The 219871-nt window shown below is 39.4% G+C and overlaps 25 protein-coding genes across 46 annotated transcripts; 14 read left to right on the top strand and 11 right to left on the bottom strand.

Moving 5' to 3' along the window:
* Window positions 1–13640: 13640 nt before the first annotated feature.
* Mei-9 (DNA repair endonuclease XPF mei-9) lies at window positions 13641–19151 on the top strand. Its single transcript, XM_076892512.1, has 21 exons — window positions 13641–13674; window positions 14027–14126; window positions 14198–14325; window positions 14409–14525; window positions 14675–14831; window positions 15007–15074; window positions 15168–15347; window positions 15461–15641; window positions 15719–15871; window positions 15958–16071; window positions 16149–16297; window positions 16365–16519; window positions 16597–16828; window positions 16930–17113; window positions 17189–17356; window positions 17532–17669; window positions 17743–17961; window positions 18051–18224; window positions 18305–18445; window positions 18560–18751; window positions 18843–19151. The coding sequence occupies exons 2-21, from the start codon at window positions 14097–14099 to the stop codon at window positions 18999–19001; spliced, it is 3039 nt and encodes a 1012-aa protein (XP_076748627.1). The 5' UTR covers window positions 13641–13674; window positions 14027–14096; the 3' UTR covers window positions 19002–19151.
* On the bottom strand, window positions 19093–22387 carry LOC143422081 (putative inactive peptidyl-prolyl cis-trans isomerase-like 6). Of its 3 annotated transcripts, none has more exons than XM_076892462.1 (10): window positions 22144–22387; window positions 21886–22074; window positions 21747–21809; window positions 21520–21667; window positions 21223–21412; window positions 20978–21128; window positions 20690–20876; window positions 19688–19878; window positions 19469–19614; window positions 19093–19400 (listed from the first exon to the last, which is right to left on the bottom strand). In XM_076892462.1, the coding sequence occupies exons 1-10, from the start codon at window positions 22369–22371 to the stop codon at window positions 19280–19282; spliced, it is 1614 nt and encodes a 537-aa protein (XP_076748577.1). In that variant the 5' UTR covers window positions 22372–22387; the 3' UTR covers window positions 19093–19279. The 3 variants fall into 3 exon arrangements, with proteins under 3 accessions (XP_076748577.1, XP_076748578.1, XP_076748579.1); XM_076892463.1 differs by having other exon boundaries at window positions 19094–19400; window positions 22291–22387; XM_076892464.1 differs by having other exon boundaries at window positions 19094–19400; window positions 21982–22074; window positions 22291–22387.
* A 168-nt stretch (window positions 22388–22555) lies between these two features.
* On the bottom strand, window positions 22556–26291 carry LOC143422565 (zinc finger protein 277). Its single transcript, XM_076893313.1, has 9 exons — window positions 26183–26291; window positions 24557–24826; window positions 24202–24424; window positions 23935–24112; window positions 23570–23772; window positions 23337–23499; window positions 23029–23241; window positions 22804–22946; window positions 22556–22713 (listed from the first exon to the last, which is right to left on the bottom strand). The coding sequence occupies exons 2-9, from the start codon at window positions 24567–24569 to the stop codon at window positions 22611–22613; spliced, it is 1239 nt and encodes a 412-aa protein (XP_076749428.1). The 5' UTR covers window positions 24570–24826; window positions 26183–26291; the 3' UTR covers window positions 22556–22610.
* On the bottom strand, window positions 25141–26688 carry Alg3 (Alg3, alpha-1,3- mannosyltransferase). The gene has a single exon (XM_076893312.1). The coding sequence runs from the start codon at window positions 26463–26465 to the stop codon at window positions 25152–25154; it is 1314 nt and encodes a 437-aa protein (XP_076749427.1). The 5' UTR covers window positions 26466–26688; the 3' UTR covers window positions 25141–25151.
* Window positions 26689–26697: 9 nt separating this feature from the next.
* Manf (mesencephalic astrocyte-derived neurotrophic factor) lies at window positions 26698–28626 on the top strand. The gene is made up of 5 exons (XM_076893314.1): window positions 26698–26855; window positions 27272–27370; window positions 27452–27576; window positions 27647–27788; window positions 27898–28626. The coding sequence occupies exons 2-5, from the start codon at window positions 27286–27288 to the stop codon at window positions 28071–28073; spliced, it is 528 nt and encodes a 175-aa protein (XP_076749429.1). The 5' UTR covers window positions 26698–26855; window positions 27272–27285; the 3' UTR covers window positions 28074–28626.
* Window positions 28627–29087: 461 nt separating this feature from the next.
* LOC143422402 (sushi, von Willebrand factor type A, EGF and pentraxin domain-containing protein 1) lies at window positions 29088–39637 on the bottom strand. The gene is made up of 32 exons (XM_076892998.1): window positions 39240–39637; window positions 38845–39132; window positions 38457–38712; window positions 38075–38272; window positions 37774–37938; window positions 36724–36906; window positions 36418–36630; window positions 36154–36354; window positions 35827–36075; window positions 35494–35742; window positions 35146–35355; window positions 34953–35047; window positions 34618–34870; window positions 34318–34530; window positions 34085–34246; window positions 33714–34010; window positions 33468–33610; window positions 33283–33382; window positions 32974–33187; window positions 32707–32863; window positions 32511–32600; window positions 32322–32431; window positions 32078–32250; window positions 31765–31979; window positions 31483–31690; window positions 31175–31348; window positions 30985–31076; window positions 30765–30901; window positions 29827–30688; window positions 29593–29746; window positions 29336–29524; window positions 29088–29270 (listed from the first exon to the last, which is right to left on the bottom strand). The coding sequence occupies exons 1-32, from the start codon at window positions 39531–39533 to the stop codon at window positions 29104–29106; spliced, it is 6711 nt and encodes a 2236-aa protein (XP_076749113.1). The 5' UTR covers window positions 39534–39637; the 3' UTR covers window positions 29088–29103.
* Window positions 37141–37749, top strand: LOC143422404 (uncharacterized). Its single transcript, XM_076893002.1, has 3 exons — window positions 37141–37271; window positions 37360–37480; window positions 37606–37749. The coding sequence occupies exons 1-3, from the start codon at window positions 37141–37143 to the stop codon at window positions 37747–37749; spliced, it is 396 nt and encodes a 131-aa protein (XP_076749117.1).
* A 561-nt stretch (window positions 39638–40198) lies between the features above and the next one.
* Window positions 40199–43885, top strand: LOC143422403 (uncharacterized). Of its 2 annotated transcripts, none has more exons than XM_076893000.1 (8): window positions 40199–40694; window positions 41238–41584; window positions 41738–42028; window positions 42187–42313; window positions 42399–42975; window positions 43163–43356; window positions 43444–43629; window positions 43703–43885. In XM_076893000.1, the coding sequence occupies exons 2-8, from the start codon at window positions 41274–41276 to the stop codon at window positions 43883–43885; spliced, it is 1869 nt and encodes a 622-aa protein (XP_076749115.1). In that variant the 5' UTR covers window positions 40199–40694; window positions 41238–41273. The 2 variants fall into 2 exon arrangements, with proteins under 2 accessions (XP_076749115.1, XP_076749116.1); XM_076893001.1 differs by having other exon boundaries at window positions 40202–40694; window positions 42187–42298.
* On the bottom strand, window positions 43214–47008 carry LOC143422405 (protein SHQ1 homolog). The gene is made up of 8 exons (XM_076893003.1): window positions 46622–47008; window positions 46175–46559; window positions 45701–46105; window positions 45504–45627; window positions 45256–45419; window positions 45037–45191; window positions 44887–44934; window positions 43214–44560 (listed from the first exon to the last, which is right to left on the bottom strand). The coding sequence occupies exons 1-8, from the start codon at window positions 46762–46764 to the stop codon at window positions 44368–44370; spliced, it is 1617 nt and encodes a 538-aa protein (XP_076749118.1). The 5' UTR covers window positions 46765–47008; the 3' UTR covers window positions 43214–44367.
* A 305-nt stretch (window positions 47009–47313) lies between these two features.
* On the top strand, window positions 47314–53101 carry Rpi1 (RNA polymerase I subunit RpI1). Its single transcript, XM_076893035.1, has 6 exons — window positions 47314–47411; window positions 47481–47692; window positions 47771–52113; window positions 52301–52456; window positions 52530–52833; window positions 52918–53101. Exons 2-6 carry the CDS (start codon window positions 47509–47511, stop codon window positions 53049–53051), a joined length of 5121 nt encoding a protein of 1706 aa, XP_076749150.1. The 5' UTR covers window positions 47314–47411; window positions 47481–47508; the 3' UTR covers window positions 53052–53101.
* Window positions 53102–53147: 46 nt separating this feature from the next.
* On the bottom strand, window positions 53148–55344 carry LOC143422425 (thioredoxin-2). The gene is made up of 4 exons (XM_076893036.1): window positions 55029–55344; window positions 53896–54012; window positions 53522–53635; window positions 53148–53433 (listed from the first exon to the last, which is right to left on the bottom strand). The coding sequence occupies exons 1-4, from the start codon at window positions 55050–55052 to the stop codon at window positions 53371–53373; spliced, it is 318 nt and encodes a 105-aa protein (XP_076749151.1). The 5' UTR covers window positions 55053–55344; the 3' UTR covers window positions 53148–53370.
* A 2675-nt stretch (window positions 55345–58019) lies between these two features.
* On the top strand, window positions 58020–68287 carry LOC143422500 (alpha-amylase 3). Of its 7 annotated transcripts, none has more exons than XM_076893179.1 (8): window positions 58029–58461; window positions 60004–60107; window positions 61222–61432; window positions 62960–63096; window positions 66075–66268; window positions 66401–67415; window positions 67487–67755; window positions 67832–68287. In XM_076893179.1, the coding sequence occupies exons 2-8, from the start codon at window positions 60006–60008 to the stop codon at window positions 68055–68057; spliced, it is 2154 nt and encodes a 717-aa protein (XP_076749294.1). In that variant the 5' UTR covers window positions 58029–58461; window positions 60004–60005; the 3' UTR covers window positions 68058–68287. The 7 variants fall into 7 exon arrangements, with proteins under 7 accessions (XP_076749301.1, XP_076749294.1, XP_076749298.1 ...); XM_076893182.1 differs by having other exon boundaries at window positions 58031–58461; window positions 66087–66268; XM_076893186.1 differs by lacking the exon at window positions 67832–68287 and having other exon boundaries at window positions 58020–58461; window positions 67491–67749.
* A 2004-nt stretch (window positions 68288–70291) lies between these two features.
* On the bottom strand, window positions 70292–75366 carry LOC143422445 (putative multidrug resistance-associated protein lethal(2)03659). The gene is made up of 11 exons (XM_076893078.1): window positions 75244–75366; window positions 74872–75123; window positions 74475–74730; window positions 74205–74379; window positions 73929–74085; window positions 73638–73840; window positions 72127–73444; window positions 71802–72016; window positions 70608–71686; window positions 70435–70542; window positions 70292–70356 (listed from the first exon to the last, which is right to left on the bottom strand). The coding sequence occupies exons 1-11, from the start codon at window positions 75315–75317 to the stop codon at window positions 70324–70326; spliced, it is 3870 nt and encodes a 1289-aa protein (XP_076749193.1). The 5' UTR covers window positions 75318–75366; the 3' UTR covers window positions 70292–70323.
* A 3006-nt stretch (window positions 75367–78372) lies between these two features.
* Window positions 78373–89147, bottom strand: LOC143422444 (putative multidrug resistance-associated protein lethal(2)03659). Of its 3 annotated transcripts, XM_076893076.1 has the most exons (13): window positions 89054–89072; window positions 88663–88782; window positions 85131–85277; window positions 84672–84923; window positions 84105–84360; window positions 83837–84011; window positions 83567–83723; window positions 83142–83344; window positions 80418–81738; window positions 80093–80307; window positions 78895–79973; window positions 78722–78829; window positions 78373–78648 (listed from the first exon to the last, which is right to left on the bottom strand). In XM_076893076.1, exons 3-13 carry the CDS (start codon window positions 85202–85204, stop codon window positions 78616–78618), a joined length of 3873 nt encoding a protein of 1290 aa, XP_076749191.1. In that variant the 5' UTR covers window positions 85205–85277; window positions 88663–88782; window positions 89054–89072; the 3' UTR covers window positions 78373–78615. The 3 variants fall into 3 exon arrangements, with proteins under 3 accessions (XP_076749191.1, XP_076749192.1, XP_076749190.1); XM_076893077.1 differs by lacking the exon at window positions 88663–88782 and having other exon boundaries at window positions 89054–89147; XM_076893075.1 differs by lacking the exon at window positions 89054–89072 and having other exon boundaries at window positions 88663–88948.
* Window positions 89148–89718: 571 nt separating this feature from the next.
* LOC143433478 (uncharacterized) lies at window positions 89719–96206 on the top strand. The gene is made up of 13 exons (XM_076910814.1): window positions 89719–89731; window positions 90506–90525; window positions 90575–91022; window positions 91107–91398; window positions 91568–91667; window positions 91826–91933; window positions 91990–92145; window positions 93423–93870; window positions 93988–94279; window positions 94358–94457; window positions 95285–95392; window positions 95446–95601; window positions 96128–96206. The coding sequence occupies exons 1-13, from the start codon at window positions 89719–89721 to the stop codon at window positions 96179–96181; spliced, it is 2295 nt and encodes a 764-aa protein (XP_076766929.1). The 3' UTR covers window positions 96182–96206.
* Window positions 96207–97816: 1610 nt separating this feature from the next.
* Window positions 97817–173666, bottom strand: LOC143433538 (protein expanded). Of its 2 annotated transcripts, none has more exons than XM_076910888.1 (14): window positions 173220–173666; window positions 151567–151618; window positions 134499–134654; window positions 125918–126017; window positions 113494–113573; window positions 107806–107885; window positions 104442–104682; window positions 103745–104020; window positions 103198–103363; window positions 102670–102966; window positions 102225–102503; window positions 100293–102148; window positions 99076–100204; window positions 97817–99043 (listed from the first exon to the last, which is right to left on the bottom strand). In XM_076910888.1, the coding sequence occupies exons 3-13, from the start codon at window positions 134610–134612 to the stop codon at window positions 99728–99730; spliced, it is 3966 nt and encodes a 1321-aa protein (XP_076767003.1). In that variant the 5' UTR covers window positions 134613–134654; window positions 151567–151618; window positions 173220–173666; the 3' UTR covers window positions 97817–99043; window positions 99076–99727. The 2 variants fall into 2 exon arrangements, with proteins under 2 accessions (XP_076767003.1, XP_076767004.1); XM_076910889.1 differs by having other exon boundaries at window positions 102225–102500.
* On the top strand, window positions 141918–146648 carry LOC143422327 (putative sodium-dependent multivitamin transporter). 2 transcript variants are annotated; one of them, XM_076892896.1, is made up of 7 exons: window positions 141918–142314; window positions 142573–142794; window positions 142904–143244; window positions 143721–143840; window positions 144414–144728; window positions 145135–145503; window positions 146260–146648. In XM_076892896.1, exons 1-7 carry the CDS (start codon window positions 142204–142206, stop codon window positions 146516–146518), a joined length of 1737 nt encoding a protein of 578 aa, XP_076749011.1. In that variant the 5' UTR covers window positions 141918–142203; the 3' UTR covers window positions 146519–146648. The 2 variants fall into 2 exon arrangements, with proteins under 2 accessions (XP_076749011.1, XP_076749012.1); XM_076892897.1 differs by lacking the exon at window positions 144414–144728.
* Window positions 173667–174456: 790 nt separating the features above from the next.
* On the top strand, window positions 174457–181798 carry LOC143433445 (WD repeat-containing protein 26). Its single transcript, XM_076910780.1, has 11 exons — window positions 174457–174908; window positions 175294–175530; window positions 176151–176310; window positions 176389–176559; window positions 176938–177111; window positions 177422–177607; window positions 177685–177951; window positions 178043–178188; window positions 178269–178477; window positions 178566–178760; window positions 178877–181798. Exons 1-11 carry the CDS (start codon window positions 174895–174897, stop codon window positions 178930–178932), a joined length of 1815 nt encoding a protein of 604 aa, XP_076766895.1. The 5' UTR covers window positions 174457–174894; the 3' UTR covers window positions 178933–181798.
* A 1615-nt stretch (window positions 181799–183413) lies between these two features.
* On the top strand, window positions 183414–185212 carry Tbcc (Tubulin-binding cofactor C). Of its 2 annotated transcripts, none has more exons than XM_076892642.1 (2): window positions 183414–183551; window positions 183847–185212. In XM_076892642.1, the coding sequence occupies exon 2, from the start codon at window positions 183996–183998 to the stop codon at window positions 185022–185024; it is 1029 nt and encodes a 342-aa protein (XP_076748757.1). In that variant the 5' UTR covers window positions 183414–183551; window positions 183847–183995; the 3' UTR covers window positions 185025–185212. The 2 variants fall into 2 exon arrangements, with proteins under 2 accessions (XP_076748757.1, XP_076748756.1); XM_076892641.1 differs by having other exon boundaries at window positions 183441–183601.
* Window positions 185213–186442: 1230 nt separating this feature from the next.
* Window positions 186443–187868, top strand: LOC143422412 (ATP synthase F(0) complex subunit g, mitochondrial). Its single transcript, XM_076893008.1, has 2 exons — window positions 186443–186583; window positions 186933–187868. Exons 1-2 carry the CDS (start codon window positions 186550–186552, stop codon window positions 187190–187192), a joined length of 294 nt encoding a protein of 97 aa, XP_076749123.1. The 5' UTR covers window positions 186443–186549; the 3' UTR covers window positions 187193–187868.
* LOC143422408 (uncharacterized) lies at window positions 187420–192731 on the bottom strand. Its single transcript, XM_076893005.1, has 10 exons — window positions 190035–192731; window positions 189725–189954; window positions 189428–189644; window positions 189185–189337; window positions 188932–189099; window positions 188517–188705; window positions 188267–188438; window positions 187839–188167; window positions 187628–187764; window positions 187420–187570 (listed from the first exon to the last, which is right to left on the bottom strand). Exons 1-10 carry the CDS (start codon window positions 192729–192731, stop codon window positions 187420–187422), a joined length of 4443 nt encoding a protein of 1480 aa, XP_076749120.1.
* A 351-nt stretch (window positions 192732–193082) lies between these two features.
* On the top strand, window positions 193083–196306 carry Thg (tRNA-histidine guanylyltransferase). Its single transcript, XM_076893006.1, has 3 exons — window positions 193083–193452; window positions 193654–193898; window positions 194217–196306. The coding sequence occupies exons 1-3, from the start codon at window positions 193083–193085 to the stop codon at window positions 194673–194675; spliced, it is 1074 nt and encodes a 357-aa protein (XP_076749121.1). The 3' UTR covers window positions 194676–196306.
* Vhaac39-1 (V-type proton ATPase subunit VhaAC39-1) lies at window positions 195656–197908 on the bottom strand. The gene is made up of 6 exons (XM_076893007.1): window positions 197669–197908; window positions 197185–197535; window positions 196858–197015; window positions 196445–196621; window positions 196301–196378; window positions 195656–196220 (listed from the first exon to the last, which is right to left on the bottom strand). Exons 1-6 carry the CDS (start codon window positions 197787–197789, stop codon window positions 196059–196061), a joined length of 1047 nt encoding a protein of 348 aa, XP_076749122.1. The 5' UTR covers window positions 197790–197908; the 3' UTR covers window positions 195656–196058.
* A 450-nt stretch (window positions 197909–198358) lies between these two features.
* Window positions 198359–203121, top strand: L(2)gd1 (lethal (2) giant discs 1). Of its 5 annotated transcripts, XR_013103138.1 has the most exons (13): window positions 198359–198558; window positions 198641–198773; window positions 198867–198979; window positions 199065–199440; window positions 199535–199912; window positions 200080–200463; window positions 200558–200928; window positions 201073–201248; window positions 201329–201592; window positions 201879–201917; window positions 202323–202413; window positions 202545–202732; window positions 203060–203121. XR_013103138.1 is itself a non-coding variant. In XM_076911115.1 (12 exons), the coding sequence occupies exons 1-12, from the start codon at window positions 198499–198501 to the stop codon at window positions 202662–202664; spliced, it is 2505 nt and encodes an 834-aa protein (XP_076767230.1). In that variant the 5' UTR covers window positions 198360–198498; the 3' UTR covers window positions 202665–202782. The 5 variants fall into 5 exon arrangements, 4 of the variants coding, with proteins under 4 accessions (XP_076767230.1, XP_076767231.1, XP_076767232.1 ...); XM_076911115.1 differs by lacking the exon at window positions 203060–203121 and having other exon boundaries at window positions 198360–198558; window positions 202545–202782; XM_076911116.1 differs by lacking the exon at window positions 203060–203121 and having other exon boundaries at window positions 198361–198558; window positions 200083–200463; window positions 202545–202782.
* A 2376-nt stretch (window positions 203122–205497) lies between these two features.
* Window positions 205498–219653, top strand: Tj (Maf family bZIP transcription factor traffic jam). 4 transcript variants are annotated; one of them, XM_076910961.1, is made up of 5 exons: window positions 205498–205881; window positions 215889–216420; window positions 216800–217134; window positions 218145–218628; window positions 219517–219653. In XM_076910961.1, the coding sequence occupies exons 1-4, from the start codon at window positions 205861–205863 to the stop codon at window positions 218553–218555; spliced, it is 1299 nt and encodes a 432-aa protein (XP_076767076.1). In that variant the 5' UTR covers window positions 205498–205860; the 3' UTR covers window positions 218556–218628; window positions 219517–219653. The 4 variants fall into 4 exon arrangements, with proteins under 4 accessions (XP_076767076.1, XP_076767075.1, XP_076767074.1 ...); XM_076910960.1 differs by lacking the exon at window positions 205498–205881 and adding an exon at window positions 214083–214526 and having other exon boundaries at window positions 216800–217125; XM_076910959.1 differs by lacking the exon at window positions 205498–205881 and adding an exon at window positions 214083–214526.
* The last annotated feature ends 218 nt before the right edge of the window (window positions 219654–219871 follow it).

Raw genomic sequence — 219871 nt, 5'->3', positions numbered from 1 at the left:
AGCGATGGGAAATCCGCTGATTTCACGCCTGTCGTGAATTCCGTTCACGAGTTTCCGCGTAAACGACGTTGCCCGTTTATGGGGGTGGTTAACGAGGGTATCCCGCGAGATAATGAAATGCTTTTCACGCGCTTTTAAGCAAACTCCGTATGCTGCTCCGATCGGTCTCTCCTCGTGAGCGGTGCACGGGGTTCAATGAAAGTGTGTGTGTCGGAGAGGTGTGTCGCAACGGTGCGTCGAGAAGGAGGAATATTGATTTCACTTGGCTGCACTTTCATTCATGCGGGGATAGAATCAGTGGATATTAAATAATTAGCTGTTTGTTTTCTAGAAGAGTCTTTCCAGGCCGCCATCTCCGTATAAATTACATCTACACCGGGTACTGTGAAAATCTCAGATGTTCACAATTCGTGCTCATCGCGGCCGCACTCTTAACGGTCGACGATCTTCCTCTTATCACGAACGAACGGTGCTGTAACTATGTAACGCGACGCAAGACTTCACGCGAAATTACAAATCCATCGTGTTCCTTCAATTCCCTGATTCCCTAATTGGAAGAATTAATAATCAAAGTTCGTATCCCTAATCTTGAACTTCGAACGGGCAACCTCCGTTCAAGCTGAACACGATCGTCCAACTTTCGAGTGAGTTAATAACTGCTCGCGTTGCTCTTACTTCGCGCTCGATGCTGGGGAGTATTATCTGGAATGGTAATCAACGGGGACAACCGTTATCAAGGTCCGTGTTCGTGCCAATTTACGGCGCTGATATACACCACGATGCCCGTTTTAATCAACGGTGTGAGCGTCGCCTTAAGTAACTTTGCGTTACGCAAACAACTTGCACTTTCGTATTGCTTTTTTTCTTCCCACATCTCGCGTACGAGTACACCCACCGGTGTCTACCCGCTACGCCTCACGTTTCTTCGCTCTGCCAACGGACCGTTGGCTAAATGTTTATTCCAATTAATCGCCGACTTTTACCATACTGGTATACAAATTGATTAAAACCGCACTTGACTTAACAAAGTAATACATATATATAGACGATGCCTCCCTCTATTTTTCCACGATCACCATTCGCATTATTTATATCTGCGAGAAAAGTTATTCTCGGAACGACTTTCCCAGTATTGATACGAATTATCTTCGCGAATGCCTGTGCAGAAGGCTTCAGTGTTATTAGCATCAGCTTAACCAAAGATAGACAGTCGAAGAGCTTCATGTCTTCTAAAACAATCTGTCTGACAGTGTAAAACACTGGATCGTTTAAAAAAAAAAAGGAAAAATCGTCGCCTCTGAATCACAGATGTGTACCTAACCAAACGAGACCTACTTTATCGATACGCGACTTAAAGACCACACCGGGCAGGGAACGTTGAAGAATCGTATTTTCGACTGGCGATCGGTTCGCTCGAATTAAGACGAAGACGAGGCGAGATTGCGAACGGGACGAGTATCACGAGCGAAGCTGACCAGCTCCACTCCGTGTACATCAGAGCCAATTTACCCGCCATTATACGTTTGCCTCGCTAATGGCCTTCCCGTGTGGCTTAGTTTATTGCCGGAGCGCGAAAATATCGTACGCGATACACGCCAGCCTAAATATCCGAACGGGCAACGATTAAACAAATTAACCGGCGATTAATCTGATTCACACGCGGCTGCTGGTTGTTACCTCGTACGACGCGCGTGTTCGATATTTAATAAACGTCGCGTTAATCGTCGCCGGCTTTCCCAGCGTTTCGCAGCCGCGAGTCCCCGCAAAGGAAGGCGTCTGCATAGCGGATCGTGATTAACGCGACTACCTGCCGATGAAAAGTGAAATTCCCGCGTAATTTATGATATCGTTCGCCGTTCCTGCGAGTGAAAGCCTGTTTTCTACGGAAAACTTGCACGTTGTCTCTGCACAGAGCGATCCTATTGTATCGCCTAGAGAAAAGTTATCTCGCAGTGTGAAAAATCAATTGAAAAAGAGCAAAACTGTATAAGAACCAAAATATTCTTCCCTCGTCGACGGATAACGATGGAGCGTCGATCAGCCGGAATAGAAACCGATCCGGCGTTCGTCGACGTCCACGGAGAAGTCGCTCGTTGGAGAGCTATGCGCGAGAGGAAACGGGGCTCTGTTTCGAGCCAGGGGACCCAGAGCCACGGTGGCGGCTGCCTGTTCGAAAGGAATGAGGATAGAACGAACGGTTAGGCCAGGCCAGATATATTTAACCTCTTCGCTGCGCGCGGTCCGTCCGCGAGGAGCAACACTTGCTCTCCCGCGATTTAAATAAATGCACGCTCCGAATACCGACCATTGTCCCGTCCCGTGAAACCCCGAACACTTGGACGAGCAACTTTTCTAGGAGGAAACAGCCCCTCGAGTTACGATCGAACGATGGCGCGCTCAGTGCACAGGTACGATCGGACACGGACGCGGTCCCTTTCTCTGGAATGCATATCGACCTGGCTATTTTCGGAGTCCGGAGTCCACGGGATCGGCTGCGTTGCCGTGGAAGAAGGATCAACGCGGCTTACCCCATTGTCGCGGACGTTCTCGTGCACGCTGTCCATGCTCGAAGAATATTCTATTATTAATTAAGCGTCGACTTCGTTGCTGTGGGAAAAGAAACGCTGCTCGCGAACGCTTGTACGAAACGAGTTTCGTTTCGAGATTCAGAAGGGTTAATTTATGAATCAGTTTGTATACACATGCACGCGAGTAGAAGTTATTTCGACGAAAAATCGAAAACTCTTATAAACAAGCGCTTCTTATAAAAGCTCTTCTTGTAAATGTTCCGAACGATAACTTGCATCGACGCCCGTCCATCAATCGGTGCCATTTTCAGGGTGTTCCGTGAAACTGGGTCGAGATGTATATTTTTTAGAACGATAAAAATTGATCGTGTACGATATAATAAGACAAATCGAAATTTTGCATTGAAACATTTCGATTTCTACTCTTGTAGTCATACAGGGAGGATTACGTGTTCCGATAGAATAATTATACGTACTTCCTCGTTAATGCTGACACGTTATCTACTATATACGAGGAAGATGTCTTGGCGCTATCTTGGGTAACCTCAAATAAAAGATCTTGAAACTACACGAGTGTGCATAGAGCTTTACTTCATATTAAAAGTAGGAGCATCAGATAAGGTTTAGGCGGTAAAAATAAAGGCGACGTAGATAAGAACAGAAAACAGATATTCTGCAAACCACTTATATTGCCCCTGGTCTCTATACGTGTGTATACTTCGATTACTCGAAATCGCTATCTCCCTATTTAAGGAGGCGCCAACAAGTGTCTTCTGAAAACCTCGATAATCGCTTTCGTTTGTCTTGAGTAAATATCTCAATGGAAACGGAGCTTAAAACTCCCACCGATTGTACTTTGCGATGGACAATAGATTAATAATCATTTTCCACGTTACTTCCCTCTTTCTCTGTCTCTCTCGATGGAACAAACAATATTTCTACCCCGTCGCGGCACCTGTTCAAACACAGAATCCTGAAAACGATCGAACACATCGTGTCCAGTTTCACGGGGGACCCACGCCCATATGTAGATCCGATTTGCCACGGAAGAGACCACGTAGAGTCGCGTCACTGTCGAATCTGGACGTAGCCGTAGTGAGTCACCGGCCCCAACAGCTGTCCGATTTCTGATTCAGCAATTAAATACCCCGTTGCGAAACACGACGTTCTATAAAGTATTCGCTATACACGATATTTTAATCGATTTGCATTTCTTCGGATTGCAAAAAAAGACTCGACTTAACATCATTCGCCGCTGATGTAAATTCCCGTCGAGAGATCATGCGTTCGTCCCTCGTTTTCGAGAGAATTCCTTTCCATCCGTTCAACGTCGAGATCTATCGTGTTGGTCTGACGCGAAAGTAAAAGGTATTTGCAATCTCAATCGTCGAAAACAATTTCCACAACGATAATACCTATTCCCAAAATCGGCCAACGCTATTAGCTCGCGAATTATCGTGCGAGAAGACCCTGGAAGACAGGAAATTTAATTGTTCGCCCGGCTATCGAACAAATAACGAGCTCAGCAAGCTGTACGCCCTCACCCGGGGGTTTCGCCCCCAACCAGGAGAAAGCGAAATGGTATCGAACTAACGAGGTATACCCACCCACACGGGGAGAGCCGGTTGACGATAAAAATAGACAGCGAAACAGCCGTGAGGACCCTTTCGTCGGGTCTAAGTGCGTAAGTGGCGTGTGGAGTGGTTGGCCAGTTGGTCGGAAGTGCACACTACTCGGTCGATGGGACGTCATCACGAATCGTGACGAAAGGATGCAACGTCGATGGATGGGACGAGGCAAGGGACCGAGGGCGATGGAACAGCGTGAGGAACGAAGTCAACGGGCCCTCGATAACTCATGGAGGCTAACCAGGGGGAGAATTTCAGAGAGGAGTTTTCCTATTTAAACAAACGTGACCCACACGCCACGATGAAATCTCGTATTCGATCTTTGCTTCTATCCATGACCATGGATTTTATACTAACGTAATACAGAAATATCGAAATACGCAAGATCGTACACTGTCGACAGAAATGATAATCGATGCACGAGCTTGCGTACAAACTTGCGTACGTTCTCACCCCTCGCCAGTGATAAAACGAATTTCCGTCTCCGTGCCCAGGTTATGTTTTTTAATAGAAGAATACGCATTTGCATAAACATCCACAGGCTACAACCAAGCGAGCTGGTCTGAAATTGTAGTCCGCGTCGCGTTAAAATGCAAATTTCCGTCCGAGATTTCTCGATCGCTCCTTCTTCCACTCCGATACTCCTTTCCATAAATCTTCCGGTACCCATACGCAAACCGCGCTTTCCTTCCTCCCCATAATGTACCACGCGACGTCGTCAGCGAACTGATCGTGTCGCCAACCCTGGAACGTTCAGCCAGCTACCCCAGTCGCCGCTACTCACGGGACACCCTTCGCTCGTCGACTGCCCGCTGACGGGGTGAAGTAAAAACGATGGGATCGCGTAATCGTTGCGTCGAGAGAAGCCGGAGCCCCGGGGAGCGTGTGCAGACGAGATCGTTTCGACTCCGCTCAGGCTCGTGATTCCTTGCTCCTCTTCTCGTTCTCGTCCTCCCTCGACCTGCCTCGCGTTCGCCAGACGAGGAGCCGCCGACGAAAGAGGAAGACGAAAGAGGAGGCCGTTCTGCTCCTTTACGAGTCGTGCCTCAACTTTCACTCTGATCTGTTACGCCTCGACGATATCCCGCTTCGCTCCGCCATCATCCTCCCCTGCACCCCTCCTACCCTGCCGCCGGCTGTACGGTCGTGTCGATCCTGTTCCGATTCCTGTCGCGAGGGTACAAGGTAACGAGACGTATAAACGCCCTGCACCACCGGTCACGGATAGGCCAACAGGGGCTAACTGTCACTGCCGATGTGACGTCACTGGCCTCTGTCGTGCCAATCGATAGCGAGACGAAGGGGTTGCAGGTGCAGCCGTGTAAACACATGAAACGACTGTTGGTGGTTCCCGCGCGATGATTAACGAGGAACGAGGGTTGGCTCCGTTTTTTTTTTTTTCGTTCGATGGATCCAGACGAAGAGGGAAACCCTCTTACTGTTATCGATACACAGATACGCGGGAATCGATTCGATCGAGACGGGAACAATGCCGCTCTTGTCTCCTGACGGTCGAGTGGTCGTCGTTTAGGGGGATGTTTTGGCACGCTCTGCCTTTTCTATGGCAAGACAGGGTTTTCTACCATTTCACTTTCTTCGTCCCTTTTCGTTTTTCTTCGTTCCTCTTGTCCCCTTTGCGGAGCTGGTCTCGCGATCTCGGTGAACGAGTTCCCTCCGAGCGTGGATCGATCCAAAAATGGGGTCGTTCGGTGGTAGTCGAAACAATTGGCGCTCGACGCATTTAAAATGATTTACGACGGACTCTCGCGGGATTTCAAGAGCAGATATGCAAACGAGCGATGTTTCTTTTGGAAATTACGAATTGGCAATGGTATCGCTGTTACTGTACAGGGGAAGATAGGCATGCAATGACACTCGCGAAGATTTATAAAGCGTCGAGATATTTTGAGGAACGGGTATGCAAAACGAGCAATATTTCTTTCGGAGGTAACTGGATTTCCTGTAGAAATTCTAAATAGGTAACGATGCCATTTAATACCTGAAGAGGCACGATGATAAAAAATATTTGTACGAGAGACGGGTCTGGGGAAAATATTAAAACATTATAGTTCCATCGTACTACGGTCGAGCGCATTCTCGGTAGAATTAATCGCAAAGTAAATATTCAATTTATGCATCAAATATTATTACTTCATGTTAAATTTTATTCGTCGGTTATCGGAATTTCCCTGCGAGACCAATAACGCTCCTAATGGATCCGTCGTTGGTTCACGTTTAAAAGGTTATGCATTCGCAATTTATGGAAAATTAGCAAAAACGGATACGACGCGTTTTACATATTTGTTCTCCGTTTAAATGTTCTACAGGATGATTACATATACGAGGATATTAAATTTGCAATGGAATGGAAGGCAGAAGCCTATTAATTACAGAAGCTATTATTTTAATGAATATTATACGATCTTAAATTACGCGACCCAATCGTCCCGCGGCGTATAAAATAATCGATAACTAACATATACATTGTTTTTTCTCTTCTTTCTGTTATTTATAGTCGAATTAATCGCTCGTGTGAGTTGTTATAAAAAAGAGAAAAAAAAAAAGAATAAAAAATGGTACACACGCTCGTCCGTTGCGTTCGTGGATATTTTCCTATCGATCTTTCTGTACAAATTTCCAGCTGTTTGCCGGTTTATTACGCGTGCGAGGCGAGGCAGTAAATTTCACGATGAAGAAACAGAAACGGATAGTAAGTGCAGGGGACGAAAGAAAAAAATTATCGCTCGGAGCCAGTCCCGGCTCGGAGAGTTAAAAATATGGCCAATTAAAGACCCACACAAAGCTGAATGCAAGGGCCAACGTATTCCGGCTTGACAAGTCCGAGATGAAACGAGCTCGTCGACTTTCCCCGTTTGTTTTCTCTCGAGTGCGAAATATCTTTATATTTGACGCTCGTCCCGCCTTTTTTCCCTTCTTACCCTCCAGCCAGTGATTTATCAGATCGCGCGGGGCATTTTTAAATATTCCTCATCTAATTAAAACTCTGTTACAGTTATCGAAACGCGTACACGTGCAGATATACAATACGATTCCGTCGACTTGCAAAAGATGTATGAGATTCGGGCCGGTCAGAAAATATCGTGTAACATTTTTTATCAAAAATTGTGTAATCGCCGCGATCGAGGTCCGTTCGCGCGGTGTTATTTCACCAAACACCTTTGCCTCGATGCTGAATAAAAATACACGCGCGTGTATCCGCCGCGTGCACAGCTGAAGAGGGTATGTTACATACTGTCGAACGCAGGCGGATTAACTTCAAACTCAATTTATTCAAAACCCTCCATACTTGCACCGCCATCGCCGTAGCGCACCCTCCAACAGCCCTTCGGTTACCGTGGGTAACAGAATCGCCGTAAAAATCGGTGGAACGCTCTGTCGGAAAGTAATTTCGTAGCGCGAACAAAAAACAGAAAATCAGACTCCCCTCATTTCCTACGAAAAAACACGTTCATTTAAATACCGTCGTCGTTTGCCATTCTCGTTTTTTTCTCTCTTCGTCCCGGCTAAATTATTCCAGGAGACGAATTTTTCTACCTGCTCGTCCAATGGCCGACTGGCTCATTCGAGCGCCATTTTTCGTACACAGCCGCGCGATCGTGTGGGACGAGATCGAGATTTAAGGCCGGTTCCGAGGATTTAAGATCTAGTCGCGTCGCGTTACGAACATAATTTATTTTTGCTAAATGTTGCAGAACGTGACGCGAACCGCGACGGGAGAGAGAGAGAGGAATAAGGAGCGGAACGGGACGGTTAAAAGTTGAGAAACAGCTCGCCGGAAGAAGATATAGCTCCCGAGGGAGAAAAAAAGCAACGGAGCTGGCTTCGTTTCCTCTCTGAATTCGCGGCAAGATTGAATTTAACGCCGACGAGTGTGAATGAAAAGTAACTCTGAACGAGAGAAGTGTCGTCTGGATCGTGGAAAACGAAAATACAGACGAGATGTTGGGAAACGAGTCCGCGAAGGAAGAAAGATAATGATATCGCTCTGGTTCTTATCCGAATTGGTGGGGAAATTTAATTGAAATCGGAAAAGAAAGTTTACGTGGAAAAGCTCGAAAAGAAATGTCTAAAACGAAACCGGAAACCGACAGAATTGCTCCGATTTGTCGGGTGCGACGGGACGACGGAAGAAAAATGAAAAGTGGCCGGAGCAGGAGCGGAGGAATTTTAACGAGCATTCGGAAATGGTGGCGGTATCGTCAAGATTTATCGTCCGATACGATACAATTTTTAAGTTTCGAGAGATTCGACGGAGCCGCGGCGAAGTGTGTCGAGACTTATCGGAAAAGAGGTCTATGGAGATGCCCGATTGCGAGTCCTGGGAGTTTAAGGGTCAATCGATAACGAATCTAAATATTGGCTTTGGCTTTTATCAGCGAGCACAATCCTTAAGTACCCGGCCTATCGTAATTCTCCGTGTATCTTGTGCGCGCACAGGAAAACTCGTAAAACCGTGATCCCGGAGAATGAGGTCATCGGTGCAAACGGATACCCTTTTCTCGGTCCTGTGACGCAACGAATACTTGCAAATTTTCCCGTCAATTAACGACGATGAGTAAGCAGCTGATAACAAGCGCATCGGATGGATCTTTAAATCGACTGCTTTTACGAAATCGATCGCTATTATCGTCGGATACGTCGATCGAGAAGTTGCTCGCCGTGTTTCGTTGCGACGTGAATTATTTATACCATCTCTGTAGACACTTAAATGACACCATACCGAATCCGATGAGTTATACTACTTTTATGTAGATACCGCAGAGAGAACTACCAGACGGTCGCGCACGCCTATAAGAAGATTTAAAAGAGAAATGAACTTAAATATCGCGAATAAAAGAAAAAGTTAATTCGTGCAGATGTATGTTAATGAATGTATGCACCTTTAGAAATTTATTTATATACATTAATACGTTCCACGCTGCAAGTAATCGCCTATGGCTCGCCGTTACCGTCGCGGCTGCGTGAAACTTTCATTACTCGAGCGAAGTCAATCCTCCGATGCACTTGTGCAAAACGCCTAACATTGTATTTGTGAAGTCGAAACGAAAACTAAACGGGAGCGGAATCTAACGTATAGAGAAACGTTTACGCGTAACTGGCGCGAGATACCGGCAGTAACACCGTCGATTATTCATCCCCGTTCGCAAGATGAACGATGAAGAAATCCAACGATCCCCCCGCGTATGCGGCCGGAAAGATTAACGAGAGTTGGAAATTCGTTTGGTATACACGTCCCAGGGCGAGATCGATTGTCGTACTGCGACACTAGTGTTGGAGAGTTGGCACAACTCGAGGGTTGCCGTTCGTCACAAGACCCAGGGATCAAACTCCGGACCATCGAGACCTTCCGGTAGCCATCCGACAGTCAACGCTAAATTTTCGTCAAATATAAATGCAATCACGCGTACTATCGCGATTAGGCTGGTTGCTACCACCAGGATGAACCTTTCCACGGGGAAACGATCTGCAAATCGTTTCAATTTACCGCACCATTCGTACGAGCAGGTATTTCGATAAACAGCGAAACTAGAAATCATGGCATCCGAGTCAAGATAATCACGATAACGTACCGTTCAAATAAAATTGTGTGTAGATTCAAAATAGGTTCTCTTCGATGTTTACGATCACGTGCGTCGCGAACAGTTCCACCGGGTCGCGCATGAAACTGTTTTCGCTAATAGCTCAATTTCAATAATCGTTCAAAAACAACTCTCTCCAGAGCGCCTGTTGTATGGAACGGAACTGTGTCGCGATGGATCGTATCTACGTATCCGGAAGTCGTCGATAAAACGCGGCAAGGTAGAAAAGGTGGCGGTTAAAAATTTGGAAATGTTTCAACTGCGAAACAGATAAACAATGCCAAGTAACGTAAAAACAGTTGTTCCTTTTTTTGCTTTTTTAAAAATCCCGGCTACGCGTCAACTTTCGAATCTCTGCCGCGACCTGTTAAAAAAAAAGAGGAAACAACCGAACCGCGATAAAACTCGTTTCGCGCGTCCAACGTACACAATTGCGTCTGTCGCGGTGCACGACTCGTTTCTATACGAGTAGATTTATTGGAACGTTTTCTGTCTACTTGATTACGGTATGAAATTAGCAAGATACTGGTACGGAGCAACGTACGAGACGAGACGAATACGGTCGACTACAGTGATTTTAGATTTCCAACCGCTGAGAATTGCTACCTCCAAGCATATAGCGACGATTGTCTTCCCTTTCAATGGAACTCAACGTGAATAAAATTGATAATTAACCAAAAATACGAAACATTCCAAGATCCTTAGCCAGTTTGCAAAAATACTCCACGTTCAGAATGAAAATTACTTCAATTTGTAGTTGCACGCTAGTCTCAAATTATGTCTCCACCTTACTCCTCGGTACAAAGGACAACTTCTACCCCTGCTTTTTTCTTTCTACAGTCCTTCCCGTCCACAAAAAGTAACATGAGTAAGCGTGCGAAGAAACAGTAGTAGACACTCGTTGCATTCAGAATGCACCTCGCATACCGCACCGAGTACCTTACGATTACATGGTATTATAATTACGCACAATTTCGAACTCTTATGTTGCTCAAAGTACTACCAGTATTATGCACAGGCGCACCAATAGTATGCGCGTCCCTCAAATGTAAGCACAGGAACGTTCGCCGTGGTGACGCGTATAATAATTTAAGGACACGCATACATAGAGAACAACAAAAACCAAACCCTTATTATTAAGCGGACTCCTTAGTTTGAAACGAGTGTGTCTCCTTTTATAACGTCGTTTAGCTCGCTCTTTATCTCGCGACCGGTGTGGTTACGGTATATCATTCTTACCCTTTTACTTTTCCGTTAGCAAATTGCGTGCGATTATAGTTTATTTAATATCCTTTGAAAAATTCATACCATCGATCGTATCCTTCGACCGCTCTCGGAGTGCAAAACCGACCTATTTTTCCTCTTGCGTATTTGTACCAATCAACAGACGATAACAGAAATAGGAAACCAAACAAAGAATGTAGTACATCTACGAGTGTTGATACTTTTCAACAATCATAACAGTACCGTCACTTCCGTTGATTCTTGCCCTCAAGCGTTCTTACGATAAATTCCGGAGAACCGGAAGCACGTGAACGCGTTATCGCGACGACGATAAATATGTTTTCATCGAGAGGAAATGAAAAGCCTAACCTACCGCACCGTTCGATCTTTCACCTTCGTCGTTGCGCAATTTCACCATGTCCCGAACTGCTGTACTTGCACACACGTGTGAAAACCTTACCCAATCTTCGCTCCGTTTCTTACTCTCTTACGAGCTGGTTGAACAGCGTCTGGGGGGTGAATCGAATTTTTTAAACGAGACGAAGCGAAACGTCCTCCCGCGGAACGGAGCGGAACGGATGAGAGACCGCGTAGCAGGGATAGAGCAGCGTTGAACACGCTCCTTCGCGGAAAGGACTCGCGTTCGAGAGACACCGTAGAACCGGATAGCCGCAGGAAGAATTCGTACGAGAGATAAAAGAGGCGCTCGGGCACTACTTACCATGCAGAAGAACTTCACGTCGGCGTTACGCCCGCGCACGAAAACAATCTAGAGAAGTACACCAAAAAATCCGTAAGCGTGTGTCGTTGTCCTGTTCGTCAGGAGGTCCTCCCTCTGGCACGCGCAGCCTCGTCCTTTCCCTCGCAGATACGAACGGACAGCCGGCGAATAGAAAAACCTCACACGCGTGCTCCTGCGGTGGTGAGTAAAAAAAAGAACGTTACGCGACGAATCGAAGTGAAGAGCGATACACTGACAAGCAACCGCACGGCGCGCGGGTTCAGCGGCCGACTGAAAGGATGCAGTCGCCTTTGGTCCGCCATGGTCCGCTCACGGACCCCTGTGGCCCCTCGTGGTCCGGCCAACCCCCCACCATGCCACGACCAACAGAGACAAAGCGGCTGCGCGCGCACCTACACATTTTTTCACCCTCCGCCATTCTCCCTTCCCTTCTGCCCCCACTCCGCCACCCTTAGGCTCGATTCATCGCGCACCGTCCCTTATGTTCCTGTGCTCGTACACACGTGCGTAGCGCCTAGCGATAGGGTCGATTCCGCGATCAAACTTCCATTCGTTTCGGATGTCTAACAAGAATTATTTGAGTCGTGCGTCGACGACGAAGGAATGATAAGCTTGTTGGAGGCTGAACGTGTATTGTACATTTGAATAAGCTGGACTCCTAAATGTGATATTGTAGAGAGTGACTGAGACATGACATCAATATCTTCAAATGACTCACCCAAATTTGAATGCTTCCTAATGCGTTACAGCTGGTATTCATGATTGATCCTGGATCGTTTGTCAAGTATCGCAAACGGATCAGGAGGGTATTGCTCCCATCGCTAATAAGGCGACGTATACATCGCTACCCAGGAGTCCTTAGTCGACACTCGCCCGCGCTACCGCTCACCCCCTCTTCAACCTCCTGGCAGACTCGTCATAGGCCCTGTTTACACCCTGCGAGAAAGAGAGACTGTTACCGGTCTGGTAGCTTATATCGATGTAGGAAAAAGTATATACCAACCGATCCTATTGCACTGATGGAATCGAGGTAACCGCGTTGCAATTCGACGGACCGGTACCAATGGTAGCGAAGAACACGCACACGATCACGACCTTCTAATGCGTTCTGATAACGCATTACGTACTTGCGTAACAGAAAATGTATAACGTGTGTTTTTTTACACGACGAAGATATGATGCAAGTTGCTTCACTTGCTGACACGCTAGAGATAAATGAATGGATTAGAACTGTACAAAGCTATATACATAAAGTACATTCATTTGCCCTATCTATCGCTTATAGAACTCTATTCGATACTGCGTATTCTAAATGATGAATTGTACGGTACCTCTAATTTAATTAGAAGTATAATTCCGAGTGTGGACAATAATTATGGCTAATACAAAGCAATATAATTATTATACCTCATTCCCTGGTAACGATGCGCCGGATATCGCGCTTGGTTACGAAGAATTAGATGCAAGCATCAATGGATCTGCAACCGAAAATAATTAAGCAATTAGATACATTCAAATTAATTGAATTGAATGTGGATTCTCTAAAATATTGATTTTGTTTGCGGTAAAACAATATTTGTGTTACCAATCAGCCTGGTCTGCTCCAACGGAATTTTCAAACGCTGACGCCATGGATCTAGATTAAATACAGGATCGGCTATATTCAATTATATTATATTATCGATTAGCACCACTTAACAGAATCCGTTTCATTTCAGATATCAATCTGTTATTAAATCATATTGATTAAATTTGTTTACAGACCAAGAATCTAACACGTATGCACGTCGAACGCGAATTTAATTTCACATTTTAAAAGAATCCTGGTGTCAAACACATCGAACTGCAGTTCATTTGTTTACTGATCTCCCGCGACATCTGTCAAACGTTATACATGATAATTTTATGTATGCATCAAAATTTGCACAGTTTGCATCAAAATTGTTATTATGGTAAATATAAAGACCTATATATTGTACTATTATAAATTAAATTTTTAATCGTATGTAATTTATATTATAAATTTGCACATCGTTTTTCGTCTTGAAAAACGCTAAAGATGAAGTAGCACTTTCAGACATTAACCTTATCTAACCTTCCCAATACAAACATGTAAAACAAAAGGATCGGTGCAATACATTTTTTAAATAAAAATGTAATAATTTGATTAATTTTTAATGTACATTGCAAAGTTGTACAATTTAAATGCAACTATTACCTTTGTTAACCGATTTTCTATTCATTTTGAATATAAATTACGTGTATCGAAGGTTTATTATGTACAATATTTATTTTTTTTTTTAGTGAAATTCATGATTGGAGACAAGAAAATTAGTGGTTGTTGCATGTTGATCATGTTAAAATACATTATACTATGAGGAATATACTTATTTATATCGTCCTAGTAAGAATTTTTAGTCTAAAGGTTTTAGAGGTTATTTTCTAACCTTTTTAAATAACAACATTTTATTTTAGCATATATCCTATGTGTTAGCGTATGAAGATAAACTGTTACATTACATATCTGATGAAGTTGCAGAAGGTTCATACAAATATTATAGTTTAGCATACAATGGTTTTATTAAAATAGTATTAATATCTGAGTAAGTAAAATAATAGAATATTATAATAGTTCTTAATTGATATTTATACATCTAAATTTATACATGTACAATATATTTTATAGGTTTGGAGACGCAGATTTGTATGCTTCTCAAACAACTACAAAACCAACTTATGAACCAGACCATTATTGCCTTCAATCCGCTACATGTGGAGAAGATATTATCCTTATTCCTGACAAGTACATTAATCAGAATTTTATACAACCAAATAACTACATAAATTTTCATATAGTTCATAAAGTTCATATGCTCGTGCATCTATATTAGACTCTTGTTCTGAAAATAAAGTTTATCAACATGTGTTTTAACAAAAATTTTTTTTCCTTAGCTTTAAAAGACCAGTGAGTATAGGAGTTTACGGGCATCCATCACATGAAAACAGTAAATATATTCTATTAGTCTATCAGACAACAGATACGGAACACGTATCTTATGAGAAAACCACAAAAACTTATGGTAATGAAGTATGTATAGTGAAACAGAAAATTCCAAACTGGATGCAATACAGTTTGTATATAATTATTGTATGTAATTAATATTTAATTGCAGGAACAGGATTCATCAATGTCAACATTCCTTAAATGGTATCTGCTAGATATACTGTTTCATATATTATTTTAATGTGTATTGTAACATAGAATATAATTTTTGTAATTAATCATGTTGGAATACGAGAATCAAATGTTTTTGGAAATACTCCATGAAGATGGATTGGTTATTGTTGCAAAGTAATTATTGTATTATTTATGTATTATATGAAATATATACTTATTTTATTTCCTAAAATTTTTATATATTTATATTAGTATATGTTATTTTAGGGGACTTGGTATAGAGATCGTATTTGCAAATATATTGCGAGCTTATATAGATCCAGGAAACTTGATTATAGTTCTAGGAACTAATAGCCACGATGAAAATTATTTCATCGATTTTTTCAAAAGCAATGGACTTAAACAATTACCCCGTGTCGTAACTTCGGAATGTACTTCTGATGAAAGGTTTCAATTACAATTCTTTGGTTTTAAAGTAGTATTCGTTCGAAAGTATACGAAAATCTTACGAACGAATATCTTAGTATCATTTATTTTTTTAATTCTAAAATAAATTATAGGCAGCTAATGTATTTAGAAGGTGGAGTGTTATTTATGTCGGGTCCAATTCTCGTGGTAGATTTGTTAAAGAAAAGAGTTCCATTGAATTTAGTTACTGGTGTTCTTGTATATAGAGCGCATAATATTTTAAATGCATATCAAGAAGCATTTGCTCTTCGTTTGTACAGGCAGAACAATAAGGTGAGTATTAAATGGAAAACGATAAATTATTTTATAACATAAGATATTGTTTATATTAATCTTATACATTCCTGTAGACCGGCTTTATCAAAGCTTTTACTAATTCGGCACTGGCGTTTACTGTTGGATTTATGCAAGTAGAACGAGTAATGAAAACTTTATTCGTAAAAAAATTATATTTATGGCCGCGATTCCATACACTTGTAAATAATAGTTTAGACAAACATAAGGTAATTATACCGTGTAATTATTAATTTTATAACACATTCTTGATTTTACTGTTAACAATTATTAAGAATTAAATCATTGTATTTAGCCTGATGTTATTGAACTACATGTGAAAATCACACCAAAAATGTTAAACATTCAAACCTGTTTACTTGATATAATGAATTATGTCATAAAAGAACTAAAAAGACTTAATAAATACGTAAGTGCCAATAGAGTTTTACTAAATTGTTAAGTTGTGCAAAAGAACTAAAATCTCCTGACATTTTACTCTTACAGTTAGATCTGGATGATTTAACTGTTGAAAATGCAATAGCGAAAAAATTTCATAAGCAATTACAATCGCAATTGGATCCTATTTGGCATCAACTTAGTTCCACTTCGAAACAATTATTATCCGACTTAAAAACACTACGCGCTCTACTTTCGTAAGTATATTAAAAGCACGAGGAAAAAACAATAAGTGCCTAAAAAAATTTTGCAATTATGTTTTAGGTGTTTGACCTATGAAGATTGCGTTTCATTTTATGCGATGCTAAATCGCTTACGTACTATGGAATATGCTGTAAAAAATAGCGGTTGGTTGATGTTGGATTCTGTAGATACACTATTTAAAAATGCAAAGCAAAGAGTTTACAATGAGAAAAACGGTAAACTTGTCATTCTCGTATCTATCTATATTAAAAATAATTTTATGAAAATTGATATTCGTCTTGTTTATGTACAGAATTGAAACCTGAAGCTACTCCGAAATGGACCGCATTAACAGAAGTATTAGTTGAAATCCAAAATGATGCCAAAAAGAAGAAAGATAAAACAAATGGTGAAAAAATTCTTATTTTAGTACATGATCGTAATATTTGTTATCAGATAAAAAATTATTTAACTATGGGTGCCAGTGAATATTTATTATATGAAGCAATGAAAAAACTCTCTCATAAAGAAATACAAAAAGCAAAGTGTGTAAACGATTTAAAAAATTTATTTTATTTAGATTCCAATTTTTTTATAACAATTAAATATTTAACTTCATATTGTTTTAATTTATTTATTGCAACAGTGAAAAAAATGTAGAAAAAGAATCTACATCTACAGAGGAAACTAAAGAGAAAGATGACATACACGAGGAGCAAGACTCTTATGTATTAACATTATCGCAAAAAATTAAAGAAGGAAGTCAATCTGATTCAATAGCAGAAGAAGATAATGCAAAGCATCAGACTTTATTTGAGGACTGCTCACAAGTAAACTTATCATTCATTAAATATTGTAACATAATATGCATAGAATTAAAATAACGATATAAACTACCCTTTCAGATTGCAGATCTAGATTTAAGTACTATGAATACAGATACTCCTATTATTTTGGTGCAGTCTTTGAAAAAAGGTGGAGATCCAATGGCATTGCAGCGTGCTTTAACTGAACATATGCCAACTAACATTATTATGTACATAGCGGATATTTCTGCTGTACGACAAATCGAGGTATGTGTCAAGTTGAAGTAAAGCTCGATCTATTAAGTATTGTTTTGAAATGGTTTTTCTATATAACAAGATATATATATATGATTAAGGTGTCATTGAACAAAAAACTGACGGCGTTTAAATTTACTTTTGATGTAATACGACTGTGTTAAACATGCATTTATTTTTTAACTAGGTTTACCAAAATAATAATCCATCAATAGATTTAAAAGTATATTTCTTAATCTATGGAGGCTCTGTAGAAGAACAAGAATATCTCACATCTTTGAGGCGAGAAAAAGAAGCATTTCATACACTGATCACTGCTAAAACTGTATGTTGCTATACCTCGAATTAATTTTCACGTTTGTACATACAAGTTGTAGCACAGTATCTTTTTTTTCTAGACAATGGTTATCCCGGAGGATCAAGATGGAAAGAGTGAAGATTGTTTAAGTCTTGCGATACAGTCCGATGCGGACAATGAAACAAGTACACGTAAAGGTGGAATATCAATGCAACGTGCAATCCCTAATACTGTCATAGTTGATATGAGAGAATTTCGAAGTGAATTGCCTGCTATACTTTATACACGAGGCATGAAAATTGAACCTGTGACGTTACAGGTGCGAACAATTGTAGCTAGAAATTCAACCTTAACTAAAACGAATTTAAAGCATGCAATACTAATTATTTTATTTTGCTTTATTTATAGGTAGCAGATTACATTTTATCGCCAGAAATTTGCGTTGAGAGGAAAAGTATTTCTGATTTAATTGGTTCCTTGAATAGTGGAAGATTGTATAATCAAGCCATCTCAATGACCAGACATTACAGTAAACCAATGCTTTTAATAGAATTTGATCCAAATAAACCGTTCTGTTTTCAAGTATATATATATTATTTGCATACCGTAAATTGAAAGCTTTTGTTTAAATTCACTAAAAACTAACTTTCATAATATTACAGGGGTATTATTATGCTAGCAAAGATGTACAAAATATGTTCATTACTTCGAAACTTCAACTACTAACTCTACACTTTCCTCGTTTAAAACTTGTATGGTCACCTGGGCCTCATGCAACAGCACAATTATTTGAAGAATTAAAGGTAATGGCAAAAATAATTATAACTTCCTTCATAATGCAACAAAGAAGCAACACGCTAAATTCATTTTAATCATATTATTAAGAATATTACATAATTATTTGTACAATTTTATAGCAAGGAAAAGAACAGCCTGATACAGCTATAGCTGCACAAATTGGAGTAGAGGAAAACAAAGAGGTAGCAATAGAGAAATTCAATCCTCGTATTCAAGATTTAGTTGCAAAATTACCTGGTGTAACAACCAAAAATATATACTCGATATTAAGTAAAGGACAATCGTTAGATCATCTCATTAAATTAACAAAAGTATGTACTGCATTTAAAATTTTTGAAATCTGTAACTTTCAAATAAATCTAATAATAACACATTAAATAGTATGCATTGTTTTCCTTCTAGGAAGAACTTACAGAACTTATTGGAAATAAAAATGAAGCACAAATGCTATACAGTGCTGTGCACGATAAAAATTCTCCAGCTGAGGAGAAATCAAAAACAAGTGGTAAGAAATATATGACCAAAGGTCGTGGAAAAAAGTTGTTTTCTAAAATTAAGTAGTGGTATTTCTAACATTTAATATGTAATATATTGTTTTCAAAAGTATTTAAATGTGTGTGATTTGCGTGTATTTTATTATAAGATAATCATATAAAAAGAATTATGCTTGTACAACTTTTCATTAAAAAATAAAGTATTTTTATGTATTAAAATTTAATATAATCCCATAAGAAAACATTGAAAAAAATATACTTAATGATTTTTTCTTATTATGCTTTGAAATTTAAATTTAGATTTATTATGCACACCATGAATTTGAATAACAATATCTTCTCCCCTTATTCTTGTGCTTCTAAAGTATCCATTAGACACAATATAGCTTTATTTAATATCTCTTCTAATAATAACATACAACCTTCTGGGACTAGTATTTTATTGGCATGTTTTGCTTCAAATATTCTGTAATTAAAAGATTTATTAATATAATTGAATAAAAACTGATATTACTAAAATATTCAATTACATACTTTGTAATATTTATTTTACCACATTCACGAGAAATTAGAGATTTCCCTCCAGCTTTTTCAATAGCCTTCAATGCTATTTCGTGCGCAATTTTTAATGTCTTATGTATTATTTCGTGAGTATTCAACGAAATATGTTGCAGGCAAAACTGACCAGATCATTTATTATAACGAATATTAGATTTTAAATAATAAATAAAATATTTTGGATATCCAACTTACTTCATTATGTTCATGATAAAAAATGTATGCTAAAATAATTTTAGAGACTTCTGAAATGAATGCTATTTTTTCTGTTTCAATCATTGAATCTGGTTCAAAGTTCAGTAATAGGTCACGAAGCTTAGTAGCTGTAGAATCATGCCTTGCCATATCGACTAGATGAACTTTTTCATAAACATGCATATCCATTCCTAATTTTGAAAAATATATTGAACTTGTTTGTAAAATATCTAAATCCCGACAACACAACTTTGTCACAGACAAGTGACATCACAGTGCTCTTACTGTGACAAAATTGTGTTGTCGGTTTGTATATTTCAATAGTTTTATTGTAATTTATTACATGTTTTAGTAGTTTAGTTGTAATATGTTTTATATTTCCCACCTTAGTAGTAAGAGAGAGAAAGATATATAAGAAAGCTATAAGTAAGAGTGAGACAGATGCAGCGACCCTCCTTTAAAACCCCTGGCGCCATCTCTGTGAAAAGTGCTCAAACTGGTCGCTCAACATTATCGACAGTGAAGTGAACTACTGCAGCACTAGCGCCATCTCTGAGGAGGATAGTGAAACTAATTACCGACCTAGCTTCAGCGTTCTTCCAAGAGATGGCGCTAGTAGTCTTCAGTAGTTTACTTCGCTGTCGGTATCGCTGAGCGACCAGTTTGAGCACTTTTCACAGAGATGGCGCCAGGGGTTCTACAGTAGTGTCAGCTGCATCTGTCTCACTCTTACTTATAGCTTTTTAATATATCTTTCTCTCTCTTGCCTCTAAAGCGGGAAATATGCAATAAATTCCAGTAAAACTCCTGAAATATACAAGAAAATACAATAAAATTAACTAAAATACACAATATAAATATAATAAAACTATATACAATTATAATAAAACTACTAGAATATATAAGAAATTACAATAAAGCTACTGAAATATACAAGAAAGTACAATGAAATTATTGAAATATAAATAAGAACTACTACTATAAAGTGTTGCCTTTAATTACCCGGTTCATAATCAGTTGCAAGACAATAAAAACCATGTAAATATCGTTCAACCATCAACAGCGACGCTGTATCACGGAGGTCCACCTTATCTACGACATTATCAAGCCATGGTGTAATAGAATAAAAATCAAATGTTGTATTACTAATGCCTGTATCTTCTCCTCCCATACATGGTTTCTCATATTTCTGAAATAATAATTAAATACATTGTAACCAAAGCTGACTATAATCAAATACAATAGAATAAACATTTTCAACTATTAATTTAAAAAATTAATTGTACTGACAAGGAAAATATTGGACTCTGTCTCCATTTTAATTTCATCTCCAAAAATGTATTCTCCACATTGTGAAATCCTTATTTGTTTAGTAGGGGTTTCATAGTATGTTGAAATATTTTCTAATGTTTTTAAAGTTCTAGCACCATCTACAAGTTGTCTTCATACAAATTGTAAATTAACTTACATTTTGCTATAAATATTAGCTCATTCTAATCATAAAAAGATATTTGAAGTTAATTTATTGTACTTACCCAAAAGCAACATAATAATAATTCATCCAAGGATTTGGTTTTAAACATACAATAAACTGGGATTTATTACAATGTTTCCCATCATTTGTCATTGAAAGAACTCCTCGACGATCATGAAGAACACAGTAAGACTCATCAGGTATTGTAATATTGCCAGTAGCATTTTTATCAACTTCAGGCAACTCATATCCTGTAAAAAATAAAGTTATGTTAGAATTGAAGATTTCAAGTATATAAGTTCTGTCCAGTTAGAAATATTTTAACAACACAAAGAATAATTTAAATATGTTATTACACCTCCACATTGAATCCATCCATTTTTTACAATACGATGAACATATGTGTTAACATAATAAGCAAGTTGATAACATTCATTCATTTCGTTGTATCCAGTACAAAGATTCAAGAAATGTTGGCAAGTTAATGGTAACAGATCTGAATATAGCTAGATCAATATCATATTAAAGTAAATGTTTGCTAATATTACCATATTCTGTAAAATTAAATTATAAATAACTTCTTACCACGAACACGAGTGACCCAACAATGAGTTCATCTATAGAAAATGTAAAATAAACATACTTCCTCTGAAATTTAACATATTATATTAATATATAATATTAAATAAATAAATAAAATTGTATCCTATAAGGGAAAATTTACTTTAGATTTTTCCATAAATTGTTTACAATGTTTTATAGCAAGATTTTCATAATATTCTGCCCCAATAGGTAAGCTGAAGATATAATCCTGACTTACATAATGTAATAAGTCTGTGTCACTACCAACAAATTCATCATTCATAAAAACAACTACAGTTTCAGTTAATGACCATATTTTACCACCAATTTGCTAAAAACAAATGTATGTGTTAATATCATTACATATTTTAATAAATGTAATAACGATGACAAAGTATACCCTTTTCATTTTATATATATAGTCGTACCAGTCCATTTGAAACATTTCTATAATTTGTGGCAAGGAAAATTTAAATGGTAAATGTTGATGCAATTTTTCTGCACATACTCGAGCTTTTTGAAAAGCAATTGTATTTACAATACCTACTATTTTAATTCTAATGCAATCACTCTTAAAGGAGTTTGAACATTTCTTGGATAATCTAGTTTTAACATTATTCAACATCATTCTAAAAATTAATTTGAATTTTTTTTAGAACAGTAAACGCGATAATGAATGCGAAATTGCACAAGATTAAGTTTTGCAACTCGTTGTGTTATTCACTGGTAATATATCGCTACAGCGATAGTTCTCAACCGATTGAAGTCATGCAAAAATAATAAAAAAGAAGATAAAGAGCACATTTCAAGTATATCTTTTAATACTTTTAAAGTTTTTATTATATTTTCAAGTGTGTTTCATATACATTAGAGTTCTGTAACATTTTCGATATCACTTTCTTCATCGCTAGTGCTACTTGTGTCCAAATTATATAAAAAGGACTCATTTTCACACATAGGAAAATAAAACCTAAAATTTTCAAATTATTATTTTATAGAAACTTGAATCAGATAATTCATAAAATAAATTATAAGATTTCATAGCATATAAGATACTAACTCTGGTTGATCCCAAACTTTTTGTGTAGGTATTTTAAAATGATTTTCTTCTTTCATGTGTTCCAAAATGTTATCCACTTCTGTTTGACAAAAAACGCACCTCTTTAAATAAATCTGTCTTCTGACATAATTTACCACTTTTACCTATTTCAATATTATATTTTAATAATTTACAATTGATTAAAGACAATGAACATAATGGAAATAGAAAACATGCTAATCTTACTTTTTGATAAAATGTTAAGTCTTTTGAAGCAATTTTAAAATCAAAGTCATGTTCTGCCTTCATATGTGTAAGAATAAGATGAAAGTGCTTATCACTGTAAGTGCAAAATAAACATGAAATGCCAATGCCCTCATCATTCCAATCAGACCATGTATCTTCATCTTCATTTTCGCTGCTTTGCTCCTCTACCACATCATTTTCTTTGCAATTACTCTAAATAAAATAAGGAGTACAATATTATGTACATTTGTATTTGACATGGAAATTTTCTATTAAAGTGGTTGTTAATGTATTTGAATAACAAACACCTGTTTGTGTCTCCACGATTTTCCAGGCTCCAAGTAGTTATTTATGTAAAATTTATCATACTCCTTATTATTAGGATTTATTCTTTTGTGTAATTTCTTTCGCATATGTTCTTTTAATGCTGTACGATCTTTAAATAATTTTTCGCAATATATGCAAATTAAACTAAAAGAAAATATTTTATGCATTCCAAAATAAGTAATATCTTTAATTAAAATATATTTCAATATCTTACTTCTCGATGGTAGTCTGAATTTTATCTAAAAATTCATCTATAAATACCAAATTATCTGGTTTACCAAGATATAAATTATGTTTCTGAGCCAAATGTTTTACATATGTAATACGCAACCCAGAAAATTCCAGTCGACAAAAGATACAACCTCGTTTAAAGCTTGTATCTGTCCGTTCTCTTGCTTGCTCTGATAAAACCCATTCCTTAAAAACAAAAAATAGAAACATTTCAAAATACAAAAATATTGAAATTGAAATGTAACCATTCTTTTGAAAAATATATTAAAACTAATCTTTGTTTAACATGCAGAATTAAAATTTTATGAAGCTTTCCATGACTCCATGGAATCATTTTAGGATTAATACCAGTTTAGCTCGATGTATTTCATCTCTTAAAGTTTTATCCTCCGAGATGCAATCGGAAAGTAAGAAATACATTTCATTTTTGCTTGGTTTTCCATCTGGCGTACAATCCATTAACATTGTTGTGCAATATTTACTCAAAGGCTCTTCTTTAAACTTAACACTCCAGTAATGTACATAGCTAAAAGTAATTTAGATTTTCAGTTTTCCAAATAGTCAGTTTTTAATGAATATGAAAGAAACATATTGTTTTTTGTGAATTAATCAAACCTTTTTAAACTAGCAATATTCCAAACATCTCCTATTACAAATCGATGTTCTTTAAATAAATGAGTTAAGAGATCCTTCTCATTTTCAGGAAGAATAAATTTCATATCGCATAAAAGACATTTTGTATCGTAGGACTTATCATCAAGCCCGACAAATTGAGTTTTATATGCTGCGCAATCTTCATTAAGAACACTGTTTGTAGGCAACAAATCGTCATATTTTTCTACGTAACAATTTCAAATTATTTTTAAATAAATTTGATTTTATATTTACATAACTATTGCAGTTATATCTAATAAATATATATAAAATTTATATTCCTAAGCGTTATTTATATATAATCTTGTAAATATACCTTTCGAGCTCATAATTTTATTCCAATTTTTAAATATTTAGACAGATGTACAATTTAGATGGAGAAAGTGTTTTTGTGATAGGTTAATAGTATACAATCATATTCGTTTAAGGAAAGACTTATTTCTCTTTTCGTAGAAATTTTTAAATAAATCTGTTACTTTCTATCCAATTAATTAATTGTGTAAAAATAATGAAAACCATCATTATTTATCGTTGAATAATACACCGTTCTTGTAAAGAATTCACGCCATCATATGTTCACGTCGTTCTGTCAAAAAGAAAATTTCCTATTGGGTAATCTTGAACTGTTATCTGTCAGTAGGACATTTAAATTAAAATTAAGCATTTCACGCGAAGTATGACATACGTAATTTTTTTTATCTTACTTTATCATTGTGTATACATATACAGAAACAATGTTTTTAATTACAACGAATTTTAATTTGATAATTTTATTATAAAGAATGTATGTAATATGAATGTTATAGCGACTATTTACTTATTATTTTTAATTAATGCATACATTTATAGTTTTATATTTATAATTAAGGGGAAATGCAGGCATTTCTTAGTTATATGTATGTATAAAATATTTATTTATCCTTTACACTTTTTTTAGACTTATCCTTTATAGAACCAAATAGTAACATTACATGGCATATATGCAACACAACACTACTAAAAACAGTGCTTGGATAAGTATTCCAACTTAATTCTATTATTCCCAAAATAGTTAACTTTATTACAGTCTTATAGCCTGTACACCACGCAATATAAGGTAGTGTATGGTAATACCATATGTAAAATTGGTAGTGCAATGATCTGCTAAATGTGATACCAATAAAGTTTGCCATAAACATCGGGAAAATGAATAATTGACTAACTGTAGACATATCCACTTTTTCTTTCTTTCTCAACTGTGGTTGCAAGCTTTTCTCCATGCACTTTAATTTAGCATACGATTTCATATACTTTATCCATGTTGGTGCACAATATAGTAAGGTTAGTGCATGTAATATTAATAACGATATATGAAAATATGGATGGACAAATATATGTTCTGGTAGAAACCTCCAATTTACAGTCCATTTAAATTCAAAGACTCTTCCAAAGTTGAAAGCACCGTTTATATACGCAAATGCGTTATTAAGAAGGAATGGTAGACCTAATATTAATTGAATTAAAGCACAAATGGACAAGTGCGTTATTGTTTTGATTATTCCTAAATTACATATATAAGCTATGAGCAGTGCTGGTGCAAACAACAAAATGTTCATTTTCACAGACACAGCCATGCTGTAAAGAATACTTCCTAAATACCATCGGTCATCTAGAAACGCGTTGAGGCTGGCGAATAACAGCACTACAGCAACTGGATCGTTAAAAAGTCTCAATGTAAATATAGAATGAACTCTGTAAGACGTACAACACATAATGATCAATACGTAAGGGGGAACTTTCTTCGTTTTCACATAAATTCGAAAAACTAAAACGAGCAGAATTATGTATAGAAACGCGAAGAAGTATTGTGCTATTTTTATTCTTGCTCCGTGTTCCGTAATGAAGTACAACATAGAAAATATGTAAACAAAGCCAGCAGGGTAGACTAATGGTCCTGTGTCACCTTTCAGCTTCGAATAATCCATCGTCCCATTCAAAAAACCCTCGACTTCTTGCATATACGCCTTCCAATCGATTTCTGTGTATGGCACCCTTTCGATAACCAATACATTCAAAGCGATTTCCAAAATAACGAACAGCCTTCCCATAAAAATTAATTTTCTTGGGTCCGTGAATAAGGAAGTTATTTTCCCCCATTCTAGGTAATTCTCGTACCAGTTCTTGGTATTTTTCTTCGACATTTTCACTGGATTTAGGTTAGATCGCAATTCTCTGCGCGGCGCCATATCGGCTATAGGTACACGTGTTCCTTCAAGTTTGTTTCTCTGTACGAATGGTAGCCTGCGTTCGTTTACATGTGTAACCTACTTCGGTCAATCCAGCTTCTAATTTTTTTCTTTTTCACCCGTTCGTATCAACCAATCGTGGAACGGTATGTTTGGTGTGAGTCACAGCAGGTTAGGACCAATCAGGATGCGCCAGCTGGAATTCCGGGCTTTTGACAGAATCCAACGTGTATGTATAAAGCGAAGCGTGGATAAAAAGGACGTACTTAAATGGAGTGTATTGTTGCAATAACTGGTGTGTGAATTAAAAATTTTAGTGCGTTCCTGTTACAATTAAGTAAAAATACTTTGCACTTGATACACGAATTACTTTATCGGTGTGAGGAATCTGTAAGTTATGCCCCGTCGTTGTTCATATTAACCTAGTAAACATAATAAATGCACTGAAATCTTAATTAATATCAAATTCGTTCATGTATTCTCTTTCTTTCGATTTTTACACTACAATTCACAAAACTGAAATATTTAGTTTTTGTTCGAAGAAAAATTAGTTTTCAGAGTATATTATGTTTTATGAAAAATCGTATCTTTAATGTTTAACAGAAGTAACTTGATATCTTTTGTATATTTTTATACGTTATATTTAAAAGATTTTTTGTATTATGTTTAACCAATTATTTATGTTGTACAATTGTATATGAATATAAAATTAAAAATCTGTTATACTGATCAATTATATAATATGAAATCATTTTATGTATACAAATGAAAGATATAATAATAAAGAGATTATTTTACCTCTACAGCAAATATATTTAAAATGAATAACTCAGTGTTACTGACACTTTCTATTATCATTGGGTTAATATACACTGTCACAGCTTTGAAAAATGATGAATGTGAAGGTAAGTCAACAGAGTTTTCTTTCTTATTTTTCATGTCTCTTATTAAATTTCTTAAGCATGCGTTACTTGGTAATGTTTCAGTCTGTATAAATACAGTGGAAAAGTTTGTCAATTCCTTAAGTGAAGATGTGAAAAAAGATCCAAAGAAAATAGAAGCGGAATTTAAAGAATTTTGTAAAGGCACTAAATCTAAGGAAAACAGATTTGTAAGTATATACATGACAAGTATAATATATTATACGTTTGAAATAATCAAAATTTTTTTCTTGTTTATAGTGTTATTATTTAGGTGGCTTGGAAGAGTCTGCCACAGGTATTTTAAGTGAACTAAGTAAACCTATATCTTGGTCTATGCCTGCTAATAAGGTGTGTGAAAAATTGAAGAAGAAGGATGCTCAAATATGTGATTTGCGATACGGTATGTTTACTTTTAATAAGCAATGAAAAACTTGAAATCTTTAAAACATATAAAATTTTAAGTTCCAATACAAATATTAAGTTCCTCTAGTATCATCATTTAATTCCAGAAAAACAAATTGATATTAATACTGTTGATCTGAAGAAGCTCAAGGTACGTGATTTAAGGAAAATCCTAAGTGATTGGGATGAAACATGTGATGGTTGCATAGAAAAGACAGATTTTATCAAACGAATTGAAGAACTGAAACCTAAATATTCTAATAGTGCAAAATCAGAACTCTGAAAGATGTTCAACAGTGTAGATAAATTATTTTGTTAGTATGGCTAAGCTTTTGGATATCCTTTTTTACAAAATGATTTACAGTATTTATACATTTGTTCGTTTCAAGTGTAGGTATAAGATCATTTTGTAAAATTAGTTTAATTCAACTTTTGAAAGCCAGTTTATGCATTTAAGTTTCACTAAATAATGTTTAAATCATACTTCACTAAATTATATTAATTAAGCAATACCTTGGACATGGTTCTAAGAAACATATATTGAGCAATGAAATCTGTTAAAAGATGATGACTCTTTTTAGTGTAGCCATGCTAATACAAATTGAATATCATAAAAGGTGCTCCGTTTTTATCACATCAATGTTAGACAAATATAAGTAACTGAAACTTTTCATATAACAAATTATTTTCATGTTTTTATCTTTCATTGCTCTTCCTCAACTATTCTGATACAGTGCGTTTATACATGTATGAATCCTATTTATACCAAGATGCCGTGTATTATATGAACAAATATGTATTTGTGATGAATTATTAATAATGTGTTGTTATATGTACTCATTCTTTTTTTCTCTGCTGCATTCTGAAAACACTCAACTTATTATTATTTTCTACAAAATATTCGTTTATAACATTTTTTAAACAATTCTATATAATAATGCAATACCGTTTTTTGGTCAAGAGAAAGCTGTTTTATCAATTAATTTAGATAATCAAATTATGAATTTATCAAATATTCAGTATTAAACATTCATTAATGATAATTTATTAGATGCATATGTTTTGTTCTGAAAATATATATTTAAATACACGGAGTATTTTATGTGTAACATTGAAATATAAGGGATGCAACATTTAAAAAAAATTTGTATGAAAATTTTTATGTGGATATAAAACATATTACCCAATAAAAAATTAAGTTAACTAATAAACTAAAATTTTCTTATTCTTGATTTTCATCATATTTTGAATTATACAGTCAAACTTTTTACCAGTTGTTGTCATATACCCTATTACATTTGTAAATTTTGTCATTACTTGTTACATATCGGTGGATCACTCCAATGACCATCTGCCTTACATGTAATCAATCCCTGCTTTTTACCATCAGGACATATATATGTAAGTTGGTCTTGATATAAATAAGAACGACCACGAATCGTTGCTCCAGGTTGAAGTTTTGGTTTATAACAAGAAAGTTCTATAAATATCAAACAAACGAAATATCACAATGTAACATTACATTTGGTAAAACACTATACTCACTTGAACATCTACTAAATACTCTTGACCATTTTCCATTTGCAAGACATTTTGTACGTGATTGTCCAAACATTAAGTACCCAGGTATGCATTCATAAGTAACTGTATTACCAAATGTAAAGTTTACAGTTTCAATGTAATTTCCTTTTAACATAGCATTTGCTATTTTAGGTGGTTTTCCACATGATATAGCTAAAATACACATTTTTTAATTTTTCAATAATATTTCTTCCAAAGAAGTGTTTTCTTCCGAAACTTACGTTTACAGGATGGAACAGCAGACCAAGTGTTATTTGGAAGGCAAACAGAATTTTCTATACCTTTAAGGATATAGCCCTCATTACATTTGAATGTAATAGTACTGTTAACGATTCTTGAATAATTTTTTTCAACAATATAACTGTATTCTGGAATCTAATAATGTAATTTATATAATTTCAATTTAATTTATTGAAACCTATATTTTTATTTTTAGGATCGGTTATATTACTTACTGTAACTAGAGCACACATATCTTCTTGACACAAACTAGCTATTCTATCATTAACTAGAGATTGAATGCTTTCATCATTTAATTGTGTATCAATTATCTTCCATTTACCATGTTCATTGCAGAACCAGGTTAAATTAGAAACAGAATCATAATTATTTTTACTGTTTAATTTGATTTCCATATTGTTTTTACAACTAAGAACTATCTTTTTCATGTATGAAGAACCTTCTACAAAGTACTTCAAATTTTCATGGTAACCACTATTAGATTCTACAGTTCTATTTAACTTTTCTTCATTAAGGATTTTGAAAAGTGGATGATTTGAGATTGGACATTCTTGAGGTTCACATGATGATGATATGGATGACCATTTTTCATTATTTGTGCAAATTCTAACACTATCACCGATCAAGTTATATCCTACATCACATTTTATTAGAATCTGAGAACCGATGATGAATTGGTCTTCTAAATTGTCTTCCAAATTTATTCTTAAGTCATTATCCCGACTCTCTTCCGATAAAATGTTTATATTTGCATCTTTAGGTGCTGTGTATTTTGTAGGAAGTTCAATGGTATCGTTTTCTTGTGTTTTAAATAATAATTTGCCGTTATTCACGATACTTGGCCATGGACACTTTAAAGGAACGCAATCAGGAAGAAATCTATCCCAAGTACCATTCTCTGAACATCGAAGCTTAAATTCGCTTAACAAATTATTATTACCCTCGAATTTATATCCCGTAGAACAAGAATATTCTACCACGTCATTAATATCATAATTCTTCTCAAACGCAGCATTCGTCGTTTCCAGGTCCGTTTGCAATTTCGGTTTCACGGAAATTATGTAGCCATTCTTAATCCTACATAAATAAGAAAGAAGATTACTTGTTACAAAATTATAATAATTATTTTTCTATAACTGGTCACATTGCTTACTCCTTTGGCGGTGGACATCCATAAGTAACACATGTAGGTCTATCATGATCCCATATCCCAGATTCTATACATGTTAAAAACTTTTCTCCTACTAAACGAAATCCGGGATCGCACTTAAATTCAATCTGTTGTCCTACCTGTAGAAATGTGTAATAAAAATTACAGAAAGTGTAATTGATAAGATTGGTTCCTGAATAATTTATCTACGAACAAGGCACACCTGTAAAATTGAAAGATCATCCCTTTCATATTCTTCTAACACATACTCGATATCTCCGTGTTCTGGAGCTAATAAATTCTTACACGTTTTTCCTATTGTAAATGGAATAGTGAAAAATTGAATAGCGTTAAAAATATTGCTAAACATTTTTATATCAATGTACACTGCTATAAAAATTTACAATATCTACCTATGCAAACTGGAGACTGTCCGCTCCATTTTCCATCAGCTTTGCAGATCCTATGTGGATTCCCTCGAAGTTCGTATCCAGGTAAGCAAGAGTAATGTATTTCATCGTCAAATAAAAATGATCTACCGAGAATACGACCTCGTGGAAAATGTCCCGGATAACCACATTTTCTTCCTCAAATGGGAATTAAATTAATTATATTATCAATGAATACGAGTCTATTCTATACCTCTTACAAAATAGAATGATATTTCGAAGAGATTTATTGATTGTAACTATCGTATTAAAACATGCGTGTCTCATCTTACTGGCGCAAACCGGTGTGTAATATCCTTCCCACTGTCCTTGCTTAAGACATTTTACTTTCAAAGATCGGTATTCTTTACCATAAAATCGTACCACGTAACCATTATCGCAATAGTATGTGATCTTTGACGCGTCTTCGCTGACATTTATATTACCTTTAAATGGTACAACGGGTAAGGGACAGCCACGGCAAAACGGGCTGCTTAATATCTAAAAGCGTAAAATTTATGGTAAAGTACGAGGCAAAAGTATAGAAGTATTTTTTTTCAGAAATGCATAATCACCACGACGTCACCGTGTACGTGTTCTTGCATCTGTGACCACGCTATTATGTCACCATGGTACTTTTCGCAGATGGTGAACAACTGTTTGATATCAAATTCTGTTAAAACCGTGCTCCAAACGTCTAGTAACGTTAATTTGCCCAAAAAGGACTCTGATTCTGAAAATCCACCACCGACGCGGTCCTGCTCTTGTCCGATCACGAGAGTTCCATTACCTAATCGCGAATAATATATTTTCATGCAACGCGTAGCTTCGGTTAAAATTTTTAGCTCTCAAAAAGTTGATAAGAAGTATATCTAAATAAAAGAATACCTCCAATAGGCGTTCCTTTCGCCAGATGAATACCAATATCTCTTAATACACCGTCGATAAATATTTTCCAAGAACCATTCTCCGCTTCCCAGGTGAAGCAAACGAAATGCCAATGGCCATCGTTCACTTTAATGTCAGTTATTACTTCTTGGCCATTAAGATATATTACAAGTCTGCAAGATTAAGGCAGTAATATTTAGTACAACAGGAGGATCTGATTTATTCATAAAAATGCACTTATTACCCATTATAGTCGGTCAAAGTAAACGCGTTGTCGTAATAACGTGTCGCGTATGATAAAACAGTGCCATAATTAAATGTATCCCTCGACTGCAGCCATAGGCATGTAGTTAACTGAAATTAATACTTCAATAATATAAAAATGAATTATTCCTTCTTTTTCCTTACCTTATCGTTTTATACTATTTATTACCTTCCAAAGATTTATCGTAGGACCCTTTATACTAACATAGTCCGTAGTCCCCGATTTGGTAAAGTGTATTACATAATCTGATGACAATTCTGTAAGAAACAAGATCAGTTTTAACAGAGAATATTGTACGATCGCAAAAATTTTATGCTTATTTTCACGAATGAAAGGGAGAACATTCATCAAGATTATACTTTCCAGTCTCGCAATGTCGTCCCGTGAATGGAATAGGACAAGTGCACGTGTAATTAGGAGCATCGTTAACACATTTTCCGTTATTCAGACATGGATGGCTGTCGCAGTAATTTATTTTCATAGAACAATTTTCTCCAGTGTAGCCGTCTACACATTCACACCTAAGATTGAAGAAACCATTATTGAAGAGAAATTATTGCTCCGTTGAGAATATAATTCTCTTCAAATGTTATTTTCATTCATTATATTATTGCACCATATTAATATCTACTTGTAACTCTTTTTTGTCGCATTTTCTTCTTCAATATTGATGCAATATGAGTTTACACTACACGGTAACCAATCGCAAGGCAATAGATGACAATAACGACCAAGAAAACCGGGTTTGCAGAAACATTGCCAGGTATCGTCAACGTTGCGACAAGTGGATCCTTCCATGCAAGGTGAAGGATCGCAATGATCTACAGCGATTTCGCAGTAATCTCCTGCAAAATAAATCGATACAAAATTCAATATCAAAATTCAAATTTTCCAACATTATTTGCTCGATTGTTTTTTTTAAATAATTTGTTTGTTGCACCTTCAAATCCATCTTTGCATTCGCAGATGTAGTCGTTTTCCGTGCTAACGCAAGTTCCATTATTTTGACAAGGGTTGATGACACATTCGTCAATGTACAGCTAAACATTATTTCATCGTCTATTTTAATTGATTCTTTATATATTCATATAACTTATTTTTAATTTAAATAAATGATTATTTTACCTCACAGTTGCTGCCTGAATAGCCACTTTTGCACGTACAAGTATAAAATATTGTACTGTTTGCAAAATTTTGCATGTTGCACGTCCCTTCGTTCAGACACGGCGAAGAATCGCACGGACTTTGAAATGCTTCACATTTAGAACCTAATTTTGCACACATTTTACATAATTATGACATTTATTTAAATGTATTATTTGGTAAAATGTGTCTATATTTTTCAGAATAGATACTCAATTAAATAATTACCGACATAGTAGTCGAGACATTCGCAACTGAAACTATCCTCTTCTTGTATGCACTGTGCGCCATTTAAACACGATTCCATGTCACAAATATTCATTTCAATCTCTTGAAAAGATAAGCAATCATGTATGTTTTTAGCACCATAATCTTCAGTGGTAGTATTGAAAGGACATGGAATACAGTGAGTTTGTCCGTATTCTGGTTGATAGAATCCAATGTCGCACATCAGACAAGGCTCGACAGCTAAACGCGTGTTTTGGTAACGCTTTTTTCGTGAATAGTATCCTGGTTTACATAAAGCTAAATCGAGACAAAATAAAGTATGCATTACTACTCTGCTGAACACTTTTTGAAGCACCTTATGAAACACATACATATACACTCTCGTATAGATCTTGAATGTAACTTTTTTGTCGAAGTGCGTTCAGGGCATCGTTTGCATTTCAGAGATCCAGTTGCGTTCTGGTACTCTCCAAGTGGACAAGCCTGACACCGGTTAGTCGAGGAACTGAAGAAAGTGCCCAATGGACATTTCACTGAAATTTTTAAACTGATAACAATCTCTCAACATTTCCTGGGATAAAGAAGACTATTTGATTATATTCACCACAGGTATGTTTCTTCAGTACACTTCCTGGATCGCAAATTTCCTCAAAATTGTTAAAAATGACATGCAAATTCAACGCAAGTTTCGCGATCTCTTGATTCGTCCTATTGTTTAACAAATTTAGTTTCCCAGATTGAGACATCGACTCGATCTTTTGCCTTAACTTCTTAATTCCCTCACGTGGGTTATCAACGTGATCTTCGATTATTCTTCCTGAATTAAATAAATTGAAACATGTTCAATATATATACCTAAAGATCTTTTACCTAAGAACGTACCTAAAATTAGTTTTTATCTTACCTAAAAACTTGAATTTTATTTCAATTTTCTCTTTTCTCTTTTTATTTCTTGTTCTATTTCCATCAACCGGATCATTCGTTTTAACGTCTCGTTTTGATTTTCTTCGTTTTCTCATTAATTTGGAATAAGCTGTATTCGATGGTTGGCCAATGTCCTCGCACTCAGGGTCAAAAGTAATTAGATTGCATTCGACATCGTTCCCACAAATGTCGAGTAACGTCGATCTTAAATCGGCAGTAATGTATGCACTCAGCTAATTCAAATAATAATTTAAAGCAGCACTTTATACGATCAACTATATACTTAATTAGATATAAAAGGCTGTAAGTACTTACTTCGCGGAGAGTAGTATAATTATCGCATACATTTGTTTCATTTCCTTCTAAAATAATACTTCCCTCTTGGGATACATTTTTAGGTGTTGTTGACTCTATGTAACAAAGGAAGTAATATTGATTTATCTTTTTGAATTAGGCCATTTCTTCAATTACTTTGAATAAAGAAATTAATTGTACGCAAATAGTACACCTGAACAATCCGGGAGATACTTGTCTTCGAACAAGCTTGATGTATTGCTGTCACATTTTAGTAGCAACACATCTTCCACTACTCGAAGATTCGGTTCATCAGTTGCGAATCCATATCCTTCTTCGCATTCCAGAGTACATTCGTTAGTTTCATTTGTCGAGGAGCACTTTGAGTACCCATTCAATACCTTTGGAATCTCTTTGCACACATCTAGATAACATAATCACAAGAAAACTTTTATCATTTCTGGAATACATTCACAATTAATTACTAATCATTGTATCCTAAACTATATAGCGAATTCTATTCTGCCAAATATCTAAATTGTAAAGCTAATTAATACCGCACCTTTTATAGTAATGTTTAACACGCAAGAGGCTTTGTTATCATACTTATCGATACCATAGTACACAACTTTCGTCAATCCGATACGGAACGTATTATCACCCGGAAAATAATTTTGCTCCACTTGTACGGGTGTTTTTGAATTGTCGTGAAAACCAGGCTCGTCCCAACTTACATTATTTACTCCCATTCCGTTCTCCGTATACAGTATCGGAGGATCTACACAGTTCTCGATTATTGGTGGTTCTTTATCTGAAAAAGTAGAGAAAATAGAATTTTTAAATATGTAGAAAGTGGTTATCTATAATTATAATTTAACGATTATATAGCTTTTACCAAGAACTTTAACTTTAAACTTGCATCTTGCTTTATTCCCGGACGAATCTTGCGCAACGTATACTACCGAACGTGTGCCAATTTTCACCCTCCAAGGGAAAGTAATGTATGGCTTACTCCATACCATAGGTGATTCATCCACATTGTCGGATACCTCTGGTACTGTCCAGTTTACATACGCATAATTCTTGCCTGGAACATTCTCTGTGACAATATCGGACGGACACGTTATCAAAGGTCGTGTTTTATCTGCAAGAAGTAAAAATGAAGAAAATTGCTATTTTCAAAAGAGAAGTAATAAATAAAATTTAGCATGTCATACTGTACCTATGCAACGATTAACAGTTCGACGTTGCGACCAGACCCCAGAGCGTCCACCACAATGTCTGGAACGCGGACCTTGAAGAACGAAACCCTTCCTACACGTTATAGTACAATTCGTCGCGAAAGGTACTTTTCCGGGACCAGAGCAATTCTCAGGTGAAATCTCTCCGTTCGCAATTCGTTTCAAGGGTTCACATTTGATAGCTACAAATCAAATAGAGACGGTTAAGCAAAGGAGATGGAAGAGATGGAAGTAATATAACTTACCTTTACACGTAGCTTTGAGACCATCCCATTGCGACAAAGGTAAACAATTCCGAATTTTACTTCCACGAAGTTGATAGCCGATTTCGCATCTGAAATAGCACCGTGTGTCTATTGGATACGCGGTCGAATCTTCTTTAATAGAATGATCCTCTTCTTCGCTTTGGCAACGCATTCGTCCATGCGTTGGAACTCGAAGCGCTGAACAAGTCTTTACTATTTGAACATGACGCGTATTTAAATAATTACCAATTAATCCTCGAGTTATTCGTGAAGTACTTTTCTGACATAATGTAAAATAATACTTACACAAACATTTCGGTTCGTTTCCTGACCAGTTACCATCTTTTCCGCAAAGTCGAATACTGTCGCCTGTAAGATAGAAACCGATTCTACATCTAATGCCGCAAGCTGCATGGACGACGTTGTTGCAGGCGCTTGCTTTTACTAAATATCCGTTTTCTGGTACCTTCAACTTTGGGCACGATATAACTGCAATGTGAAGAATTAAAAGAAATGAACGAGCGATTATACACCTTGTATATAACAGTATCCTAATATTTCCAGGCGGAGATGTAAACTCCGATACTTTTCCTTTGTTTTTCACGTGCAGGCAATTTCTAGTCAATCGAGCTTTTATACTTTTATACTGTTACAGATCATTACGAGTAAACTATTTTTTAGGGAATATAGAAATTAATTTAGATCAAAAAGAAAGTAATAATAATGGATCCACGTTGCAACAAACCTCGCGACTTTGTTGCTATTTACAGAAATTTAACCGAAGAAATGCACAAAATGAAACGGTTACAAATGAAATGGTTTCAAAAATATGAATCGTTACTGGACGAATATACGTGCGTATATAAACCAAACTTATTAACAAAAGTTTATTTATAATTTCCAACATACGTATATAGTTAAAAAATGATAAATTTTTCGAAGAAAATTGGAGAAAGCGATGGAGAAACTTTGCGAAGAAAAACAAACGGTTATTGCCACGGAAACCTTCGTTCGGGAAGAAGGAAAAACATGTTTGCCAGCTCCGATTACTACTAGCGGAGAAGTACTAAAAATTTGTATTACTTTCGTGAATATTTTTGGCATAGTGTAAATGAATTTCCATTCTGCTAAAATGTTTCACGTTAATCGAACGTTATACAATATTTTCATCGCTATGCATTTTCTCAGTATGGTTGGCTTGTAACGAAACCGAAATTTCTATTGGAAAAATATGGAACTTACACGCCACAATATACCGATCCTCTAAAAGAAATAACACAATTAACCGGAAACATGCCTGTGCTTGCTGCTGGCATAGGATTTATTTGGTAGAAAGCACGATCAGTATACAATTACCTTCGCACTTATTTCCGTCCGTGGTGAATCCGGAAGCGCAAACGCAATGCTCTACGGAAGTTGCAGGCATTTTAATGGTCACCTGATTTACGTCAGGGCACGATATGCACATAGATGTGAAATCACCGGAGATTTCTCCAGATGCGTACGTTCCATTTGGACAAGCTGAAAATTCAATTAAATGGAAATATGTGTACAATTTATTATAGTAAAATTCGTAATTTAAAGAATGTTTGGCAGACTTTTCTGCTGCACGAAGAGTTGTATAAATACTTTGCGCGGAGTTTTTAGAGAGACTAACGTTTGCAAAAGCCCCTGAAACCGGAACCAAAATAGCCCGTGGGGCAAATGCACGCGTAATGACCGGTCACGGTGCCGCAGGCGCACGTAGCTAAATTATCGCAACAATTTTGCTTGTTTCCGGCTTCGCTGATATTCCCGCATAAGAGATTACAGTTATCTGTAAACGTCACTGGCACATATTTGCCCGCTTTCAAATCTGTAACAGCGGAAACGAGTCGAATTAACATTACATAAAGCACATTGTGCGTTTCGTTTACGTAAATAAGAAGCCCAGTCATGTGGAGTTTGTTGTTTTTTTATCGGCTTATATTCAATTATCAATTGCAGTTAAGAATAAGACAAAATTTGTGTAACTCTGCAGTTAAATTCAATAAACTAACCACGATGTAAAGCTCGGCGAACGAGAGCTTCGAATTCTGTAAAACTGTCGAGAAAATAGCTATGCGTGTCCTCAGGAAAGCTGGCTATGTCGTGCAGCTCGTCCACGTTTCCCGTTCTTATTCCAAAAGTGAATATTGTTGCACCAGCAGTTTTCAGAAGGTTTGCCACAGGTCGTGGATCACCACCGTTGCTAAATCCATCGGTTATCAGAAACACTGCCTTCTTAGCATTCGACCGTCCCTTATCGAGAATCCTCTAACAATGATTTGTCAATCGTGAATAGTTTTACGAAAGTTAACGGAAGTCGAAGTAGATTTTAACAAAAAGTTAACTATAATAATAATACGTTATAATGAATGGAAGATTGATTAATTATTACGTCATTACCAGAGCTTCCAAAAGTGCGCCACGCGTATAGGTTCCACCGCCAGTGTAACTAATATTATTCAACTGCTTATTCAACAAATAACATTTGTCATCGTTTTCGCCAGTCTGGGATATTTGATCGACGTTCCGTCTAATATTTCTCTTTCCACCAAACGTCACGATTGCAACTCTGGTCATGGAAGGCTCCACGGAGAAATCAGACAGGAAATTCTTTACGAAATTCAACTCGCTCTGGAAATTTTTTAAACCAACCGATCCTGAAGCGTCGACCAGGAACACTAATTCCACCTAATAAAGATTGACTCGTGACTCTTATTGCATAAAAATTTAGGGTAAAAATAGTTTTAAAATATTTTCAATTGAATTTTATTTTTCATTGACCAGTTTTCCATTACCTGATCGGTTTCGTTCCGCAATTGATCGATACGAGTTTTTAAAAGCAACGACATATTGGCGGCCTTCTTTCTGAATGTCTTCTCGAAGTTCTCCAAGCTGCTATTGAATTCATGGTGATCTGTACTTCTCTTATTTTTGAAGTTCAAAAACAATAAATCTCCAGGCATTCCGTAGTGCAATTCGCTGTCAAGTCGATTAATTTCACCGAATAATTGGTGAGTTAGTACGATCGCGGTTAACAAACGCGCCATCACCCAAATTAATATACATACTCTTACAATTGAACCGATCATGTTTGCAATTAGAAAATTGATTCTTTCACACAGAGAATATTAACACATTGTCTTGAATTTGCTGGTAATTTTTTGGCAGAATCTTTTTCTTCGATGCTTGCACATATCACGGTAATTCTTTTTCGACTTCTTAAAATACTAATCGTAACGCTGGTAGAACAGTTTTGAAAAATAGTTTTTTTCCAATTTCCTGCTTTTATTTCGATTGTTTTCACTTTAGAAAAGCGCACTGTTCGAAGATCAAGAGATGAACCGTCGATACTTTGAGACGAACCGCTACTGCTTAGAGGAGGATCGCGTAAACCAGCGTACAAGTGTCGGAGCTTTGAAAAGTTCAGAACAAGGGACTCTCTGTTTCACTTGTACCGTGCACACGTGTTCGTATTCATCGACTGATGCCCGATTTGTTAACAAATTCAATTCAATTGTCTCATACACCCTTCTACGATATGTGAATCAAAGTAAATGGCAAAGAGAGTAATAGAAAGATCGCAATCGAACTAGAAGTGTGCCGCGAATTCTCTTGCTTGGTATACGATACACTTGCAAACTAGGAAACTGTTAACTACTTAATGTTCAACGAACATGTATCTAACGAGACTAAAATTATGCAACAAACGATCCTACGTTAACGTATCCACTTGTCGTACAAACGATATTTTGTTTTAACATTTCAAGATTTTGAAAAGTCAAAGTAGATGCAACAAATTCTCACGCCTGTCAAGTTACGTGTATGGAACATTGTTATATTTTTATATGCAACGCGCGTTGCACGGATCGCTCTTAACGTGTCTATGATAGCGTTCAGAGGAAGGGTGTCATGTTTATGTCACGTGTAGGAGAAATGCTGAACGGTGGTCCGCGGCAGCAGCATGTGAGGTCAGAAAAACGTTTACAGTTTCCGTGTGACCCGCATACATATCGCATCAATGCGACGTAAATTGATTTTTCTGGCTGAAACATCGTTTCGCGAGAAGTTACTACGCGCACACATCGACCCTGTCTACGATCGTACGCAATGATTTAGAAGTGTTTCAGGTCTTAGCGATCCCACAGCCGTATTTTACGCAATTTATCAACTTCGACGCTTAGATAACGCACATCCACTAACGAACGGCCCAACTCCAGAAATTTCTTAGCCGGTTAACACTTTTTTATTGGGTGAGTGCAAAAGTTCAGCCGATCTCGACCTATTTAGAACATATTAAGTACTTGTGCTTCCATTTAATTTTTATGCATCTAGCATGTGACCGCTTAATTAACTGAAAAAGAAGACCGTCATGGAATGAATTATAAAATTAAATAGATTTTTCTTAGTTAACTAATATTTCTTGCAAAAAATTAGTGTCCCGTTTGATCTCCTCTTACCGGTTAAAAGAGTTATGAAATAAGTTATATGATCTGACCCATCATTGCATGTATTTTAATACTTTTCTGTAAACACGTGCACGTATTTTTGGATGATAATGTATATAGATATGAATGAAACTGTACTGAAGAGCTGTTCAAAAGAATAGTATTTAAACATAATTACAGGCTTCTACTTATGGCAATAAATCTGGAAAAACGTAGTTACACTAAAAACAAATAGATAGAATTTTTGCATTTACATGTTGTTTACACGAATTTCCATGTGTCCATGAGTCCAGGAATTAATTATCAAAATTTCACGTTTGCGCATATAAAGATTCATTCTATTTTTAGCGGTTGATAAAGCAAGCAACCTTGCTGAAACATTTCATGGTTCATCAACAGTACAGCGGTTTTGCTAGAGAAAGTGGACGAGTCATGTCGATTTCGATTCTGATAATGATTATTACCACGATGATGATGATGGTAATTGTCGAGAGTTACGATGCCTATGAGAAAGATAGAGTTCCGCATTTGTTGGGTGCCTCACGATACTTCCGGGCAATGAAGGAACGCCGGGTGAATCGAGGATACGTCGAACAATGTCGTGCCACGAATTTGCGCAAGGAACAACTAGGACACGTGAATGTTTTCGCATTTTTAGATCCTTTGTGGTACTACAGCTACAGGCAAGTAATCATGTAAGTTATCGAGGTAATGCTCGGTATATTCTAACGATACTGTTGTGAATTACCAATCTGTCGTGCAAATATACACGAATTTGTATATTACATAATAATATTATTCATCCTGTTATGAGAAGTAAGATTTCTCTGAAAATTATTTGGTGCAAGGTTGGAATTATTGAAGAAGCGGTTAGAGAAATCAGGCTTTTTGGACATATTGTTCTTCGTGGTAATGCCGCCATTAAACTTTCCGGAAGAGAGCTTGGAGAACGACGCAGAGATAATAGCGTGGAAAGAAATATCCAACAATATACCGGAATATTTCTTAGGCGTAGATGACACCTTGTTTACTGAGTTTGCCAAACAGAAGAACGGCGTTACCTTTCTTCAGGACACTAACGAATTGGGTATTTGGGAAAGTTTTCGCGCTGCGAAGGATGAAATAGTAATTATCGATCGGTGAGCATACAATCGATTGAAAGGCATATTAGATTTCATTATATTTAAATAGAAAAACATTCACGTTTTTAATAAATACCACTCTCAAAAATAATGACAAAAAATGATTGATTCATCAGAGAACATTTTAACAAAATATGACTTATCGTTCATTACAGCTGCGGAAAATTAACATATCAACTCATAGTGCCTTGGAGTATACTATACTTCCCTTACGCAAAAGCGGCAATTCTTTCGACTTATAAAGAAGATCCATGTGGTTCATGTGATGTAAGTACGATTCAAGTATTAATATGTTTTTATAAACTTTTTATAATTTTAACTAAAGTCCTCAAACGAACGAAAAATAGGCTTATATATTGATGTATAGGACACGCCACCAACAGTACATAATCCATTCGATCAAGAGGAGTACCTTTTAAGAAATGTAAATTCGGTTGAAATGAAGATAGATAAAAATCTCGATACGCATACAGAAAATACATCGACTGCTTCAGAAGCTGCGTCTACATCTTTCGAAGAATCGAAGAAAATTGCTAAAGACGATAAAAATAGAGGCACCATCATTCCTCCAGATTTAAATGAAAAGAAGGTTTACAGCGTAACGACTGAGGCATCAACTGTGCAAGCAATAACAACGGAAAGTATAAAGAAAGATGACAATGTAAAAGAAAACACTACTTTTATCGATAAGAATATTAAAATAACTCCTGAAGTCCCACTGGAAGAAGAACAAGTTCAGATACCGAATACAACTTCAGACTTTGTAACAAGTAAAATTTCTACCGAAGCTCAAGATTATGTTTCTCCAAATAAACAAATGAACGGAAACAACTACGATTCACTTCTTCTTGTTAACAATTCAAGTACTAATTTAACAACCAATGAAGAGTATCATCACGGTAAATCGGATGTTAATTCTGAAGAGACAAAAAAGGGAGAAGAAGGTAGTTTAATATTTAGTAGGAGTAACAAAAAATATTTTCTTAGACAATAAACATTACTAATTAGTGAACTCGAAGTTTAGTAGTAATAAACCTTTGTACTTCATTGTATGTTACAATGCACAAGATTTATAGGAACAGTGAATTATTTCTCTTTAAACAAATCTTTATCTTTTACACGACGGAACAGTGAATAGGGACATCGAGCATAAGGAGTTGCAAATTGAGAAAAACGAGACTATACCTTTACGTATTATATTGTACGCACCGCATTTACACGAAGAAAATGGATCCTTAAATAAATACACGCACCTAGTTCTAAGAACAGGAAATCCCGATTATCATGATCATTTTCATAGCCAAAGTACAACTTCTGATCAAAAGGTAATATATGCATGTAATAAATATACATAATAAATTTCTTTGACCGATATATCGAATTAATCCTTTTCAATTGTTGAAAACCATAAGTCAGTAATATTAAAGGAGTCAGATCCAATGATATTAAATGATAAAAAGTTAACCGAATACGTAGACAGTATAAATGAGAGTCCAGGATTATATGGAGAAACTGCAGATTATTGGCAAAGTGCTGACACATATGAATTGAATACTGATAACGAAAATACTGAATTTCCAGATTACGATTATGCCACGGTAATATTTTCTAAAACAATGTTTCAGTGTCTATGTTTTACAGATACAATTAACAAATTATGAACTATTCTAGGCAGAGATAACGGGAACTAATGTTAATGATGCTTTAGACAGCGAGAGCAATGGACCAAGTGATATCGATACAATTGATTCGGATACAAGTAATAAAAATACTGATAAAATAGATGACGTCATGCAACGGAGATTAAACGAACATTATAATAGATTATTAACATGGATTTACTATAGCCTTTAATAAATCGTATTTCTTCTAAACACGAATACTATTCCGAAATAAACGTGTACACTGTACATGTTTACGCAGGTAACTACTCGATCGTATAATTGTAAAATAGACACAAGAAAGTTTTATTTATACGTCGTTTCCGATCGCATAAACAACTTTATGTGTTGTACAAATAGTTGTGTGAACACATAAGATAAAATTATAAAGTTTCACTTATATATTATGAATACGTAAAAAGTTTTCAAAATTGTTATCTTTGCAATGATTTTTATAGTAGAATGTTATCAACGTAAAAATACATAGGATAACTGATAACGGTGAAATATATCTGAAAAAAGACTATAAAAAAATATTCTTACAAAAATTGTTATATGGTAGATAACATTTCGAGATGAACTTTGTAAGAATATTTTTCTGATACCTTCCTTATGAGACACTTCATCGTTTTCAATTAAAAAGAGCATCCTGCTGAGTTATTAAAACTAAATGCGTTACTTTGTAATTTCTTCTGGTCCGCTTTCATCATCAGAGTCTAAACTATTACTATTACTTGTAGTGGTCGTACTCGAAGTGCTAGTTTCAGAATCAGAATCACTACTGTCGCTGGAAGTACTAGTTTCAGAATCAGAGTCACTGCTGTCACTTGAAGTGCTAGTTTCTGAATCAGTTTCACAATCAGACAACCTGCATAAAAAATAATTTATGTGCATCAGTAAAAAAAATTAATTAATTTCGAATCTTTCTTACTGTGCATTTCATTCATGCATAATGTGCAAACGTAACAGCAATTTGTTATCGCTACATATCGTTGATGATAAATTTATAAATCAATGTTTATATAACTTGCCAACAGAAAATGCATTTTAGTTAGTGTATTACATTAGCATGTTTCAGATTAAAGTATAAAATGTGTACAAATATTTATTTCATCCAGTAAGGAATAAAACGGGTAAGCTTTTGTTAAATAAAGTTATCAATATTCAAAACAATTCTATGATGAATATGCTTACAAATACTTTAAAGAATGTTTGTCTTTAATGTAGCATATAGTCTTTGGCCTTTAAAACAAAATCATACAATGTAAAAACATATGTCATATTTTTCAGTGAAATCTCAAAATATAGCAAAATCATAAGAAATATTTTGTGTGTTGCACTTACTTATCATTGCTATTACCATTAACCGTTAATTCATCCATTTGGCCCACCATTTTATGAATAGAGTTCTCTATAATGAGATCCTCTTCTTGTACAGAGTAAGCTGCTTGTTCTAACACTATCAAGTCAAGCTGAATGTCTTCTTTTGATGGATGAATCTTTAAAAAATAGATATATTATAATAATTTGTAGCAGCATACTTTTTAAGATTTATGTACTTACATTGGCAATAAGAGATTCCAATGATTCTATTAAAGAATCATTGATTTGTTGCAACCAAATTAAATAATCTTTTATATACAGTTGATTTAATATATATCGTGGTTCACAAGAATTGTTAAATAAACTATGTATTTCACAGAAGCGTTTTATGATGTATTTTTTGCCTAATAATTAAATAGTACAACATTAAGGTGAAAAAAACAAAAACTAACTTTAAATTACGAATGTAAACTTTATTCTTTTCTTACCTAGTTTAATGACTTTCTTCACATCTTCAAAAACTTTTTCAGACAAATTCCAGTTTCTAAAGAGTGGATAACATACTGATCTTCTGAAACATGCTTTTACAACTTCCTCTGCATCAGAAAAATCCTGCAAATATTATCAACAACATACAAAATGTATATAGTATATAATAGTATTATATATTGAATAATTAACATACATCGAACCAACACAAAGTTGAACTTAATTTATTGATAGTCCAGCTACTTTCGACAGTATTTTCCCCTAAGGTAGTTCTGTGATTATAACAACTAGCAAATAAAATATCAATTAAACTTAAAAGTAACTTATGAGTTTCTTCATTATTTAATAAGTATTCTTTGTTTGGAAGTTCTTTCAAAAGATCGATTTCAGTTTCATTAAAGGAAACATTTTCTTTTTCCAAAGTACACCACTCTGCAATAAATGAAATATATGGTTCTATACACCCTGGCTGCATAAGATCAGCCAAATAATGTTCCTCATTAAAACTGAAAATTTCACGTTTTTCTCGTAATCTTTTTCTTTCAGATTGAGGTGTCACATCTGGCATTGGAAGATCTATTATTTCCTTAATCCATGCGGACTGAAATAAAAATAATAGAATAAATTATGATCAAATATATAAATATTATAAATAGTTTAAAGCATTTACCTCAAAAGCAGCTAAAGCTCCAGATATTTTATTTGCAAAACCATATTTAGGTGCAGTAGGTAAAAGAGATATAGGTTCTGTAGGGTTGTTTTGATGCATGTACCATTCATCTCCATTAATATTTTCACCAATTACTGGAAACTCATTCTCCTTTGATATATCATTGATATCTTCAGAATTCGCAGATGGATTACCAATTACTTCAATGTTCGGAATAATTGTACTTTTCTTTTTTGGCGGAGCTAACAATGTACTTATCATATCTAAATTTTCAAAATATTCTCCTTTTACCACTTTTGAGAATTTTAGAGAAAAGTCCCCTTTTTCGCAATCGTATGAGCCAAATGATGAATCATTCTCCTCTATTTCACCAGGTAGCTTTAACCTAAAATAAAAATATATTTGGTTAGAAAATATGTATCAGTATAATGTATTTTAACAATTTACCTCAAATAATATGGTGTGGAATAAAATCTGAAATCTATTCCATCAACATAAACCTCTGTATCTTTAATATTGGCATATGGTGCATGAATGGTTATTGCAACTTCTGTATCAGTTTGAGTTATTTCAAATCGTGGAGTTAACATTTTGATGATACAGTTAAAAAATTACGTTACTTAAAAGTCACTTCTTTTTTGTACTTGGGAGAACAACGAAAATTACATTATATTAAGAGAGCATCAGATAATACTGATGTAGAGGTTGAAGTAAACACAGTATATTAATAAATGCTTTATTATATGTATATCATACAGTTATTTATATTCTTATAAAATGGAAAAAAACGTTAAAATCAAATTCTCTAAAAGGTACCTATAATATTATTATAACAACTGAATTAATTTTCTTAATTAACTTCGTACGTATATAAATTTACAAATCACATATAACAGATTAAAATTTATTCTGTTGATTCGATTCATATAAAGTATGCAGTATGCGAATCATTGACAGTAGAGACAAACTCATGCTTGCTTAATGATAGCTGTAAACATCGATATAACTATCGATTTTTCGATTAGTCGAGAACTGATAAACGCACGTGTTGGAAAAAGCGGGTGTATATCATGCGATAAAAATTATAGCTAACCTAAATAATTTAAAATTACTAAATAAAATTTCACCCGAAATGTTTTATGTTAATACAATTCATGTCGGGGCAGAGTATATAGTTTATTAAACTAATTTATATTACAACCGTTTAAAAAGAAGTAACTGTACAAAAGTGCCAAAGGTAAATGGTTATGTTTCATTTTTAACAACTTATGTCTGAAATTGTTAAAAATTAATCTACTTCATTCAGAATTCCACAAGCATAAATATCTATCAAAATGGTACGACACAGACAGATCTTTTCACGTTTGACTCCAAAGCATTTAGATCCAAAATGCTTAAAGTTTTCTATGTTTACTGCGAATGACATAAGAAATTTAAGTGTTACTAAAATCAGAACACCATTGTCATTTAATATTTTGGGGCATCCATTGAAAGGAGGTTTATATGATCCAGCACTAGGTAACCAATTCGACTAATCAAAATAATATTTTGTAATTGTTATAAGGAATATTTGTGACATTTATTTTGTTAATTTAGGTCCTCTATTAGAATCCTCTGATCCATGTGCAACATGTGGATGTAATGTAACTAAGTGCCCAGGTCACTTTGGGCATATAGAACTGCCTATGCCAGTTGTAAATCCACTATTTCATAGAGCATTGCGTATATTAACTAAATTAACATGCTTAAACTGTTTCACTCTACAAATTCCAGCTTACGTAAAATTGTTACTGTCTGCAAAATTGAAATTACTTCAGCAAGGATACCTCAGTGAGCTTGAATTTTTAGAACAAGAAGTAATGATTGTTGTGTCAAACGCAGGGAATCCAAACGATGTTGATATACAATCAGTTCTTAACATAATTGATAATTATATGGAAAATCTTTCCAATAGACCAAAAATTAATGACTTTTTCCTACAGTATGATGAAGCACAACTAAATACAAAAAATATTAATATACAGTGGCATGCGCATATTGAAAATGTTCTTAAGCAATATACAACATCAAAAATCTGTATGAATTGTCATCAGTTAATACCAAAAATCACAACGATAAAAAATAAAATCATGACTGTCAAGGTATTAGAGGCATCTAGTGAAGAAATGCAATCACATGGAATAGCACATAAATTAGATACAGTTATGATAATGCCAGATAAATCTAAAGAATATCTTAGAAATCTTTGGCAAAATGAAAAAGATTTTCTTAAAGTAATCGTACCTTGTTTTGGTATGGTAGACATTGAGTATCCGACCGATATATTTTTCTTCGAAGTAATACCAGTTCTACCACCCGTAGTTAGACCAGTTAATTTTGTAAATGGTCAAATGATAGAACATCCGCAGACTCAAGTATACAAGACTATAATTCAAGACTGTCTTGTACTTCGAAATATCATTCAAACAATTCAAGATGGAGATACTGATCAATTGCCAGAAGAGGGTAAGCTTGTTTTCGAACAAATAAAGGGTAATACTGCAATTGAAAAACTGCACAATGCATGGCTAAGTTTACAAATAAACGTGGATCATTTAATGGACCGTGATATGAATAAAACAGCAGATTCTGCAAATTGTCAAGGATTAAAGCAAGTTATAGAAAAGAAGGAGGGAGTCATTAGGATGCATATGATGGGTAAAAGAGTCAATTTTGCTGCTCGTTCGGTTATTACTCCAGATCCTAATTTAAACATGGACGAAATTGGTATTCCTGAAGCTTTTGCTTTGAAATTAACATATCCAACGCCTGTTACGCCTTGGAATGTCGTACAATTGCGACAGTTAGTTTTGAACGGTCCTAATGTCCATCCCGGTGCGGTAATGCTCGAACACGAAGATGGTGGTATGCAACGCATTTCTTCAACGGATACTCTCCAGAGAGAGGCTTTTGCAAAACGTCTTTTAACCACAAGTGACAAAGCAAATCAATTTTTCAAAGGCATTAAAATTGTGCATAGACATTTACAAAATGGAGATATCCTATTACTAAATCGTCAACCTACTTTACACAAGCCCAGTATCATGGCTCATAAAGCACGTATTTTAAAAGGAGAAAAAACATTACGTCTACATTATGCTAATTGCAAGGCTTATAATTCAGACTTCGATGGCGACGAAATGAATGCACATTATCCACAAAACGAACTGGCTAGAAGCGAAGGATACTTCATAGCCAATGTGTCTAATCAGTATCTTGTACCCAAAGATGGTACACCATTGAGTGGTCTAATTCAAGATCACATGATCTCTGGTGTACGTTTAACAGTAAGAGGAGCATTTTTCTCACGCGAAGACTATATGCAATTAGTCTATGCCGCTTTATCTACGATACAAGACAATATAATTGTTCTTCCGCCTAGTATCATAAAGCCAATACCTTTATGGTCTGGTAAACAGATCATTTCGACTGTTATCATTAATATTATTCCACCGAATCAAGCGCGCATTAATTTAACAGCAAATGCCAAAATCAATGTGAAAGCGTGGCAAACTGAGAAACCGCGACGTTGGAAATGTGGTATTGAATTTTCGAATCCTAAAACGATGTCAGAAGCTGAAGTAATAATAAAAAATGGAGAATTATTATGTGGTGTACTTGATAAAACTCATTATGGTGCCACCCCATTTGGTCTTGTACATTGTGTCTTTGAATTATATGGTGGAACATGCTCTTCAAAATTATTAAGTGCCTTTGGTAAATTATTTCAAGCTGCGTTGCAAAGAAATGGATTCACGCTCGGCATTGAGGATATCTTATTGCTGAAAAAAGCAGACAAAAAGCGCAAAGAAATTATATCTAACTGCAGAAAAATTGGTGAAGACATTCAGAAGTCGGTGCTAGAATTACCCGATGATACACCTATGGATGTGGTTACGTCTAAAATGGAAGAATCTTATTGGAACAATTCTAAATTCCGTACCCAAGTCGATCGAAAATATAAAAGTGCCTTAGATGTTTACACAAATGATATAAATAAGACATGTCTACCAGCTGGTCTTTTGAAGAAATTTCCTGATAACAATTTACAGTTAATGGTTCAATCTGGTGCAAAAGGTTCTACTGTAAATACTATGCAGATATCTTGTTTACTTGGACAAATCGAGTTAGAAGGTAAAAGACCACCTTTAATGATCAGTGGAAAAAGTCTCCCGAGCTTTCCGGCATATGAACCATCGCCCAGAGCCGGTGGTTTTATCGATGGCAGATTTATGACTGGAATTAAGCCTCAAGAGTTTTTCTTTCATTGTATGGCTGGCCGTGAGGGTCTTATTGATACTGCTGTTAAAACTAGCAGATCCGGATATTTACAACGATGTCTAATTAAACACCTTGAAGGTTTAGTTATTAATTACGACTCAACAGTAAGAGATTCAGATGGTAGTTTAGTGCAGATACATTACGGAGAAGATGGTCTGGATATACCTGGTTCACGATTTTTGAGGAAAGAACAACTAAATTTTTTGGTCGAAAATAAAAATGCTATTATCAACAAAGAAATGATTATGAATCTGAAAGAGGATTCAGATACAGAGAAAATTTCAAAACTCGTGAAGAGAATTAAGAAATGGAGAAATAAACATGGAAGTGCAATACAGAAAAAAGGAATTAATCCATTTACAAGATTTTCAATAGAAAATATGGATATTAAACCTTCCAAGTATAAGCAAATTGATGAAAATTCTGGAAGAAGTAAAGCTGCACTTTCCCTCATGAGAAAATGGATAAAAACCACTGAAGAAAACAGAAAATGGTTTTATACTGAATGCGCAAAATGCCCTGATCCAGTAATGTCAAAATATAGACAAGATATAGACTTTGGTGTACTTTCTGAACGATTAGAAAATTTAATAGATGAATACATGAGCAATAAATGTGGAAATTCACCAATAAAAAGGAAAGATTTAAAAGATCTTTTATCCATGAAAGTAATGAAAACTGTGTGTCCACCTGGTGAACCAGTAGGTTTATTAGCAGCCCAATCAGTAGGAGAGCCTTCAACTCAAATGACTTTAAATACTTTCCATTTTGCTGGTCGTGGAGAAATGAATGTTACATTGGGTATTCCTAGACTACGTGAAATACTTATGATGGCATCGAAAAATATTAAAACGCCCAGCATGGAAATACCATTCCGGAAAGATTTAAAAAATGTTACAAAACGCTCAAATAAGTTAAAATTGAAATTAACAAAATGTATTTTATCAGATATTTTAGACAATATTGTTATAGATAGGAAAATGGAACAATGGCCACATAGACAATTAGTGTATACTATGACTGTGAATTTTCTTCCGCATAAATTGTACAAGGGCGAGTTTTGCATTCAGCCACATGAAATATTAATAAAAACGGAAGAAATATTTTACAAGGAAGTTTTTAAAATGATTAAAAAAGTCGCTAAAGTAACAGGTGCTTTATTGCATGTAGATGAAGAAAAAAAATCTATGTATGAAGATGATACATTATTGGACCAAGCTGATTCCGATGATGGACTTGCATCAAAATCGCAAACAAACTTGGGAGAAATGCACGAGTCTTCAGATGAAGAAGCAGCGGCAGAAGATGCGGACGCAACTTTAACACGATCAATTTCTCGTCATAGGGAAAATCAGGAATATGAAGATCCAGAGGAAGAGGAAATAGAGGATATAAATGAAAAAGAAGATGATGTTATTGTAGAGGATGAAAACGAAAACTTAAAAACAGAGCAGCAGCAAGAAGAAGAAGAAGATGACATAGAGAACAACAAATCAGGATATGCTATCAATGAAATGTTCAGTACTCAAAGAAAGACAGATGTTACAAATATGTATCTTCATGCATTAGAATACGACTATGATGAGAAGAAATTTGCATGGTCTAAATTAACATTTTGGGTAAGTATTAAGGATATATTAAGGATATATTAAGAATATGTTAAGACATATTCTTGAACGAAATTATTGTTATGATTTTCGTAAAAAATTCTGATGTAGAGTAACCGTTCCATATACGTGATGAGTTGACTGTGATTTTCTTTCTGAAAAAGATATATATATTAATATTACAATTTTTGTTTTCTAGTTACCTCTTAAAATGATAAAATTGGACTTACCAACGATAATAAGGAACGTTGCAGAAAAAGTTGTTTTATGGGAGGTACCTTGTATAAAACGTGCTTTTACATTTCAAAATAATGATGGAGACACTATTCTTAAAACCGATGGTATCAATATAATAGTAAGTAAAAGTTTTAATCGGGTAGAATTTTTGTTAATTACTAGCATTACTAATATATTTCTTTATAACACAGGAAATATTCAAATATGATAAATCTCTGGACCTAAAGAAACTGTATTCCAATGATATTTATAGTATTTCCCAAACATATGGCATTGAAGCTGCCAATAGAGTTGTCATAAAAGAAGTAAGAGATGTGTTCAAGATGTATGGTATCACGGTTGATCCTCGACATCTGTCTTTAATCGCAGATTATATGACTTTCGATGGTAGATTTCAACCTCTTAGTCGGAAAGGAATGGAAGACTCAGCATCTCCTCTGCAGCAAATGAGTTTCGAAAGTTCTCTTAATTTCTTGAAAAATGCAACTTTACAAGGTAAAATATAAAGAAAGGGTAACAAAATCATTTACTTGTCAATTAAATAATTACACATCAATAATGTATGCTTTTGATGTACAGGAAAACGAGATAACTTGGTATCTCCTTCTAGTCGATTAATGTTAGGTCAACCATGCAAATCTGGTACTGGTATATGTTCATTGCTAGTAAAAATACAAAAACCATCAGAGAATACACTATCCGTCAGTGCATAATTATAAATGTGAATAAGATGTGTAAATAAATTTAACTTTTTATAACAGAATTGAATAATCTATTCATTTACATTATCAGATACCAAAAGAAAAATGTTAACATTGTGACATATATTTCTGTAAGCTGATTACATTTTATTTTGCCATAAAATTTATATAATAAAACTGACAACACATTGTAAAAAATTTCTGTGTCTACTTACACTTGCATTACAATACATAATTTGATTTTTAATGATTAAAAGGCTTTTATTAATTCTGTTGCTAATCAATAGATAAATTCTGCTTAAAAATATGTTTTATTAGAAAAATTATTTATTCACTTATACTTCTGAATTGTGTTTTTGAGTCTGTCATAGTTAGCACCGGAAAATGTTTCCAGCTGAAATACAAAACAGTGTTAATTATCATTTCTTAATTGTTATTCCTTGTTCATTAAATTACATAAATATTACAAAAACAGTACATACCACTTTACCATTCTTGATAAAAACAAAGGTAGGCATACTGGTGATTTCATATGCATTAGTAATATCTTCACATTCATCTACATCAACTTTCAGGAAAACAACATCTGTCATTTCCTATTATGTACAAAAATTTTGTTATAAAATGCATTTAACAATAATCTTATAGATTGTATACTTGTTATATGTAAGACTTTGGTTGTACGTATGCTTGTAAATGTAGACTATTATACATTATGATAGAATCGCTATAGTTATTTTTAATATATATATAATACACCAGCTTTATTGACATAATAATCATTGAGAATGAAACAATCAAAGTTAGTAGGCGAAACATAATAGAATATAAAAATGTATTATTCTGAAGATCTGACCTGCGCTAATTCCTCCATTTTAGGTGCAATCATCTTGCACGGACCACACCATGTGGCGAAGAAGTCGATTACGACTAATTGATTGCCAGCATTTTCAAGCTTGTTTTTTAAATCATCCTGTAAAAATAATTTGCAAATGTGATACCATTTATTGAAAATTACAAACTTGTTAACATTTCAACCATTAATATTTATTTTAATGTACATATTTCAGAAGATTTTAAAAAGGAAATATAGAAATGTGTAGTATATTATCGTATCTGATAAGTAGAAGTGGATAAATATGATAAGAGTTATATTGCTAATCCCACAATGATTTTCTATCAATTTGATGTCTGAAATATAGTTGCACATCTGATTCGAACACAATAAAAATAAAATATATACATATATAGATTATTTTATAAAAATTACATGATTAATATTACTAATTACTAAGTATTAACAATTTCTGAAAAATACATATTTAATATTCAATTTTTTATTTACTGTTGATTCAGCCATTAAAAAGCTTTTATATACATACATATATATAAAGAAATTAACAAAAAAATAACTGGCGATTATACAATTTGAAATCAGTGACCTGATGGTTAGCGTGTTCAATTATCCCGCCCATAAAAATTTATCTATCATAGAAGCACGCTTGAATTGCATGCTTAGAAACAGCAACTCATTCCATTGCCACGAACTATTGCATTTGTGTAGTAATTGGAATTGTTTATGGTTGACGTAATGGTACGTGCAACACTACGTTCGACAATGTTCATAGCACATACTCTGTGGCGCTGCAATTAGATAAACGAACACCGGTACGATTCCATAAGTCGTCATACGATTGTGGTTTCTCTATATTACACATGCTTGAACAGAAACCTTTTTACCACAATATGAGGAAATTTTTCTATCAGGCTCTAAGTAAACTGGAATCAATAGTTTCAAGGCTAACCGATTTCATAAGGAGTATGATAAAATCCGACAAACCGCATCGTATTCCACTCTAATTTCAGTTCCTTCTACTTACTTAATTAGCATAATTACTTAAGATGTTCAAATTACGTGCACATGTTCTATATTCGTGCAAACCTGGCGAATATATGAATATTTCGTAACATACGTATTTAATTACTTACGGCATTCTGAATTTGGACAACCATTTTTACTCCTGGGAATTAGGTTCTGCGTTCAAGCACAAGTAGCTTCGAACTAATTGTTTCAATACTTCGTCAGCGACTGAGCGCTGTAGTCAGAATCCTCAATAGTTTCGTTCGTTTTCCTCTATCCTTGTCTCACTTACTCTTTCGCAATCACGCTCTTTTTACTCCTCGTTCGCTTTCTCTCACACCAATGCTTGGGTTCCTTTAAGGTGGTGTCACAGTCGACTACAAACTGTAGCGGAGTCGAAGATCCGCTTTCAAAATGTATTCCGAAGATCAGCGAACATTTCCGAATGCTCGTATCGTACAATGTACACTTCCTCGTAACCGGTTTATATCGGTAACAAGAAAGTGAACGCGCTTAAAAAAAGGAAATCGATATATTCTATAAATTTGTGCACATTGAATGACGTTTTGTTGCGACATCGCAACATATGTAATACTGTAATTTACTTCCCACCATTTACGATTGAGTTTGAAACACTTCTCTTGTCAGGTTTCGTTGCGACATAATTTTTACCGCTGTACAATTTTTTTTCTCTTTATCAATGATAAGATATTGGGCAGCCTTTGTGTTTCGACATTATACTGTAAAATAACATTTACGTAATGTATAATTAATTTTATATGAGAAAGATTAGGAAATGTTACAAATTTTTAGGCATTAAAATGTTTGTTTAAACATATAATAATGATGAACAAATATACATACGTCTTAACATTCTTTAGGATAAAGTATTCATCGGAGTATATTTATCGGATAAATCATTCGGAAAAGTTATTTCTCAGAAATACTTTCGTGCACAAATAACCTTGGCTACGAAATAACGCAGAACATCTAGGTCACTGTCTAGGAAGAATCGATTAATACGGATGTGTCAGTTTCTATTATTATTGGTAAAAAACTAACAAGATATCTGATAAATTAAACATTTTTGGAGATTTTATCTTTTTTTCCATATTTGAAAAATTCTCAGAAAACGGAAGTAAGCATGACGAGACATTTAATTTAAACTCTGATGAGGCGAAATGATTTCATTCATAAAATGTGATGTTACTATTATGACATCATATGATTTTTTTGTTAGATGACATCTCCAAATGAGGTATACAAGAACTTTCTACATCACTTATCGATGCTATCATATTTACTTACGATAATATTAAGCTGTGCATTATTAATCAAATGCGTTCGTGTAATTTTCTGTACACATAAATATTAGTGATAGTGCAGTAATATTAATGATAGTGCAGTAAAATTAGTATCCAATAAATTACTTCTATTTTACATTAGGATATATACCTAGTGTTTAAAAAAGTTTTTAAGTATTATCCATATAATAAAATACAGTTCGTATGCAGTTCATATATTGCACAATATATACGGAAATGAAGAATTTGTACGTTACATATTTTGCACACACAATGCACTATTGAATTATTACTTCCTCAAAGTAAGGAAATTGTAACTTCCGACGATATTGTACACTGATTGTAGTTTTCTAGTATTGATTAAACATTTCTATGATACAGTATAGTACATTCAGTACAATTGATACTGAATAGTGAATTACAACGTATAATCTTTATAATATTGCAACAAATTAGTAACGTTGATTGAAGAAGTTATTATGTTATACTTTTTATCATTGTTAATAATAATGTAACATTATTTTACTATAACAACGATTATGCTGTTTAATAGATATTACATTTTTTTTTTATTTATCTTGCTTGTCTGTGTATACCTTATGATATGATATCAACTGGAGTATTTCATAAAAAATTATAATCGCAAAAATTTCCGCACTTACAAATCTGTATTTATAAGCTTATAATATTATAATGTAGAAGAACATATTTAGCAAGTATAACTTTTACACGGATAAAAAATAAATGAAAATGTTACTAAATAGCTTAAAATACACTTAATTTTAATAAATATAGCATAGCATTTATGTATACATATAAATATATATTTAATATCATTTTGATTTAAGGAAAAGGTCTACTAGCAATATATAAGGATAAGATCACAGCTATTCAATAACTTGAATATATTTCCTCGTACGCCCACAATGTATAAGTATATACTTACGTTACATAATTTTTAACTCTGCTACATAACATGAATTGGTAGTTATGTATAGTATACAGTATAGTATCGTCACTATCATTTTTATGTCGCTCGCATAGTTATCGACTCAGCTTAAAATTATATTACAGCGCTATTACCGGTGAGAAGGAAAATTAGATGTAACCACAATTTTATGAATGGACGTATATGTGTATAATCATAAACGAGATACTACATCATATATCTAATTATAAAACCAATGTTGTACAGACTATCTTACGAGATTCTGTTTTATACAAACTGAAATGCCGATTACCTAGAAAGCAGAGTTCTTATTATGTCTTCTACGATTTAGAGCATGGCAAGCTTATATTCAAAATTAACTATCGGAGTTAGTAAAATCAACAGATTAAATTCTCTGTAATAAACAATTATATAAAAAAGTTTTTAGGTTGCAATGATATAAAACAGTTCACTTTCCATGTATCGATCGATGATATCAGATTTGACATTATGGGATTACTAGTGGTAAATAACCAAACAAGCGATGCGTGTGGAAATATGGTAACATAATCAAAGGGGCAGTAAAATTAAGGTATGCTTTTTTATAGAGAATATCATTTTTATGCAATTATAATATTATCTCCGTTAAAAATACATAAACAAATTTCATACGGTTATATTATAAAGAGCGTAATATGATGTATATCGCTTTTGAGATAATATGAGCCAGAAGAGCACTTAGTATAACAGCTTCGTTACTGACTTCATACTTATTCCACATCGATAAAGTGGTTCTTTAAAAGCGCTTTAAATAGTATCCTAACAATAGAACGCAAGTGATTCAATATAATGTTTCCGAAACGATCTTATCACATTGATTATTGTTACTAGCGACGATACAAGTACACTTCTGGAAACATGGAGGTTATTGAGCTTTTAATCGTCGAAGTTGATACGATGGGTTTCATCGATGAGCGCAGACTCGTGGAGGGAGCGAGTGTCTTGGTCAGAAAGGCGAGACATGACGGAACAAAACGGAACGAAACGGTGTTGCTAAATATAATACACGGAGCACGCGATTCTCTTACGGCCGGGGACCACAAGATGGTCATCAACATCCGAAAGCAGAAATATCGTCCTCGGTAGTAATCTTGTTGTCGTTGCCTCGTTGGGACGTTTCTCACGGCGCGCATTGAAACGTACGTAGAACAGTGAACGAACGCGACGCATCGAACGGATTTGGAGCTGGTCTCCAAGAAAATCTCTGGTGTTAGTTTTAGGTATTCTGCCGATGTCGTCTTTGTCACGTGGTAACCGGCCAAATTATAGGTAAGTCGCGGGTTTTGGAGAAGTTATGAGTTTTGTCGACGTTGAACAATGCGAAATTAATATGTCATTTTGTTCTAAGTGATCTTAGTGCAGAAACCAAGTATGGAACGGGGAATGAAAGGTGTGTCCTCTGATACCCGTGACTGAAATTGCGCAAACGATCTTTTCCCTTTTTCATGGGAAACAATACTTTTATGTAATCGTTATTGTTCATTGAAATTGACAATATATACTCATTTTCAAGTATTCAATGTAGTTTACGATTATTTCATTGTTTCTATGTTACAACAGTAACAGTTCTGAGGAGTTTTCTAATCTGAAGATTTATTTGCAGCAGCTGTTACGTGTTCATAAGGCGGCAAACATGAAAGTCTAGCACGTGTGCATATATTTGTTTTGCAATTTGTACGTTCGTCACAAGCCAAGTAATCGTAAGATTGGCGGCCGTGTGACTTCTTCCTTTTATTCTTAGAACCGTCTTAACAAATTGGGAAAGCATAACCGTTCAAATTCACGTGCTGCATCGATATATAATGTCACACGATCAATTGCATCATTCCATTTCACTAGATGTCTGATTCGATGAACATTACACGGTTTGTTTACTAATGATATTTGCATACACACAAGAGTCCAATCTGTCACTATTCTTTCTCCACTATTATACAATTTAATTGGTTGCATTTAGCGAACAGCAGTACAAAAGTTTCTATCGTTATCTCATAAAATTACAGGAGTGCAGTCATTTTGTGCACGCACAATGTTTACGTACGTTTATGTATGTTCTAAATGCCACAGAATTGTTGTACGACAGACTAACCTGATCTAACGCATTGCCGCGGAATGACGTAAGAACGGGCTATTCTTTCAAAGAGCGCAACTGGGAAACAATGACGAATTGCGAGGACTATTTGGGCAGCCCTTTTCAACGATCTCGTTTAATGGATTGGGGGAGAAAATCGTAGCTCGGCTAACGCTTGGTTCATACTATTTCTCGATCAATAGTCGTCGTACTTAGCCAGACGGCGTGCAGTTCGTAAATATGACGATCGTGCTCGGATTTCGTTCATATAAACGTTGCACTGTGTGACATACCTGTGTGAGACTTACACTCCATAGACGCGACGAGTTGTGCCCGCAAGTTCGTATTTCACTGCGGAGTATGCAATTTCGCTCGTTAATTTGCTGCCGGATAAAAACTCGAGCGAAAATGATAATGCCTTGTAACGATTTTATTGTTGCTAACGAACTTATATAACTCGGTTTTAACGGTGCTTTAGCACGTATTCGGTGAGGAAAAATTGTGCGAAATAAGACTGTGATCTGTAAAATAACAATTTGTGGTGAAACATCAAAAGTAATGAACAAATGGTGAAGCACTGTAACAGAGGAAAGAGAGTTTCTTAATAAGCAAAAATTGGAATCATTCTTTATGGTACTGATAAAATTTAGTGGACGCCTTGATGCGTACGCGTGTATTATTTAGCGTTCAATACAGATGAAAGTATAAATCAATTAAACATTTTTACGTTTGTTCGACAGAAATGAATATCCAGAAGCCTGAGGGTCTTTTATCAGTGGTTTTACCAACTGAACTAGCGTCTTCGCCGAGTTCGCGACAGCTCATTATAAATCAAGACCAACAGGTGTGTTCGATGTAAATAACGTAGCTTTTTGTCATCCTTTCATCTCTTGTGTTTTCGCATGCTGTATCTTATATGTATGTAGTTTTAAATTGCATGAGTGGTAGCATTTCGAGAAAGTGATCAGATATTTTTTGCTTATCACACGTTAAAGATTATATTTTCCTAACTAGCGTTAACACTTACTGCATAAACTTCTATTAATATTTTAATCGTGAGTAATTGCTTAGTAGTAAATTAAGTTGTAGGAATTTTGGTCCGCAAATGCAACTACGCGAACTCATTACGTGTATATTGATGTTTTCCTTGAATTTTCTATTCCTAAAAGATTGCTATATATAGGCTTACATTGAGAGATATTGTTATCAGATTAGTGATAAAAGTTAGAGTACGAACTATAACAGCACGTCGTAACGATTCGTGTAAAATTCTCAATAATCGACGAATTTGTAATTCCGAACTTTTATTTACCAAAGATGAAATACTTAATGAAGATATTTCTTGTAATTTCTTGTTTCTCTTAATTTAAAAAAAAAGATTACTTAAAGGAGCTAAATAATTTTTAATGGCAGATAAATGAATTTGGTAATGGACAAATTATACTTGTTAAATGTAATTGATAATAATAAATAATTAGTTAACGTTTGGTCATTTAAAGCAGAGCTGATTAAATCGTGACTCAGCGCATTCTTTCATACGATTTGTGCCGTGATTATATATGTACGTATACCTTATATGTACATATCTGACATTCTTAAGATAGCAGCAAAAAATTTAGAATAAAACATGATGAAGGTAATTAATCCAGTAATTTGCATGAGTGATCTATACATAGAATACGATGGTTATAATCGAATTCATGAAAAATATATTTGTTTTTTTAGTTAACCAAATAAATTATTAATTAAGTTGATCTTGAATGAGATGTTTTAGAGATATTTATTACAAATACTTAAAATGCCAATTTAAGTAGTTCAGTTCTCGTACTATTATCGTTTATCTGGTTTCTCAAGTGTACTTCAATTCTTACTCTACAAATCTGTTTCTATTGTCTTGCAAAAATTTAATATCAAATGAAAAGTGATATAATGCAAAATGGACACGTGTCGCTTAATAGGATGAAGAGGCATCGGATTGTCCGCTTTTGACCCCTAGCCCACCGACGATGCAATCGGACAATGCCTTGGAATCTGGTGCGATCTTCGTCTCTTTGGAAGGAAATCCCGTGGAATCGATTCCGCCGCCAACGCTCGAGAACATTAATAAGGAGGACGGGCTTAACGAGTTTATGAGCATAGTGAACAGCTCTAGCAAAGCATTACACGATGGTAGGTCTCACCAGGTGATTAATATGTATTCAGCCATGTTAATCGCTTGCATTTTATTACATTACGTTCTTTGCCGAATTATAATCTCTTGTTTCTTTTTATATTTTGCAATTTAAACGAATTGGCTGCGTTTGCTTTATATTCAGATTCTGTTAGAAATTCATCAAATTACGTTATTTAAGAGCAGGTATAGTTAAAATTGAACTGTAAGTGGGCCGTGTTCTACAAAGGAAAACCAATTCACCTAAAAATGAAAAGGCAGATACGAAAAGTGTTCTGCGTCTCCTAAACCTAATATTAAAAAAATGGTATAGAGGTAGCATGCGGTTGGTGGTTATTTCGGTGATGTTTAATTTGGAACAAGCTTTCTGCAAACGTAACATATAATACAAATTCTAGCGTACTCTTAATTTATTTAGAGCAGCGTACTCTTAATTTATTTTCCTGTTATTATTACGAAACATTGTAATCATATAGTATATGTACAGCTTAACAAAGCTGAATAAAATCGTTCACGGCCCTTATAGGACAGTACGAATCGCGTATAATGCCCATCACTCGAGGACCTTACATAATGGTGTTGTGTCGATATGCAAGACGCTTAGTCTGACAATAAAAGGTCTTAAGAGAATTCAATTCCAATTTAAGCGACGAATTAATCTTAATGGAGTCTAGCCTTACGACTGTGGGGAATATCTCGACGCGTGCCCCTTAAGTTGTTTAAAGGCGCGTACACAGCTGTACATATTATCTTCAGACAGTTTGCTTACAATTTATACACATATTTCACAAGCACTATACCCGCTGTTTCCTATTTCAATGGAATCGCACGTTCATTTATATCAGCAGACGTCGTATGCAAAGATTTGTACCGTTTGACTGAATAGAAATGAAGTATTCAACGCATGTGTCTAAGTAGAAAATAAAAAGAAAACGGTACCCATCAGTTCCCATTAAACTTTTGATTAACACGCTTACCACTACTTTCTCACATTAACGTAATTGGTTGTGTTCATAAAACTGTCACATGACAATGGAATGACTGATGCTTAATGATATATTGTAAGTTAGTCTCTCTATGTTCTAACTTCAACTCCCTTTATCACTTTTACTCGCTCAAGTAACACACACTTCAGACACTGTCTGCAAACATGTGTCAGCGTATGCGCTCTCTGTGCTTCTGCGGACATCCAAAGATTGCTAACGAAGTTCTCTAGACTGTTCTCAAACAGGCATTCTTTCTTTTATTCAAACGCATAATAAGACACAGCGTTTGCGGACAAAGTCTATCATTTGCGATATAAATATCCACAATTCCTGCAGACATTGTCTTTTAGACAAGATATATCTGGAAGTGTGTACGCATCTTAAGCGTGTTTACGCTTTAATAATGGTTGTTGATGGTCGAGTCGCCACGAACAATTACGAAACTCATAGAGAACAGCTTTGAATCTCGATACGCGATCCAAGCTGAGCATTCGCGATCAGTAGACACGCGATTATTTCACGGAACGTTATTTATTTCAGAGCCAAGTTCACGGGATCCAATGGTAGAATCGACAACCAGCGGAAGTAGCAGTGACACGAACGGACCCGTTTGCGCACAGCTATTGACGCAATTAAACACAGCCTACCAACACCTGGCTCCTGATGCTCAAGCATTGGTAAGCATTCCTCGAGGAATTGATATTCTCGAATAAGTCTCATAACACTGCTGATAAACGCGCGAGACTAACTTGATGGGATAGATGCAATGAAGTCCAAAAGAAATGGATACGATGACTGTAAATGCCAATTATTGCGAATAGATGTTTATTTCTGTTATTTTAATTTTGTGTTCTTTGAAAAAGATTGCCAAAAACGATACGATTTATACATTGATAGTGTCTTGAATTAAAATTTATAGTGTCTTGATTGCAGGAGTTTTCTTCGAATACTAATGCATTCAACTTGGCAAGATCACGGACGAAAGAGATTTATGCATGAGTGAATGATGAAAGAGCATTACGTAATTAAGTGAAGAACCTATATTGTCCAGGTACAAAGACGCACTAGTTATAATTATGTCAGAAAGTGGTTGCTATTTAATTAACGCATCCAGTATCGTATATCTCATTACATTTGTCCCATCAATTATACAATCAATTATAATGGAGGAAAAAAAAATAGTTATCTATAAAATTACATTATATTTCTATCTCTCTGGCTCGATGAACATTTTCTTTGTACTTAAGTTATCACATATAGTTCCTTTTATGCAATTTAAGTTGTATATATCTGCCACAATCCTGTAGTTTCAATTACCTAATACAGGATGGTAATGCAAGATAATATTACCTCATACAGGATTATGAGAAGTATATGTAACTTAGTTGCATAAAAGGTATTATTGTGCAGATTCGTTTTGCATTCAATGCGATAAAAGACGAACGTGATGAAGTTCGACGTCGAGCCAGCAGAGTGTTAATTATATTACCGCAATATACGTTGCAACTAGCTACTGTTGCGCTTTTTGCATATTCATGGATTGCATACAATGATAAAACGCAGCACTCCTTTGTATCCTCTTGATGAACAGTCTGGATGGTGATATACGTGTTTCACTAAAATGCTTAACACTCCTGAGATGTGTAATTTACGTCGTTACTGATCTATTGTCTTTTGTTTACGTCCGAATAATATTTGTAACGATACAATTGAAACAGTACAATTGTATGTCGTTGGTTCTCATGCGAAAGCAAGTGTAAATTTGTTTCTTCGTTAATGTACGCTTTGTTTTGGTCACGGCCGATCACCTGTTCTATGTTCGTTCTAATTGTGTCAAGTTCAATTGCATTTGCGCGGCACGTGCATTTATTTTTGATACGCGCCATTGACTGCAAATGATCAACTGTATTGGGTCCTAATGACGCGTGTTGTTATTAACTGATTGCGGTTACTGGTCCACTATTAAAAAATAGAATAATACAAGTAGCGAAATAGATTTATTATAGATCACGCAAAGAATCGTTAGCTAGATGAACTCGAGCCTACTAAATCTTTGGTTTCTGCTACCTATTACAGGATTGTGACACCATAAACTGATTAGTGAAAGTGATACCGCGAACCCTCTAGTGCACACTCAACTGACGGGAAAATTGAGACCCTTTTTTACCGAATACAATAGACCGTACTGGGGAAGTTACCCTTTTCAGGTTCTTTCTCATTGCAGCTCACTTGTTATATATCTGTGACCTTTCCACGTTTCATTTAATTTAGGAGTTACGCGTGATATTTACAAGACGTCTTTACGACTTTTTTATTGGTTATATACTTGGGCTTTGTAGAAACTTGTTATAGATTTTGTTGAATTATTGCGCGGTGATCCGTGACATGACAAGTGTTTCAAACAACTGTGAAGACTATTCAAAATGATATATGGACTTCTATCCTTTGTAAACACTATGTGGGTTACACAACTTCTCAGAATTCTTTGTATATTTATTGATTTACGTTCTTTAGTCATTATGCCTAAGATATTAATATAAAACATTCAATATACGAAGAATATTAAATGCATTAAAACGTGAAATTCGGAAGAGAAATTTTTCGCGTCTATCCGCATATAGTAATTTTATTTCTCCTCCGTGGAAATTAACAAAAAATCATATGGAAGTGTGTACCTCAGTATGTTTTAGTTAGTTTGGCATAAACAAGGAATACGTTGCCAAACATTACAGGCGCAATTCGTTGGTTAATATATATCTTTGTTCTTGTTGTCATTCACGTCTTTAGATTGGAAAGGTAGATGAATGGCGCTCGAAATATGAATGCCATCGATCTTTTCTAATACTTTTGCAATTGTGTGACTCAACGAGCTCGCTTGACTATTTGTGTCTTTTCAGTCGAAGATGAATCTTGACGTCATTTAATACGTTTCACTTTTTATGCAAAATAAGTCATGTGCACAGTGAAGTGCTCGTAACATATGCAACATATTGAAAAAGTTCGTGAGATAATTAAAAGATTTTTGCTATATATTTCGAATTACAATATAGGATTCGTAATATGTTTGTGTATAATATTTGGCATATTCATATCCAATAGATAATTTTAGCACACCTAACGTCTTATGAACACTACGTGCAAATAGAATAATTTTGAGCTGTTGAAAATATAATGTTTTAGTTTCTCATCTACATTTCCATTAATATCACTTAAGTTGTCGTTTGTGTAACAATGTATTTGTATTTTTGTAACAGTGAATGTCGTAAGTATTTGTATAATTTGTAGGATCGGAGGAAAACGCCAAAGAAACTTCACTAACTGTATATTCATATGATTCTTTTACAAACATTATTTCTCCCTTTTTTTGGCAAACAGCAAAAGCTAAACTATCGTCGCTTTTTCTTCCGATCTTTCATTTACATCCCAGTAAAAGGCCTAGTGGGAAGACCAAAAGCAACCCTGCATATGTTTTGATAGGCACAATCATATTAATGGTCATGTTACAGACATCCAGAGCAGGACAGACACCGCTCCTTTGTTTGGGCAGTTCCATCATACTGAAGGCAACTGTGTCCACCCGTTTTATGTAACCCTATGTCACTAATCGCTTGCCTGCTTTCTAACATCCGTATGAACTTACACTGTAACTGTTTAGTTTTACAATCAGGAGAATGGTGGAAAGCCACCTTTGGTCGGGATTCAGCTGATGGTGCCGAAACCGTCTAAGGATTACTGTTTCACGAAGTGGAACTGGCCATTTATAAGGAAGATTTGTTTCTGGTCGTTGATGTCGGCCCTCGTTGGATGTACGGCCTTGGTCGTCGGTGTCATCGCCACAATGCCAAGGAAGTATGTATTAGTATGCATTTAAAATATCTACTTTGCTAGGACAGTATGATTGGATCGAGGAAGGGGCGGTTTCTGGTTTAAATTCTAAAGTGTAAGAATACTATCATGACTCTAGGATTTTAATATTCACAGATGCGATCCGCAAGTTCAATGGTGGCAAGGCAGTGTCTTCTATGAGATATTCCCGGCATCTTTCCAAGATTCCTCAAAAATAGGCGACGGTGTCGGCGATCTTCGAGGTATCACGATGCGGCTGGATTACTTAAAAGAATTGGGCATGCGCGGAATCCGTTTGAACTCAATCTTCCCTGCGGTACACTACCCCGAACACTACACTAATATCCAGAGCTTGGTAGACTTGAACAAAGAATTAGGAACGTTGGATGATTTTTCTACTCTCGTGCGCGAGATTCATCGACGAAATATGAGCCTGATTCTGGACCTGCCCCTGCATCCGTTCGTAAAGACTTTGTTCGATGAAAGTATATTCTTTGAGAAGCCAAATAAAACCGACAAAGCAGTGCGCGAGAGAAGAGACGTTACGAATGAATCAATCCTGCGGGAGGTCGTGCCGACAACCACCTCCGCGTCGTTAGAAGTGATCCGAGAGGCGTTGTCCTCGGTACCACCTCTTTTGGACAGGACAAAGGTCCAACCGCTCACGTCGAATCATATCAATGCCAAACTAGAGAATCCTGTCACGACGGCCATTAAAATTTGGTTAGAAAGAGGAGTGGATGGATTCTACTTGAAGGGGCTGGAAAATTATGTCGACGAAGAAACCTTTCCGAGCAGCTTAAAGCATTGGAAGTCGATTCTAGGACCGGATAGGATACTTATTTGTCACATAGACGCTTTAAATGCTGCTAAATCGGTCGCAGCGAGGAACTCAATTTTACTGAGAATGGATCTCATAGATGTTACGTTGCGCGTCGCAAATAATACGAGGGACATTAGAAAGCAAGTGCGCAAGGTGACGGAGGGTGTACTGTTCGAGAAACCAGGTTATCCATGGGTGCACTGGTCTATAGGTAGCGTCGATTCGAAAAGGATAGCTTCTGCTATTAGCGTGAAGAATGCTAGCATAGCTGCTACTCTGTTAGGGATGATGCTTCCGGGAACACCGAGTATATTCTATGGAGATGAGGTATAAAATTAGGGTAAAATATGGGTAGGGACTGTATTTAATAGTGTAATAAAAGTTTAATTCGTGTTCAGGTAGGTATCACGGACTGCGAATGCGAGGATCATAAGGATCTTTCCCACGTGCATAACTTGGCTCCTATGTACTGGGACGAAAGCAACAGTTCCAATATTAAATTTACGTCTGTCGCTGCAGTAGCTTGGCTACCGACAGTTACGAAACCGCTGGAGACAAGTTTGGTTGGAACCATCAGTAAGATGGCTGCTCTGAGGTCAAAAACAACGCCCATTTATGTCAAGGCGGTGTCCGATGAGTATCAGGTGCTGGCAAATTGTAATATTAGGTAAAATTACAATTGTTTGATAATTATGTATGTTAATTGTTCAAAACAGGTTTCTGGCATTCGTTTCCTCTTATAGGTATGCAAACGGTGAAATTATCGTGATGGAACGATGGTACCCACGACGGAACTCTTATGTCTTTGTAGCGAATTTCGGGAACGCGACGCAAACGAAGGATTTATCTTTTCTTTATTACGGTGGCCACGTCGTAGTTGGTCCATCGAATAGATTGAACAAGGACGTATACTTCAAAGAACTCGTTATACCTCCAGGAGAGGCTTTCGTCATAAAACTCGACAAATAAGAAACTGTTATGAAAGTAAAGCATCTGCGGGACATTCATCTTACATATACAGTCAATGTTTTTCGCGTTTTTGAGTAATATTTCAGCCGCGAACTTGTGATATTTTATTCGAACGATATCGTTGATGTTGCGAACATTGTACAACGAATGCTTAGATATAAAAGTTCCTATTAATCGTACAGCAATTAGGAACTGCAAACGCCCTTTAACAAAAGGTACGTTTTAATGAGAAATAAATGGTAAACATGTGTATTGTACAGGGAAAGAGCAAAGGAAAATGTTTGTGTCGCAGGAACGACTTCGTATATACGGGTATGAAATGTATTTGAACATAAAATCAAAAGCTCACGGAAAAAAGATCAAATTTTACATTAACTTTAGTCTCGTTGATAATAATGAAAAAGCACAACGAAGGATTGCGCATTTCACATTCCAAAAAAAGACAGATCGTTTCACGTTTGCCTGTGTTCATTTCAATGATCAATGTCTAGAATGAAGGGTTGCTTCGCTATTTTGTATATGTATCTTCTAATCATTTTGATAACAGAACCAAAGATGCTTATGGCTCAATTGATTATTCCCCGTTACGATACAAATTCACGATGGAATTTGACATATTTCATATTTTACAGAGTACAAGAAATTTATTCATGCCATTAGGTACGATTTTAAACCTCAGATTAATCGAAAGTATACTAAATATTTTTGTAATGAATTTTATCGTGTGTGAATAACTGTTCGCAACGTGTAATTTTCACTTCGTTTATAATCATTTTGGTACTAATCGAGTGATATTTTACCGACGCCTGAATTAAATGGTGCTTACGTAAACGAACGACAATTTTTCTATTTTTATTCACCATCATGATGCATAGTACGTTTTCTCGATACGAATTTTATATGTTACATGTGGCTTCATTAAAATGTACGTTTGGTCACATTCGAAATATTCCGGTACAAATTTCATGCATTAGAAAAAAAATCGATTATTTATTCTCCACAATGTATTCGATGTATTAAAATTTACACTTGAACAAAGTTCGATTTTGATGTGAATATTAATATCAAGAAATAAAAACGATAATACTATCACAATTTTTTCATATTTCCAAGTTTATGTATTTACTGGCATCATTTTACATATATACCTGGAGCAAGGTCGATGCTATGTATAATTGGCAGAAAAAAAAAAGACAAAATAGATTTGAAATATTCGTAGTTGAGTGTCACTATTATCTTTCTCGCAAGTACTCGACTACTGTAGTATTGCATTATAAGAAGGTTTCAGTACCAGCTGTTACGAAGAAGTTCCCTCGTGCAACACCGCGGAGCCACAATCGGAGTCTCAGTGACTCTCATGCTCTGAGGAAAGTCCCTGGACCGTAGGCAGAAAGTGTCGTAGCGCAATCGCTGTTAGCCTCCGCCGTCTTTTCTCATTAAGAATGGAAGCTTCGGCTGATCTTTGAGTAATGGGTTGGAGTGTATTGGTCAAAGAAAAGTAATGTGTTTGAGACAAAAGAAAATTCTTTCAACATTTGTCCAACCAAACAGGGCTCACAACGAGGAAACTTCTCATTTTTGTCCTTTTATTTTAGCGTGAGTAGATTTAAGTCATTTTCAACTTAGTCGAAAAGTTCCAAGTCCTTTTCAGGACTTTGAAATTTACAATTGGATTTTATATTGTTTAATTAGTTAAGTTATAGTTTAAGTTAAGTTTAGGGTCCCGCAACTGGATCGCCGAGGGATTTTAGTTATAGATATTTTTGTATGTTATACATGTATGTAAATCCGTTTCCTAATTGGATAGGACACACACTTAACGTCATACAACTCAGCCAACAAAAGGTTAGTATTGGCGATCCGGTCAGTAACTACATCAAAACGTAATGTCTAAAATATCATAGATCATTTACTTCCAAGTTCGAAAGAATCATTTAATAATGGTACCAATTCCAATAACATCCTCTAATATAACTGCTAATATAACTTCTGCGTTTTATAAAAAATACACATTTGTTCAATGTTTCAAATTTCACATTAGACTTTCAAATGTAGATAAAAACGCTTTTTTACGCAAGGCTTCAAAAACCAATTTTATTGAATATTGTCATTGTTAAAAGTTTCTAACATTAATTGCTTACAACAAAGTAAAAAGTGAAATTCAACTAAAATTTAATTATTTTCGTATTGCAAAATGAATGTTCAAGGTACGAAAAACCTTGTTTAATTATAGCATAACTTGAGCGTTTCTAAAACATAGTTATCATCAAGATGACAGTTCCTTGTTTTTATAAAAACACTGAAAAAGTATATTTTACTTAATATGTCAGTAATTCTCTTGCAATGGAAGAAATTACTCATTCTATACTCCACTTACCTCTTTTGCCAGTTCTGACAATTTATTCGCCATTTCATTTCCTGTTTGTTGTACCATATTGTAAAAATATCCCTTCTTTTGTAACAGAACATAGGGATGATCAAATTCCTAAAAACCGAATATTGAGAAACAGTTTTAAATGTACTAAGCATGTTCAACATGTTCTCACTTACCATCAAATAACCTTGATCCATCACAAGTATTTTATCGCTATCCATTATGGTGTTCAATCGATGTGCTATAGTGAAAACAGTACAATTGACGAACTTTTTCCTGACAGTCTGTTGAATCAGGGAATCGGTTTGTGGGTCAACATTGGCAGTGGCTTCATCGAGAACCATTATTTTATTATTTCTAAGCAGTGCTCGGACAAGGCATAATAATTGACGTTGACCAACGCTAAAGTTCAATCCTTCATCCGCTACTATGGTATTTAAACCTGCTGCCATCTCCGAGATCGTTTGTTTTAACTCGACTTGTTGCAAAGCATCCCATAAAACGTCGTCAGAGTATTCGTCGAATGGATCTAGGTTTCGTCGAAGACTACCGCCGAATAAAACTGGCTCCTGCGGTATAACACTGATTTTCGAACGAAAATCATGCAATGCAATCTTATCAGTAGGTATACCATCTATAATAATGTCTCCTTCAATATACGCTAGCCGGAAAAGAGAGGTAATTAAAGTTGTTTTTCCTGCACCTGTCCTCCCAACAACTCCTACCTTTTCTTCTGGTTTAATCACCAAACTAATACCTTTCAAGACATAAGGACTTTTAGGTCCATATCTTAATTTGGCATTCTTGAATTCCACCAGACCCTTTCTGGGCCAATTTGGTGCTGGCATTTTTTCTGGTATACTATCTAGGTAAGGTTCTTCTTCCAGACAACTGTATTCTAAAATTCTTTCGATAGAGGTGACTTGATTTTCCAATTCGGCAGTTTGTCTCATACCCCATTGCAAAATTACACTGATCGCGCAAATTTGTGTAATCACTAGACCAATGTCTCCGGCTACAGCAAGCTCGTCAAAGACCACAAACCCGATTGTAATGAATGCTGTGTAGATCACACAGGTTGTCTCAAGGTAGAGCCCGAAAGCTCGTGACGTAGAAAAGAAAATGAACCAAGTGGAAGTGTGGAAATCTTGATGATTGTCAAAATCCGCGGTTACTATCTTCTCAGCCTTGAATGCTCTGATTGTTGTCAAACCTTGTAAAGTTGCACCCACATGATCGAACACTGGTGAACGAGCTAGAAGGAAGCGATTCTTTCCATTATCAATTATAAAGTTAAATAAATCTGATATATAATTAAAGATCATAAGTTACTTGGATCTCTACTGTACTAATGTACGTTGACTACTTACCGATACCCTCCATACGTTTGACTGGACGACTGGTTGACATATATACAACTCGCATCACATAAAAAAGAAGCATAAGGATAAACGTCGGTATTAGCAACCAAAGGCTTACTGTAGCTACGATCACTACGGTACCCATTACATTTAAGAGCATCGTACTAACGTCGAATATCGTAATAGGTAGTTTTTTGTCAATAATATCAATGTCCTTAGAAAACCTCGACACAAAAATAAAATGATTAAAATCAATGTCACAATCAAAACGAAGCTTGATACTAAAATCTTGTGCTGTAGCTACTCATTTGTAATAACATAATTTGATAAATACCTGTTCAATATTCGACCAGCAGGATTTGTATTGTAAAAGTACATAATTGTACGCACGATACTACGAAACATTTGAGCGTGTAGATTTTTCGATGCCCGCATACAAACCTCGTAGAAAGTGAACGTTTGAATTACATAGACAAAGACAACACCCATGGACAGACCACTATAAAGATAAATAATTCCATAACGAGAGAGCGGACCAATCCATTCAAAATCTTTTGTACCGTTTACGTTTATCATCCATGACGTCACTTCCGTATTTACCCAAAACGCAAGCAAATAGTCACTACTGCTAGCCATCGCTTGACTCGCAATAAACAGAATCGTCACCAAGAGAAGCAAGAAAACACTTTTGCTCGCTTTCCAGTAGGCCGCAAAAACTGAACTAGAAATTTTCCCGCGTATTCTTGCTTCCACTACCTCAGCTGGATTTTGGTCCATAGCTGCTTCCTCCTCTTTTTTCAATTCAAGTATGGTTTGCCTCCTTTCTGCCTTAATCTCCATCTTTGACTCTCTTCTTCCCTGTATCCCTTCGAAAATTTTCATGAGATTTAGATTCATATTTTGAAGCTCCTCGAAGGTACCCCTCGCTTGAATACTACCGTTGTTCATCAAAAGTATTTCGTCTGCAGCCTTTAAGTATTGGATCTGGTGTGTGACCAGGATTCGAGTTTTCCCTTTAAGGAAACCGCATATACATTCATCCACGATTCGACTGCCAACGTGTGGGTCGACGGCGGATAAAGGATCATCTAAGAGATAAATGTCGGCATCCATATATAGTGCTCGAGCCAGATTAATCCTGGCTCGTTGACCACCGCTCAAATTCATCCCTCTTTCACCAACTACGGTTCGATCTTTGTACGGGAACATATCTAAGTCGGGTCTCAATTGGCAGACTCGAATCACTTCGTTGTAACGAATCTCGTTCATAGGTGCCCCAAAGAGAATGTTCTGTCTGATGGTGGAAGCGAAGATCCATGGTCGTTGATTGGCGAAAGTTATTTTTCCATTCGTTTCCAGAATCCCGTTTTGTGATGGTATTTCACGAAGTATTGCCTGTAACAAACTACTCTTTCCTGATCCTATTTGACCAATTATTGCTACAAAACTACCAGCTTTTACTGTGAAATCAATATTTCGTAACGTATAATCTCTGTATTCGTCCCATCTGGCAGTGACATTTTTTAAGTAAATAGGAACAGATTGTGTGGCTACTTGGTTTTGAAGTTTCTGTGGCGGTGCGATTTCGGGTTGCATGAGAAATTTTTCTATGCGTTTGATAGATACCACGCCTTCTGCTAATTGATTAATACCTGCGCAAAGTATAATATATTAGATATGATTATAAAATTAGAAATTGTAAATAGGGATAAAAGACGGTTGTTTCTCAGGTTGTTAACTCAGGGATGCCAATTCATTGAAAACCAAATATATAACTATTTAAATAATTTACATAGTTAAAAAGTCATTTTAATATGTAATTCTTTCAACATTACAAATACTCACTTATTGGAAAGCCATGGGTCATGGAACTTCGCAAAATGGTGTAAAACGCTGTAATCATAAACACTTTCTCAGCATCGATATAGCTTCCGCTTAAAACGTATGTTAATATAGTAATAAATAAACCGAATCGAGGAACATAGATGTAGAACGTTATTCCTATTTGCTCAAAGATGGAATATTTCTTTATCACATTTACTTCTATTCTGAAAAATACAAAGTACAGATTAATATTAGAAAGTGTACTTCAAATACAGAATCCTAACACTTGCTATATATCGAGCACTTTCTTACCGTCTTGCTTTTTCGACAAGAAGCGAGTACGGGATCTCCCAAACGTACATCTTAATTATTTCTATTCCAGCGATTATTTGATTCATCAATCTTAATCTATCGTCAGTCTTCTGAGCACATACAAGAGTCAAGCGCGATACCTCTCTCCCAAAATATACTAAACAATATATAGGAGAAAGCAGTATAGAAAAAGTAACAAATTGGAAAAGATTTTTTGGAAATGTGACCATCATATTAAGCAATGGTTACCTATATTCCAAATTGTTTAATACTTACTTTGTAATGGAATAATTAACCCAAAGGTCGCAATTCCTGCAATAGCACCAATCCCAATCTCTTGGTACATAAGATACGCTAATACGGGTAATTGAAGTGGACCAATCCACAAATAATGCAGATTATAGAAGGCATAATCGAGCCTGTTAACATCATTGCTCAAGAAATTTACCATCTGAAAATTTAATAGTTTCACACATCTAAGCGTTGATAGGAAGGTTTACTAAGTTCCAAGTTAATGCTCAGCTTGTTAATTAGTTCATTTTGTACCTGTCCAGCAGACGTTTCATTTTCAAGAACAGAATTAGATAATCTAAGTATTTTTCGGTAGATTAGAGTACAACAAGCCACTCTGACTTTCATACCGATGTGTAGCAAATTTTGTAACGTCCAATGAAAGATTATGATATCTATTAAAGGAAGAAGACAGAAAGCTGAGACATAATAGTACATGTCGTTGGTCCAGTCTTTCCTATTTCCAGAGAAGTAACGCAATAATCTAGCCAGAAGAAACGGTTGTATGATCCTGAAATACAATATAATTCTTCTTTTCTGTTTTCTTCTTTTTTCTTACAATTCACTCAATTGAATAGAATATCTGTTAATTATTTTAAACAATGCATCGAGTTATCACTAAATTGTTGTTTTTACGTATTTGTTACTATACCGTACGCCAAATTCGAGAATACATAGCGCCACTGCAGTGTTGATCACCATTCCGGCGAAGCATTTCCAGAGTACCCTTAATAAGCTCGGCTTCGGATTGCCCTTTCTTTGCTTGCATTGCTTCACCTCGTTCTCCCAGTTTTTTACGATAAGTTGCCCCAAATAATCACTCTTGTCTTCCGACAGCGGAGAATACAGATCATCCTCATCTAACTCTTTTTTATATCCAACAACGAACAGCTTAAGGATCCACCTATTCGTTACATAATTTATTGAATTTTGAAAGCACACGTGACACAAGAATGTTCAACATAAATCGAGTTATGAATGTATATATAAATATGAATAATAAGATATCTAACGATAACCTTACCAGAAGGTGGCAACAGATAATGGGTTGGCATTTTGACGCGGATTTTTCACTTCTCTTCTCTGATTTTTATCCATTCTTGCAAGTACACCTTTTGCTCATCTCACACTGTTGGGAAAAATATGTTTACATAAGTATAGAAATAACTTTTAGTATGTACAATACTTAGACAATTTAATCAATTACAATCATTTCTGAAGACAAAAGTTTTGTGGAAAAATGCCTGGCAATGGTTTTGGATAGCCTACCCACCAGAACGCACCCTTGCGAAATATGAATTTAAAAAAAAAACAAATTTTCTTCGATTTTCAAGGGATTCGGTATTAAAAATAGTCGAAGAGGAAACGCTGTGTTGTAAATGAACTATCTATCAACGTGAATTTATGGTATCACATATGTTCTTATCAAATGAAAATACTAATTAATTACTAAACGTGTAATTCTATTGAAGCGCAAGAAATAAGAAGGAATTATAGGGTTATAAAACTCAATTTCGAATGTACACCGAAAATAATTCATTCGATAATCAAATTCAACAGGATAATTGTACAATGTTTAATATGCGCTTAACGTTATCTAGATGTTCACTTTTTTAAAAATTAATTTACGATATATAACATAGCAATGATGATACATGCATGAAAAGATATGGAAAATATATATGATACAAAAGTTAGAGAAAAATGAATTAAAATTTACAAAATGTTTTTTGTGTTTTTATTTATATCTGATTAATTACTATAGTAATGGTATCATTGAATCGTACGTAAGTGTCGTTATTTTATTTTTTATTGTTGTCTTTACAGTGAAAATGAAATTATTGCGATCATCATTTCATATTCTAACTGAATGCAAAAGATCGTACTTATAACAAGATATACTGCCGTTTTAAATGATCGTCCTTGTTTGAAACTTTATCAGGGTTTATTTCAAGACAAATTTACAGCACTTGCTTCCAGTACGACTCATGCCAACGCATGTATTCAGGAAATCAACGTCTGGACAAACATTCATGTGCCTTAGCTGATTCTGCAACTGACGATACCGCAAATAGCTTATATATAGCAAACAAACGGGAAGATATGACTTTTTAAACTGTACTGCTTTAATTTCTTTTTTATTCGATAGCAATATGGATGTCTTTAGAATGTATGACAATGTTCCAAAGACATCACGTATTGGAAATGTACCTTATCGTGAGCAACTTGTATATTTACTTATATTTACACATTTGTATCATTAACATTTTAAATCCTTGAATTTCATGTTGAATTTCCCAAAACAACTACTGTATATCGAAAATACTGCGAGTCTGGCGGTTTATAAAATTTTTGCGCTCCTGAAATTGCTTGTCAACTGACTCTTCAGTTGTGGTTTGTACGTATTGTAGCTGAGATGATCAAATCGTTCAACCAAAAATAGATGAATGGATTATTTCTAGTTCAACGATCAGAAGTAGTTTCAACTTGGTTGACATTGTGGTTATACGGACAATTTTGAATTACGTAAGATAGATCGAACCGATCGCCTAATCGAACGTTGTATAATTAAACGAAACTAACTACTGCGGATTTCGTTCTACCTAACAACTGCAATTGTTATGGACTACTGCAGATGTCACAAATGATATCTGTTAACACTGACGAGACCATATTCTACTTACGAATTGACGGTAGGTGATGTATATGTTCCTCGCACGAAATTCAACTACAATCCATGAAAGTGAGATTTCTTATTGGCGTCTAATTTGCATTACACTTTTTGTACGTTTGCGAATAAGTAGAGTAAAAAACTTTTGTGATTGACGTAAGTGTGGATATTAGCGATTGTTAGTAAAATATATTCTGCATCTAAGAGTGTTTTGTCAATTTAAGAAGTACTTAAAGAATGCAAACGTTTCGTCAAGGCGATCAAGGCGATTAAATTACTTTATTCTAACCGTTTAAAATAATTTTGCCTTTTAATAATGTGTGCTCGAATCTTCCATGAAATTTTCTAATCTAAGAATTATTTACCATTAATAATTTCTGCTATACGTCAACAAGTAAAAAACTATCAACTGGAGAATGTCTTGTATGACGTTTATAAGTTCAATTATTGAGAAAAGTTTCGGATTTCACGAAATAATTACGAAAAGTAGCAAATTTTTCGTTTCGCTAAAAAAACCAATACTAGAATGTCTCTTATATTTCGTAACAGAATAAAGTAGTTTTCAAGACATATGTACTGAGATTTCCATCGTGATTCATGGAATGTCTCTATTTCGAGAGATCGATCTCTCGAAAACGATATCAAGCTGAGCTACAAAAATTACGCATGTAAATTTAAGTCGTTTGTAATCGTACAATTATTGTATAACTAATTAGCCTATAGTGTAAGTTAAGTTAAATTTATATTCTCGCCGCTGAACCGCTTCTCTTCTCAACTTTAGTTTCACTTAATTTTGTTTCTATTTTTACCGAAATCTTTATCAATTTTTCTTACAACGAAATACTAGACTTTAAAATATCGTACCTTTTACGAAACACTTTAATTATTCTAAAGTGTTACTTTACAAATTTTACTTTGGGTAAAATAATAGCATTTGTCGGCATCCCTTTCATAAAGTCCATACTGTCATTTCCAGAATCTTAGATTTGGACAATGTATTATAGATTCCGATTTTAAACTCACAAGTAGAGTTAGTTCTCGCTATCTTCTGTATCGAGAATATATATGTGCAATAAAGAATAGATGGGATTAGGATTCTAGGGATGGGTCCCTACGTAGTCACCTCCTTGATAGTGGCCTGGGTAGTTGGTAACATTTTGAAAAGCTTGATCTTTCTAAAACGATATCATGCTAAGGATTAGTCGAAGGAATATATACGTCAAAGGAATATATACTTGAAGGAATATTTATGTTGAAGAAATGAATGATACAGGTTTGATACCACTATTGTAATTAAGAAAACTTTTAGAAAAATCATATTCTAACTTACATTTTACCTCGTGATTTTTGTACGGTACTAGGTACCAGAAAACAAAAATCAATCAAATCAAAAGTCAGTTATTATTTATTTAATAAAATTTCACTTATATTTCATAATTTAGCATTCTTTCGAAATTCTACATTAAAATTACTAAGATAAAATGGGTATAATTTTTGTACAATTTTATTGAAATTACATTTTTGTTTCAAAGACTAATCAGTAGATAATCGGTAGATAATACCTTTATAAGCACCATACTTTCAAATACGTATCTTAAGAGACACATAATATATTTAGCAAAAACTATCAATTTAGATTGAAATAGCAAAATACAAATTGGACGTGCAAAAAGACTTTGCTTAAACGTTATATAATTTTAATATTTCTACAGTATATAGTCATCATCAAGATGACACTTCGTTGTTCTTATAAAAACACTGAAAAGATATATTTTATTTAATATTTTCACAATTCCTTTGCAATGTAAACAATAACAACTTTTCTGCTTACCTTCTTTGCAACTTCTGACAAACTATTCGCCATTGCAGTACCTGTTTGTTGTACCATATTGTAAAAATATCCCTTCTTTTGTAACAGAACATAGGGATGATCAAATTCCTAAAAACCGAATATTGAGAAACGGACTTAAATGTACTAAGCATGTTCAACATGTTCCCACTTACCACCAAATAACCCTGATCCATCACAAGTATTTTATCGCTATCCATTATGGTGTTCAATCGATGCGCTATAGTGAAAACAGTACAATTGACGAACTTTTTCCTGACAGTCTGTTGAATCAGGGAATCGGTTTGTGGATCAACATTGGCAGTGGCTTCATCGAGAATCATTATTTTATTATTTCTAACCAGTGCTCGGACAAGGCATAATAATTGACGTTGACCAACGCTAAAGTTCAATCCTTCTTCCGCTACTTTGGTATTTAAACCTGCTGCCATCTCCGAGATTGTTTCTTTTAACTCGACTTGTTGCAAAGCATCCCATAAAACATTGTCAGAGTATTCGTCGAATGGATCTAGGTTTCGTCGAAGACTACCGCCGAATAAAACTGGTTCTTGCGGTATTATACTGATTTTCGAACGAAAATCATGCAATGCAATCTTATCAGTAGGTATACCATCTATAATAATGTCTCCTTCAATATACGCCAGCCGGAAAAGGGCGCTGATTAAGGATGTCTTTCCTGCACCTGTCCTCCCAACAACTCCTACTTTTTCTTCTGGTTTGATTACCAGATTGATGCCTTTCAGAACGTAAGGGCTATTTGGTCCATATTTTAATTTGACATTTTTTAATTCCACCAGTCCTTTCCTAGGCCATTCCGGTGGTGGCATTTTCTCTGGTATACTATCCAGAAAAGGTTCTTCTTCCAAACGACTGTATTCTAATACTCTCTCGATAGAGGTGGTTTGATTTTCTAATTCTGCGCTTTGCCTCATGCCCCATTGTAAAAGTCCAGTAATCGCAGTGATTTGTGTGATCACTAGACCAATGTCTCCGGCTATAGCGAGACTATCGAAGACCAAAAAACCAATTGTAATTAATGCTACATATATCAAGCAGAATATCTCAATATAAAGGCCAAAAGCTCGTGATATGGAGATGAAAATGAACCAAGTGGAAGTGTGATGATCTTGATGATTGTCAAAATCCGCGGTTACTATCTTCTCAGCCTTGAATGCTCTGATTGTTGTCAAACCTTGTAAAGTTGCACCCACATGATCGAACACTGGTGAACGGGCTAGAAGGGATCGATTATTTTTAACGTCATTTACTCACAAAGTTGAAAAATATGATAAACAATTAGTAATTACAAGTTATTTTGACTCGTATTATATTTAATGCAATTCAGCTACTTACTAATACCCTCCATACGTTTAACTGCACGACTAGTTGAGATGTATATGACTCGCATGCCATAGAAACAGAGCACAACGATAAACGTAGGTATTAACAACCAGAAACTCACTGCTGTAACAATCACTATGGTACCCATTAAAGTTAGAAACATTATAGTAACGTCGTACATCGTGAAAGGTAGCATTTTGTCAATAATACCGATATCCTTGGAAAACCTCGACACAAAAATAAAATGATTAAAATCAATGTCACAATCAAGACGAAGCTTGATACTAAAATCTTGTGCTGTAGCTACTCATTTGTAATAACATAATTTGATAAATACCTGTTCAATATTCGACCAGCAGGATTCGTGTTGTAAAAGTACATAACAGCTCGCACAATACTACGAAACATTTGAGCGTGCAGATTTTTGGATGCTCGCATACAAACTCCGTAGTATGTAAACGCTTGAATTACATAGACGCAGACGAAACCCACGGTCAGGCCACTATAAACATAAATAACTCCATAACGAGTCAGTGCACTACTAGACCATTCAAAATCTTCTGTGCCATTCACATTCATGACCCACGACGCTGCTTCTGTGTTAACCCAAAATGCGATCAAATAATCGCTACTGCTAGCCATCATTTGACTCACAATAAACAGGATCGCCATCAGAAGAAGCAAGAAAACGCTTTTGCTCGCCTTCCAGTAGGACAATAGTACTGTACCAGAAATTTTCCCGAATGTTCTCGTTTCTGCTACCTCAGCAGGCTCTTGATTCGTGATTGCTTCCTCTTCTTTCGATTCCAATATTGTTTGTCTTTTTTCTGTCTTAATTTCAACTTCTTTCGATTCCCTTTTCCCCTGCATTTCTTGGAAAATGTTCATGAAATTCAGATTCATATTTTGAAGTTCCGCAAAAGTGCCTCTCGCTTGAATACTGCCGTTATTCATCACAAGTATTTGGTCCGCTGCCTTTAAGTATTGGATCTGGTGAGTGACCAGGATTCGGGTTTTTTCTTTAAGAAAACCGCATATACATTCATCCACGATTCGACTGCCAACATGTGGATCGACGGCGGATAAAGGATCATCTAAGAGATAAATGTCGGCATCCGTATATAGTGCTCGAGCCAGATTAATTCTGGCTCGTTGACCACCGCTCAAATTCATCCCTCTTTCACCGACCATGGTTCGATCTTTGTGCGTGAACATATCTATATCGCGTCTCAATTGGCAGACTCGAATCACTTCGTCGTAACGAATCTCGTTCATAGGTTCCCCAAAGAGGATGTTCTGTTTGATGGTGGAAGCGAAGATCCATGGTCGTTGATCAGCGAAAGTTATTTTTCCACTCGTTTCCAGAATCCCGTTTTGTAATGGTAATTCACGAAGTATTGCCTGTAATAAACTACTCTTTCCTGATCCTATTTGACCAATTATTGCTACAAAACTACCAGCTTGTACTGTGAGATCAATATTTTGTAATGTGTAATCTCTAGACTCGTCCCATCTGGCGCTGGCATTTTTTAAATAAATAGGAATAGATTGCGTGGCTACTTGGTTCTCAAGTTTTTGAGGCGGAGCGATTTCGGGATGCATCATGAATTTTTCCAAACGTCTGATAGATACCGTAGCTTCCGCTAATTGATGAACACCTGTGTAAAATGTAACATATTGGACATAATTATGAAATGTAGCAGGATAATAGATAGGCACAAGCAACAGTTATCCCTCGATTTACACAGGATAATAAAACCATGTGGCTTTTTTATGCAATTAATTATTGCGTAAATAAAAATGGTCATTATGTCGAAAATTATGTTAGAAAAGAACTCGTATGTATTACATACGTATTTATCTTTGCAAAAATCAGTACTAATGATTATTCAGATAGGAATTTAAATTTTGTTCACTGTCTGCATCAGTGTAGTATAGCAGAGCCTCAGTTTCTTTTTTACAGATACCTAGGTGTTGCAACGGCTTTAATTTTATATAAAGATAATTTTTGTTAAACATATAAAAACGTTTTCTGATCGTATAAATTATTTATCGGTAACGAAATGTTGCTTACAAACAGTACGGTATAAATCGAGAAATATATAATATTTGAGTCATTTTCCAAATATAACTGTATTTCTTATGGAGAGTGGTTATTAAAGTGATGCTTCAGATTATGATAAAACTTACATCATGTTAAAATAGAAGTATTATAGAGATGAAACCTGTTGGCTTTTTCTTTCTTTAACACTGATTCTTAAAAGACCAAGCTTGTAATAACAAGTTATAGTCAATAACGTTACGCATCTATATTGGACAGGGGTTTTGGAAAAAGAAACTAGACAATTGTTCACGTTTTTTCTTTTCAGAAGCCAGGTAAACTTAAATGCAAACCAGGGAATTATTGATCAAGTAGCTTGTTGTTAACATTAATCAAATTCATGCAAAAAAATGTACCAAAGGAAATACACGAAGTAGATAGTATAAATTTCACAAATTCTACTGTGTAAATTCAGAAAATCGTGTAATTTGTATTATGAAGCTTGCAATTTATAATTTTTATTCTAGTTCTCTCATTAAATATAGAACACGTATAGTTTTTTGTAATGTTGAAGAAAAAGCCAATAGGAATACATTAAAAAATATGATTCCATTTAAAAAAACAAAGTTGACCTTCATATGTCTTCTGTGCCTCCATCTACTAGAAAACTAACATCAGATTATGCCCTCCTCGTAATCACCGTAATCGAGTAGGATGAACTTATGTATTTTTCGCTATCGTTAAAAACAAGCGAATTACTCAGATGGCCTGTTTAAGATGCTGCACCATGTACAATATCTGTAATATAACATGATATAGTTCCAGCAAAATCTAAAACAGCACTCTAACAACAACGCCGCATTAGAATATCTTCCCATTAATAAACATTACAAAAATATACAAATATTTTGCACAGTATGCACTCATATTAATACGTAATTTTTTAATTATTTAAATTCACATTTCTTGCACATATTTTATTTTCACAATAAAATATATTTCGAGTTGAAAGTGACTTACTTAAAGGGAAACCAACGGTCATAGAACCTCGCAAAATAGTATAAAACGCTGTAGTCACAAATACTTTCTCAGCATCGACATAGCTTCCAGTTAAAACATATGTCAATATGGTAATAAATAAACTGACTCGTGGAACGTAGATATCGCATGTTAAACCGATTTGTTCAATGATCGAATATTTCTTCATTACGTTTACCTCTTTCCTGAAATAATTGAAGTAAAGGCCTATATTATAGAATTTATTTTTTTATGACTACTGTACATAATAGTTAAATCTACAGTGATTATAAAAATAATTTCATATTTATGTATGGATTAAGATAGATCCAAGCATGTTAGATTTTATATATGCGAAAACGTTTCAAGCAGACATGAAATGCATAAATCATACGTCGCTGTGCATCATATATTTATTACTTTCTTACCGTCTAGCTTTTTCGACAAGAAGGGAGTATGGGATCTCCCAAACGTACATCTTAATTATCTCCACTCCAGCAATAATTTGATTCATCAACCTCAATCTATCATCAGTTTTTTGAGCACATAAAAGAGTCAAACGTGACACCTTTCTCCCAAAATATACTGAGCAATATATAACGAAAGAAACGAAATGATCGGTTAAAAAACGATTTTGGAAATGTAAGCATTACCTTATGCGGGAATTACCTGTATGCTACATCTTTTTTTATACTTACACTGTAAAGGTATACATAATAAAAATGTCGTCATTCCTGTAATAGCTCCAATGCCAATTTCACGATATATAAGGTACGCTATTACGAATACTTGAAGTGGACCAATCCATAAGTAATGAATACCGAACACGAAATAATCAAGTCTGTTAACATCGTTACTCAAAAAATTAACCATCTAAAAATGTAATAAATAGTTTTTCATGTTAGTAATTTCATATTAACGCTCAATTTTTCCATTAACGCTTTAGATTTTCAATTTGTTCTATACCTGTCCAGCAGACGTTTCATTTTCAAGAACGGAATTAGATAATCTAAGTATTTTTCGGTAGATTAAAGTACAGCAAGCCACCCTGACTTTCATTCCGACGTGCATTAAAGTTTGTAACGACCAATGAAGGATCAGAGCATTTAGTAAAGGAAGAAGGCAGAAAGCTCCGGCATAATAGTGTATATCGTTGGTCCAGTTTTTTCTATTCCCTGAGAAATATCGTAGTAATCTGGCAAGAAGAAATGGTTGTACAAGTCTGAAATAAGATATAATTCTAACATTAACATCTATATCTTTTCTACTCTATGTTTTTCTGTATAAAGTTGAACTTTATAAACTTTGTTCTCAGTGAATAAATATTCACTATGACCAAAATAATTATGTGACATATTTATAGCGAACAATAACGTGATCATGTTATATCGAAATGCCGCTAAGCTCTGTGAAATATGAAATTCATATCTTTTTAGGTATTTTGAATATAAAAAATATCAAATATATGGTACAAGCAGAATATTTCGTAATTATTCAGAATAATATATAGTTTTCATATATTTGTTACTGTACCGTATGCCGAACTCTAGAATAAATAGCGCTAGTCCAGTGTTCATCACTATTTTACCGAAGCATTTGTAGAGTACCCTAAATAAGCTCGGTTTCGAGTTATCCTTTCTCTGCTCGCATCGTTTCACCTCGTTTTCCCAATTCTCCACGATACGTTGCCCCAAAAAATCACTCTTGTCTTCTCGTAGCGGGGAATACAGATCATCCTCTTCCAATTCTTTTTTGTACCCAACAATGAACAGCTTAAAGATCCACCTGTTCGTCGCGCAATTAATTTTAACGTAAATAACATTTATATAAATATTAAAATGAAATCTACAATAGGGATTATTCGATTTATATGGTATTTTTTATATACCGTACCAATTTTATTTTTGTGCAAACATTCAAAATAAATATTTTTATAAGATGCACAACTGTACAAGTAAATGTAAATAATAAAATGTTATGAGATAACATTACCAGAACGTGAGAATAGATAATGGGTTGGCATTTTGACGTGGATTTTTCACTTCTTTCCTCTGACTTTTATCCATTTTCGCAAGTATTCCCCTTCTTGCTCATCTCAAACTAGCTGGAAAACTGTGTTTAACGTGTTTATCTCATCTTCTGAAATCAAAAAGCAATCACGTACTTATAAAAATGAAATGAAGAATAAAAAGGTCTTGTTTAAGTTTCGCTTTTGTAAGATAATTGCATTCAGATTTTGCTTATTATATTAATTATAAAAAAACCCTCTGGAAATTCAGAAAAGGAGAATAAAATGTACGCTAAGAAAAGTGGGTGCATCACATGGAGATAATTTTTATCAGAAATTTTCGACACCAGTTGTGCTTTCCAGAGGAAAGATACTACAGTTTTTTCACGTCTATACGCGATTGTGGAACCATATATCATACGGAAAATATGCTCGTCGCAGAAGTTCTATTATCGTCATTAATTCTTCTCGTTTATCGCTGGCTTTATATCATAGATGATGTTTATGATTCTTTTCAAGGCAAAACTAATGACAACGAATTATGTTGATAAGAGAGCACAAGTTTTGCGAATACATCTAGCTTATTCTAATAATCGAGTCTACTTTAATAATTAAATTAGGCAACACTCCAATATAATTATTCAATCGTATGTTTTATTATACAATGGATTTGCACTGGAACAATTATGTACATAAATATTAAATATATTAGTTGTGAAGACATTTGAAAGCTTCGCTCCTATAGGCTATTTTCAGATTTCATTATTGTACTAAACAATTAAATGCTGAAACTTTTTTGTTATCATGTTGCGTTTTTAATGTAATATGATGAATTAATTGATGAAATCGCTCTCTTCTTTAAACGTTTCCACGCACATATCGGATTATAGAGAGACACAAAGTAACGAATTCTATTTAATTATACGTTCAATTTCATTCCGTGAAAGTCTCTATCGAGACAGATTTCGACTCTCAAAGCACGCAGGACAATCCGTTCGTGTTGTTTCAGTAAAGACGTTGATTTGTTCTTCTACATTTGGCCGTAAGCTAAGAAAAGAAGATTGTATTGAGATTATTTTATTTTAGAGACTGTAAAATAAAAACTATTCAACAATCTCAATCTGACATGTAATACTAATATTCTTAACTTTAAATTCTTTCTTTATGATGCTGCAATTGAAGTAAGGATATCTCGATCGTATCTATATACAAACATACTACCGGTTCAAGCATCCGTTTTTAATTACGATTTTATCAGAGTTTATAGCAAGACAAATTTACAGCCTTTGCTTCCAATGCAGCTCGTGTCAACGCACTTATCCTACACAAATCAACGTTTCAACAAATATACCTGTGTCTTTGTTCATTTTACGAGTAACAGTATCGTAAATAGATATAGTTTGCATAAAGCAAACAGACGAGAAGATATCAATCTTTAAACTGCTCTCATTTTTTCAAATACGTCAATAATGTGTATGACAATTCCCAGTAAAGAAAACTGGGGAATATTACTGGTAAATATAAGTTGTGAAAATAAACAAAAGCCGTATAATGGTAGTATTGCTGTAAGTAAAAATTTCATAAGAAATCTCGCGTTGAATTAATTAAAGTATCATTAAATATTCGATGATTCAATAAAAAGTTTATTGTTTGAAAATCTTGATCCCAGTTGGTTCTATTTTCACTGATATTATCTATGACGTCCTTCTCTCAATTCAAGTACTTAAGTATTTGCTGCCTGCAAAATCAATCGTGTTTCGTTAAGTTCAGATAATAACTCTATTGATTCTGATATAAATACACGTTCTGAATTCATGCCGAATTGATAGAATAACATTTACATCGTCTTTTTAAATCACCAAATTTGTGCTTCTATGTCAAATTTTATCTAAATACGTTTAATGCCGATGAGAATATGCCGCGGCATGCGTTTTCACGTGATTTACATTCAGTGACACGCGTGTAGCGCTCAGATCAACGTGCATCCTGAATTTCTCGTAACTTAAAAGGATTAATATTGTGCAAAACAAATTTCTATCCTACTAATCCGAAACAAAAACAAGAAAACGGGAAATTCGTAGTTACGTCACTCTTGCAAACAAGCTATGTTGCAAAGTTGTTCGCGTCCTTCAGAGTCGTCCATTTCATTCGGAAGGATTACGAAAATCCTGCGTTTTAGGCGTGCACACGAGTTGCATTGAAAGCACCTAATTGTAAGTGGTAGTTCCAAGGATAATCGAAGGTTATTTATCCTTAAAGATTAGTTTCTCTAATGGTATCTATTCTTTCCCGCTTTTTTTCTGGCACGGATAAAAAGAATTTAATTGGAGATTGATCTGTAATATGGTGTAGAAACTTTTAAACTATACAATTTATTTCCGTGCTTCAAAGACAGAGGGCATACTAGGTTATAGTCTTTGCATTCCTTTGTTAGAGAACATATTCTTTAGTTTCTTTGTTTTATTCGCCATTTTTAGCAAACTTTGATACTGTTTAAATGTTGGGTAGCCTTGGTATTTCTACTTGCTTTTTATATTTTTTTCTATACTATTACAATAACGTTTCTTCGAAAATAACGTGTTTATTTTTTGTAGCCGTTTATGATAGATACCTCAATTTACAAGTCAGATTAGATTGTCTGATTAATCGAAAGTTCACAAAAAAAGTTGTAAATTTGATACATGAGTACATGGTTCAACGTGATTTTAAACAACACATCGAATGACCTCGTAAAAATTTATGTAACATAGATATAAGGATTTTATATAATCACATCATATTTTGTTTCCTATAAAGATTTATCGTACAATGACATTGGACTACTAAAAATTCGTAGAAGGTAACCTTCATACATCTCAATAGCTGATGACCCGCTCGTATATTTTCTTCAAAGCAATGAATTAATAATTGTGTTTGACACTTACAATTAATCGATGAATGAGTGTTAATTGATTTTAATCGCTCGTTCGTCGGTGAACAAGAATATCGTAAATAAGACTACGTAATGTGAATTTTTTGTTACACGAGTCTAATGCTAACATATACGCCTACTTTTTACTTTAATATTTTTATACCTACGAATAATTTAAAAATTTATATTTATCCTACATGTGCGACACTCGATAAAACTAAAAATATCTAACAATAGTTAGATAGTAGACTAGACAAAATCATTGTTTCGATTATCCATTTCATCGATCAAAAGGTTCTCTTTACATTGATGATATTAAAGATGCTTTAACTTAACATAACTATACTATATTAAATATCACATTTCATGTTGAATCACCGAGCAAAAAATAACGTCCATTGCTCGTTATGTTTGTTACAATCAATTTATGATTTCATTAGCATTACGGTACAGTATTATCTCCTATTCCATTCCAAGAAATTCGAATGTTTCCTTAATTTTATGTTTCAAGCAATCATTAGATTTTATGCGTCTGTTAACGGGAACTGATTTTAGTCGATGTTTCAATAACAATTGTTAAAACAATCGAATAACACAATACATACCAGAAACTAGTGCTCGGTGTTACCATGCAGTCTGTTCAATGAATAACACCGTTCTAATTGTTTCGAAACACTTCGCGGCATCCAAGCTTTCCGCGTAATCACGTTGCGTCTAGTAGCCAACTGATGAACGAGGAAAAGATACAAACGATTATATAGACCCTGTTACGCGCCGGGTGGCTGGCGTACAGTATTGATCAAGGCAACGCATTTACTTTATTGTTGCCGTTTGAAATACTATCTGATTCCGCCTTTCCACGATGCGTGCTCGAGCGTGTACGTTGATTCACACACCTTATTTACATTTATGTTATCATATATCTGATATTACATGCCCTATTCGATAAGAGAAATCTTCATCTCTTGTAGACCATTCAAATAAAAAATTACTTACTGGTAATAATTCCCTTCACACGTCACGAGGCAACGAACTTAAACTGTCAACTGCAGAATATTCCTTGTACGAAAGTTTATATATAACTTCATGTGCTAGCACTGCAGAAATGAACCGGTCACGACATCTGCAAACCCGAAATGGAAATACGACTTGATTGTAACGGCGGAAATATTTAAAAGTAACTCTGAAAACTCTCTTTACGCCTCTATGCGAAGAACCCATTCTATGTCAATGTACGTTATGACAAGTTGCATGTTTCAATTGTATTACGAGAGCTAATAGATATATTTTTGCTGGAAAATATTGGTTTATTTTGGAAAAAGGTAACACGTTTCAAGAGATAATTACAACAATGGTGTGTTTTTCATTTTTCTAAGCAAAACTTTTAAGACGTTTGAGTGATTTGTCGTGTATAAGTATCAGTCATAAAGACGAAAATAAATACATTCAAATGATTGGTATAATGTTGGAGCATTAGTCTTAAAAGACGAAAAAAGCAAAAGGAAATTTAATCATATGTCGAACTTCTTTCTATCGTGACCATTATTGTCGCTATGTAGAACTGAAGAAAGCCAGAGTCATTGTGAGAAAGTCCGTATGGTTGTAAATGTTTAACCTCGCGCAGGAACAGAATATTTGCCCAGAACGACTAAATTTGGAAAATGGACACAATTAGTGAGTTCGTAAACATGATCGATATATTGAGTTGCAGTTATAAGATAATCTTTTGCAATTAGTGACTTTGTAATGAAGCAAGTGTCCCAGACTGGCGGTACTTTTTACGGTAACAATCATTCATTGATTAAGTGCACGAAAAACAGTTGAACAGTTGATCTGCTCGCGATTTCTTTAAATAACAAACCATTGTGATGAACGTAAGATGTAGCACTTGCGTTTTATATTTCATAGAAGAAGTGTCTTGTGATGAAACGTTAAAATATTTTACAAACAGAGAGTGATCATTCTTACATTTAACTATTTAATGTTCTTCTCATATCCACAGTATAATATATTATATTGAGATACAATTCTATTTTATAGATTTTTCGTGAAACCATATTTTGATAGTTTTCATTAGAATTTTGCATTTACTAGCTTTTATTAACTCTTTGATCGTTTCTCTCCTGAGAAATGTCTATAATTATAGAATGAATGTTTGTCGTAGAATGTTCCACGTATGTAAAACATTCCGAATTTTTCTTTTTCAACATTGGTCATTACGTAAATTGTCTTATATTCTTGAATTTTTTGTTAATTTTCGTGTTAATCTTTACATGTAAAAAAGTTTCTTTAACTTAATAAAATTACGAAACGGTATCATGCGGTAAGTACCGAGTCGATCAGCAGCTATTGTTAGTTTACAGGAATTTAAGTAGTTTATATTACATAATATTGTATTTAAATACATCCAAATTGTTTAATTGTATACTAATGAATTTTTATTTCCAGGTAGAAATGCTAAGAAGCAGGTGTGCGTTAAAGGATTAAATCGACCTAACTGCATCACATGTGTCACAGGACAACGTGGTCAAGGTGAAGGACGTGCTCTTGCTGAATGAACGTGTCTTCTCGATATGCGATGCGTGGCCTTTGACAAGGAGCTACGCGAATTTTGTCATATTCGTGTCTTATTTCACTTTTCATATGGCCTGCGTATACATGGATCTATTCGATGCGCTTGGCAATTTAGAGGCGATGGTGGATAATATAATAGACAACACGGTTGGCACTGCTACTTATTTCATACTATTTTTATTTCGATTCAACAAGTTGATCAGACGAGCAATAATCATTGTGAAGCAAGAAATTGCTGAGAGTAGATTTGAGAATGCGGAGGAGATGCGCTTGTATTTTGCGTATCACAACATTTCGGACAAATTTGGTAGATACGCTGTTAGGATAGCGGCAGTGACTGCGGTTCTATGGTACTGTACTCCCATACTACATTTGCTGAAACCTACTTCAGGTATTTGTTCTCGAATACCATAATCTTTCGCAAACAGTAACTTGTGAAATCGATTACTGAAGTTTTATTACAATTATGCTTCAGGTGGAGATAATAGAACATCGAAAGCTTATGTACTACCTTTTCGAATGCATACTTTTTTCAATTACGAAGATGACTTTAAGAACTTTATTATTATGTACCTGTACCAATCTCCGCTCGTGTTTGTAGCACTGTGTCATATTAGCGCCGTTAGTTTGTTACTGAGTCTGGTGTTACACGTTTGTGGTAAATTTTCTATTTTGTCGTATCGTATACAAAATATACTGACAAGATCAGACATCAATTTAAATAAAGAAATTAAGAGTTTTGTAATCGCGCACACAAAACTCATGGTGTAAGTACATTTTACAACTACATATTATATTATCTTACTGATTTCTACAAAATAAAAGATAAAGTTGCTTAATATTGCCTGTGAAACATTGGAACATCCTGTATGTAAAGTTATTACGAATAATTATCATAAGGATATGTACTAAAATGAAAAATGTAATTTGTTACAGAACGACGAACTTTATCAACTCAGCGCTTCAAATTTTCCTTCTGATAGAACTTTTACAAACAAGCATCAGAATGGCTGTCCTTATATATATGATACTTTTGGTAAGTATACTTATTTAATATTCCAGATGTGTTTTATAAATCCAAATTACATGTTATATTAATTTAACCATTTATACGAATTTCAATCTTTTCATCCCGAGTGCCCATTGCTTTGAATTTTCAAATTACTATTTATTGAAAATTATTTCGCTTTTCAGAATCCTACAAAAAATTTGGTGAGTACTCTCACGTACGGTCTATATATTTTGATAGTCACGTCGATCCTGTACTTATACTCTTTCATGGGGGAACGATTATCGTACGAAGTAAGTATGACTATTATTGGGGTAACTGATAAAGTGTAAACAAAATTTATATTTAGTCCTCGAAAATAAACGAAGCATATTATGATACCGATTGGCATAATCTCTCCGCCCATAATCAAAAGTTATTGCTTCTTGTTATGTCGTTTGGGAGACAAACCTTGTACATTACGGCTGGCAAATTTTATACGTTTTCATTGAACGGATTTATAGATGTAAGTGAATAGTAAATGAGTTTGGTAACATAAACTTGATAAGCAACGATACGTGATCGTAATATAATTGTTTACAAAAAAATATAATTCGTAACATTTAACAGCAATATATTTTGTTATAATAGGCTGTGAAAACTTCGTTCGGATACGTGTCTCTCTTACGAGCTCTAATTTAGTATGTGCAAGTATTTACAGCGATTGAGTTAAGGAATAGAACAATCTAAATATCTTATTACGTTGTTGATCATTGCAAGGTCTTAAAAATAAATCTTTTCGATAGCAACTGATCATCACCGTTTCCTATGGTACTTCATTATCGAATGAACCAAATAAATCAATGTCAGAAAAGTATATTCAGTATTAAGTAAAGTTTTTATTCAGTGTATCCTATGTCGTTTGGCACACTTTGTATAACTAAAATTGATACATCACATAACAATGTACACCATAAATTTAATTATACAACTCACGTGCTTTATACTTGCATTTGATGTTGAACAGTGAATTCCACTCGATTACGCACTTTATCAGTTTCTTCTATAAATCAAATACGCTTTACTACCCCAGTAGAGGTATCTTTTCATGTCTCTGCAACATTCTTATAACATTTTCTCTTTGGATTTACTGTGAAAGCAGATATTCAGTGTATGCACTGCACAATCAGAACTACGTATATTTTAAAAAAAGCAATTTGTATCTCATCTAACTGCTCACGTTTCACGAAAGTTTTTTGCACAATGTTTTCTACGAAGTTTTTACCAACTACGACAAGATTAATCCCTCTAGACTACAATTGTTAATATCTTTCGGAAAGAAGGATGTATCCGCGGGAACAAAGTTATACGCAATTAGCGTACTCGCAGGAGCAACCGAAGAAAGTAACGAACAACAGTTATAAGATAATAACTGAAAAACTGTGGGACGAAACCGGTGTTCTAGATGCGAGCGTTACTTTTTTCAGCGAAATAATCGCTCATCGATTTCTGGTGCAATCGAAAGATGATGTTATTATACACAGTGGTAACAAAAGTCGGTGAGTTCGCGAGTCGACCAAGCATCGTGATGAACGTAAGATATGTTTATATACTATTCGTTTCTATCAATTTCCATCCCATAATTAATTTCTACAAATATTACTTAAGTTTATTTATTATATGTAGTTTATTATATGATAGACGTAATAAACGTCTTTATGTTTATTAAGCAATGTACCAAATTTTTATTCTTAATAAGAAATGTTTAAAGAATTAAATTGGACTGTGTTATATATGTTACAGGACGACGCAGTCATTGTGAACGATGTGTTTCTCGTACACGAACGTATTTTCTCAGTAACCGGTGCATGGCCATTAAGGAAGAGTTACATTCATTTTACACTATATTCGTTGTATATATTCGTTCATATAATTATGATGTACATGGACCTCTTTGACGTACTCGGTGACTTAAACGGAATGGTAGACAATGTTATGGACAACACAGCCATCACGACTACCTTTTTCATGTTTTTTTTGCTTCGATTTAACAAACTGATCAAACAAGCGATAACCATTATAAAACAAGAGATTGCTGATATTAAATTCGAGAACGTGGAAGAGATGCGTTTGTACTTTGCGTATCACAATATTTCGGACAGGTTCTCTAGATACGTTATTGCAGCAAGTTTCGTTGTAGTATTTCTGATCTACCTGTTGCCCTTAATTCAGTTGATAAATCACAATTCGAGTACGTATTCGATAATTATCGTTTACTCCCGTAAAAGTTCTATCTAAATGAAGAAATTATTTAAACCAAGGTTTCGAAGGAAGAATGGTAATTTTTCTTTGTATTTTATCGTTCCAGATGAGAGTAACGAGACGTCGAAAGTTTATGAATTACCCTCCCGAGCTTATGATCTTATCGGTTATCAACACAATTTGCACATTTTTATTGCTATGTACTTGTATCAGCTTCCACTGGTACATGTAGGATTTTCACATACAGTAGCTGTCAGTATGATACTTAGTATGGTGTTACACGTTTGCGGTAAATTTTCAATTCTGTCGTATCGCATTCAAAATATTCCAGTAAAATCAAACGTTGATTTGAACAGTAGGATTAAAGAACTCGTAATTGCACACATCAAACTATTGACGTAAGTGTTTATGGTTTTCAATTGTCAGATTGTGGTATTAGTTTCATTTTGTAATACCTGGAAAATAATTTGTTGCAGCACAACGAACCTCATTAATTCAGCACTCCAGATTTTTCTTCTAGCAGATCTCTCGCAAACAGTCATTAGACTTGGTGTCGTCATGTACGTGATACTTGTAGTAAGTTTACCAATGCTCATCCACTGACTCTATCGTGATATTTCGCTCGATTTGTATTGCAAAATATAATTCTTGTAATTTCCAATTTAACACTTTTGCACTCGAACGGCGACTCTCACTCGCCACGATGTTTCGCGTAGTAACTGAAGCGTCAAGCGAGAAGCGACAGTCTCTGTTTATATTGAATTTCGTTATCTCCAGTTAATAGAAGCGAAGTATTGGTTCGGGAATATGTCCCTTAGGCTGTTTATGTTTCTGGTTGGAAAGTCACATTGTGACGTAAAATTCTTCTACGACTGTAGTCTTAAATACGATGTGTCTATCTTCAGTACAGTTTCGACGATCGTAGCAAGCACACGTATCGCGAAGTTTTCCATTACGTCTTCAAAGTTTTAACGCGAGTTTGATTTTGAATTGTGTGTGTGTTCGTGTAATGTAGTATCGGGCACGAGAAATAGAAAAATTAGAGTAGCAGACATCAGTGAATCTGGAAGTAGCAGCGATGACCCACAAAATTCTCGCAATTCAGAATACCTTGGTAAGTGTTTACGTAAAATATCACACCAAACGCAACTACAGAACTTGAACTCCGATAATTATGGTTTTCAAACTGTAAACATAGATAGTATATCAAAATATAACATTTCCGTATGTTAATTTTTATATAAATTCATATACGTATGAAATCGTCTCGAGTTGCAGCGTCGTCCGGCGAAAAAGTCGTCGAGCGCAAAGGGTTAATTTCGTTTATACTTTGTATATCTCAAATCTATTTTACATAGTGCTTCGTTTCTCCAAACGTTTATACGAATTATAATGATTTTCAGAATGTTACAGGGAATTTCATGGGTAACTTAACGTACTGTTTATACATCCTGGTAGTTGTACTGATACTGTATCTATACTCCTTTATCGGCGAACGGTTGATGTACGAGGTAAATTTTTATAGTTTAAACGGTGAACAGCGTTTGATTAAAATTATGTTTAGTCCTCGAAAGTAACCGAAGCGTACTACGATACTGATTGGCACAATCTGTCAGCCCGTAATAAAAAATTGCTGCTTCTCGTTATGTGTGCTGGAAGACAACCCATGCATTTTACGGCTGGAAAATTCTATACATTTTCACTGAACGGTTTTATCGGTGTAAGTATATATTAAATACGAGGATCCCATTGTTTAGAATAATTAGAGGAACAATTATCTTCATAATTTGCACAACAAATTATGTCGAGTATAAGGCATAATTACGAGATTATATTACCATCGATATCTTTAAGAACACAGTAACACTGTATGTAAAAATTGAATATTGTAGTTCTGTACTTCAAGGTATAGCTGGAACTTCCATTGATTTTCATTATCTTTGACAACGAAAGATAGTCACGGTATTTTTTAGTATTCCCTTATATATTATTCCTGTATTATCGCCTTAGTGTTTTAATTTTGATCTCCATTTTATGTATTATTCAAGTTTCATTTGTGTTTTTAGTTAATAGATCATTAGGAAATAAACATTTCATATTATACCTAATTCTCTAATTCTTTAATTCTCTAATTATTTCAAACAATTGTTAGGCTTTTTTAAAATCTTATTAATTTATTTAATTAATTATTTATTCAATTATTTAGAAACTATAGTACAATAAAACGATATATTTTATTATAACAGGTTATTAAAACCGCTTTTGGATATGTTTCTTTATTGCGAACTGTTGTAACTTAATATGATGTGCATAATAAGATTCATACTGCAAAATAAAACAATTTAAATGTTCTATTAATCATGATAAAATGTTAAACATAAATCTGTTTAGTATTTGATTGTATATTACCTTTCCATGCTCTATATTTGTGTTTGTTCGTATAAAATTAGTAACAAACTTTGTTTAATTACACGTTCTATTTTTCTGCACCAGAGTCTTATGGAGAGAAAATTGTGACTGTGCTACAAATACGTAGAACCACGTAGACCGAATGGAGGCAATTTTCCAATGTATCGTTTGTCCACGCTAAATAACTTAATCACATTTAACATTTACGAAAAAAGAATAATAACCTCATTTTGCTACAATTTATAGTTCTCTACAATTTATAATTTAAATTTATTTAGAGTTCTCGAAGTTGAAGAAACGAATACAATTGTGTAGTGAACATAAAATTGCTGATGAAGTGCTAGTCATAAGTATATCTCAAATTTCTAAGATTACAATAAAGCATCTGCCTGTGGCAAGCATTAATTTTCATATGAAATTACCGTCTATTGATTGGTCATACGAGACAACGTTGTACGGACAAGAATTTCGTTAACCGACCGAGCAGTACAATGAACGTAACATATATCATTTATATTTCTTTTAGTGATATTGTTGGACAGACTGAAGAATGTTTCGACTTGCGCATGATATTTAAAATGATTCGTGGAAATCATTGAAATCAATGTTTGAGTACAATTAATATATAATAATATTGTTAAAATAATCAAGTAACACAACTTACCGAAAACTAGCGCTAGTTGTCACCACGAGGTCTGTTCAAATATGGATAATATTTGTCCAATCATTTCAAAGCACTGTTCAAATATGAATTATGCTAGTCCAATCATTTCAAAGCACTGTTCAAATATGAATTATGCTAGTCCAATCATTTCAAAGCACTGTTCAAATATGAATTATGCTAGTCCAATCATTTCAAAGCACTGTTCGAATATGAATAATGTTGGTCTAATTATTCCGAAGCACTTTGCTGCATTCAAGCTTTTTCACACTCTGTCTAATTGCGAAGTGAAGAACAAGTTAAAAGTATAAATGTTTAGATAGACCTATTACTTGTTTAAAATACTATCTAATTTCGTTTTACAATAACATATGCTTAAACTTGTACATTTGCTTACAGATACTGTCGTGCACATATATCCTATTCGATGATCGAGACATCATTCACTTGTAAGGTTTTCAAATTAAGAGCTACTTACTGGAAACAATTCTCTCTATGCATCGCCAGACAACGAACTGTCAACTGTAAAGTGCATCCTGTGCGGAGGTTTATACGCTCGTGTCAACACATCGGAAATGAACCTGTGGCGATATCTATGAACATCAGACGGAATTACTACTCAATATAGAGGCGCAATGTTTGAAGGTAAGTTTAAAAATTTGTTCCTTATGATTACTACAAAATTGACGTACATTATGAACAGTTGTATGACTCGTTTGGCTTGCAAAAAATAGCAAGTTTCCCTTTGTTGTGACATAAGATTGCGAAAAGTAGCATGTTAAATCTTCGAATTGTTTGGAAAAAGGTAAAGGTGTGCGAGTTTTCGTCATTTTACGTAGCAACACATAACATTTTTTCGTAACGATCTTCATTATAAAAAAAAGTTTATTATTCGTAGCTGAGGTGGCGCGTGGTACATACATGAGGTTTCTGACTACAACAAGTCCTATGATTTCACGCAAATACTATGTACAGACATGGGTCATGTTGTAATATTAATATCTAGCATTAATTAACATATAAGTCAATGTTACGGCTAAATTATTACCCATTACATTATTATCTATGATATTAATGTTCGAAAAGATTCGCTTTCACACAAATCTTGTACAACTTTATATTGTCACCTGTTATCTTCTAATAGTTCTGCGCGCGTTCTGTAGTGTAGCTTAGGCATTCTGTATTAACGATACGTTTTCACACATAATTCGATGGTTGTAATTCGAGAACTGTTTTAATCTAACTCTTTCGGTAGTGAATGTTCAGTTACTTGAGAGGGAAACAAAATATTTCTCATCAAGTATATTTAACGCTTAAAAATTCATCTAAATATATGTATAAAAACAACTACACTTACAGTTACGTACACGCAAATGCTTAAAAACACGCTTTGATAGAGACATAGTATCATAAAGCGAGCACTGATTGAATTATTACGAAGAAAAAGAAATTTAAAAAAAAAAAGTAAAAACGAGAATCATCTGGATGGTAATAAATATTACTTTCATAGTCATCGAAAAAGGGTACTATTTCTCTAATTACAATTATCGTACCTACTTTCGTTCATAGTATAAAAATATTTGCGTAATTAGTACCTAGAAAAGTCGTCGTCCTAGTATCAAATAATTATACGCAAGAACGTTCGTTTTCACGCTCTCATCATTATTAAGATTTACAAAAGTTCGCATTCAATTTTTCCATCCTGCGCTAATCGCTTACTTGAGCAAAACAAATTAAAGAGAATTAATGGACAGTTTTATTGGTCGATGTGTATTTCAACTATTCTACGTACGGAAAGGGAAAGTTGGTTTTCAAGGGAAGTGCAATTTTCGAATAGTATCAGAGAAAGAGAGATCACGTTAGAACGAAATTAGATAAGAAGAAATATTACGTAACGGACACCTTCCACTTTTCTTCAGTTTTTAAATTTCACGAAGGTCTAAATCTATCGTCGGACTTCTTTTTCTCCTTTGAGTATTCGACGAGCAGAAGAATCGTAAACGATAAAATGGCACCCTGAGTTGAAGAAGCACGGTCTGTGTACAAACGCTATTTAAGTACTTAAAGCAGGCATTGGCAAACAGTCCATACGCTGGCAAGCTTCCCTACTTCGTGCAGGGGTACCTGGATAATCTGCGTAGATGCCAACTACATGTTCCATGTAATGGGACCTATACATATGAATATCTCGAATAATTCAGTTCACTCTAAAAGTAGTAGCTCACTGCAAAAGCCCTGTGCACATTGAAATTAATATTAAGATACGTAATCGGTCTCGGTATAACGCGATAAGATAAATGTGATGTTTCTGAGAAAAGTCAGGGTCGAAAAGTGGAAAAATGAGGATTAGCGAAATATTTGTAAAAGAACTATAGTCACATGAAAGGATGATCGAGACTGGTATAGTTTGAGAGCTATACTCTCTCACTCTTTAGACAGTGAGACCGATACTGCGAGTATCGCGTTACAATTTCAATGTGAAAGTGTAGGTCCTTCACCTAAAATTATTCAAACATAGTGTTACAGGCTTGTAATTTATACAATCACAATGTCCCAATCACCGCACTCGCCAAAATCCAGTCGCGTACGGACAAGAATTACCCATGCCTGACTTGTGGTGTCAAGACGATCTTTTCTTCGCCTCTTTATTTGAAAAACAATGCAGATGTGGAATCAGTTTAAACAGCATCGTGGAATGTACTTTGATCGAGGTATATCAAATTTTCATAGCATCGCAAGAGTGGCATGAACTCCGTTGCCTTTTCTTCGTTTTCTGTTACGAGTGCGACGCCCTCGTCGGATCCTTTTTGGTGGTCGATACGCCTGTCGAATTTGTGACCTTATAAGCGTTCCCCTTCACCTCCGCGGGGTGTTTGTGAGTACTCGTCGATGATTTTCTCGGTGGCTTGGTGATCTGCGTTGTGGACAGACCGCTCACCGGATATTTGTTTCTGCTTGACGTCCCACCGTTGCTACCTCTCGTGCCGTTCTTTGCGGATGTCGAAGAAGTCGCCTCGGTGGGATGCTTCGGCATAACGAACGCTTTTGTCTGCTTCAGTAGATATCGATCGTTGCACAACGCCGATATCAATGGTAGATCCAAGTTACGACTCTTCTCGCGAAGCGTTCGAATGTCCAACATACCGTCTTCTTTACTTTCCTCGCGTTCCTCCACAACGTTTGCTTTCGACGTCTTCTTCGGCGAAGAAGATGACGAAGAGGCGGATGGAAGCGGTTGGTTCTTTTCGAGATTCTGCTCGCAAATGTAAAGATTACAATTATAAATAAAAACGTGCTTTGTTTCAGAGTAGGCAAGTGGAACTCTGCAAGAAAGACAGTACCTGTATTTCATAAGGAGGCGGAGGCGGAGGTGGCGGTAGTCTTCGGTGCTTCAACTGCGGCAGGGACTGGAGCTTCGTCGTGGAAGGCGAGTCGAAGCACTTCAATATGTTCTCGTCGCTTCTCGTTCTGGAGAACGCATGGAGCGTGTGAGGGTGAGCCGGGGCTGGTGGCTCCCGTCTAAGACTCTGGCTCCCCGCCGATGAACAAGTGGCTCCACTGTATAGCGAGCTCGTACTGGCAGCGTAGTGACTGCTGAGATTGCTGTGCGGTAGGTAATTGTTAGAGCTGGTATCACTGGTGCTAAGGTTTTGATTCGAAGCGTACTTTGTTGGCGAAGAGAACGAGGAGCCGGGAAGGTACGGCGTGCTGCGGTACATCACTAACGATTTGTTGTTGAACGAAGGATAAGGCGGAGGGGGATAGGCAGCCATGGCCGCCAGAAGGGATCCCTGCTTCGCGTCGATGTACTCCTGCTTCGACACCGCGGGATCCTTCAGTGGGAACATCACGTAGTCGACGTCCGAGTACAATTGCTGTTTGTACTGTTCGATCTGCGACCTCGCGACTTGGCTCGTGTAAACGGTGGCCAAGCTGGGCGGTGGAGGTGGCGGTTGTCTGGGGTGTATCATGGGTGGTGGTGGGGGAGGCGGGGGCGGTGGTGGTGTTAAGTAAGGCAACAAGACCGGGCCGCCTCGCGAAGCGTGCACGTCCAGGTAATTGTTCGGTCCGACGACAAGAGCCGCTACGGGAGCATGGACCGGTGTGGGTTTCATTTTGTCACCGGGATAAGTGGGTGGTTGTATTCTGGGCGGTGGTTTCGGTGCTATGCAACCAACGTCGTTGCCTACTTGACCCACGTTGACTGTCTTCGAGGCGGTTAGACTGGTATTCAACTTGCTGCTCGCCAGGTTTGTTTGTATCTTCGTCGACGTCACCCTGGACACGATCTCATCGGCTGTGCTCGGGTACAGCTTTGAAATCGCTTCTTGCCGCGTGACCTCCGAAACCTCGGGATAAGGTGGCGGAGGTGGAGGCTCTCTGGGCGTCACCGCGTCGTTCCTCGGAGGCGTAGGTGGCGGTATTTGAATTCTTTCTCTCGGCGAAGTGTAAGGCGGCGGTGGTGGTGGATCGGTTCTTCTCGGTGGTAGAGGTACAAACTCGCCGCGAGTGGCATTGTACGGAGGTGGTGGCGGCGGTTCCCTTTCGATGTCCGGTATCTTGGGCCGCGGCGAGTGTATAGTCGCGTAGTCCATGCTCACTGGGTACGGAGGAGGCGGAGGAAGTTGTCTGTCGCTGTCCGTCCTCGGTGGTGGAGGCGGTGGAGGCATAGTGACGTAATCGCAATCGGAGTCCATGGAATTGCTGATCGTCTTCCGGGGTGGATAACGCCCGACGATCAAGTCGGAAAGCTCGTCAGCCGACAGGAGAGGCCCAACGCTGGAGGGATCACTGCCATCGCCTCTGAAACTTCCTGCGCTTAGTATGCTATTGCTGCGCGATCTGGAATCACCTAGCTGCGGATCCAGAGAAACTCCTGACATGGTGGACGCGACGTTGGTGACATCGTCGTCACCTTTACAGACACTGTAAATAGGTTCCTGGTCTTCCGTTCCGACGTCCTCCGTGTAGACGTCGCTCGTTTCGGATCTAAGGCCACTGTGGATCGTGTAGAAACCGGACGTCACAGAAGCCTCGTCGGTCGTCGATTGGACGGAACTTAAGGCGCATACGTCGCTCGCTGCGGATGATTCGTTCGCGTCACCGGTTGGCGAGTATAGATCTCCCATTCGTTCGTCTTGCATCTCGCTACTCCTGAGCGTGTATACTCCACTGGTCTCGCTTGCAATGTCGGTACCTGAAAAGAAAAAAGAAAAATGATATTCTCAGGATAGTAAGTACCCGGCAAAAAGCGATCTTAACACACAACTTACCCCCGTATTTTCCACTTTTTTTGCATCTGTCGTAAATGGCGCCAGGAAAACTAGCGGTTTCCGACGAAACCGCTGAATTCTGTGCCGTATGCGAGTAACCAAGTTCCAGACTGGAAGTCGCGGATGTGCGCCGCATTCGTGGCGGTCCACCAGCAGGTGCATTCACAACCACGACCGTGCTGCAGCTGCTGCTACATTGTGACCCTTCGGCCGCCGTAGCCGCGCTCGACGTTAATCGCAATGCAGCCGTCGTAGGTGTGCTGTCCGTGCCATCGACTTCTGAAAACCGTATCATTTTTGCAAGCGATTCTATTTCAATCCTCGATACCGTTACGCGATATTTTCTTCGTACAAGTTCATTCGCGAAATCTGCTACTCGAGAAACTCATTCGTCACCTAGCGCTAATAGAGTTTGTATGTTTGCAAAGTGTCGATCGAAATTTACCATCCACCGTGGAGACCGGTGACGACGGCATGGAACGATCCTCGGCATCCGCGTTGGAACCGTTCACGACGCCGGAGTGCGATGTATTTTCAGTGAGACGCGGCAGACATTCGGTCGAGGCGGGCGCGGTGTCCGGCTCGTCCTCGCTGTGAACCCTGTCGCTGACAATTCCAGAAGTCGTGTTGGACGACGTGCTCGAGATAACAGAAATTCGTTGGTCACCGCGCGCTCCTCGCGCCGTTAAACTCAGCTTGCACCGGGCGGGATACATGTAGCAGTCGCGGAGTACCTTCCTCTCTGCAGTTCAAAACAGAACATCGATATTCAGATAAAACTGGAGTTACCGGAACGTTTGTCAATGTTGCACCCAGGCCCCTTAAACGTGTAGCTGCTTAAGAAAAAGGAGGCGAAAGGAATTCGGCGCGTACAGGAGCAGCAACGATATTCATGTTACAAAGAGGCAGGTATAGTTGAGAACGTTTTCCCATAAGCTTATCAGCGATGGAACATAAATTTAATGCGACTGACCTTCCTCCTCCCGCCTCTTCGCTTCGTTCACTCTAGGCGCTATGGCCATGGAGAACTGATGGGTGTCCCGACAGAGTCCAAGGAGCAGTTTGCTCTTGTCATCGCATCCGCTGTAAAGAGTGAGCTTGTCCGGCTGATCGACTGCGCGTATTTCAAACTTCTTGCGCTGCAGACAAGAAACCGCCGGCGTATTAGAAATATTTTAACAAGGAGTAATTGTAAACTTGATATGCAAAGAGGACGCTCGACTATAATCGGACGGTTTTTATGTAAATGGGAACAATCACCGTTTCATAATACTGTGGGCATCTCGTTAATGCTAATGTATTCCATTTCTCGTTTCTCTACACAAATTTATGCCATTGCATAATACGATTTAAATATATATTTCATCGGATATAGTTTACGTCGGAGGGGGACGAGAAAAAAAATGTGTTCCCCTTGTAACGCGTGTATTATAGTGATCAGAAGCGAAAGAAGCTGGTTCGATCGTTTCATTAACAGAGAAAACCCGTCCGATTAAAGATGAAAAACAGTGCGGACTAACGTCGAAGCAAAGTTTGCCGATGTTGTTCCAGGCGAAGACACGCGGTGTCTCCTCCTCGGCGTATACTCGCACCCCGCGAGCGCATATCGCGAGGAGGATACGTCCCGGGCCTGCCTCGTTCTTGCTTCTTCGCAACCGGTAGAGGTGAGCGTTGAGCGGCGCCTCCAGCAGCACCGCCTCCCGGATGTACTGCAGCTCTGCCTCCTCCCTCGAGAGGCCACGGTTGTCCCTGTGGTGTGCCGCGAGCACGGCGAGCACATTCGACTCGAGGCACATCTACCAGAACGCGAACCATTGATTACGTTAAACGACGATCCGAGCGAGCTATTTCTACAAGATCGCCAACTATGTTCTTTCGACCGGGAGCCCGTTTAAACGGGCAGGAATTAAACCGCCCGGGCAGCGCCGAGCACCGTTTACGATCGAGACATCAGACCCCGGGAATAGGTCCACATTCCACCGGCTGAATCTTAGAAAAAGCGACGCCAGTTTTCTATCGGCAGTCCAAGATTTATGTTCGTTTAGGACGCGAAATGGAACGGAACGAAACGAAACGAAACGAAACGAAACCTTGTAATCGTTTTAAAGGTACTCGATGCTCTTTATTTCCAGTTTCAACGCGTCTATTTTGCATTACCGCGCGCACGATCATTTTTAGAGCTTCTCATTTGTACACGATGCAAGCGAAGAGACTTACGTGAGGCGGAAGATAATCCGTGGGCTTGCAGTATCCCACAGGTCCCGCGTGTGGCCTGTGCCTTTCCTCGGAGTAGTTCCCAAGATCGGCTTGTAGGGCAAGACCCGCGAGTGTGAGCAGGGGCGTAACGATTGACGGTTCGTGTAGGGGATGGTGAGGATGGAGGCTCTCCACCCCACCGCCATGCCTGACGACATTGTCGCGCAGTTGCAGGTAATAGTGGTGACGCGTCGTTTCATCGCTGAAATTCCAATGAAAAATTTATTAAATGTTTCGCGTGCAAATCAATTTCGCGAGAGGACAATCGATAAATATAAAAGCCTCTATTCGAACTTAATTGCTCATCGATCGCTGTAGGTTCGTTACATCGACCAGGCATCTGAGAACCATTCATGAACGCGTTATACAATCGGTCGATTGGGAGGAGACGAAGAGGGCGGAGGGCGTTTGATAATCGTGAGAGAAGCATAACTCACGGAACTGACAAGGTATTATTATTAATTATGCAAATAGGTTTTCGCTATTCCTTCTGCTGTCCGTTGTACACCTCGCTCGCCATTAATGTGCGACCGGTATATTTTATAAAAACACGAGAACATGCTCGTACGTGCGTACATGTCCCGGGGAAATGTAGTATAGCCGCCATCAATGGCTGATGAAGATACAATAAATCTACTCGCAACAGTACCTATTAATACGATCAATGGGCATAACGGAGTCGATTAGTTAGCTAATTTATCGCGATAAAAATGGCGAGTAACGCGAAACAGGTTGAGGAAATTTCTCGTATCGTGAAGACAAACTCGTGAGTCGCTAATAATAAATTGGTGGTCCATACACGTATGTGAACCTTAGTTTGAAATTTTAATTGAAATTTATTATTGTTTCAGTTTTCTTGGCGTGATTCGAGAATTCGATCAGGCAACGAGTATAATAGCACGCAATTAGCGTCACTTGGGAAGGAAAGAATCGCAGCGCTATAAAATTTACAATTCACTGTAAGCCGGAAGCCGCGGTATCGAAACAATCATCTAAACATACACCGTAGAAACGTCGTTTGTTAAAAAAAAGAAAAACACGTACTGTCACGTAACATTACGTTTACTTCAAATTACAGCTGAAAGAACGGTCGACAGTGTGTGCTTCCACGAAGAGCACAGTGCTTCCCGTGTGTCAGTGGAAACGTGCTAACAAAAAGCATGAAGATTTATGTAAGCCAATAAAAGTCCTGACTTCTCGTGCCCGCGATGATAAAAATAACCGTTTACTGTCGGTAAAAATGAAGGAACGTACACAGTAGACCCTTAATAATTGCAACTTCGATAATTACGAACGGAAGGTCGCTCGCGCGGTTGATTGGTTGCCTCGTTTACCGCACGAACCTCGATACTTGCGCACACCTATCAGCCATGTTCTACCGTAACGCAAGATTTTCGTTAAGAGACGCGTTCTAAATGTTACAAAAAGAAGGTAACGGGAAACGTAGCGAGTAATGCATCAAAGTACGTGCTCGATCGGAAAGAAACGAAATCACGTATCGTGGGACCGTGTTGTTCGAATGACAACGCGGATTCTCCTCGAGTCGTGGCGCAGATCTGCTTTCAGAAAACCGACCGTAGGAAGGCACATCGTCACGGAAGTGCGCGTAATGACAAACAACGTGATCCTGTCTGTTAAAACCTCGAGGCTTGACAACGTCACGTCCGATACACATTGTACGCGTTACACATAACGATGAATAGCGAGCTGGTAGATCTACGAAGTGCGCGAAGATTATGAAAGATTTCGCAATCTCTTCTTTTCTATTCTATACCTTTTGTGCATGGAGTGATGTCTACGTGCGTCACGAGAAGTACAGCGCAATTAATTTTCCTTTTTTCGATTGCAGAAAGAACGGAGGAATGAAAGATTCGAGAAGGGGCAGCAAATCGGAACGAGGAACGCTGCGATCGAGGTGTGAGTTTAAAACTTAATCAAGGTCACCAGGGGAACGGGCGAATTAACGAAATATCGAGCTCTCGCGGTCGATTCGAGATCGCGTCCCAGCGAGCGTGCTGGTCCTTTCACGAATTAAACCCTCGTCGACGTGAACGTGCGGTGAATGCGGCTTGGCTCGATGTAAATCACGGGTTTCGGGTGGAAATCAGAAAGCAACTACGGATCGGTATAATTACCGGGACGAGTGCTTTCATTTAATGCGTACGGTCTATCTATCACGCGCCACGTAATAATTTATAATTACAAGAGTAGGTAGCACTTAGCTACCGGACAGGAGTCGAGAATTTGTTTCGTGAGAGGAAAGATCCCTCGAGCGGGCCACCCTTTTTACTTCCCTTCCTGCTGTCCTTCTTTCTTGTTCTTTCGTTGCCACCTGTCCGTCTGCGTCTTCCTCCGAAGGGGGCGCTTTTTATACAGCCTGTTCCAAAACTAAAACTCGATTATCTTTTCGTTCCATCGAATTCGAGGCGATCTTCCTGCATTTCGGATTCTAAAAATGCGAACGAAATTACGAAGAAGAACTCGCAAGCCCGTTCGGTACCTCTACAGTCCCTAAAAGTCCTCCTTTTTTACACGTTTTAGCGTTACTCGTTACAATGAACCGAATCTGCTTGCAACTGGAACGACAACGATTAATCGACCTCTAATTTTGACACACCCAGTACAAACAGGTATGCTACACGTGCACGTTCGATACCGTCAAATGTCTCCCTGTCTTTTATCCTTCTTTTCTTTTCTATATATATATATATATTTCTTCTCCCCTCGCTCCTGTTTCTTCGACTGTCCCACTCTTGGCGGATCCCCAGAGCGAAGCCAGGAACCCTTATAATCGCGATACATCGGGGCTAGGGAAAAGGGAGCAAAACGGACACGTAGGAGGCCGGTAGGCTACGCAGGTTTGCCAGCTCGGCCGGTTACGGTGGCACCAGGGGAGTATTTGAAGCGGAACGCTAATTACTCCGATTAATTCTGCAATCCATTTGGGTAGGCCTGTCCGATGGCCCGGGCACCGTCCACGACTAATTTAGCTCCCTACGAGTGGCCAGCCTCTTTCGAGTGAATAATTTGTCAGACGGCGTAGCCTCGATCCGACTACCGGAGTTTTTATTCGCCCCTTACGACTCGGATCTAACGAGACCACGGGACGTGGCTGGTCCTCTGGCTCTGGTCGCCGGTTCCGCCGTTAGAACGGGTTGATCGGGAACAGGGCGCGGCCATCGGGTAACGCGCGGTGGACACGGAGCCAACGGAGCCACGGGTGCAACAGTTATGGGTGTCGATGGTCGCCGATTCCGCGCGATCGTTGCGTAAACGAATAGAATGCGATTGCATATCGAGAGATCTAGACGTAGCGTGGTCTTACCTTAGTAGCAACGGAGTGTCGACGTAGTAGCGAACGCGAAAGTAGAGGACGAAGGCTGGCCGTCCGCTGCTGTCTAAGCCCTGCAACATTTCAAAGCATGTAGATTGCATTCAGTTTTCATTCGTTTTCAAATTCATTAACTTTTAGACATTGTAATCGAGCGATCGATGACGCAAATCGTGGCAGGCATTTGTGTCTGACCCTTTTGATCTTATACCGGCATTCGTTATTAACAGTCTATCGGTTAGGTATGCAGATGGGTACTTAATTGGTCGACTAATTTGAAAGACACTTCAGGTAGAAGTGGTAGTTGGATCGATTTTCTTGGAATGTTTCCTTCTTCCTGAAACGCTTCTTCATTTTCACGGTATTTAATTACTACGATTTTATAGATTCGATGAATCGTGGTGTGCGAGGTAGATTCGTCCTGTTACTTAGAATCCGAGTAACGAGTCGAACGAGTAACCGAGACAATGACCTGTTTTGATAATTCGATTGTTGCCTCGTGGACTAGAATAAGTAACGGGACACGACGCGTCGATCAACTAAATCAAACAAAAGACGTCGATCGTATTATCCGCTCGTTGAATCGATAACATTTCCACGCCCAAGTTTTCTGCGTCGCGTGCTTAACAATCGCGTTCGTTCAGGCCAAGCATCGTAGAAATACATTCGAAAAGGTTTCAGATTTTCTAATACCACAATGGATCTACTTTCGAGAAATATTTAAATCGATGACGAAATCTCCAGGCATTCCCATCGCAGGAACAAGCACGACCATAAACCATGCCTCTCGTTTCTCCGCGAGACGAGGAAACCACGGTTCATTATACGAGAACCTGGACCATCGATCTGATCCTAATTTCGTTCCACCAACGCCCACACTTGCTGTTCGATCCGTCATAACGGTAGAAGTCCTCCATCGAAAGTGTAACAGCGGATAAATAATATTCTTCAACGTGTAACATATCGGCTCTGATAATCGACGGTTCGACAAACCCTCTACAAACGGCATATAACATAATACCAGTAACCAACTCGAAAGCACCTCCAGAAGAGATTACTGCTAACGCTAATCCCATTTACCGCGTTATTTATTCACGCGTTCGGCACTGTTTACCTCGGTCAATAAATAACTCCATTACCGTATAAGTCAGGAACCGTTTCGAGAAGTTATTACCCTCTTCGCGGCGTTGCACAATCGCAGCTCGACGATCGGACACCGGGCAAGGATTAACGGAACCTGGCTCCGTTTCAATTTTTACTATTCTCTGGCAGCCCCCTCCGAGCCTATTTGGAATTTCGTCCAGACCTCGTTCAGAAGTAAGTCTTACACGGAATGACCGATATATCATCGGCCAGAGACAGAGCCGAACGGGCCCGGGTGGACCAGTGGCGGGGAGAAAAAAGAAGACCGCGAGTGCAGAGGACGAAGATAGGGACGGATGAAGGACGAAAGAACGGGGGGAGAGGCAGGTACCAATAACGAAGCCCGCTCCAAATTCGGTAGCCGAAAATTAAACCGAGAAGGGTTTCTCGGTTATGTCTAGACCTAGACCCTCCGGTGAAATCGTAGCAAATTATACCGTCGGCTCCATCCGCATATTTTACGAACCATAAATATTAATCCACCTCTCGGATGTGGTGCTCCCTCCGTCTTCCCACTTCTGTTCCATCCACGTCCTTCCCTCTCCGTCCTCGTCGATTCCTCCACGGCCATGGATGGCCGGTGGATGGCCCGCGGGCACGGTCGCCGCTAAAATCGAGAGTCCGGGACAAACACACGCCGATTTGCATGCACAGGACACCGGCGCGTGTGTAGCGTGCCAGGTGTACGTGGCTTACGTACCAGCGTCGATTTCTAGCCAGCCTGGACGATATCGAACGGTGGTATGCTACGTGCTACGCGGCAGGTGTGGCTACCGATCATTCTTCGATCCCGCGATAAGCCCCCGTCGATCGATCGGGAATTCCTTTTTCTTTTCGAGTTCTCAAAGGCTTTCCAGCTATCTTCGAGTCCTTTCGTTCGCCGCGAGGGTAGCTCTATCGCGTCCTTCCGATCCATTTCTCCTTGCGCAATCGCATTCCGGCTTTAAAGCTCGCGGACGTGGGTTGCGCAATTTGCTGCATCCTCGAATGCAGTTGGTCGCAGATGTTCGCGATTTTTCGTCGACGGGAAACGCGAAGAGCGCGCAGGAATGTATCGCGGAAACGATTCGAAACGAGCAGTGGATACGGTCGCGGAGGACAGGGTCTCGCGAAGCTCGCTGTGTTAGCGAGAACCAACAAGGTTGCAACAACGGACAGCATGAAATTGATTATATAGTTGCATTTAACATGGTCCGGTGGGTACGCGGCGCCGCGGCCCGTATTGTTCGCGTCGACTACTACCGACGTTACCCGGCGCCTGGCTTGTTGCCACTTTGCGAGGCCCATCGGGGGGAGAGAACGGTAATCGCCCACTTACGGCTATTGCTACAGCGTTATTCCCCTGGATATCGGCCGTGCGTACATCGAACGATAAATCTCGGCCATTAGTCATTTCGCAACGAACCGCGTATAGCGATGATTTACAATGCAAATGGTCGCGGCGTTTCCGTAAAAATCGCTAATTCCAAACGTGACTACATCATTCATTTTCGCGTACCGTACAGGCTACACGCGCTCCCTGACGCCTTTGCTGAATTCTAGATACGACCACCTTTTCGCACTGCCTCGCCACAATACGTATCGCCGTTACTAATGTCTCGCCTCGAGATGTTCGAATCGAACGATTCTTCCGCGAAACCACGTCGTGGAAGATAGATTTTCTTCGCCAACAGTTCTGCCCTCGAGGAAGGAACAAGAGGGAAAGGGAATAAAAAGGGAAGGAGGTAAGACGGTCGCGCCTATAAAGTGAACGACGCAGAAAGCGCCGATAGGGGAGGGGCCCAATTTTAATAGCCGAGGACCTCGCGCACGGCACAGAAAATCCTCGCAGCCGATGTTCCTCCGAGATAAGCACGTAGTCCGGTAGCCCGGTTTTACCGGGCCAGTATTTATTGGTTATTGGTGTGGACCGTCATTAGCGAAACGGGGGTCCCACCGCTTCGAGCAGATACGAAGATATCGCACGAGGCGGCACGCTCTCCTTCTCTTTCACGCTCGCATCTCCCGGTTCTCTCTTTCTCACTCGAAGAACCCTTCCATCCGTAATTTCCACTGGTCAACTCCCTGCTGCTCGGCGATCAAACGCGTTGCACGCCGTTGACAAATTCCTGCGGTTCCCAGACGGTCCCGAGGAAGAGGGTGCCCTCTGCGGAATCCTCGAAATTGCCTCTCGCAGGGTAGGATAGGAAGAGGATATTCGGATTGTGTAATAATTTCGAGGCTACACCGGTTTGGGACTGGGAATATGCAACTCTTTGGTGACTAACGAGAAAGGCGGATGAATCAACTATTTTTTTTATTTTTTTTTTTACTAATAAACGTTGATCCTTAAAACGATAAGTAGCAGAGGAACGCTATGACGGATTCTCGGATCGCGAGGAGCTACTTTTTCGGGAAAGATGCCCGTGTCCTCGATTACCGTCCCGAAATTTCACGTCGCAATGGACATAAATCGCTCTGCGATGATTACACCATTTCGTAATTATATATTAAACCTTTCGCACAGTGTAATACAAGAGGGACTCGGGTAATTCATCAAACGCAGTGGCCCCCGTACAAATTTTATACCCTCAATTAAATTGTACGTAACGTAACGAATAAAGTTTATTACGTATCAACAGTCAAAATTATATATTTTTTTGTGCGGCGTAAAAAGAGAAATGGAAAAAAGAGAAAAAGAGAGAAAAGGGCCAGGGCGAAGCGTAACGCGGCGCGTTGACACCGAGCATTGTGTCGGAGCCGGTTGATAAACGCCATCGATCACGTACCGCGAGGGGCTGGTTTGCACGAGCGAAATACGATTCAGCTCATTATAACGAAAGTATTACAGCGGCATCCCGCGTAAAATATGAAACGTATCGATAATGAACAGCACCGGGAGGCTGTTCATCAGCGGCCGCTGGGTCCACTCGGAGGAGGAACGAGGGGAAGCATCGCACCACGAATGTCCGTGGTGGCGACGGCGAGTTGCCGGGGTATATTGCGAGGCTACTCGTCTTGAGGAGGACTGCCGTTGTACGCTCGTTTAGCGCTACCCTCCGGGCAAAACCACGGCCGCCATCGTGCACCCGCGGATGGAAATGCTAATTTGACCGAAGAGGGCCCTCTACGCACCCTGCCCCTTTCGCCGCGAGCGTTCGCCCGCTTCTTTTGCTCTTAAATCGTCTTTTTCTCGATTCCTCGCTGCGAGACGTACCGTTCGAGCTCTGCCACGACCCAGTCGTGTACGTAACCGCACGCCTGTGTACACGCGTGTACGTACGGGCATTACGGACCACGCGGTTCGTGCTCGCGTCGTATTGCGTAACATAAATTCCGAAATTACCGTGATATTCGCAAAATTTCGTGTCACGGAGAGAAGGTAATTTCTTTCTCTTTCCTTTCCACCACGGGCACGATCGACGCGGACATAATCGATATATTTGCGAACATGCGTATTTTATTTTTCCCCCCCTTTCCTCGTTTTGCATTTTTCAAGAGGATCGAGTGAATCGTTGGAAATTATTTAAGCACACTAAATGAGAATTAACGATTATCGTCCGGCTGAGGATTCGTTGCCTTGTAAATATCGAGGAGCGTAAGACGGAACTTGAATTCTTTAAACTTTCCTGCTTGTATTTAGTAATTTACCGACGATTCGGGCTCTCGTGTCCGAAGCGATCTCGTCTGGCTTGTAGAATTTATTTTAACGTGGGTATAATTTGATAATTTTATTATTTTTTATCGGAATAAAATATATGGAGTGCACTAGAGATCGGTTGAAATTTGCCTATGTTGAAGTTATTAAATGAATCATTCGTGGACTCGTTCGCGCGACATTGTAGCCTCGGTTTTATTTCTTCTCGTTCCTGTTCGAAAACCGCGAGAAACGTGGAACAATTTAACGCGTCGACGGTATCCCCGGTTCGAAAATTAAATTTGACTATCCTGTTTCGCCTGCTAATAAAAACGATAAGTACGATAACGAACTGGTTTAGAGACCGTACCTTACACTATTCTGATACGAGTAGAAACATTAACGGGCAGGCATAAAACTGGTTATCGCGCCTTTTGCAGCGAACGAATATTATTACAGGGAACGATATCACCGAGATTATCGAAAAATTAAAGAGCACAATTTTATGAAACGATTAAGCGAAATAATTCGCTAGAACGTGAAATTAAGTGAAATAATATTCAGGGACGAGTGCTTTCCTTTCCTCTCTCTCTCTCTTTCTCTCTCTCTCTCTCTCTCTTTCTCTCTCTCTCTCTCTCTCTTTCGTCTTTTCCACGTCCCGCTTTTAAATGCTTGCACATAATTCCTCCGCAAGGCACGTATCAGATTTAGTCGACGACACGCCCGATGCGCATCTGAATCATCTAAACTTGTGAATTCCTCAACTATGCGTTATACACGAGCGGCTAGTGAGGCGATAACCGAGTTATCGTTGAATATACGCATATTTGCAACAACGCTCCGTTTGGAAACAAGCGTACGCGAAAAAGGAATTGTTTAAATATTTTTCAACGACGCTGCTTCGCGAAAGATCTGGTACTTACGTATGTATGAGAACTCCGCCAGTTCTTCGGTGCGTATTTGCTTAATTTATTCTCGGGGTCGACGAAGAGGTACTCGCCGTCTGCAACATTGAAAAATACAATAATCGGCGTTAATTGGGATGCGTATAATTTCCTCCTCTCTTTTTTTAATTCGTCGATCGTACCGTTTCTCTCGGTCGTCGGACAAAATCCCGTTTACCACTAGTATGCCAAAATTATACAGGGACCCGCGTAAAGAGCAGAAAAACCGTTTACCTCGATGACCAACGAATCGCGTAAGAAGAGTAAAAATTTAAGAACATCCTCTTCGAGCAACACGGTAAACTATGCTCAACTTTCCACCGATAATGCATACCGCAGGCAATACCATAAAATTCTGCGTTAAACACTGGAGACAAAATTCCAGCAACCTCCTCGTCGGAAAGCCAGTTTCTCGAACAGCCGTAGGAGGAACGGCGCGCGAATTAGCCGAAAAGTAAACTTTATCGCCAACGGATAGCCAACGATTCGCAATAATTTCATCGAGACGCGACAAAGTTCCTTTACCGTGAGGATACGCGGCATAAAAATGGCCCCAGGAGCCCGGTGCGCGAGGAGGACTCCTCCGGGGCCCCCAGCCCGGGGGCCAGCCATTTTCACGAAACGCCGGTAGCCGATGGCGTTCGAGCTGGCTGACAAATTAATTTTATCGGTAGCGCCGGTGTTCCTTTATTATAATCGCGGTGCAAATACAAGCCTCGTGTCGGCGGAACGGCCCCGGCTGCACCGCGACATTCGGCGAGTTCGGCTGCCGGGGCCCAGTCCGGGGCCCGTACAAGGGCCGCGTGTACGCGGGTCCACGGTGCCCCGATATGGTCGTTGCGCAGACCCGGGAGAGCCCATTCTCCTCGCTCGACTTTTTGCACCGGCTGATGCTCCGAAATGCCGATACCCCTAAACGAGCGAAACAATGAAAGAGCTTGTCGGCGAGAGGAGATGTTCGTGAATGAGAGGGCCCCCAAACCTGTCCTGCCCACATGGGGCCAGACACTCGGGGCTCCCAGACCCTCGCGGCGCGACAACGCGACGCGCTTTCCGAACTGGAACTCGATCTGAAACCTGGGCGTACCTAGGAGCTATGCCGCGGTTCGCTCGCGTTCTGCGCGCGTACTGCGCGCGTTTCGCGATCGCGAGCGATCCTCCGCTGTCGAGGACAGTGGCTGCAACATGCAGATGGTATTCGAGAGAAATTTTATTTTATATTTCGAACCGAGTGATTTACGGCGAATACTATCCCGATGAAGTTGTTTAGAAATCGTTTGGGAAACAATGAACTTATTAAGGAATTCTCAGGAAAATTATTGGCGGATTTTCTACGGAACGGCAGAATCGCTCGGAGATTATCCGTGGGAGAATGGAACTACAGAAACGCATTCCTGGCGAAGAAAGGCTCGCGATGGAGCTTCCCGTAGGGAGAAACAACGTTACGGAAAAATTGTTGGCGGAACAATGGAATCGCGGAGAAAGAGCGCGTTGGTAGATGATTATTAATATCTTTGGCGCGAAATGAAGGTTAACAGTTTCTACGGGAGCATGAAATCGAATAATTACAGCAGAAAATGTGTAATTACGGAAGAACAGCTATCGCGGTTAGAACTCGTCGCTTCGTTTCCCTTCGACGCGGCTTCTGTTAACAATGCGTTTAAAAATACGTTCTTCCGCTTAAATAATAGCTTTACCTTCGCTGCGTACCGGTCGTACACGTGTCGTGAAATGTGTTAAGATGAAAATCAATCTCGTTGCAGCGGCATTCTAGCACCGTGACACGAAACGTGTTAACGTGGAAATTGACCTTGCTACCGTCTCGGAACGCGGTAACAAATTGCACCTACAGTGTAATCCGAATGCAACTTAATTCCAACGAACGAAGACCATCCAATTTCACAGAATCAATAAGTACCGAAACTAATGAATTTTCTGAGGAAACGAGGATACGATACAGCAAAAGGGGGAGTCAAACAGTGCGGCAGGGTTAGAGTAATAATAAGTAATTTGCAGAACGCGATTATCCTGACGGATAAAAAGAAGAGAATCGAGACACGTATGCAGGCGCATTGTCCGCGTTGAAATTCCGTTGTCGAATGGGAACTGTAGCCTTCGGCAAACCATCGAACAGCTTCCAACGAGCAATTCGCGCAACAATCGGTCGAAAGGGATAGCCATTTCACAGAAGCGTCGCGAAACAGTTTTCACGGAACGCATAAACCTCGCCGCGACCTATAAAGGATACACGGGTAGATGTCAGTGACCGAAACTGCTCATCCCGTTTAGATCCCGGGCACCATTATCGGGGCAGCCGCAATAAAATATGTTATCGTGACGCCGCTCCATCGGCAAAACCATAAACCGTACGAGGAGCGTATACCCGTCGAGCGTTTCGCATATATACAGCGTCGAATCATTATAGGTTACGTTTCAAACATCTGCTCCTCAATAAAACTCTACATCGTGAAGCCGGTCCGGGTAGTGTCGTTCGTGTTCGAACAACCGCGCCTCGATTCCTCTCCTCCATCCTCTTCCTTCCTCTCATCTCGATCGCCAGTGTGTGCTCCCTTTCCGAATTTTAGCTATATCTCAGAAATTTTTAGAAGACAGAAAAATAATGTTTTCGTTCGTTGGGAACATTTGCGAGAAGAATTGTAAAAGGATCGACGCAGACGAGTATCGATAGCACGCAAGATGCGCTCAGAGAAGCGTTCCAACTACCGATTCTTCTCGAAACGCACTTTCGATACCTTGCGCTTTGGTGATAAAGTGTAAAAGAGAAGCATCCGGCGGTCTCGTTGATCCCTCTCGAAATCCTGGTCTCGGTTCGATCGAGGCGGAGCGCAAGTAGGAGTCGAGGATTCACGGACACCCTGTATTTAGCATATTTCGATTTGCCCGAGATACACCGAGCCGTCCACCTCGTCGACGTCCGGTGCCACGTGTGGCATGCTGCCTTTCAGACACGAAGGAGCGGATCGAGCCACATTCCGCGGTGGAGCCGGCCAAGGATGAAAGAAGAAGGAGCCGGGCCGGGGGGATGTAATGCACTCTCCGCGGTGAAGAGAGGCCCCAACCGTGGGGCCCTTCGCTGACGTCTCTCCGCTTTCCTTTCTGCTCGCTGCCTTCCCCTCGGACGGTAAAAGAAGAACGGACAAGAGGAGGAAGAAGAAGAAGAAGAAGACGACGACGACGAAGGAGAAGAAGAAGTAGAAGAAGCGGAGGAAGAGAGGGAAAGGAAGACAGCGAGAGACCGTCGCTGTAGGAAGAGGGAGGAGGAGAACGGAGAGCCAGGACGGCGGGAGAGACGAGAGAAAAAGAAAGGAGCGCGAGCTGAAGAAGAGGAAGAAGAAGAAGAAGAGGAAGGGAAGAAAGATGAAGGAGAAGAAGAAGAAGAAGAAGAAGGTTAAGCCAGAGATGGGAGAAGAAGAAGGTTGGGGGTGGCGACCTAAGAAGGTCAGAACATCGTATTTCTTGCGGCCGGCAAGAGAGTCAGCAGCGTCATTAAAAAGAAAAGTTGGAGCGGGCATTGTAAGCCGGGCAGAAACCCACGAAAAATGTACCTCGAATTACCGTCCTTCAAGGCCTTCCGACGATACCGCGAACACCGCTTTTACTACGACATTGCCGATCCTCAAATAAAAGCTCACCGTCTGCCTCTTCTTCTTCCTCCTCCTCTCCTTCGTCCTCTTGGCCTTCCTTTCCTTTTCATCGTAACGTTACTAGTGTCTACGTTATCAACGCACTTGTCCGTTCTTTCATCCAGACATCCGGTTTCAAATGTCCCCTAAAGCGATCGTTCTCGCAGATGCTGCTCAGGTTTACATAGGTATTAGAACATAGGTCCTAAATCGGGCGTGCTTCCTTCGCGGCTATGAATTTCAGCTGCTCGAAGATCTATCGATAGATCCGTATACTCTTAATTTTCATTCCACGCTAGGTCAGACTAACTTCTCTAATCCCAAATAGCTGTGAGAAAAATGCAAAGCCTCTTCGTTATTTCCTCTCTTGAACAAGAAAGGGTTAATCTATCGAGAAGATCGCATTTCTCGAGCTTGTACCTTGACGTTCCCGGTTTCGTTAACTCTTTCGCCGACTGGTACTTTGTGGGCCAAGCTTCGTTTCGACATCGTGCTATACTTAACGGAAATAATCGTCGGGGCTCTCTGATCCGGGCAGAAGCGAGTGGCCCGTAAAAGTGGTCTGTTTCACCTGGTGACTGGTCCATTCTCCCCTCTCCTATCGCCAGCTACGGCTACCACCGTTCCCCGTTTTTAATCCCCGGAATTGGTACCGGAATCGTCGAACGAACTGGATAGATGGATGTATCGACCGTGGCCAGGGGGATCCCGAGAAAGTCGTAAGTCAGCGACGGAGTTCTTTCGTTGCGCGATCTCTCCCTCCGTAGCCGAGGGCACCTGTGTTACCCGAGGTATAACCCGACCATTACCGGGGAATGTTGCCCGAGGGCTAACCCTGGCCTTCGTGTAACCAACCATCGGGGCCCATGGGGTCCATCTTATCCCACTAGAGATTCCCTCCAGTCACGGACGAAGCAAGATCTTACGTCGCTCTCTCTCTCTCTCTCTCTCTCTCTCTCTCTCTCACTCTCTCCCTTCGTCCCTCGCTTCCCTACCCTCCTCCTTTTTGTCTGTCTTCGAACCCATTCCTTCCCTCTTTATCCGTCTCTTTCTTCATCCGTCCCATCCTTTTCACCCTTTCCACCCTTTCTATTTTTCCGTGCCTTTCTCTTCCCATCTCGCTCGGACGCTTCATCCGTCTTTGTCCACCTTTCGGCGCGCGCCACGCCCAGGACGAGCCTAGACAAGGTTCTTCGTTTTTTCTTGTTTCATTTCGTTTTTTGCAAACCTCGATAGAGATACGAGGAAGAGGAGCGGGAAGAGGATCGAAACGGGGCCCCGCGTTCGCGTAAATTCTTCGAGGTACGCGTCGATCGTTATCATCGAAGGCGATGTCGTATGACGAAGCTGAGAAGCGATCGATTGATCGTTCGAGTCTAATGAAGAGAAGAGGCGCGCGAACACCGCGTTCCAGAGCGGGCTATTCGCGAGAATTCTCGCGGTCGCGAGGAACGCCGGAAAGAAATAAGAGGGAGACCGATGGAAAAGAGCGTTGTTGACCGTGGCGAGGGTTTCGCGCGGCGTTTCACGGTAAGAAAAAACCGCGAGGGAACGATCCCCATAAACCCGTCGGTTTCCCAGAAAGAAACAATGTTACCTTTCCCTTCCCTCCCCTACCCGTGGCCCTCAGCAATGCGCCGTAACCGTAATTACACCCGTAATCACCCCTGATTGCTGCGAGAGGGTCCCGGTCTCTTCTACCTTCGCGTTCGCTATCTTTTGCACCGTAACTCTCCACCGCGATGTTATATACCCACTTCTGCCACGCCGTCCGGTGAAACGCCAGCTGTTTTTCATGGAATTCGCTGCAAGATGTGGTCTCATCGGCCCTAGACCCTAGGCTGATCTTTCGGATCCCTTCTGATCCGTTCCACTCGTCAACGGAATATTTTACTCGATCTGTACACGCTCTCTAATTAAAATTTCCCTCGAATAGTGTTGTGTTTTTTTTTTTTTTATTTGTACTGCAAGATGTAACAAACTTAGATAGCGAAGAAAGTATCATTATCATCGTCATCGTTGCTAACTATGCAATTAAATCGCTCGCCGTCACACTTGCCGTGCAAACGCAACAGTTCAATTAAGAAACGCGCATGATACATAAGGGGAGGGTACGCTCAAGAACGATACACCTTGTACGGCAGAAAGTTAGTAAAGACTTTTAAACGACTTTGACGGACAATTAAGCGAACGCGGTTTTCTAGAGAACACAAAGCGTGTACGTCGATGGACAAAACCGTGGCGAGTCTCACCCAGTTCGTAGCATTTCAAAAGAATGGAACGCGCTGGTATGACGTGTAATCATCATTCAGATCAAGATACTATTGTTTGTCTTTCGCCATACATAATCGTATTGAAATCTTTTTCATACAATCTCTCAGCCTTGGAGACACGAGTGTGTGAAGAATTTTAAAAGAATGCACGGACGGTATAACAGGTATATACGATGCCCATTTGATGGATCGATTTCCTTACGCGATAAAGAGGAATTCTTCAGGGGAATTGTGTTTCCAAATCTGATGGACGAGCGAGTGTCCTTTTTCTGTCTTTCTTTTCTGATGAGTTCACGGTGGACATTCATTCGGCATTAATCGCGGCATTCCATCGTCAAATGACGCATCATTCTTCAAACGGAATGTGTTACATATAGGGTGCGCTATAGGTGAGTCTACGAGGTGAAATGAGATCGAAATCAAGAATGACGAAAATGCGTTTAAGGCTTCGGTTCGAGGCAAACAGCTATTGAAAATTCTTCGCGCACGCGTACGCCGATGGTAAGAAGCCATAAGCTAGTGCAACGTGGATACCTGGTGTGCATTAATGTAAGATTTCATCAGATCTCGCATTGTTTCATAGACTCGTACCATTATGGAACATAACGTCGATACACGTTTTCTCCTCGGATGGAAACGTTGCGCAAAGCGATGAGTTCCTTCGAATCCTTAACCCGTGGACGGACGTACCAAAATCTTGTCCAGCGTTTCCCAGGGCATTGTTACGACATTGTTCCGTGGCGTGGCGTTACGGAAGACGGATGGAGTTCCGTCGAACGGAACGGAGGGGTATAAAATGTGGCTTCCTACCTAGCACCATCGGCACCAAAGCGTAGCCACACGAACGGCGCGGTACCAGAGCACACCGGCATCAATCCTCGACCGGAGGCCACTATCTGGAGCTCATCGCATATTTCATCCCGATCAAATTATTCCGTGGAAGAAAACACGCGACGTACGCGCGTGTACGTCGAAGCGAGAACGGTGCTACGGGTGCCTTTCGGCAGCCCGTAACAGATGGAACGGCCGAGCGAGGCGACCGAGAAGCGAGAGAAGAAGAAACCGAGAAGAAAGCGGGAAGGTGGAAAGAAAAAACGATGGCGAAAGAGCGAACTGGTGGAAGACGAGAAAGTGAAAAAGGGGCGCGGGACGACGCGATCGATCGGTAGCGGACGAATTCCTCGATCGAAGAGAGGCGAAATGAAGAATGCTAGAAGGAGACGGGCGGTGGAAAGGAGTTTTGGTTAAGGACGTCGACTGCTAACCGATATATCCAGGAGAACCCTAAAACTGCCTCCGCGACGCGGACGCGCCTTCCTGGATAAGTTGTGTGCTCCCTCTTGCTTCGTCCAGAGGGACGAAAGCGGAGGCTGTTCGTGGCCGAACGTACCCCGGGCCCCCGCCAACCCCTCGACCCGTTCAACATGCACGGGGCTTCATTAGCGATCGCGTAATATAAATCAAACGACGACGCGTTTTAATTTATAAAACGCCATTACACCTTATGAATGAGCCATTCATGTGAGAGGCTTCGCTTCGTGGACACGTGTCCCCGTTGTTACGACCGCGAGAGTCAGAAAGGGAGAGCCGAGGAAAGACCGTGGTTCGAACAGAGAGAGAGAGAGAGAGAAAGAGAGAGAGAATGGGGGACTGACTGAGAGAAGAAACGAGAGAAAGGGGGAGTGACAGAGAGACAGGATCCACGAATAAGAAACGCGAAAAAAATCGACGAAGATGGAGGGATGTCCAAAAAGAAAGAGCGAACACGTCGGCGTGCATTCTTCAGCGAAGGAATTTTCTTTTCTTTGCCAATCGATGAAACTTCGGAATTCGATCTACAGTTCTTAATCGAGCACAGCCGCAACAGTAAAATGGAGATAAATAAAAGACGGGACGAGAAGTAGCGTACCAATAATATTAAGCTATTATACAAATGTTTTGGTATTCGAGCATACCACCTATTAGCGACTGATTTAAGCGATACGTACAGTGTAATTACTTATTTGCGATTGGAAAATTTGTGATTTTCAGATCGTTAGATACCAAGAAATATCGTTGATCTTCCATTGAAAGGTATCCCCCTAACACAGTACCATTACGTTCACTTTGCTATGTTCCTAAATAAAATTCGAAAACGAGACAGAGATGGACACGAAAGTGGGTCGACAACTCTGTTGCCTCGAAAGGAAAATTATTCTATCGCCGAGAGACTGAACCGTGTCCAGTAGAAAAGTGCTAAAAGTTCGCGGATAACCAGGACCGCTATTTCTTTTTCCGTAGACGCGGCACTATTAGGAAAAAATTCATTTTATCCGAACACTTGTACGCCTCCCTATTAGTTGGAATACGGGAGGCTCTACTGTATATATCGAATGGACCTGCTAAGGCCCATTCTCTGCTCTGGCTACCCCCTTCGCCGCCCCTCGGCCCTTCCGCCTGTAGATCCTCCGGGGCCCCACCATCGGCCGCTTCCACTCACTCGGTGCCTCCGTCCCGTGCGCGCGCGCGCGCGCCAGCGTCGACGATTCCTGTCCTCGGAGTCCTCCTTCCACATTCCTGGGTCCCAAGTCGCCGTGCGGCGGAGATGCTTGGGCGGGAGGTGGAATACGAGAGGCCCTATACAAATCACCGAGCTACCGTCTTACCCGGGCTCATTCTTTCTCTCCCTTTTTCCCTCTTTCTCTTACCTGGCTCCGTTCCACTCTCTCTCACACCCTCACCACCTCCTCAGCCCGATCCCCCGAGTACTTCTTCTTCTTTTATCCCTCCTCTCGTTTCTTCTTCTTGTTCCCTCTTCGTTTTATTTTATCCCTTTCTTTTTTCTTTAAATACCTGTCTCTGTCTTCCTCGATCGCGAGCCCAGCCTATTATCTCTCTCATTTATCGCGTCCTCTCTTTTCTTCCCTCAGCGTTCCTATACGGTCTCGTTTTCTTCCCTTTGGACCCTCTCTCTCTCGTTCTTCACCCTTCGTTTTTTATATATAATACGCGAGCCAGGGGTGTGTCTCTCTTTCTCTCTCTTTCTCTCTCTCTCTCTCTCTCTCTCTTTCTCCCTCGTTCTGTTCGTCTCAGCATCCGTTGGAGTCCCGTCTTCCTTGGTCCGTCGCCGGGGTCCGCTCGTTCCTTCCTACTCTTCTTGGGCCCCTCCGCGACCCCTCGCCTCACCCCACGCCACCCCCCTTTCCTCGTGCACTTTCATGTCCCTTTTCGTCGGTTCCTTTTTCTCCTGTTGCGAACAACACGCACCTCGACCCTCGGCCACGCACACGTACCACGCGTTGACGCCCAAAAAATTTGACCTTTCATATAAATTACTCGCGACATCGCGGCCTCCGCGGCGGAACCTCGCCGGGCATTTTTCTTTAATGTACCGAGCGAATATCTGTACTAGACGGCGCAGAATTATAGCAAATTCTTTGGTACCGTCGCGGCAACCAATCGTAAATTATCGTTTCGATGGGAGCGGAGAAATTTACGCGAACGTTTCGCACGATATATGTATTTGCTGCAATCGCGAAAGTACAATCCAAGAGTGCTTGTAACTAGCTTATATACAAATATTAATAATTATTGCCTCAAAGTTACTATCGTCAGCACTGGAATCGTTCGAGGGAATAGTATCGCGCGTAAGAATGCCAATGGACACTCCAGAAAGTTGCGTTTCAGCTCGCGAAAAAGTAGGAGGCCCAAAATTGTAACTGGTTCGGCAAAAAATACAGAACGAACGAAAGGAACGAGTGTGCGCGGTGTAATAAAAGTTTGAAATGGACGAAACATGGCTCGCGAAACGTTGGACGCGATACCAAAAGAGCACCATCCTCCGTTCGATCACGTTCGCCGTGCGGAGGGGTTGGAAGCAAACTTTTCGGCGGCTGGTCGTGCTCCGCTCGCCCGAAGCGATCTTTCTCGATATCTATTTTTAGTAAGAAGCGTCCAAGACCAGACGGTGGTGATTACAAAATTGCAGCAGCGATTGGTCCGTGTCATTTTACCGCCACAGGCACGGGGGTCGGTACAGGAGGACAAGAAGAAGACGAAGAAGACGGAGAAGAGGAAGAAGACGAAATGGCAGGGGCAGAGAAAAGGAGCAGCAGAAGAAGGAGCAGCAGAAAAAGAAGCGCAAGTCAACAACGAAAACGAACAGGAAGAACAAGAAGCAGCAACAGCAGCAGCAGCGGCAGCAGCAGAAGAAGAAGAAGAACAGGCAAAGACGGCAGCAACAATGACGTCGCAAGGAAAAAGAGCAAGTAGAGAGTGGAAGAAAAAAGAAAAGGGCTGGCTACTATGCCACGTGAAACGAATCCATACAGAAAACCATGTACAGAGAGAAAACGCAAAGAAACATCGTCGAGGCTCGCCTTTAGAAGGAAAACACGAGGAGGGTTGAGGGAGCGTGGATACGCGGGTAGAAAGCGAATCGAGGGAAACGCCGAGGAAGAAGAAGAGACGCAATCAGGAGCGCGCGGATGAGGCGGATGAGTGAAGAGAGAAGAGAGAAGAAAGAAGCGAGGGAAGGAGAGAGAGAGAGAGAGAGAGAGAAAGATAGAGAGAAAAAGGGTCTCGGTACGGGCTGAGGGAACGTTCACGCAAACCGAGGCACGCATGCAGGGGTGTGAGCCACCTTTTTCTACTTGTTTTGGTTTTTCAGATGCATTTTTTTCCTGTCGTGGCATGGCTCGCGCGCCTCAAAACCCGCCAGCTCAGGCTCGCCGTGATGGGGCCCCGGTGGAATGTAGGAGGGAGGGGTCCCGCAGGGCCCTTGCGAGGCCCAAGAAGGGTCCGGTGCCGGTGCGGTGGGGGTACCAGTCGGACCGGCTTGTCATGACTGGTGGGAAGGCAAGAGTGTGTAGAGCGGGAGGGTAGTGGCTCCGAGCCGAGTATATTCGGTGAAGGGGAAGGGAACGGGCCCACGCGCGCGCGCGCGCGCGGGACGGCAGAGGGCGAGGGAGAGCAAGAAGACCACGGCTATGCAGAAAGATCTCAAGATTAGTCAACGGACTACCCGGCGAGGACTCTCTTTACGTGGTATTAATCCTAGCATACGAACGGTATTCGACAATATTCGATACGTCCCCCAAAACTTACCCCGTTCCGCGGACTCCCCTCATCTTTACGCGCAATGAACGAGGCATCGTCGCTCGAGAAGCTTAAAAATTCAATTTTCTTCTTACAGCTTGGAACCACGAAAGAGCTACTTTAACCGTACCGACAAAGAATGTCAGGTATGTTGGGATTGCGTAAGTCCATCCGTAAAAACGAACGCTCCTAGACTTATCGATCGCATTGTATTCCTAAGAGAAAACAACTTTCTACAGGAAAACAGACGTCTGCCCTCCAGCGGGTATAGAAGATAAGAGCCTATACGAGTACTCGCATAGCAGTTGCTGCTGAGAAATGTAGTTTCTATGGACGGACGGAAAGTTTCAAAAAATATCCTGGGTATCGATAGAAGGAATAAAACAATTTGTCGACGACTGTCGGTCGTTCGAGTACCTGTGACACGGCAGCGAAACATGCGAGGCGTTCGCATAGCTATGCCAGCAAGCCGGTCGATGCCGCGTCTAGGACACTTTCTCCTCGGTCAAGTGAATCTCGGACAGGACAGCCTTTTGGATACTGGTCGGATAGAGTGCCGCTCGCACGGTGGCGAGATCTGACCGGACGACCTAGTGAAAGTATCCTTATCGCGCCGCTATCCTTTCGTTTTTCAGAATTAAGTGGGTTCATTAATTCCTCTGACGGAAGTGGGTTCGTTGGGAACGGGAACACGTTGTTCGTAGCGTTACCCCTAACGCGCAGAGTGTTCGAGCTGTACGATAATAAAATATGATTGTCTTTCGTTAGCCCTGTTCCGAGCGGGGCGATCGAGAATAGTAGAGAACGAGGCTATTCTCCAGGAATCGTTTCCAGAAAGGTGAAATTCCGCGTCGAAACGAACAAATGAAATCTGGGACCGTTCTCGAAACGGATCGCGGTCGAATTCCCAGGACGAAAAGGGGGTAAAAAGTCCGGAGAACTCGAGGGTCTGTCAAATGACAGGCTAACGACGGTCCCCGTCACGAGATCGTGAGGGGCAATTTGACGTAGCGGAATGGGGCGCGGGATCGTGATTCGGGAGAGCGTTCGCGCTCTCGCGAAACGCAACACCTAATGACTCGCGTGAGCTTCGGTAATTCGATCTACTCCGGAGGAGGTTAAAAAGTGGCGCGCCGTAATTCGAGGCGGATACGCTACCCCGCAAGTCATTCACGATGCTCACTGGCCCGTCCGACCGCATTTCGTCCGTTAAACGATGGAACGACGGAAACGAGAGCGCGTCGGAGAACGCGGACCCAACCTACACCCGGTCCCGTGGAAACTTTTATCGTCCTCCTCCTTTCTCGACCACTTCTTTCTAATTGCCGCCTCTCGTTTTATCCTGAATCGCGTACGTGCAAAGGAATTCGTTAAAAGGAAAAGAAACTCCTAAAATGGTCGAGTACTCACCGGATAATATTGCCAGGCCGAACAGTTCGCAGTCTCGCATGCCTTGCTGGCCAAGAAGCGTGCATGTCTGCGCGTACACCTCCTTCACTCTCGACTTCGCCTGAAACGACACGTTCCAAAATGTTAGACACGTTAGAGTAGTAACAATTAAACAAAAATTGGAGAAACGATGATCAGGGATATTGCAACGAAAATATTAGAACGTCGTAATTTTAGTATCGCAAATCATTCCTGATAAGTGTTCTTTCCACGTGAATAACCGAAGAACGGGGAATTTGGAGTTGTGCCATTCTTGCGGTGAACGAGGAAAGGCCTCCTCCTCGAGGAGACATCGCAACGCACGTGACCGGTAATAGAGCACACGTAATGAGATTGTATCGCTCTCGAAACCCTTGTCCGACATCGACCCCTTTATGTAATTACGAATTTACACCGAAGAAACGGTTGCGCACAAATGACTTCGTTTCAAGGTAATCTCGTCGTGATCGTCGTCGCATCTAGATGAAAGGACAGGTGGAAGGAAAAGGACGAAAGCTCGTCAGAAGTACATATATTCTTTTGCAGCGGAACAATGCACGCGCGAATCAAAAAACGAACAATTCTCTCTTTTAGTTCGAATGGAATATCACGTACCCTTCGAGTACATCCCTCGCGTCCACGCGATGTACCCGCATATCCAGAGATCGATTAAGATCGTTGCACCATTCATGGTTAGATCGGCGTGGGTAATACGAGACTGAAATTTATGCACCGTTTATACACGGACAGCTTGAAACTGACGGTAACCCACATTCTAGAGAAACCGGAATCCCTTGCGTAAACGGCATTAGCGTTAACCCATTTTATGCACCTTTTTGACGGACGTTCGCCAGTGTTATCTCTCGGATGGCTTTGTCGAAGGAGGGAAGGAACCGTAACGCGATCAATTTTTAAAGCTATTGCAATTAAATGTCGCTCAAAGTGACAGAAAAAGTTACCGCTACTTTATTATACCGTATGATATAAATTAAATACGTTATTGACGTAACAATTAATATTAGAAGTCCAAAACGAGCAGTCATTGATAAAATATTTTAAAAAGTGCACACGTAAAAAAGATACATTTCTATATACGTGCTGACCTATTAACGGATCGATATAACTCCAACCAAACGAGTTACACTTGATTAACAAGTCAAGTTCTAAGCGTAAAGGTAAAAAGAGCCCGTAAAATCCTTGGCGAAGAATTTTTCGCTCGCGAAGCTGGCTGACGCGAAACTTGAAAATAAAGTTGGTCGTACCCGGTGTAACAGCGTCGCGCGACAAAATTTCTTGCAGCATCCCGAAAAGAAGCGAAACACCCTTCCGTCGTTTGACGAACGATACCGCCCTCGCGATTCGCATCGCTGACGATACTCGAGGTTGACTCGAAGGGTACGATACGATACGAGCGGTTCTCTTAATCGCCAAGTTGTACACGTCCTGGACGTTGATGCGAACGATGCGAATGGATTTGGAAAAAGTGATGATCGACCGCCGGTCGGCGGTTTTATCTCCTCGGCTCTAAACGCGCGCGCGCTGGCATTCTGCAACGCGCGCGCGTGTAATAACAATGCGTGGACGTATGAATATTGCAAACGGTGAAAGCGTACCGCATACCAGACTCGTTACAACCGTCCCGTGGTAGCTCGCAGACGCGGCTATGCCGTGCGCCGGGACGAAGAATGTCTTGGAACGTGATCAGAGTGGCGCGATACGCCGCGATACGGTGGGCCCTCGATAGCCGCACAGAATGGGACCGAAGGCGCGCGCAGCCATCGAGGGCCGTGCAATAAACGAGGTAACCGATGAAAGAGCAAGACTAATGCCTTGTTCAGCCTAGTCATGTTACTTGAATTCCGATCGCTTCAATTCGAATTACTCGACCTCGAGTCCCGTGTTCGTACGAGTCAGAAATTACTTGTCACGATCACTGTTAAGGAGAGTACAATAGCTAATGCATATGTAAATCATGTGCAAAAGAACGGGACGCTCAGATCGAATTACACTCGAGTTTACAGTATCGTTTGAATAATTTCGTAACCCGTTGCATACCCGTTTATCAGAAACGATGTTACGGGAAAATAGTGGATCTCCCTGAACGGCTATTAACGTGTTAATGAATGCGGCTTGGAAATATCCTCCAACTCGGCCACACATGCGTATAATTGCAAGAATTCGCAATTATACCGGAGAAATAAACAGCGGAAAGTATGCAGTTAATTTCCCACTTGCGCGGCGTACCCGCGTTCCCCCGGCTTTCCTCGCTGGACTTAATCAAAATATTATGCTTTATAATCCGGTTTGAAAAATCGTGAAATATCGCGGATGCATATTTCCTTCGCTATTACGGGCAAATGTAATCGACTCGCGGGTCGATTAGTTAATTACAGCGCGAGCAAGGTGAACGTTTTTTTTTTTCGCCCGTCTGCAATTTTTTCCAACCACTTTTTATTTCCCCCCGTCCGACTAAACGCGTTCTCGTTATCCTTTGGCTAAAGGAATGTCAGCGATTTCCGTCATTCTTCGCGGAATTTCTTTCAACGCCGGCAATTATATTCATACCGCGGGTTCGAGCGTGCATAAGGAAACGTAAGAATCTGTCCGACATGTTTTAACGCTTCGGAGCGTACCGGAATGCGCGAGCGTTCGTGGCGCGCGAGCATTTCCTCGCTTCCCAGCAACCGGGGAACGCGCGGACCGTGCAACACTTATCGAGAGCTTCCTAAATTAATATTTCTAGACGATAAAAAAAAAAAAAAGGAGCGAGAGACCATTTGCCACGCTCGCGAAACATTCCACACGCCAGACACCATATCGCGAGATACACAGAGGAGGGGGAAAAATGTGAGAATTACTCATCGAGTCGATAACGAACCACAGCTTCGATTCGAAGTTCACGAGCAACGAGACAACCAGAAAGAAGGAAACGTTAGGCAAACTATAATCACGGAGGAATGCGGTCTCCCTCGCTGAAAATAGACGGCTCTTTCCCATAGTTGGGATAGCCGGGAAGGAGGAACAGCGATTCTTTTCTACCGTTGCGTGGAACGATCGGTACGACCGCGTGGCAGCTACGAGGAGGACACGTACGCACGGTGGACCAGCCAGCGCGCGGTAATCACGGCTTAAGCACCGTATAATTATGGAAAACTGCAGCGCAGCCGTCGCCATTGTTCCTCCTGGGCTCGATGAATTACAGATCGGATGGTAACAGGAGTGTGGCTCGAGTTCGCGCCATGGAAGACGGCAGGAGGGAACGGAAAATGAAAGAAAAAAGGAAAGAAATGAGATAATAAGAAACGAGCTGGACACCCACGGGATATTCAAATGGCATCGAGGCGCTCACCTCGCGTTCACCTCGCTTCCTACTGTGCTCCGGTCACTTGTACGGATCCCGCCGGGTCTAGCAACGATTTCTGGTCGCGTTTCCTTTGAGGAGAACGTTTAACGAAATCATGGCCATATCGGATGCTCGAATGGACTCGAGAAGTCTATTTTACATTTACCAAGGGATTCTTGCGAGCTGGCAATACGAACGGGATTATTCGAACCGGAATGCTCCGTTTAAGAAGAAGATACAACGCCCGATGAAAGAGCGAATAGGTTTTATGCGCGAGGGTTTACTCGCGCCCCTAACATACGATCGGAATTGGATCGTAAACGGAACAAGCCTGTGTTATGGTCCAGTTAACAAAGATCGGTCCCTTTTTCTCTCGCTACTCTTTAATTAAGAGCCGAAAGAATGTTCAATGCGTCCAACAAAAAGTAATATTATTCTACACGATTAGAAAGTTACCTGATGTAACGCGAGCCATTCAGCTCGACGGAAACCGGTTGAAGATCCGCTATAGTAGAGGATCGTGATATTTCATGGGTGTACAACCGGACAGAAAAATATGTAATGACGAAAAAGTAAAGAAAAAACAGTTTCAATAAGAAGAAGAGTGCGTCGATCGTATAATGAAATGGGCGATTAGGAATTCACAGCTACAGTCGAGTTGAATGAAAATGATAATAAGTGAATACATCGAGTGATAAATCGAATCGGTAAATATTCCTATCTATAGATCATAAAGTAGTTGATTCAGAATTCGTAATATGTTTATCGCTCGTTAGTTTCTTGTTTAATAATGAAAATTAGTTTCGTCCCTTTTGTTGATACCGATTTTTGCGTACCGCGAGGATTCCCTGGCTTTCAGCGCATATAAATTTCGCATAAACCCAGGAAGATCCGCGAACTCTAGTTATTAGAATCGCAGCATCCTAAGCGTTGCCCGAAAGGTAGAGGCTCCCCTCATAAATGCCCGGCGTGGAATGCGCGCGTCGAGGTAGAGGAACAATTTATCGCCCCGTATCGAATATTTCGAATCGCTCGACGCATTCCGGCGCCGATCTTGTCCGCACCAAATCTCTACGGGCCACCATAAAATATCCACTGGAACAGGCTGTCGGCTCAGATTTACGGTCGATCCTATCGGTGGCGCGCGTTTCACGATTCCGTCTGCCGGATGGCCACGGGATAGATTCGCGAGATTGACAAAAATATCTGCCCGAAAGGATCTTCCTTCCTGGAACGCAGAGCGTCGAGCCTCGCATTATACGTATTCTGCTCGCCAACGCCTCGTGAATTCGGAGGCTCGTTCACGCGAAATCCCCTCGTTTTTTCTTTTCTTTTTTCTAATTTAAGAAAAAAAAAAAAAAATGTATTGTTATATATCGAAGAGAGCAACGAACTGGCGACGTATTCTTCCATTCGATCAAAATTCTGATCCGATTGGCCCCTAATCGCTGTTTCAATTATCTACCTAATTATTATGCTACCGTTCGGTCGGTGTAATAAATTAGTGGCAATGCAACCGGGACCAGATAGGAATCGCCGCGATCGTTCGAGAAACGTGCCATAGAAAACACGAACAGCGCCGGGAAGGAAATTAAGCACGCTCGGGGAACGGAACGTTTTAATTCGAGCGGATATCACTTATCGGCTATTCTCCAGATACCGCGTGTAACAATGAGCCCCGTTCGCGAATACGTGCACATTTTTCTTCCCTTTGTTTCCTGTTGCTCGAGAAATTACGTTGAACGATTGGCGAATGTTAACTCCTTCGGACCTGATACGAACTTGATTCGATTTTTAACGTTCTACGATCATCGATCATCGACGCAACGCAAAGCAATTCCATCGATTACCCACTGTATACGTACAGAGATAAAGTCCCTCGCTAGGACGATAATTACTTTCACTTCTCCGTTCAATCGTTCACAGGACTTTATCGAACGATAGGGGCCAGGCTGTCGCGCACGTAACCGAGTTCATAAATAAACGGGGTAATTCCAGTCGATCGGCGTAACGAGGCTAGAATCCAGAGCCCCGGTGGTTGATTTCCTAGGAGGCGAGCGCGAGGACCACGCAGGCAGAACGAGGAATTTCCTTGGCAACCGGGAATTCAGATTCGTCGTTACAAATGAGCCTGGCTATAATTAGATAGATGGTATCGTGTGAGAAGGTGCGCTAGAACGCTGACGGCGTGTACCCGATGCCGCGTGTGCGCCCCGTGTAGATGGCTTGTCTAACGACGCGAAGAGGCAATAGCCTCGAACGAGCAAATCGACGTCGTTGCGGAAACCTTGCCATTGAAACTGTTATATACGACCGCCTTCGTCTGGATGCCACGCGTTTACTCTACACTGACGTTACGAAACCGTTCGAGTCGATTTTTCCTTGTTCCTTCCGATCGAATTCGCCGATGCGCCCTCGTTCCATCGAGCACGTAGCGTTCTCGTAACTCGATCGTCTCGAAAAAGCGTTGAGACGAGAGAGGAAACGGACTCTCCGCAGAGTCCCACGGGAAGTGTCTGGACGAGGAGAGACGGTAAACGCGAACAAGGCTACTTCCTCCCCGTTGGCGAAAAACACGGGACCCGCGCTAATGAGCTCGTTACAGAAGCGCCATTAGGAAACGTCCGATCTCTGGCAAAACACCGTCCGGCTTAATCAATGAAGACCGGTAAGCTCGGGCGCAAAAAAGCTGGCCAAGAAAACGTTCGACTCTCTCGCAACCGTGCCACGGCGTAAATAATCCCCGGTGCCGATAAAGTTGCGCAAATACCGTTACAAGAACCACGTAATTTAACCGCGGCGGGTAGCAACGAAACAACTTTTATCCGATCGGGGATAATAAACGCGCGGGGCCGGCCCGCGGCTCCTTACGACCCTCGATAAAAATGGAACCACGGGGCACGGAAAACGAAATTTACACGCGGTTATTTACGCGGCCCGGGTATTAGTCATCTAGACGAGGCAACGAGTCAGCCAGCGAGCCTGATTTCTCGCGGCCCGTTGCGAATCGTTAAATAAAACGCCGCCTTTATTCCGGCAGATTAAATCGGCAACAATTTTTAATTGCCCCCACAACTCTCGCGCAACGATGATGAATCGCGCGCGCCCCTGACATTCTTGCAAATCGACCGCGTCCGAACGAGATCATTCACTCTGTTTCACCTTCGGCTCGGGGCGCCGGAATTTGTGACGGTTGCGCGGTTTTTCGTTTCTCGAAATGAAGCAAAAAAAAAAAAAAAAAAAAAAAGAAAACAGGAAGAAGAAGAAAAGATCGCGATGAAACGAACGATCGTTGTGAAACGCGAGCCAACTCGACCGTTTCGCGTCTCGTTAACAAGGACCAACCGTGCGAAACATTGTTGCTTAGGAATTCGCCTCCGCTCGGATGTTGTAGATCGTAGTCAATGTTTCCACGTCCCCTCGTATACGCGTCTGATTCATCTGTTCAAAATTCTACTTCGTCGTCCGTACCCCTCTGGACAGCAGTTTGGACGCGTACGGCGGACGGATCTTACGGGGCGTTTCAGAGTTAAAGGTCAACCTTTAACAAGTCAACCAGCGGGTAATTAATGGCACTTTCCCCCGAAAAATGGAGATCCGCGTGCGCGATGTTGCATTGTTTCTTGCTAATGAAGTCATTAAGTCGGAGAGAATCGTATAAGATGCTTCAGAGATAAAGATCGGGATGCAGGTAGATGAATGGGACTTTTCCTTAAATTCCTGATACGCGCTCAATGTTGCATTATTTCGTGGCGATAAATCCTCGACACTGGCGTGCGCAGGATGTTCCAGAGATAGAGCTCAACAGAGTTGTGGTAATCGATAAGAGTTTCTCCCGAACACCGGATGCTTGCACGTTCGAGATTCCATTATTTCTTGCTAATGAAGCCTTGACATAGGACCGCGCAGAATCTTTCAATGGTAAAGGTTAACATAGTTGAGGTGAGTAATGGAGCCTCTTCCTCCACGGTAAATACGATTGCGATCTTGCATAATTGCTTGGTTGGTAGCAAAACCTTGACGCCTTGCTACAATGTACTGCACTCGCCGGTGGACATTGAGTCACTGGGTATGCGCTACGTGCATCGATAATTATCTTAATACGTCATTCTTCGGGGTAATTAACGTAACTTCTAGAAAGTGGCTTTGCAACGAGTGCCATGTCACACTATCTTCCGAGTATCGCAACCAAGTATCACAACTTGTGCCATGTACTTTTAACTTTCGATATTTTTCAGCGATCTGTTCCTGGTGAACGAGGAACGAATAAAAAGATTCGAACACGTTATCGATCGCGCATCTTGTCGAGCACGTCGAAGAGCCGTCGACCCGTACTTTTGAAGCGTCCCGTAGAGTATGGTGCTACGTTACAAACGAACGGAGCCAGGGACTTTTTCAATTAGCCATTCTAGTACCGGGCGTTCCTCTTCACTCCCGCGGCCCTGCCGGTTGTAAATGACTCTTACGGAGGACAAGGCAGGTGCATGTACCTTCGCACGCCTTAATATATCGACTATACTATACGCGGGTTTCTCTCGCATCGGTTATTCCGTGCTCGCACGCCCACGCGCACCGCGGATGTAACTAATCGCATTCCGCGATTAGAAAATCCGGGCGTGCCCTCGACACCGACGATGCACATGTTCCGATAAAGTCTGCTATTTCGCGGACATGGTGTACGTTTCCGTTCGAACCTAACAGCGAAACACGCGCGGTTTAGATATTCTCCTTGAACGAACGAAAAAAGAACCAGGTCGACGTTTTAATTTCACGATTGTTAAGGCTCGCTTGCGCAGGGATTCGCGAGCGATTAAATCGAAACGTATCTTCTCGATTGTTTCCTGTTCCAATTTTGTCGGACGACGAATCGAAGTTATTGCGCGTTATTAGTTCCAATTTCGAACCGTCTTCGGAGAAGTGCTCGAGGACGCGTCAGGGATTATAAAGAACTGTTTTACGTAAAATGGCACGTGAACAGCGTTGAAGCTCGCGGAACCGAGGTTTTCCTCTAATCTACATACATCAGCTCGCAGCGTTGACGTTATTCTTTCCCATTAGAAGATAATAACAGAGCTGCGTGGAAAATGCGCGACTCGATGGTACCAAGTATAACGGAACAAGATGAAAACTGTTATACACATCGTATAGTTGGATATACATTGTCGTCATGAATTATTCCCCACCCGTAGCCCGGTTAATAATATAACTGGGTGTACTCACCTCAACGACGAAGTAAAGAGGATCACCAGGAAGGGCTTGAACGGCGAGGTAGCGGCTGGCGGACACCAGGGGTTGAAGACAGGACCGCGCAGCCGTGACACCGCTACCACGCATGCTGCATGCTTCATTTCGTCGCCGCTACGCCCAGCGTCCTCACTGCAATCACACCAATGATAAACGAAAGAAAATAATATATACGTATAATAATATACACGGTGTTCTATGTAGAATAGAAGCTTCTACCAGACACCACCAACTTATTCTAATCAACTTCGCTGTCTAAACATATTTTTAACGTAACAAATTTACTTCGTAAACCTTTCTTCGGCGTTACCCAGACCTAGTAACGTTGGACGTAGAAAGGATTTTTTAAATAACACCCGAAACCATTGAAACGATCTTCCTCGTTCCGATTCCTGATTATCCTCGAAAGGTTAATCACCTAGCCGGCGACAACAACGATGACCGAAGAGATCCGCGTAACGCTGCTCGAAATAGAGAATACGACTACCGGGTTTACTTCATGTCAGGCTATTAGACCAGAGAATCACGTGGCAACGAAGATAACAATGTACGAAAGAGCCGATAGGGATATGCAAATGGAAACGGTAACCGGTCGCACAAATCACAGTGGCATTTCCAGAGATTCCAGCCGGCAGGAACGGGCATAAAGAAAGGAGGAAGGAAAGAAAACGAGAATGAAGGAAACGAAGGAAGAAAGAAGAGGGGGAGTAGGAGTAGGAGGTGGAGGAGGAGGAGGAGGAAGGCCTGTGCGCGCGGTTCACAATACGTGTACTGAATCCCTTTCTGAATGTTGGTCCACGGTAAATCACAGAATCGCTCCCGGCATTACTCCATTTTCATCTCCGTGGAACAAGAGGCGGTCGCGTGAATGGAGAAACGGATGGTCTCGCTCGCGCCGAGCCAGGCAGCCGCTCATAAATCGAGCGGGCAATAAGTCGTCCAAAAAATTTTACGCGAAGGGCATCAAGTTCTCCGTGGAATTCAAGCCCTCTGGAACCGATTAATTGTTTCGATTTCTGGCAAGCATCCTTGGCAACATTGTACCGCGATTTTATGTTTATGAGAGGGGTTTACCGAGCGTTTATTACATTGTCACGAACATGTTTTCGATATGGGGTACTTCCAGTGAATTGGTGTCGTTAAGATCCTTCCTTTTTTTTCTTCCCCTTTTTTCTTTTCGATTTATTGGCCACGGCGAGCCAAAGGGGGATAACGTTTGAGATTTATGCGTGTATGGGTTTAAACCATGGTTGGGTACACGCGCACACGCGCACAGAGGGCTTTAAAAGAATATCTGCTAAATAAGGACCGGTTGCTACCAAAAGTACTCGTATTACACAATATTTTAACTCGTTTAAACCGAAAAGCATGAATCGCTACTTTAAAAGGGATTCGAGATTGGAATCGACTCTATCGCATCGCGCGCAAACTCGCGAACAGAAAATTGGCGACATCGTACCGTTGAATATTCCTCGCGTATTCTTCGACTCGGCTATTTTCGGGTCGTCCAGCGATTCGACGAAGTCGCCATGGTAATCGACGAAATTGACTAATGGACGATCCGCGAGAGAGCAGAAAGGAGGAGAGACCGTCTACCCGCGGAGGGATGATCGATGGGATCCATTACCGAGAGACGCGTGCAATCCGCCCACACCCCGAGGAGCCTCGTTCCGTCCCTTTTCCACGATCCTTCCCTTCCCTACCTCCCTTGCACACCCCTCCCAACCTGCCTCGTTCTTTTCCTTGTACATACTCGTAGCCAGAGTTGTCTATTTCTCTTTCTCGGCTGCCTCTCGGCTTGCAGCACGTTGATGCATTTACTCGCTTACCGGTATAACTGCCGCGCCATTATAAAAGCCGGTCTCTCCTTCTTCCTCTCCCTCTTACCGCCCTCCCTACCCCCGTTTCAGGCTCCTTTTTTCTCTCTTACCCTCCTCTACCATCCCTTTCTCTCCCTCTCTCAATCTCTCACTCCTTCTCGTTCCCTCCCGTTCATTCTTGGACCCCGATAGCCAATGCATTTCGCAGCCGTTCAACCTGCGTCCCTGTAGCATTCTCCTCGCGATCACCGACCCCGTGTATACCCGACTTCGAAGGAAAATCACGGAGAGGTGCATTTTTGCACGCCACCGCGCTCGGTCACTCTGGATGCCCGCCGCGCTTTTTCCTCGCCAACGGATGCTAGGGGATGAACCGATCCGTTCAGTATTGGTGATTCATGCCGACGCATCTTGACTCTCTCTCTCTTTCTCTCTCTCTCTCTCTTTCGCTTACTTTGCCCGCGCGCCAGATAAGTCTGCACCGATAACGTACATTTTTTTCTTTTTTTTAAGAACAGCTCGAGTTACAGTTCCTTTTTCTTTTAATCTTGAATTCCAAGCAACCCCTCGATTAACAATACCGTAAATTTCGCAAATTTATGATCGGCTGAACAATAATTTACCGTGTAAAAATAATTAACTTTTATGGGATCGAATAGTTTTAAACAGGTACTTCCAAGTCGCTCAATTATGGCTGCTGCCAATACGTGCATGTATCTCCCCCGAGATTCCCTTAATTAATCTCTTCCCTTGTTCCCTTTCATTTCGTATTCTTTTAATTTACTCACGCTCGATAAGGTGATTCAGTTTTATGCGCTCGTGCAAACCCTCGCCTATTTCACGATTATTCCCGTGTTACACGTACGTAAGACAATTTGCTATTACCATAAGTCCGTAATAACATACGATAATCTCATAAAATTCCTTCGCATTTAATCCATCCCCCTATAAGCGAACCCTTTTTCCTCTCGAAACGTCGTCTAGAAACTACGAATTATTTTCAACAAAAAACACATTACCACCTGATCACGTTTCATTACCAGCTGATCGAGCGATCTATATACTTATATGTTAGTCCGTTTTAGAAAGCGACACCCGTCGTCTCTCTGACCTTTCCGGCAGCGTCGATCCCCGGCAATTAGCTCGTCCCTCGCGGTATCGGTATGCAGATCCCGATCGGCTGAAAGAACATATCCCTCGCTGCGATGGAGCGCGGCTTTTTCCGCTCGGCATTGCGGCCGCTCCGAGGGAATTCGAAAACGGAGAGAAGATCCCGCGCGCGCGGGTTCGGCACGGATGAAAGGCGGCGATCGACAGCGCGTGCGCTGTACGGGAGACTGATATCCACGCGAGCGGGAGCGCCGGCAACTGGTTTTATCGTTCGACGAAGTGCGACGTGCATACACGTAGGAGGCGGTATATAAACAATGTGAACTACATTCCACCGGCATGAGTAACCGCGCGCAAGCCGCACTCTCGTTTCTTTTCTCGGCGACGATTCTCTGCCCGCGCTTGCAAATCTAATTACCCGCGGCCAGCGTGCTGGTCTAAGAATGGACGAATTAATTGGCCCGCTCGGTCGAGGCTAACTCTTTGTTAGACGGAAGAAAGATTCGTCGATTCGACGAGTTGCGGGGAGCAGGAATCGTGCCTCGTCCGCACCCTTTATAGAGAGTCAAGCTTCGGACATCGAATGGTTGAGAATGGTGTTTGACATTCTCGTATGCATTTCGTATGATAAGTATAGATAGATCTTTATGCTGTTCGGTACCAGTGCATTAACGCAACGAGAAATAAAAGTGGGAGTTAAATAAAAGAGATAGACGCTGAGCACGTAACGTCCAAGATATATGGCAGCAACTGCAAGGATATATCTACTTAAAATTTATGGAGATACTGTTGCGAAATGCACGCTTATACATAGAGGTGTACATTGGTAAATTTGACTCTCGAGAGCAACTTGCGATACTCGTATTCTTAGGTAGACGCGTGGGCGTGCATTAGATCACGAGCGTTTAAGCGTTATTGGAGCAGTAACGCGCATTAGAAATTTTTGGCCGAGCACCGTCAGTGGTCCCTCGAATGTTGCGGCTCTCAAATACAGTTCACAAACGCCTCTATGACATGAGCGAAGAATCGCAGGGGGACCACTCATGGTACTTGAAGAAAATTCGTCCTTTCCACGTATGAATTTCTATCGTGAAACGTGAAAAATTTCACGGATTTCCGGTTAGACGAGTGAGAGTGTACGTGTCAGTCCCCGTTGGAGTTGTATGCTGATTGCGTACCACTTGATTCAATGGCGACACTCGAAAATGTACCGTGTGTATTAAAAATAATAGTCCCGATATACTGGAACCTGAGTAATCACTTACTTATTAACTTACTTATCTAATTTACAACCGGAATGTTACAAACCGAATAAAACTTAGCGTCTACGTAATAATAGGAAAAAACCTGGAATAATCGTGGCTTTCGAGTATCGCGGTTCGAGGAAGTTCGGAAACGTTTGCGAGAGGGAACGTTTAATGCGTGCCCGGTGGACACGCAGTAACGAAGCGGCGCGCGATATCGCGGTTAGTGTCTCAGGAACGAGAACCAGTACATCTCTTATGTCATTCGAAACTGCAGAAGCTGGGTAATTAGAGCTACGAGAGGAATGCGGTTTTCCCGCCTCAGCCTCTTCCTGTCTGTTCTCGTTCGTCTTCCGCCGCCGTCGCATTTACCGCGAAATGGTGAAATCGAACGGCGTAGAAATATTTGTCCATTCGAGAAACACGAAAAAATCCTGGAGCCAAAGTACGCGTTACGATATTCGAAGTAGGAAATGTGTTGGTCGAGTCTGCAAGAACGTCCACGATCTACGCTGGCCACCGGAGTACGTACGCACGTAGACGAGGCTGACACGGAACTGTCACTGAACAGATACGTCACGGATACGCGTAAAAAGAGCTTTAAAAGGCGCATCGAGAGAGTGCACCACATCCATCCTACGCGTTTCTTTCCCCCCGCGGCGCGGCGCGGTCATTTCACTCCTTCCACCGTGGCACGAATGCATCGTGCAGTGCGTGCGTGCAGTCCGCCGCGCATTCCAGTAAAGTCCCTGATCTCCTGCCCTTGCGGTTTAGCATTCTCGTTAAGCCGCGCCGGAATGCCTTCGCTCGCGCTGTATTGCGAATAAATCGACGGTTTTATGAATAAATCCTCCCGGCAAATTGCGCCGGCGGTCGCGCTCGCCGGATGATTAGATCGTAATCGATTCGATTCCGCGGGACAACCTGTTCTTAATTGCAAAATAATTGCCGCTCAACGAACCCTCGATACGGGGAAATTTATTATCGCCGCGGACGAGCACGGGCCACGGGTGGTTTTCTGCTCGGATCTCGCCGCTCGAACCTGCGCTTGATACGCGATAGAACGAACCGTGCACGCGTCCCCCGTAATTCCTATCGACGCGCCTCGTCCATGACCAATATAAAATCACCGCGTGGTATGAATACCCGCCGAAATGCTCCCGCGTTCCACCTTCGCTTAGGCGACGATAATAATGCAATCTATCGCGAGCGATGCCCTGGCTGCTAAAGTCGATCGTGGGCCACGCGTTGCGTTTTAATCAGCCTAATGTACGGAACGTATGATGCATATTTATAGGTGAAAAGTTGCCGTTTTATCGTGCCGATGATCTATGCATAGAAGAGGGACGGTGTAATTTTTGTTTGACATCGTTTCGCGTTCAATTTGGCCGTTGACGAGCGACGCCGCTGGTCCCTGGTGCGAAAGTGCCACTCGGGAGCATTTCTTTCCGAAGCATCAATCCGTACCACGGGCAACAATAGCCGATCGTGCTCTGCGTAATTGTCTAGCGTGTTGCCAGGAACGCGTGCGTTCTACACACCTTTAAACGCGTTACACGAGCAGCTCGTGACGGCCGAGCTGGCGCTAACAGGCACCCACCGTGGAATCGCTAATGTGTAGGTAAATTGTTTAGCTGAACAAACAAGTTTGCCCAGTTCCTATATCGAATGCGATACCACCGGTTAACCGATCTTACGGGTGTCGAACTATGATCGCCAACTCAATTAACCCGCCTGAACTGGTTACCATTTCTTCGAGCGTGCCATTAAACAATAAACGAGACGTTGGAAAAATTTCTTCTACTCCTCCTCGTATCACCTGCTGTTTTTATGATTCACGCGCAACCATCACGTGCTTTTGACAATAAATAATATTATTTTTAGGCGTTCGTTTACGTGTGTCAAACCGCGATGATGCAATGTTTGCCGACACCATTCGCGAGAAACCAACTCTCGAACTTCTTTATTTTCATCGATAAAAAAGAGCGAAACGTACATCGCCCGGTTAGTATAATTGTTTTTAAATAAAAAGCGCAACTTCTCTAGCCCAACTTTTTCCATCGAACGACAGATTGATCTATTTACCCATTCGACGGATGCACGCGGTGGAGAATGCGCGACGCGCCTCCTCGATCCTCCCTTTCTCTCTTTCCAGCATGCCATGCATTCTATTCTAATGCGAAGAGGGAAGCGATCAGCACCACGAAGAAGAGGAAGAAGAAGAAGTAGAAGAAGTAGAAGAAGAAGAGGAAGGCTAAGAAAAAGACGAAGACGAAGACGAAGAAGGCGGTGGAGAAGGAAAGAGGAGGAGAGAGCAATAGGTTACCGCGGAATTTATTTCGACGATAACCGTAAGAGACACCCGCGCTCTCTCAGGTAGGATACAGGAACGCGGAAGTGCGTACGTGCACGTTCAACGCGTAGGTTTGTATAGCCGCGAACGTGCATAAGCCGTGGTGGTGGCTCCGTAAGAAGTGCTCGTCGTGCAAACAACGCGGCTCTATGATAGCACGCAGAAAACGCTTGTCGCCGGTACCGTAAACACTGTCACAAACCTATACGAGATCCGATATCTATGGTCTTTCGCGTAATATTTGCCGCGCACCTTGTAACTGTAATCTTTATAGTGTGACCGAGGCCCTCATACCAGAAACAGTCGCGAACAGTACAGCACCGATAACGGAACAGCGTACATATTACAGGGTGGCAGAGATAAGAAGTCCACACGCTTCGTTCATACGTCGATACTTTGTTTTTCGCGAAATTTCGACAATTTTTGAAGAGATAAACTCGACCTGAAACTCGAGAGCAATTATAAAGCGTCACGTTGTTTAATCGATAATTGCAAGCTTTGTAACTATCGCAGACTGGAGATAACGTGACTAGCGTAATTCGTTATATGATGCTTCTTAAGCAGCTGCAATTAATGAGGTAGAACATTATAGATATAGAAGTAAATCCTTCTTAATCTGCTGCTTATCTCTACGTAGGTATATTTCGTCATTTGGCGATGTTCAGACAAAGCAAGAGACGAGTACTTGCCGCGATAACGAAGAACGCGAAGCCTCGCATCGAATCGAAGATAACGTGGGTCCTATTCGTCTAATGGACTGTCGCGTGCTGATAAGAGGTATTCGTGAGTTCCACGTCGTCGTGAAAGCAATTTCGTCGCGCGTCTAATTTTCTAACGTGACATTTAACAACGTGAAAAATAACATCTAGAAACGAATCGATTCTAGAGCGATCTGACCGCGTCGAGATCAAGAAATCAAGATCGAAAGCGGAAAAGGAAAGAGAAGACGCCCAATAACGGGTCGCAGACAGATGGAGGAGGCTGTTGTTCGAATCGTTACGTAAATGACATCAATGTTAAATCAGTTGGAGGCAACGATGACGGAGGGAGCCGCGGTTAAACGATACATCGACTAAATAAACTGGCGACGATCGAGTCGCGGGCAAGCGTATTAGTCGCGCGTCGAATTCAGCCCCATCGCGTTAAAGTGGAACATGGCTACCCTGGTAGCGGCGGATTACGCGGTGATCGCGATCACGCTGGTCATCAGTTCGGGGATCGGTGTGTATTACTGGCTCACTGGAGGGAAACAAAAATCGACGGAGGTAAGCGTCCCTTTCGATCAAACGATTTCTCTCTGTTCCGTTGGGGAGAAAGCATGACACGTGTAACTTCGCGTGGGCAAGCCTTGTTGTAGCTTTCGAATGTAGCGTGAGTTCCTCGCGAACGATGGAATTTAAATCGGAAACTTGCGAAGCCGTTCTCCGGCTTTGACAATTTCGAGGCTATAATTCAGCTCGCCCGGAAGAGAACCGCGAGCCGTACGGTAATGCGATGTAATTTCGATATGGTCCCCACGGCAGGAGTACTTCATGGCGGACAGATCGATGCGAGTGGCACCGGTCGCGATAGGATTGATGGTTTCGTACCTATCAGCGGTCAGTTTGCTGGGAGTTAGCTCGGAAAATTACGTTTATGGTACCCAATACGCTGTGATCAATCTCTCCTACGGGCTTGCTACTCCGTTCGTCGTCTACTTGTACATGCCGGTGTTCTTTAAGGTCGGGACGGCCAGTGCTTTCGAGGTAAGCTCGCTGAACGATTATTTAATCTCGCGAGCAACTTTTGTCTAACGATTAGAGAACGCCACTTTGGCCAGCCGGTATGTATTTATATAGCTGGTATATTTTTCAGTATCTGGAGAAACGTTTCGGCAAGGCGGCGAGGATGGTGGTTAGCTTCGCGTTTATGCTTCAGCTGCTTTTGTACAGCGGCGTGGTATTGTACGCGCCGGCACTTGCCCTGGAAGCCACCACAGGTATCTCGACGACCGCAAGCGTAATCGGCATAGGATTGGTCTGCACGTTTTATTCGACGATCGGCGGTATCAAGGCGGTCCTTATCACGGACGTATTTCAGAGCCTTCTGATGCTGACAGCCGTTATCTTGGTGATAACTACGGCAGCAGTGGACACCGGCGGTCTAAATCGGATTTGGGAGATCGCTCGCGACGGATCGCGTATCGAATTCGACAAGTGAATGTCGTTTCTCAAACACAGTAACACACCCGTAAAGTTCTCTCTCTCTCTCTCTCTCTCTCTCTCTCTCTCTCTCTCTTCACGCTCGACTATCACCGATGCTACCGATTCGCCTCCATATTTCTACCCGACGTATAAATTTCCGAGCATCCAACAAATTGCCCATTAGAGCGGTCATTAATCAGTATTTAGGAAATATTACCATAATATTACGGTTTACAAGGGGAATCGAGAGAATCAGAGCATGATTCTTTTACTATCATTATAATACGAACCGTTACGTTGTATAACACGAGTACCTACTCGACTACTTTAAACAGATCTCCTCCTACGGCATTATACATTGTAAATCGCCTAGAGCGTGATGAGGTTAACACACTTTCGAACAACCGTGCCCGGGCACGAAACATTCATTTCACGAGGAATCCAAGACCGAAGTATCGATACTGACAATGGCATGTGCATTCATTCAGCATTTCAATGGACCCAACGGTGCGACACACCTGGTGGAGCTTGACATTTGGCGGTTTCTTCACCTACCTCTCCTTGTACGGCACCAACCAAGTTCAAGTTCAGAGAATGTTAACCATCAAGTGAGTATACCCTGCCCGCTGACTTTCTACCCGGCACGATGCCTCTACGTCAATTGCCCCGATCGTTCGTACGTTTCGTAATTAGCTAACGTGAATCGAACGTTCCCCTCGTACCAGCAAATCGTGCGAGTAATTAAGGGTTAACGTTCGACGAAGCAACGACGAGGTGGGTCCAGCATCCGAATGAAATTTGTAGATAGCACGAATACATACCGCGTATCGGCCCGGTGCATTGTATTCATCTCGAGGCGCATTATCGTGATTCTCTTCTCTGTAGCGTGACGACAGAAAGACGGAGGAATTTTCCTCGGATTTTATCCGAGCCTCGGATCTTGCGTGCATACCGCCGGTAGCGATCGTTCGATAAATCGTTGCTTGCTCGCTACTCCGTCCATTCTACTTAATAATAATCGTTTGCGAAATCATTTCAGTCCTTGCATGCATTTCCCATGAATTTTAGTCCCGAGCTACGTACGCTAATGTACGATATTTACTTTTGTCCTTTCTCCTTTACGACTGATTCGAGGGGAAAATCGTAGATCCACGACGTGCATTCGCGTGGCTCGGTTTCAGAAACGTGAAGGACGCTCAAACGGCTATCTGGTGGAGCTGGCCGCTATCCTCGTTGATGTCTTTGAGCCTCTGCTACTCCGGGCTGGCCATATACGCGAGATATCGTAACTGCGACCCCCTCGTGAACGGAAGGATCAACTCGTACGATCAATTAATGCCGTTTTACGTGATGGACACGCTCTCCGTGTATCCAGGTGTACCCGGGCTTTTTATAGCCGGCATCTTCAGCGCCGGGCTCAGCACCATCTCCGCCACGGTGAATTCCCTGGCCGCCGTTATACTCGAAGATTTTATCAAACCCCTCTACCGTCTTAGGTAAGCCATGGGAAGTCGCGAAATGAACTGAATTTACGACTTGTTTGTAGATCGTGTCTTCACGGCACGGATGCCACATTTTAACTATCGCAGATATTAGATTTCTATAATATATCATTTCATCGACCGCGGACCTGTTCGTTACGGTTCTCGATACGAGGCGTTTTCATTAAGCGCTCGTAAATCTGCGCTTCCAAACATTTCCAACTACCAAAATCCAGCTGTTCATGAATCCACGCTCTAAATATGATAATGTGATCGAGAAAAAGGATATCCAGTGATAATAATCCATCTTCTCCGATGAACGTAACAACTCTGTATCTCCCGATATATTAGTCGCAACCAGCGAAACACGTGCGATTTATATAACCAATTATGACTAACCTTGTTATTAACATTATTTCAGGGACAAGGAGATTACGGCGACTGGATCAATCATCGTCAGCAAGATTTTAGCGATCGTAGTCGGTGCTTGCTGTATAGCGCTCGCGTTCTTGGGACACTACCTCGGGGGGCTGCTACAGGCGGCTCTCACGATTTTCGGTGTGATCGGCGGCCCTGTATTTGGTACATTCACACTTGGCATGTTCACGCGGTTAGGCAACGAGAGAGGCGCGATCGTTGGCCTCTTAACCGCTCTCGTTTTCTCTCTATGGATCGGTTTCGGGCCGAAGCCACCGATCCCGAACAAAGTGGACGGCAACGCGACCGACTGCACCGGCATCGCCACGTATCACGATTACAAGGAGTCGAACGATTTGCATTTCGAATATCAGTAAGGAATTTCACTCGCCATTGCACGCAACGATTACGCGTTCTCGGTCTTTATTCGATGCGCAGGATCTCGCCAACGATCGGATCGAGTACTTAGAAATATGTACGGCGCAGAGTAGATTCGAAAGAGTCCGAATTGTTCAACGTTTACCTGGTTCACCAGCAATTTGAAAACGAAAAGCAACTCGCGCGCAAAATATTGCAAAACATTGCTACTGGCGCAGAGACGTGGTTGTGTCCCTGTTCCACCTAACCGGGCATCGCTCGCTTCTCTTTATAGCTGTTACTTCGTATCGTTGGATACCGAATAAACGAAGTAGGTGCAAACTTTTTGCTTTCTCGCAGCCAGAAAGGTATGAACGATACGATTGAACTTTGACTAAGTGGATTCGAACTTTTTACGACTACTTTAAATAAGACTGGACGCTGAAATGATAAAAAGACACGTATTTTTAAAGGGATAAATTAATCGAGGAAAAAAGTATACATCTGAGCGACGAGAGATCAATACTAAACTAGAAACCACTGTTAGAACTGCCTGTATTGTGAACAAACACGAACGCGAATCTGTTTTTACCATTTTTTTTTTTTTTTACTGTTGTACAAGTTACGAAACGTATCTCGTTTCGCAAGAAGTGCGAGATATAATGCTCTTTCGATCATAAAACCGATGCTCGCTCCACGAACCACGATACCTGCAATTAACATAATTGATTTCTAAGAGATAATAAAATCGTGGGTTTTTCTTCTGTTCCAGAGAAACCGCGAACACCTCGTATTTCTATCTATACCGGATTTCGTACATGTGGTACTGCCCCCTGGGAAGCCTGGTCAGTTTTCTAGTGGGATGGCTGTTCAGCTGGATCTCAAATATAATTCTCGGCGAGGAACCAAAGGACGTGGATCCTGAACTGTTCACGCCGATTCTGGCGTCGAGGCTGCGCAAGAAACGGCCGAGGGACGCGGACAAATTTCACAGCACCGTGGGCATTGGACACGATCTCTTGACACGTTGACTCACATCGCGAATGATGCAACGTTCTCCGCGTCTACAAATGGATTTTTTACGATCGCGTATAATTTCACGGTAACGGACGGATAATGAGACTGGCCTCCTAAAGATCTCACGATTTATCGGGCATCGATTTTTTTTATTACTGAAATCAAAATAACCTATACATCGTATTTCACTGCTGAAAAGGAGATCGAGCCAACCTATCGACCGCTTATTTACAACGACAGAACGCGTTACTGCTCCTAATTGGCCTCAACCTAGAAACAAGTGCAGCCTGAATCCATGGAACGAGTCGGTCACGTGTCGTATAGGGATGAATCGATCCAAGTAAACGCGAGTACGTACTCGTTACTTTCACTTCGATACTCTTTACACTCGAGATTCAATAAATTGTTGAAAGCTCCGCTGCGAGCGGGGATTCACCGTTGATCGTTCGCGAAGGATAATCGTTGGAGCAGTCGTTGGCATTTTTCGAGAAGAACGAAAACAGGAAGGGATCGTCATCGAAAATGAAGGAAGTTTGGGGTCGATCGGGCGAAATCGTCTTCGACTCATTACTCATACTCGGGTTCGTTTTGGAATTCCGACTATCGGGCACGAGGCGGGCAGGCCTCTTCTCCTCCTCTGCGATGAGGAGCAGACGTAAACACCGCGCGGGCCACGGGTGTGCTGAACGTTTACCGAAACGTTCGCAAATCACGATGGAATGCCGTCCGACTGGTGTTCCCGTGCGCGCGGCACACGGTGACATACAGAACGAAGCAACGACCCGTGCACTGTGCAGCGCTTACGTAAGGAAATAACACGGCGCAGGGAGGCCGCGAGTGGACCACCTCGAGCTTCGTTTCGACCGCTAGAACCGCGGGTCAACTTGGCCGCGCGAAATACTTTCTGGACATTCGAAAAACAGCAACTAGACCAGTACAGGCGATTGTGAACGAACTCGCAAGAACGTACAGGAGGAATTCTATGAAAATTCGAGTGAAGTACGAAATGGAAGATGCGTAAAAATAATTTTCTTTTTCCTTATATCTCATTTAATATTGTAAAGCAACATTTAATTGCCAAGATGTATCAAGTTTACTGTTAGATGCACGGATTGCCGTGGCTCTACAAGGGTTGTGTAAGTAGAACAAGAAGATCACGGTCAGACAACTTAAGGAAACGCGCGCTTCGGCTAGAAACTTTTCTGCTCGCCGTCGTGGTTGCTGGAACTGCGACGTTTTCTATGTTCCATTCAACAGGAGATAAGTTAAATTTCTGAATAACCAGAATACCAATGACCGTCTCGAGTATCCACGGTATTCGACTTTCGTTGAACTTTTGAAACGGACTGTTTATAACCGCCTCTATCCACATTGAGCAATCGAGCACTGTGCCTCTCTCGTCCGAGTAATTCCGTTACGCAATTCACGCGTGTACCTATTTGCTTGCCCGCCACCAATTGGATAAAAAACACTGGCTGAGTTATGCAAGGGCTCCGAACCGCAGGATCGGTCCTTAAGCGTGGCAAATTTTTCTAGAAAACAGCACCGGTTGCTTTCCTAAAACCTCTGAAAAAAGCAACCAAGTCGAAAACACGAGTTTCCCAAACGTGTTTCTCTGCCTGGCATCGGCACGGTTCTCAATCCCTTAATGAAGGAATCGTGTCGAAGTAAAATGCACGAGTCAAAGTGCGTGCCTATAGTTCGTAGTACGTGGGTGTTTGAAAGTTTATGTAAATTACGCTGATACGAAAGTAGGATTTTGTACGAAAGCTAAACAGGCCTGAGAAAGTGAGCCGATTCGTCTTTTAAATGACGATCGAAATTTCAACGCGTGGAGGTGTTCCCAAAAAATTTTTCAGACATTTCTTCCTCGTGGATGGACGGCCTTTCGATGCAGAATGATGGCAACGATTAATAAAGAAGCGTTGACCCGCGTTGCAACCAACGAACAATAGACTTTAATAGTTTTCTTTTTTCGACGAAGAGAAGAACCCGGACAACCGTGTACACCGACGGATGTGACTCGTCTAATGTTCCCTGTAATTAAACGAAATAATCGAGTCGCTGCGCGAAGTTGCGCTGTGGTCTCGACGCGTTCTCATTATAATGCCGCGCATTCCACCGGCGATATGAGTCTTTCTCTCAGCACGTACGCCGTCTACACGGAATAAGGAATGCGCAAATGATGGATTACACGCAAATTTGCGCTACCCGCGTTCGCGTACCTCTTCGCGCACTACCGTTCCATTTTAATTATCACTCCCAGCCACCGGCGAGCCGTGCGTTTTAATTATTTCAATTTCGACTTCAAATGCGCCGGATACATCGGAAACAAACAAAAGGCCGCCGTTATTAAGGGACGCAGCCTTGTGTTACGAGAGGCGAGTAAAGTATCAGAGAAATATATGAGCAGTGTCGAAAATACACGCAAGGAGTCGCGGAGGAAAGGCAAGGGTACCATTAGCGTGTTACGCGATGAAAAGGATTAAAGCGATACAAAAAAATATACGTCGATGGTAGACTTTCGAATTTCCATTGCGCAAACGCGCGAGTCTCCGGAGAACGATGGGAAAAAAAAAGTTTAGCTGCGAGGGATTTCTAAAAAAGGGATAACATCTATTTTTTCTCCGTTTCCTGTTTTCATTCCAACGGAACGTTGGACGAAACAGGAAACAGTAGCTGTGATCACGTATATTTTGCATCTAATTCTTTCCATGACAGAATCATGAGCGATTTACGTAAGAGGCGTGTAGTTAAGGAACGATCATGCTAGAGACGCGTCGTTACAATCTCATAAAAGACCTCGGGGCATTCGCTCGTGTCGCGTTGCAAAAGAGCACCACGAACTTTGAATAAAAATTAGCTAACCTCGTGTTCATAATTTGTCAACTCACATCGCTCTACTCTTTCTTAGGTGAACGCAAAGAAGTCACACGAATCGTGCAATAAGGACGCTGTCACCCGTAATGTCACCCCAATAATTATATGCACGGGATACCTTACGCACGCGCGTCCAAACCCACATCTAACGTGAACCCATAAAATAGAAGGAAGGAACGGGTGCAAAAATAACATACAATTGTCGAAATAATATAGAAAAGTAATTGACACCTTTCCATCTTAAAAACAACTATATACATCAGATGTTAATTGCAAGGTTAGGCGCGCGTAACGTGGTCACCTTCTTATTTCGAGTCGCCAAGATAAATTTCTTAATTATACCGTCGGTGAATCGGGGAACAGTGGCCGGCGGCGGCGACGAGCACATTGTACCTACAGAAATCCCCCATAGGGTATGGACGGGGGTAAACGCGGTGGATGGCCTGCGGGCATTTTTTTTTTTTCGACCTCGCCGGAGACGCGCATAGTTTCTACGGCACACGGCCCGTTCCGTTTCCTCATACCGTGCATACGTGCCTAACGAGCTACGTGGGTACAATGCACATAACGCCATTATAATAAACTTCGTACTCGCTCATTCACGCGCGCTCACGCTAAGTGAGTCAGAGACGCGCGGCCCCTTACGTATAATAAATATATTGAGTATACGTTATGCGTTTACTTCCCTTTTGTACGAATGTAGTGAACTCGAACGGAGAAAGGGAGAGAGAAAGAGACGCCTATCGTTTCTTACAAAGTTTATACCGAACGCTAGTTTTCGCCTAGGACAAGACAGAAAATTTATGCACGCTGTACGCGCAACAACTTGTTCGATTGGTCATACACGCTACTGGTTGCGCTAAGACAACCGAACGGTTAACGTCGAGATCAAAACTACCCGTGAATGAGCAAAGTAAGGCGGAGACTAGAGAATGTTAAAATCGAGTAACATGGAGAAGTCGTTATTTGATAATTGTTATGTTCTGGGTAACGTGTGCGTTAATAAATCGCGCTGCTCGTTAATTGGCCCCTTATTAAAATACTAGCCTCAAGGTAATTAGCTTAAAAATAAACGACCCAGATATCATCGGCGAGATGAATGTGCGCACCGTTAACAACTGCTTCTCGTACGATTATTAAACACTTAATAACCGAGCTTATTACGCGGTGTTACCTGAACAATGAGATAACAAAATAAATCAACGTGGTAATTGCCGAGCCAAGTTTTATTATGAAAGAATCATAAGTACACGGATTGGCGAATAGTCTATGGTTCCCATAATTATGTCTGATTCTCAATTCGATCGACGATAATAACCGTGGCAGGAAAAAAGTTCGTGGTAGAAAGAAAATGATTTTCGTGGCATTATACGAGCATTTAACACCGATAGAACTCGACTGCCGTATCTTTACTCTTATTACGGATGCCATCGATCAAGTGATACGGAACGATCACGCGAAAGCAAGAACCGCCTTCACTCGAACAATTTTCCCCATCGACGATTCGTTGATCTGGATCGGCAAGGGAGAATATCATTCGCGCGTTCGTTTCTAGATATCAAATATCTCTATTCGAATGACGTTCAAGTGGTCATTTAAAAAAATACAGACGAACAAGGGTAATTGGCGCAGTCGCGCGTTGGAGGAGTACAGTAGGATACTTGCTACTTGAAAGAGACGAAGGCGATTGCGAATGCACCGGGAAAAGAGTAAAAATTGCCTGGCGTGACTTTCAAAGTCGGCGCCAGACACTTTCAGCGTTCGAACTTGACCTTTTTCCAGACACTGAGATTAAGATCGTATCTTTTATTGTGTGCCGGAGTATTGCTTCGTTTCTGTATCGGGACAATGTGTTATTACTGCTCAAGTTATTCGGATTCATGTGAAACGCTTATCCCCGAATAGATCTGTATACATATCAGTTTTTTTTTATGCCTATAAATGTTCTTCGGTACATTGCATCCAGCACGATAGTAGAAGCTATGTATTCGTAGCCCTTAATATATTTTCAATCGCGTTAGAAGAACTTGTTGCTCGTTTCAATGAGACAACTAATGGTACCAACAATTAGAAAAAAGTTAAGTCCTTTGCCTCCTCAGTGAAACACGTGGCCAAGGAGGTAATAGAAAAAACGCATACGAGGCTCGATTTTTACCCTTGAAATACTACAAAGCAATCTTACCTAGATTCTCCCGTTCTCTGAATCCCCCGCCTCCGGCTTCACACAGGTTCACCTGCAACAACACAAATAACCCTTCAGATTATAGTATTCTACCTGCGCGGGCCGCTCGATTCCACGCAAGATACCAAGAATCGAACGCAAAAGCGCGTACGGCCGCGCAAAGAAAAAGAAACGGGTGCTCGCATTCAGATAAGATGGACGCGCGGAGATAGTTGGAACGCTTCGAACCGCCGCGATCCGAGACACGTTCGCGCGTGAGATTGCACCTTACTTTCCGCAACATTGAATTTCACCGCAATAATATCCCCGGTGAGGAAATCGTGGATTTTTCGCTTTCGGCTGCTGCGCGAGGAGTCTGCCGCACTTGCGAACAATTTCCCGCCGTACTCTTCATTAAGAGATAGTCGGACATCATCGAAAGAGCAACGGCAGAAGCGTCTCCGAGATTACTCGAAGATAATAATTTTTGCTAAACGCTAATATCTTGTATTTTCCCTGCCTAAGAAATAGACACCAATAAACGAGGAATGAAGAATAGGGGACAGTTCTGTTATCTTCCATGGGATTCACTTAAGCGCGACAGAAATACCAAACGAGAAACGTTATGTTTGAAAAGTATCTTTCATTCCTTTAGACTGTTTCCAAAAATTTTAACTAGTTTCGCATACATGCGCGTAGGTAGAAAAATAAATTGCCATGCTACCGGGACGGTGTATGGATAAGAACGCACCTGCGTATGCGCCAGGGCTCGACCGTTCTCCGCAATCTTGAAAGAGCGCGAATCCCCAATAAAACCGCTCTACTTCGACAAATCGCCTTAATTTCATCGTCAATAAGCCCGAGAAACCCGCACGAAGTATGCTGATCGTCGTCTTTATACCACACCGTGACTCTGTTACATTCTCGCGCACAAATGCCTGTACGTACGTACGTACGAACACGCGTCCGCCTACTTGTACAGACGTATAGAGCGATACGTGCAGGGGTAGCACGCACACATGCTCGCGGTCGGGATTGGCATGTCGTGTTGGTGCAAGCCGCGTGAGCGAGTTTAACGAATCTGAGGCAGAGGAAGAAGAGGAAGAAGAAGAAGAAGAAGCAGCAGAAGAAGAAGAAGAAGACGACGAAGAAGAAGAAGAAGAAGATGAAGAAGAAGAAGAGAAGAGAACGAGGCAGGCGTCTCGGCCGAGTATTCCAGGTTAATTTTACCAAGCCCTAAGGAGCGCATACGAAGGACCGGCGAAGGATAACGCTAGCGGGGCTCATCGGTTGGACGGTGCTCGAAGCGAACGAAGGACGCCCGCATTCCACGCCGCAACCTGGTATAATACGAGGAATTGGCCGAACAGAACGGCAGAGGGACAGAGAGGCCGAGAACGGGCTTTTTCTGCGGCAGAGAAGGAGGAGGGACGGACCACGAGCGAGAAAAAGAGGAAGAGGAAGACAAGGGAAGACGAACGACTGAGACTTACGTAGAAAAAGAGAAGGAAGCAAAGGAGCAAACCGAGGAGGGGTTGTTGCGCGAGGAGTTGCATCTGCACCGTCCTTCTTTCTCTCCCTCCCTCTTCTCTCTTTCATCTGCTTTCCCTTCGTCATAATTATCCTCCACCTTCTTTTACTTTACTCCCTTATTCGTACACCATCCTTGCCCCTCTTCTTCTATCCATCGCGCCCTCTAACCGCATTTTCTTCTCCAGTCGTTACTTTCATCTTTATCTCTTATTTCTTATTACTCGTCCTTTCCCTCCGTCTATATCTCTTTCTCCGGTTCGTCCTTCCTCGTCTTCTTCCGTTGCTGCTGGTGCTGCTGTCGGTGCTCCTGGTGCTGTCGCTGGCTGTGTGTGCTCGGTTGAACCGCGTGCCTCCAGCGGAAGTAAACCACCGTGCACACGTTGGCATCTACGCGAGAGCCATTCTATACAGCCATCCCCGGGCCGGCGTTCCTTCCTCTGTACGAGCCGCGTAACTGGGATTCCTCGTTTTGCGAGCCAGGCAGCTGCAACTGGCAGCCGCACTGGAGTAGGTTATCGTCGTCCATGGCTTTCACCACTTTGCCGGCCACATCGCCCTCTCGCTCACCGACAGAGTCACGATGACAAGAGAAACGGACGGCTTATACCGCGCTGGGCCCCTCCGCGGGGCCCGGCTTGCTTTACTCTTGATTGTCCGTGATTTCGGATCAGATAAGCGCCGTGGAATTTCGATGCCCGGCCGGTGCTTTAACGCGACACGCTCGACTCGAGCCGCGGCAATGGTTATGCGGCCGCTTTAAACTCGCGTATTTCGTGAAATATGTATGAAAGTGTTTCGTGAAATATCGCTGCCCGCTTCTCGACTATGCTCCTTGCTACTTGTATCCAGATTAAATCTACGGAGAAATGTGCCCCGCCGGAAGGGAGGGTGATTACGTGTGCTCCAGAAAATTTGAAACGTGACTCAAGAAAATTGTCTTCCATCGTCGCGAAACGGAAGATCGATTCTTCCTGTCTCGTACTATAATTGCAATATAAATAAAAATGTACTAATTAACGATACGAAATTCCAAGACACCTAGCGCGTAAAATTAAATTCAATGGACGCATCGTACATAATATATTTGAAAGGAGCCTAACGTTTCGTATAATACGAAATTAATAACGAAGATCGTAAAGGATAGACGAGCCAGCGGGATGAGGAAAGCTGCGGATGGTCGAATAGACGTGGAATGGAAGGTAGAGGCGTGTACGCCGTATTATTCGTAGCTGTCCAGTTAGGCAGAGGAGTCCCCTGATGGGATTATAATGTGAATATAATGGCGAGCTTCCGCGCTACGCAACCCTTTCATCTCCCACTCCTGCGGTATACCTTAACCTTCCTCTGAAAACCCTTCCTCGCCGTCTGAAAGCTTAATCGACTATTTCAACGATTTTCTGGAGCTTAAGCCACCGCTGCCAGACTGTACGTGGGGTTGGACAGAAAAAAAATGAAAGAAAAGGTAGAGAATGAAAGTGTGATGAGTTCTAGATAGTCGAACTGGTCAAACCTGCTGCCGCTGCTCAAAGGATACTAATGTTGCAATTATAAAACGATTACAAAAATCCCTCGTAGACGACGTCCCCGAACTCGTTACAAATCGGGTTTTGAGGGACAAATTAAAAGGACATATATTATTTAAAAAGGCTAATAGAACGGCGGGATACACGTGTTACGTATTCTGGCTCGCACCCTATTAGAGGAGACGTGTTTTACCGATCGAACTTTCATTTATTCTAGCTTCGATAAAAAGTTCCCTGTCCGCGCGCGTTTCCCGGATACAGGTCACATTCCAAGTTCGAGGCACGCTAAATACCTCGATAACAAAATTAAATTCACGGGAATTAAAAATACACGCGCGCACACGCACGCATCGATTACGCAATTTCTCTCCGGTTGAAATCAACGATCACCTGCGGCGGCCCTCGACACTTCCTACCCTTTTTCACCGATCGCTCGAATGACGTAATTCGAAACAGGCGTTTATTGGTATTTATAATGTACCAGACTAGGCGCCACGTCGAAGAATGTTAAATCGCACATAACAGAACGAATTAAGCAATACCTTCCTAATCCTGTTCCACGCCAAACGAGGAAAACAAAACGGTCGCATTCCTAGCCGATGAATTATGCTTACAATTTTTCGTAAACCCCTTAACGGTCCAAAAATAACATTGATAACGTAAGAAAATAAATTGTTCGCGAGTTCACGCGATCTTCCATCGTTCTCCATAGTCGAAGGAAAGCTGCCAGGATGAACTCGTCAAACACGCTCGCTACCCTCCCCTATGTTTCCCTCTACGTTTCACTCGGTCGATTTACTTTTTTCGCGTGACCTGCTCGATTTATAATCTTCCTCGTAGCGCGTACTTTTTGCGCCTCCCAAGTCCAGATTCAAGGATCAATGGGTGCGCGCACGCCTTAGACCGCGCGAGTTCGCTCGGATAGAATAAGTTACGACGTCATGCAACGCTCGACGTGTTCGACGTACGCACAATGGCACGATAAATCAGCGTCAAACGTACGCTTCATTTTGTTCGTCAATTTGTTGGACACCACCGGAGCCGCGCAACGAACTTTAAACCGCGTATACACCGGCTTGGCGAGCGGTACCCAAATTATTCGACGATTTCATTGCTGGAGCGAGATCCGAAAGTGATATCCGATAGAAAATGATACCTGTACAAATATCCGGACGACGAGCACGTCGGACTCTTCCGTAACACGTTGTTTCACCAAGGAAGAAACGATACGATCGCGGTGGGTACGCGGCTTTACGTCGCGCTTATTTCAACCAGCGAGAATCTGCGCCAATTCGTCCGTAACGGCGCGACGTTTACTGTCATCATAGATTCAAGTAGGCCTCCGTGCACACGATTCACCGTGTCACGCGATGCGACCGGCCATACTTTCGACGCCGTACAGGCCGCCGTTTTGTTGCTTCCATCCCCCTGGCCGTAACGCAGGAAACGCTGATTTATCATCGCGACGTAACAAGCGCGCGTACGTTTCCTTCTTTCATTATTTACAAGCGGGAAGACACCGTGCTGCTGTCCCGGCCCGTTGATAACTCCCTCTCCCGTTCGATTATTTCAGGTAATGCGCCTGTCGGAATGCGGTTTTGAAAAATCGGGTTGTCTCGTAACCGATAATGTGTGCGCTCGTTGTGCAACGGGCACGGTGAGTAGCGACGATTTATCGATTTGTTAGAGCCCGTGGTAAAAACCGTGGTAAATGTATAAGGTAAGAGGGAAGCGTGGTTTTCTCTCTATATTTAATCGGGGAACATTTTACATTTCCATTTCTGTTACGATGCCACAGTACTCGCTTGTACGTAATTTACGATTAACCGTGCTAAATTGTGTAGTACGGGACGGCTTGTCCCGTGACCGACAAAGACCACGAGAAGCTAAACGCTACGTAAGATAATGTACAATAGTGAAACGGAACAAACTGGAACGTTAAACGTGCAAATAGTTATCGAACTTCGTTCGCGGTTCTTTAACGGCACGCAAGAAATCGGCGAGAGTAATTGGTCTACGTTCATTCAGGAAAAGCCGACGCGATATTTCGTTTGTTATTCGTAACGGTAGATTGCACGTTGGCGAGTTCTAATTAACAGCAACATTACCATGAATCACTCGAGCCGATTATCTGACCGTTTAACAATCCGTAAATCGTTTCTACAAGAACTTGAATAGAGTCGATACCCTAGTTACTGGAGATATCCAAATTATACGATCGACCGAATAGTTGCGAGACGAGGCTTTTTCTTGCATTTTCTTTTTCTCTGTTTTTTTCCTTTTTTCTTTTTTTTTTGCTACCTTTAGAGACACTCGCGAGTCCTTTCGTAGCGACTGATCGAATAGCTTAGAGTGAGTGGCCCCATTCCGAACGATTCCATTCCATTCCACTCCATTCCAATCCGTAGCGGACCATTCGATTCGGTCGTGCCGAAGGAGTACATAAGACATTATGTAAGAACGGTCACGAGAGCGTACCCACAAAGGCGTTTCCCAGAGAATTTCGACGTCCAAGGAATTTCGTGTACCAATCGAGCGCCATTTATCACACGATCTTGCATACGGCGGCCGCAAAAAGTATTTACGCATACCTACATCTCTTCAGCAGACGTTCTCTCTTATTTCGATCCACCGTGTAATTGCCGTTAAGTCCGCCAAAAGGTATTCTCCCATTTTTTAACGAAATTTCAAGGCGACTTTCTGAGAAGTTGCATTTTCAAGAACCTCTACCGATCCGTCCTGGACAGAGTCTCGTTCTTGCGCAATTATTTTACTTCTTTCAACATAGAACCCGCCATCTAGGTACTTCTTGCACGAGTCCTCGGATCCTCGTGCCCTTTTCCCGTGAAGTGTTCGCAAACGAGACGTAGCGGGAAATAAAATATCCAATCAATCGTTACTAAATACGGAAATAAATATAACAGCGTGCAAATATCTTTCGTAGCCGCTGTAGGTTCGATGTCCACGAAAAACGATCACCGGGGCTTATTTGTATTCGACGAGGCGTCTCGCTTGTATAACGGTGGGAAAATGTGATTGTGAGAGAATACGAATCGAATCGTTCAGGAAACGAATGAATCACAATTTGGAGAACTTGCGCGGGTGTAATCTCTTGCAATCGACCGGTCGGAAATTGTTCTTCTTCCTCTGCTATTTTTCCTCGAATCGAAGGGGAAACTGATGGTTCCAATGCGAGTTGAGAAGCGTCGCGAGACATTCGCTCTAAACGGACCAGTGCAATACGGAAGTTGGAGACCTTCTACGGATTGTATCACCACGCGAGACGAACTTTACGGGCGTAAGTTTTTAAGGACGAGCCAGGGACGCGCGATCGTGACATAAAGTATCGTTAAAACCTATGGTACGGTAACAAGCACAGGCTGATAACTGTTGCCGCAATCATTGCCACAGTTACGGCCACGGTACCGCTCATTTACGACAATGCGAAACGTTCGCCTTTCCTGCGAAACGATAAATGCGCGACGAGGTGGTTTACGCTCCTAGATAACACCATTCCCGAGTCGGTGTTAAGAATTTCGGAAGGAGAAAAGAAATCTATACGCCCGTGCAATTTAAAACCCACGTATCAAGCCGGTATAAAACGCGAAGCGAGAGGCTAGGTATAATTACCGAAACGACGTGTAATTACTTAGAACGGTTTTAAATGCGGACAACGAGGGATTTACGCTCCGGCAGAAATATATTAGCATCTTTCCAAATTTATTGAGCTGCACGGTAACGTAATTAACGTTGGATAAATATTTAAGAGCGTCGAGGGAAAAAGAAAGGGCAACGGACGGGCCCCCGTAATGGTGGAGATGCACGCGAACGCACAGATTGCTCGTTAAAAACTGTTTAAACGCTGTTTACGTGGGAAGAAGGAAGAGGATCGGGCATTCCGCGCGAGGACCTTGATATCGGCGGGTTTAATGGACGGAAAAATGAAAGGAACTCGCACGAAATCCTTTCGTTCGACGACGACGACAACGACGTAAAGGGGAATCGCGCGAGAGGATTCACCCCGTTACAAAGCGGCGATACTGGCTACGACTGATAAGTAATTCCTTGGGACTAATGTCACAGACATCCGTCATACCGTATTCTTATCGCGTTTCTAATGGAAGCAACGTACAGCCGTACGAATCCGAGATATCGCGAGAAAAAGAAGGTGTGAAAGCCGGTTACTTCATCCATTTTCCACGGAGCATATCTATACGCCGTACACGGGCATCGGACACGTCACCAGGAATTTAGTATACCTCCGAGGTTAACCTCGAGACGCACAAATGGACTCGCGTAATCTGGCTGAGCAATGCTGGTACTCGCCGGAGCCTAATGCACTGGCAGGAACGTACGCTTCAAGCCGGGCCGGCCCATTCATCGTTAAATCCTCTCCGCGAGACGTAAAACACGCATCAGGTTCCTGTATCAAACCTGGCTGGAAGAGTGGTACCCTAAGCGATGGACGCCTGTTCGAAGCGTCGCGGAAAAACGGAATTTTATTGCGGTGATTAACTTTACGCAGCCGTGTACCAGCGCGGCGTCGCGTACCTGGCCGGAGTAATACTTCAATTAGCCGGCGTAATGCACGTCTAATCGTGAAATTAACGAACGTGGCGTAAGTGCGTCTTAATTACAGAGGATCTAGTGGCGCGAAGACGCGGCGATATTTAAAGCCCGGCTCGTACCGCCTGTTCGAGATTTACGCATCGTACGGCTAACTATGGTGTACATCCCTCGTGGGGCACCGCAAGGGAACGATAATCGTATTTCATCGCAAAGGAATCCCGACGAGACAATGATTGAAAGCGCGGCCCGTAAATGCACCAACGACCGAACGAGTTACGCTCGAATAAATGTTTTCCAACCCTCCGCCCTCGGAACGCTAGACGCGGCAGTCGCCTACAGAAATTTTCTGAATTAACTAACCGACTCTTCACGGGAAGACTGTAATCGTACATTCCTCGAAATGGTGAAACGGAGAGGATGGCAAAGTTTCCAACAGAAATGGTACATTTTCCACCAGTCGCGTACCATTAACGGCGAGCGTTAACCGGACATCACTTTTCCAAGAAACTAATTTTATCGCCGAACCGTCCCACTGAAATACACACGAAACAACTACAGGAACGTGCAATTAAACGTGACGTCAGCCGGCAGTCGAAGCGGACACAAAAACGAACGGAATCTGGCCCGTGTCCCATTAGGGAAGTTTTTCGTACGCGTTTACCAGCTTCCAGGGAAGCGTCGGGTTCGGAACGATAGAGTTTACCAAGTTCGAATTACGATCTAAAACGAATCGACGGGGGAATTTGGTGCGTACCACGGATGTGTGTCAATTGGCGTCCCGCAGGCGTCGGAGAACGGGAGAGGAGAGTCGAATTAAATCGCCCTGGCCGCATCCTGGAGTCCGAGAGATCGTAATTATACGGCGGGGCCCCGACTATTTTTGGGCCGTACGGCCGCAGGCGAGGTGTCGTTAGTTTGATAGTTCCCGGATACGGCAGCCATACGGTTAACGTATAACGACGTTCGTGCCATTCGAGTTTAATAACAGAGACGCGAGAGCACCGGACGGAAAAAATGAGCCAGACGACAGCGCGACGCCAGAGAAGAAGCCACAGGCATGCAGGTCAACGCGATCCAAGGGCCGAATTCCTCGAGCCACCGGGGTCGTGCCGCCTCACCCTCGACGAATCAACCGGGTATTACGCATACCTACGCCCCGACCAATCCTAATCCCTATTTATCTTCACGCTTTTCAATCGACCGAATTTCATGCGATACAAAGGGAACTCTGGCTACCACTTCCTTTGATCCGGAGGAAAGTCTTACCCTCTCCGTTTCAGGAATAAGCAAGCTTACGATATCATTGACCGTATACACACAGGAACGGCGCATGCTATTATTAATGCCAATGTTTACCTCCGTCAGCAAAGAAAAAACGAAAGAGAAAGGGAAGAGGGTGGGGGAGGGTGGGTGAAAGGAGAACGTCAAATTACAGAAGCTTCGTGAAATGGTTCCGCAAACAAGCGGGAAGATTCCATAAGTGGTAGCGCACGGTAAACGTCCATTACATCCCACGAGCAAGTTAATCAACAGCGTCCATCCCGAGCCTGTATAAACGAAAAAGGTGGCTATACTCCACGAGCGCGTAACGTTAAGGAACGCTAATTAGAAAGCAATAGCGCCAATAAGGTGCATAAATGATGGAACAAAAGGCGTATGGGACGCGGCACGAACCTTGCGTTAGGTCCACGCCTAGGGAGCTGGAATGCGTAAAGATAACTAAAGATCGTCACGTCGGTAAGGCGCGCACGCACACATAAACGCGTTGCATAAGTCGACGTAACGACCATGAGCCACGGCGTACAAGCGGCCTGTCGCGTAAACTACAAGGGGAGTTATGCTCGATTATGCCTCGCCGGGCGTATAAGTGGCGCGCGTGCACGTACGTTTAACCGGGGAAAGGTTGCGCGCGTGGGCGTTGCTCTCGCGTGCACGCGAATGCAAAGGGACGCGCGACCGCTCTCGCCCCGACCACGCTAAGTAGACACCCGATAAATTGACAGATAGATAGTGCAACCTATCGTGCCAGCGGACGGGCCGAGATAATCGCACCTTGAACGTTCGCCGCGCCATGGTGTTAATTAGACCATAGACGTCCGAGCCGCGGTGTAAACGCGCGCATTAATCGGTCAGCCGGAGGAAAAGAGACGTCTCCGAACGGAGTTCCATACGTGCGTTACGTAGATCCCACGTGGAATCGCGGAATTTCCAGCGTAACAGTTTCCACGCGTCACGATCCCGATATTAGCGATCTAGGCGGAGTGGGACGCGTGGATCGCCAGTTTGCAGAGATTTAATTGTCACACGTCGAAAGTGGAGACTTGGCGTCGAAACGCGTCTAACGATTTTTCCACGATGCAATCGAGCCGCGTTGCAACGTGAATTTTTCATTTTCAATGTTCCAGGAACTACACGTACAAAGGGGATCAATCGTCAGTTTCTGTGTCCCCTGTTTACCCACTTCCATCTTATCGGACGATCAATCAGAATTTCAATTAGAAGGTATAAACACGAGCGTCAAACGTTTTTCCTTAAATCGTTGGGTCTTCTTCTTTTTTCTCTTCTTTTTTCATCGTGCGACGATAGGTCAGGTTATAGCCATCGCTACGGAATCACGTTATCTCACAGGCCGTGACGGATGACACAATGGAGTACATTGACACTACGTGCCATGCTATCTGGCAGTATCTCACCTCGTGCTTGCACACACGTTAGAGGGACAAGCGTGTGCGCCCGATTCTTGTGCACGCATCGATGTACACGCACGCGGAACGGTGCGAAGGTGGAGGTACTTTCACCAGGTAGCCAAGTTCCACGATGCACGTCGATAGCCAAGAGCAGCCCACTTTGAGAGCTGCATTCCGAGTGCATACTGCACCCTGTATCCAGGTTCGGATTAATACAGCGAGAGACCCGACGTTTCCTGGACATTCGAATTTTCTTCGTAGACTCGAATCTTGTATCGAATATTTTCAATCCCGTCGCGTTACATACAGTTCTTGCCAAATACGCCAAGTATTTCAGGTTTTCTCATTCGATGGAAAATTTCTCCGTTCGTTTCTCGTGATCGACGAACCCTAAACGCAAGTGGCAATATGCATAAGACTATTTATATCACTCGACAAAGTTAAGAAGATATGCCTGTTTTCCTTTTCTTTTTTTCAGTATATTAAACGGGTACTTAATTCAATCCCACGTTCATGTCTTGGAAACTCGGTGAAAATTAGCTCCGTTACATTTCCGTTACATATGTGCCGTAATGAGAAGTAATGAGAAACGGGCGCGGCGTTTGTGAATGAGGGAAAATCGTTTGCAGAGTTTACGTTCGATTTTCTCCGCGATTGAGAAAAGTGTTCCCGCGGTGCATTGACACCATGTGTCGTATTATTATTTTAAAACGTACGTGTACGCGTATAGAGCGGCACGCTGTACTTTCACCGGCTAACCAAGTTTCTCGATACCCACGATACGTTCGGAGAGGATGCTACGAATATCACGCATGAATATTTCATGTATTTTACAGCCGGCGTAATCGAAAACCGCTTAATTCCTAGCTGAGTTTCTGCCGTTCTTCGTATCCGGTACGATTTACGGATCGTCGTACGCGATCGTTTATCGGTCATAAAATTCACGAGCATCGAGGAAATCCAATTCGATATAATGTACCAATAGGAACTCTATGACTGTACGTCAACGCGGCCACTATCCAGTCGGACGGAAATAAAAGTGAGACCAACGAACTGCAAAGAGGACGATCAACTTGGCTATTAACTATGCGAGCACCTCGGATCTTCCTGAAATCGGTAGGTTTATCTCGCGGCGCACGAGTTTTTCGCTGGATAAAACGAAAAAGGAGGAGAAAGACGTAGGTACGAGCCACGGAGGTGAGTCCAGGCTGGCGTGGACTTTCGAATGCGCAGCGTGTTACGTCTTCCCGCGAGTCCAGCAGTCGCTGTCACGCGCGCCCACGCGATCTCGTGCAAAGGACGATAATAGCGCGTTTAAGCACGTATAAATTCCGTCGTATAACTCGCGGCTCCGTAGGGCGCTCAAGTGCGCCGTTAATAACCACGCCGGGGAAAACGGCGCAACGAGCAATGAATTTTCAGAACCAGAAGGGACAGACCACGAGAGAGGCTCTCGTACCTTCCTACCCGTCCTCCTCCACCTTTCCTCTTCTTTAGCTACTACGTGGGTGGACGTCGCGGACGTGGTCGGTTCTACGCTGACTGAATTCGAAGACAGGCCCGTATCGGCCGCGAGAGAGCCTATCGGTATTGCCGGATGGTCGAATTCCGAGTAGGGGGACGAAGATATTTTTAAGAAAGCCACGGAGAAAGCAACGAGGGAACGTAACGGGCCGCCCGTACAAATTTCTTCGACGCGTTCGACGCGCGATCGCCTTGTCCTGGCTAAGGCCAAGTACAATATCGCTAATAATCCTCACCGCGTACAGAACCGCGAATGCGTGACGAAGAAGGCTATTTGGCTAGAAGATGAGATATTAGTCTATCGTTTTTCGCCCTGTTTCGAACGACAGAACCTCGTTCGTTCCGCTTACGGTATCGCCGATATTGTACGATGCCAAAATGTATCATCGATCTATGATCGATCGATGTTATAACGGAACGAAACATTTATTCGCTAAAAATAAATTGCTAGTTAAGCCACTATTGGCACTGATATTCTCTGTTACGCCAAATGGTCGCTAACTACTTGCGAGGTCGATGGATAAGTCTAACGCAACTGTATCTCATTTAACTATAGCCGGTCATTTAACTAGCTTAGACGTTAGTTAGCTAAACGCTGTTTTAGCGACTCATGAATCGTATCTGATGGAGTAACTAGATTAGCACGGATCAACTCATCTTACGGGTCTCGATGCTCTCGATATTACAGTCGTAAGCATAAAGCACGTAATCATGTTTCGAAGCCTTCTGGATCTAATATTAAAATATACTCAATGAGCACGCTGTCCGAAAATATCGACTCTCTATCTGATATTACATAACCGTCTTATTAATACTATTACCCAATCGTCTTATTAATGCCAAGCAGTAGAACCAAGACATTGACGAAGGGAGTGGATGAAAATCGATAGTCTTAGTCGACACCCATAGTATTCACGTTACTATAATTTGTGCTTTGGTAATCGCCAGGAAGATTGTAATTAAGGAACGATACCTTGGAATGAAATCGATTTGAAGCGAAATGTGCGATTTAAATAGCAATTTGGCACGCAAGCTGGTAGTTAGGAGGCATAATAGAGTGTTAAGACAGTTTGAGGATAATTTGCAATGGGCAACCATCGCACGGATCGGTTCTCCGTACGTACACGTGAAAGTTAACCGTGGCTCGTCTACTAGAACAGAGAGGGTACGGTACAAGGGGAGCAGCGGCGGTCTCGAGTCCCGGGGCAACGTGGCTCATAGGCACGGGAATGTTGACCAGCTCGCAAATCGGGTACAAGGTAAAGGATTCGTACGTGAGTGGCGTTCCAACGGCATCAGGTTTTATCGTGGATCGTACCGCGGCTTCATTATTCGTTTCTGGCACGTACGGGCATTCACACCCGTTCGAGCCACGATCGGGCCTGCCAGCGGGTTTCTTTACTCCGGCAAGAGAGCAGAACGAAGAAACAGAATCCACGACGATCCCGTGGCCCGATCGTACACGGCCCTCCCCTATCCACGCTACTCGGATGCATAACGAGTAGTTCTCGCGTTCCTTTGCCACATTTCTACCGAGAAAGACGCGCACCTCCGAGAGAAGAGATGCTTCGGATCGCGCGTCTGCGTTCGCGCACCGCTCCTCGGTTGCCCTCGATGCTTCTCAGGGGGATTTAACTAATTTTTTTTCCCTTCTTTCTTTCTTTCTGCGATCGTCGACTCGCGCACGAATCACCGCGAAATCATGGTTCGCTTCACGAGCGAACTTGATCCGAACAGCCAACATTTCTATTCTCGTTACGATGGTATCTAGAGCGTTTCTTGATTCGCGTGAATTTCGTGCCACGGAATTATTAATCGTAGCTGGCGCGAGGATAATAACCGAACGGGGTGAATCAGTAATTTAAAAGCCCGGTGCGTACCGGGAGAAAAGTTTTTAAAGCAAAGGCAAACAGGATTTATCTATACAGAAGCGATAAACCGAGATACCCGAAACAAAAGCCCACCCACATCTTCCTAACGAAATCCCTCTCCGTGTTAACAACGCTCGAACACGCATCGTACAACAACCGCATACAACGGCCGCGATAAATGCTAATTAAATATCTCCGTTATCTTAACGAGTCGTTCGGCACGAGCGCGAAATAGCAGCCAAGTACGTCGAACCGAAATAAAACCTCGAGGAACGAGATACTTCTAACAATGGGATAACGGTTTTACATAGACGGAATTTTCGTCTCGCCCATCCTACCGATAAAAGTGATTCTCTCGTGCAACCGATTGCACGCTGACAATAGCGTCGGTTGCCTATTCCACGTGTGACCCGGTCCTGCGAGCCGGTAGACAACGCGTGGAATTGTACGGAATAACCTTCGTGTGGTTTGAGGTCCGGCTGCAACGTGACCGTGAAGGTCGGAACACCGCAAGCCCTTCGCATAAATTCCTTTCTATGGCACGTTCTCTCCTAACTTTACCCGAGACAGAGAGAGAAAGAGAGAGAGAGAGAGAGAGAGGAGTCGTGCACCTCGACGGAATATCAATGATGGTACCACATAAATTGAGAGATGCCTCCGCGATGAACCCCTCAGAAATCGCCTTATCGAAGAGCCAGAAACAGGGGTGAGGGAGAGGTGCGCGTTCGTAAGTTATTCCGTTGGTACACGAGTGCGTACGTCCAATTACTTGGCGCGAACTTTCCGCGAAATGTATTCGCATCACCATTCGCGGGGCGCTATTTTTTTATTCAGGCCCGTTCCGATATTTATGCGAAATGGAAATACGCGGGACGAACAGGGAACCCTATGGCGGACGCCATGCGGGTACCGAAAAATATTGGACTTGGGTACCACCGAAGACATGTATACAACCGCAAGTATACACAGTAACGAAAATATTCAGACAGTAGTATAACTTTATATAAATCGTACCTTGCATAAATACACGGGGGGAGCAACGAGAAAAAAGAAGTATAAGTAGTACGGACGCTGTATAAGTAGTACGGACGCTCGATGTATCCTCGATGGTATAAGATAATTGTTATGGTAAAAAGTTGTTTTATAGAATCGTGAATTGTCATTTAGTGTGAAGATGTTTCGGAGTAGGGTCCAGGTATGCCAGAGGCACAAGGGCTACTCAAGAAATCTTACGCAGCAAAAAACTTTCAGAATCTCAACCTGACCCAGGCTAAGGCTCGAGAGTATATACCCAGAGATTTCCGGCCGACTCGAGGCAAGGCTGGAATACTTGAAAACCTCGGCCTGACTAGAGCCAATTACTTCTTGACCCGAGTTAAAACTCGAATACCCTGCAATTTCTCGTCTCTATCTTCGAATTCTAGTACTCGACAACTCGAAGTCGAGCTAGCATGTTTATAAATGTTATTCTTTCAATTTTTTACCCTCGCATTGCTCGAAGCTAACGAAGAATAATACCTCTAAAGCTTCGAGGGACTTATTGGAACCGAAGATCACACGCGAAAAAATAAAGATCTAACTCCCGTCCCTAGACGACGAGGAATTATGCTCGTCTAGGTTTCCACGCGAATCCGTGACGCGCGGAGGAATTCCGCGTCGGTAATATTGGCACGTAAATAAGAAGACGTTGGGAAAAGCCACGAACGTAAATTCAATCGAAGCGCTTACCTTGAGCGCCATTTAAATCAACGGAATTCCACGGCGTGCTCTCCGCGAGAGAGAAGCTGCTAACTAGCAGAGTTCCAGCAACAATCAACGCTACCCGGGAATGGTACGAGGAGAGAAAAAGCTACAGGAGATGCTTCGTAACTTGGCAATAAATTATAAATTGTGATCAGGCAGGCGGTGCTCATTGATGCATTATGGATCGTCCACCGGGATTATGCAGGTCGAACACGGCCATCTGTAAATCCCACCCCGTACGTGGAACGTACTACGTGTAATGCTGTTTTACATTTCATCGTGAACTCGAACGATCGAATTGTTGATCGTTACGAATACAGATGGTATTACAAGCATAATGCAGATAAAAATTGTATACGTAACGATGCTTTCGATACTTCTGATATCTCTCGCAGAGGAATTTATTACAGTAATGGTCCTCGGGATATCGGATTATTAACGATTACGAAGCGATAGAAAAAGGCAAAGTACAATCGAAAAATTATGTAGTGTATGATACGCAATTTTTTTGTTTAGTGTCTACACGATATTTGGAAAGGTATTTTATGGAATGCTCGAACGATCCAATCATTAGTCATTGCGAAGCAATAAAGGCAAAGTAAGAATAAAGAGAGGAAGACACGCGATATTTGCTTTACTATATTTTAACATATACCTGCACGCACGATCGTAGGAGAATTTAGTAACGTCATTATAAGTCAAACAGTGGAGGATGAACGATGACAATCGGCGCAACTTTTTTGTAGACGAAGATTATGTACATTTCCAAACTTGTAAATTAACCCTTCGTGGCTCGCTATCAGATAATGTTCCGTTTGTTTACTTTCTTTTTCGAGCCTGATTTCATAGTTTACAAAATGTGCCTATACTTAACAGAATTCGAGGAGCAAAAAGAATTCACGTGATTATTTACACACATCCAGGCTTCATTCTTTGATGCTCCTTCGAGAGCGGTTTTTAAGTAAAAAATATTGAACTTTGTTCGGTTTCACAGAATTTTATAATCAATTGCTACTTCAATCGGTACTAAATGATAACGAAGTGCAAGAGGCCCCTATATAATGTAGGTCATACCTTTTTGTAGGTCAGACTTTTTCTATGCAAACTTTTTGGCCATTTCATCGATCCACTAAGTCTTCAAATTATCGCTCATACACATCTGTCCGATATCTCGATGGACAATCGAGCCCTACTATACTTTCGACAGCACCCTATGTGTAATATCGCATACATGATCGCGTTTCCCATGTAGCCAGCCAGAGAAAGAACGAGATAGGGTACTTAGTACATATGTACGAACGAAGGAACGATCGTACAGGTTTTCGAGCGAACGATTCGAAACGGTGCATGCCCCGCTGCGGCGTCAGATGCGAAACGATTCACGTTCTCCGGCTCTTTCTCATTGCTCGTGTGTTACGAGCACACCCGTAAGTGAGTATGACTCATCGGATCGAGATATAATTATGATAATCGCAGACACCCCAGTGTATACGCGGCCATCGCGAATTTCTTCGAGAGAGGAGGTTATACGGGCAAAAGGAGGTTGGCCAGACCGAGATCCCGGTCGGGCCAATATTCTCCTCGGTGATTACGTTTCCATCGAGCCCTACCCCACCCCGTCACCCTGGAACTACCGCGGTTACGAGAGTACGAAAGCATGCGTTAAGCCCGGAATACATCAGCTGTCCCGTGCCGAAAACTCGCAAGAGCCGTTAACACGGTATATACCGAAATGCATGCTGTTCGCCGCGACTACTGCGCGGATGATACTTCAAAACGCGATTTTACCCCTTTGACACTGATTACTGGTATCTGTTATCAGATAGTTAAGCATCCTATCGAGCAACGGTAGTTCGCCAATTTCTTCTTACCCCGTTTTGTTTCGCTGAATCTTCTTCTATCGACGTGCACGCATTCGTCTCGCGTTCGAATCGCGTGATCTAGCTGTAACGTGGATAAAAATTTGATATTTACGTTGCTCGGACTTGGGCGTAATTCGACTTTCGTTTCGCGTGGTGACCCGCGAACCAGCGTTACCGGTTGTTACGTTCGGTCGAACAAATCCGACCGGTGCCCCGCGTGTTCGAGGATCGATTATAAGCGTGAAATAAGAGAGAAGAAAGAAGCACGATAGGAGGAGGCGACGCGCAAGGTGGTTAGACGGAGAGAGGAACGACGAAGAAAGGGAAAGGACGGAAAAGAAGAGGAAGGAAAGGGGAGGGATGAAGAAAAAGCGAACTTCTCTCGTTGGTTCCAGACTTTATATAGAATCTGGACTGTGTGCAGCTACCGGCCACCGTCTGTCGTCCGACTATAGATACTAATCTTCAGCGTTGAAGAGATAAAGGGCGAAGAAGAAGATGGCGCTTTGTCTTAGCCGCCCCTCGGCATTCCTTCGTTCGAGGCAACCTCACCTCAAGAATTATAATCACCCACCGGTATCCTCCGAATATTTAGACCTTCGTAGACAATTTTTACAGCTGGGGAGGAGGCGCGTTCCCGTGAGAGAAGAGAGAGGCCGCAAGAAAGAATGGAGCAGAATCGGGCCTGGACGAAGAGGAAAGAGAGAGAAGGGGAGAGAAGGGAACCAGAAGCACCTGCGCGTTCCGCCTTCGACCACATTCTTTGTGATTTCCTCGAGAGAAATAGCTCGGAATTCTTGGCCGCTTTCGGTGCGTGTATTCGACCTGTATCCATGCCATTCTAATAACCGTGAAAAGCCGAAAGACCGACGAAAAATAGGAATCGTTCGGTTTTCCCGTCGAAGGCTTGGCTCGAGCGATCGTACCACCAGCCGCCGAAGAAATTTACGATCTCGATGGACGCGCGCTAATTTCTTCTCAGGGTGCAGAATTTCTCTCGTTCTCGGTGCTCGTGGCATCGAACGGAATTAGAAGAAGTGAAAATATGACGGTGGAATATCATCACGGTCGCGAGTAATCTGCTATACACCCCGATTCCACGAAACGTCGTCGGATTGGAACTTTAAGTGGATCCTAGAGAAATGATGGATTCCAGGCAGGGCTCGTAAAATTAAGATGAGACTTCCACAAAGCCGTCACTTTGGACAGAATCGTTATTACGCCGGCAAGAACGAAGACGAAAGAAAAGACGAACGTTCAGGCAGTTTTTTCATTGCGTCTCGAGTACTGCCATCCAATTGTTGATTCATCCATCTTGAATATTTGCCATCAATTACTACGTCTGACGAATTCAGCCAGTTTCACCGTTTTTTATATTAATCATCCTGCCGGTTATCATTCTGGACACGTGTCGAGAATATCGAGTTAGAATTTACACTGTCAGGCTACCCAGCTCCAAATGAAATTAAAAAAATCGTAACTTGTTCCGTACTTTCGAACGACATTCTACACAAGTGCGTGTATGTACTATAAGCAAGATGAACATCTCATTGATATCTTTCCTCCTTCTCTTGACCTGGCTTCGAAAGATCAGCTAAAAGAAGATACCAGCGATCACGTACAAAGACCTATCGTGACATCATCGCGATATTATTCATTATGGTTCTCGTATCGTATAGTTAATCTCGTACACTGTGGCATGCATAAACCGTACGTGACACAGGTAGCAGATCTTTCGTGGACCAAATTCTCTTTCCTTCTGCATCAGGAATGTTTCGCGCGGATTCCTACACCTCTACGCTTCTATTGTGATCTGAGTGAAAACTTCTGAACGCTAACTACCACTCATAAGTTACCAACGAAATTCTAATGATAATAGAAAGCGTAAATAGGAATGAGGGAGAGTTCGAACCTACTCCAACTGTTCGAAGGACCCAAATATTAAATGCACGCGTAACAACGTAAACCAAAAACTGTTTGAGTCACTAGCGGTATTTAAACGGATCAAATTTTTTTGAGATAACATAGGCGCGTGTATTAAATGAAACGAATTTTGCCAGGCTCGAATTTCGAGCGAAAGGTGTTTGAACGACCTCTCGAATGTCGACTGAAGAGAGGCCTGAATATTATTTACCCTGGCGTAAAACGGCCTCCAACGTAGCCTCGAAAAGTATTTTGCACAGGCGATATTTACGCAGAACAAACACACAAAAGGCACAAGGTAACTAGTGGGTGAAGAGGGTGTGAGAGATATGAACCTAACGCTGTCGCGTTACGACACGGTTAGTAATAACTTGCCACGTATGTGTGTATGTATAACGTGAATACTCGACCTACACGCATACCGTGGACAAATGCAAAATCTGGTACAACGATATCAGTTTTAAAACTGAACCGCTCGATATCCTTTTTGGAAGCATTTCGAAGTAGTTAAGCGAATGTTTCATTACACGCTTAAACTACTTTCGAGTATACGTATAATGCGTGGCAATAGTCACGGCTACCGTTTCCTACGTATTAACATTCAACACGGCAAGTCAAAGTTGAAGAGAGCTCCGCGTTGGGGAACCGTTCTGTGCCTACAATCAGGCATTTCTGTACTATTACGGTTGTGCGCGGTTAAGTCCGGAGTTTCAACGCGTCGAAAGGATGAACGCTCTCGCCACATACACAAACAGCACAGGAAACATAAAAAGTCGTAATTTCGGAACTTCTGTCTGAAAAAGATGTCAATTAATGCGAGAATAAACTCATTGATACATCCGCGAAAGGAACGACATAAAAGAACCCTGACATTAGAATGAAACCTTTAACTCGAACGCACCCTTATCCGATATAATTTATCGCCTAATGACCTCAATGGGTATTATAAACATATTTCGTCAATAGGTGCTATATATATTATATCAAATTACTGAATTAGAATAGAAATATACGATCGTTAATCACTGTTAATTTAAAAAGAAAAGAGCGGTTTACTTTCGAGTGTAGTAAATGCATGATGTTGCGACTACAATATCGCAGTTTGAAAAATTTGCTCGCGTCCATTGGAAATTATTAGCGGAAAGTAGGTACGCCGCTTACCTAATCACGAAACCGATGTTCCGTTCAAATGCGGTTCACGTTCGACACCGAGATTACTTTTTTTTTTAGATATAAACCAGAAGAAATTAACCTCAACAAGACTGAATACACGCGGTCGAATGCGCGGGTGCCGCGAGTCAGAATGTGCGCATGCGCATCCACAGTGGAATGTGCCCTCTCCCCATGGACAACCTATAGCCGTCCCGTAACTAGCGATGAATTCGGAACGTTCTCAAGCATTTTAAATGTTATCCAGAATAGAAAAACTTAGAAACTTTCTAAAACTTACTAAATCGAACAAAGTATTATATTATACTTTCTTTTTGTATAAAATATTCCAAAGACAAACGTTATTCATAAGCATTTTAAAGGCATCTTAAAAGTATCAAGGAATGCAACGCTTCCCCCCTTTCGTAATTACAATAATTGCTAGGTATTACAGATTTATCGAGGAAAGTAAAAATTTTCTACGTAGGTCAAGGTTCTAGCACATTTGAATCGGGGCAGTGTCCGAAACTATTAGAGCCCCTTGGATCGTTAATTGTTTGTAAGCTTGTATCAGAAAGAATTGGATGACCATCACTACGCGCGGCGGTACCTTCCCCTCTCTTTTCGCAGCCTCATCGCGTAGCTGGCTCTCGCAACCCTTCTTCGTCGCACTATAATTGTGCGCCTCATTCCACTCAACGACGTGCCATCGCACAGTGATCGACGAAATGTACTATACTTATTTGAAAATTTCCGCCATAAGAAAATTAAATTATGTCGCGCATACCTCAAAATAGTCACCTTCAAAATGAACACCATTCGTTTTAAGGTTAATGCATCGATTCTTAAAAAATTGATGGGATAAACGAACTTGGAAATGGTTGGTTCATCGAGCAAAGTTGTCGTATTAGTTTCCTATTATGCATGAAAAGAAACATGCTTGAAGTTGCATAAATACATGTAAAAATAAAATCTTTTATGCAACACACTAGTAATATTAATACGATGGACTTAGAAATTATATTACCATAAGATATAACACGTTTCACTAAATTATTTCCATGAGATACAACACGTTTTAAAGGTACTCCACTTGTATTGCCCGCGCTTTGAAAATTGAAATGAAAAATGGCGTCTCGCTATTTAAATATGTTGTCAATTAAGATAAAGATACCAGAGGCAGCCACTCATTCAGACATTCAAATGGTTCTACCCCAATAGTTTCAGAATAATAGAAAACAATAAAATACATTTATATCGTACGAATAGGAAATATGAAAGAATTATTACCTCTTCTTTACGTTCCCAGTGATTTATCTGAGCAGAAAGAACATCCCGGCGATGCACGTAATCCGGTTAATCCAACGTAACACAAAGAAGCCTGCTTTGGACGCGCAACAGGTGGTCGTAACGAATACACACTTTTGCGTAAGAATATTATAAAAATGCACAACACAACACAAATCGCACGTTTGCCGCCGTTTCGCACGAGACTCCGATCTCACGTGAACTTTTTGAACGCGAATCAATGAATTCCTTTCTCTCTCACACGTTATCTCGAATCGCGGGAAAACCGTTCAAACCATACCACGAACGACATTCTTACCCGTATTAAATTCATCAACTTTCCTGATAATTCTGATAGGTGCGAGTTTCTTGTAGAAATTTAGGGTACAGTTCTGTAAAGCGAAACGTGCAAGGTCCGAGAAAACACCAACACAACATACTGCACCGGCGGCCGGCGACTGACTGACTACTTAGTGGCACACGCCGACTTCCCATAGTCGACGGACTAACCTAACAGTGGAATCAACTTGCACCCCAACTCCACACTTACCGCGAATTATTGAAATTCACCGATAGCATAATATATAAGAATCGTGCCGATTTAATTTCAAAGATTTTTCAAAGCGTACAATGCAAAAGTTTGTTTCATATGAAGTGAGCGATTTTAAATCGTTCAAATTTTTGTCTTACAAATTTTTTTTTATAATACTTAAAGATTTAGAAGAGGAATACATTGTTTTTACTTTTTATCGTATCGGTGAGGCTGTTGAAATTTATTTGTTTAATAAATTTCTTGTCCAATATTGTAAATATGTAATTATTCGCTACATATTTTTTATACCAATACGTAGTAGATTTTGTTCACATAATTGTTCATTTTAAACCACAAAACACACTTATAACAGCATTGCTATAAAATACGTCCATTCTAGTTTATGCATTCGAATATAGCAACGAAAATATTTGCGTTGTACACTTACATTAAAATAGTGTAAGGCAATGTATAAAGTAATTATAGAAGCAGAACTTAATGATCACATTGTTCATCTCTCCGTGCTCGCAAAGAACTAACCGAAAATTGGGGATTATTTAGAAATCAGTTCTCGAGGAGCGATCAAATGACCCGCTGGAGAGTATTCCAGCAGACAAATGATACCATCTAACGGTGAAGAGTACAAACAAACATTTTACAAGTCAGGAAGACAACGTTTCTGAGCGGACATAGCGGGCGCCATAGTCAGCGGAACTATCTGCAAAGATCACAGTGTGACGTAAACGACGATCTAAACAAGTATCAGCTGTGTAGCAGTCATTGTTCGTATCCGTTTTGGCAGGCGTACAAGAATTCTGTTTTTCTTCGTTTTCTGATCGGTCGGGCGGCAGGTCCGACGGGATAAACGGCAATACGTATTAGTCAGAAAGACAAGTGGAAAAAAAAAGGGGGGAGGCTACGAGTTTTTCGTGCAACGCAACCGTGGCTGCGTGCGTGCTCCAGCCCCAGCCCCACCAACGATCTTAGGGACAATAATCGTGTGAAAAACGGGGCGGTACGCGCATAAGCCTGGCCTCGAGCAGCGAGTCAGACGACGGTGGACTCGCTCCGCCACCGTGCAAAAGGTCTCGTAGTTCCCTCCCGGCTACCCTACGACCAGCGGACGAGCACCACACCGATCCTGAGATGGAAAACTATCGGTAACACAATCAGGGCCCTAGATCATCGCGAGCGCGTAGTCAACAAACGAAGGGGCTTACCCCCTTCGTAATGACGCTCTCACGTGTATCTTCTTCCTTGCAGAATCTCAAGACGTATCGACGTCGGATTCCTTTCATATGTGCTGTCTATCAAGCGGTTTTCTTATTTCTTGAAATCCTTCCATCAAATAGTCATAGATCTTTTATATACAGACATAGAATTTTAAGGTTTTTGCCGTATAAAAAAAGAATTAAAAAAAAAACAAAAAATTAGAGAGAGAAGAGATATTTAAATTCAAGATAGAATGTACCGATTAGTACACACGCGTGTTAATATTCCGGACTACTATTGCCATCACGGGTAACATTTCCGTGTGCACGACAGCATAATGCAACAGCAGACTTCAAATGGTGGCATTTCCTCCGGGCTACAGCAGAATGGTTCTGCGGCTGACTCCGGCGGACCTCATTCTAATGGCAACGTGTTACTGGAATCGGATAATGACATCAATGGTGTAAATGGGGAAACAAATCAAAATTTGGGACCGCCAAAAATAATGGACAAAACCAATCAAGATATTGTCAGACTTATCGGACAACATTTGAAGACAGTTGGTCTTAAGTATGTATCTATTAATTTATCTTTTATATATCTATAAATTATAAAAATATAAGATGCGGGACAAAGAGATAAATAATAGATAATGCGATTAATGTGTATTGCAATTTAGATTTATAAAACACACTGTACGGTTTATATGTTGTAGTTTAACCTTAATGATTTTCTTCTTTCGCAATACTAGTTCTCGAAGGTTTTCTTTGTTTCTTGATTTTTCTTTGTATGTACGCATTTATCAGAAGTATTGTATCACAACCTATCTGGACTGCACACCCTGTGGTGGGAGAACGCTAATTATAGAACCTTGAAATATACTCAGCAGTATCTGCAAGTTATATTTGCTTTATAATGATGTAGGCAATGAAAAAAAAGCATATACATCATGTCTGCATAATTTGTATTTATCTGCAATAGAATATTATTATTGCTCGTATTATCGCAATCGTTGTTATTATTATTTTTATTGTAATTAATTTAAATTCTAATAATATAAACAACTAAAACAATTAAGTTATTTGTAGACAAAATTATATATTTAAGGCGAAGTAAAAGTATACCTCAAACTAAGTTAAACAATTACTTTTCCCTAGATTGAACAAACACTATTAAATACCTTTTTTCAGTCGTACAGCAGATCTTCTCATGCAAGAGTCCGGTTGTCGTCTAGACCATCCATCCGCTGCAAAATTTAGGCAACATGTTATGGATGGAGATTGGACAAAAGCAGAACATGACCTTAGTGAACTTAAAACATTTTTAAATGGAGCAAATCAAAGTCTAGTTGTAATTATGTTCAGATTTGCAAGCTTTCAGATAACAATCAACATATATCGCAATGACATTAATACATGTTTTTTGTAGGAGATGAAATTCTTATTACTGGAACAAAAATACTTAGAATACTTAGAAGAAGGTTTAGTATTGGAAGCATTACATGTTTTACGCAATGAACTCACACCTTTAGGGCATAACACAGGTCGTGTTCATCAGTTATCTGCATTTATGATGTGCAGTGGACGCGATGAATTACAGGTATAGTATATATTTCATTAGTTATATTCTATTCCAAAAAATGTATATATATTGTTAATATGAATGCAAAAATTCTATTAATTACTATGTTACAGACGATTGATCTTATTCTTGTCAATTAATTTTGATTCACAGAAATTTAGAACAAAGTTAGGCACATTCTACTTTAGTAATTAATAAATAAATATTAACTATTATTTAAAATTAAATAGAATTTTTGCACTGAGCTAATAAAATATGTATATTACATGTTTTATTGTAATACTGTGTATATACTAATGAATTTTCAAAGATTGAATTTTGTATGGATATAGAAATATTCTGAAACTAACCTGTTACTGAAAATTTGATCACTAGCAAATAGACACTTGTTAACAGACACGTGCAGGCTGGGATGGCAAAGGTGCAGTCTCGAGAGCTGCTCTAATGGATAGGCTACAGAAATATCTGCCACCCTCCATTATGTTACCACCACGACGCCTTCACTCTCTCTTGTGCCAAGCTGTGGAAATGCAAAATCAACAGTGTACATACCATGTAACACATACTCAGGTATTATTAATATTATACAATATTATATGATAAAGCTATTAGAATTTCTTTTACATAATTTTACATAACATCAAATCATTTATTTGATTAATTTATTACCTTAAAATATATACAAATGACTTATAAGTAGGTATGTTTTAATATTAATAAAAACGGGAATTTTTACTAATGTTTTCAATAAAAGTAAATTTACACATTTATGGTCAAGACACACCGGAAACAATATTAATTGATGAAATACAATGTTTTCATATCTATGTAATTTATTTTACTGTCGATATAATTATGATCAATTTTTGTTGTACATTAGACAAGTTTAGAAAACGTGTCGCTGCTTGTGGACCACAGCTGTAGCAAAGAACAATTCCCATGCCATACTATACAGGTGCTCAATAATCATTGTGATGAAGTTTGGTATTGTAAATTCTCTCCTGATGGTCGTAAACTAGCTACAGGTTCTAAGGATATGACTGTAATTATTTGGGATGTCGATCCAGTGAGTACATTATTATGTAGATCATATATATTTAAATAATAAATTTATTCCTTAAATGTTACTTTTATGATAAATAGGAGACGTTAAGAGTAACCCATAGGAAAACATTAGAAGGTCATACTTATGGAGTGGCCCTAATTGCTTGGAGTCCTGATAGCAGTCTTCTAATTGCTTGTGGACCTGAAGATTGTCCAGAGCTTTGGCTTTGGAGCATCGACCCACCTGATTATGAACTACGTGCAACAGTAACCCAAAGTACCGACGACTCACTTACGGCTTGTGCTTGGTATCCTGACTCACGTAAATTTGTTGCGGGAGGACTTCGTGGACAATTCTATCAATTTGTAACATCAATAGAATTTGCAATATAATGCATTTTATGCATGCAACGGAAAACACGGATATGTTAAATATTGAAATTAATTGTAATTTTAGGATATAGAAGGTAATGTTACGGAATCTTGGGAAGGAGTTAGGGTAAAATGTTTGTGGTGCAAAAATGACGGGAAAACGGTTTTGGCTGCTGATTCACATCATCGAATTCGAGGATATAATTTCGACGAATTATGTGACTTCACAATGTAAAATTACTTTTGTCCTAAATAATGTAATACGCGAACTTTGTATTGACTACCACGTTTAACACTTTTGAATATTATAGATTACAAGAAGATCATCCTTTGATGTCCTTTAGTGTAAATAAAGCTGATCGACTCGCGCTTTTGAATGTGGCTAATCAGGGTGTACATCTTTGGGATTTACAAGACAGATGTTTAGTAAGACGTTTTCAAGGTGTTACTCAGGGACATTTCACAATTCATAGCTGTTTCGGTGGCGTGAATCAAGATTTCATTGCATCTGGCAGTGAAGGTAATTTCATGTGACACAAATATTGTATTTATATTTTATCATATCAAAAGGAAAAATAATATATGATTTTACAATTACGTTCTTATAGATACTAAAGTATATGTATGGCATATCAAGAGAGAATTACCCATAGCAATTCTAACAGGACATAGCAGAACAGTAAATTGTGTATCGTGGAATCCTGTATATCATCAAATGATGGCTTCTGTGTCAGATGATTGTACAGTGAGAATATGGGGACCTAGGTCATCTTCTCCAGAAAAAGTTGATAGTGACAAGACTGGTAAGTGAAACAAGCTTAATATTGGAGTTCCAGCTATTGGTGAATGTTTTCGTCTGGAATGAATGTATATAAATGTGCTTATATGAGTTGTGCTATGTTTAAATTTTAAATTTTAGTACCATTAGAAAGCAACTCTTCAAATGGCAGTGGATGGCACGAAATGGTATCGTAGCGAACTACAGTATATCAGTGTTCCCATGACCTCATGGTGTTCAAAAGACTGTCATATTGATCGTTATACTGACTCTTTCCTGCCCACAGCAGCTATCTCTTTATGCCTCATTACTGTAAGTCTGGATAAGTGACTACTATTGAGAGTAAATGAGAGATGTGTTAGCATCAACTGCTAATCGGTTGAACAACTAATGATTGGGTGTTATTTGAAAACCCATTTCTTCCTGATTAACAGATTTTATATGAGATCTTATGGTTCATTTGCCTGTCAAAATTCAATTTAAACAATTCCGATCACCGATATGAACGATGTAAACTCTTGAAAACGAAGAACAGCATAATATGTTGGCTAATATAAGTTGTGATAAAATAAATAAAAACTCAACTAATTCCGTCGTAGCATCGATGTAAAGAAATAAAAAATTAATGTGCATTAAAAAGCATTGAACAAAGCAACAAACATGCGAGAAGTAAAATTTTGTGGTTTCGTGAGATCATTATAAGAAAAATCTTGTTTTGACAGAAACTATGTCAAATTTAACCTTTTTAAAAATAAAATGCTGTAAATAACAATTTCATGCTTAATGGATTTCTAATTAATTTTTTAAAATCGTTGATGAGAGTGGTACTATTCTCATTTTTCACTATACATGTAACTGCCATCTTACATTGATATTGTATGTTTCAAATTGTATGCAGATGTCGTAAATCATGATTAAAAGAAAAAAAAAGATGTAGAAGTAATACAAATACTATACGAGATGAGAAATTTTATTTCAGTAAATAATTTGCAATGATGAATAAGTGGGATAAATTATGAACTTTATAAACGTTTGGAATCTGTTAATGAGACGTACAGTTTGATTCAAGGTTAATCAAAAATCCGAGAAATTTTACGATTTTACTATAAAAGAAAATAAAATCTGAATTTAAAAGTTGAGCATGAATCCTGACGTTAGTACCTTCATTCGGGTACACTGTGATTTCATATTATTAAAATGTATGTACTTGGTGTCAAAAATTCACGAAAATTATATTTGCCTTAATATCACTACGCTCATAAAAATTTTAAGATAGTATCAATAGAGTGTACAGATTTTGATTATTTATTTTAAAACATCAATTGCTTTATATAAATTAAATCTCTTTATACGTCGCATTTCATTTACTACAAGTATTTTCAATTTTATTAATACAAAGTAATGAAAATCGTCATTCGTAAGTCTAATAATATTTTTAATTTTTGTTTATGCTGTACCTGTTGTATCTGTATGTGATGTTATTTTTGATTTCATACATAACGGATCGTAGAATCTGTTGTACTCCAATTTTTAAAATGACTTATTAACTATTAATTAGAGAAGAACACGATAAAAAATGTAAATTACAAACAACATAATTATAAATAAGAATACAAGGATATGAAGTATATTCGTTTTTCTTCTGTTAAATTTGATGATACAATTAAAACCAAACTGGAGGTCTCACAATATCAGAAGTTGTAGAGTATGTGTGTATAAATACTTTCAAGACAGATAATATTATAAACACATTTACATAACGAAAAAAGTTTACACAAAAAAATGTCTGTAGTTTATGCCCCTAAAATTATAGTGAGATAATATAATATCAATCACTATTATCATTTGCATTTACCTGTGGTGCCTTAGCACTTTATAATCTAATTGAAAATTTCCAGGATTTTTTCATAATTTTTACCAATATGTAATCGTTTGATATAATTTGCAATACAAAAAAAAACGTTAAGTAATTAATTCTATTTAAAAATGAGTTGTAAATAACGTTCAAATTTGACATACTTTTCATATCTTTTCCTTTTTTAGTCAATTTGTAATACGGATGAAGTAATACTAATTATTTCCTTGTGTAATTGAATAGTTTTACATTTGTTTGTGTAAGGAATACATTTACGTTGCTTTTCTAAGCAATAAGAGAAATTTTTGGTAGTCTTCTTTTCTATAAAATTAGTGTGATGCAATAACTTGATATACAAAATATAGAGATTTGCATAAAAGAAAGGAAGAATGATTTAAATTATTTTATGTAAATAAGGGGCGAAATATATTTCGTATAAGCTTACAAATTAAAGAAAAATGAGTGTTTTAATTTAATTTATAGTAGGAAGTATGAAATGGATAATTCAAATAAAAAACTACTTTTTGAGCAGTATTATCTTACGTTCAATTATATTAAATAACTCGACTAGTTTTGGACCAGATATGTATCAAGATATTAAAACGAAATTCAATGAACCATAATACTTAAGCATAAAATAATATCTTCGCATAACGATTTACGTTTTCACAGTGCAATCGAAGTTGTATATTAGAACAGCAAATGTATAATTAGATTATAATACGATTCATCTTATCAAGGAAGTAAAAACTTGTTGGAGAACCTTTATGTACATTACTATTACTATTCTGTATCTCTTAAAGTTCTAGAGTTTAGTTTATTATTTCGTATGTACATAAATTGGTAAATATATTTGATTTTACGCAAAGAACTGCCGTTCGCTATAATAGCAGTGTGTGTTTGTTCTCGAAATATCTAGTATAGATACGTTTATAATTAAAAAACAAAAAGTGCGTAATAATAGGTACTAATTGTATGATTTGAGACCAATAATGAGTGAGTTAATTGCTTGTGTTATACATATAATTTACCCAAAATATTTTGAATAAACTATAAAGAGCCAGATATAGATGTGTGAATAAGTATTTGTTTATGCATAGTATGTATAATAATGGATATTTTCCTATTTTTCGAATAACGGACATTTCTTATTTTTAGAAATGAACATGTACTTCATAATCTTTTAAAATATAATCTACATCATGTAACATGTTGTGTTTAGTAAAGTATTACTTTATTATTATAGATTAAAAAGATTTTGTAATAAAGTTAATAATAGATTGATATCATAATTTTTCACGCGTTAATAATATATTTAAAAGAAGTAAACAAAATTTTTATACAGAATTTGTGCTTAACTTTAAATACTTGATACGTAAAGAATGATTAAATAAAGAGAACAACTACATCATTTCTTATATAAATCATAAGAACAAATTATCTTAACAATTATTTTTTTATTGCTGTATGTACATATACATATATAACAAATACTACTTGCAGATGCACTCTTGATGATTTCTTAAAAACACATTCTCCGCTTGCATATTTTATCTGTGCTTATGTACGAAAAAAATGTATAATAAATATTCTTCTACAATCTTTAAATTATATAGGCTGTTTCCATAGGTACAATGCTCTGCATTTTTTTAACTTAATCGTGTACATTATTAAATTAATATCGCTACATGAAATATATATATATAGAGAGAGAGATTGAATGTTATGTTATGGAAAAAATTTATAATATATTATTCTGCATTAATGTTTCAATATTTATTTTTTTTATACTTCCACAATATATAAAAATATATAACAATATGTATTAGACATGTAGCAAAATTTAAAGCATTATAATATATGTATAGGTATATATATATATATAGAGATACTCTTGCTAGTATACAGACACCAATATAATTTTTATTTCTAAGCTTTATATTTTATTAAATAACTATTATGTGTGTGTGTGTGCAAGGGTAGAAATAAAAATATATCAAACCAAACTATTTTTATATCGTTATAAAAATATAGAGTATACTACAGAGAGTATAAATAGGATACAGTCTTACACCTATCTAAATGTAAAAAACATATCCATCATTTTCGTACGCTTAATATGGAAATAGTTACTAACGTTTATTTTTCAGTAATAACTTTTTAGTGAACTTAACGCAACATTTAATTTTTGCCTCGATTTATATCGATAGAATATATCGAATAAAGTGTTCTCCGTTGAGTGTTATGTAAGCACGCGAGCTAAGCACGCGTAGAATTCCTATACTCGACACTATCGAATTTTATCTCGATATCTCGAGACGTACACCATTCTTTACCGTATTGATAATTTCCATTTTAGGAAATCGTATTATAAGCTAGTATGCTTGAAAAATCGCCGAAAGTGTCACGAACACCGCTTAAAATCTTTGTGTGGACTGAATGTGCATGTGTTGTTGGAGGAATATTTTACATAGGGTGTTTGAGATATTCTGAAGGTAAGTTCTTTATCACTTTGCGTCATCTTTTATGTTTTAGGTTATTTTCACACGCACGATTTAGGTCTTCGTAAGGCAATACAGTTACATATAACAAATAACATTTTAAGAAACATCTGAAACGCGTATGAAAGAGCATAAAAAGAAAATTGAAAAAATGCTTAATTCAAGTTTATTGTTATTTATCGAAGCTATGTTCACGGTTTTCCCTAATGATATGTTACAGTGTACAATTAATCAAATTTTTGTAAACACATTTGAACAACCATTGAAATAATTATTATGAATATCAGGTTCAAGATTATTTCTACATAACCATTATCCACAAGTACTAAAATCTTTCTACGAATTGGAAGAAAAGATATATAAAGAGAGTAGCGAACAGTTGGATCTTATGTCGTGGCAAAAACAACAAAATGAAAACTAAATTTTATGAAGTTTGCAAAACTTCCAACAGTTTTAGTAGGTAGTGATGGTTTAAGATATTCTTCACAAATTGATTCTTCTAAAGAAAAGGTATTTGTATGATCTGATATACACATCATACATAAAGTATACTCTACAGGTTTGATTATGATTGATTTTTATTTTATAAAATTCTTTGGACTTTTATAACTTACTTTAATTAGATATTGTTTAGAAAATGTAGCTTTTCTGAACATTTAGTATTCTTATTTATATTACATATATATTCCTCGTAAATATGATGTTTTTAATCAGCTGTTTGTATAAAAATGAAACATATTTCTTATATTTTTCAGTTTTCGCCCGAAAGGCTTCAAGTATAAAACTCTTGACAGTGTTACAATAAATTATTTGTGAAAATAACTTTGTTATGAAAGGTAGTACATTCAAAACTGAATGACACACAGGATATAAGTCTTAGACGAAACAGCAAATAAAGTGCAATATGGATTCTCCCACTCTCATAGAAGGTAGTTTACCAGATCGTATTACCAAAAGAGATCGCGAAAGGAAAAATATTATTGAAAGACGAAGAGAAGAAAGGCAATCGTTGGCTGTTGAATCCGAACAAAGTAGTTATTTCAAGGATACTTTTTATTCCTCGTGCAAAAAAGTCAAAGAAATGTTAGATGATGCACCTAGTGCTCCAATATCAGCTCTTCCTGGAATATTCGATAAGGCGAATAAGGAAATTCAAATGCTTAAAAATTACTTATCACAATCGAAGATGTTTTTGAAAGTGTACGATATTAGAAGAGCACAAGAGAATTTACAACTACTAGAAAGTGAAGCATCTGAATTGGAAATGAAGTTGCTACCTAAAAAGAAGTTTGGTTTTAAAAATCGGAGGGTTGTAAAGAAAACATCCGACAAGACGCATGATATAACTGATGGCTTAAAGGATTTGAAAATATCAGAAGGAATTGTGAATGGTTCCGCAAAACAGAATCATAAATTATCAAGCAAATATGGAGATAGTGCATGTATGTTATTGGGAAAAATTAATGAACAATTAGTTTTGGATGCTGAAAATGTGAATAAAAATGATATTTTACTTTCTGATTTAATCCATTGTACAGTAAGAATTTATGGCACACCTAGTACTTTGCACATGGTAAACTTGAAACAGTGTACTGTATTAGTTGGACCGGTAACTTCTTCTGTATTTGTCCATGACTGTAGTGAATGTGTATTTGCCTTTGCGTGTCAGCAACTTCGATTACATTCTTCCATGGATTGTACTATTTATTTACATGTTACAAGCAGATCGATTATAGAAGATTGTACAAAAGTACGTGTAGCACCGTATAACTGGACTTACGAAGATCAAGCAAATCACTTTAATCTAGCTGGACTTGATCCAAAAATAAATAACTGGAATTGTGTCGACGACTTTAACTGGTTATCTAATGAGAAGCATTCACCAAACTGGAGCATTTTAGAACCTGAATTACGTATCAAAAGTTGGGATTAACGAACGCAAAATAAATCACGATGTATAATATTTCTGTTCTCAAAACACCATTTTTTTAATATTAGATACTTTATTTTATGATAAAAATTCTTTATGTGCATACTCCGCTTTTTCACAAAAATCATACTACATGCAAGTGTTTTGTATACATACGAAGACTTTAATAAACTTGCTGTTTGTCAAATATACATTAATATTTTTTACTAATAGTGTACAAGTAGTAAGAAGAGTACAGAAATTAGATTACAAGACTTAGGTACGTTTGAATCTGTTTAAAAGATAGCGGAGTTAGATAAAGCTGTAAAAATTTGTCACACGAATAGTGAATCATCTTGTATATTACACGTCTATTGCCTTGCTGATTTCGTTTCCGCTTCTCTCCCTGATATTAGTTACAGAATTTTAGAGTACACTGATTAAATAAAGAAATTTTTTAATTTTCATTCAATTAATAGACTAAGATACTTTATATATCCCGCTTTAGAGGTAAGAGAGAGAAAGATATATAAGAAAGCTATAAGGAAGAGTGAGACAGATAATGAGGACCCTACTCTAGAACCCCTGGCGCCATCTCTGTGAAAAGTGCTCAAACTGGTCGCACAGCATTATCAACAGTGAAGTGAACTACTGAAGCACTAGCGCCATCTCTTGGAGGGAAGCTGAAACTAGGTCGGTAATTAGTTTCACTACCCTCCGCAGAGATGGCGCTAATAGTTCTTCAGTAGTGTACTTCGCTGTCGATAATTGTGTGCGACCAGTTTGAGCACTTTTCACAGAGATGGCGCCAGGGGTTCGAGAGAAGGGTTAGTTTAATCTATCTCACTCTTCCTTATAACTTTCTTATATATCTTTCTCTCTCCTACTTCTAAAGCGGGTGATATAATTTATCTTACTTTCTCTGTTCAATAAAAATCAATAATATGAGTGAAACTGCCATTGCTCTGAAAAAAACAAAAGTCCCAATTTTCTCTGACATTTTTATAAATCGGACTTAGGTTTATATGAACTTTTTTGTTGCTTTTGAGGTGTAATATCAGCTGTAAAAATTTGTCATACGAGTAGTGAATGATCCTGTATATCCCTGTGCGGTGGGGATCAGAATACACCCACAGTATCCCCTGCTTGTCGTAAGAGGCGACTAAAAGGGGGAAGAAAGGGGAAGAAAGGGTTAACAAAGATGTAAGAAGAAGAGGAATGTATGCAGAAATATTAAATGCGAAAAGTATGCAAGTAGGGGAAGCATAGGAAAGAAAAGAAGAAAAGATAGGAACATTTTCCGTTGGGCAAAAGCGTAGCGTCCTTCACAAACGCCATTCACTGGCTATAAAAGATTAATTTATAAAATCAGTAGAGAATAGTAAACCGTGAATACGTTCACTATATATGCCCTGAATGGTCGAAGTATACAAGTTATAACTCGAAAGGTTGCCGTCAGAGGACGGAACTGTTATTTGCAACGGGGGTTGCGAGGTCCATTAGACGGTATTGTTTCTCCGTATTTAGAAGAGAATTGTGGTGATTGAAAATGGCGAATTTATTGAAATCTATACCAGTTGGAGGTGTGTTGGGAATATAGAAAAATAGCGTAATAAAATTGTAACAGAATAAAATTAATTGTAATTCACTTATAAATTAATGGTTACATAACATTAGTATACTCGTTGCTCGACACAAAAGTTAATTATTTCATTTTCTTTAGATTAAGATCATACTTTAGCCTTGTTAAAATTCTAAACTAATTTTAAGTAAATCCATCATGGATACGCTTGTCAAAAACATGTCTGTTAATATCTTGAAGGTTATGCAATGTTAATCTATTGCTTGCTAGTTTCTCTGTCATTTATTCATCGTTTTCATTGAAATAATTTTGATAAAATACTAATTTCCACAATTACGTGTTGGTTCCAGAAATAATAGCAAAATCGAAGCCTATTTTGGAAAAATCATTATACTATGCAAAAGTAGAACTAGTTCCGCCAAAGATATCTGACATTCCTGCAATTAGAAATGGTATTTCAAACCTGATAAGGTCTGCTAAAAACAAACGATATCTTCAAGTCTCAGTACGCGAAGCTTGGTTAAACACATTGGTCTCAATTGAAGTTTTATGTTGGTTTTTCGTCGGAGAATGTATTGGAAAACGACATCTAATAGGATACGATGTTTAAAAAGCTATGGTATCATTCATACGAATGTAATCTGTACATGATAGTCGTTCAAATAAATACATATTTATAAAAGCAATATATCAATTTTATAAATAAATATTAATTCAATTTATTTTTGTTATTTCTTTTTTATTAAGTTTAGTTGAGAAAAATAATTTCTTGTTTACAAAAACTGAATATTAATCATAACATAATATTATAATTATTTGTTACAAAGAAAAATAGAATTATGTAAATACATGTTGTTTCGCATATTGCCATATACATATTGCTCCAGTAACATGAACATTTAATGATCGAATCACCCCAGTTTGCGGTATTTCTATACAAGTATCAAATAAAGGTATCAGATTGGCAGGAATTCCATCCTTTTCATTTCTGCAAATAATGCAAATTCTTATTTAAAAGAAACTATTTTACTTTATAATAGCTTACCCCAAAACAAGGATTGTCTTCTTTTCAAATTTCATATTTAATAAATTTGTACTATTAACTGTTTGTTCTACTCCTACCAACGAGTACCCTGTATCTTTTTTATTCAATAGGTAATTGCATAATTCATGTGGCTTTGTCTACAATATTTATAAATTAAATTATAATAAGCATTACTTGTACTAAGTACTAAAATATCACACGTATATAATACCTCTGTAATAGTTATCCAATTTTCAGCAGACACGCTGAGATTTTGAAACTCTTTATTCTTCACGTGACTTAAATTGGCAATAACTAATTCTCTGGCATTGAAAATCTCGCAAGTGCGAGCAAGTCCTCCTAAATTTGGAATACGATCGATAAGGCATGCTACAACTATGAGACCTTTTTGGTCCGACATTCTTTTATGACAAATGGATTCTCTGATTGTTGGAAAAATATCACTGTGTGATAAATTTGAAGGATTCATTTTCTTTTGAATGTTGCTCTGTTCCTCAAAATTGTCTATATTACAATTTGTTACAGATGACTCTGTATCGCCTATTTTTTTTAAATTATATAAAATTATATATTTTATTTTAGATTATATAGGGTTTAACACACACTGTAGAAGTTATAATCATTATACATTTAAGGTACCTGTAGGGTTTAATAAATATGATGACGTTGTTAATGATAAAAGCTTATCTGAGTTATACATTTGAAGAGGATGACTATTTGTTACTTTGAAATTTAGTGATTTAAACAAAAGTGCAGGTATCCATTCACTTTCATCCATACCAGATAATCGAGGAAGTTCAAAATAAATTGTCTGCAAGTGAAAATAGAACAAATTATTTAAACATAATTTTTATATAAATCATTTTTAATATTAATTGAATAGCATTACCTCTAAAGTATAATGTTGTAGCGGATGGAAAGCAGTGAGATAAAAATCATCTTGGATTTTCTTTGAATTTTTTGCCAATCCAGTTTCTAAACTTAAACTTACAATATGATACATATTCTTGTATAGTAATACTATTTCGTTACTATAGTTCAGTCCATACAACATTTTGCACAATTTTACAAAAATAATCTGTCATAAACAAATAGTGATATGATTATAACTTCTGCTGTGTATAAGTGAGATGTATTTAACATGCCTGTTTCAGAAATACATTAAATCATATAATTGCACTTTGTGTATATATTATCCTTATGTGATTCAATGCTGTTAAAGCATTCAACAGCAATAAAATGCGTATGTCGAATGTGCTTCACCTGTATTCAGTTTTACTATTACTTACAGTGTTACAATTTACCTGGCTATAAAGACGCATACTGTATTGGTGTCCAAAACAACAATGGGCAATGGAGCCAACTACTCTTCGAGTAAAGTGTAGAAATTCATATTCTTTGGGTAGAAGTTTTGTTACATGATAGGCAATACATGCTATGGATTTAACACATCCTGGACGTGTTTCAATACCCTATGTACATTATAGTAACTAAATTTTTTATATATTTAAAATAGAAATATGAATGTTAAAAACGGGAATAGCTTGTTTTAAACACCTTTCGAAATAAGTTCCAAAGTGCAATATCAAGGTCAATATTCTCTAAAAGAATTTTTATTAGTATCCATTCTTGCATTAGACGAACACTATGCTGATTACTTTCCAAGACTATTAAATTACAAAGATATTCTTGTAATATTTTGGTGTCTTCCTGTAGAGAAAAATTAAAGGCTCACAGTACATGAATATTTTTTTCAATCGTTAAATTTGTTATTTTATGAAATATCTAATGTTTTGTTACCTTAAATAAAACTGGCTGTATTATTAACAAAATTTGCATAATTCTATGCTTTATCTTATGTATATAAGAGTGGTTAAAATACCGTTTATTTTTATATTTTTCCAATTTTTGTAAAATAATTTGAAGAAATGTTTTAGTGTATTTTCTATCTTCACTAACTATTTTATGTAACATAACAGCAGAAATTGCTCTGATATAATAATCATCATTGCAAAGTCTAAATAATGAAATTAAAATATTAATAGAAAATAGACACCAATATATAAATAAAAATAATAAATCATAAAAAATACTCACATTGCTTTCATGTAAAAATCATCATAATCTTTGTAATTTGTAATAATGTACAAATAAGTTTGATTTTCTATTTGTTCATCTCTTTGAAGTACTTGTCCGTGAAGTAGGCCTGATAACAATGGTTTTTGTAAATTTCTAAGGCAATGTACATCTAATAATGTCATTTTCTTCATTAAAATTATCTTCAATTTCCGCACATTCTTAGCTTCTTCAAGTAATTCATCGAGAAACTAAAAGTTATTAAAATACACGTTACCATGTAAAGTAAAATATTAATTATTTTATCTTAGATAATATTTTATCTTCTTACATTGTCTATAAAACCCATAATATTAGGTAGCACTAACAAATTATTGTTTATAATGACTCCGACAAGATTTTCTATTGCCGAGAAATAAGTCTCGTTCTTTGTACTCAATAGAGTGTCTCTCCAACATGTAGAAAAAATAGATTCAAAATTTGATCTATTTTTAGAATCTTTCATTGCTCCCTTATTAACCATTGTTTCTAATATTAGTGCTATTTCTGGAATAATTTCGCTTCCTTCCATTTCGTATAAATGGGATATACTTTTAAACCAGTCAACATTTTTTGGCCACAATTCTATTTCTACCTTAGATAAATATTGATTTACAAGATTTGCTAATAATTTGTAACATATTGTCGCTATTTTTCCTTTATCAGATATTTGAGCATCACATATATTTATCAATGGTTCCATATAAAACGGTACATGATTTGTACATAAAATATTTTGAGTGTGATATAAAATGTTTAATGCATATATATAGTGGATGCTTGTATATTGTTTTATATTTTCAAGAATAAATATGCATTCGTTTCTCAACTTCTCAGTATAATTTAAAATTTCGTTTTTCGATGAAATCAAATTTTTATTGAAAAATGTAATGGTCGTATTGCAGTACTCGTGTATTTCTTGGTAACTGATCTTATATAACATGTTTCGGCTATGTTTGAGTAAAAACATCATTGCATCATTTATATGTAAGGACAATAATTGTGTAGTACATTTATGAGACTGTTCAGTATGTAAATGAAGTAATGATGACACAAAAACTACTGTTCGGTAAATATGTTCAATATTTGCATAGGGTCTTACATCTATTCCTTTTAATGATAATAGCCATTTACTCAATACTTCCTCTATAGGACATGTTCTATGCTCTAACATCAGACCTGTATCATGGAACATTTTAATCATAATAGGAAAAGTTGCAGCACTTGTCTTTACATGTGAATCTTGACAAGAATATTCTTCACACACAAGTCTTATGAAATTAATTGCATCTGTTTTTACTAATATTTTTTGCAACAATGCTACCATCATTTCTTGTAATATTGTGGAAGGAAATTCAAATAATATATCTACTACACTTTTCAAATCAGTAATACTTTCTACGGACAGAGAAATTATTTTTAAAAGTTCAATTTTGGATGCAAATTTTAATACATAGGAATATTTATTTATATTGTTGTGTATCAAAGACTTAATTAGACTTAATTGCTCATTACTCCAGTGATTTGAAATTTTACTTGAAACTATTCTTAAAATTATTAACATATAAAATATTGGTATTGGAGACCAATTTAATTCTTTGTTCATTATTCGAAAAACTCTACACAGGAATTCATCCTGTTTTTCTTGTACATGTGTAAACAATTTAATAATATCATTTAATATTTTTGGTTCTTCTCCATAAGCACCATGTTCATATAAAAATGTATTATTTAAAGCATGTATGAGCAATGTTAAAAATTGATCATCATACATAAGATCGGGCAATTGACAAAGATTTAAAATTCCCTGTTTTACTATAGCATTATTTTCATGCTGTAAAATTCTTTTAAAGATGAATTGCAACCAAATGGTGCTAAAGCAATCATTACATGCAACATGCTCCTTGTTTCCCTTTATCAAAATTGGCAAATGTGCCAAAGCAGGTAATATCAAGTGACGCTGTTTTTCTTCTAATGCTTCTACTATTAAGAAGAAATTGTGTTTAATGTCACCTATCGATATTTTTGTTTCGATGGATTGATTACACATAAAAGGAACAACTTTGTGCTTTTTTACCACTAAGCTGTTTGCATCTATGGTATTCATAAAACCAGTTATTCGTTTCATTATAAATAATGCTTGTTTACGATGCTGCTGTACAAGAGACTGCAAGTTTTTCACAATTAATAACCATAATTGTTCCCTGTAACATAGTTCATGATATATAAGACTTGTATTCTTTGAATTTAATGAAAAACATATGTCTGTTATAATGCTGATCACACTAAGTGCATCCTCTGAATCAGTTAAATTTAAAATACAATCCCATAGGACTGGCAAAATATCATTGGAGTCAAAAATATTTATTAATTTTGGCAAAATTGAAACAAATAGTTGCCATTCTTTATTTTGTCTTAGTTCCAACCATAATGTTAAATCTTTCAGATACAATGAACTAAAATGGTTTAAGGAATTTGATTCCAAATTGTTATACAACAATTTCCTTAATTGTAAGCAGTCTAAAAAGCATTCTAGTATTTTGAAATAAAAAACTTTATTTTCACTGTTGTTCAATATATCGGCATTAGATTTTTGAAAATTAATCAAATGCTGCTCAATGCATTGTGTATTACAGTAAAGTGTTAGTTGTAAGACTATAATATCGTATAAAATTGGATTATCAATAAAATTTTGCGATTGTTCATTTGTCCATAGAGTACTCTCTATCGTTTTGAAACATAAATCATTTTGAACGATTCTTGTGCCTTTCTCTTTTGCATTAAATACAAGTTGATATTCGTAGCATAATATTATTCGAAGTGTATTCAATTGTTTTGCGTCGAAATTGTTTTTCCTTATTTCGGCATTGTAATGTCTTGTTAAACGGTGCAATAATAGAAATGGATTGTCCTTAAATGTAATTTCAAACAGTTCGAAGATTGAAAAATCTATCGTTGAGCTTTGTATATAGCGTTCGTGTAAATCCATTCTGTTGTATTCCTCGTAAAATATTCCAGAAATATCTCGATTAAGAATTTAAACATATTTTTTCGGAACCAATTGGAACGGTTTCATTCAGAAGATTCGTATGCAACAGAGTGTTTTCTATTAACTCCCGCTGCGTACTGGTACTACATAATAGCAAATTGACATAACCAATAAACGCGCACGTGGCTATTTGGGAATATAAATATATGCGTGATCAAATGTTAACTTCTTTTGGCAATAAACAAATTCTTGCGGTAGTTTTTCAATCAATCTGTTCCAAGGCAAGCTATGCACGTCTGAAACTGAAGCGAACCCGACAGTGGAGACTTCAACACTGAGCAGTCTCAGGAAATGTTGTATTTTCCGACAACAGGAAGGAACTTCCTGAAAAACATTAGCTTGGTCAAACAAGTGGTCAATAGCCGGCACATAAGTTTGACGAGAATGGCTAAAAGTAAATTTGAATATGTAAAAGAATTTGAACGTGACGAGTATTGTTTACCAAATTGTTGGATTGTGGTTAGAATAGACGGTAGAAATTTCTCAAAATTCTGTGATGCGCATCAATTCACTAAACCGAACGATGCAGCTGCATTACAATTAATGAATCGCGCGGCTATTACGGTTATGGAAGATTTCAAAGAGATAATTTTAGGTTTTGGCCAAAGCGACGAATATTCTTTCGTATTTCGAAAAGACGCGGAACTCTATAAAAGGAGAGGTATGTATATGTATATACATATAGATATATGTATATGTATATTTAAAAAACTAATTTGTGCAATACATAATAAGTTGAAAGTAATAGATAAATATTGTGAGAGTGAGTGCGAGAGGTACAATAATTTGTGCTACAGATGTGTTATTCTATTTATGTGATCCTTCAAATATTGTTTACAATACTGTTTTCATTATATTTCAGCTTCAAAATTAATGTCAAATGTCAATTCCCTTTTTGCATCATCATATGTTTATCATTGGCCTCGTTTCTTCCAAGGCAAAGAATTATATTATCCACCGTCCTTCGATGCTCGTGTTGTATTATATCCGACAGATAAGAATTTAAGGGATTACTTAGCATGGCGTCAAGCAGATGTTCATGTGAATAATTTATATAACACTTGCTTTTGGAATCTTATATTGAAAGGAAAACTTAGTCCAAGTCAGGTATGATTGTAATTTTTTAATTTCCACGTATAGAAAGTATAGTTAGAATCACATATGTGATAAAATGTGTCTAACAAAAACGTTAACTATATAAGCATATAGATTATTACGTAGATATATTCTTGGCATTTTAAGTTCCTTTTCCACTCAAATTTTGTCAATACGTTACTGTTTCCTTTATATATTTCAATCTTTTCTTTTCCCTACTCGTAGAACACACTTATAAAGTTCGGCTAGAAGACAACCGAGATACAATGTATATTTTAAGTAATACTTTTACAAATCGCTATATATATCTATCTACTTTCCAATTTTTAGGCAGAAGCAAAACTTAGGGGAACACTAGCGTCACATAAGAATGAATTACTTTTCCAAGAGTTTGGTATAAATTACAACAATGAACCTCCACTTTTTCGAAAAGGTACCACGCTTATAAGAAAATTAGTACTAGATGGAACAGGCAGATTAAAACCAGGAGTTGTTCCACTGGTAGACGATATTATCGGAGATCGTTTTTGGAAAGAAAATCCAGAAGTGCTTGGATTAAAAAGTTTAACGATTTATCAACCCCCAAATCTAGTTAATAATGTTACCACAAATCCAATCAGAACAACGAAACCACCTTCACCAACAGCTAACATGAAACATATCAATAATACTCCACCGGCTCCCGTCGCTAATGTAAAGTCTATGAACGAAGAAGCGCATCCAGCAAGGAGTCGAGAATCGGAGGGAGAAAAAATGCAGTGTGAAAGTGAACGAATTTGTAGAAGATAAGCATTGTTTTTTTTTTTTTTATATTACAATAAATTTGAAAAATATCCTAACGGAAAATAATGAGAGCTCATTTGCAGTAACAGAAGAAACATTTTAACTCCGTTTTATCTGAAGCAACCAGTATTGTAAAACATTAATTGTTGGTGAAAGAGTTACAAAATACAGAATTAATAGTTGTTATAATATTCGTGATACTTTTTGTAAGTCTTTCACTTAAATATTAAATTTTACCTTATTAATTTTCTAAAAAAAATTATATTTTTATATAATAAATTGCATATTTTTTTATGTGTGTACATGTACTTTTACATATATACATTTATATATGTATATGTATATGTTATAAAAGTACAAGAACAGATATGTATACATATTATATATATATATATTTGACAAATATTTTTCGTTAGGATTTTATATTACGAAACTCATCCAAATTCAGTATCGCATTTTCTAATAACAAAAAATTGTATTGAATAATGTTAAATTATTTATGAAACGGAGGGCTGCTCTAGAGTAAATATATTAAGATTTTTATAAGGAATCTTGTTCATAAACATAAATGGTACAGGCTGTAGACATGTTTCACATATTACTGAATTAATTTCAGTTATAAAATTTTATAGTTTTATATGTGTGGATTTGTATGTGTAATAATAATCAATTGGTTTGAACGCTATTATATGATACATTAATTTGAATATTATTACATGATTTATTAATTTAAATGTTTTGTTAATTGAAAAACAAAATATAATTAATTTAGGAATGAAAGTATTGCAAGTTCGTTTTGTAAGTATTCATTTTTTTCGTTTGGTATACACATACTAATTTACCTAACAAACTGATTAGATTTCCCTCTTGAAATATAAATGACCGAAAAAAAGGAAATGTTAATTTGCTTTTTGAGTAAGAATGAAGGTAAATGAAAAACTTCGATTTAATATAATATATTATTATTCGAATTGAATGCTTCAAACTTATGGAATGCATGATATATTATTTTATATTACAATAGAATCAGTAATTACAACATCAGGTAATATCAAACATAATATATACTGGTCTACAATAAAATACACTATGTACATCTATATGATATAAACTCTTGTTATGTATGACAATAATACTAAATAATAATTTTCAATATGATCTGTTCATTTTGGATAGACATACAGTCATATTTTTCTTTAATTATTAATTAAACAATTACACTTTGTTCTCATTTGACACTTTTTGTTCCTCTATGATACGAAATACTGTAGAATTATTAGTTATTCGTGGTTGAGGAGTAAAAATAAGCAGGAATAGTTACATTTACGTGTGACATTGTTCTTTCTGTAGTTAAACATAAATGATCAACAAAGCATTGAAAGAAACTTATTAAAAGATTGGAATGTAATTATCTATTTTAGCACGATGCTTCTGTGCAACACATTCCGCTATCCACACGATATTGCGACATTCTTGTTCCTTTAATTTAAGGTAACTGTAAAATACTCCAAAGTGAAATTGTTGAAGGAAAGCATGAACGTTTAAGCGAACCTGCGATAATAACATTAAAATTAATAACATTCGAAGATGTACGCCTGTTACGTTAATTTTTACGATAATACTAAATTTACCTCGTATTCAAAGAATTTATCTTCTAAAGTTTTATCACCAGGATTGTTACCCGCACCTTCGAACAAGGCACTGTATTCCTATAAAAATAATATATATAAATTTCTTAAGAAATATAAAATTTTCTCTTTGAAACATATACTCACTACGAAATATTCTGCCACTGCTTTGACTTGTTCGTAGTCGTCAGCTCTTGCCAGTGCCGCTAAACCATCAGGATTCAATTTTCCGCAACGTGGATATAATTTCGCTCTATCATCTTTACCCAATTCCGTTCCAAACGAATTGATAGTTATAATAATAGCTCGCCTATCAGCTTCGAACTGTATAGAAAAAAAAAAAAATATATATATATACATATGTATATTTAGTATATAAATTTATCAATTATCTTACTTGACCCTTTAATAATGCACATGAGGATCACTCACATTTAACGTAGTTATGTCCAATTAAAAATTAATAACAAATCTCAAAAACCATTCTATATAGCTTTCTTCAATTTTTCATACACGATCCTCGTGTGCAATTTAATAATTGATTTTACAATGTTTCATACCGCAAGTATTTCACACATGGTATCCGCAGTTGTTCCACCAATTTCTTTACAGAATTTGTAAAATGCTTCCAAGTATGCTTTATATAATGTATTTCTGATTATTTCAATATTCATTTCATTTAAATCCTGTTCAGAAATACAATCCACAAAGAAGGGCGCTACAATTTTATTGAATATTTAGTACAAGACAAATAATGACAATTTAGTTTTGTCACAAATATGATTAAATTAGATCACAAAAGAAAATAGAATGTCTTGATTGTAATGTTTCATTGTTTCAATGAACATAACAAAAGCATTAAAGTAACACAAAATTATATGTCATACCTAAAGGAGTATCTACTAATACTGCATTGTAAAGTTCAGCTGGTGTGGTTGCAACATGAATAGCTTCCATTTGTTCAAAACTGCCAAGAGGATGACATTTAGGAATCAATTCTGAAATCGGTCTTTGATGCAAAGTTCCAGTAATTAACAGAATAATATTATCGATCATGTAGCTGTAAGTAATGAAATCTAAAAATTGCGACAATGGCTCTACAGAATGATTGCGCATATGTTGAAATTCCACGACAAGCTTTTCTCTCAGTTTATCATCAATCACACTAACAGAAAGTGGCGATGGCTCGTTAGCCAAGAAACTACCATAATCTGTACCAGCCAAATGTAGCTTCAAATCTGCGAAAATGGAAAGCAATTAATATAGATGAAATTAATGTTTAGTTTAAAATTTGTTAAAGTTGTACATGCGTGTGTGTGAGTGTGTCTTATCTGTTTTTAAACTAAAATGTATGCATTGAGTGAAACTTACCTTCAAGCGTTTCGCATTGTACGAGATTGAGATAGTCACTTTGCTGAAGGATCCCGCATTTAAATCCACGACAAAGACCTTCCAAATACCCGCCGTCAATGTTGAACATACAACCCTTCATTTTGGAGAATCGTTCAGCACAATTGCTCCACTGGAAATACGGATACGTCAAACTCGAAATCGGACTCGCCCTTTTCCGTGTCGATCATATGACTGCCCGCTCAGAAGTTAGCCGCAGGCTATTAAAAACTGATCAAATTTCCAGACGTCGATCTCGAATGCCTATCGAACGTGAGATTGAAAATTGTTCGTTTAAACTTGGTTCGGATAATGTGCAATGGTATTTTAATTACTTAGAGTTATTTAAAAATTGTGCTAAGGCAGTTATTAACATAATTGGATAAGAAGATACTTTTTACATTTTTCTCGTGTCATTGCAAATTATTATTACGATATTAATCGTGAATCATGCCGTGTTAATCGTAGATTAAAAGTGTAGATACGTTGCAGCTTTCGAGACATTATTAATATAATTTAATTGGAAAAATTGGAAACATCGGTTCTTTTAATTATTTATATGTATATGTATACGCATAGCTGAGTCACCTAAATTGTTAACATTACCAAGAAATTTATATGTATCATGTATTATTAACGATATGTTGAATTAACGTTATAACTCCTTTGTGTACTATATGACGTATGACGCATACCAGTAGAACGTTGTCACGCTACGATGTACATCGGTGATGTCTTTCAGCTGTTTAATTATTCGTAATATTTTGCTAATCGTTAATTGACTTGTGATAGTGAACGTATCGTGAGTTAACATGTTTGCAAAGAAAGAGAAATCAAAACGCCAACCACGATCCGGTAACAGTCTTGCACAGGTTATTATATTATTATCTCGTAGTATCCTTAACCTTACTTTCTAATCGATCAGATTTATTTAAACACGGCGTTTTTAAGTAGTACGGGATTTTCAACGTACCAGAAAGCTTAGACGAAATAGGAAATGATTTTATGGACGATGACGATGACGATTTAGAGGCTGAACTAGCAGCTTTGACAGCTGGTGATGACGATGGAAAACCGAGACGTGCTGGTAAATAAATATTTTTTTCGTCTTCATTATTGATTAATTATTATATTAATCGAATTCTAAACAGAGTGCCGATTTATTTTATTATTTCCATAGCATCTCGTAAACCAGTTCCTAAAGAGAACTTGGACGCAATGATAGCTGAAAGTATAAAAGATATAAATATGGACGAAGAGGTTTCTGATGGAGAAGACGATCCAGAACTATTGGTATTGATTTCATTTTTTAATTTTTATTTTCAACAGTTATGTAACTATACTAGAATATAATTGTAAATGTTGCGTGATCCTTTAGAACGAACTTAAGATGATCACAGGTGATGATCCTGAGGATTCTGAAGATGTATCTCCAGAAAAGGAAGAGAGTTCAGTCTCTGAAAGCGCGGAGGTGGCTGAACCTCCAAAGAATGATACGTCTATGGACAGTACAGTTAGTTTGTTACAAGAAAGATTAAAGCTTTATCAAATTGCGGAGAAGAAGGCGAAACAGCAAAATGAATCAAGTCGAGCAAGAAGATATAATAGGGCCATCAGAACACTTAAAGAACTGCTGAGTAATGTACAAGCAGGGAAACCTATCGATGAAAATGATATACCGCCACCACTGCCACCACATGTTACAGCTGAAACATCAGAAAAAGTATCAGAAAATAATCAAGAGGAACCACCGGGTACTATTTAATAAACAATTATGTTACCATTTACGAAATAATGGTGGCTTTTTATGATGATTTAATAATATATTCAATATTTTTTTTATTTTAGAAAAAACTGCTAATATTGCGGCTGAAGTTGATACTACCTTGCCTGCAGAAAACAACACTTCTGAGATGCCTGATGTTACAAAAACGGTAGATGAAGAGGCACTAAAACTATTAAAAAGTAGACAACAAGAATATAAAATAGCAGCAGTAGCATGGAAGAGAGCTGGCAACATGAAAGAAGCTTTACAATGTGTAAATACATCGAAGCAATTTGATATAGTTATTTCAGCAGTAAATGCAGGAGAAACAGTTGATTTATCAGATATGCCACCCTCTCCAAATACCCCCGGGTCAAACACCGTCACATCGGTTGAAAAATCAGAAAAAATAGAAAATGAAACGCAGGGAACATCATCTGCGACAACGCCTACACCCGCAGGTAAGTTTTGACGGTAGTTTCTTACATTATTTTATATACAGAGTGATTCACTACTCGTGTGTCTTTGTTGTTGCTATTGAGGTGTAGTATCAGCTGTAAAAATTTGTTACACGAGTAGTGAATTACTCTGTATACTATATTTTAATTATATAAAAGTAATTGGAAAGCAGAAGTAAAATCAGCAGGTCCAGAGAATTTGGAAACAGCTTTAAAAGAACGCCTTGAGGCATGTAAAAAGATAAAAGCAACTGCAGAAAGTGAAGGAAACTCCTCTAAAGCTCGCAGATATGGTCGAATTTGTAAACAATTTGAAGACGCTATCAAATTACATGCTCGTGGAAAACCTGTTCCTCTTGATGAGTTACCTAATCCCCCTGGCTTCGAACCACTTATAATTCCTGCGCAATCTAATGCGCCTGCACCTGCACCTGCACCAGCGGGGGAAAATAATGAACCACAACCGAGACCAGCATCGCAAAATCATCCGGATTCGGAACCATCTGAAAATAAAAAACGGAGACCTCCGCTTCCTCCACCGAGAATGCAAACAGGTTATGAAACTATTATAAAGCTATATATTCATTTAGATCCATCTATAACTAAATACTTTATACAATATTTGCTGAGCTAACGTAATTTCAATAGGAAAGAAACAAAATCAAATGACCTCACGTGCAGAAAAACAAGTAGCATTGCTACAACAACGTCAACACGAATTAAAACAAGCTGCCCTTAATGCAAAAAAGGATGGAGATATAGAATTGGCTCGTACATATTTAAGGCAGGCAAAGGGAATGGACCCATTAATCGAAGCCAGCATGGGTGGCTTACCAGTTGATATGACCTCTATACCGTTATCTCCACGAGCAAAAGATGAACTTAATGCAAATAATATAATAGCTTCAGGGGATGATAACTTCACAATAGTGAACCGTGAAGACTGTTTAGAGGAAGCGAGTGGCACAGATGAAGAAATTTACGAAAATCTGGAGGCACAATTAATGAAGCAAATGAAGGTAGAATAAAAATACAAGTAATTTCTGTATAACACAATAGGTAGTTCTTAAAGTTAGGTATTCTTGAAACTGGCCGTGTTATACGAGTAAGGATTAATCTGAAAAAGGGTTGATGGAATTGTATGTTTTACAATTTTGTTACAGTGGTGTTTATGCACAAGAGATCATTGTAAAGCATTAGGTGACGTATCTGGATACAATAAATGGGAACGACTTGCGCTAAATTTCAAACGAGATTTAGATATGTTGCGAGTTCGAAAACGTGATGCATTGCCGCCGCCACAGCATCATTATGAGATAAAAACTTACACTATAGTTCAGTTAGTAGTGGCAATACATTTTCTATCTTATCATTAAAATAAGCAATTGTTTTATAATTACAGTTTTTGTTGTTTTGTAGGAGTTGTACAGATTTAAACGATAGTGATATAGAAATTTCGATAATAAGAGGAGTTAATTACCCAAAAGATGCTGATACTTATGTCATATTTGAATTTCCTTATCCTTCAGACAGTCCTCCGTCAGATCGAACGGTAACTGTTAAAGGAACATGTAACCCGGAATATGAGGCAGTGTTTCCATTAAGCGGAATAGATCGTTCATCAAGGCAATGCCAACGAGTATTTAAACGACACGCATTGAAATGTCAAGTTTGGGCTAGAGGGTAATATGAAAAATGATACAACTACATTTTACAATTGGTGTATCATATATTATTTTTATAACATAACATAGTCTTATGTATTCTTTTTTTAAATATTAATTTATAGCAATTTCATTTCTTTTTAAATAGCTCATTTCTTTTACAATTAGATACATTGACAATAATCTTTATATAGTTTACGAACATTTTTATTATAACCTATAGAATAAAATATAGTATCACTAATATGTATAATAGTCACGTTATAGTAGAAAAAATAATAAATAGATTAGTGCGTTGCTTGCAGATGCTCGCTGAATTCCATCCTGTGTTGCACTAATTCAAGGTATGAAAATTACGTACTTTTGAAATTTGTCTAAATTATGTACTACAGATAATACGCTATCGTGTTAATTTTGTTTAAAAGCTGCTGGTTTCTTTATTTTTGTATTTTTTTTAATAAAGCGCTATGAAATAGGCCAAAGCGTTTGCTATGAAATAGGGCCAATGTGTCGTTAATGTTTTGATTAAAGTTGAAATAAATGTTTAAAAATCAGTTGAATAGAAATTACGAAAAGAAATATTTCGGCTTTATTGAAAATAATTGATGAATTATTTTCTACACGCGATTTATAATGCATTTGCACGAGCAGGCTGTAACAACGTAATTCTTATCCTTGCGAATGTTAGCTTTCAGATTATGGCATTCATATGCTCTTATTGTACATAATTTATATTTTTTATTTTACAGCGGATTCTTTAGAAGTGATAGTCTCTTAGGTACAGTAACAGTCAAGTTGCAGCCATTAGAAACGCAGTGTGTACTTCACAATTCATTTCCGGTAAATAATATAAATTATTATATTTTAGACTCTGTCGACATTCTCTATAGGCTTATATTTCAATGACTTTTGATCTACAGACTTTATTGTATTTGTTGTAATTACTAATAAAGAAAATTGCACTATTGTAGTTAATGGACGGAAGAAAAGCAACAGGTGGTAAGCTTGAATTAAAAATACGATTGAGAAATCCGATTCTTACAAAACAAATAGAGAACATTACGGACAAATGGTTGATTATTGATCACTGATATAACATTATGCAAACGGAATTTTCAGCATAGCTTGTCTATTATCGGACCATTGAGGTATTGGAAATGTAAGTCGCCGATTGAAATGTGATAAAAATATCGTATTTTGCTTCATTAATTGACTTATTTAAGTTGATGTGAATATACATGTCAACCAAATAATTTGCGTAACATAGTATGAATATTCTACTAATATAGAACCATACTCCATAAAATATGTACATAAGCACAGTTTCGTATGTATATTGTACATACTGCGACACACTATACGAGAAATTTATAAATAATACATGTGTGTTGGCAGGTCGACATTATTTTTTTAATCGCAATATATTGGGAAATAAATAATATATATTGTCTTTTGTTTTTACATTTTAAATTGTGATAATTTACAGATTGTGACGAACAATTTCAATTAAATCCATGGATAATTTAAAATGCATAATTTTATGTTCGTGTTTGTCGTTTGAACACAGGCACTAAAAAGTATATTGCAATAAAAGTCGTCTCTTAAAACGGGCATATTATTGCTATTATTTAAATATATTAGTTAAATGCGAAGGTAATTGAAAGATCGAGCGTTAAATACAGTTAAAAATAATTAGTACGTAAGGGTCTATCTGTTGTATATGTTGAATGATTTAAACGTGGAGAAGGAATGATTGCCGGCTGAAGCTGAATCCACGTTTCTAGAGAACAATACAGCAGGTGAACCCCACTAACAAACTATTGTCTGATAATCGTTCAACTCTGTCTCCCACCAGTTCGCCATCCTACCGTTTCATCCCCGTTCATGTGACTTTAACTATTTGATCCTTATCGGTCATATAATAATTGCGAAACGCATGCGTTCGTGACAATGCGTACGCAACGAAATAAGCGTAACGCATAAATTTAAAATTATGGTGAAAAAAAAAATTGGTAAGATTTTTCTTTCTATTCTTTCATTCAGAATACAATTGAAATTCTAAATTACATATTTTGCGTTCGATTAGGATTTTGCAGAAAATGAAAAAAAATCGACGACCAATTTCTCAAAGCGACCTTTATGTCTCGCCTCTTCTGCGATCGGGTACATATATACAGACAAGGGTCATAGTGCAACGCAAAGGGGTTCCTACGGAAGATGGGTACATAAAAGCGATCGACACCCACCGTGTCGAACATTGGTGTCTACCGATTCCCGGAGAACCGTCCGACTGTACCGCCGCCAGTCGATTTTCACAGGCTAGACACAAAAGTCTTTCCCGCGGCGCGCGTATCGATCCGCCCATTGGAAAACAATGGGATTTATTTGCCAATTAGACAATTAGGTCGGCTGAAAGGGCGCAGGGTGGAACGCGAGCAACCGAAACTTTGGCGCACCGCGGATCTGGATTACACGGTCCAGTGCAGAGTGTTTGACGAGCATATACATACCGCGGTTAATGTTGACCTTTCGGCCTCAACCAGCGGGATTCTGCGTGCAAATTAACGATGTTTGTTCTCAACCCTTTGGCCCGCCTTGATTCACCAATCTCGTTGCCCTGCTCTCCATGCTCGCCGGCTACGAACGTTCTTTCGTGCGCGATTTCATCCCCGACTCTTGAACATTTCCTGAAACGCTGAAAGATTATTCGTATACCCTTACAATACGTACGTAGAAATCGGAAATATTCATGTTCAGAGTGATGGACATTAACAGGCGTTAACAATTGAAGACCAGATAAAAACAAATCAATTACAGTGCAATTACCCCTGTACAGAGAGTCGGTAATTAGTTAAAGAAACCAATGATTCTCGGTTAGATCGTGATAATCTTATCACGCCTCCTTGTTCGTTTCGCGCGACACGTGCTTCGCGTCTATGGCTCCTTCTTTTTCGAAATCGTTTCCCGCAGATAGAGTCCGGTTACGCGGTTTCTGCTTATTCGGCAGATGACCGGACGTGACGTCACTGGAACCACGCGAGTGTTGATTGCAGATGCCAGATGCGACCCGACACCGGGCCTCTTCTGCCTTCTTCCTTCTCCTCGCGAATCCACCCCGCGGATTGTGCGGCCGCTTCGCGTTACGTGACGATTCGGTTTGGTCGTCTTTCGTCTAAAAATCTGCGACGCATTATTTTACGTACATACACATGTACTCGACGGTAGATTGGTTCAAGTGTTTCTCTTCAGTTTCACTTTTTGAAAAGCGGAAAACCAGGTTCTTGCAAGCCCTTGTTAACACATCTTTGCCTAAGCACAGGAAAGAAGAAACGAGTAGAATACGACACATTTAAGTTGACGCTTAGTTAACTTTGTGCGAACTTTGTTCGTCAGAGGGAGAGAAAGAGAAATACCGTATCTGCGAGGTCATGGTTTAGTTTACTTGGAACGCGTTAGAGATCATTTTTATCTAGTCTACACACGCATACATAATTAAGTTTCTATTACTTTGTGAAATTATAGCGATCGTATTTGAATTCATTATATAATTAAGAATCTTCTTAGATACTGTTTAATCTTTTATCTATTTACAGTATCGTCAACCCCTAAATCTTCTTGGAAGAAATCAAATAAAAAAATGAATCTATCAGATAGTATCGGAAATCATTCCAAACGATTCCACTAATCCATTGTTTCACATTATTTTCAGTAACATCGATCTATAAACTATCAAGATATCGATCAGCCACCCTGAGAAAGCAGGATGGCCTTCGTGCGTCTCGTCTTAACTTTTGAACCAGCCTGTACGCTGAAAGTTGCGTTACTCGATTCAAGTATACTCGTTTATTGTTGCTAATCTTTATTGTCCCATTTTTCGACGCTGTATCTGCATTATTAATAGTTGTTCGGTCCATGGTAGAAAAAGTGAACGAAGTTGCGCGGAGGCGATACAAGTACGAAGGTCGCCACGCTAAAGTCAACGCGGTGAAGATCTCGCTGCCGCGAATAATCGCGCGATGCAACGCGATCAGTATACGAATACGTTGTCAGCAAACGAGGACAGGGGAACGTGTAGTTTATTAATAAGACAATACCAGGAATTACCGGGCCGTTTCGAGAATTACGAACCGAGCCGCGAGTGATTTCTTCGCGGTGTCTGAAGCGGTGTCTTGTAAAGGATGTCGTTACGATCCTACCTCGTTGTTCTACACATCGTGATATCTTGTAGTCGGATGACGGTGTGTGGAGAACGCGTGCACGCAGACGCTATTTAATGGTCACATAGTAATGACGATTCATAAGATTGCTGTGTAGGTATTTTACAATTTTCTTTTTAATATTCTATCTATTACTGTAACATATATTTGAGATGATATTTGATTTCTTCTAATTTAGCAACGGAAATATCATATTAACGATCAATTATCATATTGTTTTTGGAAGTTGAAGCTATAGTGTTTGCATAATTTTATGCTTTCTTTGGATAGAAATGAAGATTAGGATAGGGTCGTACGAGTTTATGAAGCATACGCGAGAAAGAATGAGACGAACTACGTTAACGTACCTAATAGTTGAAAGAGTAAGAATCGAGATATTAGAAACGATCCATGAAAAGAGTTGTTAGGGGGAATCAGACGAATCAATGTTTACTTATCTCGAACGAATCGCGAGAAGATAAAGGGCATAAAAAGTGCTAGCAATAGGGGAGATATTGGCTATTAAATTTAATAGCCGGAGAAGAGATACGATGGTTCTTTTCTTCTCTTCTTCGTCCACTTCCCCCTCGACTTCGCTAAAACAATAAAAACTGGCCATTAATAACGGCGTGGTGACAAATATGACGGAACTTCCGGCGTGGCCCGGAAGTCGCTAAATGCGCCAGTGGTTGGTTTTATCCCCGTTCACGGACTTCAGACCCCTCTTCTTGGTTTTAACTGGTCGTGCGTGGCCGTTTTCCTCGACAAATTCATTTTATATCTCTCATTCCCTCAATAATTCGTATATACGAAATTATTGAATTTAAAATAACTGCTTACTTAATTTTAATTTTAGCAACGTCCAACATTTTTAATATTGCTATTTAATTTCGCATATACTCCAGTGTTTGGTGTAGCAAATTAGATATAAAAGTAAATAGTTTTTTTTTTTACGTTTATAGAAAATTTGGGGACAAGGTATATATTTCTATTTGGAGATATATAAATAAAACGTATCCCTGTGCGGTGGGGATCAGAATACACCCACAGTATCCTCTGCTTGTCGTAAGAGGCGACTAAAAGGGGGAAGATAGGATTAACGAAGATGTAGTGAAGGGTACCGAATTTTAGTTAAGAAGAAGAACAAAGACATTAAATGCGAAAAGTGTGCAAAACGGAAAGTGTGTACGCAGGGATGCATAGAAAAGAAGAAAAGATAGGAACGTTCTCCGTTGGGCAAAATAAGAGCGTAGCGCTCTTCACAAACGCCATCAACTGGCTATAAAAGGCTAATTTGTAAAACCAGGAGAAAATAATGAACCGTCAACCGCAAATAAGACGCAACGACGAGGGTCTCGCATGGGAGGTAAAACTCCAACGCGTAACGAAACCCCTCTATTTCCGGGCAGGCGACTTGCCGCTCGCGAAACGGAACATTATGTTTTTAATCACGGCGACACAAATACCGCGATCCGATTGTTCCCGGGGCCGATACACAGCGATGATCCGAGAATAATTGAGGCACGAACAGCAAATAGACCTGCATCCTGGGCGGCTAGAAGGGGTGCCGCTGCCTTTTTTTCCCCCTTCTCTACCTTCGCCACCCCACGCTCTATGACCGTGGCACGATCTCTCCTTCATTGTCATCTGTCATCGCGCCGCGAACAAATGAGCGTCTCAACAGCCGGCAGACAAATGACTCGAAGGATTATCCGGCGAACGTTCATCGTCTTTTTCCATTTTCCCTTCTATCTCCTTCTATGCGTAACTTCCTTCCCTTTCCACCCTCCGCCTCGCCGGTTCGTCTCTCATCTCTACCGCCGCCGCTACCCCCTTCTCTCCTCCGCCGTCCTTTATTCCCTTTCGCTCTTTCCACTTTTCATTTCGTTTCTTTTCTTTTTCTCATCTCTTCATTGTTTACCCTCTCCGTCGTTGTCATTGACCGTTCGTCTGCCTCCCTCGATCGTTTTCTTCTTATGAATGAATCGGTCGGGGGGGATATCCTCGAATACCGCCCTGCCTCCACCGATCAGCCGTGGATCAGTTTGTTTCGCGATGCTCGAAATGGCCCACGAGTGGATTCCCTGAATCCTTTGGGGATTGGTATTAACGTGGACGGACGGGGATCTCGGGTGCAGCGGGTTACGAACGATTTCAGTACCGAGGTTCCTCGTTCCTGTTCGCTCGCTGGAATTCCACCGAATCACTGATTACCGTCGATTGAAGTCGCGAGCGAATAATTAAAAGTTCGATTAACGCGGTGATTGTTTTCTAATTGAATCACGATTGGGTATTAGCGAATCGCGCACGCTGGGAGCTGGGAAATAGATTTTATCCTGTTAATCGTTGGAAAATGATCGTTTTAACGAAGTTGTTGCCAGGACGAGTTCTTTAACGTATCATTTTCACGCGTGGATAGACAGGTTTAAATATATCGCTACGAGTGACTCGATAGGTCCAATATGGAAACTGTGTCCGACTAAAACGCACCGCTCTCACTGTAAGATCAGTCCTACTAAACACCACTACTTACGGACGGTACCATTCCTTACCTGCACCACTTTGCTTCAAGTTTAGGCAAAAAAAGGCGTTCAACGAGTTCGTTCTTCTTTAATTCAAAATTAAAGGTCGTTCAAGACTGATTTGCAACACTACTTTCATCCATTAATACATAACAGATACAGATACATTTAATCAAAGACGAATAACAATTATAAATATTAATTACTTAGTTGTGGATTTATTTTTATACCTTCAACTTTAAGCAACGTAAAGTTACATTATTCGTAACCAAGATAATCTTTGCTTGGATGATACTCGTCTATCCTGGAAACAATTGATCGATAATTATTATATCGCGAGCAATTTTAATTGGTAAATTTTCAATCTCAGCCAAATTATCGCATATGTACAACGGGTTCCTCGGAAGAAAAACCTTTCTATCGACTGTAGGTGGGTTCATTGGTAGGTTGGCTTGCTGGCTGACTGGTTAGTATCGATGTGCAGGCTGGCAAGTCGGCTATGCTGGCTCAGCACTCTCCCTCGTTCCTCCTCTTCCCTCCGGTGCTAGCCACCTTTACTCTTGCTCCTCTCTCGTGGTCTTAGTCTCATCCTGAAACGCGTTCATAAACTTAACCTCCTTAGAGCCACGGTGCCCCAGCTGATGACTTTTAATTTGCATCCGGAAGGATTAACGCCCCCTGACCACTCGCGTTCCCTTCGAGTTCTCCGATCGTGTTCTAAACGTAACCATCGAGACAGAACGGAAACGTGATCGATTGCTCGGTGTTTCTGTTCTCGTTTCACGTGCATGGAAGCCAGAATAATGGAAACGTTGTACCTTTATCGAATAATTGCTGGTGGTTTAATGAGTGGGATGAAAATCAGAGACGAATGCAGATACGTTGCATTGCATTTCTTTATTTCTTCCCCTGTTTTTCATTCCTCTAATATTGGAATGTTAGAATCAATGAAACCAAAGAATTATTCTCGTCGAATGAAAAACTAATTTCCTTATTGCCGTTCGCTGAAGTCCATAGGATATCTCGCATTAGTCGAGCAGACCAGGGGACCACTGGTGGTATCGTGCCGTTTTGGCAAGACCAGACCGCGCGTTGCTTTCGCGAACCCTTTCGTTCCTGGCCGTTCCATCTGGCAGAGAGGTTCGTCTAAATTGAATCGAAACTCGACGCCCGAATATTCCTGCCATTCTCGCGGAACGATCTCTTATCGACGCACTTCCGCACGGTTACTTCGTTAACCGCGTGGCGGTAAACGAAATCGAAACGGCACCCGAAGGGGTGAAGATGTAATCGATAACGCAGACGCGGGAATGAACGCAATAAAAAAAAAAAGAAAAAGAAAAAGAAGGACTTGAGAAAGTCACCGAGATACGAAGACACTTGGTGCGTCATTGCGCCGCTGACTTATGAAATTATTTTAATATCGATCCGCGGTTCTGCGATGACCTTATCCTTTGCTCTCTTGAACTCCTTGCAACATGTTTCACTTTCCGACTACGCGTGGCATAGTTTACAACAAAGTTGTTCACGCGCCGTGATAACAGCTATCTGTGTAGTAATATCTATCGACGAGTTCGACTTGTTTTTTTTTTATTAACATTAAAAGTTAACAAAGTGACAGAACTGGCCGGATCGTAATATCTCGTGTACGTTTATAGTTTCGCGCACAGATTTCTCGCCGTGTGATAGAGGGTTTCCCTTGCATTCAATGGAAATCCACGCAGATCCATACATTTTCCAATGTTAACTTTTTATATTCGACGTCGTATATTATCACGAGCATCGCGCATATTATTAGAAGACAAGGGTTTAATCGAACGTTGGACCGCAACGATTTTATTTACTATCAGGGCCTCGTTTAGTGCGCGAAAGGGGATGATAGACGCGGAGAGATCGGTTACGATCCTGGAAGGGAAGGATAAAGGAAGAAAGTTCTGGATATATCGGTAATTTCGAGTCGTTCGTCGAACGACCGGGAATCCATGGGAGATGGATAAATGGTCGAGATTGGCATTGGAGTTAAGATCAAGAGAGGACCCGTCCGACGGATTCGTTCGTAACAGAGGTGAAGGGAGGAGAGGGTGAGCCTGGGGCCTCCATGTTTGGCTTTCGAATGCAATTGCTTGTCGTAAATCTCGCGGTAAAGTTTGTTGCGCGCCAACCGGGCACGGACCTTCCACTAGATGCGATAGATCAGTCTCTTGACCTCCTAGCGTTATAGTATGATAACGAGCAAAAGAAACTACCACCGCCGTGCGGGGACACGTTTGATTTGTCTACTATTTATTTTCTATTTTTGAATGAAATGTCATCTATTCCAGTTCAGGCACGTGTAACATTGAAACGGTTAGATAACTTTGTTGCTATGTTGGACGCATCGCTTATGCTTCAGGGCAGAGAAGATTAAAGATCAACGATGCGTCCGTTGTTGAATTTGTTGAACTTGTTGAATTTTTACTGTATCATATACGGACATGAATTAATAGGAATTGAAGTTCCTAGATGACGATTTCGATAAAAAATAACTCTATTCAATAAGAAATGTTGATTGATATATACGCTAATTGTAAAAAATGGGCCCTGCTTTAGAGTGCTTTAGGAGATTAGGGCTTAGATGAAGAGGAGAAGACATGCAGGGTAACAAAAAAAAGATAAAAATAATTATTGTTTGCGTGACTGAGAGATTTCCGAGGGGCCGATTATTCACTTCTAACTTGTTCGACTGGTTCAGTGTCCAAATCGCTCTATAACCCGATCGATCAGCAGTATATCATTCGCGACTGTCGCATATCACAGTTTATGAGGCAATGAAAGCCTGTTCCACTTCGCCTATCAAGTCCACCGCGATCCTTGTTGCACAATCGGTCCCGAATCGCGCAGGTGCGCTCGCCGTGACGATTTCTCGGTACCAAGGTGGCCACGTCGACCAACGCGGTGCCCAGTGGCGGTGGAAAATTTTTCGAATTCATTATACCGAGAAACTGTGCGTCGCCTGCGAGGGTATCGAGTACAGGGCGAGAACGGCGAAAGGGGGAACGAGAAAGAAAACGGCAGCCGGAGGACGGGCGAAGTGCAGCGTCGACAAATTCCACGGTGGAACAAAATGCCCAATCCTATCGTCGCCCTCGCCGGGTTCTATTCCGGGTCTTTGCGACACTCGCAGTCTAGACCAACAGAATTCTGTCTGTCCTGTCACCTTGGCCTGCTAGGTTAAAGCACGGATAGACCTTAAAGTTTCCTTCGTTTCTCATCCGCGCCTCCTTCGTTCGAAACTTCCGCTTCTATCCCTGGAACACTTTTTTCGCCCCGTACGTTATCAGCGTACCTCGTCCGCTATTCATGTTCAACGGCGACGTTTACATCGGCGGATATGTTACGGACGCGCGTGTGCCAACCACAGAAAAATCGCGCGCATTATCAGCCCTCGAATCGGGCCAGTCATTGGTACGGTAATTACGAAACCGAGTGAGACATCGGCATGTTCGATTAGGAACACGTAATGCGCTCTCTGCGGGACTTGGAAGTGGCTGAATATGGTTTGGTGTTCAGTTTATTAGAGTTTTATCGTCTGAAATTGCGGAATATCGGACTCGAGAGAGGGACGATGGGAAATGTTCCGCGAACAGTATCTCTTCTTTGCAATGTCCAATTTTACGATCGCACGGGGTAGGTAACATGGCGTAACGGTACAAGGGGACGGGGTTTATTAAAAGTTTGAAAAGTGCATCGTTGCATGCGCGACAAATTTGTTTGAAACCGCTCGAGAACGGGTGGAGGTAAGAAGTGAAGAGAAAAAAAAGGAAAAGGGGGATGTCTGATTCCGGGGAGACGGACAGGGAAAAGAGAGGATGCGGGCGGAGGCGCGCGAGAGGGCGAAAATTTGATATTCATGAAGCATTTTAAAGTCGTGCCATCCAAGAAATGGGTATAGAATATAGACCGCTAAGCAGGGGTAGACTCGTAGACATTTGTGAGAACCTATTTAGATGCGAGTTCGTGATTCGCGCCGTCGTTCGCCTTTCCCGTGGAAATGCTCCGACGTCGAATCTTTGTTTAATAAGAAGAGAGGAAAGGGAGAGGTTAACGACGGTGATATTATATACCATGAATAGATCAGGCTAGTGCATGCAGAAGCGTAAGAACTCTTTGATCATCAATTTTAAAGCGATACATTTTACGTACAACAAACGACAATTACAAGCGAATGATTAGGTACGCGAGGCACACTTTAGTGTATGTAGGTATGTTTTCTTTTTACTGGAGGCACGTATAAGTATTATGCAATACACATGCAACGTGACAATAAGATGTTTTGAAAATAAGTACGATAATGAATGTAGTACATAAAAGTATGTCATCAAGAAAAGAAATCCGATGAAAATATTGCTCGTCACTTCTAAATAGAAGTTCTAACGTTCCTCATTTACCTACTACAAAATCTACTACAGTATTATCCAAAAGATAATAACAGGTACACTGAACTTTCCCAACTTGAAGCTTCTTTGAGACGTTCAGGTAACTACTGAAGTAGACACGCGTGGCAGAGAAGTAAAACCGGAGAGATAGATCGAATCGATTCTTAACAGGAACCTTGAAAAGCCGAAAAGACCTAGCACCCTGTTTAAAGAGCAAGTTTATAAGGTCACGCGTTCAATCTCCCATCGAAGTCGAGCAGCGTTCGCCCGTTCGTATCCTGATGGAAGCCCAGCACTCGACTTCCGCGTTCCCTAATTCCGGGTCGCGCGGTCGTCAGCGTATTTCACCGTTTCGCGTTCCAGGTGCGTCGCGACGCGACGCGTCGCGCCGATTTCGCATCGCGGACGGGCGATAACGGGTCACCTCTTATTATATACTGGCCGTGGCTAAATTGAAATCCCGAAAGAAAGTGGGAACGGGCCTGGCGAGGGATCGGGGTAGACGGTGGCTCGCGTACCCTCGCGACGGAAGAGCTTTTGGGGAGGGACGAAGGGCAGGCGCGGGGCGAAGCAACGCGTCCGTTGAAAAATTATAATAATCACTTTAGAAATTAATGGTACCTCCGCGGTGGCACGGGATACCCGGTGTCGGGGGTGACAAGGTGGTCGTCGCGAATGGTGGGGGATCGAGAAGAGGAGCGTGCAAATGGCGACTCCTTTCCGGGCGCGCCAATCGCTGCACGCGTCGGAGGGCCGTGTAACAACGGCACGCCTACTGCCTGACGTCACCCTGTCTTGCGCGTAGAGTCACTTTCTACTACACTCGTCCGACTAGTCACCACTCGGACTACGTATCCAACGCTGCCTACCACGCGCCCTTCTTTTTCTCTTTTCCGCCGGCTACCCGGCTCGTCTACTAATGTGCACGTGAGAAACATCACCGGTGCACCGGAGGCTAATCCCGTGTCAAGCCTCGCGGCAATTGTTACGTCGATGCGGTGAACATCTCCTTGGACAAGATCGAAGAAACTCCCGTGGAGGCGTGGATCGCCCCGTTCGTGACGCGTTGGGTTCGCGGCCAGGACCATTTTTGGCGGGAATATCGTGGACAAGTGTAACGCGGGTGTCGGTGGTTTCACAGTGGATCTCGTCGATACACCCAGGACGACGCGACGGACGTTCGACGACGCGGTCCGATCAGTGAACGTCAGTTTCGACGACAGTTGGGACGGTAATTTCAGAACCATGGTGCGCTGAAATGTACGTGACACGCGAAAGTGGTCGATCACCTTTCTCGTAGATAGAAACTCTGTCGTTCGACTGCATCCTTCGACTCGTCTACAGGGGTGGCTCGCGTCACCTTGGTCGAACGACGGTGCTCTCGAGAAGCCGTTTTCATCGGCCAGGCTTAAGTGGGACTCGTTAGCGGTATCGGATAGGACCCCGTTCGTGAAAATAGAAACGAGCGATATCGGTCACGTGGCTCGTTGGGGTGTCACGTTCTCGAGACGATCGGTGGTAACGTTTTTCCGCGTCGTTAGGCGGAGTCGCTCGGCAAGGTGGTCAGGACGCAACAAACGGCGACAAGTTGCCCAGGTGGCGACGAGGGCGGCGGTGGTGGCGGAGGCGGTGGAGGTGGCGGTGGCTGCGAGAAGACGCTCCCGTATGCGGCCGCGACCGATGCGGTAGAGGAGGTGGAGGCGCAGGAGGCGGAGGTAGAGGTCGACGAGGTTAAGATGGAAGCCGAGGAGCATCTCGCGAGGGAATACGTACAGGAGTTCGTTCTCGATCATCTCGATCCCGCCGACGTCAAACGGGAGGTTAGTGATTGACTCTTCCCACTGGGTTATCTGGTAACGTTACTCCCCCTTAGATAACGATTATTAGACGATAGTTATCGAGGTTCGCTCTATTTGGTACAGTGATCGGTTTCGTTCGTGCTCTCTGATTCGGTTGTGATCGAGGAGAGAGAGAGAGTCGAGAGGCGCATCGCGACGGTGCGGTACGATTTTTGTGATCATTTACGGTTGCGGTTGATTGTCAGTGAATCGGAGTGAAACGTTGCGATTACTGTTGTTATCTGGGTGTATCGCTGTGGGAGTATCACTGATTCGAAAGAAGAAACGTAAGTGGACACATCGCGCCTTTCGAGGAGGACATTCTTCTTTTCTTCTTTTATTATTAAAGTTATGCGTGTGAAATTCTTTTGCTCGTTAAAAAGGTAATTCAGTGATAGAATATGTTTGCAAAGTGAGACGACGTAGTTCTTATTAACGTCGAAGATTTTATAATTTTTCCTTTTGGAAGAACATTTAAATTGTACATCGACTCGTTACATATTTATTTCGAGCAAAAAGCTATCGTGGAAAACAATTTAACGTATCGATATAAGAAATAATTTATGTAACATTAATATGAGAAATAATTTATTAAACTGTTTTCATTACCTGACATTCACAGTTTCATTGAAAGTGAACGTTGACGTGTTCGTTCACGGGTTTGCATATCGTGTCTGTTTTTTAGTGGACATAGGGACGATGAATTAATTCGCGTATATACATTTTATTAGCTACACAGCGAACGTTTCCACTGACGAGATTGTGTCTGTAAATGCAGGCACGTGCGCCGTTTTGCATTATATAAGTTCGAAATTATTACGCTGCGGATTCGTATGAAAAAAAAGGGGGAACTCGTTGGTCCACGTGAACACTGAACGATAAATATTAAACGTGTTGTGTAACGGCTTATTATGATGCGACGTTATTTGAGATTTCGTTGAATTTCGCTCCGAACATTTAAACTTTCGAATCGTTCGTCCGAATTCTGGTCAAATTTTCTATTCGCTACGCTATCTTTTCTCACAAATATCCCCAAGAATCAGAAGTTTAAAGGTTTCGCGAACAATTTAACATCTAGACTGAATTAAATTAATATCAAATTCTTTTCATTTCACCCTAAAATCCCCACAACAGCAAATCAACTCTTACAATTCTCGCCTCCATCTTCTAAAAATTCCTAAAACTATAATTTACTTTTCACAAAAAAATTCCACCGCATTACCAAGAATCATTCACTCTCTTTCGAACCGTACATTGTCATCACAGACTTTCCTTCACGAGAAGAATTCACTTCGCTCCTCGAGGAGCAGGAGATAAGATACTAATCGCTCTTCCGTTATCCAGGTACGAATCAGCTCACCAATGATGGTGAACGGTAGCGTGGTGCAGTTACCCGGTCAGGTGCAGACGCAGGGCTTAGCCTTGGCGCCTCTGACACCGCCGGCGCACGAGCTGGAGCAACCCCATCCGCTTTACGGGCAGCCGCACATCCAGGTGCAGCACGGTGTCCTCGTGAAGGCGCCCCCAGGAACAACGTCCCATCTGACGACCCTCTCGCACCCTGGGACGCCGCCGGACACGCCTCCGGTCTCGGCGTCGCCGCCGCCGTTGCAGTTGCACCGTGGCGAGCGCGATTCCCGCGAGAGGGGTCTCTTCCTGCACTTGCAACAACCCGGGTCCATCGTCCAGGACGAGATGCACCCTGGCACGGGGGGTATGGGCTGGCTGACGCAGTCCCTCAGGCAGGAGCCGCTCGATCTTAGGCCCCACTGCCCTCAGGAGCAAACCCCAGAGCCGCATCACGAGGCTTGGCCCCCGACAACGCACCATCACTTCCAGGACCTGCAACAGTTGCAGCGTCAGAGCAGACACACCGGTGAGTGGAGGATTTCAGGTTGGCTGGTCATTGAGTTGTTCTCGTAGCAGGGAATACACGGTTTGGGAGTATACAAGGGCTGAGAAAAGTTGTTAAACGTGAACCTTTAATGGATATATGAATACGATGCGGTTGACATTGAATCTGGATGGTCCATATAAGGATGTTTTAACGTGCTCTTCGTCTGTCGGGATATTTAAGCGGTTAAATAGCTATTAAATAGTTGGAAGTTTGAGTTTTTTTTTTCTTTTTAGTAGGGGGTAAATGAAAATACGCTTGATTAGCCTTAGCGAGCCTGAAAGGGTTAATAAGAGAACTCGAACTCGGTTATCGTTTAGAGAGAAGAGTACTCGAAGTCGGCAAACTGTTGTTGTCGCAGGTGGATACATCACGATGTCAGGCCACATAGAGTACTATGGGGGTGCGGGTGCAGGCGGCGGGATGCTTCCCGCGGGCGGAAGTGGAATGTCAGGGATAGAAGACAGCATGCAGGGCTTACAAATGCAAGCGGCAAGACCGATGAGCGTTTGTTCAGTGAGTTCTTGCGGCGCTGGCGGGCCGAGTCCGGTCCACAGAACAGGCAACGGCTTATACTCGAACTGCGGGAATAACAATCCCCAGGAAGAACTCATGAACGACGAGCTGCTCATGTCCCTTTCCGTGCGCGAATTGAACAAACGCCTCCATGGCTGCCCGCGGGAAGAGGTGAGTCAGGTCTCTTACTTTTTTAACGACACTTTCGCATAGGTAATGCCTCGCCTTTCTTTCATTCGCACTATTATTTTTTCGCCTCTGTGTGCCTCTCTCTGTACGCGTGCAAACCGTTTTACCTTTTTTTCTTATCCGCGTTCGTTCGCCTTTGGCGTTTGGTAACAGACGTTATCCGTGGAAGTTTCTTGATTAAACGAAAGTTGATTGTATGTGGCGTGTAAACTGTTTGCCTCGTCTGGTTGCAACGACAATGGATAAGGACGAATGGACGTGGAGATGATTTTTGACTTACCTGAATGGCGATCAAGCATTTATACGCCAGTACGCGTACGCGCATTTGATACTGGAATTGTTCGCGTAATCGCGGGCTTCCATTGGTAATCGCCTAAGGAGACCAAACTGTTGCGAAACTGAGAATTGCGGGAACAGCACCTAGTGTAGTTACGATTGCAGTAGATTCAGTTGTTTTACGGTTGCAGTAGAATAAGTTGTTTCACGGTCACAGTAGAAATTGTTGTTTTATGGTGGCAGTAGTACGAATCCGTCAATGGTTAGACATACCTACTTTTCCTCTCTAGATGTGATATCGTCGTACCAATGAATATTTTTTGTATAAAATATAATTTGTACGATCGTTGCAAATGCATTGGCTACTACATAACGCATCATCGACTATACTTAAAAAAATGATAAGTTAATCTAGGATGTCCAAACTCTTTGAACATATGAATACCGTTTCTCCTTTTTAGTTCTGAATATTATTCCGTAGAAATCGAAGACTACTTTGCCCCATACTCCAACGCACTAGTAGTCAATGTATTGCAACTAATCTATTAAAACCATTACATCATATTAACCTGTTAAATAGCATAACCAACAGGCCAAGTAATAAAATATTACTAAGTAATATCGTCGATCGGATGATATATTAATTCATCTAGCATCGATTCGATAATTTGATCGCGTTACTCTCTTAAATTCGCTCGTAAAACGGATCCTCCTGTTCTGCGAAGGTGGTGCGTCTGAAACAGAAGCGACGGACCTTGAAGAACCGCGGCTACGCTCAGAATTGCCGCAGCAAACGGCTGCAACAACGCCACGACCTCGAGACAACGAATCGGAACCTGCAGAACGAACTTCAACGGGTGAAGATCGAGCTGGCTCGGGTCCAGCAGGAGCGCGACCTCTACAAGCAGCGGTGCGACATCCTGAGAACGCGGCAGAGCCATAATCATAATCACAATCATAACCATCATCAGCAACAGGCGTCGCAGCAGCCGCAGCAGCAACAGCAGCCGCAGCCGCAACCGCAGCAGCATCAGACGCCGAATCAGCAGCAACAGCAGCAACAACCGCAACAACAGCAGCCGCAGCCGCAACAACAGCATCAACCAGCGCCTGCCAGCCCGGAAGTTTATCTGTGACATCGACAGCGCCGAGGAGGCGCTTGCTGGACCTGAACAGACGTCCGTTGCGCGATCGCAAAGTTCTCGATTGGTGAGTGAAATAGATTTTTTCTGTCTTACCGAGAATCCCGTTTTCTTTTTTTATTGCCACGTAATTTAGAGCTCAGCTATTTGTGCGTATTTTTTTTTTTTATTAACCACTGTGTTATCACTTTGTGTTATCGTTGAGTATGTTCACGCTGCCATCGCGAATTACGAAATTTTCATATCTACGTTCTTAAATATTTAGAAAGTTGAATATCTGTCTCACAGATCTTCTGTATTTTATATATCAGCATATTTTAGTGTTTTTATTTTACTTTTAAAGTTTTCTAATGTGCTTGTTTCTATTACAGATCGATAGGATATTTTTTGCTTCGTTCGCAATATAGTTTGCCAGTATACGTTACGCTAGGAGTTGAAAGTTTTGAAGATATTTCTCATTTTCGTAGTAACAGTTTGCGTGTCCGATGCAACAGACTACGCGGTAGTTATTTCATTCTGTGGCCGTTGTCTCCTCACATATTTCCGTCAAAATGAATTTAAAGTGATTGTCCTCGAATGGGATTAAAGCTGCCGTTTAGATTTTCCATCGGATCAACTTGTAATCCCACGTAAATCCTCGTATCAAAATGAAAATCCTTTCGGCTTTACATATCTGCGTACAATCATGTTTACGATCCCAATTTTCGAGCACAATCCTGACGCGATATTTAACAATTAACAATCATTTCGCGACAAACGCTCTACTTAACATTCGCTTGAATTGTGCAATATATTATAGAATGATGACTTTAAACTCATATGATCGACCTTCTTAAACAATATCACAGAAGATACTTCCCCGTACTCTGATACTCGAGAAAAACAAAATAGTTACATATCGTTCGGGGGAAACGAAAACCATAACGATGATTTCTTTCCACAAATTTGTTCACAGTGACATACCTGTGCGCGTGGCGTTGAAAAACTGGCCAAGCGAGCAACTGAGTATTCCTCCGACAAGCAGTGTTTCGTTCGTTCGATCGAGACTTAAGTCTTAAAGCACATCTTTAAGCTCGTCTACGTGTACATAGCGTTTTCAGTTCTCCTTCGATTCCTTCACGCGTAGGCTTCGTTCGAGCCACGCCGCGAAACGAGCTCTGGGCTCTCGAAACCGACTTCGTAAAATCGCCTACGGAGTCACCGGCGCAACTAAGGTATCATTAGAGTAAAGGTAATTAGTTCTATTCTCATAGATATATGGATATATTGCTCGTGGTAGACTGGATGTCTTTACCAAATACTGTACCAAA

This window comes from Xylocopa sonorina, chromosome 3 (assembly GCF_050948175.1).
Source record: "Xylocopa sonorina isolate GNS202 chromosome 3, iyXylSono1_principal, whole genome shotgun sequence".
Classification (NCBI taxonomy): Eukaryota; Metazoa; Arthropoda; class Insecta; order Hymenoptera; family Apidae; genus Xylocopa; species Xylocopa sonorina.
This window is presented reverse-complemented; position numbering and strand designations above follow the sequence as displayed.

What these genes read in the sequence shown, in the direction of transcription:
- Mei-9 (XM_076892512.1), top strand. Translation starts at nt 14,097, where the DNA reads ATGAGGAATATACTTATTTATATCGTCCTA. An exon ending in GGATTGGTTATTGTTGCAAA is followed by an intron (nt 15,075 to 15,167) that starts GTAATTATTGTA and finishes ATGTTATTTTAG; the next exon opens with GGGACTTGGTATAGAGATCG. An exon ending in TGTACAGGCAGAACAATAAG is followed by an intron (nt 15,642 to 15,718) that starts GTGAGTATTAAA and finishes ACATTCCTGTAG; the next exon opens with ACCGGCTTTATCAAAGCTTT.
- LOC143422081 (XM_076892462.1), bottom strand. Translation starts at nt 22,371, where the DNA reads ATGATGTTGAATAATGTTAAAACTAGATTATCCAAGAAATGTTCAAAC. An exon ending in TGCAACTGATTATGAACCGG is followed by an intron (nt 19,879 to 20,689) that starts GTAATTAAAGGC and finishes TTTCAAAATTAG; the next exon opens with GAATGGATATGCATGTTTAT. An exon ending in TTTATCATGAACATAATGAA is followed by an intron (nt 19,615 to 19,687) that starts GTAAGTTGGATA and finishes TGATCTGGTCAG; the next exon opens with TTTTGCCTGCAACATATTTC.
- LOC143422565 (XM_076893313.1), bottom strand. An exon ending in AATATTGCTAGTTTAAAAAG is followed by an intron (nt 24,113 to 24,201) that starts GTTTGATTAATT and finishes AATTACTTTTAG; the next exon opens with CTATGTACATTACTGGAGTG. An exon ending in AAAGTTTGGGATCAACCAGA is followed by an intron (nt 22,714 to 22,803) that starts GTTAGTATCTTA and finishes TGAAAATTTTAG; the next exon opens with GTTTTATTTTCCTATGTGTG.
- Alg3 (XM_076893312.1), bottom strand. Translation starts at nt 26,465, where the DNA reads ATGGCGCCGCGCAGAGAATTGCGATCTAACCTAAATCCAGTGAAAATG.
- Manf (XM_076893314.1), top strand. Translation starts at nt 27,286, where the DNA reads ATGAATAACTCAGTGTTACTGACACTTTCTATTATCATTGGGTTAATA. An exon ending in GAAAAATGATGAATGTGAAG is followed by an intron (nt 27,371 to 27,451) that starts GTAAGTCAACAG and finishes GTAATGTTTCAG; the next exon opens with TCTGTATAAATACAGTGGAA. An exon ending in AATCTAAGGAAAACAGATTT is followed by an intron (nt 27,577 to 27,646) that starts GTAAGTATATAC and finishes TCTTGTTTATAG; the next exon opens with TGTTATTATTTAGGTGGCTT.
- LOC143422404 (XM_076893002.1), top strand. Translation starts at nt 37,141, where the DNA reads ATGGATCCACGTTGCAACAAACCTCGCGACTTTGTTGCTATTTACAGA. An exon ending in TCGTTACTGGACGAATATAC is followed by an intron (nt 37,272 to 37,359) that starts GTGCGTATATAA and finishes AATTTTTCGAAG; the next exon opens with AAAATTGGAGAAAGCGATGG. An exon ending in CGATTACTACTAGCGGAGAA is followed by an intron (nt 37,481 to 37,605) that starts GTACTAAAAATT and finishes GCATTTTCTCAG; the next exon opens with TATGGTTGGCTTGTAACGAA.
- LOC143422402 (XM_076892998.1), bottom strand. Translation starts at nt 39,533, where the DNA reads ATGATCGGTTCAATTGTAAGAGTATGTATATTAATTTGGGTGATGGCG. An exon ending in TCGCCGAGCTTTACATCGTG is followed by an intron (nt 38,273 to 38,456) that starts GTTAGTTTATTG and finishes CCGCTGTTACAG; the next exon opens with ATTTGAAAGCGGGCAAATAT. An exon ending in TGCTGTTCCATCCTGTAAAC is followed by an intron (nt 29,525 to 29,592) that starts GTAAGTTTCGGA and finishes TGTGTATTTTAG; the next exon opens with CTATATCATGTGGAAAACCA.
- LOC143422403 (XM_076893000.1), top strand. Translation starts at nt 41,274, where the DNA reads ATGGTTCATCAACAGTACAGCGGTTTTGCTAGAGAAAGTGGACGAGTC. An exon ending in GACAAAAAAGGGAGAAGAAG is followed by an intron (nt 42,976 to 43,162) that starts GTAGTTTAATAT and finishes ACGACGGAACAG; the next exon opens with TGAATAGGGACATCGAGCAT. An exon ending in GTACAACTTCTGATCAAAAG is followed by an intron (nt 43,357 to 43,443) that starts GTAATATATGCA and finishes GAAAACCATAAG; the next exon opens with TCAGTAATATTAAAGGAGTC.
- LOC143422405 (XM_076893003.1), bottom strand. Translation starts at nt 46,764, where the DNA reads ATGTTAACTCCACGATTTGAAATAACTCAAACTGATACAGAAGTTGCA. An exon ending in CAACTTTGTGTTGGTTCGAT is followed by an intron (nt 45,628 to 45,700) that starts GTATGTTAATTA and finishes TAATATTTGCAG; the next exon opens with GATTTTTCTGATGCAGAGGA. An exon ending in GAAGAAAGTCATTAAACTAG is followed by an intron (nt 45,420 to 45,503) that starts GTAAGAAAAGAA and finishes TTTAATTATTAG; the next exon opens with GCAAAAAATACATCATAAAA.
- Rpi1 (XM_076893035.1), top strand. Translation starts at nt 47,509, where the DNA reads ATGGTACGACACAGACAGATCTTTTCACGTTTGACTCCAAAGCATTTA. An exon ending in TTTATATGATCCAGCACTAG is followed by an intron (nt 47,693 to 47,770) that starts GTAACCAATTCG and finishes TTGTTAATTTAG; the next exon opens with GTCCTCTATTAGAATCCTCT. An exon ending in CCGATGGTATCAATATAATA is followed by an intron (nt 52,457 to 52,529) that starts GTAAGTAAAAGT and finishes TTTATAACACAG; the next exon opens with GAAATATTCAAATATGATAA.
- LOC143422425 (XM_076893036.1), bottom strand. Translation starts at nt 55,052, where the DNA reads ATGGTTGTCCAAATTCAGAATGCC. An exon ending in AAATGGAGGAATTAGCGCAG is followed by an intron (nt 53,636 to 53,895) that starts GTCAGATCTTCA and finishes TGTACATAATAG; the next exon opens with GAAATGACAGATGTTGTTTT. An exon ending in TTATCAAGAATGGTAAAGTG is followed by an intron (nt 53,434 to 53,521) that starts GTATGTACTGTT and finishes TTTGTATTTCAG; the next exon opens with CTGGAAACATTTTCCGGTGC.
- LOC143422500 (XM_076893179.1), top strand. Translation starts at nt 60,006, where the DNA reads ATGAATATCCAGAAGCCTGAGGGTCTTTTATCAGTGGTTTTACCAACT. An exon ending in TAGCAAAGCATTACACGATG is followed by an intron (nt 61,433 to 62,959) that starts GTAGGTCTCACC and finishes TATTTATTTCAG; the next exon opens with AGCCAAGTTCACGGGATCCA. An exon ending in CTGGCAAATTGTAATATTAG is followed by an intron (nt 67,756 to 67,831) that starts GTAAAATTACAA and finishes TTCCTCTTATAG; the next exon opens with GTATGCAAACGGTGAAATTA.
- LOC143422445 (XM_076893078.1), bottom strand. Translation starts at nt 75,317, where the DNA reads ATGGATAAAAATCAGAGAAGAGAAGTGAAAAATCCGCGTCAAAATGCC. An exon ending in ATTCTCGAATTTGGCGTACG is followed by an intron (nt 74,731 to 74,871) that starts GTATAGTAACAA and finishes ATTGTATTTCAG; the next exon opens with GATCATACAACCGTTTCTTC. An exon ending in CTTGTCGAAAAAGCAAGACG is followed by an intron (nt 73,841 to 73,928) that starts GTAAGAAAGTGC and finishes TGTATTTTTCAG; the next exon opens with AATAGAAGTAAATGTGATAA.
- LOC143422444 (XM_076893077.1), bottom strand. Translation starts at nt 85,204, where the DNA reads ATGGATAAAAGTCAGAGGAAAGAAGTGAAAAATCCACGTCAAAATGCC. An exon ending in ATGAAACGTCTGCTGGACAG is followed by an intron (nt 84,012 to 84,104) that starts GTATAGAACAAA and finishes TTACATTTTTAG; the next exon opens with ATGGTTAATTTTTTGAGTAA. An exon ending in TGTCAGAAGTTGCAAAGAAG is followed by an intron (nt 78,649 to 78,721) that starts GTAAGCAGAAAA and finishes ATATCTTTTCAG; the next exon opens with TGTTTTTATAAGAACAACGA.
- LOC143433478 (XM_076910814.1), top strand. An exon ending in GCACACATCAAACTATTGAC is followed by an intron (nt 94,280 to 94,357) that starts GTAAGTGTTTAT and finishes AATTTGTTGCAG; the next exon opens with CACAACGAACCTCATTAATT. An exon ending in GCGAACGGTTGATGTACGAG is followed by an intron (nt 95,393 to 95,445) that starts GTAAATTTTTAT and finishes AATTATGTTTAG; the next exon opens with TCCTCGAAAGTAACCGAAGC.
- LOC143433538 (XM_076910888.1), bottom strand. Translation starts at nt 134,612, where the DNA reads ATGCGTGGTAGCGGTGTCACGGCTGCGCGGTCCTGTCTTCAACCCCTG. An exon ending in TCGGCAAACTTTGCTTCGAC is followed by an intron (nt 103,364 to 103,744) that starts GTTAGTCCGCAC and finishes TCTTGTCTGCAG; the next exon opens with CGCAAGAAGTTTGAAATACG. An exon ending in AAAAAGTGGAAAATACGGGG is followed by an intron (nt 102,149 to 102,224) that starts GTAAGTTGTGTG and finishes TTTTCTTTTCAG; the next exon opens with GTACCGACATTGCAAGCGAG.
- LOC143422327 (XM_076892896.1), top strand. Translation starts at nt 142,204, where the DNA reads ATGGCTACCCTGGTAGCGGCGGATTACGCGGTGATCGCGATCACGCTG. An exon ending in GGAAACAAAAATCGACGGAG is followed by an intron (nt 142,315 to 142,572) that starts GTAAGCGTCCCT and finishes TCCCCACGGCAG; the next exon opens with GAGTACTTCATGGCGGACAG. An exon ending in CAGAGAATGTTAACCATCAA is followed by an intron (nt 143,841 to 144,413) that starts GTGAGTATACCC and finishes GCTCGGTTTCAG; the next exon opens with AAACGTGAAGGACGCTCAAA.
- LOC143433445 (XM_076910780.1), top strand. An exon ending in TTGAAGACAGTTGGTCTTAA is followed by an intron (nt 175,531 to 176,150) that starts GTATGTATCTAT and finishes ACCTTTTTTCAG; the next exon opens with TCGTACAGCAGATCTTCTCA. An exon ending in GTGGACGCGATGAATTACAG is followed by an intron (nt 176,560 to 176,937) that starts GTATAGTATATA and finishes ACTTGTTAACAG; the next exon opens with ACACGTGCAGGCTGGGATGG.
- Tbcc (XM_076892642.1), top strand. Translation starts at nt 183,996, where the DNA reads ATGGATTCTCCCACTCTCATAGAAGGTAGTTTACCAGATCGTATTACC.
- LOC143422412 (XM_076893008.1), top strand. Translation starts at nt 186,550, where the DNA reads ATGGCGAATTTATTGAAATCTATACCAGTTGGAG. An exon ending in GAAATCTATACCAGTTGGAG is followed by an intron (nt 186,584 to 186,932) that starts GTGTGTTGGGAA and finishes TGTTGGTTCCAG; the next exon opens with AAATAATAGCAAAATCGAAG.
- LOC143422408 (XM_076893005.1), bottom strand. Translation starts at nt 192,731, where the DNA reads ATGGATTTACACGAACGCTATATACAAAGCTCAACGATAGATTTTTCA. An exon ending in TTATGGGTTTTATAGACAAT is followed by an intron (nt 189,955 to 190,034) that starts GTAAGAAGATAA and finishes AATAACTTTTAG; the next exon opens with TTTCTCGATGAATTACTTGA. An exon ending in ATATTTATTAAACCCTACAG is followed by an intron (nt 188,168 to 188,266) that starts GTACCTTAAATG and finishes TAAAAAAAATAG; the next exon opens with GCGATACAGAGTCATCTGTA.
- Thg (XM_076893006.1), top strand. Translation starts at nt 193,083, where the DNA reads ATGTTGTATTTTCCGACAACAGGAAGGAACTTCCTGAAAAACATTAGC. An exon ending in GGAACTCTATAAAAGGAGAG is followed by an intron (nt 193,453 to 193,653) that starts GTATGTATATGT and finishes ATTATATTTCAG; the next exon opens with CTTCAAAATTAATGTCAAAT. An exon ending in GAAAACTTAGTCCAAGTCAG is followed by an intron (nt 193,899 to 194,216) that starts GTATGATTGTAA and finishes TCCAATTTTTAG; the next exon opens with GCAGAAGCAAAACTTAGGGG.
- Vhaac39-1 (XM_076893007.1), bottom strand. Translation starts at nt 197,789, where the DNA reads ATGAAGGGTTGTATGTTCAACATTGACGGCGGGTATTTGGAAGGTCTT. An exon ending in ATTAGTAGATACTCCTTTAG is followed by an intron (nt 197,016 to 197,184) that starts GTATGACATATA and finishes ATAAAATTGTAG; the next exon opens with CGCCCTTCTTTGTGGATTGT. An exon ending in ATAAATTCTTTGAATACGAG is followed by an intron (nt 196,221 to 196,300) that starts GTAAATTTAGTA and finishes TTATTATCGCAG; the next exon opens with GTTCGCTTAAACGTTCATGC.
- Tj (XM_076910959.1), top strand. Translation starts at nt 214,443, where the DNA reads ATGGAAGCCGAGGAGCATCTCGCGAGGGAATACGTACAGGAGTTCGTT. An exon ending in GCGTCAGAGCAGACACACCG is followed by an intron (nt 216,421 to 216,799) that starts GTGAGTGGAGGA and finishes TTGTTGTCGCAG; the next exon opens with GTGGATACATCACGATGTCA. An exon ending in CGCGGGAAGAGGTGAGTCAG is followed by an intron (nt 217,135 to 218,144) that starts GTCTCTTACTTT and finishes TGTTCTGCGAAG; the next exon opens with GTGGTGCGTCTGAAACAGAA.